At 37.3% G+C, this 212,452-nt stretch overlaps 24 protein-coding genes, 4 long non-coding RNA genes, 1 other non-coding gene and 1 pseudogene across 53 annotated transcripts; 16 read left to right on the forward strand and 14 right to left on the reverse strand.

Moving 5' to 3' along the window:
- Positions 1 to 2,921: 2,921 nt before the first annotated feature.
- Positions 2,922 to 5,703, forward strand: LOC140021658 (uncharacterized). Of its 2 annotated transcripts, none has more exons than XR_011825561.1 (3): positions 2,922 to 3,109; positions 4,590 to 4,677; positions 5,405 to 5,703. It is a non-coding gene; the product is annotated as an uncharacterized lncRNA (long non-coding RNA). The 2 variants fall into 2 exon arrangements; XR_011825562.1 differs by having other exon boundaries at positions 5,408 to 5,703.
- Positions 5,704 to 9,492: 3,789 nt separating this feature from the next.
- On the forward strand, positions 9,493 to 13,632 carry LOC113719247 (gibberellin 2-beta-dioxygenase 2). Its single transcript, XM_027244414.2, has 3 exons — positions 9,493 to 10,171; positions 12,409 to 12,835; positions 12,957 to 13,632. Exons 1-3 carry the CDS (start codon positions 9,774 to 9,776, stop codon positions 13,197 to 13,199), a joined length of 1,068 nt encoding a protein of 355 aa, XP_027100215.2. The 5' UTR covers positions 9,493 to 9,773; the 3' UTR covers positions 13,200 to 13,632.
- On the reverse strand, positions 13,075 to 14,522 carry LOC140014816 (uncharacterized). Its single transcript, XR_011821514.1, has 2 exons — positions 13,788 to 14,522; positions 13,075 to 13,573 (listed from the first exon to the last, which is right to left on the reverse strand). It is a non-coding gene; the product is annotated as an uncharacterized lncRNA (long non-coding RNA).
- A 14,023-nt stretch (positions 14,523 to 28,545) lies between these two features.
- Positions 28,546 to 33,384, forward strand: LOC113694499 (uncharacterized). Of its 2 annotated transcripts, XM_072066320.1 has the most exons (8): positions 28,547 to 28,919; positions 29,088 to 29,133; positions 29,276 to 29,303; positions 31,273 to 31,360; positions 31,615 to 31,682; positions 31,864 to 31,933; positions 32,863 to 32,898; positions 33,035 to 33,384. In XM_072066320.1, exons 1-8 carry the CDS (start codon positions 28,640 to 28,642, stop codon positions 33,049 to 33,051), a joined length of 633 nt encoding a protein of 210 aa, XP_071922421.1. In that variant the 5' UTR covers positions 28,547 to 28,639; the 3' UTR covers positions 33,052 to 33,384. The 2 variants fall into 2 exon arrangements, with proteins under 2 accessions (XP_071922419.1, XP_071922421.1); XM_072066318.1 differs by lacking the exons at positions 29,088 to 29,133; positions 29,276 to 29,303 and having other exon boundaries at positions 28,546 to 29,005.
- Positions 33,385 to 34,443: 1,059 nt separating this feature from the next.
- Positions 34,444 to 36,561, forward strand: LOC113736080 (uncharacterized). Its single transcript, XM_072066324.1, has 3 exons — positions 34,444 to 34,814; positions 35,907 to 35,984; positions 36,126 to 36,561. The coding sequence occupies exons 1-3, from the start codon at positions 34,605 to 34,607 to the stop codon at positions 36,291 to 36,293; spliced, it is 456 nt and encodes a 151-aa protein (XP_071922425.1). The 5' UTR covers positions 34,444 to 34,604; the 3' UTR covers positions 36,294 to 36,561.
- Positions 36,562 to 38,731: 2,170 nt separating this feature from the next.
- LOC113736068 (shaggy-related protein kinase alpha-like) lies at positions 38,732 to 43,804 on the reverse strand. Of its 4 annotated transcripts, none has more exons than XM_072066338.1 (13): positions 43,331 to 43,804; positions 42,287 to 42,401; positions 42,069 to 42,161; positions 41,919 to 41,978; positions 40,928 to 41,200; positions 40,734 to 40,808; positions 40,347 to 40,403; positions 40,107 to 40,247; positions 39,959 to 40,009; positions 39,644 to 39,739; positions 39,469 to 39,552; positions 39,202 to 39,304; positions 38,732 to 39,102 (listed from the first exon to the last, which is right to left on the reverse strand). In XM_072066338.1, the coding sequence occupies exons 2-13, from the start codon at positions 42,380 to 42,382 to the stop codon at positions 39,020 to 39,022; spliced, it is 1,212 nt and encodes a 403-aa protein (XP_071922439.1). In that variant the 5' UTR covers positions 42,383 to 42,401; positions 43,331 to 43,804; the 3' UTR covers positions 38,732 to 39,019. The 4 variants fall into 4 exon arrangements, with proteins under 4 accessions (XP_071922439.1, XP_071922440.1, XP_071922447.1 ...); XM_072066339.1 differs by having other exon boundaries at positions 42,287 to 42,431; XM_072066346.1 differs by lacking the exon at positions 43,331 to 43,804 and adding an exon at positions 42,758 to 43,267.
- Positions 43,805 to 46,194: 2,390 nt separating this feature from the next.
- On the reverse strand, positions 46,195 to 48,641 carry LOC113736056 (uncharacterized). Of its 3 annotated transcripts, XM_027263012.2 has the most exons (7): positions 48,211 to 48,641; positions 47,818 to 47,917; positions 47,404 to 47,499; positions 47,244 to 47,296; positions 47,117 to 47,165; positions 46,680 to 46,727; positions 46,195 to 46,444 (listed from the first exon to the last, which is right to left on the reverse strand). In XM_027263012.2, exons 1-7 carry the CDS (start codon positions 48,639 to 48,641, stop codon positions 46,349 to 46,351), a joined length of 873 nt encoding a protein of 290 aa, XP_027118813.2. In that variant the 3' UTR covers positions 46,195 to 46,348. The 3 variants fall into 3 exon arrangements, with proteins under 3 accessions (XP_027118813.2, XP_071922469.1, XP_071922474.1); XM_072066368.1 differs by lacking the exon at positions 46,680 to 46,727; XM_072066373.1 differs by lacking the exons at positions 47,244 to 47,296; positions 47,818 to 47,917.
- A 113-nt stretch (positions 48,642 to 48,754) lies between these two features.
- Positions 48,755 to 54,348, forward strand: LOC113743744 (uncharacterized). Of its 4 annotated transcripts, none has more exons than XM_072066351.1 (10): positions 48,755 to 48,891; positions 50,141 to 50,655; positions 51,141 to 51,174; positions 51,342 to 51,581; positions 52,582 to 52,671; positions 53,172 to 53,237; positions 53,351 to 53,442; positions 53,565 to 53,612; positions 53,699 to 53,847; positions 54,089 to 54,348. In XM_072066351.1, the coding sequence occupies exons 2-9, from the start codon at positions 50,315 to 50,317 to the stop codon at positions 53,814 to 53,816; spliced, it is 1,029 nt and encodes a 342-aa protein (XP_071922452.1). In that variant the 5' UTR covers positions 48,755 to 48,891; positions 50,141 to 50,314; the 3' UTR covers positions 53,817 to 53,847; positions 54,089 to 54,348. The 4 variants fall into 4 exon arrangements, with proteins under 4 accessions (XP_071922452.1, XP_071922450.1, XP_071922459.1 ...); XM_072066349.1 differs by having other exon boundaries at positions 53,699 to 53,806; XM_072066358.1 differs by lacking the exon at positions 53,565 to 53,612.
- A 1,646-nt stretch (positions 54,349 to 55,994) lies between these two features.
- Positions 55,995 to 59,853, forward strand: LOC113736042 (uncharacterized). The gene is made up of 9 exons (XM_027263004.2): positions 55,995 to 56,413; positions 56,574 to 56,639; positions 56,790 to 57,101; positions 57,250 to 57,502; positions 57,658 to 57,715; positions 58,492 to 58,578; positions 58,687 to 58,821; positions 58,932 to 59,067; positions 59,492 to 59,853. Exons 1-9 carry the CDS (start codon positions 56,328 to 56,330, stop codon positions 59,748 to 59,750), a joined length of 1,392 nt encoding a protein of 463 aa, XP_027118805.2. The 5' UTR covers positions 55,995 to 56,327; the 3' UTR covers positions 59,751 to 59,853.
- A 12,112-nt stretch (positions 59,854 to 71,965) lies between these two features.
- LOC140014838 (uncharacterized) lies at positions 71,966 to 76,517 on the reverse strand. Of its 3 annotated transcripts, none has more exons than XR_011821546.1 (5): positions 76,071 to 76,517; positions 75,185 to 75,947; positions 74,131 to 74,173; positions 72,891 to 73,918; positions 71,966 to 72,290 (listed from the first exon to the last, which is right to left on the reverse strand). It is a non-coding gene; the product is annotated as an uncharacterized lncRNA (long non-coding RNA). The 3 variants fall into 3 exon arrangements; XR_011821545.1 differs by having other exon boundaries at positions 75,185 to 75,294; positions 76,071 to 76,515; XR_011821544.1 differs by having other exon boundaries at positions 75,185 to 76,516.
- A 361-nt stretch (positions 76,518 to 76,878) lies between these two features.
- Positions 76,879 to 82,415, forward strand: LOC113743735 (uncharacterized). Its single transcript, XM_072066385.1, has 7 exons — positions 76,879 to 77,528; positions 77,905 to 78,216; positions 79,107 to 79,315; positions 79,451 to 79,499; positions 79,596 to 79,685; positions 79,855 to 79,917; positions 80,192 to 82,415. The coding sequence occupies exons 1-7, from the start codon at positions 77,361 to 77,363 to the stop codon at positions 81,986 to 81,988; spliced, it is 2,688 nt and encodes an 895-aa protein (XP_071922486.1). The 5' UTR covers positions 76,879 to 77,360; the 3' UTR covers positions 81,989 to 82,415.
- Positions 82,416 to 83,008: 593 nt separating this feature from the next.
- On the reverse strand, positions 83,009 to 84,831 carry LOC113743726 (autophagy-related protein 8i-like). The gene is made up of 5 exons (XM_072066390.1): positions 84,465 to 84,831; positions 84,289 to 84,344; positions 83,687 to 83,739; positions 83,407 to 83,525; positions 83,009 to 83,308 (listed from the first exon to the last, which is right to left on the reverse strand). Exons 1-5 carry the CDS (start codon positions 84,511 to 84,513, stop codon positions 83,211 to 83,213), a joined length of 375 nt encoding a protein of 124 aa, XP_071922491.1. The 5' UTR covers positions 84,514 to 84,831; the 3' UTR covers positions 83,009 to 83,210.
- TRNAF-GAA (transfer RNA phenylalanine (anticodon GAA)) lies at positions 84,757 to 84,829 on the forward strand. Its single transcript has one exon. It is a non-coding gene; the product is annotated as a tRNA-Phe (tRNA).
- Positions 84,832 to 86,256: 1,425 nt separating the features above from the next.
- LOC113743717 (uncharacterized) lies at positions 86,257 to 99,446 on the forward strand (annotated as a pseudogene).
- Positions 99,447 to 100,092: 646 nt separating this feature from the next.
- LOC113736033 (squamosa promoter-binding-like protein 1) lies at positions 100,093 to 107,272 on the reverse strand. 3 transcript variants are annotated; one of them, XM_072066410.1, is made up of 12 exons: positions 106,707 to 107,272; positions 105,757 to 106,499; positions 105,253 to 105,434; positions 104,581 to 105,125; positions 103,376 to 103,450; positions 103,153 to 103,260; positions 102,950 to 103,070; positions 102,676 to 102,817; positions 102,331 to 102,481; positions 101,161 to 101,784; positions 100,362 to 100,847; positions 100,093 to 100,270 (listed from the first exon to the last, which is right to left on the reverse strand). In XM_072066410.1, exons 2-11 carry the CDS (start codon positions 106,443 to 106,445, stop codon positions 100,392 to 100,394), a joined length of 3,093 nt encoding a protein of 1,030 aa, XP_071922511.1. In that variant the 5' UTR covers positions 106,446 to 106,499; positions 106,707 to 107,272; the 3' UTR covers positions 100,093 to 100,270; positions 100,362 to 100,391. The 3 variants fall into 3 exon arrangements, with proteins under 3 accessions (XP_071922511.1, XP_071922502.1, XP_071922515.1); XM_072066401.1 differs by having other exon boundaries at positions 100,093 to 100,847; XM_072066414.1 differs by lacking the exon at positions 103,153 to 103,260 and having other exon boundaries at positions 100,093 to 100,847.
- Positions 107,273 to 107,732: 460 nt separating this feature from the next.
- LOC140021661 (DEAD-box ATP-dependent RNA helicase 16-like) lies at positions 107,733 to 113,472 on the reverse strand. The gene is made up of 8 exons (XM_072072945.1): positions 113,141 to 113,472; positions 112,923 to 113,012; positions 112,577 to 112,807; positions 110,370 to 110,465; positions 109,771 to 109,908; positions 109,142 to 109,231; positions 108,773 to 108,837; positions 107,733 to 108,263 (listed from the first exon to the last, which is right to left on the reverse strand). The coding sequence occupies exons 4-8, from the start codon at positions 110,448 to 110,450 to the stop codon at positions 108,254 to 108,256; spliced, it is 384 nt and encodes a 127-aa protein (XP_071929046.1). The 5' UTR covers positions 110,451 to 110,465; positions 112,577 to 112,807; positions 112,923 to 113,012; positions 113,141 to 113,472; the 3' UTR covers positions 107,733 to 108,253.
- A 6,333-nt stretch (positions 113,473 to 119,805) lies between these two features.
- On the forward strand, positions 119,806 to 124,293 carry LOC113736025 (pto-interacting protein 1-like). The gene is made up of 8 exons (XM_072066553.1): positions 119,806 to 120,197; positions 121,003 to 121,133; positions 121,490 to 121,737; positions 121,820 to 121,946; positions 122,507 to 122,780; positions 123,231 to 123,363; positions 123,457 to 123,543; positions 123,910 to 124,293. The coding sequence occupies exons 2-8, from the start codon at positions 121,049 to 121,051 to the stop codon at positions 124,039 to 124,041; spliced, it is 1,086 nt and encodes a 361-aa protein (XP_071922654.1). The 5' UTR covers positions 119,806 to 120,197; positions 121,003 to 121,048; the 3' UTR covers positions 124,042 to 124,293.
- A 139-nt stretch (positions 124,294 to 124,432) lies between these two features.
- LOC113735990 (uncharacterized) lies at positions 124,433 to 127,998 on the forward strand. Of its 2 annotated transcripts, none has more exons than XM_027262948.2 (4): positions 124,433 to 125,234; positions 125,478 to 125,993; positions 126,085 to 126,820; positions 126,917 to 127,998. In XM_027262948.2, the coding sequence occupies exons 1-4, from the start codon at positions 124,952 to 124,954 to the stop codon at positions 127,077 to 127,079; spliced, it is 1,698 nt and encodes a 565-aa protein (XP_027118749.2). In that variant the 5' UTR covers positions 124,433 to 124,951; the 3' UTR covers positions 127,080 to 127,998. The 2 variants fall into 2 exon arrangements, with proteins under 2 accessions (XP_027118749.2, XP_027118755.2); XM_027262954.2 differs by having other exon boundaries at positions 126,139 to 126,820.
- Positions 127,999 to 128,058: 60 nt separating this feature from the next.
- LOC113736006 (uncharacterized) lies at positions 128,059 to 131,348 on the reverse strand. Of its 3 annotated transcripts, none has more exons than XM_072066592.1 (6): positions 131,154 to 131,348; positions 130,387 to 130,479; positions 130,165 to 130,195; positions 129,117 to 129,249; positions 128,934 to 129,024; positions 128,059 to 128,302 (listed from the first exon to the last, which is right to left on the reverse strand). In XM_072066592.1, the coding sequence occupies exons 1-5, from the start codon at positions 131,217 to 131,219 to the stop codon at positions 128,970 to 128,972; spliced, it is 378 nt and encodes a 125-aa protein (XP_071922693.1). In that variant the 5' UTR covers positions 131,220 to 131,348; the 3' UTR covers positions 128,059 to 128,302; positions 128,934 to 128,969. The 3 variants fall into 3 exon arrangements, 2 of the variants coding, with proteins under 2 accessions (XP_071922693.1, XP_027118766.1); XR_003459578.2 differs by having other exon boundaries at positions 128,295 to 128,740; positions 128,867 to 129,024; positions 131,154 to 131,347; XM_027262965.2 differs by having other exon boundaries at positions 128,295 to 128,740; positions 131,154 to 131,344.
- A 1,879-nt stretch (positions 131,349 to 133,227) lies between these two features.
- Positions 133,228 to 135,348, forward strand: LOC113743712 (pectinesterase 4-like). Its single transcript, XM_072066513.1, has one exon. The coding sequence runs from the start codon at positions 133,485 to 133,487 to the stop codon at positions 135,192 to 135,194; it is 1,710 nt and encodes a 569-aa protein (XP_071922614.1). The 5' UTR covers positions 133,228 to 133,484; the 3' UTR covers positions 135,195 to 135,348.
- Positions 135,349 to 145,696: 10,348 nt separating this feature from the next.
- LOC113735979 (ABC transporter B family member 11-like) lies at positions 145,697 to 152,960 on the forward strand. Of its 2 annotated transcripts, none has more exons than XM_027262939.2 (13): positions 145,697 to 146,241; positions 146,723 to 147,272; positions 147,593 to 147,647; positions 147,871 to 148,046; positions 148,158 to 148,379; positions 148,526 to 148,764; positions 148,912 to 149,437; positions 149,603 to 149,876; positions 150,007 to 150,890; positions 151,096 to 151,362; positions 151,494 to 151,757; positions 151,854 to 152,147; positions 152,261 to 152,960. In XM_027262939.2, exons 2-13 carry the CDS (start codon positions 146,910 to 146,912, stop codon positions 152,642 to 152,644), a joined length of 3,948 nt encoding a protein of 1,315 aa, XP_027118740.2. In that variant the 5' UTR covers positions 145,697 to 146,241; positions 146,723 to 146,909; the 3' UTR covers positions 152,645 to 152,960. The 2 variants fall into 2 exon arrangements, with proteins under 2 accessions (XP_027118740.2, XP_071922525.1); XM_072066424.1 differs by having other exon boundaries at positions 145,868 to 146,241; positions 146,766 to 147,272.
- Positions 152,948 to 159,128, reverse strand: LOC113735967 (uncharacterized). 3 transcript variants are annotated; one of them, XM_072066591.1, is made up of 7 exons: positions 158,854 to 159,128; positions 158,652 to 158,726; positions 158,072 to 158,129; positions 157,717 to 157,772; positions 156,397 to 156,459; positions 155,844 to 155,909; positions 152,948 to 153,157 (listed from the first exon to the last, which is right to left on the reverse strand). In XM_072066591.1, exons 1-7 carry the CDS (start codon positions 158,914 to 158,916, stop codon positions 153,146 to 153,148), a joined length of 393 nt encoding a protein of 130 aa, XP_071922692.1. In that variant the 5' UTR covers positions 158,917 to 159,128; the 3' UTR covers positions 152,948 to 153,145. The 3 variants fall into 3 exon arrangements, with proteins under 3 accessions (XP_071922692.1, XP_027118726.2, XP_027118733.1); XM_027262925.2 differs by lacking the exon at positions 152,948 to 153,157 and adding an exon at positions 154,645 to 155,011; XM_027262932.2 differs by lacking the exon at positions 152,948 to 153,157 and adding an exon at positions 154,925 to 155,744.
- Positions 159,129 to 161,773: 2,645 nt separating this feature from the next.
- Positions 161,774 to 167,584, reverse strand: LOC113735940 (protein transport protein SEC23 A-like). 2 transcript variants are annotated; one of them, XM_072066485.1, is made up of 7 exons: positions 167,219 to 167,584; positions 167,016 to 167,093; positions 166,152 to 166,785; positions 163,967 to 165,787; positions 162,526 to 162,642; positions 162,357 to 162,428; positions 161,774 to 162,219 (listed from the first exon to the last, which is right to left on the reverse strand). In XM_072066485.1, the coding sequence occupies exons 3-7, from the start codon at positions 166,641 to 166,643 to the stop codon at positions 162,082 to 162,084; spliced, it is 2,640 nt and encodes an 879-aa protein (XP_071922586.1). In that variant the 5' UTR covers positions 166,644 to 166,785; positions 167,016 to 167,093; positions 167,219 to 167,584; the 3' UTR covers positions 161,774 to 162,081. The 2 variants fall into 2 exon arrangements, with proteins under 2 accessions (XP_071922586.1, XP_071922588.1); XM_072066487.1 differs by having other exon boundaries at positions 166,152 to 166,849.
- Positions 167,585 to 168,344: 760 nt separating this feature from the next.
- On the forward strand, positions 168,345 to 179,550 carry LOC113735949 (protein translocase subunit SecA, chloroplastic-like). Its single transcript, XM_072066457.1, has 20 exons — positions 168,345 to 169,028; positions 169,227 to 169,299; positions 169,591 to 169,797; positions 170,241 to 170,343; positions 170,451 to 170,631; positions 171,341 to 171,559; positions 174,113 to 174,226; positions 174,334 to 174,447; positions 174,565 to 174,732; positions 174,919 to 175,094; positions 175,663 to 175,729; positions 175,821 to 175,967; positions 176,215 to 176,310; positions 177,006 to 177,074; positions 177,349 to 177,450; positions 177,538 to 177,789; positions 177,869 to 177,936; positions 178,291 to 178,408; positions 178,676 to 178,915; positions 179,062 to 179,550. Exons 1-20 carry the CDS (start codon positions 168,585 to 168,587, stop codon positions 179,179 to 179,181), a joined length of 3,078 nt encoding a protein of 1,025 aa, XP_071922558.1. The 5' UTR covers positions 168,345 to 168,584; the 3' UTR covers positions 179,182 to 179,550.
- Positions 176,317 to 176,839, forward strand: LOC140014913 (uncharacterized). Its single transcript, XR_011821662.1, has 2 exons — positions 176,317 to 176,452; positions 176,529 to 176,839. It is a non-coding gene; the product is annotated as an uncharacterized lncRNA (long non-coding RNA).
- Positions 179,551 to 179,636: 86 nt separating the features above from the next.
- On the reverse strand, positions 179,637 to 183,090 carry LOC113735958 (protein S-acyltransferase 18-like). 2 transcript variants are annotated; one of them, XM_072066528.1, is made up of 9 exons: positions 182,634 to 183,090; positions 182,330 to 182,443; positions 181,844 to 182,206; positions 181,573 to 181,641; positions 181,385 to 181,456; positions 181,108 to 181,227; positions 180,911 to 180,991; positions 180,379 to 180,549; positions 179,637 to 180,281 (listed from the first exon to the last, which is right to left on the reverse strand). In XM_072066528.1, exons 1-9 carry the CDS (start codon positions 182,673 to 182,675, stop codon positions 179,769 to 179,771), a joined length of 1,545 nt encoding a protein of 514 aa, XP_071922629.1. In that variant the 5' UTR covers positions 182,676 to 183,090; the 3' UTR covers positions 179,637 to 179,768. The 2 variants fall into 2 exon arrangements, with proteins under 2 accessions (XP_071922629.1, XP_071922627.1); XM_072066526.1 differs by having other exon boundaries at positions 181,099 to 181,227.
- Positions 183,091 to 184,928: 1,838 nt separating this feature from the next.
- On the reverse strand, positions 184,929 to 189,250 carry LOC113735932 (protoporphyrinogen oxidase, chloroplastic-like). Its single transcript, XM_027262896.2, has 8 exons — positions 188,404 to 189,250; positions 187,879 to 187,963; positions 187,271 to 187,418; positions 187,096 to 187,176; positions 186,705 to 186,876; positions 186,018 to 186,177; positions 185,759 to 185,862; positions 184,929 to 185,496 (listed from the first exon to the last, which is right to left on the reverse strand). The coding sequence occupies exons 1-8, from the start codon at positions 188,965 to 188,967 to the stop codon at positions 185,197 to 185,199; spliced, it is 1,614 nt and encodes a 537-aa protein (XP_027118697.2). The 5' UTR covers positions 188,968 to 189,250; the 3' UTR covers positions 184,929 to 185,196.
- A 2,958-nt stretch (positions 189,251 to 192,208) lies between these two features.
- On the forward strand, positions 192,209 to 199,196 carry LOC113743703 (meiosis-specific protein ASY3-like). Of its 2 annotated transcripts, XM_072066496.1 has the most exons (11): positions 192,209 to 192,496; positions 192,974 to 193,045; positions 193,280 to 194,878; positions 194,977 to 195,124; positions 195,801 to 195,938; positions 196,071 to 196,134; positions 196,243 to 196,392; positions 196,467 to 196,525; positions 197,355 to 197,489; positions 197,881 to 197,972; positions 198,868 to 199,196. In XM_072066496.1, exons 2-11 carry the CDS (start codon positions 193,013 to 193,015, stop codon positions 198,937 to 198,939), a joined length of 2,490 nt encoding a protein of 829 aa, XP_071922597.1. In that variant the 5' UTR covers positions 192,209 to 192,496; positions 192,974 to 193,012; the 3' UTR covers positions 198,940 to 199,196. The 2 variants fall into 2 exon arrangements, 1 of the variants encoding a protein (XP_071922597.1); XR_011821583.1 differs by lacking the exons at positions 197,881 to 197,972; positions 198,868 to 199,196 and having other exon boundaries at positions 196,243 to 196,396; positions 197,355 to 197,399.
- Positions 199,197 to 199,792: 596 nt separating this feature from the next.
- Positions 199,793 to 204,572, reverse strand: LOC113743696 (uncharacterized). The gene is made up of 7 exons (XM_072066535.1): positions 203,700 to 204,572; positions 203,356 to 203,547; positions 203,063 to 203,245; positions 202,804 to 202,934; positions 201,434 to 201,602; positions 201,054 to 201,183; positions 199,793 to 200,500 (listed from the first exon to the last, which is right to left on the reverse strand). The coding sequence occupies exons 1-7, from the start codon at positions 203,997 to 203,999 to the stop codon at positions 200,238 to 200,240; spliced, it is 1,368 nt and encodes a 455-aa protein (XP_071922636.1). The 5' UTR covers positions 204,000 to 204,572; the 3' UTR covers positions 199,793 to 200,237.
- Positions 204,573 to 204,716: 144 nt separating this feature from the next.
- LOC113743691 (protein ABC transporter 1, mitochondrial-like) lies at positions 204,717 to 212,158 on the reverse strand. 2 transcript variants are annotated; one of them, XM_072066507.1, is made up of 9 exons: positions 211,547 to 212,158; positions 211,088 to 211,313; positions 210,106 to 210,258; positions 209,186 to 209,344; positions 208,315 to 208,474; positions 207,967 to 208,076; positions 206,070 to 206,138; positions 205,608 to 205,724; positions 204,717 to 205,236 (listed from the first exon to the last, which is right to left on the reverse strand). In XM_072066507.1, exons 1-9 carry the CDS (start codon positions 212,122 to 212,124, stop codon positions 204,838 to 204,840), a joined length of 1,971 nt encoding a protein of 656 aa, XP_071922608.1. In that variant the 5' UTR covers positions 212,125 to 212,158; the 3' UTR covers positions 204,717 to 204,837. The 2 variants fall into 2 exon arrangements, with proteins under 2 accessions (XP_071922608.1, XP_071922611.1); XM_072066510.1 differs by lacking the exon at positions 206,070 to 206,138.
- Between the last annotated feature and the right edge of the window lie 294 nt (positions 212,159 to 212,452).

The raw sequence follows: 212,452 nt of genomic DNA on the forward strand, positions 1-212,452 counted from the left end.
TAATAATAATAATAATAATATAAAGAGTTCATCTCGTTGCCCGGATGAATTAAGTGTTTTTGCTTAAGTTATTACCCATCTATCGAATAGGGGAATGGATGATGTGCAATAGTAATGTTCCCGAGTCATCATATCATTGGTCCAGTCCACGGTGCACCAAAACCAATATCCAATGATGTGGGAAGATGATAGGATCGGTTATGGTGAAGAATTGCTGGTGATTTACAATTCTGATATTATGACGTGAATTTAGAACAAAATTACCAAATTTATTAAGAATTTGGAAGTCAAAGGTCCGCCTTTAGGTGACAATTCTTTGAGCGGATTGGTGGGGGCTCGAAGGCCCTCACGCGCTTGTAGTAACATGCGTAAACAAGAGTCCAATGACCCCAATCTGAGGGGACAAACACCCGCCACCGGCACCAGGTGCCTCGCGGTTCATAGCTTTATTAACCCCCCACCCCCTTCCTCCTGCTGCTCCTCGTCTGCTACTTCCCCGTGTCTGTCGTCTCTCGCATTTTTCCCTCGTCTACATGCAATCTTTCCGGAAGTAGCAATGCTCTTTGACGGCGCCTTTTTTTATTTTGGGGTTAATTACAAAACACCTTCTCAACAAATGCATGGCTCCGTTTGAATTAGCTGTTTTTAGAAATTTTTTTTAAAAACTTTACTATAGTTGTGTGTATGAAAAACCTTTACTGTAGATGTTTTTAGATTGTTTTTAGAGGTATTTTTGAAAAATATTTTTGAATATTTTTATGATTTACAATTTTTTTGGAATTTTTTTAAATATATGCTGGTTATGTTTCTATATATTAATATTTATTTATATATATATAATATTTTATTTCAATTTTGTTTTATAACATGTATATTAATATATATTTATATATGTATATTAAATATATATTAATATACATATAAATATATATAAATACATATTAATATACATATAAATATACATATATAAATATATATTAATATACATATTGTAAAACAAAATTGAAATATATATATTTATATAAATATATATATAAATATTTATATTTAAAAATATTTATATTTATATATAAATATATTTATTTATTTCAATTGATATAATATACATATTAATATTAATATAACTTATATATATACTATAATATACATAATTGAAATACACAAATTGAAATAAATATATTAATATATTTATATAAATATAATATATTTATAAATATGTATAAAAATATTTTAAACAAAATATTAATATATAATATTTATTTCAATTGATATAATATATACAATATACATAATTGAAATATACATATTAACATTACTATAATTTATATATATAATATAATATACATAATTGAAATAAATATATTTGTATATTTATATAAATATATATAAATAAATATATAATATATTTATAAATATATATATTTTAAACAAAATATTTATATTTATATATGAATATATATATATTTATTTCAATTGATATAATATATATAATATACATATTAATATACATAATTGAAATATACATATTAATATTAATATAATTTATATATATAATATAATATACATAATTGAAATATACAAATTGAAATATACATATTATAAAACAAATTGAAATAAAAATATTATATATATAAATAAATAAATATTAATATATATATTATAAAACGAAATTGAAATCAAAAAATCTGATTTCTATTTCCGATTTCAAATACTCCATTACCTAATTCGAGCCAAAATTGCATAATTTGAAATCGAAAATTCCAAATTTTTTTATATATTTGGAGTTGTTTTTGATATATTGTTTGGATATGGTGTTTTTGGAGTTATTTTTGTTTGTGTATTACTATAGCATTGTAGATGAAAAAATTAAGGATTGCTTGTTTCCGTCGAAAAATATTATCGTTTTCCGTGATCACATTTCCCTATCACCTTTTTCCCACACATATATCAAATCGCTACAGTAATTTTTCCATGAAAAATGACGAAAAATGCAATCCAAACACAACCTTATTTTTCAAAAAATGCTGAATCCAAACAGAGCCCATGTTTGACAACCAACGACACTTTGAACTGTTGACCACAATCACTTTATCATTATATGTAATTTTTCACAAACTATCAAGGGTTTCTCCTTGTACAACCAATGTGGCCCTTTGAATTGTCTACTGTTCAAATCTTGATTTTCATCATTGTGCCACTATATGTCACTTCTCCTAAATTTATATAATTACATAGTACATTCGTCTGATTTAATAGTGACTCAGTCCCCGTCAATTCCCCAGTTGGCCCTGTTAGGCCTCCCCTTCCCCTAATATAAGAAGGTAGAGTAGGAATATAGTAGATGTTTGACAAATAGTGTTTGGCACTTGAGTGCCTTTTGAGTAGGTGTGAGGCCCCAGTTCGTTCTACGTTGATATATTCATTAATTGGGCGGTAACGTTTGGTTTTGGGAGTATTTCGAAAACCCTAAGTAGGGATTAAGATTTAAACCCTAAGTTCCGGTTAAGATTGAAAACCCGTTTTCCTACATTTTCTTTATTAGAAAATGCCTCAGATAATTTTTATTGAGTAAATAGAGTTTTTAGATGATTTTTCTAGTATTAGTTAGTTTTTGAGAAATTAAGAACGTATATCGGACGTGGGACCCACTAGTGCGAAAAGTTCGGAAAAATTCGGCCAATTAGGTTAAATTCCGGATACTGTGTAAAATTTATCGGGTGTTAAGAGATAAGTAGAGTGTGTGAAGTGAGTGATGTGAGGGGGAAAAGAAAGATAAGAATGCATTAATGAGTGTGACAAGTGTCACAATATGATTGGTTGGACTTTATGGTTTACTATTCACAATTTTGACTTTTTTGACCAAAGGTTAAATATCTCAAAAATCATTCAAAATTCACCATTTTTCAGCTCTTGATGGCCGAACCTCTCAAGCTCAAGAAGAAAGAAATTCTTCAACTTTCAAGCTTCCATTTCACTCAATCTTCCAAAACCAACCACATAACTTAGATTCTACTCCATAAAATCTATCCTTTGGGTGCTTGTGAGTGGTCTATTGAAGTTTGTTTGAAGACTTAAGGTGTCCAACATCTTCCTCTCTCTTGGTTACTTGGTAAGTGGTATATGAACACCCTCCTATATCTAATGATGTTGAATTTATGCCTAATGGTGGCTATTGTGTTAGAAATTGTGGTTTATTTCATGGTTTGGAATGATTGGTTGAGTTTTTATTTTTTTTTTTTTGGAATTTTCTGGTTTCATATGATCTTGATGGTGTGGTTGTTTTTGATGGTTGGTAATAAGGGGTTTTGGCTCTAGTAGGTGCATTTGATAGGAAATTGCAATCAATTTTGAATTTGGAAGAATTTCTGGAAAATTAGGGTTCTTGGTTGAACATTCTGTCCGAAATTTTAGATCATAGATAGAGGCCGAATTTGACTTTGCTCAAAACATGAAAGTTGTAGGTATTGATGTGTTTGAGGTGGCTGTAAAATTTCAGGTCATTTGGTTTAGTGTAGAATGAGATATGACGAAATTACTGTAGCTGTTCTGCTTTGGACAGAATGCGAAAACTGTACTGGTAATTGGCCATTTTGACTGGAATTGGTTTGGATTTTGAAGTTGGTGTCTTCTGATGAAATGTAGCTGGATGTCTTAGCTAACATATGCCTTTGGAATTTCGGAATTTGGACTTGTATAGACTAAGTTATAGTAATTACAGTTTTGTGTGATTTGCAAACCTGTTTTGGTAATTCTGGTATAGTATTTGGCATTTTCGACCTAGTTAAGCTAGGAACTGGATTGAGTGACCTTCTACATTTTTGTAGCCCTGTTTCATAGCTTCGAAACGGTGGGTCTTACATCCCCATCCGATAACCGTAGTGAATTTGGTGCCATTACCGCATTTTGAGGTCAAATACGGTTTGTGATTCTGGTACGTTTTTGGAAAGTTTATGGCTGGAACTTTGGCTTCACATTTGGCTGAGTTACAAGCTGTTTGGGCTTCCGACCAAAACACCAAACTTATAGCCCTATATCAGGGCTTTCTAACGCCCTTGGAATTTCATGAATCGGATTTATAAAACCTGAGATATAGCCGAGCAAATAAGGCCTGCCCGTGAAAATGACCATTTTCTGGTCAGATCTGTTTTGGTCCAGATGACCAATTTCCGTTCCGAATTTGGATTGCCGACCTTCATGAAAGTTGTTCCATTTGGAATGAACTATCTAACTGCCAATTTTCAGCTCTTTTGACCATGTGTAGCATAGAAAACAGTTTGCACTCAAAACTGACCATTTGTGCATTGGCCAGATTTCGTAAGTGATTGTGTTTGGTCCATTTGGGACTAAAGCCTCTAGTTTCAGTTCTGGATGTCTTCATAACAGTTGTTGTTCACCCTTTAAGCTTCGATATGGCGTCTCATACGCCTTAATCCGATATTCGTAGCTCAACTTATGAGTAAACTAGAAACGAGTGTCAAATCTGCCGTTTCCGTTTCCGTCTGTCATATTTACGTGCGCGCGTGTTGTTTTGCCGTTTTGCTTGTTTTGGGCATGTTAGTGGCCGTTTGTGATAAAATCTTCTATTTCAGACAGCGGTGAGCTAGGCGGAGCCGGTGGGGCCCACTACTAGCGAACACGCAAAGCGATTTTGCTTCCGTACTACTTTTGGTATTTTGAGTAAGTATTCAGGCCAGTTTGGTGTGTTTTCTTTGCTATGTGTTTGAGATATGTGAAAAGGGCACTTAGGCGAGGGTGTACTTTATCGCACTCGACCTAAACCCTAATTTGAATGTATAATTGTACTTGGCATATGTATATGAACCTTTTGGAACCAAAACCCTTGAACTTGTGGCTCGGGGCGACTTTCGAATAAAGTTTGTGAAGTTTGCAAAGTTTGTGATTTTGAATAATTTTGTGAAGTTTGTGAGTTTGGGGCGAACTCTTGACCTGGTTGGACTATTCGAGCCGGTTAGGGCTTGGTCGAAGGCAGTCCAACTTAGTTTGAGGTCACCAAGTTTGTAGGTTCATGTTATGAACCAATTTTGTAAATCCGGTTCACCGAGAAGGTGACCAAGTTTGTGACCCGAGCTTGTGACTCAAGCTCAAGTTTGTGATTTCGTTCGCCCGGGCAAGTTTGTGAGGTGACTGGCCAGTGAGGGTGATAAGGTGTCGGTGGGTGTACAAGTGAAGTTCTACGGACTATTATTTGCGGTCGACGGAGTGTCGGCAGGAGATCACGCATGGCACATGAGTTGGCTTTGGAGCCACCTGTATCCTTATTATGTGATGTTACTTTTCTGCTTTTGCTTTACTCTTATTGTGTAACTGTTACGTGAAATTTATGCTTTCGCCCCTGTTTACTTACTAAGCATATAGCTTACCCCATTCCTTTTGTTTTCCTTAGCAGGGGCCGACGCGGGGACTTTTGGCTCGTATACTAGTATAGTTAGTTTGGCTTGTAATAGTTGAACAGTTAGGATGTTTGTTTTTGTTTTGGTGGTTTGACTCGATACTTTTGGAGAATGTAACTATAACTCTTTTGGGATTGTATATATTGTATTTAGTGCTCTTTCGAACTTTAAGTTTTGAGTCCTGGCGCGAGCTAGGCAGGCGGCCCGCCGATACCCTTGGGTTCGCCCTTGGGAGAAGTGGGGTCGTCACAGTAGGAGGTCAGGGACAGGAATTCGTTTGGTTCCAAGGTAATATAGCTCCTCCAAAATTTTCATTGATTTAATTGGGAATGCCTCCTCTCCAGTAAATTAATAATGGTTGTAGTTAAGTGACAAATGACAATTTTAAAAAAAAGGAAACATATGACAAATACACGTTTTTCTTTAATCATTCTTTATATATATATATATCACATCATAAAAAAAGTATTACAAGATTATTTTATCTTTTTTTCCAAATAATCTACTATCTATCCTAATCCAAGCACTCATCGATTAATCCAAATTAATAAAAGGAATTGAATAGTTGATGTATATGTTTCAATGATTAAAAAAGAAAGTGAAATAGATAATATAAAAGGTTGGCCTTTTGAATAATCTAGAGATTTTTAACTAAATAACGAACCATAATAGAGTACAAAAGTCCATGTTAAAAAGATGCAAAGTAACAAGTCTTTCAAGTGTGAAAGTTAAAGTGTTATATCAGGTAACTGAATGCTGAGTTGAAATGTAGTTACATTTGCGGAGGAGTGAAAGGCAACAGCTTTGGGGGACGGGGGGATGGCATTCCAAAATTCTCAAAGTTCGTAGGGGCTGAAGGAAATGTTTTAGAATTTACAGTCCTCCCTCCTGCCCTGCGGCTGCCTGTTGGGCTTCAAACTTTGATTTCCAACGTTACGGAATTTTCCAACAGGAACACTCTGACCATCCAACTTAAATGAAAACCAACAGGAGATAACCTCTCAGAAGGATGCACTCATCGCCTAGCTACGTGCATGATACAAGAAGTTTCTCCTGGTAGATAAATTTTAGTCTGTTTCAGTGAGATGAAAAATCTTTTATGTTTTGAACAAATTGCAATTGTCACTGACATTAGTCTTTTTATTATTAGCATTAATTAAACACAATCCAGCATTAGCGAATTTACTTTTGACAAGTTATCCAAAGAAGAGGAATTTTGGGTGTAGATCACAGGTTTGAATCCAATATTCTGCATTCAAAGAAATCAAAGAGAGTGTGTCAATAACGCATCAATGCACCTCTCTAATTCTAATCCAAATCTGAGAGTATTTTGCACTAAAAGAAAATCTACAAGATAATGTATATAACTGTCAATTTAGCTCTGTGATATAAGATGAAGTATTATGCACTAAAAGGGTTAAAAACGTCTGCGGCCTTCCCTGCATCTACTCTTGAGGATTAAATCATTTTTCGTCCCAATTCAACTACTCAGCTAACTAATTAGTACACATATGACAAATTTGTCAAATTTTAGTTGTAATCTAAAAAAAATAAAACCTAACACATGCAAATCACGTGTCAAAATCTTAAGGGTAAATATGTTCACTGAACTTTTCAAATAAATGACAAAAAAATTTTGCGGCTACTACAGCATTCTAATCGTATATTTTGAATCACTCAATTATTTTTTGATTCAAAATGGCTACTAAACTCATAAATGTGTGTATTAGTGGACATTTCATCCAAATTCAATGTGTATATTAGTGTACACTGCACACGCCAAAAACCATAGGTAAATTTGGCCAAATAGATGAGAAAAAAAAATCTCAAATAGCCATTGAACTATATAAATAACATATTCTTAGTGATTTTTCGTTCAAATTGACCACCCAACTCACCAAAATAGCATACTAGCAAGCTTTCATTTTTCATTGGATCTACTATTTCCATTTAATTTCAGAGTTCTTAGAATATATTAAAACAACTATTAAAGTTTCTAAATTTTATTTTTTTGTTAATTAAAAAATCTAAAACTCTTGGTGACAACAATGTAAAAAAAATTAACTTTACGACATTGTCCTTGTTTTTGGTACATGAAATGCACATGGAGCACATTCCAATAGCATTAGTAGAAACATTGAAAGGAATGACTACTAGAGTACTGATTTAAGAGTTCAATGACTATATTGAAACAAAAAATATTTGAGTAGCCAAATGTGTACGAGCAAAATAGTTCAGTGACCGTAGGGGTTTTTAGGTTTAGATTGAGCAGATCAATGGACATATTTACCTTTAAATTTTGACACATGATTTGCACGTGTTTGATATTTTTTGTAAATTAAGAGCGAAATTCGACGAAATGATCATGAGTATATTGATTAGTTAGTTGAGTAGTTGAATTGAAATGAAAAATAGTTTGATAGTCAAAAATAGACATAAGGAATAATTTAATATCGCCGAGGTTTTTTTCCTGTGCTAAAATTAAGAAAAATCTACATGGTAACTCAATAACTAAATTGCACCTTTCTATTTTAAGACGGATATTTTCCTCTTATGATGTGCTGAATTGCTTTGGCTTGCCCTTTTCCACGAATATCAATGACGTTGTCAGCGGTTAAATTTGTGACTCGATTGGAATTTGGAACGTCAAGGTTTTATTCATTTATTTTAATTTGAAAAGAAACGTGATATACATTGGGTAAAAGTTGTTTTCCGTAGAACTAAAAAAAGGTTGGGTCATTGGGGTTCGAAATCACACAAATGAAAAAGTTTAAAAGAGTGAAGACAGTGGAGGTGATTGGAGTTAGGATTAAACGGTATGCATTGCTATTAACATAGTGTAGCACTATTAAAAATTGGGGAATTGATTTGGTCCATTGCTCATGACTTCTCGCGTATTGCTGTCGTGAATTGGGAACCAACATGATGATACGATACTCTTTACAAGGAAAGAAGAGGAAAGAATCCATCTAAACAAAATAAAATACTCAACCAATTGAATTAGAAAATGCGAAAATCCCAATCAAGGACTACGACGGTCACATATATGTCTATAAAAATGGTAGCAGTAATAATTAAGAAAAGTTCGAAGTGATAGTGGCTCATGAGCACGTCGTTCAGTGCTTGAAATTAATTCTAAATGAAAAAATTTGTTTCGCTCTTAATAATATTGCTAATATTTAATGGTGTCTAGTAGTAATTCGAAATTTGTTTTTAACACGGATGGGTATAATTAAGAGTGCGTTTGATAAAATTGAAGTTTAAAAATCGAAAATTGAAATTTAAAATTTAAAATTTAAATCTATTAAATTATTGAATTATTAAGTACTAAATATCATTACATTCCCATCTATATCACACTAAGTAACAAGTAAATAGTTTATCACTTAATTTTAGGAATAAATTTTACTTAAGAAATTCAATGTCACTCCACATGTTCAATTTTTAGCTATCAAACAGTCTAAAAATATTAATATCTGAATTCATTAATTTTAACTGCTAAATTAAATTATCAAACAAGACCTAACTTGCTATATCCGAACAACCTACGAATTTCTCTCCCGACTTCCCCGACTCTCTCCCTCTGAGATACCAGAAAAAACACGCTCAACAAAAATACACAACGGATCTTCTGTCCCACATTCTGTGCCACTCTCTGTCCCATTTTTTATTATATTGCTATTTCTCCTGCATAAATATCATGTTTTAGTTCTTTTTTGTTTCCTTAAGATCCAATAACTATTAATTGAGTAAAAAATAAATACAGCAGTTTCAAAAAAGCAGTATATAATAGAAAATTAAAAAATATAGCAGAAAATTCATTAAAAAATCTCATTTTTTATGCATTTTGATTTTTTGAGTTTGTTAAATTTTATGTATTACTCAATTAATAGTTATTGGATCTTAAGGAAACAAAAAAGAACTAAAACATGATATTTATGTAGGAGAAATAGCAATATAATAAGTGGGACAGAAGATCCGTTGCGACAAAAATACTAGAAACAACCAAAATGGAAAAAGAAAAAGAAATCGACTAGTAGCACAGCTATACTGCTAGTCTGCTACTGAAAGCAAGGGAAAAGCCAGCTCCGCGTCTCCTTCTTTGTAGTTTTTCGGCCTTTCCTCCCCGTGTAGGCAATACAGGATGTACTGACCTCCTACAATAACTACCACTACTTTCATTCTCTCTACACATATATATATACACCTGCTGGACCGTTCGGACTACAGCAAATTCACATTCTTCTTCTTGTTCTTCTTCGTCTGCCCTTATGAGCTCCTAGAGCAAACGCACAGCATACATAAATTCTGTAGGAAGAAACAAACATACGGTGGCCGCAGCGTGGCTAACTAGCTGGCACCATGACATTTGCTTCTCAATATTCTTGCAGGATGATGAGGAGGAAAAAGACTCGAGCACTCGGAATTCCCAGGATTGATCTGTCGCTGCTGCCTCTGGACAGGTCTAAGCTGTCCAAATTCATAGTCGAGGCTTGTGAAGAGTTTGGCTTCTTCACCGTCGCCAACCACGGGATTCCCAATCATATAATCGCAAGGATGGAAGGGGAAGGCGTCGAGTTTTTTGCTAAGCCCGCGTCGGAGAAGCAGAGAGCCGGACCTCCTACCCCGTTCGGTTACGGTTGCAAGAATATTGGATTCAACGGGGACAAGGGTGAACTCGAGTATATTCTCATGGAGGCCAATCCTGCTTCCGTCCGCCAAAGATCCAACACCGTTTCCGATCACCCTAAACAGTTCAGGTTCCATTTTACTACTCACTATATATATGCTGGAGTATTATTTATATGCATATCCGCAATAACATATTTGTTACTCGTTTCGACTGGTTTTACAAAGTAGTACTATAACATCGTCATAGTTACTCGGCATTTCTATTTTCGAGCGTGTTAGTTAATTAATTAGCAGGAGTACTCATAAAAAGAAATTTCACCCTTTGTTTTTTTTTTTTTTTGCGTTCTTCTATATATATATATATATATATATATATATATGTATGTATATATCTTTCAATTACATCATGATTGATTTTAACCCAACAAGATAAGTTCATCCTGTTATGTGATTCGGCGCTATGGATATTATAAATGAATAAAGCCAATAAAGCTGAGGAAGTGACCGCATTTTAAGATGAATATGCAGACCGTACGTTGCAGGCCCGCAAGGGGCTGAGGAATTCCCTCCCCCCCCCCCCCCTCTCCCTTCCCTCAACTTTTTTTTTTCCTTGCCAAAAATTACTACTAGTATACAACTACTACCATATTCCTCATTTTATCTTTCTTGCTTGGGCCAGTGCTCCTAACGGGGGTTTCCCGATTTAATTTGCATGCCAAAGTTCGGGAAAGCTTTCACTCAATTGCTAACATAGCATGTACGTTGTGAAAAAGAGAATCTTAATTAATATTCCTTTTTTCCCCCTCTATTTTATTTGTTTCTGCGGAAGACAGGGAATTGGGGGAAATAGGGAGGTTCGCTAGTCAGTATAAGATCCCGTATCGGTTTTTGGTTTTTTGGTTTTTGGGGTGGGGGAGGGGGTGTGGGAGTTGCAGATATTACTTCATCAAATTGTGGAATATTGCCTGAGGACGAAACTAACGTGTTCCGGATGATTACCATTAAGAAGCAGTAACGGTCAAATTTTGAGTTTTCAGACTTGTAAATTCACTAGAAATTAGAAAAGCAACGCAAATATGAACACGCACTTGGGTACCTAACCATTTAGTGGTTTATTAAGTCGCGGACCAGTAGAATAAGGTCTGTTTGATAACACAATTCAGCACTTAAATTTGATTAATTTAGTTATTAATATATTCAAATTGTTTAATAACCAAAAATTAAACATTTGAATTAATTAAACGACACTGAATTTTGTATGCACTCAAATATATTAGTTTTAATACTGAACAATTTAATAACTTACGAATTCAAATTTTATATTTTGGATTTTAATTTTATCAGTTGGTAAGTGGTAGTAATAGTAGCTACGAAAATATGATTATAAGATTATAAGAAATGAGTCATCTGCTGCTCCTATATATCTGCGCGTGTTGCTTTCCTAGCTCATTCCCTTGAGAGTTGAGTTAGAGTTGAATTGAGTTGAGAATTCTTTATCATTGAAAGATTGGTGGATACATAAAATCACCCCTTACCTAAATGTTTGCCAATGGTCCAATCACAAAATGGGGTTGACAATAATAAGTAGTTTATATATATATATATATATATATATATATATATATAGAGAGAGAGAGAGAGAGAGAGAGAACTACAAAGTTAAGACTTAAGGGTTGAAGATAAGGGATAAACTTATTCCGGTCAAATAGTCGCACGTGCAATCTCCAAGTCGCTGGTATTTTTTGGAACGTATATAGTACGTACTATATGAACAAATATGTGTATTTGCAGCGAAATAGCTATAGGAGTACTAATCAATACTTAGTTAATACCAGAACAAGTCATAACGGCCTCCCTGATTCCAATATTGCAAATAGTCGCCACAAGTTTATGTAAGTAAATATATAGAGTCGGATGTACTGGACGACATTGTAGAAGTCTGCTCTCAGTTTCTGGTTTCCAATCTTCCAACCTATATATCATTAGTAGCATCCATGGTGGGTCAAAAGACATACTACTACTAACCCATATGTTAGACATGGCACGCCTAAATGGTCATGTATCTTGTCATCTACCCTCTGTTACTATTCAACCTAGTGTCCTCAATTCAACTACTTTTGTGCCTGTGTACAAGAAATACTTGTGCGGGTACGATGGAGTGATATGCATGCAGCAACGGGTACAGAAATGAATCAGGGGAAAAAAAAAGGGAGGCAGGGCTAAGGGAAAAAGGAATGGAAGCAAGCATTAATGATGAAAGAAATGCCACTAGTAGTGGTAAATTAATTGCGCGTTCTCTGGTTTCTGAGTTGTGGAGGTGTTTGGTTTCTCAGTAAAATTAATGGTGGTGGTGTTTCCTGTGCAGCTGTGCAGTGAATGAATACATAGAAGCAGTGAGGAAGCTGGCATGTGAGATCCTGGAATTAGCGGCGGAAGGGCTGTGGGTCCCCGACAAGTCCGTATTCAGTAAAGTCATCCAAGATGTCAACAGCGACTCCTGCTTCCGGATCAATCACTATCCTCCAAGTACAACCACCACCACCACCACCAGTACTAGTCCCTTCTCAAACTCAAAGTCTCCCAATTCTCCTCCTCCTCGCGTTGGATTCGGAGAGCACTCTGACCCCCAGATTTTGACTATCTTGAGATCTAACGACGTTCCAGGCCTCCAGATTTGCTGCACCCCTGCTAAGGATGACGATGATGACGATGATGATGAGGACGAAGGCCTCTGGATTTCGGTTCCCCCTGACCCCTCCCAGTTCTGCGTTTTCGTAGGCGATGCTTTCCAGGTTCAGTACTGCTCTGCTTCCTCTCCGTCACTATCTTAGCTACTGCTACTCTATTACTACTACATTAATTAAACTATCTACTAAATATCCTTCACCTGTGCTACTTATCATGACTTCGCAGGCCCTGACCAATGGAAGGTTTAGGAGCGTCAGGCATCGGGTTCTGGCAAACTCGGCTAAACCCAGAATGTCCACCATCTTTTTCGGTGCCCCGCCCCTGAATGCCTGCATTTCTCCTCTTCCCCACCTCGTTTCCCGCCATAGCCCCATCCTGTATAGGCCTTTCACGTGGGGAGAATTCAAGAAAGCTGTGTATTCCACCCGTTTGGCGGATCACCGGCTTGATCTATTCAAGTGCCATTAATACACTACTCAGTTTTCCACCCCAATTTGTTTTCTTTTCTTCCTAGGGAGGTTTTTTACCGCGATTAAAATCTTTCTTCCCGCTGTTTAAGTTTATCCAATTGATCTGCCCCTCCCGACATATCCAACCAACTGACCCAGTCTGTAAATTGCATGGGGAAATTTTGCTTTCTGGGCTTTCCCTTCTGACTTTTTCGCAACGTTTCCAGTTCCAGCCTCAAAATGGTTGGTGATTCATCTAAATCTTTTCCGATCCATAGCATTATGCAGCAGTCACCTGCTGAGAGCATCACTGATCCATAATCTCGAAATCATGCTAGCTGTTCTCTTTTGTATTGATGGAGCAGGGTTGAATATCAATGCATGCTGCCATGTCTACAAGTCATGAATAGAAGTTTTATATAACGTCCAACTTTTCAAGTTTACAATTTCAATTCAAAGTTCCACGCTAACCAGCCAAGTACTATTTACGCTACGGAAATTCAAACAATTTCAACATAGATAAGATGAACCGACGTCTTATCCATTATCTTTTACCGTTTTAATCCCTGCTTTTTGGAAGAAGGGAATAGGTAATGGGATTGCATACCTTAAACGTCATTATCTCCGTGTCACACCGCAACAGCCACAACCATAATCAGATGTTAAAGAGTCGTGCAGCTACAGTCGGCTCAGGCCGTGATAAGAAGACTCAGGGTAAATCCGTTTTGATTCAATAGTAGAGTAGAGCATCATGATCAGTTCGTGTGGGATAAGATTTTAATGGCCTAATTGTTCCGACCAACACCAGCGAGGGGTAACATCGGATTATAATATCATGCATCTGTCATCCAATAACTTAGGGTGGCTTTGTTGTACAGCTTTTCGTCTCAACTTCTATGGTTATATGTTAGGTCTGATTTCCTTGCCCTTTTGAGATGGGCTTGACTTCAAGAGGAGTTTAGCCGTTGTCAGAGGCTTTACTTCTTCTTCATTTTTTTTTTTTTTTGTCAAAGGCCTCACTTGATTTGGCGGTATTCGAGAACTGCGCATTTGGTGGGTGGTGGTGCTCAGATTTTCGTGGAGCAGATAATGACTGGGTGGTGACTGAAGACTGACAGATAATGACATAGGATCTATCACTGACTTCTGGCCGGTTGGTATAACAGTTTGATCCAAAACATCGCATGCTAAGGAGATAGTTGTGGGGTTAGTTAACTCTCGGTAGGTAGAAGTCGCCCTGTTAGACTTGTTCATGTGGGGTTCTTTTCCACGTCAGTAATGAGGAGGTTTGGAAATGAGTAGATAAGTTCCTTGGGCGCCTTCAAAAGTTGCCGACTTTTAAAGATTGCTCAGGAATCTAGATTTATGTTACCGAATTTTTGAGTTTCTTCAAGAAAATGTCAGAAAAAAAAAAAAAGGAGATAGTTGTGGCTTCATTAGCTCTGCTACCAGCACCGGTGTTCTTGAATTTGGACTGGACTGATTGTTTCAACTAATCGAACCGGGTCTAGCCTAGAGGCAGTCAATCTCTATGAAAAAGTTGAACGTAATTAAAAACTAGTCAAAACCCATCAAATCCGTTAAACTTTCGACTGTTCAAATTCGATTTTTTTTAAATTTTTTTTGAAATTACAGTCTCTTTATCACCCGATTCCCGGCCTACTATTAGTGCCTTCCCACTTTACTAATTGAGCATCTGTTATGTTATTCTACCTTATAAAGTAATAACTGTAATTAAAAGCAAAAATATAGTAATTGATTATGGTTGAGATCTTACAACTGTAGATTCTATATTCAAATTCTTCCTTCTTCCTCTCCATTTTTTATATCTCACATCTTCTCTATTATAAAAACTAGTTTTGTACTCATTCGTTGAACGGGAATCGTCGAAAAATAATAAACTTTAGTCAATTTATAAAAATATCAATATAAAATACATATTTAATGTATAATCTATTATAACTTGTCTTAAATATATTACTATGTGTGCATTGTAATGTAAAGTATTCTTATAATATAAATTTGAACATCTAATTCAGTGACTAATAATTCAAAAAATAGAAAAAATAACATTCAACAATACCATAACATTCAAAAACTTCAAAATAAATAAAAAGTGCAGTAAATAGTATCAAATAATATTCTACTATTCAGAAACTTGTTTTTATTTTTTTCTGTTTGAACATTCTCCTCGATTTGTCCGTGCAAATCAGTATTTATTGATTTACTTTTATCACTGCATGATAGTAAAATAGGATAACTAAGTATAAAAAAATAAATGATTTATCGCATTCAAGTTTGTGTATAACAATACATAAAGATTATGATTAAGTAAACGGCCAGAGTCTTTTAATTAACTAATGAATTTGCAGATATATCTAATAGAGATATTTATGTCTCTTGTATTTATATCGCATTACTTTCCAGTGCCTTTTGTTTTTTGTTGTTTTTCCTGAAGGCAAATTAACAAACATCGTAGTATATGATCACAAAAATCAATTAATAAACATTTTATCATTTATTCCTATAAAAATATATTATCATTTATTCCTATATATCTAATAGAGGAGGTTATGTCTTTTTTATTTATATCGCATTACTTTCCAGTTCCCTTTTTGGGTAAGAAATAAAAATCATATAATATTAATAATTTTTATAGAAAATAAGAATTGATATATATCCAAACAAAAAAGAAGCAAGCCACGTAGAAAACTACTTACCATCTCATTAAGCCACGTAGGAAAGAGAAAATATGAAGAGATAAGAATGAGGATACGACTTTATTATATATATATATATATATTTAAAAATAGCACAACAAATGTAAACGAAAACCCTAAACTGTAATTATAGTCATTAAACCTGGCCTAAGATGAACTCGGTGAAAGGGATAGGTCAATGAGTTAGCAGTTCTTCCTATGTAGGTGGGTGGTACACACTTCAACCAGTTGGTCATTATAATATAATCCCTCTGTCTCAATAAAAGTGTCATATTTTCTATTTTGAGATGTCCCAAAATGTTTATCAATCTTGCTAAAGTAAAGGCTATTTTCATATATTTTTTTAATGTTATCCTCATCTTTATCTATATTTCATACTAAATCCAAATTTGAATTTTGAATTTTTGAAGGTAATTTTGAAAAAAAAAATATGTTAACATTACTATCAATCTACTATTCATAAAAAGTTGAAATTTTAAAATGCGATAAACATTTTGGGACGAAAGGAGTATATGAATAAGATATATTACAATTTTTAATACAACATATATGGTGTAATAATTAATAAATATATTATAAAATTTTTATTGAATTTATGAAATATTTATTTATTGTGAGAGTTATCACGAAATAATTTTATTTTAGTGATATATCTAATCTCCAAGTTTAGACTTGTGATTACACTTAGTGGAATTATATATCTTATTTACAAATTTAAGTGTAAAACGTTATTTGGAGTAATATGTGTCTTTAAAATGAATTGTAGCAATATATTATTTTTTTCAATTGAACTCTTAATTTTTTAAATGTCGTTTGAAGAGTAATAAGTTATAATAAAAGTCTCCAAAAGAGTATCTGAAATTAATGTTTAAAAAAATTGAAGAATAAATGTGAAGGCCTTGGCTATGTGTATCCATTAGGAGTTTGAGATTTAGATCCTATTTGATAATCCAACTCAGCATTTAAATTTAATGAATTTAGATTTTAACATGGTCAGACACGTTTGATAACCAAAATTTAAATTTCTGAAATAATTAAGTGCCATTGAATTTTCTAGGCAACACTTGTCTCAAAAAATAAGTGATAAACCATTCACTTATCACTGAATGTGATATACACCTAAACATATTAGATCTAATGCTTAAGAATTCAATTATTTAATGAATTCAGATTTCAAACTTCAATTTTATCAAACGCACCCTTAATTTTCACCAACGGATTAGGCTTGTGGCTTGGTGATAACTACAATGCTTTGTTATTTTTAAGGTCCTGAGTTCTAACCCTTGTTTTTTTAATAGCTAAACAAACCAAATTCATAATTTATTAAAGAATAGTTTTTATTGATTGTGATTATTTTTTTACAGTCAACTTGTATAATTAGATTTTGGAAACTCTATGGCAAACAATAACAAAGCCTCAGTTAATTACGTGGCCCTAGATATGCCACTGCAATTAGCAGGATTTCATGATTGATTTGCGAGACGAGCTAGGTAGGAAGATAAGCACTTTTGAGATTCATTGGAATATTAGAATATTGCAGCAAGCAAAATCATCGTTGAGGGTAAGTCATTAGAAGTTTAGAACATTATAGGATAAGCACATTTGAGAGTCATTGTTGAGGGTAAGTATCAAATACAAGCATTTTTAAGAGTCGTTGGAACATTTTAGAAGGTTTGCATTTTGGCCTCGTAGGGTATTGAAATCACAGAAAAATCTGCGTTTAGATATTCTTGTTGCATGTTACCAACTTTTTGATGTACAGGCAAATATATTTCAATCGAAAATCCTTGCTACAATCAATCATCTTGTATCTATCAGGTGACATAAAGAAAAGTTGATGAATCAATAAGATACGCAAGTTTTACCATTTTGTATATTTACACTGAACATTCATATGCTAGAACTGCATTCCTTCTTACGATCAAATCACAATTTCTAGTACTAATAATCTCTCTCTTCTAACAACCATATATATTCCGAATTAAATTTTGAATTATTTGATTTATACTTGTTGCCTGTCAAAATTTGTGAGTATTCTAATACTTGAAAAACCGACAATTGGCTAACAAAAATTGGTTAGGGAAATTCGCAAAAATTGTTGTGAATTAGATATTTTTTGGGGTGTTTTTGAAAAACTTTGCTGTAATAGAGTTTTTAGAATATATTTTGAAATATTTTTAGAAAATATTTTAGAATATTTAAGAGTAGAAGAGTTTCTAGAATATATTTTGAGATATTTTTAAAAATTTTAAGAAAAATTAAACTAATTTTTAAATTACCTTATAGAGTACTTTTTAAAAATTTTTATTATATTTGAAAAACTAGTTTTTAAAAAACATTGCAAGAGAATTTGTGCTTGCTAGGGCCTAAGGATGAATGGGTTCCATGAAAGAATGAAAACCTGTTAATAAGGTTGAAGAAGCTGTTGGAATGTTGGATATGATTGAGGGAGGGGTTGGGTTCAGGGTTCGAGGAGGAAATATCCAATCCTAATGGGTGGGCTGATTTAGAACTTAGAAGCATGCATTCATCCGTAAACAAAAAGATGGCTAAAAATAGGGTTGGCAGCCGGACGGGGCAGTCCTTCCTTTCCGCCTGCTCCGTCACCCAATAACTCCCCCTTGTCTCTAATCCCGGACCAGCGGGTGCTTCCTCGTCACCTCACTATTATTTTTATTTTTTATGTCATTTTATTTTAATATATGTATAACACTAATAAATATATTTACTCGTTATTATTTTAAATTTTCAGCAAAAATTTTAACACGAGATAAAATATAAAAATCATTTTGACCTTGTGAACCCATTTCTTTATATTGAATATTACGTAAAATCTAAATCAATTGGCATTATTCTTTTATAAACAATATGTCATAACAAAACAAAAATCAACTAACACAAAAAAAATTAACCACAATTATTAATTTTAATGGGCTCAACCCAAAAATAGTCAATAAATAACATGTGTAAATGGTCACATAAAAGTACAAACTAGAGGTACAAATGAATCAAGCCACTTGTAAATCCTTACAAGCTAACTTGGTGAATATTGAACTTAAGTCAAGTGCGAGCCGACCAAGTCAAGCTATCGAATTCGAATCAAACATAGATAAACTCGACTTGTTAATTCGCGAGTTGATTAAGAAAATTACATACGGATGTATATGTCATTTTAATAGTAAAATTACATATATAATCGTAATATTTTTATTATTTATTAAGAAAAAATGAATATTTTATTTATTTTATAAAAAATAAAATATTTAATTTTTATTATTTTCAATTTTGAGTGGTTTGAGTTTGAGTTCAATTAAATTCGAATTTGAGGTCAAGTTTAAACTCAAATTTGATGATAAAATTGAGTCAAAACTCGACTTGATTAAAATCATAATACAAACTGATGTATTCATTCACTTCCTTAATTCCAAATTCCAATCCTATCACACCACAGTTAACATAGTATGTGACGACCCCACTTCTCCCAAGGGCGAACCTAAGGGTATCGGTGGGCCGCCTGCCTAACTCGCGCCAGGACTCAAAATTTAAAACAATAAAAGCCAGAAAATTCAAAAGAGTTCTAGATACAATCCCAAAAGAGTTATAATTACATTCTCCAAAAGTACCTGCTCACACTCTTACATCCTTATAATTACCACCAAAACCAAAATGTAGACCCTAAGGAGGGTTCTTATACAAACCACCAAAACTAAAACAAAAACAAACATACTATAAGTCCAACTATTACAATCAAACCTAACTATACTAGTGTGTGTGCCAAAAGTCCCCGCGTTGGCCCCTGCTAAGGAAAACAAAAGAAAATGGGTAAGTTGAATGCTTAGTAAGTAAACAGGGGCGAAAGCATAAATTCACGTAGCAACCATCACACAATAAGAGTAAAGCAAAAGCAGAAAAGAACAACACCATATAATAAGGATACGGGTGGCTCCAAAGCCAATTCATGTGTCATGTATGATCACCTGCCGACACTCCGTCGACCGCAAATAGTAGTCCGTAGAACCCCGCTTGTACACCCACCGAGCACGTTATCACCCTCACTGGCCAGTCACCTCACAAACTTGCTCGAGCGAACGAAATTGAACTTGCTGCGCAAGCTCGGTTCACAAACTTGGTCACCTTCTCGGTGAACCGGATTCACAAAATTGGTTCATAACATGAACCTACAAACTTGGTGACCTCAGACTAAGTTGGACTGATTTCGACCAAATCCTAACCGGCTCGAATAGTCCATACAGGTCTTAGATCGAGCCCACGAACTCACAAACTTTGCAAACTTCACAAACTTTACTCGAAAGTCGCACCGAGCCACAAGCTCAAGGGTTTTGGTTCCAAAAGATTCATATACATATGCCAAGTACAATTATACATTCAAATTAGGGTTTAGGTTGAGTGCGATAAAGTACACCCTCGCCTAAGTACCCTTTTCACACATCTCAAACACATAGCAAAGAAAACACACCAAACTGGCCTGAATACTTACTCAGAAACTGAAATAGCAAAAATACGAAGTCGGATCGAAATGAACAACAAGTAGTGGGCCCCACCAGTTCCGCCCAACTCACGACCGTCTGAAATAGGAGATTGTGTCACATAATATCGCAAACGGCTACTATCGTGCCTAAAACAAGCAAAACGGCAAAAACGACACGCGCGCACATAAATATGACGGACGGAAACGGAAACGGCCGTTAGCGGAAACGGCAGATTTGACACTCGTTTCTATTTTAATCATAAGTTGAGCTACGAATATCGGATTAAGGCGTATGAGATGCCATATCGAAGCTTAAAGGATGAACAACAACTGTTATGAAGACATCCAGAACCGAAACTGGAGGCTTCAGTCCCAAATGAACCAAACACAATCACTTACGAAATCTGGCCAATGCACAAATGGTCAGTTTTGAGTGCAAACTGTTTTCTATGCTACACATGGTCAAAAGAGCTGAAAATTGGCAGTTAGATGGTTCATTCCAAATGGAACAACTTCCATGAAGGTCGGCAATCCAAATTCGGAACGGAAATTGGTCATCAGGACCAAAACAGATCTGACCAGAAAATGGTCATTTTCAAGGGCAGGGCTTATTTGCTCGGCTATATCTCAGGTTTTATAAATCCGATTCATGAAATTCCAAGGGCGTTAGAAAGCTCTGATATAGGGCTATAAGTTTGGTGTTTTGGTCACAAGCCCAAACAGCTTGTAACCTAGTCAAATGTGAAGCCAAAGTTCCAGTAGTAAACTGTTCGGATATAAAAACAGTTCTGACATGCATTCTTATTTCGATCATAACTAGAGCTACGGGACTCGGATTTTGACGCACTTTATAGCGTTTCGAAGCTGTGACCAAGATCTACATTTCTTATGAAAGAGTCGATACCCAGATCGTACTCTATCAAAATCGAAAAAGTCACGGTCAGAAACTTTCCAAAAACGTAACAGAATTTGACGGTCAAAACAGGTCTGAGTATTTCGTTTATAACTCAGGATATAATAATCCGCTTAACCTGAAATTTTACAGACATATTTAGGACCCAAGGGGCTACGACTTTCATGTTTTGAGGAATTCCTAAATCCGTACATAGCATTAAGAAAAATGAAGCCGAAGTTCAGTCGTTAAACTGTCCTGTTTTTCCCAGTTTTGCCGTTATCGCGCGCCGAAGTCGCACGGTCCGTTCCTACGATTCTTATACCAGATTTCCATCCATTTTGATACCAAATAACCTTATGTATCTCAGTTCTTAATTGGTCCGAAATTCCCTTCCAAATCAGTCCAAATTTAACAAACATCAACCACAATCCCTAACCAAATTTCATTTGCACCAATGAACTTAATCCAACCTCTCACTAACCAAACCCTATCTCACTAACCATAAGCTAAGCTACATTAGCCTAATGGAGTCTAGGGTTTCTTAACCCAAATCAGATTTTTGCAAGTAACCAACCAATCACATGAGGCAATTCATCAAACATAACCACTACAAGTCCATTTCTCAACTAAAACAAGTAAGGAAAGCATTAAAATAAAAAACCCTAATTCTCTTAATCTTAAATCAAAATTTCAGCAACATCTCCATCATAATTAAACCATGAAACTTCAATATAAACTTCATATTCACCATACAAACCCATAATCATAGCATAATACATCATTTCCATATCTTAGAGATTAAAGCCCCAAAATTAATCTTTCAAAGAAGATAGCATACCTTCAAGTGAGTTTAGTAGATGATAAACTTTAACAATCAAGCTCTTAAGTGGTTGCTCCAAGCTCCCAAGACAAGATGCAAGCTAGAAATTGAAGATTTTTGAAGGAAAACTCTCTCCCTTGCTCTCAAGGAATTTCGGCCCCTCTCTCTCTTTTTCCTCTTAAATTTTTACTTTGATTTCTTCTAATTGTCTTATAAGACTAAGAGGTAAATAAGTCAAAGAAGACACAAGAGATATTTTAGGCCAACCAATCACAAAAAAGATGTTTTATTTGCCTTTAAACCCCTTGCACTTCAACCTAACTTTAATTCTACTCTTGCCCAAAAACATTTGATACTATTTCAATTAACTCCATAAGTCATAACTTAATCTCATTTAAAACATGTAATCACACTTAATCACTTTACTAATCGCTTCCTCATCTTAATCACTTATACTTAAACATACCATTCCCATAATTAAAACAATCAAATAATAACATTTATAACTTAGGCAAAATTAGGATTTTTTTTTAATCCCCACTTAAGCTTTCTAATAAATTGGAACACTAAAGGTTTGCTAATCATTCAAACTTACTAAACCTTTGTAATTAAAACAAATCCTATATTTACTTATGTCAAGGCACACACTAGAATATCGAATATAAATTATAGCTTGAACCTTATAATAATAATACGTAAATTAGGATTTTCAAACTTAACCGAATTAGGGTTTCCTTCCTAGCCATTAAACCCTAATTTTTTTTTCCATACCGAATATCAAATAACCCTAATATCGACTTACGAACGGACTGGGGTCTCACAATCTCCCCCACTTAGGACAATTTCGTCCTCGAAATTAATTCGTTGGTCAAAGCGTACCTTCAAGACCTGCCGAAGGGTCAATCGCCTCCTGTTGATCCATTGCATACACCCTTTCTGGCCCTTTAGGTCGATTGTCCCCTGCATTTGACGGCTTAGTTGTGGTCCCTTCAGTCGGTGGCTTAAGTCCTTCATTTTTCATCTTAGGACACCGGGCAATCAGGTGTTCGGTGCTACCACATTTGAAGCATTTGCGTACCGAACTATTCTTCCAGCAATTTTCATCAGTGTGATTGCCCCCACAGAAACCACAGGTTGGTTTAGTGGCCGTACTAGACCCTCTACGCTGGACGCTCCTCTGGGGCTCTTGCCTTACCGGACCTCGCCCAAAGTTGTTCAGGGTTCTTGTAGGTCGTGGACCATCTGTGCCTTTACTCGTCTTAGCTGGTGGCTCATTTCGTGAACTCTGTCCAACCGTTGTGTCATTCGAGCTGGGTTGCCTCCTTTTCCGGTCATGGAAGGCTTTAACCTGTCCTCTGAACATATCAAACAGGGAACACTCACCTATACACGCAAAATAACGTCCACTTCTCAATCACCAATTAAACCTAAAAGTAAACAAAGAACACATTACAATCCGTCTATCATGATTTGGATGAAATCAAGGATTACCCGACTACTCGGGAGTAAACGTATAAAATGACTTTTAAAGTGTCAATAGAGCATTTGGATCCGTGGACGGGAATTACTAGGGTTCATAAACCAACCCAAAGAGGTATTAGGTTTTAGAATGGTAAAACGGTCATTTTATTTGCCAAGCGGAAATATACAGGTTCAAATAGAAATTTAGCCATCGGCCACCTTTCAAAAGAGCCGGTAATATTTTCAGTAAATACGTCCAATTTGTCACAAAATACATTCGTAAAATCACTTTAACTTGCTCACATTACAAGAAGATAAACGGACGGCATGTCCCTTGTGTTTACCTATTTTCCAGCCATTAATGGCTTCATTATTTTCCTCAAAACAGTCCCAACATCTCATATAGAATAATCTCATGTCCAAAAGCCGTTCACTAGGCTTAAAGTCATATAAATACAAAAATAAATACAAAAATCAAGCTAAAAACATTTCCGGATAAAAACAGTTTTTGACACCATTTTGCGGTTTTGGCACCATTGGCGGTACGATTATCGGATGAAGGTGCAAGATACACCGTTTCGAAGCTAACAGATAGGGCTACAATGTTGAAAAAGGTCACTCAGTCCAGTTTGTAGTGTAACTAGGTCAAAATTGACATATATGAAACCAGAAACTCACAAATAGGTTGGCTAATCGTACAATTGTTAATCAGCAATAACTCTGGCTACCGAAGTCCGATTGAAGTGTATCCTATGGTGTTTCGAAGCTAAAACACAACCCTACATTTCTTATGAAGACCTCTAAGGCCAAATCATGCATTTTTCATGATCAAAAATGGAAAACTACACCAAAACAGAATTAAGACAAGTTGTTCGCTAGTAGTGGGCCCCACCGGCTCCGCCTAACTCACCACTGTCTGAAATAGAAGATTTTATCACATTATATCACAAACAGCTACTAACAGATCCAAAACAAGCAAAACGGCAAAAATCGGCACACGCGCTCGCGCGGAACGGCAAACGGAAACGGCCAAATCGGCCATCTCAAACCGTTTTGATCAAAAGTTAGGCTAAGAATATCGGATCAAGGTGAAGGAAACACCGTTTCGAAGCTATGAGGAAGGCCTACAATTCTCATGAAGACACCTTAAACTAGATCCGAATCAACACAAGTCAAAATCATGAAAAACAGCACCAGAAGTTTGCATTTTGAATGACAGACAGGGTCTGTTTACTGGACCATAAATTCTAGTTCACAAGTCCAAATCAGGAAATTCCAAAGGCATTAGAAAGTTGAGACATAAGGCTAAAACTTTGATGTTTTGGCCAAGACTTGAATCCATTCAGAACAGAACGAAAGTTGAGTGTCAAAGCACCCGTTAGAACTGTCCATATTCAAGGCAGTTCTGACGATTGATCTTGTTTTGTTCATAACAGGAGCTACGGAACTCGGATTTCGACGCACTTTATACCGTTTCGAAGCCAAAACCAATATCTACATTTCTTATAAAGGAGTTGACACCCAGATCGTACGGGATCAAAACGGAAAAATGCATGGTCAGAGGCTGACTTCAAAACGCAGCACAAACCAATGTTCAAAACAGGCATGAGTGTTTTGTCTATAACTTGGGCTACACTGATCCGTTTAAGGTGTTCTTGGCGGCGTTAAAAAACTAAGACAGAGTACTAAAACTTTTAATTTTTTGGCAAATGACTAAATCAGCACGGATCATAGTGAATAAACACAATCAATTGGATGAACTGTCCAAAACGGATCACTGGAAATATCCTAGGGCAGTGAGGGTATTTTGGTCTTTTCACTTGCTACATTGCTCCGAATGAGTTGAAATTTTGTAGACAACTATAAAACATCATTCTCTACAACTTTCATGTTTTATACTAAGTCTAATTCGGCCTCTAACATGATGCAATAAAATGGGACAGAACAGGGTAGCTTGGTTTCCAAATTCTGAAATTTGCACCTTTACTCTATAAATTCATATCTAACAAGTGCTCTATCATCAAACCCACCAATTACTATCTCAATAACATCAATTAAGAGGTAGATAACCATAATCAAGGCTGAAAATATAAACCCTAGTTAAACATCCCAACATACCATTGAACCCATGAAATTTTTCCCATAAATCCATCAAAACTATAACTTTAAACTTCTAGTTCACACATATAAGAAGTAGAGGGAAGTTTCTTACCAAATTCACCTTAATCCCTATATCAAGAAGCTGCCAAGACCTTCCTCTTCCCAAATCACTCCACCAAAACCCTTAAACTTCCTTGGAGATCAACTTTTGTGGAGGAATTTGCAAGATTATCGGTTGAAACTCAAGATTGAGGCTTGAAATTGAGGTGCAAGATGAAGTTTTTTCCTCTCTTGTTTTTCCTCTCAAGAATTTCGACCAAGACTAAGAAAAGGGGAAGAAATGAGGAAATTTTGGTCAAATTTCTGTTTTATGAAGGTTAAGACAAGTTGGTCAAAGTCCAAACCTGAAATTTTACAGGCATATTCAGGACCCAAGGGGCTACGACTTTCATGTTTTGAGGAATTCCTAAATCCGTACATAGCATTAAGAAAAATGAAGCCGAAGTTCAGTCGTTAAACTGTCCTGTTTTTCCCAGTTTTGCCGTTATCGCGCGCCGAAGTCGCACGGTCCGTTCCTACTATTCTTATACCAGATTTCCATCCATTTTAATACCAAATAACCTTATGTATTTCAGTTCTTAATTGGTCCGAAATTCCCTTCCCAAATCAGTCCAAATTTAACAAACATCAACCACAATCCCTAACCAAATTTCATTTGCACCAATGAACTTAATCCAACCTCTCACTAACCAAACCCTATCTCACTAACCATAAGCTAAGCTACATTAGCCTAATGGAGTCTAGGGTTTCTTAACCCAAATCAGATTTTTGCAAGTAACCAACCAATCACATGAGGCAATTCATCAAACATAACCACTACAAGTCCATTTCTCAACTAAAACAAGTAAGGAAAGCATTAAAATAAAAAACCCTAATTCTCTTAATCTTAAATCAAAATTTCAGCAACATCTCCATCATAATTAAACCATGAAACTTCAATATAAACCTCATATTCACCATACAAACCCATAATCATAGCATAATACATCATTTCCATATCTTAGAGATTAAAGCCCCAAAATTAATCTTTCAAAGAAGATAGCATACCTTCAAGTGAGTTTAGTAGATGATAAACTTTAACAATCAAGCTCTTAAGTGGTTGCTCCAAGCTCCCAAGACAAGATGCAAGCTAGAAATTGAAGATTTTTGAAGGAAAACTCTCTCCCTTGCTCTCAAGGAATTTCGGCCCCTCTCTCTCTTTTTCCTTTTAAATTTTTACTTTGATTTCTTCTAATTGTCTTATAAGACTAAGAGGTAAATAAGTCAAAGAAGACACAAGAGATATTTTAGGCCAACCAATCACAAAAAAGATGTTTTATTTGCCTTTAAACCCCTTGCACTTCAACCTAACTTTAATTCTACTCTTGCCCAAAAACATTTGATACTATTTCAATTAACTCCATAAGTCATAACTTAATCTCATTTAAAACATGTAATCACACTTAATCACTTTACTAATCGCTTCCTCATCTTAATCACTTATACTTAAACATACCATTCCCATAATTAAAACAATCAAATAATAACATTTATAACTTAGGCAAAATTAGGATTTTTTTTTAATCCCCACTTAAGCTTTCTAATAAATTGGAACACTAAAGGTTTGCTAATCATTCAAACTTACTAAACCTTTGTAATTAAAACAAATCCTATATTTACTTATGTCAAGGCACACACTAGAATATCGAATATAAATTATAGTTTGAACCTTATAATAATAATACGTAAATTAGGATTTTCAAACTTAACCGAATTAGGGTTTCCTTCCTAGCCATTAAACCCTAATTTTTTTTTCCATACCGAATATCAAATAACCCTAATATTGACTTACGAACGGACTGGGGGCTCACATAGTACTAGTGTGAATACCCGTGCTATGCACGGTACTTACATTATTGAAACAAATTAAAAGATTATACCAATATAATTAAAATTTAAGATTTGTCTAACAATAGTTCAAAATATGACAAAATTTGTAGATCATTCAAGAATTGCGTTTCCGCAAAGATGGATCTTAAAATAATAATAATTCATATTAGAAAATGAATGATATATGGATAGAAATAAATGTAATTGCATGTTTTATTTGATTTCAAAATAAAATACTTACAAACATTATGCACTCCATTTGATAATCTTGTACAAAGGTGCGAACATTTTTTACACCAATCAACTTTTAGTATGAAAATTAATATTGGTGGTTTAATTAATTCTATTGAATTTTGTAGAGTTCGTACTACAAAAAAATGTTCAGCGCGACTTGTATTTCTTGGAAGTAGACTTGCTGAACTTTTTAAAAATATTTCATTGGAATCACCATGGTGTGATTCGTATTGTGATCAGTTGTTTTTTTCTTTGTAATCTTGCAGGTTGAGAATTAAGACGCTATTGAAATCAATTATGGAACCAATGGAGGCTAATGGGGGCCATAACCCTCCTCCCCAAGTTTTAAAAATTTTAATTCATGTTATGTAAATATTTGTGTAAAATAAAGTTGGTTTTCCTAATTTTTTATAATTTTAGTTTATATTATGAGAATATATATACATATGTATATATGTGTGTGTGTGAATTAACTACATTTAAATTAATTTTTTTACTTAAAAAGGTTATTTATTTTTTACATTCCTTTATAATTAAAGTTAAGGTTTGATAATTTTGTACAAAGATGCGAACATTTTTTGCATCAATTAACTTTTAATATAAAATTTAATATTAATGATTTAATTAACTCTATTGAATTTTGTGAAGTTAATACTATAAAAAAATATTCAGTGAACCTTTTTTAACATAGTATTACTGTAAATAAATGTACTGCACTTGATAGGGCACTGGACGCTACGGGATATCCAGAATCAAAAAAGTCTCGAAGAACGCTCTCAAAATCTCCACCAACAACAACTGAGTCTGCCATATGCCAACGATGGCCTTATCATCAGCATCAGCGGCGGCGGCGAAAGCAGCAAACATAATGCTCCCAAACTCCTCCCCTTATAGTATTACTTGCGGTTTTAAACAATCCCAATATCGCAGTAGGACTGCTCCTGCTCCTTTTCCGATTGGCCGCCCCCTGCGGTTCGGTGACTTCTTCTCTGATTCTCAAATTAGTCTGGTCCACAAATGCACAACAACAACTGCAGCACCAACAACAAATTCTTCTCATCTTTCAACAATTACAGCTCAGGGTTCCGTAGGTACAAAAAGTAGAAGTTATAGGAGGAGGTCTCCCCTCCTTCCGCAAAATCTCCTCCCCACTGCCCTAAAAAATAATAAAGGACAGGTTTTTTTTCTGTTTTTCTTTCTTTCACTCTTATGTTAGCATGCCCATTTACGCGCTTTCTCCATTGGTTGCTTAAATGTAGATTATATTCCAGAGGCGAGTTATTACAAAGTTGAAGCTATTTTGAGGTGCATAGAGTTAAAATTCACCGCCCCCCTCTTTCCCCCCCTTTTTTCCCTTGATTTTTTATCCGGCATTGACCTATCCAATCTAATCGTGTTTTCTTTTTTTCCTTTTTCATTTTGGCTGTTAAATCTGAATTTAAGCTAGACCCTGGAGGGTTCCGCAAGTCTCTTCGGTAAGCCTGATCATTTATGTTGCGGATGATTGTAATCTCATATTGCTTCTTCAGTGTGGTGTTCACCAATGTAGAACTAATTAAGAAAACCAGCTCAGAATGCCTTATTCAACTCGTTAAGTTGTAGCAAGTTGCTCCGAGATGCAAACATATTAGTCTTGCCATTGAACTTTTAGTTGAAGTAGGTTGATAGTTGAGATTTTTAGTCTAACTAAAAGTGCTGACTGATTATGTTCTATCTGTCTGTATTTCTGAGTTTATGTAATCTAGGCATATATCTATATAATAAATTACAGAATGCTGCAATTGGTGTGGTTTGGAAGGACATGTGGACTGATGCTTTGGAGATTTCTTTTCTGACAAATTCTTGGTGAGCATTTCAGACTGAACCACCTGTACCTACCATTTTTCCCATTGTGTCAATGCACATAGGTCAAAAGCATTAATCGAAGCTTTCACCTTCAGACATTAGAGGTAATCCTATGGATGCTGGTTGTCTTCGGTGATATGATGGAAGATGTAGACGGAGTTGGAGATGGAGAAGGGGAAGGTGATAGGAAAGATAGACGAGGATGGCTACTCGCTTCATATATCATGCAATGAAACGTTCAAGCTTTTTGTTTTACAAATGCATACATGGTATGTTCAGAAGTCATCATCTACGGGAGGTCCAAAATGATAAAGACAATTGACTAGATATCACTAAGATGACTAAATGCTATTAATTAAATGAGAGAGACAATGCGCTGGCTCAAAGAAGATATGAAATCATTGTTTCATTAGCATGAGTCTTAAGGTATCTGCCTTTTACTCATTGAAGTTTAAGCTAGCTAACTATTTGCATACTAAGTTAATCCTGCCATATTGAGCAGCCAAAAGGATTCTCTAGCAATAGTTGCCATGTGGGCCATCACTGCATGGCGATCTCGATAAAACCCTTCTTCATCACCGAGTAAATTGTTTCTCATGGTAAGCCATCATTTTGGGTCAATTGTATACCCTTGTTGGCCGCTATAACCAGCTAAAAACTGTGGTACATATTACCACTAGGCTGAATGCTAAGGTCTGAGGTTGCTGGTGATGGTGATGGATGACAAGCTAAGGGTATTATGGAAAGCGTTGAGATTGACATGTGGAATTTACCTTTCTACAATGAAGGCATTCTTGATTATTTGTGGATGCTTGCAGCAATGCCCTTTAGTTTCTTATGTAAATAATATGGAGTTCTTTCCTGCGTTGTATTGATAGATTCTTGGATGGTGTTTCAGGTTGAGTAATGACTTGTAAGAAAAGTTATCCTTTCTAATCTTGGTGTAGAGTGCATATTCCAGATTTTATGTATACGTCAAGTACTAACATTTGAATACTCAGATTTGGAAACTTTTCTCAACATGGCTATTTGGACTTCTATAGTTCTCTGAGCTTGCTGTAACAGTTAGAATGATAGGACTAAATTAAACGCTCTTCTAAGTTTTCCTTATGGTTTTCACATATAGTTTGAGTTCTATGTCACAGTACTTGAGGTTCTAATGCCTTGCCTAAAGCAGGTGAACAGTAATTAATGTCTTACTATGCTGCCTAAAGCAAGTTTTATGACTGAATGTCGCCTTTCCTAGTTTACTGCCGCTAATGCCATTTGCATTCTTACTCTGGAGCTATAGCTATCAGTTTCTGTTGCCTCTGACCAGTGTGTGTTTAGACTTATAACATTCTCCATATTCAACATAGTTGAACACTTAATGTATAATTTTTTTCAAGGTAACTGTTCATTTTCCTTTGATATTTTTGATTCATCTGTATTAAAAGAATGTTTGCATATTGTTGAAGTAGTCCTAAAGCTTAAAGATACATGTTCCTAAACTTCATTTGTTGATATAGCGTGTATAATTGGTATGTCTGAATCAATGTAGCTCTCCCTTTCTTTTGAGAACCTCCTCAGTTTACTGTACTCCGTGTTTTTCCAATGAAGGCAATGTTGAAGATGGGCATTCGTGGTGTTACGGTTTCTGATGTGCAAGGCTTTGGTGCTCAGGGTGGCTTGACAGAAAGGCAAGCTGGTGGGTAATCTTTTTCTTAATGGTTCTGTGCCTCTGAATGTCCTTGTAGTTTAGTCCTTTTCCAGTCACAAGGCAAAGGTGTCTTTTATTCCCCTCAAACATTTACATAGGCAAAGGCAGATGGTGGATTATGCCTTTGGTTCTTTGCCATACATTTGATGCATTTGTAGTAGTTGCCCTTTTTTCCTTTTTTTTTTTAAATATGTTCATTTGCCCTTTGAAGATGACTATGTTTCAAATCTGGTCGTGGACAGGCTCTGAGTTTTCTGAAGATAAATTTGTAGCAAAAGTTAAGATGGAGATTGTTGTTGGCAAGAACCAGGTATTGTTAAATCCACTATGAAGATGTCTAACTCATGTTCTATAACAAATTGGTAACGATACTTTTATCCGAGTTTTGCCATGTAGTTTCTGTTAAGTATTGAGCAAGCTGCTGAATGGAGCAAAAGCATTTTTAGTTGGCTGAATTTGTGCAACTCATGTAGTACCCCACTTTTTTTTAGGTTGAAGCAGTCATAGAAAAGATAATTGAAGAGGCAAGAACTGGGGAAATTGGTGATGGCAAGATTTTTGGTAAGATTCCTTATTATGTTTGATTTTGGGTAGTGGAATTATTTTGCTAGCTTGAGCTTCTATTTTTCTTACAAAATGTTTGCCTCTTATACTGCTTAACCTTCTTATTTTGCTGAAAGAAAAATCTTTTTATAAAAGGAGAAATTCTAGAGTTAGCATCAGCTCCGAGCAGCTTTAGATTTTGCAGTAAAATGTCATCGTCTTTTTCCAAAGTAGTTTGTTATCTTTTCCTCCGTTGGTGGGATGGGCAACGATAAAATTCTGAACCCAGAATCTTTCTGCCTGCTGTCTGATAGGCTACGTCATTACTGCACATTGTACCAGAAAGCTAGGTGGTTTTAACTTATCAAGGGTTGCATTGACTTTTGAGGTAAAGCATGAAAGGATCTTCGTGCAGAGAGAAATTAAGACAGATGGCTTCCATTTAACCAACATTGATAAAAGAATGACTGCATCTTGCTTGTCCACCTTTGTATCATGATGCAATCTACCTTAGCCGAATGAAATTGTAGAAGCACAAGTTGGGGAAGCAAAGTCAGAAAGGCTTGTATGTTGCCTTGGAGAGTATTTGTAACTAAACACCCGGAAATCAAGGACCATAAGGATTGTGTTCTCTTAACAACTGTGTGTTAATGTTTGATTAGAAAAAAAAGAAAAAAATTTTAAAAAAAGGTCAAATATTTAGAGTTGTTTGATCTTTTGGCAATGAGCCTGAATCTAATACCAAATAGAATGTTGAGTTTGGTAATGCTGCTTGCTAAGAGAGAGAGAGAGGATCTGCTTAACCTCAGGTTTGTAGTATTTAGGTCATACATGCCGCAATTTGGTTGACATGCTTGAGCGTGTAATCACACGAATGGTCACTAAAGAACTAATAGATTTAGGCAAGTTCCAGTCAAATTGACATTGGTTTCCTGTTGTTGGTGCAGTGGTTCCTGTTGCAGATGTAATAAGAGTTCGCACAGGTAAATGTGCTTCCTTTGTAGGCATAGGGGTTTAAGCTTATTTTAGTGGTGGAAACTGCTGGAACTGATAGGAATTGCGTATCGGAACTGAGTTGTAAACTGTGCTGAAACATGGTTGGTGGTGGTACTATTGCAGGTGAGCGGGGAGAATAGGCTGAGAGGATGATGGGAGGCCGGACTGACATGTTCTCTGCTGCTGAATCACCAGCTGCTTAAGTTTCTGAATGGAGGACGTGGGAATTAACCAAAATGTACTAGCCGGCTAGTGGTTGAAGAGGGAAAACCGAGGGGGGAAGTGGCCAGGATTTGGGTGGAAGACCATTGCTTGAAAAAACGATGGTATGTAAATTAAAATAAAGGTACAAGGAGGAGATGCTGCAGAGCAGCAGAATTGCAAATCGTCTTGTATCCCAACCCTTGTCTTGCAAGAGGCGAGGAAAATAAAAAGGTTTATGATAGTAATTCCAATTTTTAATTAGGCCAAAATCTAGATAGATCCAGTTTTTAAGGTCTAATGATCCAAATTGTGTCAGACCATTTGATGAGATGGTGTAGTACAATTTAGAGCATTGTGTTTTTTAAGATCAGGGCTATCCAAGTATGAACCATTTAATGGCCAAAACTAAATAAACAAAAAAAAAGGGGGTCAAATCAGTAAAAAATTTTCCCTCTTTTTTTTGGCATTTTGATCATCTATTTTGAATTGAGCAAATTATGCGAATGGCTACTGAATTTCTAGAATCGGCAAGTTTTGATCACTGAAGTATTGAAAGTTTAGATTTTGGACTATTCCGTTTAACTCTACGTCAAATCTGAGTGTCTATATGATTCACGAGGTAAAAGAAAGTTGTTCGAAATTTAAACTTGAAATAGTTCACTGATCGAATCATATTTTTAATAATTTATTGGTCAAAATCATATTTTTAATAGTTCAATCATAAAAAGTCTGATGATTCCAAAAGTTTAGGAACAATAATACCTTTCGATCACTCCAAGTTGACACATTTTTGAAGGGAAATGGTCGTTAAGGGTAGGGCTGCAAACGAGCCGAATCGAGTCGAGTTTTGAGTTATTCGAGCCGAGTCTCGATTAAATTTTATCAAGTTCGAGCTCGACGAGCCGGTAATTTTCGAACTCGAGCTTGCAAAAAAATTAAAAATAAATATTTTATTTTTAAAAAAATAAATAAAATAATATTTTTTCTGAATAAATTATAAAATATTAAAGATATATACGTAATTTTACTATAAAAATAAAAAATAAAAAAAATATATATATAATATACGTAATTTTATTATTAAATAAAAATAAAAGTTAATATTCTTATCTCGAATTCGAACTCGAGTTTAACTGGAGCCGACTCGAGCTTGACTCGAACTCGATTCGTTTGCAGCCTAGTTAAGGGCTGAGTTGACAAAGGGAAATATAAAAAGTATGGAAGTTATTGTTAAGAATTTTAAAAAATTAATCTATTAATTTTTATTTCAATTCTTTAAATAAAATAACTTTTAACTGAAGCTCTTATCTCCACGTGGACCTAAGGCGGCCGAGGCCGGCAGATTAATATAACACATCAAATTTGGGGCAAATGAATCCAATCCAATCCAAACCAAATGAACGCAAATTGAAGGGAGGTGTATGCTGGTGGCTAGGTAAGGGAGCCGTGGGCACTGTCTGGAGAGGTGAGGTTCAGGGGCGGGTGATAAATGGCCGAGATGGAGAAGGAGAAGGGCTGGAATAGTTGTAAGAATACTAAGAAAGGAGGAGGAGGAGGAGGAGAGCAAGGGTTTTGCAATGACTACGTGTACAGGATCAGTACCGCGGAGGAGTGGGCGGAACTGCAGACAAGTGGATCTACTTTTGGCCGACAAATTGATAAATCAACCGGCTGTATTCATCTCAGCAACCTCCACCAGGTCAGGTTAACCGGAAACTCAATGTGCCTATACCGACTCCCTTTTCTTTTCGCTTGTTTCCATTAATTTTATTCGTTACTCGTGCTACTAAACCAGTACCACTAGTATTTATTTATTTTTAGCTATAATTGTAGTAATTTATTTAGTTGTGCTTAGGGTTCCATCCCATTATACTTTCGTTTATCCAACGATGAAACGAGATTGATTGATTTCCAAACATTTTACCTTTTTGGATCCCGTCTGCTTACTCTAATTCCTTCACACTTCGTAAGATGATCAACAACAAAAAAAAAAAAAAAAAAAAAGATTTTGTTTCATCCAATTTGGGAAAGAATCCGAATTCAGCTACCAAAGTGAGGTAAGAGGGGGTTGTTTTGTTTATCAACAAGCTTTAACAACATGCAGATGCAGATGCAGTCATGTCGTCGAGCAGTAGCAATATTTTAGAGCTCGCTCGCTCGCTGGGTCGCACTCTTTTTTATTTCAAGTAGAGAGTATAATTGATCTTTGTTTGTGAACAAAACTCTACCACCGACTCACTCCACACTAGGATCGCTTACCTGCATCTTCAGCATGCTTCTACGTACGAATACAAACCCAATTTTTTATTTTTTCTGTGACCCGAAACATGTTTCGACTCGAACTGTTTAAGACTCGAGCCGACGCACCAAATCGGGGATACGCCGTGGCCTCTCACGAGGTACCCAAGTTGGACAGGGAGTTCAAGCTTGAGGAAAGATTTGAACCAGGATCTCATCCAATCCAAGAGCCCGTTTTATTGCTAGGCCATCCCTGGAGCCAACTTCAAACCCAACTTGTTCAGGCGCTCACAATAATACAAAGATAAATCTTCCGGGCAGCCATTTCTTTTCAAGGATTATCTGGCTTTTGCCAACACTAGTGACAGTTGGCTGCTGCGTTTGTAGATATTGAAACAGGGAGTCCCTCCACGAAGCAGTTTGTGCGGCTAGTATAACTTCTCTAGAGCCAACCCCCTTTCTTCTCCCTCCCTTCCTCCACCTACCATTATTGTATTCAAACTAAACTACTGCATAATCAACAGTTGTGCCATCTCTTCTTCTGACTTTGCAGGTTCAGTGGGTTTTACACAACTTTTTCCTGAACTCTAAGGGACAAGACTTGTTCCTGCTCCAAATCGATGCTAAAAAGGTAAAAAAATTTCCACACCATACTCACGGATGATGCTGAAAAGCAAGCAAGCGCTCTCTTTCATCGCAGATTATTTACATGGGCCAACTTGCTTGCAATATTTGGATGGAGCTGATAGAAATTATTTGTGCCCTTGTGCAGCTTGGTGATGGTTTGGTTTATGAAGCCGCTGCGGACGACTCCTCTAAGGTCTTCCCTCATTTCTACGGTCCATCTCGAAGTTTTGGTCCTCTTCCTCTGGATGTTGTTACTAAAGCGGAGAAGATAATTCTATCAGATGCCAAATTCACCTGCTGTTTGCTCAGTTAAATTTAAAAAAAAAAAAAATTAAGGGTCTTCTTCTTTATCGCTTTCTTCCCATTTGAATTGAAGCTGAAAAGCTGTTTATGGTATACAAAGTCGATCCAAATGCCTCGGACTTACCAACTTGTATTCGGAAGAATCCTCCAGTTTTGTTTTAGATTTACATATCCTAATTGCTTTGCAATTGGAATATGTGCGAGAGCCATTGGTTGAACAGTTCAAATATGCTGTGTGGAAGTTTCTGTTCCTCGTCAATTATATACTTTTATGCTCACACACGACTAATGTATTACTATGTAATTATACATATAGGTAGGAGTATTAGTGAGGCATTAAAAACAGATTTTAATTTGATTACTATGTAATTATACATGTATGCTCGCTTGTTGTTTCAGTTAATCAAAAATTTGATTAGAGTTTGAACCGATCAAGTCGAATCTGAATTCGAATTCGATCTCAAGAATATTTAATTCGTTGATTTTATATTTTTTATTTTAATAGTAAAATTATATATATTTAATATTTTATTATTGTTTTAAAAATTATTTTTTAAAAAAAATAAAATAATTATTTTTTTTATTTTTTTAAGCTTGAGCTTCACTCGACTTGAATCTGAGTCAAATTCGAGTTCGAACTTTACATTAAAAGTTTATTGAACTCAAGTTTCATAAAATTAAGTCAAAATTTGACTCAATTAAATTAAAATTTAATTCGATTTAACTCGTTTACAATCCTAATTAGGTTAAAATTCAATTAGATTTGACTCGTTTACGGTTCTAATTAGAATTTAAAAAAAATTTCCCAAAAGCGGGGCTCTTTGGAATGATTTCACATCACCTAGTCTCCCATGGTGCTGTTTTGTCTTTTGCTTTTTGAGATACGAGCAACCGGCTGAATAGGAGAGGGGTTAAGGCTTACTGGCTTAGGAAACATATTCACGGGATTCAAGAATAAAAATACTTGTATTCTACTATTGACCTGTGGACCTTAATAGCTAGTTTGGGAGGATGGAAATGAAAAGAAAAGAAAGGTTTTGAAGGGATAAAAAAGTTTTTCCATTGTTTGGGAGCTAAAATGAGAAGGAAAAGAAAAGAATAGGAAAGATTCCACTGCACTTCATCTTTTGGAAAACTTTCCGCCCAATGTTGGGCGGAAAGGGAAGGAATGGACAGAAGTTTATGTTGGTTGTTAGCTCAATGTGGCTCTGACCTTGTTCCTTTTTGCTGCTTCCATTACTTCATTCCACCAATAGGAAAAGTTACCTGACTGTGCCAATATCTCATCCCACTGAATTGGTGCCATCTTCCACACCTCCCTAGCTCTCCTGCAGCTAAGCAGCATATGCTCTATGGTTTCCACTTGTTCGCCACATCCTTTGCAAATTGGATCACCCTTCCCTGTCCTTTTGTAGACCTGGTTGTTCACTGGTAGAATTCCTTTAATGCACTTCCACAAAAAATGTTTCAATTTTCCTTTTACGTTTAGCTTCCATAACTTCTTCCATATGTTGCTGAAATTGCTTGCCACACTTGTTTCCCCCAGAGCTTCTTCTTTGTTTTTCCTTTGTTCACTCCAGTCACACAAAAGTTTATAACCCGACTTTACAGTGTATTGACCAATTTCACTATGTATCCAATAGTTGTTGTCCTCTCTCCTTGACAAGCTAACGGGTATCTGCAGGATCTTTTCAGCATCTTTTTTGTTGAAAGTTGAAAAAATTACGTACTTGTTCCATCGGAAACCCCTAATCAAATCTTCAACCTTAGACACATCACAGTTGGGAGGTTTGTCTGTTTGCACTCTACCATCCTTATTTCCTGGTATCCACCCATCGTTCCAGATGTTTATACTTCTGCCATTTCTCACCTTTCTTCTTGTTCCCTCCTGCACCAGGTCTCTTGAATCCATTAGACTTTGCCACATCCAAGAGGACTGTTTTGGTACTTTGCACTTGAGAATGGATTCATTGTTGAAATATTTCGCCTTCAACACTTTGCTCACCAGTAAGTTGGGGTTGGTCAGGATTCTCCATACTTGTTTCTCCAGAAGAGCTTTATTAAAGCTCTGCACTTCTTTAAAGCTCTGTAAGATTCCACCATTTCTCACCCCTTCTGTCAATTAGACGGACCCCCTTGGAGTGACATCTGGTTCGCTCTGTAGAATACCAGCCACTGGCGCCGGCTGTAATTCATGGCCACTCCTCAGGTCCATCAAAAAGAGGAAGAATCAGACGGGTGCGCATCTTCTTAGACAATACTAACAGGCCAGACCAGGCCATCCTTCCCTCTTTCCAAACAACGCTCACTGAATCGTTTTAATGGTTTAATCAACAGGGCGACTGCTTGAACCAAAAAGACCAGGTAGAAATAAGAATAGAATCAACAGGGCCACTACTCCCATTTTTCAAATGTTTTCACTCTTCTTTTCTAGATTACAAGGCAAAATAAAAAAAAAAATGGTAATCCAGCTATTTCTATTCATTAACATGCGGCAATCTATATTTGTTACATGGGAAAAGAAAATAAAAAAAAATAGCATGGTTAGCACAGGACGTACTAACCATAGTGAGGATAAACATTAAGCAGAAACTTTTCCTCTGCTAATACAGGGAAAAGGTAATAAAACACATAAAACGATGGCGAAAGGTATATGGGAAAAAAATAAAACAATATTCAAAAAGTTCTTTTCAACGGAGCAAGCATTTTCTTTTCTCCCAAATTCAGCATGTATAATCAGAAATTAAGGAATGAGCATTGCTTTCTAGCATGCTCTGGGATCAACTTCACCATAATCTCCATTGGCACCCCATTGAGCTCTGAGTAATAGCCAGCACAACCAAAAAGGAAAACAATCTGCATCAGAAATGCCAAGGGCAGGTATTATGAAAATTTTCATTCAAAGACTTGCTACTTACCATGAGGTCTAAAGTTGAACAGTGGAGGCAGAAAACGCCCATTTGGTAGGTGGGTATTGGGATCCCGTAATTCGTCAAAGAAGGGATGGATCAATGCCTCCAACTGCATTGGCAGTGAGCAAGTGGAGAGAGAAACATGAAATCATAATCATGGGATATTAAAGCACCAGAAAAACAAATAATTTTACAACCACTATTATGGGTGAGAAGCATAAACAGAACGTATGTCATTTCATGCGTGTTTTTTCTTCATGGTCATGAACTCACAGCTGTGCTCCGTAGACTTGGAGAATACTGCAATAGCCTTGAAACAAGGTCCACTGCTTCAGGAGGCATGCGCTTGTGGAATATCTACAAAGATGAGCAACCTGTAAATTGAAGGAATACAAGCAAAACAAGTTCTAAAGACAACACAGGAGGCATGTAACTATATCCTTCTTACCTTGTGCCATGGGTGTGCCTTGATTTGAGGAAATTTAAACTCTGTGTAGTTGGGATTCATACATTTGATTTCCTCCCTAGTTGGGGTTCCCAAAACCTGCACATGAGCAAGCACGTCCTAGTCTCATACCAAGTAATTAAAACACAAAATCCATCCTACACCGGTAAAAGCAGCATATACCAGAAAATGTGACTAGCAACTACAATAACAACTCTACCAATAATGGCCAACATGTCAGTTTTTATTAACAATAATAATCTTGAAACACCTCGTACTCCATGGTTGATATGGCCTTGACAACTAAATACTACGCACCTTTATGATTTCCACAAGCTGATCAACTCCACTTTCACCAGGAAAGAGAGGCTGAAAGTTGCACAAACACATCTTAAATAGAATTAAAACAAAACCCTGTAAAAGAAGAAGAAAAAAAGAAGAAGAAGACGACAATTATGACGTCTACCTGTCCCAGCAATAATTCAGCCAAAACACATCCAGAGGACCAAATGTCGATTGCAGTAGTGTACTCAGTCGCACCAAATATTAGTTCAGGTGCCCGATAGAACCTAGAGCAAATGTAGGAAATATTGGGCTCACCTTTTACCTGCACATTGAGCAGATTATAAAATCAACTGATTCAAGAACAGAGGCAAGATAAGACAATATTCATTTATCAGATGGAAACTTTGAAGCAGATACAAACCAGCACTTTTGCACTTCCAAAATCGCATATTTTGACTTGGTGAGTATGTGGATTAATCTGCAAATGAAAAGAATCACTGCAAACTTTGACATCTCTCTTACAAATAAAAGCCCCAAGAATTAAATAATTAAAAGTTCATAAGGATTTTGCGTGCCATGCCATTAGGTTCACTGCAAACAAACACTCATTAACAAAATCTAAGGTTATTACTACAACATCATCAAGCAAAGTGATGTAAAGACAAGTTTAGTTCCTGCATACAAATGTTTGACCATGATGGCGATAATTCGCTCCACAATGAAAGTAACCATAATTTCCAAGAGAACACAGACACAAATAAGAACAAACTAAATATGTAATATGTATTGAGTACACTTATACACTTACCAAAAGATTTTGAGGTTTAATATCCCTATGGCATACTCCAATAACCCCATGGATGTAGGCCAGTGCTCCGAAAATCTACACAAAAGCTCACAGCAATAAGTAGAACTTTCAGCACAAAACACGAGAAAGACTTAATTGGAACAATTAAGCTGAAAACAGAATATCAACGTCCGATACACAGGCCAGATACATGCCTGATAAGTGTACAACTTGACATAAATTGTCGGCATCCTCTGGCTCATCTTGCTATAATGTTTTATAACGCGATGAACAGTCTCAGGGACATACTCCAGCACTAAGTTGAGGAAAAGCTCTTTCTTTTCGGTGGTTGAAAAGAAGCAGTGCTTCAAGGAAATGACATTAGGGTGGTCCAGTAAACGCATAGTTTGTAACTCCCGGTTCTTGTATCTCTTATCTTGAAGAACCTTCTTTATTGCAACAGTTTCACCAGTCTCTAAGCATTTTGCCTGTAAAACCACAAATACCAGAAAGTCAGAGGGAATTAAACGACATAAGAATGCGGCATCTGTGGTAGAGCCAAGACCCTAGAGTAAGGGGCTTCAATCTCTGACAGCACCATGGAATGAAATTGGGACTGAAAGACCAAACAATCTACTCAATACTCAAATTTAGTTTGGTTCGGTAAGAGTTCATTCGAATTTGATTCGCGAATTATCAAATCAATTACGAATAGTATTTTGTGTTTGGTCAATTTTTTAACTCGACTCGAGCTTAGCTTGATTACCATACAATTGGAAATATTCAAGCTACTAAAGCTCAACTCGATAAAAAGTTGTTCGAGCTCGGCTTGATAAACAAAATTGAACACAATCTCAAATTTGTTAAAATAATCAAACAAATTTGACTACAAAGATATTTAGGTTCCACAATTAATTTTAAGTAAATCCAAAATTCTTCTAACGGTGACAATTATGAACTTTCAATTATTTGGGAGTCAATGTAGATAGAAAAGAGAATTTGATAAAATTTAGTGGGAGCAAATAAAATGCAACTTTAAAAACTTTTAAATTTTCTAAGCTTAAAAGTTAATTTTCCCAAAATGAACTGGTGTCCATTGGCCCCACTTGTTTACATGTGGCTCCGCCACTGTGCTGCATTATCTAGCGCCAGTATTTCCCTCCACTAGAAAATGCATATCAATGGAACGCTGAGGAGGTAACTAACCTGGAAAACTACTCCGAAGGATCCTTGGCCAACAGCACGCTCAGCCATATAGCTGATTGTCTAGCACAGAAAGGCATAACTATCTCAACATACAATCCGCGCTCATAAGGCGCCGTCTTGTAGCAGGAAAAAAGAGACAAAAATTCTCACCTGCTTTGGCTGGCCATTCTTACCCCCAACAGTGGTCACAATTATATGTCCAGCCTCTGTTCCATTACCATTAATGACAGTTGCTTCCATTTCCTAGATGGAAAATAAAAAAAAAAAAGAAATGATTTATACTGGAAGGTGTAAGATCATGATGAAAAGAAATCCAATGCCAAAAGAGCTAAAAACAAAATTGAGAGACGAGGATACGAAAATCGTACCTTATCGTCGCTGATTCTGAGGTCATTCATCTCTTGAGGTAATCTAATAAGAGCAGTGGTATCTCTAATGGCAGAAGCAGCAGTTATGGCAGTCATTTGTTAGGACTGAAGGGGCCTGAATGGAGAAGAAGAATCAAGAAAGCTCCTGTCAAGAATTTGTTGACCGAATCAATTAGCAGAAGTGCAAGACTCTACAAAATACTCACAGGTATTTGCTTTGAAAGGGGTTTGCTTGTGGGCGGTGTTTTTGTTTGTTTGGGGGGAGGGGGGGGGGGTTGTTGTTGGAGGGGATCACGAGAGGTTTAATCTCTCAACATGAAAAGAAGAAAGAAAAAGAAAATCGCACACGTCCTGTGCTGGAGCAGCAAATGAAACTCTAAAACAGCATACATGAATCCAGCACACAAACGCTCGTAAAAGCATGGAAACAAGCTGCTACTATTGTATGAATCATTTTAACTACAAACTTGCCAGCTTCAGATCCTGACGACAGAAGGTGTGTATTAAAAAGAGTTGCTCCGTGCAAGAAATCCATGGCAGATCAAAGAGGTCAGTACAAAACGGTGCCCGTAGTAATGGTTGCCGTGATTTGGGAAAATTTTGAAATTAAAAAAAAAAATTGTATAGAAAAAGCTGGAAGGGATCAGAGTATTTACAACTTGGAGTAGTTACTTTCTAGGGGACGTAAATTCATTTGTCAACACTCTTTCTACCTTTCATCTTATACTGCATAACAATGCTAGTAATTGGAATTGATAGGGAGTGAGAAAGCAAACCCTAGAAAAATTTTGGATATATTATTTTCGTATTTTAAGGAAAAAAATTCGGGTAGTAGTAAGGCCAGTAGTAGGGGAGAAACATTCCAATCAGCAACGTTAATCATAGCATAGAAATTATTAGACAAAGCAAGTGAAAAATGGAAGAAAAACACGGGTGGGATGTTGAAAATGAGAAAAGCCGGATGGGCATTCGGGATTTTTTGGGGGGGGGGGGGGGGGGGAGGGTGTTTGGCTCGCTCTGTGAGAGAGAGAGAGAGAGACTCACTCGGGGCGGGCATTAAAAGAAGCGGCGATCTGGTGGCGGTGGTGCATTTACAGGACTAAACCAAATATGGGGGAAACGTAGCAACAGATACTGAAGGTGCTGCTGCGATCCATATCTAAAAACCCAAACCTAATGAGGGGAAATTCAAAGCAGGATGGCTGGTCCAAATTCTAGTTGTCAAAGGCTTAAAGCCACCAGCAACAAGCTTGAACTTGTCTTTCTTTCTTTCTTCTTTCGGAGATTGAAATTGAGGTGAGGAGAAACCAAGCAAAGCATTGGTGTGTACACTGAACATCGCAGTAGGATTTTTTTTTTTTTTGGGGTTTTATTAATTTTTACTAGTAGTACTTTATAGGGGTTTTGACAGCGGCCGCCGGCCGGTACTTGCCGAGTGACATCCCGTCCCTCCGGCCGCTATCGGCTGTTACTGCACTGTTCCTGAGTCCTGACTCCCGAGAGCTGTTAAACTTCACGGTGGCTCGAAATCTCGTCAGAGCTCGGCTTGACAAGGCTTAAGCTCGATTGGTTAGTTGCGATAAACGAGCCGAGCTCGAACTAGAAATGTGTTCGTTTAGTTAATGAGTCGAGCTTAATATCTGAATAACTCATTAGAACTCGTTAATAAAGGGCATATTTATCATTTTAGAAGTCAAAAATATAAAAATTAAAAATAATATATTTTATTAAGGTTAATTTGCACGAGATCGAGTTAGAGCCACATGTACATTTGACGAATCAAGTTCAAACACATTTTAAAGCTCATTTGCTTAACGAGCTCGGCTCGAATTAAGCTCCAGTATGGTTCGGCTCGATTAACAGCTCTAATTGTAGTCCTAGCATGCAATTGCTATTTAGCAATTTGGTGGGATTTGCCTAATTTTAAACAATAGTTTTATTGGATCCCATTCCTTTTTGTCCTGATTTTTAGGCACCAATATTCAATGCCTACCCAATGTGTGCGATCAAAAATTACATAATTATAGTCATATATTTTAAATAAAATTTTTATTACTGAAATAATATTTAATTTTTTAAATATTTTTTATAAAATAAATTTAGATTGGTAGCTGATAAATGTTTAGGGATAGTTATGTTGAAAATATATACTTAAAAGTAAAAATAGTCATAGTTATAAATAGTTTAATGAGATAATTTCAAAAACCTCTCTTGAGGTTTTTGACAATTTCATTTTTCTCTCCTAAGATTTTAAAAATTTTACTTACTTCCCCATTTGTCAGTCATTTAAGACCCAATGCTTACATCACTAATGGCTAAATGACTTTATTACCCTTATAATTTAGGATAATTACAGATATATGTGAAGGAAAAGAGTTAAAATTTTGCTAACTACATTAAGCATGATTTAGATTGTAAAAGTTAATTAATTTGCCATTTAAACATAGAGCCAATATTAGGAGCATCTTTTTTAATTTTTACATGCTTACAAGTAAAAGAAATTAGACGTAATGCAATTGATAAACTAAAGGATTTAGACATGAGGAACAATTGAACAGTTTTCAAACTAAATTAACCATAATTTGAAATGAAAAAAAAAACTAAATTGGCATTTAAAGAGGATCCAACACTAGGCATTCTTTTTTCAATTTATGCACTTGATAAATAAAAGGAATTAAATATAATTAGATTTCAGTTGAGTTAAATTTTCTTATAATTGTGCTGATAGCAAGAATCTTAAGGTATGGAAAAAAAGTTTTGTTAAATTTTGGAAGTTGTTATTTTTTGTTATGGATAATAAAAATTTTCATTGACCATGTATAGTAATATAATAGTTGAGGGGCACTTTTGGCATAACAAATCTTCTCACATATGAAATTAATTTTTTATTGTTGCTTTTTGTGAATTGGACTAAATTGTTACAAGAAAATTGGTTTCAAGGGAAGTTAGTGATATTTTTAAAGTCACAAGGGAGGGCAATTAGTTTAATATTTAAGAGATAGGATGTTATATTAATGCAATTAGTGATTTTTTTAAAATTTAATATTTAGAGACTAGTAGTAATAATGGTCATGGAAATAGTGGTACTAATTGAGGACGGGGAAATGTAGAAGGTTTAGAATAATACAGATGAAGGTTGAAAGTGGATTTGTGATTTTATATATGTTCCAAAATTTTATGAAAAAATAAAATGAACTTCCCATTTTCATGAGAACATTTTGGATTATTCATTCAAAATTTTGATCACTAAATTGTTCTTGCTACCCAAATGGTGATTTGAAGGGAGGTATATGTAACTTTTGAAATTTCATGCGAATTAGGCGAAGTTGTCACGAAGGTTTCCTTACTTATTCCTTGTAATAATTAGGTGCGGAAATTCTTCGATAAGCAAGGATAGGCACCAAAGTAGAAGTTGAAGCAATCATGCTGACTGCCCTAGCTCTCTAACACATCTGTTGTATGCACCAAGTCACCAACAGTGATGCACAGTCATACTTTGGTGCCTCGTCTTGGTAGCTCCATTTGGGATCCGAGTTCACGGCAGTTGCACCGCCAAAAACGTTTAACTGCCAAAATTTGCCAAGCCGACCTGAGTTCGCACTGTTCTGGAATTCATTTCTCAGACTGATATGGGTTGGTAATTTTCAACAGCCTAAATCAGTCTGAGCTCGGCTCAGTTGTTTTGGGCCGTCAAAGGCAAGATGCAACCTGCAACCGCAACAGCCCCAATCCCTCCATTTGGATAATTTTTTACAGACAAGTTATGCAACAGCTTTGTCTGAGAACTTCTGTAAACGTACAAACAAACTGCAATGACCCTGAGACCGTCCAAATGAGAGATCAGGACTAACCATCCCCAAACGCTTACAATTAGAAAGGTAAAGCAACAAGAAAAGCGAGTATTGGACTTCCAGCAAAGAAGATTCCACTTTCTTTCTACTTAATCTTTACAAACATCGATAGCATCTCCAGTTTGACATTGTTTCTTCAATCAATTACTAAAAGTTCAACTATAATTGTTTGTCTTCATAAAGTAATAATCTTGAAAAATTACATTACACGTCAGACAGTTGGGTTGCGAGAATAATATTCTTTAGCAAATTTTGCAAATCGTTCTAAACCACGAACCAGCAAACTTTCAAGAACAGGTTGCAAAGCCTGGAACATGTATACAATCAGAGAAATTCGTCAAATGAATCAAATTCAGCCGAAATTGGAATTCTAAAGTCTATTTCTCTTCGATCCATCTCTAGTATAATACTTTTATCATTGTACAGCAAGCATAGTCAAGTTATTTACTCTTCATCCACATTGAACTTTAGCTGTTATTTCCTCTATATGACCATTGACCTAAGCTATGAATAGGGTTCTGTAATCAAGTTTAAATGCTTACCGATGCCACTGGAATCAACAGCTGAGGGACTTCATATGAGACAGTCAACTGACAGAAGAAAGAACTAAGCTTAAGGAACTCAATAGATCTTCAGGGACTGAACGACCAGAAGGGTAAAAAAACACGCGCATGGTAAGTATCAAGTAATACATGCACAAAACCAGGTTAACGGGTTAACACTTTTGAACTTAAAAAGCATCCCATTTGAAATCCAATGACTTCCCACTCAATTAGCTACTCAAACTCTCACGGTTCACACTCAGAGATGCTTAAGGTGCTTGTTTTCCACTAATATATGCTCTTTCCATGCTTTAATTCATTTTATTGTTCTAATCGCACTTTGGTTTTTAAGCGCGAATAGATTCAACGCCAGCATATAACTGCACTAAACATTGAATGATTGAAATGCATGGTGAATATGTTTAAAGAAATCTTACTTCTACATTACATGATGAAGCACCTTTAGGATAAAATCTGACAGCTCCCCTGCAAATTCAGAAAAAAAATGGCACATCTTTATTAGTTGTTAAAACTAGGCCATCATTCTGACAATCTCAGAAATACCTGTTAGGGAGACCTTCCAGAGATCTCCAATGGATTTTCTGGTTTGGAATTGGCTGCATATAAGTTTAGGGGAATATAATCACCGAAAAAAGCATGAATGATAGTGAATGAAGTAGAAAGAATGACGAAAAAAATGGGAAGGCATTCGGACGGGGTTTACCTGCATGTTTCTGGCAAGCCAAGAAAATTCAATATCGAGGCCAAATGCTTTGTATTCGAGGGACCAACGAGATAGGTCAGGCTTGTCCTCCAGAATCTGAGAAACAGAAAGGAAGATCACGTTTCACATCGGTAGAATTGTGCATGTATCAGAATATATGGGAAATAGGAAGCAACTGGGATCAGGATAATCGTCTACGGGCAGTAGCGGAATGACGAACATTTAACAGGCATTCTTAATTTACATATTTACTAATTTTATTGACATCAAACCAAAAATTCAACTGCGTTGAGGGGAACTTTCATGGCTATTTACAAGAGGAGAAGAATATGACATAAATACGTGCGAATAAATAAGAAAAAAAGGAGAAAAAGGAGGGAAAAAAGGAGAGAGGGGGGGGGGGGGGTAGAGAACCTTGACTGAAGAAATGAAGGGCATCCATCGAGCAATAGCCTCGCGATCGGAATAACAAGTATAAGCGACAGAAGTTGGGACGTCTATTTCCATTTTAACTCTGCAACATTTTATCCGGAAATGATTTTGCAAGTCATAAGAAGCGGGGAGGTGCAAATGAAAATGAGAAACGAAGCAGTACTTCTTCTTCTCCTTTTTGTTTAAAAAAAGAGGAAAAAGCTGTAGTAGTTAGTAAGAGTTTTGAATTACAAAGAATTATCAGCAAATGAAATGAATTAGGTAGGACTAGTAACACAACAAGAGTAGTGTAGCAGCAAAGGGCAACTAAGAAGAAAAGAAAAATGAAACAAGGAAACAGGAGAGAGGGTTTAGGGAATTGGAAGAAAGATGTACGTGCAATCCTGCCACTCCATCATGACGACGAGGGGGGGAGGAGGAGGCGAAATGGAAGGTGTGGTGATGAGGGGAAAGGTGGGATTCCTCTGCCTTCGGTAGTAAAAATAGGAGTATCTTCTTCTTCTTCTTCTACTACTACTACCACCACTTGGACTTGTTCGACTTGTTCTAGTAGTAGGAGTAGGAATTGTATAAGTGGGGGAATGGAAAACTCCAATGCATCTAGCGGTGGTGGCCAATGTAGTAGTAGATGAGGAGAATGAGGGCGAGAAAGAATCATAAGCAGAAAAAGACGGTAGTGAGTTGGTCAAAGATGATGATGGTGGTGGTTGTGGAATGGCAATTGAATTAGAGGAGCAAGGGAGGAGGTAGGACGAGACGGGGGTTCTGATTAATAAGGAGAGGGACACAGCAGCAGTCGCAGACATTTCTGTTGATCTTTTTTTTTGGGGAAGGGGGGTGGTGGTGGTGCTGGGCGGTTGGCCAACTGTGAACTGCGGCGCTGAAATCTGAAATCCTGGAGTTGGATACCGGCTCTGCTGCTGGAAACTGGTGGATGGATGGGGATTCGCCGACGAGTGGCCGCTGCTGCCCCAGACCCAGCCCTAATTGCTGCGCCCTCCTCCCGCCTATCCTTTCTCAACACGTGGTACTTCCACGTCGCACTTCAGTCCTCCTGTAAGCAGTACCAGCATTTTTAATTGTTTTCATTTATTCAATTTTTTTGTTGGGTGTGGAGGAGAAGGGGGAGGTCGGGTCGGGTTATGTATGCACGTTTGGACTATTAAATTATTAATGGGTCGGGTTAACCCAAGATGAACCTAACCTTAATTTGAGTTAGGTTGAGTTTGAATCTAAATATTAGATCTAATTGAGTTTGGATCTTAGTGGGTTTAAATCCGATATAGACCCAACCTTTTAATTTACATCTATATATATATATATATATATAATTATATATAATATATTCATATTTTGATACATATATAGATATAATTATATAACTAAATATCTAATACCAATATTTTGTACTCATGAGTTATATGTCAAAATATATTTATATATATAAAAATATTAATTTTATGAGTTTTGTAAAAAAAATATACTGTAACGATTTGATGTATGTGAAGTAAAAAGATGATTGAAAAATTTGTTTATGAAAAACATAAAAATTTTCTATGAAAAATCACAATCCAAGCTAAGGCCATTAAGTATACATACTTATGTCAAAAGATTCGAATACAATTCTTGCTAGGAGCAAATTGAGGGCATTTGAAGATGTATTTATTGTTGATTATATTTTAGAGTAAATCTTATATACACTGAAAGTGTATACACAGTCACCGTTGGATTCATTAATGTGTGTAAAAATTAAAATGTATATTTCAATTTTTGCACAAATGTCATAAATCCAACAGTGATAGTGTATACACTGTTAGTGAAGAAAGAATTAATCCTATATTTTATTACTATTTTTCATGTACTTTTAAACTAATTGGATATATTATTATTAAAAAATTATTAGTTTGTATATATTTTAATAAACTGTTATTGGTTCGTGTACAGTTTTAATATTGTGATTCTATGCATGGTTATAGTAAATTAGCACCGAAACTTAATGGTTATAGTAATTATATTTAAAAAATTAAAAAATAATAAATAAGTTTAGACTAAATCCAAACCAAATTTACCACTCGAATATTTTGTGAACAAAATATAAGTTTCACATTTATCAAGTCAAATTTCACAACTTAAATTCAGAAAATGGTACTAACTATACGAATTCATTTTTTAGAATAAGTTTTGTTTGAAAAATTCAGTGTCGTTTAATTAATTTAAATATTTAATTTTTTGTTATCAAATGATTTAAATATGTTAAAATCAATATTAAGTGCTGAATTGAACCTCCAACCACCCGCTGCCGCAGTGTCAAGGGAGGCTATTCCTCCCGGAACAAAAGGAGCAAGGCCTTCCACGCCCCATGAGTAGTCAACTGCTCAATCATCACAATTACCGCCTCCTCGACAAGGACAATCATCGTCCCCCGGCCAAGGCCTGAGATAGGAGGGAGGGAGGGAGAGAGAGAGGGGTCGGAAATATAATGGGGAAGGATGCTGCTGCAGAACAAGTCCCAGACGACTACTATCACTACTGGCTCCGATGGCAAGTCTTCGTCTGTGCACTCATCTTCCTTCTCCCCGCCCTCCTCTCTCTGATTCTCATCATCAAATCAAGATCAACTACAAGAACACCACCACCACCATCAGAACAACAACGGGGACACCGCGCCTCCACTTATCGTCAACTCTGGCTCCCCTGCTGGACAACCCTCCATCCCACTTGGCTTCTTTACTATCGAGCCTTGGCCTTCCTTACCATGACTTTCTTCCTCTATCAGATCGTCCGAGCCTTTGGATTTTTCATCTTCTTCTTCTACACCCAGTACGTATACTACTTCTTCTTTACCTACCTTACTAGGCTACTGTTCCACACCCCCAACCCAACCCCCCCCCCCCCAACTCCAATCCATCTCCCTTGCTGGGAGTACTCCTTTTTCACTTCATTCCTTCCTTGCGTATGTTGGTTGTTATGACATTATTCCCCTTCCGTTTACACTATTAGTGATTCAACTCTAATTAAGAATCATTTATTCTTGGCTTTGCATAGCACTCAGTGTTAATTCAAATAAGCTCTTCTCCTGGAGGACCAGGACTAGAGATTAAAAAAAAAATGTGTCAAACAAGTATTTTTCTGATTTTTTAACGGTATTTCTATATTCAACGACTACCAACCACCATCAGACGGCACAGCATTTCAACTTCTACCGCTTGGAAGTTGGAAGTTGGAACCGAACCCAACAAGTCTCAGACCTGATAATTGTCCTCCATTTTTTATTATATTATATTTTATTTTATTTGCTTCTGCAGGTGGACTTTTGCATTGGTTGCTGTCTACTTTGCGGTATTTACATCTCCCCTGCCTCCTTTTTTACTTTCTGGTTTTCGGAGATACGACTACGAGCTAGTCTAAGTGATACGGATAATTTTGGTTACACTGTCTGCATTTCTCCCTTGTTTGATGCGTATTTTCACCCGCACACCCAAATGCTTTCTTTATGTTACTACTAGCTGGCCACCATAATCTCTGCCCACGGATGCTGGATCCACTCTAAGACACCCTTTGCTCAGAGTGGAGATAAGGACAAGCTTCTTAAGAAGAACTTGGAGGAAGAATCTAAAAATGATGAATACGTCTCATCAACTTCCATCATGAATCAAGATGATAGAGGTTTCATCAAGTGTCAGGCCCAAGTGCCCATTGACCAACAACCTGGCTTCTGGGGAGTTCTTATGCAATGCATATATTACGTGAGTTATATCCAATTTTGTATCCTTCAAATATTTTTTTCTTTCAGTCTTCGTCTCAACTCTTCCAGCTGATTCGGCTAGAACATCTGATTAAGGAGCGAGCTGAGCCCTGTCTCCAATGTCAGAAAGGAGAGCTTCATTATATATATATGTATCTTGGCATCGGTGGCATCTTACAGCATGAAACAAACAAGAAATGCTTCTTAGAAACATTTATCAAGAGAACTCTTGTATCTGTTCTGAGTTGAAAAGGCAACGGTTTTGGAAACTAGATGCTTCATTTATGATTTTTTTGCATGGTTCGGATGCAACAGAGTTATCCTGAACAATTACATAAACACTTGAATGATTAATGCATTTACAGTAAAACAAATGTTTATCCTGGCTTTAGAAGTTGTGTCCCATCACATATATCTGGAGTGGTAGAAGCATTTGGGCAAGAAGGACTCTGGAACCTACTGGAAGCTTAAAAGTCATGTCCTTTTATTTGGATATCTTCCTTCAAGGTTGCTTTGAGCTTTTCATGGCTATGAGTGTATAATATAGAAGAAATGAAATGGAACGAATTTTCGGTTACCACAAGAAGCAGGTCTAAGTTTGCACCCTCCAGTATTTCAAACTTTTGAATTACAATGGCCAATGTATTTTATTGTTCTATCCTTGCTTCCTGGATTTGTAGTCATGCAGATTTTGGGGATTTTAGAGGGGCTCTTGATCTCAGATTTGCTCTCAATAGTGTTACTGTATCTCATAAGATATTGACATATTTGCCGGCAGCTGATGATAGACCTATACCGTTGCACAACTCTAATACAGCAGCTTCTGTGAAAACTAAATTACAAAAATTCAGAGTTAATTTTCTACTACATTTCTAAGATGCATATATGCCATGGGAACTTACACTGTCTTCTAGTGATCTGTCTTGCTTAAAATTTCCATTCGGTTCCATGAATTTGTTCTACTAAAGCAGTATCCGCATCTGATTGAAACTTCTACACAGACTTGTGCAGGTGCAGTCATGCTGACAGATATAGTTTTTTGGTGCCTTTTACTCCCATTTATGTCCGGTGAACATTTTCAACTCACCGTGGTGAGTAGCAATGTGTTGAACACTGTAATTCTCTACTTTTTTGAGCCACTTTCATGTGTGTTTTTCTATCCAGCATTGTGAGATTGGTTTTCCTTTACCAGTTAATTCTTTGAAATTTGATTTAGCCCTTTTGAAACAGAAAGACAGCAAGCTGCTGTTGTTATTGTGTCCTTTTCACGGGTAATCCCCCGATGACACACCAGAAGCTAGCTAATATGATATACTTGTTTCTGAAGAGCAAAGGGGATTGTGCCTAGTTGCTTTTGCCTCTAGTGAATTGAAGTTGCTGATGTTTCATGCCTTTTCCCCTCTTTTCATTTCCTAGTCGCCTTGGCATCCGCAGTAACTTATAGACAAGTTGTTCACTTTCTTCAAATTGCTCAGTTGAATTTGCTGTACATCTTAATTAGCCCCTAAAACCCATACATTTGATTTCTGATCTGCAGTTACGTTTATTTGGTTTCGGTGTTTCGCTAATCTTTCTCCGTTGTTTCTGGCAGTTGATGGCATGCATGCACTCTGTAAATGCTGTCTTTCTCATCCTTGATTCTGCTTTGAACAGCCTTGTAAGCATCAGTTTTGCCCCTGACGTTTACCTGTCCTAGACTCCTGAGAATTTCTTTTAGCTGTTTTTGTTTCCTAGGCATAATGAATGGAGCTTGCTGTTTAATTGTTGCAGCCATTTTCGTGGTTTGGCTTCGTATACTTTGTGCTTTGGAGTAGTTCTTATGTTGTTTTCCAGTGGGCTCTTCATGTATGTTGCATCACATGGTAAAATCCCTTTCTAAAGAATTCTGGCTTGGTCCTCTTCTCTTCCTTAAAAAAAAAAAAAAAAAAATCAAAATCTCTTGAAACCGCTCCTGAGTTGTCTGATGGTAAGAGCAATCTTACAGGTGGCCATATCCTTTCCTAGATCTGTCGAATGCATGGGCACCGATTTGGTAAAAGCAACTGTGCATTTTTTATTTGGCGATATTCTTAAAAGGCAGGCTTAAAGTAAAGTTTTATCGGGTCTGTTAAATTTCAGGTACCTTGCATTGGCTTTGGTTCACGTTCCCTGCTACGGATCATACGTGCTGCTAGCTAAAGGAAAAGATTCCATATTTTCAAGAATGTTTCCCCACGCATACTTGAGGTTGTATTAGTTTCCGAGGAAGTAGTCAAAATATCGTTGAGGTGTGTGGGTTTGTTTGTTTTGGGTGTTTATTTCTTAATTTAAAAAAGTACATTCCTGGAAATGAATGGCGTCCGAAATGCAGGAGAATTTATTACACTACTACTTTCAACGCAGCAGGGGAGATTCCAGGAGATGAATTAATTATATTAAGACCAATAATCCTTTGTGCGAATACTTTTGAAAAGACCTGGGCTTCGGTCGAGCATCTGTTGTGAAACTAACATCAATCTTCCATGGCAGGATTTCAGCTGAGAAGAAGCAAAAAAATTGACGGCCGGACCTCCTGGCTACGTCAATTAGTTGGGTCCGACCAGATTCTATTTGTCCTCTGCGGAAAACCACAGGAAAATGGCGGAGCATTTTCTGTCCCACCAGAAAGTTTGAAGATAAAAAGTATTAGCTCCGGTGGTAGCATACGCAACAAACGGTTTGTGTTGAAGAACATGTTTCAGTTATATGTACTACGACTAATAAGTAATACTACTACTAAATTTGCAGCCTGCTTGCGTAACAGCAATGTTATTGAATTATTAGAAGCTTGCTTAGGGGCTGGGGGGGGGGGGGCACTTCATAATCAATCAGTTAAACCGGCATTATAACAACAAAGGTCCTGGGTGGCGCCAGGAAAGAGAGCGGATCCAGGTTTTTAAGAAGGGGGAATGGAGAGAAGGTTTGATAGCAGGATAGGATAGGATAGGATACAATCTTCTGCCATCTCTTTCCGGCATCCCAAAACCCATGCAATTTACATCGGCCCTCTCTTACCTGTTTCCCGCAAAGCGTAGAGCTACTGCCGACATAAAAATTTGGACACCCTTCGTTTCGGACACCATTCATTTGGGGCCTTGCCCTCAAGAGAATCTTCTGTTAGATAGGTTTCTTCGAACCTCTTAATAGAATTTCCCGCCCCTAGTCTCCGGTATGCCTTATCCTCTCCATTCCCCTCCCTTTGCCTACAGTATGCCTTATCCTCAGGAGAATCTATTAGATAGATTATTTTCAAACCTTTCAATGGGTTAAACAGGTTACTTTCAGTACAGGATCAATTGTAATAATGTTGCACTCAAAAAAATAACCACTCATTTGGTTGGGTGGAATCACCGCTATGGAACGGATATCTAAGTTGTCAAGTCCTTTACATAATGTTTGGTTGGTACCTATAGGTATGGATCTATGGCTATGGAAAACCTAAAAGTGGACAAACGCCATTCCGGACCAAATTCACCTTCATCCTTCTCTCCCTTTAGCCTCCTACGGTCTTTGCTCTCACCTTTTCTTCCGCCATGTACGCTCCACTCTTCTCTCTCTCTCTCTCTCTCCATTACTACTCTTGCTCTTCTTCCAATCCATATTTGAATTAGAGGAAAGCAAATTTGCTGCCTGCCATGATGGGTTTCATAGGCAAATCTCCTCTCTCTCCATTACTGCTTTTGCACTTAAATCTGTTTAGGCAACTCAGCTGTCAATCCATAAAAAGGCAAATCTCCTCTCTCTCCATGATGAGTTTTAGAGGAAGGCAAATTTGCTGCAAATCCATATTCAAATCAGCGAAAAGCTTTGGTTTGTTTAATTTGCCATATCGCATGAAATTGGATGAGAAATTTGAGTTATGATCATGGAATTTCTTGAGATTAGTCCATCATCACCAATTCGCGAAGGACTTGGTGTAGACTGAGAGAAAGGTTGGGAGATTCTCTTCAAACAGTAGAGACACAAAGATGATGCAGGAAAATAAATAATTAAAAATAAGTTGATTCCTATAGCAACACAATCACTACCAAACATGTGTTTGCACCAGAGGGAATATCCCCGGAAAACCCATTATTGTCATTGAGGGGTTATGGTTATTGCCCAAATGGGTGGTAAGTAAATAAAGGGCAAAAAAGTGCGCGTGATTATTTAAAAAGAAAAAAAAAATCTATGAATGAAGTACATGAGATGAGCCGCAGCTAATTCCTCGAACACACACAATATTGGAGGGAAGTAAGAAACTGTCTTGCATTACCCCAATATTTGTTCGACAGTAGCAGCGTAAAGCAAGATGACAAACTTGAATATGTGGAAAAAAATAAATTACAGTGTTGAACTTGAAGCCTAGAATTTCAATCGTTTTGGGAACCCTCCACGCTACTACTCTAAGGACAGACAGGACCCTTTCATTACAGGGCCGGCAAACTAAAACCCCACCCAACCCACTTGGCGGATGTTGGGTGGGATGTACAAAGTATACAGAAATGAAGAAGTGGACTTGTACTCCTATGCTAAGTGTCAGCAGTTGGTTATTAGTGGCCCAAACGCGTAGAGGAGGCCCACTGCATGTCCCAAAACTGCACAGCCGATACTGCAACGCACACCAAACCCTCCCGGGACAGCCGCCGGAGAATGGTGCATTTGAAAAGCAATAAGAGGAGCGGACAAACATAAATGGTACTAGTATCCAAAACACAAGCATAATGGTAGCCTTACCCTTTGATGATTGATGGTGGATTTGAAGAGTGAGCGCTGCCAGTTTTGGCTCCCGAAGAAGAATAGACTCTGTGCCAATGCTCCTCTCCCTAATTCCTCGTAAGCTATCTCTCTCTCTCTCTCTGGTAGCAGTGTTTTCTTTTCCCTTTTTCCTTCTTCTCCTACTTGCAAAGCCTTTTTGTCTACTCTTAATAGATACTCCATTCATCAGTAATACTAGCAAGTAACACGACCATTATCTCTGGTGGCTCTGATTCAGTTTCTGCGGCAACCACACACAAAGGTCCAATCACCAATGGATTCAATGCCCCCTTGACCCTTCTCAGTAAACTCTTAACCAATACTATCTTTTAGCTTCTCATTCGGTACTTTTATTACTTTCATTTTATCCGTCGACTCTACCTGTGTTGTGTTTTCCTGATTCTGTGTTATTGTTTTTTTTCCCCCTCTTCCTTCCTCCCTCCCTCCCTCGTAGCTCCGTACTCCAGCATAATCTTGAAAATCACCTTACCAGATGCCCCTCCCTCAAACAAGCTCAGTCTCTCTCCCTCCAACCCTATTACCAAAAGGGCATCAATGCCGGCGGAGGCATCGATGAAGATCATACTGCTACTGCTTCACATATGAAGAGACGAGCTATCTACAACAAGACTGTCCCTGAATTCTGTGACTTGATCCGCAAAATCAAGAGCATTCATGCATCCCTCTCCGATAATACCCGCATTCAAGATTCTTTCAAGATTCCTCAAGCTTGTGCTGTTTGGTCTACTCGTAGACAAATCGATCGGTACAACACCCCCCCCCCTTTGACTCTCCCAAATGAAAAAATTAAACAAATAGATGAATAAATAGTACTAGCATAAACGAATAAAGTTACTCCTTGTACTTATTTCTTTACCCTACTGCTGGGTGGAGTGCTCTTTTTTCGATTGTAGGAAGTTACCCTTCCAAGAGAAACATGTTTTGCAGCAGGCCTCCATCCTTGGTAACCTGGAAGAATTTGGACTGTTGCCCAAGTCTGGTGTAGAGGATGCTGTAATTGATGCGAGGACTCTAGACCGCAGCGATGTTGATGTTCCTGCTGTCGTGGAATTTGGAGCTGGGAGGGGTTACCTGACCCAATTGCTTGCTGACTGCTACGGGATTAAAAAAGTGCTTTTGGTTGAGCGCAAGTCCTACAAGCTTAAGGTCAATCACCTGTCCGTCCCCTATAGAAAATAATAACAGTAATTTAGATTTTTTTCCCAGCTCATGTTATTCTCAAGCTTCACTAGCTCATTTCACCTCCTTATTAGTTTGACGCTCTTTCCATCCGTGCTGTTTGTGATCTTTGCTACTTTTAGGCTGATCGAAGTTTGAGACAAATAGAGAACCTGTTGTTGGAGCGCTTGAGGATCGATAGTAAGGTTCTTTGCAATGCTGTTGTTCAATTTTTCATCCCTCTCTCTCTCTCTCTCACATTTCATATAACTTTCTCCCATTTGTTCTGCTTTTCCCACATCAACCTTTTACAACTCTTGTTTACTGCTTTGTCTTTTTTGTCTTTTATTGCTTCGTCTCCTTGTACTGCTGGTTCATGCTGAGTTGACAATAGTGTGAGTATATTTTTACTAAGACCAATGATTTCCCTCCTGTTGCTGCATAAGTTGTCATATTGTTTCTGAACGGTTGCCATCAATCAGTTGCTTTTGTAAACGAAACAAGCTTTGCCTGTATAGGATGAAACTATCAGTATATTGCTTCACTTTGAAATCGGTTGCCTTCTCCCTACTTATGTTTTGTTATATTTGGCATGGAGGAATTAGGAATGCTTATGGATCGGTGAATCTTTTCTTTTTTTAAAAAAAAAAAATTCTCTATTCTTTGAAATGATATCGAATTTTCCATTTAGGATGAGTGACAACAGTAGTGGCTCCTCTCTGCAGGAGACTTTTTTTTTTTTAATTTCCCATGAGTGTTGTCAATATCTCAATTACAAACATGTCTGATTTGGAGAAGTTTATGCTTTCTATTTGTTTTCCTTATATTTCTCTTCCTAGTTTAATGGAACATAGAAAGTCGTGTACTTTCCACTAAAAATTTATTGTTACAAGTCTCTAAAATTAAGGTATGCATTTTTTTTCCACTTACAATTTCAAGCATTCTAGTTCCCTATCACATAATACTTACTTTTGCAGTTGAAGATTTGAACTTGAATGCTGTCAAGTCTTTGCAAGGGGTTCCTTATTTGGCAATTGGTAAACATCTTTGTGGGCCGGCAACAGGTAATAAACGTTGCAATTGGAACTTGGAATTTTGATGACTCTGGTCATTTTACCTCTTAAGTACCACTTTCCTTTTCTACTCATCCTTTTTTTTTGGCGGTGGGAAAGATATGACGTTGAAGTGTTGCATATTGGAACAAAGTGCTCAAAATCATGCTGATCAGTTGAAAGCCAGTTGTTTCCTCAGAGGTCTCGCTATAGCTACGTGCTGTCATCATCTTTGTCAGTGGAAACACTACATAAGTAATTTCTTTGGCCCTCCTCTACAAATAAATGGAGCATTGTTTCTACACGATATGCACTTATTTGGCTTGATTAGTTTTTCATGAGATCAGAGCTGGATTGTATTGCAGATAAGAACTACATATTGAATCTCGGTTTGACCAAGGAAGATTTCCATGCAATGACATGGCTTACTAGCTGGGCAGTTGATGCAGACCATGGATCAGACATTTTTGTCGTTGACAGCTCGCCGAATCTAAGTCTCAAGTACAGAATGAAACTTTTTGTTATTTGTTTGTTTCCTATTCTTTTTTTGCACTATGGATTGTCTGGTGGAATGGGAGGTGTGGATGCAATGGTTTCATTCAAAACACCTACAGATCCACTCTTAATTCAATGGGGATGAGCATAAATGAAATATCGTACTAAAGATAATATGTTACTACATATCTTAATATGCCTTCCCATCATGTATTGCTGACTTTGCAGTTTGATGAAATATGTATCTTTTACATATACTTGGAGCGTACTGCTAGTCTGATAGTTACATCATGATATAGCTTTTTTATTTATCATCTTTCCAAACATTCTGTTAATGACGCACCTCTTCTTTTCCTCTCGTGGATGGAATTGATTTGTTGTTTCTGTTTTAACAAGCTTCTTTGATCTTCTTTTTTTTTTTTTTAAACAGTGAGAAGGAAGAGATTGGAGCAGAATTAAGTCAATCTGGAGTGGGAGACGTTGTTAGGAATATGAGCGCTGTGGAGAGGGCAGTGGTGGGATTCATGTGTAAAGATATCATTGATGCTGGAAGATTGATGTGGCTCAAGGAGCTTGGATTACACTCTCAAGTTGTAAAGTATGTTCCACCCGGTATCTCTCCTGAAAACCATTTACTGATTGCTAGGCAGGGCAATGGATTATATGATGATTCTGTTGCTGTTAAATAAATTCTCTGCCTCCAAAACCCAGAGACAACAGACTGTGAATCAGGGAACTTCATCAGATCAACGTATCAGATGATTTTTAAAAAGCATCAGACAATTCTTCAAACCGACTATTTCCTCCTCTTTCTTCCCCTTTCCCTCCGGAGTTCCTTGATGATGGCTGTGTGCAATTCCTTGATGATGGCTGCGCAGTTCATCTACGCAAAAAGTTTGAAGTACCTTTTATTTTTATTTTGTCTTCATCGTTAAATGCATTTGAATTAGGGGTGCAAAACGAACCGGAGCGATTTGCGAGTTAATCGATCAAACGATCGACTCGGCTCAGCATTGATCGAGTTCGAGTTGATCTTGAGCGGCACGTTTACTCAAACGCGCTGAGTATCAATCATTTTTAGTTAAGCTCGATTGCTCGTCGACTGTGATCGAGCAGTATGTATTTTATATATATTATTTATTTATTGGTGTATAGTAAATTACATATATAGGTACTGAGTTCTTGTAAATTCCCAAAATGCCTCCTTTTTAATCGATCTTAATACGTCAAACTCAAGTTTGAGCTCGATTGGGCTCGAGCTAGCATTTCAGAGATCTTAGTGAATCGAATTTCATATGTTGAATTTTAAACTCAATCGAGTTGAGCTCAAGCATGACACTGTTCGGGATCGATTTGACTTATTTGCACTTCTAATTTATATCAATAAAATGTTGTGGAACTTGGAAAGATTTTCACAGGACAAAAAAAAAAAGAATAAACTATGCCAAATTACTTTACAATTGTTTAAAAGAATAACTTAAACTTTGAATTTTTCTAATGAATGCCTATAGGACCATTGTTAATGCACCAAATATTCATCTAACTTATCATATATAACCTTATTTTAAGGTTTGATTATTAAAATGTCAAATCAATGGAGGTAAGTGTAATTTTTGAAATTTTGAGAGTACTAAATGAAATATCAAAAACCTTGGGGGAGGTTTTTGAAATTATCCCTATAAACATAACCTTAAGAACAATGTAGAAATGGTCATAATGAAAAAAGACTCACTCAGTGCCGCAAAAATCCCTTAAGATGAAATAATGTGTTTTTTTCCCTAGCTCTGGACCATGAAGTGATGATCATTATAAGAACCTTAACAAAAAAAAAAAAAAAAGATAATTAACACGTAAGGGTTTGGGCTATGATATGTTATGCACTACTGGAAAACTAAAAAATGAGAGTGGTGGTCTCGTGGATTGGCCCCAGAAATCTATTGTATTTAAGTTTTGCATTAATTAGTTACCGGCCTACACAAATTCTATGTTGAAGTATCGGTTTTTTTTTTTTTTTTTTTTTGAGGTAAGATCTTTGCTAATTTCTATCGAATTATCTGTTGGTATTCCCTCATCAAAATTAAGTTCCTTTTGGAAAGTGTGTTTTTTGAATATTTATTTAAAATTTTATTTTAACTTATTATAAAATTTGTGTGCATTGAGGTTTAAAGAATTGAAAAACTTTCTTTTTTTTCCTTTTAATTTTTTATCCTTCCTTTTCTCTCTTCTTCTTCCTCCTTTGCTCACACAATAACAACTATGGAGTTTAGCAAACGGTGCCACTGTTGGTGGTCAACCGAAGAGAGGGAAAAAAAGAGGGGAGAAAGAGGATGGTGGCGAGAGAGAGAGAAAGGAAGAGAAGAATATGACGGAAAAGAGTCAAAAAGTGTGTATTTTAAAAATTTTGAGATATTTTCAGAGGTAAATATATACAAAATTATTTCAAAACTTGTATAATAAAAACTAGGCAAAAAATTGGTCTCCCAAGTAGTGCCACAGTGCATGTTTGCAACTTGACGTATGCATTCTTTTTGCACAACAATTAGTGAAAAAAAATTTCTAGTGCGAAAATTCGGAATAATTTCATGAGCACAAAATATTATGTTATCAAAATAAGGAAGGAACGATTTTTCATTTATGTAAATACTTTTCTTGATGAACAGTACCAAAATCTTGAGATTTGGCACCACAAAACTATCTTTTGATAGTACACTTATATTTGTAGTGTAAAAGTTAAGTGAATCATCGTAATTGCTATTTTTGAGCAATCAATTTATAGGATCATGTAAAAATTTTATGAGTACAACTAATTCAACAACTAAATCGAGAAACAAAAATTCACTTATTTGCTGTAGAGCAGTTTTTGTAGAATTATAGTGCATGTTTGCTATTCGATAGTGCTAAATATTTTCTTGATCACTGTATACATCCTTTTCGCACAACAATTAGTGAAAAAAGATTTCTAGTGCAAAAACGATGAATAATTTCATGAGTATAAAAAGATCATATTGCCAAAATGAGAAATGAACAACTTCTCAATTATTCAGATACTTTTTTCAATTAACGGTATCAAAATCTTGAGATTTAGCATTGTAAAACCATCTTTTTGACAGGACACTCACATTTATAGTATAAAAGCTAGTTGAACCATAATAATTGCTAGTATGATCAATTTATGAAAATTACAAAAATTTGCCAATATAACTAATTAAACAGTAAAATCGAGATACAATAGGCTAATTATTTTTTATAGCACAATTTTTGTAGAATTAAGTTCATTTGGAATGTTTACTTTGCGGAGTATGTGTATAAAATTTTACTGTAACATACAGAAGAATTTATAGAAATACTTTTGTGTATTTAGGTTTAAAAAATTTGAAAAACTTTCTTTTCTTTTTCCTTTTTCCCATCATTCTTTCCTCTTCTCTTCTTCTTCCTTTGCTTATATAGCAATAGCTATAGAGTTTCTGTTGATGGTACTACGCTGACTATCATCGACTGCCATCTCCTCCTTTCACCAAAATTTACTAAAAGTATACTTCATCTCAAATTTTCACGTAGATTCCATTTTTAGTTTAGTTTTCACAAAAAAAAAATATACAGTGACTAATATTATTTTTTCATTTTTTACTTTCTAACTTCATTTTCCCTCTTTTTGTCTTCCTTTCTTTCCTCCCTCATTCCTGTGACTCCCGCTCTTTTCTCATGGCCCGATCTTGACCAAATCTAGTTTAGATTAAAGCAGGAGAAGAGAGCAAAGGTCGTGGGGAAGAGAGGAGAAGTGGGTGGATGAGAGAATGGAAGGGAAAAAGAAAAAAAAAAAAAAGAGGAGAAAAGGGGTGATGGTAGGAAAGAGGGAGAAGAAATAAGAAGATGATGAGGGAAGGAGAAAGAGGAAAAAGAGGAAAGATGAAAGAAGAGAAAAAAAAAAAAAAAAAAGGAGAGGCAATAGCTGCTACGAGATAGTAGGTGAAATGGTAGAATGGAGGTAGAAGTGAAAAATAAGTGCATGTTTTTGGGTGCTTTAAATTTTGGGTACTTTTAGATGTTACTATAGACAAAATTGTTTAAAAATTTGTATAATAAAAACTTGATAAAAAACTGATCTCTCAAGCAGAGCCTAAATCTTAATGAATAGCACATATGTAGTATAATCACTTAGCAGTTATCATCTCTATTCTCAATGACAGAAAAGGATTATCAAGTTAAATCCTAATATAATCATCTTTTGCTCCTTTTTTTTTTGTGCCTTTTTATCATAAATTTTTTTTTTTTGCTTTGGGCATAGGGGTAAGAAATAACTTGATTGACTTAGTATAGAAACATAAAGTATGCCATTAGATTATAGTATGACTAAAAGAGTAGTAGAGGAAAATAGACACAAAGTTACCTATAGTTCTTTCATTATGCTTTTAAGAAGAGTAAACTATGAAAACGTGCTTGTGATTTGGGGTTCGATCATGATATTCCCCCATTACCTAAAAAAACCCTCATATAACCCCTTTGTACTTTAGGAACTTTTTTGGATTTTATCTGAAAATTGGCTGTGAAGCAAATACATTCAATTTTTTCTCTCTCTCTTTTTGAATTCCATATTTCCCCTCCATGTCTAGTTAAAGTACTTTGTGGTGAATTTTTAATCTAAAAATGAGAGAGAGAGTAGATGTGGGAATGAAGAGACAGTATCCAGATAAGAAATCGAGTATATCAAACTCTCAAAACTTTGGTGGTTGATTGAGGGGCTTGAGGTTCCAATATAAGCAATGTTACTGTGACAACAAAGCAAAGATTAAAGTGATGGAATCTCAAAAAGCATCTAAATGCATATTGTACTTTGTGTGTGAAAATAGAGATTACTCGTTTTAGGCATAGTGCAACCCAATTAATAAAGATAGGATGAACAACGAATCAACTTGTCAAAATCCTTCTGTAGAAAGGATAGGTCCAAATGTAACCACAACGCCAAAAAAAAAAAAAAACGAACATCTTCAACAAAGGGATGAACATGAACAACTATGATATCAATTTGGTTTTATAGTGAAAGATTCATTATATTGAGGGCTTGGTAGATGATGAAATTGATGGTGATGGCATACTTGTTTTTCTCTTTTTTGTAAATAATTGTTACATATTGTGATTTGCTAGCAATTTTATAGAATCTGGGACATTGGAGTGGATAAGCTGTTGTTAGATAACCTTTTATTCATCTAATAAGTTGTTGTTCATCCTCTTTTATTTGTGTAATGGAAAATTATTTCGAACTAGCTCCTATTTGGTTTTAAGACTTCATCATCTTATTGGTTGTAAAATACTTGATATTTATATATCATAATGAATAAAAAAGCAATGATATGATATGAACAAGCTAAATGTAAGATACAAAATGTTTCCAACAAACAAACACATAACAATCAACCTGAATGTGGAATGCTTCATCACCCAAACCCAAATATTTCCAAGAAACAAAGACAAGAGTAGGCATAGTCCAGTGTAGCATATCTAAAATGCAGCAAAAATTTAGCAATACCAAAAGGCAAAATATCTCTACAATAATACTAACTATTATAATCCAGTTATAAAAGTTAGTAATTGTTCTCTTGTTAACCAAGTCAATGAACATGACAAAAAAGGATCAAACAATGCATTTTTAGGTCTCTTAGAGTTTGAATCTACCAACCTAAACCTCCCAATTACATCATGGTCCCTCTTGGAGGATTTGCTTTGGTTGCTTCCTTATTTTTTGCTTCTGCTGTTATTAGCTATTGCTTTATTTGTAACATTAGTACTTGGGTAGGAGCCTGTGATCTAGTAATTGCTAATGTCGATTTTGAAGCTGCATAACTAGTTTCAGGGGCTTAGATTTTAACAGAAAAAACAAAATACATTATAATAGAAATAAACAAGAATCAGCAAACAATTATAATGACCAAAGTTCAACAATAGCTACAAATTACCTTATACAATTTAGGGTGCGTTTGATAAAATTGAAACCTAAAAATTGAAATCTAAAATATGAATCCATTAAGTTATTGAATTATTAAGTAATAAATCTAATACATTTGAGTGTATATCATATTCAGTGATAAGTGAATAACTTATTACTTAATTCTGAGAGCAAGTTTTGTCTAAAAAATTCGGTGTTACTTAATTAATTCAAATGTTCAATTTTTTGTTATCAAACCCGTCTGAATATGTTAAGATGTAAATCCATTAAGTTTAAGTGGTGAATTTGGTTATCAAACAGGGCCTTAGACTTTGGATGAATTTTTCATTTGCAAATATTTTTGTTGTGACTAGCTTTCAAACTAGGGGTGTTCACAAATTGGCTCGCAAGCGGCTCGAGTACGAGCTCGACTCGAGCTCGGTCAATATCGAGCTCGAGCTAATTAAGTCGAACTCAACCTCGAGTTCGAGCTCAAAAATATCAAGCTCGTTAGCTCACGAGATCAATTATATATATATATTTTTTATTTTAATAGTAAAATTACACATATATCTCAAATATTTTATTATTTGTTAAAAAATTATTATTTTATTTATTTTTAAAAATAAATAATTATTTTTTATTTTTAAAAGATAATTTTATTATTATTTTTTATTTTTTAAGCTCGAGCTCGACATTTTTAGCTCGTCGAGCTCGAGCTTGAGTTCAAGTTTCACAAAATTAACTGGAGACTCGCTCGACTCGATTAGGCCAAAACTCGGCGCATTTGCACCCCTATTTCAAACATCTGATGCAATAGATAGTTAAACCCTCTTCGGATACTTTCCAGGGTTTTTTAGACTTTTTAGGTGCTTTCCTCTTCAATTGCTTTGGCCTTCTAGGCTATTTATTCACTATTAGTGGATTCAAGTATTGTATTCCACAATTCACTCGCAGATACATTAATGGAAATGGACCAATTATATAATTATATGCCTATAAATATGCTTCCTTACTATAGCAATTATCAACATATTTCTCTAAATGTAAATTTCTACTTTGAAAGGTAGTAATTGTCAAAAGTTACAAGTATAGGTCTTCTTTTTCATATTGACCATATTGGTCCTTTCATAATCATCAGCGTCCAAATTTTCATCTCCTCTATAAACGATTACCCAATGCTTGGCTGTTACGTTAATATTTTTTCAATTTTTCATAGATGTCTGAACATATTTTCCCACAATATTTCAACTAGTCCTCTCTTTTAGTAACCAATCCATGCATTGGTTTCCTTTTAAGTCACTCAACCGTAGTTATTATTGACCAATCTCTTGCTTTTAGTATGTAATTGTTTCATGACTCACCCATGTTATTGACCAATATGTCACTCTTGCATGCTGTACTAAAGTGAGCCATGGACCACACGTTTGGAGGCCTGTAAGGATTGACCCGGACGCCCATTCCGTCAGAAAAAAAAAAGAGACCACACGTTTGGAGGCAATCTTTTAAACTATCTGGCAGTTATTAGATTGTCTTCTACTCGAGGGTTAGCTCTTTCCAGAAGTGCTAGTACCCTTTTAAACCCCTTCATACTTGAGGCTGCAATAATATTTCCTAAAACTTTGGTTTTCAAAACTAATAAGTTTGAAGTTTCAAACAAAATCTATGTTTTGATTTAGGAAATAGCTTCTCAATTGCATGTAAAAGCTCATTTTGCCCGTTTGAAATAAAAATGTAAGCAATCCACGCATTGCTTTTCCAATTTGGTTGATTAGTTCCTGCAGAAAATGTGACAGCCCCACCTTCCCCTAAGGCGAACCAGAGGGTTCGGCGGACCGCCTGCCCAGCTCTCGCTGGGACTCAGTCGTTCATTACAGTCCTCAAATAAATACAAAAATAAACCTCAAATATAACTCAAATGTTCCAACATTTACATATCAAAAGCGAAGCGGAAACAATTCCCAACTATACATAAAATTATTCCAAATCCAAATCATACAAGATATATGCCATCCAATCACGTGAACAAGTACTACAAGTCCTTCCTTCGCCACGAGCCCTGTGGAGGGGAATAAAATATTTTTGGGGTGAGCTAGAAGCTCAGTGAGTAACCAGTAAAATCAGTAATCAAATATAATTCACAATATTGCATTTTGATCCTTTCGATGATGTCATGATTCAATTAACAAATGTCCGTTTATTGCTCTCGTGAGCCAGTGAAATCATAGTACTTGAACACCCAACGCTCAAATAGATCATTTAACATTAACATTAACATTAAGAGGGAGCCCCTTTTTGAGCTCCAGAGCCATTTGCTCCAAGTAAACAGAGGTGGAGACGTTGGTGTCCAGCACAAGACTCTCCAAGAACTCATTGAAGCCAAAATCATATCATGAATTCACATGCAAGCACGCATGAGATGCAGTCGAGTAAATAATGCAAGAAACATTTCATAAGAAGCTTTAACAATAGTTTGGGGTCACTCACCTCCATGGCTCAGAAATCATCCATCATATAACATTGTCTTGCTCAAATCCAAGTCTTAGATCACAAACTCAATGCAAACAAGTCCTTTAAAAGTTCGGACAGCACTTCCCCTAAATTTGCTTACTTTTCCAGCCATCATGGTTTCATTATTCTTCTCAGCCAGTCCCAAAGGTACACACACAACAACAAGTTCATCCAATAGTCATTCAGCAAACTCCAAGTAGTACTAGTACAAGTCAAACTAGGGAAAAGTTTGGAAATGAAAGTTAAACTCAAAACCAGAAAAACAGCTTTGACGTCATTTTGCGGTAATGGTACAAAAGGCGCTACGATTGTCGGATGAAGGTGCAAGATACACCGTTTCGAAACTAAGAGATAGTGTTACAATATTACAGAAGGTCACTCAACCCAGTTTTGAGTGCAAACAGGTCAAAAATGCAAGATACCACATCAAAAACGTAAAACAGATTCACCAAAACGCATTCTAGCGGAAACATCATAACTCAGGCTCTACAAGTCCAAATCCAGAAATTCCAAAACCAGCTGGAAGCTAAGAAACAGGGATAAATTTCATCAGAAGGCCTCAACATCCAATTTGAAAGCAATCCTGACCAAAACAACCAATTACAGGTGCAATTCTTACATTCGGGTAAAACCAGGACAGCAATAGTAATTTCGACTTTTCTCATTCCACACTACTCCGATTGACATGAAATTTTGTAGGCACCTTTAAAATGTCATTCCCTACAACTTTCATGTTTTAAGAAAAAGCCAATTCGGCCTCTATCTAGGACCTAAAAATTCGGACAGAATGTTCATCACAAAACCCTCACTTTTCAATTTTTGGTCCAAAACAGAAATTGGTTGCAATTAATCACTTTTTCCACCTCCTAGAGTGATTAAACATCATTTACAATCATCATACATGATCCCATAATCATATCCATATGAAAACAGAAAAATTTCCAATAATTATAAAACTTCACCAATTCAACCAAAATCAAGATATAATCCATCAAACCATCTCTTTAACTCACATAAGCCACTAATTAAACATGATTGAGAAGAAAAGAGAGGTTCCTTAGCTACTCACCTTACCAACTCAAGAAAGGAAGCAACTTAGCACCTTGGTCTTCCAAACCACTTCACAACCAACCTTAATACCACTAAACTAAGAGGTTTTATGGAGGAAATCCAAGTTTAATCGGTTAAATTGTTTGATTGGAGCAAGAAATGAAGAAGTAAGATGAAAGCTTTCCTTTCTTTTCTCCTTGTGAAGCTCAGCCAAGATGATGAAGAATGAAGGTAATTTTGGATCAATTTGGTACTTATTTGGTAAAGGTAGTAAGATGGTCAAATGTCAAAGTCCAACCTTCAATAACAAGGTGACACTTGTCACCCTTTAAGCTTGAGATTATCTTCTTGTCTCTCCAAAACAAATATCTTAACACTTTGTAAAATAATATCATTTAATACAAAATTCCAACAAGTTGTCAAAAATATAATGCATTTACCGCACTTGCGGGTCCCACGTTCAAAATACGCTCTTAATTTCTCAAAAACTAACCGATACTAGAAAAATCATTTTAAAACTATCTTTGCTTATCAACTTTATCTGGGGAATTTTTCTAATCAAGAAAATGTAGAAAAAGGCGGGCGATTAAAAAAAAACCCTAGAAAATTAGAAAATTTCCGGGTTCTCAAACTCTTTTTTTTTCGGGGCGTCACAGAAAACCAACTCTAATTGTCACAATTTTCGGCTTCAACCACAGCAAAGAAGATAGGGAACATGTTGTCATTTGCGTCCCTACCGATTGCTGTAAGTAACTTTCAAAAGCACTTTTTAAGAAATAGCTATCTAACCCATCAATTACAAGTCTGCAACCTGCAAGAAAACCTCGTGTCTATACTTCTAAATCATGATACAACCTCTGAAATATGGCTCTCTAGTGAATTCTTTTTGTATCAATTTGCAAGAAGATATGACTACAAGGATTTGACTCCCTGGTAATAACTATATCATCCTGTAGCCTATGATACTACTCTATTTTATTTCTTTTAAGTGCATCAAATGCCATTTGGATGCCTTTCTTTGTAGTGATATCTAGCATATACATTCTTCTAGTTTCATTTATTATCCTAGAAATACTCTGTAATTGGGACAATCCATTACCCTTTCCTAAAATTTTAAACTCAAATAAGTTGAAGTGGTATGTTTATTGGTATACAGTGATGCTCATCTTTTAGGGTCTTGATTAAAATGTAAGCCTATTTATCATTATTAGGCAGTTTTTCTATTTTCCCCTTTGATCTGCTATTGTTTGGCATTATGCTCCTTGTATTCCTTTCTTAACAAGTTGTTGCTCTCTTAGTTGATAATCTGAATCACTAATTGGGTTTGTAGGCACATCTACTTTCGAATCATGATTTTTTTTTTTTATAGCAAATATGTCCTCAAAATCAAGCACTTCTAATCCCTCACTAAGCTACTCAGGAAGATTAGACGTGTCTGATCTAACATCAGTTTCTTTAAACAGTTCACCAAACTTTTTTTTTTCTATTTTCCCTTTTGATCTGCTAGTGTTTGGCATTATGCTCCTCCTATTCCTTTCTCAACAGGTTGTTGCTCTCTTAGCTGTTGATCCGAACCACTAATTGAATTTGCAGGGACATCTACTTTCGAATCATGATTTTTTTTTATAGCAAATATGTCCTCAAAATCAAGCACTTCTAATCTCTCACTAAGCCACTCAGAAAGATCAGATATGTCTGATCTAACATTAGTTTCTTCAAACAGTTCACCAAGCCTTTTATCTACACTTCTGTCATGATGCTCATTTGTTCCACTGATTAGAACTGTCTCAATGGGCCTGCAATAATCTATTTCTGCAACTAGATTTGTTACTATTCCTTTGGTAATAAATGTAAAATTCACTTAATCCTGTGGCTATGCTAGATCCCTAGCCAGGGGATATCTGCCTGCTTTAGCTGTACAACCTTCTATTGTTATGCAACATCTTTCATACTATCTTGGTATAACTTCCTAATAGACTTTCTTTTAACTTTTTGAGTTTTAGCTTTCCTGACACAATTTTCCACTCTTCTAACGGATTTGGCTCATCTTCCGTGGATCATCTCTCTATTTCTCACAATGTACATCTGGATACATGACATGTGTCATTATTTACTGATAAGAAGGGACATGATCATTTTAAGTTTGACTAATAATCCTAACCATTGTTAATGAATGAGAATATGTATTATGTATCCAGAGATGTACTACAAAAAATGGAGAGAATATTCACTAGAGAAAAGTCGAATCCTCATTCTAACTAGTTGCTTTTTTCAAGATTTTTTTTGTTGGACCCTTCACTTGATTTGCTCTTCCCTTTAGATTTGAAGAAAGAATTGTTATCACTGTCCTAATTCTCAATCAATATAGGCCTTAGCATGTCATAAATTTTCTATTTTTCTGAAACAACTATGCTAATTATCATGAGAGGTAAGTGCTAGTGAGGCATCACTAGTGACTCTTTTAGAAAGTAATATTTTATTTCAACAGGCTCAATACCTTTCATCTAGATATATATATATATATATTATCTTTTATGCAAATAACCCTAACATCCAGGTCATTATTAGAGGAGATAGAGGACCAGAAGTTCATATTTGATACACCTCGTTCAGATGTGTCATACAATTTATTAAATTCAAATATAGACAACTCATTCAAGAAATACATCATTCTTTCATTTGCAAACCTAATTCTCAATTTTCATACCTTAATCAAAATAATACATATCATCAGCCATTCTTTTACACCTAATAATTCAAAATAATGCATATTTAATTTCGCACTTAATCAAAATAGATAGGCTAGAGTACAAACAATTCAAGTTTTCAAAGTGACTAGACATCTAAAAAGTGAAAATTGTATAATAGTCAAGACAAGAGTAATTTCGATTTCTACAAAAAATTTCTGTTTCTCTTTCTAATTGAAAAGGTACGCTATGAAGTCTTTAAATCTTATATTTCTTGATGGAAACCCTCGATTAAGCTTGACAAGCATGAACTTTCACCAATTTTGATTATTTCATCCAACTTCTAAAGACAAACCATTTGTTTTGCCATGCTATAAAAAAAAAATTAACCTCGATTGTCTCGTCACCATATTCACTCGATTCATTACTGCCTTCTGTCGACACTTGAGATATCTCAATCTACATACTACAACCTCGTAGAATTGAAATCAAATGTGTGGAAGACAACAACTGCTGCGGCAGATTATATGATATACAAAATTAGAGAGCTTCTCTATCTCTCTATACTAGGAGGTATAAACCGCGCCCTGCGCGGTGGCGATAAAAATGTGTATGCCCAATTTAGTATAAATAACTATGAAGTACAATATTAAAAATACACCTATACATACAAGAACATTACTATTATATGAAAGACAAAGAAACTGGAGTAAAAAAATGTAACACAAGACCAAAAGAATCAAGAGATTACTGCTTGCGCACTTAGCTAACAATATGTCAGCAATTAAAGTTTATAAAAGAAAAGAACCAATGTCTTGAAGAACAGGTTTAATTAAAATTTCAAAAAAAAAAAAAGCTTATGAATTGAAGTAGTTGCCTCCCCGGCAGGCAACTTTGAATCTCATCCAACAACCCTTTAACATAAGCAATTAAAATGAAAGAATCCATTGATATCCCGAAATCTTTTCCTTGTTTTGTTTTCCAGGAATATCTCTTCTGGAAATGACTTCAGTCCCAGTAAACACATCACGAGGTCCAATCTCAATCCTTAGAGGTACTCCCTGCAGAAAAGCTAGGTAAATTTCAAAGCACAATCGTATTACATTTAACTGTAAAATAGTATTTCTTGAGATCCACACACATAACTTCTTAATATGGAATTATTAATAGCAACAGCAGACGTTTCAAAATTGAAACTTCATTCCCTCTCAGAAAACAAAGCCAACAACAGTAAGTTGGCCTTCAATAGATATCACTTGACTTGTTAATTCTTCAAGCCAGTCTTCAAAAAGTTTTGGTTGAGCAAATCGCAATTGAAACCTAACCACTCAGTTTTTTTTTTCAAACTAATTTTAAACAATAACTCTAGATGCTCAAGTGAAGTGAAGTAAGGTGACAAGTCTTCAAAGTAACCAAGCTTTGGTGAGATATATTAGAATTAACCTTCAGGAATCTTAAAGCTCCAAAGAAGTTAGTTTAGATGTAGTCCTGTGCTCGTTAACATTCTAAGAAAAAAAAATCATTTGAAATGCTTGTGGCCATGCATTTGGGATTTTCCTCTCCCTAAATTTCTCTTATTCTCACTCATGCTTTGGCGGGAGAAGTCCAATGGCAAGATAGATATTGGGCAAGATACAGAACATCTACAGAAGCAGGCAAACCTTTCATCTCCGAAAAGTTATATTTCCATCCAGGTGTTCTCTGATCAGAGTCATCAAACTTGACCTTTGTTCTGGTTGCTTGCAGAGCTTCTTTCATTGATGATGTAGCATTAAGAACTCCAGTTCTATCACCTATTTTTTTCCATATTGGGACAATCACAAATCGAAAGCAGTCAATAATAGGAGCTATTCCATCTCAAGAAAGACAATTTTTAATGCACATAGCCAGAAAAATGGAAGCGCTACAAAAGCAGAGAGCTGTTACTTTACTGCAATTATGAGTCCAATTTCGGGACCAAAATCAAAACAAAAGTTGCAAAACTAATGTAAAATGCTAGAAATACAAACCTGCACACGTTTAGGAAACCAAATAATGATTTAAAAAAATCAGCTTTGCAAAAATTAATCAGCCCGTTGAGTTCAAAACACAACATCCATTCCCAACCCCCATTCACTCTATCTTTTGAGCAGACCCATTAGCAAATATAGTCAGTAAAACAACCAAAAACATGCAATAGGCTCAGAAACAATTAATCAGTCTCTGTTAGAAGAAGATTCTCCTCTCCATGCATGAGGGCTCATAAAACTCTTCTGCATGAGTTTTATGAGTTCAGAACAAAGCACAAAAGAGTTTTATTTTTTTTGGGCAGCCTTTTTTTTTGGGAGAACAAGACAAATATCAAAGGGCAGGGGACAAGAAAGAAGAAAAAAATGCAGTAATTATGGTAGTTTAAAGTAAGGCTCAGGTTTGTTAGTAAAAGTCAGGCAGAGATGAGAATACCGCCATGGCTGCAGACCCAATTGCATTTGAAGGGAAGAATGAACCTCAAATGCAATCAGGGTTGCCTTGCCAAGATACGGCAATCAATTTAAAGCATGAAATACATCTAATGAAACCAAAACCATATCATCATAGCCTAACTGAGAACAAAATAAATTAGCCTGTTTACAACTTTCATCTGCCGTAATACTCCAGCCAGAGAGCTACACCCTTTTCCAAAAAAATCACCATCCATCTTGGTAAAAACCTAACAAGAAACAAAAGGAAACATGAAGAAATATTCAAATCCAAGGAAAAATGAAGAAAAAATTGCTCATGAATAGACACGTTTATTCACAAACATCTATAATGTACTTCTAAAAGTAGTTTACAAGTTCTACAATCATCAATCTAACTAAAACAAAGCTCAAGGAATTAAAAAGATAAGAATACATACATAAAAAAAATTAGCAAACTTACTTAGTGAAGAAGAACGTAGCACAACAAAAGCACCAAAAATTTCCTAAAAAGAAAAACACACGTATTAAAAACAAGCAAATTAAACAATAAGCATAATATCAATCTAAATATTTCACAAGAAGAGAAAAATCACGCGGTTCAAAAACTGTAAAAATTGCTCACTGTAAGAATTGACAACAATATGGAGAATAGCATAGATAAAACAGAAATAGATGATTTTAGTTGTATCAAGTCTAATAAAAAGAAAGAAAAAAAATACTGACGATAGAAAGTGCTGAAAAAATAAGAAAATTTTGAACAGATCTGCAATGTATCTGGAAAGAAAAGATGATTGCTTGAAACCAGCACCAACAAAACTCGATAATGTTATTTTCTTGACAGTCATAGTCCATCCAGACAGAAAGCATATGAAAAAAGAAAATTTTTGCTCCATGGCCAGCTAAAAAAATAAAAAAGGAAGACAAACTCAGATGTGTGGGAAAAGTCAATGCCACAAGCGTCATTAAGAGCTTTAGAGGCCGAATGCGTAACACGAAAAAAATAAAAGTGAAATGCTTTGGAACGAACAAAAAAAGAGCAACGCAAAAAAAAAAGGCATGCAAAACATAATATCTAGAGATAGGCAAAAAAAAAAAACAAATAAAATGCATGAGTCAAAAATTATCTAAAGAAGCAGATCCCTAGGTTTAAGGATTGGACTAAACGGCAACATAACAAGAACGGAGAATAAGAACAAAGCACAAAAGAGTTTTTTTTTTTTTTTCTGGGACAGCCTTTTTTTAGGGAAAACAAGACAAATATCAAAGGGCAAGGGACAAGAAGGAAGAAAAAAAACCGAAACAGGCAAGAGACCAAAAAACACCACATGACAAAACGTACAACTACGCATGATGTACATGTTTTCGAGTTTGAAAGGGAGAACAACTGGAGCTTCCCGGAATGCAGACCAAAATCAAACCCATGTAGACTCAGACACCGGAACAACCAAACAAAAAGCAACGCAGCGTGAAGAGAAACAATAAAAAAAAACAATGAAAAAAGGGCAAGATCGTACCAGACCCGATAGCGACAAAAGTGTAACATCGTCGATCGTGGTTTCTTTTTTATCAGCTTCTGCTCTGAACCCGCTCGCAGATCCCTCTTTTTTCTCGCTTTATCAGCACTCTGCAGCAGAGACAAAGTTCAAAGTTTTCCCCCTCCAAAACCCCAAAAAGTAAGGAAAAAAGAAATTATAGCTTCAATTCAAGCTTGAACTGGCAATGGTTTCAGCTCTGAGCTAAGGAACCCAATCTTCATCAAGATTCCAAGCAAAACCCTATTCCAACCAAGGATAAAAATAACCCAGCACAGGTCAAGGATAAAAGTGGAAACTCCAGCAATAAGCAAGAAATCAGATGCAAAATCAGCTAAAAAATCTCCGCTTTTCCCCTTCTACAGCCCTAGTCCAGCGCATTATTTGATCTGTAAGAAGTCTTCGGCGAGATCTTCCGCGAATTCCACGTCCAAAAGGTTTTTTAAGCGACCGTTCCCTTCTCCGTCTCCGGCGAAGCACAATAAGGCGGTGTTAGCTAAGAGACACGGGTCTGTGAAGCCGAACGAGGCGTCTATACCGGAGGGAAATGAATCCGAAATGGTGGCGGCTTTGGACAAAAGCTTTGGATTTTCTAAGCATTTTGGAAATAAGTATGAGCTGGGAGAAGAAGTGGAAAGAGGGTATTTTGGGTATACTTGTAAAGCTAAGTTTAAGAAAGGGGAGTAGCAAAGGACGAAAATATCAACGGTAGGCTAAAACATACAGAGAAAAGTCACAACAAAGGCTCGAGAAGGGAAACAAAGAACAAAGAAAAAAAATCAATTTCAGGCTAAAGATCACGCAGAAAACCAACAGCAAAGTCTGCAGCTCACCGAAAAGGCAAAAAAGGAAGAAGAAGAAAACTCACAACGGAGGAAGAGGAACAAAACCAAATGTCTGGACCACTGCGCAGTGAAGATGAGAACGCGAGGGACCGAGGCTCGATGTCTCAATAGGTTAATGTACCAAGGCTTTAAACATCCGGATAAGCAAGAGAGCAACATTGCCCAAGAGAAGGAGAGAGAGAGAGAGAGAGGACGGGGAAGAAGGGGCATGTAATATTGCCAGATAGAGATACAAGTCTATCAACGCGACAGACAACCCAGCAAGAGGCACATGGGATGCTGACAGAGGAGAAGATGATAACCCGGCGCGCGAGCCGCGAACGACATAAAGCTCTCAATCACATGCGTGGCACGTGAGAGGACGACGAAAACTATCCAGGTCATCAGAGCTCTTCGCTCTTTATCTACTTATGTTGAAAAATTGAAATCAGCCTCTCAACTCTTACTCTGCGCGTCCGAATTGAGTGATATGTTGGTATTGGGGGCGATTATGGATTACACAATAGAGAGGAATTATATCATCATATGTGACGGTATTTAAACTTGAGGGGTATCGCGACCCTTTATCCTCTTTAGAAATTGTTTGGATAGAGTATTATATGAAATATTATTTGGAATAATTACTGTAGCACTTTTTGTTTTGTGATGTGATGTATGTGAGATAAAAAAATAATTAAAAATATAAAAAAAATAAATTAAAAAATGTGTTAATGATACAAGCAAAATATTTATTTAAAATATTTGTGTTATCCAAACACTCTGTTATTATAATAATTATTTGAGGATACGCGATGGTAAGTATGTCTTTGCCCCCTTCGGAAAAGAAAAAAGAAAGTATTATGTCTTTGCACGAATTGGGGAAAAAAAAAAGAGGAAAAAAAAAATGGTCGAGACACCAGCCAGCCAGCAGGAGGGAATTAGGCAATTGAGGGGAGGCAGGGAAGGAGGGAGGCAGGCCGCTTCTTCTTCTCGAGTTCTACTTACCGACCTCGTACAGTACAGATAGATAGATAGCTGTGTATAGTATAATTTCATGATCTAATAGGGGAATACGGAGAAACCCTAAAAGTCAATCTTCTTTCTTTGTTCCAGAATAATACTACTAGTGGTCTTTAGGACAATCCTCGTGATCGGTGTGAGATTCCAGACCCCAAATCCACGGTCTCCCCCTCGCTTTCCTTCCCTCTCCGCTTTCGCTTCCCTTCCCGCATAGAGAAGAAGAGGAAGAGCGCAAAAGAGAAGGGAAGAGAAGAGAAGAAGAGAGAGAGGATTAAGAGCAACAAATAGTAGTGTATTATTGAGATATAAGAAGGATGGACGACAGCTGTGCAGTGTGCGCCGAGAGCCTGGAATGGGTGGCCTACGGAGCATGCGGACACAAGGATGTGTGCTCGACCTGCGTTGTTCGCCTGCGCTTCATCTGCCACGATCGCCGCTGCTGTATTTGCAAGACCACCTCCGATTTCATCTTCGTCACCAAGGTCAGCCTTCTTCTTTCAGTTTACACTGGGAAAGTTCAAATAGATACTAAGCTGCATCATTTTTGGCCTGCCGTCTACTTTATTCTCATCCCTAATTACATTTTAGATTTATACTCACAGTTTTCTTCGGGGCTTCTGGAGCCTCCCCATTTTTGTTGCTTATTTCTTGAATTAATATAAATAAAAGAAAATTGAACCGGTCATTTAATCAGTAATGTTTCTCCTTCTTTTCTGTAACTACTAATTGCCAGCAATCTCAGAATACATACTGGTAGGTTCCTAAACTATACCCTCACTCCTTTCCCTTCCCTTACCAACCCACACCTCCCTCATTCTCGCTTACAACCTTCTCCTCCCCATCTTCCCCCCTTCCCAGGCTTTGGGAGATTATACTCGGATGATCAACGACTTTTCAGCCTTTCCTTCTGAGCCGAAGGAGGGTCGACTTGGCTCCTTTTGGTACCACGAGGACACCCAGGCTTTCTTCGATGATGTGGACCACTATAAGATGATCAAGGCCATGTGCAGGCTTTCTTGCAGCGTCTGTGATGCCAAAATGTTGGACGAGCTGCCCAACAATGACGCATCCAGGAGAAGGCCTAGATTTCGGAGTATTGAACAGCTTAAGGGCCATCTGTTTCACCAGCATAGGTTGGTTATGTGCAGCTTGTGTTTAGAAGGAAGGAAGGTAGGTCCATCACTCCTTTTTTTGTCTAATTTATTTTATGTTCCCTGTTGCATACTTCCCGCTTGAATTACCTGTGTAATGGGACATTTAGGTCTAGATTTTGCAACAATAGTCAGCCGATTTAGAGTTGAATATTGGACCTTCCTCTGAAATGCTGGACACTTTCATCTAGCTTGATGTTAAGTTAATGTTCTGCCTCATCTTAGCTAACTGATTTAACTGCTTCAGTTATCCTAATTCTGTGATTGCATTTTGCCACTACTTGTCTGATTGTGGATGCAGTTGTATAGTATATTATAAGTAAACCACGGATCTGGTATGTGGAATCTAATACATAATCTCATTTACCTCTCCACAGATTGATCTCCTTGGTATGTATGTAGATGCATATACCACTCATGGAAGCCTTAATTCTTTTTTTTTTTTTTTTTTTTACATGTGAGTCAATCAATTGCTGTTAGTAGTTAATGCACAAACATAACAGATGAAAAACTATGATTGCAACTTTCCAAGTCAAAAAATGCCAATAACTTGAGCTTTTCTGGTTTTGGTTGCTTCCTGATAAAAATTCAAGAGCTAGGACAGTGATCGGATGGATGTGCACCTAAGTTTGATCTTCGGTCTATGGAAGGGTTGCCCTTCTGTCTGTTCATTTATCAGTACCCAAAAATTTGCTTCCTTGTCTATACAAGAAGGTTCCTAATGAAAGTCTAGGATGATTCTTCTTTTGTAATACGTGTGGATCTATATCAGGTGGATTGCATTAATGTTAGAATCATTTGCATAAAACCTGTTGAAACATTTTTTTAAGTAGTTGGGACCCACATTGCTCCAAAATATCTGTTAATAACATGATGATACTTATATTAGCTTCTTTGTTATTATGGCAGGTGTTTATTTGTGAGCAAAAACTATATACTAGAGCACAACTGGATCAGCATATAAGCACTGGTGATTCTGAGGTGGATGGAAGTGAAAGTGAAAGAGGTGGATTCATGGGGCATCCAATGTGTGAATTCTGTCGAACTCCGTTCTATGGAGATAATGAGTTGTATTCACACATGTCTACTGAACACTATACCTGTCATATTTGTCAAAGGTAATCATTACCTTCTCCCTCTCTCTCCCTCTCTCCCTCTCCCTTTCCCTCTCCCTCCTCCCTTGCCCCCTTCCCCTCACAAGGAGAATCACAATCACATGATTAGTTGGGTAATAATTGCCCTGATCTACACAGGCAGCATCCTGGACAATATGAATACTACAAGAATTACGATGATTTGGAGGTTAGAGAATTTGTATTTGCTCATGGAGTCTTTGGTATGTCCAGATTTTTTTTGAGTCTAGATTGTAAATTAAAGTTTCTTTCTTTTCTTTGACAGATCCATTTCCGTCGGGATCATTTCTTGTGTGAGGATGAAGCCTGCCTTGCTAAAAAATTTATTGTCTTTCAATCTGAAGCTGAACTGAAGGTCAGATTTTTAAGCACAGACAAGAATGTGAAGTGTACTTGTTTGTAAATACACTAGCACAAATACACATGAGCACTCAGCTGTCTCACATGCTTTTCAAGTAGTGCGAGGTTGCTAAGAGTTTTGCATTTGGTCCTCAATCTTTATCTCTATCTTGTTCCAACTCCAGAGGCACAACACATTAGAGCATGGAGGACGTATGTCTCGTTCCAAGCGTAATGCTGCACTTCAGGTATATTTCTGTATTCATGACTTTTTAGTAACATGTTTTGTTCACAGCACTGGAGGTTCGGGTAGGAAGAAAAATGGACATAGAGAATGAAAAAGAGGTGTGAGACATGTAGAATAAAGCACTTATTTCTTCTTGTTTGTTTGATGGTGTTTGGCAATCAGCATATACTGTTACCACATTGATGTTTTTACAGCTATTCTGTTATAAATTCAGTCATTTGCATCTTTATTTATTACTTTGTCTTTTGACTGTGCAATACTGATTTGTCATGCAGTTGCCAACTAGTTTTCGATATCGACGGAGTAATGAACAGGAGAATCGTCGTGGAAGGGGGCGTACATTTCGGCGTGATACTTCTGAAACTGACCTCTCTTTGGCCATCCAAGCCAGTCTCGAGGCATCTAATTTGGATGGCAGAATTCCAAATGCTACATCGTCCAGCGGGAGGGCATCTGCTTCAGGAGAAATAAGTGATGTTGATCCACTTATTTCACCTCTAGAATCATTAGCTACGACAGATTCTGAGCAATCTTCACGATATCGTGAGGCCTTGTCGCAGAACTCTGGGAATGCACCACTTGAAGTGTCTTCATTTCCTCCCCTTCCCATGGCTCCTGGTAGCAGTCAGCTGAAGTCGCAACAAGATGCTTCAATGAAGAAAAGTATGGCAGCCCATCTACGGGTTAAGAACTTAACAAAACCAAGCTTTCCAAGGTCATCACCAGCTTGGCCAATGGCACGGAGTAAACCTGTATCAGCAGCAGTTTCTCCACAGCTTACTCCAAATACTGCACCTGGGTTAGCCTCTAGTTCTGGCCTTAATAAGCTGGCTGCAGATGATGGTCGTGCATTGTCCACCTCTTCTAATCCTGTTCAGGCACGACCTGCATCCAGTCATGATTCATCATATTCTCATTCTTATTCGCAATCACCAGCTCAGCAAGTTTGGCCTACATTAAATAATTCCTCTGGATCATCATCTTCCATAGGCCAAAGTAAGCCAGCCACAGAAAATGGACCTTCATTATCTACCTATTCAAGCTCTCTTATGGCTCGACCTCCAATGGCTAGTGACACATATTCATCAAAGAACAGGGGCAGCTCCGGTAAAATTAGTTATTCAGCGTCAGCACCAAACCTTGTTCATAGTGGAGCTTTTGACTCTCTAGCTACTGATTTTCCTCCAGTTTCGGCCACGCAGGTAGGGAAGTTGCCCACTGGTAGCCAAGTCATCACCAATGTAGAAGATGTTCATAGTGCAAACAAATCTTTAGTGGAAAGGATACGCGTTGCTTTGGACTTGAATCAGGACAAATTCTCTGCTTTCAAAGACATATCTGCAGAATATCGTCAAGGTTTAATAGATGCAGAGACATATCTTGTATATGTGGAGCAGTTTGGCTTGACACATCTTCTTGTTGAGTTGGCTCAACTCTGTCCAGATGCTCGCAAGCAGAAAGAGTTGATTGAGACATACAATACTAATATGGTAAGTGATTCCACAAAAGAGAACAGAAGAAGTGCCTTCCATCCCAAAGATGTTAATCGTTCAAAGAAAGGAAAAGATAAGGCTGTCGATGCTGGAAATAATACTGCAAAGGATAATTTAGCTGACAGCATCATCAGTACAGTAAGGGAACTTCAGTCAAGCTACAAGCCTTCAGAAGAAGTTGAAGTGTTATCAAAGGATGGTTATCGAGCTGCCAAGGGAAAATCAAAAATAGCAGTTGATGAATCTCAAGGACAACTATCTTCAACTGGTGAATCTGCTATTCCCAAGGGCCAAACTGACTTGCCTGGATCTATTAAAAAAAAAGTGGAAAAAGATGGAAGAAGTAAACAACGGAAGAAAACATCAAAGTTCCACAGGATCCGCTTAGGCGATGGCTCTGCAGCAGCAATTTTGGACCTTAAAAATCCAAATTCTGATCAAGATCCAGATCCAGATTTGTCTGAGGCTGCTTCAGGAGGGCAAAATCATTTTACTGAAGGTGTGCCTGGTCGGGGTGTTTGGCGTGACGGTGGTGGACAGAAGCTTTTTGCAATGACTTCAAGACAGCCGAAGAAGTAATGAAAAGGAGGTAGCTGCTGATGATTCAGTTGAAATTTAGTTGTGGAGAACTGAATCTATGATTAATTTCCTTTTGATATGATATGTGCTGGGATTCTACACAGATATCTAGGGCATTTTATGCAGCATTTTAATGATACATGGTAACAGTTTTTTTTGGGGAGCGAGTGAGTTCTTCAATCAGATTTTGCATGTTTGGGTTATTATAGGTACATTTTCTTGCCCCTTTTTAAGTTCCAAGAGAGAGTGTATCATGTTCTCAGTTGCTTGCAATTTTGGCCTCAAACCTTGTAGTAGGGTGCAGCTGAAGTATATTTGGCAAGTAACAAACATGGTGATTTTCTGAATTGTATAGGCAAATTGGAACCTCATTTTAAAGATTTTCTTTTTGTGAAATGAATTTGGGTGGTCTACCTGTTGCGCGCAATCTCAGCATTCAATGCGTATTGGTATATGGTTCTGGCTTAGATTCAGCTGTAGGATCTGCTCTGTCGTATGAAAGTTGTATCACTGAGAAAACGATTGTGACACTGCAAACAGACATGCAGAGATGTTTTTGTGTGCGCGCGCACGTGCTTGAGTGAAGTTAGTTTGCTTGGGTAACAAACAAACTTAGCGTTACGAGGAACAGCACCCAAGTTATCAATCCCCGAGTCTGCAAACTGGTAATGCTGGGTAGTTCTGTTTTCTCTAGGGCAATTTTATTTGAGCATTTGGGGCCCAAAAAAAAAATGGTACTGTTTCGGAACTACCGCCCCTCTGCTTTAGCAAGTTACGAAGGATGCCACGTCGTTCATGACACACTTGATGTTCAAGCTTACTGTAGATGTCAAGGTCTATTCCACTTTTTATATACTCACTTTGCAGTTTAGGCTTGTTTTAATTGCTAATCTTCCACTATACATGAGAAATTAAAATGTAAACCATGCTTTTGGGATGTCAGTACGTGCATATCATAACACATAACCTAAATCAACAGTCAGTCATGTGTGTCTACATACACACACACACACACACACAGAGATAATACATGTTTTAATTACCTAAGTTCATCCCTCAGGAGGAAGATAACAGAAATATATTCCTTAGTGTTACCACATACAAATGTACTACAAATGTACAACGTCCAACTTCTAGACAATTTGACACAAACAAGCGATTTACTGCAATTGGCAATCCAGAGTCTAAGCAAGTTATAGAGGGTCACTTTACTTGCCTGCACTCACAAGTCACAACCAAAGGTTTTCTCACTGCTGTAGCACATATAAACAAATCCATCTTCTTCCTTGTACGATTCATAAACAAACTGCATCAAACTTGCTGCAGATGACAGCCGATTACGGCAGCACCTCATTAGGTACGCAAACAAAACTTAAACAAGCAAGAAAGGAGCAAAAAAGATGTAACCAGGTCTTTACATGTTTGAGGCAAGGTGTTCTCGACAAATACAAAAAGAGCTTTCCCGGGAGCCAGATGGAGCCTCCCGCTAAGGACGTGAATGAACTGTCCCACAGACATGTCTCTAGGCACTAGGAATCTGTGGATGAAGGGAAAAGAGATCAAAGCTCAGTTGTCCAACAAACATGTTTCATAGTCTCTAGGAAATAGGAATGTGTTGGTGACTTGATGGAGGGGAAAAACGAACGAACATTCAAGAGGAAGCCTAAGAAGTGTTAAGAAACAAGTGAAACAACTTACTTCTTCTTCTCCATGTCGGGAAGATCAGTTTTGAGATACTTTTCCACGACCACCTTGATAACGATAAAATCAAAATGTAAAAGACGTTAGAGCAGGAAAAGTGATGCTAGACACTGTTGAAATGCAGCATTCGATCAATTGAGCAGGAACAGGAAGGGAACTACAGAGGGGAGGGTTCAACAAAGGAAGAAATTGACATAAAGCTTGCGCGAAAATACAATTGTAACTAAGATACTACTTGTTACTGTCATATTTGAGGATTAAAAGCATTTCCAGGTTAGGAATGTCAAAAAGGCCCAAGGCGTCACTGGTTTGCATCACAGGCATTGACAGGAGGCAATAGGCAGCATGTGGTACGCATATACAGCATAAATAAATAAATAGAAAGATCATCAGATTAAAAGCATTAAAAGGAAAGAAATGAAAGACAAGATCATCGAAAAAAAAAAATTTTTTTGGGGGGGGGGGGGGGGGGAAGGGGGAAGGAGAGGTGTTGAGGTAAAAGTATTGATTAACCTAAATAAAACACAACAGAAAGAGTAATAGTACTACTACTACTACAACACAAGCAGGGCATCATGAGCACAACGACGATTGCATACAGGTAGTCGGTCGGGATACTTAGCCATCATCTCTTGCGATTCTGCGCACCTTTCCTCTGTCAAATTAGCACCAATCAAGCAAATAAACAATCAAAATCAATACCACCCAAAAAAATTTTGAAAAAAATTATTATTATTATTATTTTTTGAAAAGGGCAGGGTACTAGGTATCGGACCAAAAGTGAATTGGTCTTTGAAGGAGATACTCGTGCCGCCTTTCCCCATCTGGATGATGATGATGATGATGATGATGATGGTCTCCCACACAAACACAATTCCCTTGACCTCTCTACCTGCAAAGTGCAAACTCGCAAACCCTTCCCAGACCAGGCAAGCCCGAGCAACCTTAGGATGCCTCCGGAAGCAACCACCGCCAATCCCTATTAATTGCTCGCATGTGCTGTGGATTTCGTAATGCGGTCTTTTGTAATGTATAATATTTGAACGTTTCTATCAAGTATCAACACAGCGGGGATAGCTCAGTTGGGAGAGCGTCAGACTGAAGATCTGAAGGTCGCGTGTTCGATCCACGCTCACCGCATTGCACCATTATGTACACATTTTTCCTTAATAAATATATAATCGCCGCATTTGTTTTTTTTTTTTTTTTGGTTATTTCCTGAACACATTTTTTCAACGCATGTTTATCTAACATGAAAAAAAGTGCTACAACGATACATTATAAAAAAATTCAATCAAGTTGGATAGTCCATTTGTCATAGGATTATTGTTATAACCCATGTAATCTTCTTCCCATCCCATGCCTATCGAGGGTATCTTTATTCATTGGGTTCAACTTTTTTATATTGATCTCCTTCCATCTCCATCTCTAGATTCTACAAGCACAAAGTAAAATTTATGACTCCGTTTGAATTAGTTATTTTTTTGTGTGTTTTTGAAAAATTTTGTTGTAGCAGAATTTTTAGATTATATTTTGGAATATTTTCAAAAATATTTTCGAATATTTAAGAGTAAAAGAGTTTGTAGAATATATTTTGAGATATTTTTTAAAATTTTTAAAAAAATTAAACTAATTTTTAGATTATCTTTTAGAGTACTTTTTAAAATTTTTTTTTGTATTTGAAAAACTAGTTTTTGAAAAATACTCCCATCCTATGTTTTTGTAAATTAGAATTTACATTTTCTTAAGCTCTTCAAATATTTTTTTTATTTGAAATTTGAAGCTGTTTGAGTTTCATTTCTTTTTTTTTTTTTTTCAACTGTCGAGATAATTGGAAACCCCCAACAAAGTTAGATTAACACTCGAAGGTAATCGACGTCAAGGTGCTAAGCAGTTTGAGTTTCATTTCAATGAGGTACATTAAGTGCTAATTTCTGTCACACTCTTATCCTTGCATCATTTCTAGGATTTCTTTTTTCTAAAGCCATTTTTTTCCCCTTTAACAACCTTTGAGAGATTTTTTGCAAAAAAAAAAAAAAAAATGTGTTGACAATTTTTTTTAAGGCAGAACTTAAGATTTTCGTATGGATTGCATTTTTTTTTTACAAAAAAATGTTAATGCAACATATATTATGACGTGATGTATGTCCTATATAACAGGTAATAGCAAAATATGTTTAATAAAGCTTGTGAAAATTTTTTCCATACAGTGTTACATAATTCCTGAGCATACTTTTATTTTTCATTTTTTTATTTTTGATTCAAGAAAAATGCTAAAACTTAGAATGAGAGGTTTTTCTTTTGTGGCCCCGGGGGGGGGGGGGGGGAGAGAGAGAGGACGGGTTGAGAGCGACAAAGGTTCTGAATTTTGCAGTTAAATGGACGTGTGCAAATGGAGTGTGAGAAAACATCAGTGAAATAAAATAAATTAGAGGTCTAAAATTGAGAAGATTAGTGGTGAAATAGCGATACTTTCATTTCATAGTAATGGGCTGGTAAAGTACAGGCGGGCCAAGGGTTGGTATCAAATGAGGATTCTTGTGGGTTTTCTTGGGGTAGGGGCAAAGATGGGCCGAGTGTTTAGAAGAGAAGTGAGGACGATTGCTCCTGGGCCGCCAGTGACGGGCCATAAAGAGGTGTTGCACCCAGAAAAGAAGGTTTGAGCGTGAAGGGAGCTGTCTAGTCTGAGCCGTAGCAGCGGCCGTCGTGGTGGCGGTGGTGCCTTTTTGATAGTTGTATGTAGGAGGACTCTAATGGAGACTGTCTAGACATATTACATACTACGCTACCTTGAGTGATTCGCCTAAGGACTAAAAGGAAGGAAGTTGACAGCCGGCAAAGTTTAATGCTCCACTTAGAATGGATGAAACAATTATGGAAGTGGAGGTTGCGGAGAAGCGGCGATGTACAAGTAGTAGCAGTAGTTGGCAGCTCAAAAGGGGTCCCTATTTGGGAGAAGTCTCGGCCCTCTGTTTTCTCCACCTTCCCTCCACCAACGCCGCCCACCTTTCTCCTCCTCTTCCTTTACTTTTAGCTGGTAACCGCTCTTCTCTTTTCTTTCTTTTTGTTTTTTCCATGCGTTACTCATACCTAAATCTGTTTTGTCCACCAATCCCTCTCCCCAACCCAACCCCCAAAAAAAAAAAAACACAGGTACTGGTTCCGAAATCCTTGTCTATGACTTGTCCTCTGCACACATCCTTGCATCTTTCCAAGTCTTCGACGGCACTCGCGTCCACGGTATAACTTTGGACCCCCACCACAACCCCGATCACTCCCGTGATGCTTTCTTCAACCTTGCTGTCTATGGGGAGAGAAGAGTCAAATTCTACAGCTTGCAAATCACCAATGCCCGACTTCCTCAACTACGTAAACAACCTCCTCCTCGTCCTCCTCCTGCTGCTGCTGCTTCTTCTTGTCATCTGCAACTAACTCTCCTTCATTCCCTCCCTAAATTCGCCCACTGGGTTCTCGATGTTTGCTTCTTGAACAAGGTCTCTCTCTCTCTCTCTAATATCCTAACTCCCTTTTACTGCCCTTCATATTTGTTTTCCACGTTTTCTTTTTCATATCGGGAAAAGACTGATCAACTCTCTTTCCTTCTCTTTTATTATTCTCTTCCTCCCTCAATAGAATGCTGCTACTTCCTCAAATGAAGGGGGCTATTGGCTTGCCATTGGTTGCACTGACAACTCTGTATGGTTCTGGGACATTTTCGCCTACACTCTTGTTTCCCAAGTTATGTGCCCAGGTTGGTTCCTTCCCCCCCCCAAAAAAAAAAACAAACCCACCCACAAACAACAACCAAAAAAAAAAATAACCGTTTCTAGTAAAAGAGTTACAACTGCCAAAATTCTTCTGCAACTCAACAATTGCTTCAGCTTTCTAAAAGCATTTTATGTGTTACAAAGATTTAGAATCCACTGAGAAAATTACCCTGTTCTTTCTTTTCTTTTCTTTTTTTTTTTTAAAAAAAACTCTATATGACCCTTCACACTGTATACTGTCTAAATAAAATGTCATTCTTTTTGCTTTTAGATAGATGTTTGTTGTACTCAATGCGGATGTGGGGCAGTGATGTTGAATCTTTGCGTGTTGCTTCTGGTACCATTTATAACGAGGTAGATGAATTTTCCTATATATCGTGCCTCTTGCTTAACATGAGAGTGCATTTCGCGACTGAATAAATAATTGTATCTTTTGTGAATGTTTACATTTGGTTACATGAGGAAGTAACTATGCATGTTGCAGTGCAAAATTTAAATAAATTGACATGATGGTAATGAGGAAGTAATTATGCGGGTTGCGATGTGGTAATCCAATTATTCCACAACCTTTTTCAGAAACTTACTAGTTCTCAATTTCACTTTTTTCAAGAATTTTCCTGTGACAGGAGCGTGAACCTACTAAACAAACAAGAGCTGCTGGTATATATGTCCAATGTGGTTGTGGGAACACACCCAGTTAATTGCATTTTGATGTTTTGTAGGCAGTTTAGGTAATCATGAATCTCATTAAGCGTTTTAACGTCAAAATATGGAGTGTTTAATAATGGAGACTAGGTTCATTTGGTCAAATTTGTCTTGGAATCATACATTCCTCTGTTAGCATGATTCTGACAAAATATGTGCTTTGGCAATCAGGGAATGCTATTAATGGTTTTGCTGTCTTTGCTCCTATGCTTCTCTACGATGTTGCTACTGTGTAACTGATTTCATTTCATAGTGTCTTTCATCCTTTCCTTGTTTATGGACTTGTATGAGTTGAGTTTGCACTTCTACCTTGTTATCTGTGCTTGGTTTTCATCCGCTTTTCCCTTGTCCATCTCCATCTTTTTCCTTACCGCAATGCAAATGGAATTAAATATTGAATCACCAGTTCTGGAGGACTCTCGGGCCTCTTGGTTGCTAATTTTATGGGGTATAAAGTAGCATTACGTGGTCAATCATAGATACCATATGGGACTGATGACTATTGTTGACGAATTTGAAACTAGACTTCTTCCATTCATAGCACATTAAGTAGATTGATATGTGTGAGCACTAGTCAACTATTAATGCTGTTTTGCTGTATATAGTTTTATTTTCACCCTTTTGAAGAATAGAACAACCTATTGAATTATTTTTTTCCTTGAGGATGACCTTATGTTGTTTACTGCGTTAAACAGTTTGTGATTTCTTATTGAAGCATTCTCTTACTATTGTACAACTGTAACTATGGTTCTTCTACTTGTGTTAGCATCAATCTTCAACAACACTTGCAGCATTGCCTCATTTTTAAGTCTTAATTCCCCTGTTCTTGAATGTTCAGTTTCATGAATCTGAGAATTGTTGGGTTCTGGCAGATTATTGTGTGGAAGTTGGACTTTCAGAATCATTCTCCAGTTGTAAGTAGTCCTGCAGAAGACCAGACACATTCTGTGATGGACAAGGGTGTCCAGATTTGTGGTCAGTTATATCAAGCTGTTAATATATGCCGACTGACTGGGCATGAAGGTTCAATTTTTCGCATTGCTTGGCTGCCTGGTGGATCAAAATTGTTGTCTGTCTCAGATGATCGTAGGTAAAAAGTCTTCTTGAAGTTCATCTTATTTAATGGAAAAAATTTCAATTGAGTCAAAATTCAAAGTTTTTATCTGTTGCAGTGCTCGTGTTTGGTTAGTTAATGACAGAGGAGATGGTTTCTGTGGTGCTCAGGAAGTTGCAGATGATTTTGTTGGTCTTGTCTTATTTGGTCACAGTGCTTGAGTGTGGGACTGCTGTATATTCGATAATGTAAGGAAGAAAGATGGGAATGTTCCCTCTAGGAATTTTGCTCTCATGTTTATTTTATGTAAAGGTTTGCATCAGATTAGCTTGAGTTAGCACATCTTTTTTTTGTACTGTCATGCTTATACTGTTTCCCGTGATGCAATATATATTGAGCATGTTGTCAGAATTATGATTTAGTGACCTAAAAAGAAAAACATTTTTTATTGAACGCAAGCTTATTGGAGAACCAATTTTAGCATGTTAAACTGAAAGAGAATGACAGAAATGCTGTATTTTTTTCCCTTTTTCTCTGTAGTTAGTCTTCATCTGCTACCTTTATCTAGAATAATATAATATGGATTTTTCTTGTTCATGTATAATTGAAGTACGGTTCAATACCTTCAATTTGTAGAAGATGACTGAGCTTACTGGAAGCACCTCTATTGAGATGCATTTCTTATCATCATTGGGTCATCTGGTGCCATGTGATGCTTAACATGCATTTTGCATATCCTTCTATTTTCTACTGTGTGCTATTGCACCAATCTACTTTTGTTGCTTCTCCTTTTATGAAGGATGCTGATGCATTGCTTTCTATCTCGAATACGTTCATAAATATCCTAGTACATTCATTTGAAGTGAGGATTTTGCAGGTATCAGCTCTGATATCCTTTCCTTTTGGTTAAATTTCATTCAGTTGATTGTCACTGCTGGTGAGGATTGTACATGTCGTGTCTGGGGACCGGATGGTATACAACTTAAAGTAATCAAGGAACACATGTAAGTTGCTATACTATTTTCTAGATCCATATGTTAGTAGTTCGACATTTGATCATCCCTTTTCCGTGTATTAAGGACAGACTCTGGTATTAGGAATTGGACTAGGTACAGCTCAACCTTACTGCTTCTTGCAGTTCTAGAAGCAGCATGTATAAGTTTTTCTTTTTGCCTACGCTGTTTGGTCATCAGCAATCTTGATTCTGATTGCTTTGGTTTTCCAGCCCAATCTCAAAAAATAATAAAAAAAAAGGATGAAAAGGAAAATAAAAGTCGAGTTATTCTTGAATTTGTTCTACCGTAGCTGTTAAGGTCACATTTATATGAAATATGAAGAGTTTTGTTTGTTATTCTGTTTGATTTGGTGAATATAGAATTTCAAATAACTATATAACTGAATTTTGTTGCTATAATCTTTACTTTTTAGTGGAAGAGGAGTGTGGCGATGCTTGTATGATCCAATCTCTTCACTTATTATTACTGCCGGATTTGATTCTTCATTAAAGGTTTATCAGATGCATGCATCTTCTTCTGAGAGTCCAAAGGGACGCACCTGTTGCCGAGAAGATTTCATTGACAGAAAGGAGCTCTTTTCTTTTCTTGTTCCCAACTCTTCAAGACATATTGGTCTTATGGACAGGTATGTTTAATATTTCACTATCATTGCGCAGCTGGAGAACTAAAGCCATGGTGCAAGAAAAACTATGAAAATCTTACTCATTAAGGATGTAGCACATTGGACGAGATTTTGCACACACTATGATAAATAATTGTCCTAATGGACGGGTTTATATAGAATTAATTGACTTCTGATGATCCTGTTGGCACTATATTGGGGACAAAGCAGTTTACTTGTTTGTGTACCTTTTTTTTTTATTCAGAGAACTGTAATTATTTTTTATTGCTGGTAGTAGGTAAATTAGAAAATATATTCTCATCTTTCAGAAAGGAGGACCAAAGATTGAAGTCAGAAAAATGTTTTTCTTCTAAGTTTCTAACATATAAACTGAGATGTTGATTTCCTAGAGATGTGGGGTGAGAGCTTCATTCAGAGAAATTGAAAACTAGATCTGCTCATGGGTTGTTCTGTCTTTTGCATTTAGTTTTGGGGATTAGTGAGCAGTTCAGATATTTCTACTTAGTCTTGGTATGCTTGCTAAACTTGGATCCCCTAATTTCCAAGCATGTAAAGTATATAGAATTTGTGTTTGTTCTACGAACTGGCACATGTTTGTCCATTCTGCTGCTGGAATATCATTGAGCTTACCTGATTCTTAATTTCCGTCTTTTGTAAGCATGTTATAACCTAATGTATCATTTATACTCTAATTTTTTTTTCTTTGTGCAGCAAAAGTGAATATGTGCGTTGTTTGCATTTCTCTCGTGAAGACTCCCTTTATGTTGCCACTAACAATGGTTATTTGCACCATATACTATTTAATACTGGGGAGGTAAAATGGACTGAACTTGTCAGTGGCGATGAGGGGGCACCAATAATATGTATGGACTTGTTATCCAATCGGTCCAGCCTTCATGGTGGTGTTGAAGATTGGGTTGCTGTAGGAAATGGTAAAGGAAGCATGAGGATTGTTCATGTTGTTGGTGATATCAGGAGTCCCAAAGTTGAGCATACTCTTGTTTGGTCTGCCGAGATAGAGAGACAACTCTTGAGAACTTATTGGTGCAAATCATTAGGCTTCAGGTAGTGTCCTATTATAGAATTTGTGGTACTTTGAATTGGTATTTTGTTGGCCACTGTAAGCTTTAGAAACTTTTGCAAGCCTCCAATGCAATTTATTTATTTATTTTTTATTTTCATAGAGATTGATCTTTTTGAACCCGTTGATCCAAGCATTAACTTGGGTTCAATTATTTTCACTTTTCTCTCCCTCCCTCCCCTATTCTTGGTTGGATTCGATTATTGTCTCGTCAGTTTATATCTTGTACATCTTTTGAAACATTCAAAAGAAACATGAATTACCTTGCAAATAAATGTGAATATCTTATAGTTATCTTGTTTATCTTGCTTATCCTGATAGATTGGCATAGCTGATAGGTGTTTCTATATCTCTAAAACATTGGCATGAGTGAGATGTGCTTCTCTTTATTTGTTTGTCCAGGTTTATCTTCACTGCTGATCCCAGTGGAACATTAAAGCTATGGAGGCTCTGTGATAGCTTCTCCTCAATCTCTCACAGCATTAAAAGAACTGAGAATGCGTGCTTAATAGCAACATACATTTCATGCTTTTGTTCACGGATAATGTGTCTGGATGCCTCTTCTGAGGATGAGGTTAGTAGATTATTTCCTCTCACTGATTGCTGGTATTGATGTTGTTTCTAGATGTGAAAACATGGACTTTGCACTTGATCATAGTTTGTTGACGCCTTCTAAAACACCAGAATGATGTATTCACGCCATGTTTGTCAATTCTTTGGCCATTTTTTAACGGAATTTCCTTGGCGTTCTTGTGATTTTTACAGGTGCTAGTTTGTGGGGACATCCGTGGTAATATCTTATTATATCCTTTATCGAAGAGCACATTATTTGGCCCATCTGTTTCTTCAGAAGCAAAAACATCGCCCATGAGTTACTTCAAAGGAGCTCATGGAATATCAACTGTGTGCAGTATCTCAATTACTACTAATTTTGGCCAAGTTGATATTTGTACGGTATGATTTAAATCTGATGGTGATGGATCTATCTAGTCTAACTGTTACAGGACTTTGACTTAATCCTGATCATAGATGTTCCTACAGTTACTATAATTAGATGGATGTAACTGGAATTCCTTATGAAACTTAAGCAAAGGCCTTCTAACGAATAATATAAAGGAGCAATGACGAATTCATTTTCTATTTCATTTTTTTTAGACTGGACAAGATGGGTGCATATGCTACTTGGAATACGACAAAACTTTCCTTGGCTTGGAATTTACAGGGATGAAATCACTGAAAGAATTAAGTGCAGTCCGATCTGTCTCCAAGAGTGGTAATTCTAATCATCATCTGGAGGGGGAGGACTATGCAATAGGTTTTGCATCATCAGATTTTATTATATGGAACTTAACAGCTCAGACAAAGGTGCTCTTTTTTTTTGCAGCCTTTCCAAGTTCATTTGCTTTTTCTCTTTCCGCATCCCCCTTCTCTATCTTGCTCTCTGTTTGCTCAATTCCTGTTTACAGGTTGTAAAAGTTGCATGTGGGGGATGGCACCGTCCTCATTCATATTATATTGGTGATATTCCCGAGACAAACAATTGCTTTGCATTTGTAAAGGTATGCTTGTACATTGGATTGCCATTTTCTTTCTTTTTCTTTTTTTTTACTTTGTCAGCAATTTATTCTAGTTTGCTACAGATTATTTAAAATATCTTTTTCGAGAGATACCCTCTCTTAGTTTCCGTTAAGTGTCCAAGTGCCAGGCACCAATACTGAATCATCACCCACTTAAATTGGTTGGACCTTTTCTAACTGTCATCACTCATTTAAATGCATTTAGCAATTTGATGTCTATAGTGTGAAATCCTGAGAGTTCTTCCAGCTTTTTGAAAGTTAGGATTGGACTTGTGAGGAATTTAAATATGTTTGACAGAGTAAATTACTGTTGTGAAGCGGGAGGGGCTTCCCTTAGAGGAACAAAAACCTGTTGATTTTTGAAGGAGTCTGTTTTTAAGCACCGAAGGTTCTCTGAATAACTAATAGTGCTCAAGTCAATAAAGAATGCTATGGAAACTCTATGTTGCGATTTTTTTTGTAGTGCTTGTTATCTTGTCAAAATACTTTTGTTGTTTATGCTATCATGTTGGGACCTCATATTCTTCACAAATCCTTTGCCTGTATGTTTGTGTGTCACATAAATGCTTGTCTGTCTGTATTGTTCAAGTCACGGAAACCCCATGTCTCACCTTCTGTGTTGCAGAATGATATGATCTGTATACATAGACACTGGGTGCCTCAGAATGAGAGTGAATTGTATCCTCGAAATCTGCATTTACAGTTTCATGGGAGGGAAATACATTCTGTGTGCTTTATTGCTGGAGAGTCAGATTATGGGTCAGATAAAAGGAGCGGAATGTTATCCACAACTGATTGGATTGCTACAGGTTGCGAAGATGGAACTGTGCGATTGACTAGGTAAATTTTTAGTGCTATGGGTTTTAGACCTGTGTTTTATGTGGGTTTTATAATTGAAGAACTTGAACATGAGGGGAAAAAAATTGAACATGTTCATTGGTAAAAGGATGGGATATATGCTTTGTATCTTAGTATATGTTAATACACATGCATATATGTCCCAGGTATGAGCCAGGTTTCAAGAATTGGTCAACTTCAAAACTGCTCGGTGAACATGTTGGTGGATCAGCTGTGAGGTCACTATGTTGCGTCTCAAGGACGCATAAAATTTTGCTTGAATTGACTAACATGCCTAATAAGGAACTTAGGCTAGATGAGGCAGTAGAAGATCCAGAAGATCCATGTTTATTAATTTCAGTTGGTGCAAAAAGAGTTCTAACAGTTTGGAAACGAAAATCTAGGACAAGAAACAAGAGAGAAGCCTTGTGTGGCGAGCCAGAAAATAGAGATGAGAATGGATTGCATGGTTCATCACCATCTGCAATATCATCTCTTTCATTTCATTGGCTTTCCACTGATATGCCAACAAAAGATAGAAATCATGAAAGAAAGCAAAACATAGAAAATGTTAAAGAATCTACTCGAAATGCTTGTATTACAAGCAAAATTGCAACATCTGGTGCATTTAACTTTTATAATCATGGGAAGAGGGGTTCAGTAGGTGGCATTGGAGATAAATCTGAGGATGATTGGAGGTACCTTGCAGTTACAGCATTTCTTGTTAAAGTTGCTGACTCCAGGTTGGTTGGCTCGAAGTTGTATCTTAACTAGAACTTTCATTTCTTATTGAGGAGTATGGTTGTATTTCTCTTTTTTGTAATGTCTCAGGATTTCTGTCTGTTTCGTCGTGGTGGCTTCTTCAGATGCCACAGTTACGTTACGAGCTCTACTATTACCTTGTCGAATTTGGTATGGTCTGTTGTTCAACTATTAACGCACAATGCACTAGTTTTGGCAGTTAGTTATTGCTCTGGGGAAAATGTATCTGTGCTCATGACCTGGCAGTTCTTTCTTGCGAATGGTCATTGCAGGTTCGACGTTGTTATACTAAGTACCTTGTCACCAGTTTTAGCTTTGCAGCACATCATAGTCTCTAAAAATCTGCCATTTGATGGTTAGTCAACCACTTGGACTTGTCATGCTGATCTCAACTGCTTTTAAGAAATTTGAATGTGGATTTTTGAGTTTTATGCAACGGATTTCAACTTGCAATTTTGTATAAGAGGAGTTGTAGATTTGGGTAGAAGTATTATGGCAAGGAAGATTTCCTTTCTTTTCAACATCTACTATTTCTTTCATTGTTGTTGTTGGCATGTTTCTAGATTTGATCGATGTCCTGAAACATGTGCTACTAGATCTGCTAATGATTTCTCTGTATAATTTCTTGTGCTTCTTCTGCTGGTGTTACTAATCAACTTTAATCACTTTTATCCTCAAGAAATTCAGTGAAATGTTATCTCAAAGTCTTTGTTTTACCTATTGGAAATAGTTAATAGTTTTTAAGTTATTTTAAACGGAAACTTCATTTTATGTGTTTCAAGTCCTCCTGAATTTCTAGTGGCTAACGGTATTTTAGGTGATTTTGTCATGTTCGAAATTTTTCTTATTTTAGAATTTTCACTGCTTAGTCGATGAATCTTATCACAAGAAAGAGATAAATCCTAGTCAAGGTTGGAAAATTTTTGAATCTATGAATAATGTACTTCTGTTCAAAAGGAGAGCATATATCAGTTTAATGACATTTGCAGCAGACTTTTAGAGTGGTCTTGAGATTTATGGTGATGCAATGTTCTCCTGGCTGTGATGCCTAAAGGTTTTCAAAATGATTAATGAATTCCTTATTCGTTCTTATTATTTCTCTCAAGCTGAGCGTAGTTTCATGATTTGTCGGCCTTTGATTACCTTATAGTTGCAATTATCTGCCTGTTGTTATCATGCTTAACAGTCCATTCTCCTTGTCTCTTTGCTTACCATCTTCTTTTTGTTGTGTCAGAGTGCTCCTTGTTAGTTAACAATGTTGTGATGGATCTAGGTCTGCAAATGTCATAATAAAGTTTTCCCCCTTAGTCTAGTCATACGAATTACAGATTTGTTATATTTATTAATGAATGCTAATTTTTTGAAGGAATTGACTGATGATTCTACTGTCCTTCATAAAATCTAATGCTACCAACTGCTGAATCTACTTCCTCAGGATCATATGCTGTCAGAACTATTGCACTGTCACATAGTGAACTATGAACTAATTTTGGCCCATCTTAGTTGGAGAAAACGATTATTACATCTTATACTCTGCTTCTGTTAACACCTCCTTGTAGTCTCTTTTGGCTGACATCATCTTATCCCAGAATGCCTTGTTTCTTATTTTTATTGTTGGTTGTACTTGAAGTATAGCATGGTTCAGATGGCTTCTGTTAACAACATTAAGTGCTCTTTTACGGAATGCAATTGAGAAGATGAACTCGTGATGCTTTTTGTTCAATTTTACTATAAATTGTTCTTGCATGAACAGAAGCCATTACATTATCTTTGTAATAATAAATGTTGTATGTTGTCATATTCAAATTTTTTTTTGGCTATGCTATCATACTAGAAAATGCTATCAAGCTCTGAGTCATGCTATTATACAACTTGAGGTACTTGTGGCTAGAACTTGATATGTGAGTTCAAAAGTTATCATCATACCTTTATTATGTCATGTTTTTCTGACTTTTCCTTCTTCTTTGTCCTATATGTGAGTATGTGTGTTTGTTTGTTTCTTTTCTTTTCTTTTTTTCATTTTCCTTACAATGCCTACAGTGGACTGTTGTTTCTTGTGTGGCTTTGACTGTTTCAATGATTTGTTCTTGCACTTTTTCTTCTGCAGACAACAGTTTCATTGGAAGTCTGTATATGGTAATAAGTGGATCTACTGATGGAAGTATCGCCTTCTGGGATTTGACTAAAGATGTTGAAGATTTTATGCACCAGGTATCATCCCTTCAAATAAAAGACTACATTGATTGCCAGAGAAGGCCACGCACTGGTAGAGGAAGCCAAGGTGGACGATGGTGGCGGGGCTTAGGCAGTCATGTTTTGAAGAAGAAACCTGGTGATGAGCACATTTTGGGAAGTCGGATTCAAAAGGGGAAGAATGACAATGGTTCTCTCTCTGTTAGAACTACAGAAAAGTCCGAGGAAAACATGGGAAATGATGCTGTATATGGAACATCTGAAATGCCCTATTCCGAACAACATACACGTGCTTGGATTCAAAAGGGGAAGAATGACAATGGTTCTCTCTCTGTTAGAGCTACAGAAAAGTCCGAGGAAGACATTGAAAATGATGCTGTATATGGAACACCTGAAATGCCCTATTCCGAACAACATACACGTGCTCGCTTTCAAGTTAGGGATTGTGCTTTTGTTTCAGAAGAAAAAATTTTTGACTCACCGAGAGGAATACGTAAAGTATCGCCACTACATGTTTTGTATAATGCTCATCAATCTGGGGTCAATTGTCTCTATGTTTCAAATAAAAAAAGTATGGGAATTTCTGGAAATAGATATACGTACTATGTTTTGAGTGGGGGTGATGACCAAGCACTTAATTGTGTTGTATTTGATTTGACATTAAAAACCAAGTCCGAGACTTGTCAGGATTCGTATGAGACACAGAGCAGCACTCTGCCAGAGATTTTCGAATACTGCAACACTTGTCAAATTCAGAACTCTTTGATCAGATTTCTTTCAGTTGAAAAAATTGAGTCTGCTCACTGCTCTGCTGTGAAAGGTATGTGCACATTATTCTTGTTTGCTTTCTGACTGAAGAGGAGACAACGGTATTCTTTGTGGCAGAACTTTATTTCATGCTGCAGTGGAGCATCCATTTGTGCAGATTGGCAGAATGTTGGTGGGCACCAAAAAAAAAAAAAGTGCTGCATAACATTTTACTAGTGTATAATAAGTCTGCTTGGAAGTTGTTCAATAAGCAATTTTGTGCAGGTGTTTGGACAGATGGAATTTGGGTGTTTTCCACTGGTCTTGATCAGCGCGTCAGGTGTTGGATTCTTGACCAGCATTTTAAATTAGTTGAACATGGTCATATAATTGTAAGTGTGCCAGAGCCTGAGGCTATTGATGCCCAAGCCTGTGGCAGGTGAATGAAATATCTCTGGCGATTTCTTTGGCAATCTTGATATTTTGAACCATGGTGCTGCTATCTGTCATTTGGTGCTTATCATGTTCTATTTATCAGGAACTACTATCAAATTACAGTAGCTGGGAGAGGGATGCAAATGGTTGAGTTCTTTGCCTCTTCTTGACACAGATGGTGTGTTTCACATGTAATGAACCACAAGCATCTATGAGTTGCGGGGATAATTGGAGGCAATACTTGTAAGTAACAGATTAGCTCGACAAACATATTGCCATTTCTGGATGAAACTTTTCTGATCTTATAAATGTAGAGTGCAAGGCAAAATAAGATACAAGATAGAAACTTTTGCTTATTGTGATAACCATGAAGAACTCACTAAGACATTGAGGGAATAACAGTTTTTTATTGGTGTTTCTTCTTATTTGAGCTGTGTATATAATATGCATATCGACTGGTCATATCGACTGGTGCCCCAGCAATTTCTAATTTCATCAACTAATAATGCTACCAGGTGCAACAGAGTCCACAATCACAGGAAAAGGAAAACTCAGCAGCAATGCTGTTATTCTGCTAGAGCAACTTCCAAGAGTAGATTGAGTTGAGTGTCGGTTTGCTTTCAAATAACATTTTGTTTCTGACAATGCACCAGACCACCTCGAAAAGTTACGCAGAAGAGCACGAAATAATAGTCTGCAGTTGGATAGACGCATTGGTGACCGGCCGTATGTATTGATGTTTCTAGGAGTTGACAGATGATGGTAGTCAAGGGTTTACGAATCGAAATTCAAGATTGAGGAGGTCCTCGAGAAGATGACGAGATCTGTTTCTTTGTTTGTTTGTTTTTTTCCCTAAACCCTAAAAAAAATTTAAGTAGAAGAGAATATTACAGTATGTTCTCTGCTGTTGTATTTATCATAACATCATACATAGTATATGAAGTTGATGTATTGGCCCGCCCGCGCATCTACTATCAAAAGGGGGTCGTTGCTCGGATGAAAAGAAGTCGTCGTGTGGCACAAGGATTGCCTATTGTGTGTGGTATGTGGAAACTGTCATCGACTACAGCTGGTTATGTGAAGGCAGGATTGAATCCTCGTTTCATTCACTGCTTAACTTATGCTGCTAGCCACTGATTTAATGAATTGGATTCTACACTCAAAACGCCCCATTTGCAGAAATTTTTTAAAATTCATCATCATTTTGGAAATTTCTCGGCTTTATATTCACATTTGTGCAGCAGTGAGACTGTCCATTTTGAGCATCAGTTTTGGAATTGGAAGGTTTCTTAACGTGACCTGAAATTTTAAGTAGCTGAAGCCTGAATTATAATAACAAAGGTTGGTTAGGAATCCTCCTCGCATATGTGATATAGATGGAATGTCTGATTCCATTATATGTCTGCGTGTTGTGTGTACTTGGCAGATTAAGCCCCAAAGAAAAGAAAAAAAAAAATTCCATGCTGTAGAGAAAGACTGGATCATCATGAGAGGAGGAATTCGTTTCATGTTGGGATCGAAACCCGCGTTTCCTCCCCCCGTGTTATTGTGTATGAAGAATATCTCCAAGCAGATCCCCGCTCAAACTCAAAGGCCGAAAACGGGGAGAAGAAAAAGGCAACTCCTACGGCATTCATTAGAGTAGCACTTTGTAGAAAGCAATCATCCAAACTCTTTTGCTTTCCAATGACAAAACTATACGAGCTTCCAACACCGAAAATTGTGCTTTGAGACGACAAGAAATCCAACAGTCCTTTGACTAGTAGTAGCATCCTATCCAACAACCTGCAACAGTATGCTTATTACCAATGTCTCTATAACTTTACAATTTTACCAATGTCTACAATACCCGATAAGAGATCAATATGTTGATTACCATATCAGGTCTGATGCCCGTATTGGGGTCTCACCAAGAACCGTAGTCCAACATTTCCCACCTGAAGGGGCGGAACACAAATAGAACTTCAGGTGAGCTTTTAAACAGCAGTGCCACACACACGCAGACTGCAGCTATAGCTACCATTGAGAGCATGCCCGGTCTGTAGAGAGGAGAACCATTGCCACCTCCTGTAGCAACAAATTTTCTATCACAAAGCCTACAACGATGGAGCCCAGCTGAACCTATCTCAGACCTTGCAATTTCAAAGCTGGTCTTTCTTGCCTCCTCTCCTTCATTTTGCTTCGTCCAACCACTAGAGACTGCGTTTGAAATATCGACAACCGCCACATGCCCAACCAAAATTTTTTTGTGGATCTTCCTCCGGACCAGGTGGACGTAAGAGTAGTGTCCTCTCAGCCGAGCATAATCTTCAGGGGTGAAACCATTGTTGTCACGAGCATTTTTCCATGCTTCAACTGCCACCTTTAAATCACGCATAATATTAAATAAAAACCAAGTTCAATCAGTGTAATATTTCTTTAATTTGACGCTACCAAGTAGTGCTCATTGAGATAAGTGAGTGCTCGAGCCCGACAGGATCCTATTGCTAAGTAAGACAAATAGGTAGCTTGCTAAAACTCAGCTGAATAGTCAATGCCTTGAGATTGAAAGACTTGTGTCTTGAAACCAGAAAAATTAAAAATAAAAAACCCACAATCTTAATATTACTTCAAACAAATGATGGACATCCATACAAAAAACAATGTATTTCCCAGTAGAGGAGGAGCAAGATTACCTGTCCAGGATCATTAGTCAATGCATTCAGTACATCCTCAGACCCATCTGTACCAGCTGCGACATGAAGAGGAGTTAACCCTGCTGGACCCACTGCATCAGGTCTAAACAACGGGCTTCCTTCACTACCAACCAAAGAAGCGTATTCCAAACTCAGTTCATTTGCAATTCTCTCTGGGACATATCTTAATAGTAGCTCCACCAAAGGCCTGGAATTTCTTCTCACTGCTCTGTGAAGGAGACCCATCTCAAACATTGCAGAACTTAACAAAGGCTGCTCTCTTGCACCTATATTACCATCAAGAAGAAGATCTAGGAGTTTCTTCACGACAGCACACCAACCATGGTCTGCTGAGAACTGTATAATCCACTTGAATCGTGTGAAAGCAAAAGGATGAGAATTTTGATCTGAGTGCCCTAGTTTAGACTTCAACTGACTTCTATGGAGAAGCCAACCAAATTCATGTATAAAATCCATGCCCAATTTTCTACTTTCGGTTTTCACACCAAGACAATCTGTCTCAGGTAATTCCATTTCACTTTCAAGCATACGGATCTCAGAGCAAACATCCTTTTCAGCAACTATAAAAGGAAAAAAGCTGCTACTAAGGCCCAGATCTTCAAGCTGGATGGTTAAAATATATCAAGAGTAAGGAAAACAAGGAGAATTGCACCCAAATCATAAATTGGGAAAAAAGAATTTAAATTTTCTCACTGTATTAAATAACCAACAGGAGACTTATATGAACATAATGTAACATAAATTGGGAAAAAAGAATTTAAGTTTTCTCACTGGATTAAATAAATAACAGGAGACCTACATGAACATAATGTAACAAACAACAAAGGCACCCACATGCAGCACACAAATTTATCAAGATAAAGTCTAAAGATGTTTGAGCAGCCTGGTTTATGACTACCTTGCAATAGCAGGATCCCATAAAACCAAGCTCCCAAAATTTATAAAAAAAAAAAAAGTAACAAGGTTTGAGGTGAAAGAATACAGAAACAGAGGCTAGGATAACTATCATCACTCGAACAGTTCTTCAGGGCTACATCATTTGACTTATGAATTACCCAACTTGAGACTGCTCACCTGCTATTTCTAGACAAAGCATGTATATCCCGCAATACTGGGACAAGGAAAGTTACACGAGCAGCAAAAACATACCTCAAGGAATCCTCTTCCAGTCACTACAGGGATAGAACACGCAAAATTTAAGCATTGAAGCTCATCATGCTCCTTAAAGCTGTCAATATGTTCAAGTGACTGCCCATTATCTTCAAAAAGCACATAAGTTCCTCTTAGAGCACCTAGTATCCTGCCAAAGAGGAAAAGCAGCAGCGCAGACACTGTGCATGAAAATCCTAGTCCAACACCAAATCTATATCTAGTAGCAACATAGTGTAGTATTAGACAATCCGAAACCATTGGAGTACAGTATTATGAACATGGAAATCATGGTTGACATGTGCTTTAAGGAGATCAATGACTATGCCCAAATATTCTGCATACCTTGTGGAGGGCCTTGACAGATTAACGCCTGTAATTGTGAATTCAGCTCTCTCAGATGGTGGTACAGCAATGGGTTTGACACTCACAATTGCACCATAATAGCTGCTTTGTGAAGGTAAGGATGTTTCTACAACAATACGACCTGCAAAACACAGCAGTATGCTATAATCCATCTAAAAAGGGGATTTTGAAATAAACCAATTCAAAGGAGAGGAAATATGTCCTTTTCCTTGTATAATGCAAAGCAAACAAACAGCATAAATGATGGACTTGCCACTGCATATAAAAACAATTCGGTTCTGCACCCTTGCATAAATCCATCCAGTTCTCCAGAAAGAGCCATCATCAGAGACATTAAGAAGCCTACTCAAACTGGAGCCCAAATTATGAGAAAGCTGTACAAAGCAAGTACAACATTTGTATGGAGTGATACGCTGAGGTAGAGAAGAATTGTGTCTTGTGAAGAATGGAATATACCTCCTCCCATGCCAACACAGATGTACAAAGATATATTGTTAAGACAATACAACCAGGCCTAATGTAGCTCTCAATGTCAGTAGGACTGTGAGATAACCAATCAAGAATCTAAAGGTTCAAGAGAAGTAGTTAATACTCAGAAAAGAGTAAACGAATCATTTTCATAACCAGAAACACAGAGAGAAAGTAAACGAATAACTGAATAATCAATTCTAAAACTTACCTGTCCCCGTAATGAACCTGGAAAATCACTTGGTTGTTTCCCAAAGAGCTTGAAAACAATACGATCTGTCCGACTCTGCAATTTACAAAAGAGGGACAGAAAAACCATTCAAATTAGAAGGGAGTGAAAAAGATTTGAACTTGGTAACAACTTTAATATGGTTATTCTGCTTCCCAACAAAGATTTTAACAACCAGACATTACATATATTCAAGTGACACTGAAACACTAGATTTCAAAAGTCGACAGTTTTAACATCCAGCAATTATTTTACCCCTCCCCATCTTTTGGAACCACCCTTGGCTGACAGTTGTATGATTTGAATAATATGCTTAAGGATGACAGTCATAAAAGCAGTAGAATTCCCCAAGGTAGTAAAACAATGCCCTTCTCTTCCCATTATTGAGAAAGATATGCATCACTCTTGTCTATAGGACATAACCTTATTTTTTGTTTATGATGTCAGGAATTTTATATTACTTACATTTTGAAGCAAATAAAGGTAACCCAAATAAAGAATAGTTCAGTTTTATCTCATTCTTTGCAAGAAAATCATCATCTAATAAACTTCTTCAAGTTCTCCCCTGCTCTTTTGTTGATTTTAACTCCTTGTCATCTGTTGACAATAGACCTTTGCTCAAAATGAAATTGGGTTCCTAAAACAAACAACTCACAAATAGTCAAATACACTCTCATAACACTGGGCATCTTCTGGCATGACTAGACAAAGATGAAAACTATATTCATAGTTGTAGGTCGTCTCATTTCAAAGACTAAAAAAAACTGATGTAGTAGCACTATTCAAACCCCTTCATTGATGAGCAACCATTACAATCTACGATAAAAATAAGCAAAATGATGTAGACTCCTGAAAAAAGACTTGATTTCCTCATATCTTAGGTACAATAAAAATGTAGGGTAGTGATAAGGGATATTTTCTCAAAATGGAAAGCCTAAAATACCCTACTTGCTGCCTCTACCTCCATTTACACATTCAGGCATTCATTCAGAGAGTAGTCAACAATGATGGTAGAACTCAACCATATACATCCAAGAGCAACTTTAGCATTATGCAGGACAGTTCAACAGAGGAAGTTCTCAAAATAAATCTGAACAAACAGAACAATAAAATGAAGCAAACAATAAAAAAAAACTATAAAGAGAAGCAAGTAATAGAACTTTAAATTGAAGCAAAAAACAATGTACCCGAGCATCTGCACTGGAACTAGAAGGCGACGGAGCTGAAGCTGAATCTGAATTGCCACTTGTTTGAGGAGGACTTGATTGATGAGAATTCTGTCGCATCCATGAATGGTATTCAAGGTTACTAGGAGCTACGTCAACAGGGACTGGTGACCTCTCTAAATCTTCTATGGCTGCCTCCAAATCAATATAAGCATCATTCAAATCAAAATTATTCAACTTATTCCTCTCCACATGATTTTCATTTACTTGTACATAAGCTACAGAACTTTGAGTGGGCTGCGAGGATGAGGTTGGCAAATCTTCAACCTGCACATCACGGTTGTGTAGTATGTTCTGTGACATCTCAGGGTGTTTGGAGATTGGCAGGCCTTGAGTACCATTAGCAAGCAGGGCAGATACCATTTCTGCTCCATTATTTGGGAAGTTTTGAGGTAGCTGCAGAAGACGAGATATGTCTTTGTCCCCATGTAAGGCACCATGGCCACCAAGGCTTCTTAGAAGATGAGACAGTAATTCCTGATCATCTGTTTGGTTTGTTTTACCGGCTACATTTAATGGAATCGAAAGCCATTAGAAATTGAGGGCTTAAGCAAGAAATAGTTCCAAAGCCACAGGCATAGTGTCCTAAAAGGGTCACATATAAAAGTATGGCGAACAGTGTATGTAACTCACAGTGGATGTGTGAGAGTATCTTGACTATGCACATCAACAAATAACCACTAGCTTGGCTATCATTCGAGGAAGTTTCATTTGCCATGGGATCAGGTTGCGTTTTCCTCCTCCTTTTGTTATGACCAGCTAATCGTCTACGACAACTCCGCTTCCCTTCATCAAACTCCTGAAGTGCATGAAACCTGCAAGTTGAAAGTATTTGGCATCTAGCAGAACAATTGCACCTTATAGTATAACTATAAAGAGCCAGCAAGCAAAACTCTGAAAAAAGGGCTTCAACAGAAACTAGAATAAATTAGTATAAATTTCTTTGGAGCCCTCCACCTAGATGAAATATTAGAGAGGAAAGCTAAACTCTGGAAGTAGAATTAGGTGGAGTGCGACGAAAAAATAAATGAATATAAACAGATTACGAGTCCAAGGCAGCATTTTCGAAGTTCAAAATGACTTCAAACCAAGAGGCCACGCCAAAGTCCTTAGGAAGGGAGGGAGGGAGGGACTAACCTACTGCACTGCTGGCAGAAACGCTGCATAACATTGGCAACAAGAGCCCTACTGGCTTTGGAGTGCATCTCGCAAACTTTATGGCGCCTGTGGTAATCCTTGGCCTTGGTCAGATCGGCCTTGCAATCCTCAACTTGGCAAATCGCACGGCTTGCAGCAGTAGCAGCAGCCTTGGTCTTCTTCCCGGAAGCATCTCTCTCGCACTCGGGGGTATAGCAGTCTCGTCCACCACGACTGTTAAGCTTGAGAGCAAGACTAGCAGGAGCGGCCTCATCCTCCAAATTGTCATCGCGAACCACGAGAACCCTCCTCCGCTTGTCCAATTCCCTTCTTGACCCGGCCCCCACCCCTCCGCCAAGGTTCTTGAATTCATCTGAGCATGAGGATGAGGTGCTGGAGGAAGATCCAGCAGCAACATCAAGATGATGATAATGATTATTAACTCCTCCAGTTTCAAGAGGGAAAAAGTGCGTGCTTTGCTGAGGATGATAATTAATCAAGGGACTAGTAGTAGAAGAAGAGTTGATGAGAGGGGTAGCGAGGAATAGATCCTCGTCCCATTTCCAGTCATTAAGATCCCACTCCAAATTACTCCTCTTGTTGGCCGCCGCCTTCGAATCCCCAGAACCCACAGCACGAGTAAGAAGCTCAGCTTGGCCTCCAAGTCCAAGTCTCGTTCTTGCCTCCATTAGTAATGGTAATAATTTGCAATCAACACCAGAGACGGACCCAGTTCAACTCTCCTGCACAAACAACAGGAGCAGCAGTGGTAGTAGTAGTACTTCAGAAGCAAGCAGCCGAGAGAGAAGAGCGGATGATAATAATTGAAAAAAGAAAACTAGTATTACTAGTACTGGAATCCTACTCCGATCGCCAATCACAAATTGACAGCTGGATAAGATACCACATCTCTAATGTGTTGTTGGAGGAGGAGGAGGAGGAAGTAGTACCTGTAATCAAAAGCTAATCGGCCTCTGTTCTACCCCAGAAGTCCAGAAACAGTACGCCCACGCACCCATGATTCCAATTAATAGCAACCCACATGCCCAAAGATTTACTCTTGTTTTGTTTTCTTTCGACCCCAGAGCGAAGAAGAAAAAATCCCCTTAAAAAAAAAAAAGGGTCATAAATTACTGGCCTGAATCAGAGTAGCCGGGCAGGGTGATTCCTTCATTTCTAAATAAAATAAAGACCCAATCGTAGTAGGTCATAACCCAAGTCCTTTTATTGAATAGAAGAGAAGAAGAAGAAGAAGATCAAAAGTACGGCGGAGTTTGGGGGACCGGCCTCAATAAAGATAAAAAAACAGTAGGAAGCAAGAGCTTTAGCTTGAGTTGGGCGATGGCTGTGTGAGAGTTGGAAGAGGAGAGGACCACCGCGGGGGAGTGGCTGTCCAGATGAATGATGATGGTGATGATAGAGACTTTCGGTGGTGAACTTACACGTCACTGCTTAAAATGATTATCGTCCCTTCGTTCGTAATAACTAGGAGGCATAAACCGTGCTACGCACGGTGGGAAAAAGGACGGAGATGTCCAATTTAACAAAATAATTTGTACTAATTCAAAATGGATAATTAATGAAATTTATTTTTCTTAATGGAATTAGTTACAACTAAACCAAAAAAAATATTAAATCAAAATTAGAGTAAACTTTCATTTAAGTATGTAATCATATAAAAAATAGTAAGTGTCATTCTCATTAAAGAATCAAAATATTATAAGACTCCGTCTAAGTTGTCATCTGCCCTTACTATTTCCAAGTTAGATTGCATTATGATTTGATTTAATTACGAGTTCAATTAATTTCCTAATAATGTAGTTACTTAAAACTTATAAGCATCATTAGCGGTTATATTTTACTATCTTTCCATGCTCTCAGATCATTCCCAAAATTAGAAAAAAAAAAAAAGGAAAAGTTAAAGAGGAGAGTTGATAGAGCTATAAGCAGGAAAATGCAAAATAGTAAAGGCCAAAGTGAGTAAGAAAATAAATGAAACTGACTCTATATTATTGATAGAAACAAAATACTTCATCCCATTTGACCTTAAACAAAGGTATAACAACCGTATAATCAATGTTTCAATTCATATCAACCTACAATAAGTTTCCTCACTTATCAACTTACAAATTGCATACAACAAATCTTAAACCTGAATAACATCCACCATACTCATGGTTAACTAAGTACTATGGCTGATATCAAAGCACGTACATAAATAAGATAATATCACATTTGTGAAACACTATAGTTGGGCCTTGCTTAAAAGAAGTAATAACAACCAGGAATTGCCGAGAATCCAGCCAAGCAAACTTATTGAAATGTTTGACAGCAATTTAAGAGCCGTCATCTTCAAGCTGCCCTTTGTAGACAAACATCGGGAGCTTTATCTCCATGTTCTGATACAATGTATTCAACTGAGAATCCTGTAGTCGCCACATTCAGCTCATGTAAACTGCATTCTTTAAATGATGGCAGTTTCATAGTCTCATTTTCTTCACATTGCTCTAAAACCCCCAGAAGAAAAAAATCAGAAAAGGGAAACAAATATTACATTTTTATACATTTAACAGAGTTTTAAGAATTATCAAAATCAGAGGAATAAGCAATGTTGGATTTGAGGTTAGAAGGCCACCAGCAAAAGCCTAATTTAGAGCAGCGAGCTCCCACTGGAATGAATACGAATAATACTGAAAAATGAATCTGGCAATCAGGTCAAGAAAACAGACATAAAGAAATATCACAAATGGATAGAACTAAATCATAGGGACATAAAATGTAACACAAAAATTTTCACCGAGCAAGTCAATTCAAGAACCATTGCAGCAAAAAACTTGTAAAAAAAATGTGCAAAGAAGTCACATACGATCAAAACACATGGACAAAACACGAGAAGCAAAGGACAAGGGTTAATCCAAAAAAAAAAAAGCAAAAAATATTATGCTTCTGCAGAAATCTTGCAGAGGCTACTTCAAAACTTCAAGGAACAAGCAAGGAAAGAGCAGAAAATCATCACCTGTTCCATTCCGCCAGATTGTGTGCCCATATGTCTTTTTCACAAGTAAGTTGAGCAAGTTCTTTCTGTTGAGTAAAAGTAAGGTAAATAAATTACACGGACAATCTGTTCCACAATCAAAATAGGCAAACTACAACTAAATGGTCATTCATAGCCACATAACCTTTGAAATCCTTATTGAATTGTATGTGCATAAATTACAAGTAAATCATGACGAATTCATGCTTGAAATCATGAATCATCACCACAGAAAGTAAAAATAATAATGAAGCAAAAACCTGAGAATAAAAACGTATTTCAAGGAAAGCATGGGAAAAATATATTTCAGAGAAAATACTAATTCGGCAACTTCTAAGGTAGAGATGATACCGGAAAGAGGTATGTCACATCAGGAAATGCACATTTTACATGGCCACAGATGCAGCTTCTCCAACCCAATAAGCCGTAACAATCGTAAACCTGATTCCAGTTGGTCTAATAAAATCAGGAGCACGTATAACATAGCACAACAATTCCTTTCCATCAAGAGCATCAGCAACCTGAAGGTTTAGGCTAACGCCCTGCTACACTGACAAAGTATAGCCCAAATGTGTAACAGAATTGAAAAGTTGATAATGCAACAGTAAATATCCAAATTCGATTTTAAAAAAAATTTATGCTGGCAACAGATAAGGCAATTAGGTGCGGTGGCTTAACTACAAAAGGCAATTAATATATAATTTTTAGAGTCAACAAAAAAATAATACATAACCTCACACCGATCGCAAGAAGCAAAGCTCTAACTGAAGCGGTACATATAAATAGCAACATAGCAACTCTAGGCTAAAAAGCACAGAGCAAAACAGCAACACAGCACAAAACAGCTTCAATATCTCGAGGCAAACACCATAGGGTTTTTTTAAGAACCACATAAGCAAAACAAGCATAAAGAGATGCTTAACGCATAATAAGTTCAAAAAGTTACAACTTACTATGCAATAAAGGAAGGCAATATTTACCTCAGCTCTATATCTCAAGCCCTCCACAGCATTCTTAGTGAGCAATGGAAATGGAGCTATAAAATTGGAGTTCACGTTATCACTTTCACCGATGAAGGATTTAATACCTTCAAACATGTCATTCTCCTCAGAGGACACCTACTCAAGATCAAGTAAGAGAGCGATAAGAAACATATAAGAAAATGATCACAATAATTTTAAATGCATTACCATAATCACTTAAATCATATTAGGGGAGACATTATTCATGTGCGAACATATATTAGGAATTCTGATATAAAAAAGAACAGCAAAAAATATGGGCAAAACCTATAGCACAATCTAATATTTGAAATAAAAAACAAAAGGCGTATTTCAATATGCAATAAACACAAAGAAAAAACTGAAAACCAAAACCATGATTACGAAGGATGACAGAACTTCTACAACATGGATATATATGAGCCAATAATTTACCGAAGATTCTAGTCAATATTCAAGCAATCCTACTGTTTATCAATTCTGCTTGCAAAAAAATGAAGATCAACCAAATTCAATCTGGAAGTCAGGGTATAAATTCAGTTACAAAAGTAATTCCAATTTAGTCTTTAGAAAATTACCAGAGAGACAGATGCACCAGTGTTATACGCTCTTCCAGTACGGCCAATTCGATGTACATATCCCGCAGCACTTTGAAGCATCTCAAAATTTATGACCTGCAAGAAAGAAAAGAATCAATACAAGTCAATTATCAAACTGACAACCTCACCAGCCACAGACACGTAGATGATACGCAAAGCAATTCCTGTATGGAAGAAAGCTCAAGGATAAGATAAACAACATATATGGAAAAGCTCAAAATTTTCACTCAATATAGTAACATACTAATTACTAATCGTGCAACCATCCACTTTGATTGTAATAAGAAGATTAAGTAGATATATGCTGTCTGAGTATCTCCAAATATATAATAACCTATGCATAATGATACCTGCGCTTATCGAAAAAATTACACAGCAAAGTAAAGATATTGTAACAAAGAATAAGATACTGCAAGACGACGGCTAAAATGTGGTGCAAAAAATTTAAAAAAAAAAATCAAGTGTCAAGAAAAAATGTATTTTAGAAAAGCAGCCAACCGTGTGAACATTACAACACCAAACTCTGCATCAAAGACTAAGCCCCAAAACAGCACAAATGCAGCCTAAGCGTTACAGACGTGCAAGAGTCCAGAGCATCAAATAGCAGATGCGAACAAGGGAGAGAGAGACACAGAAAAGCCTTTAAAAGATAATAAGAGTCCCATTTTTTTGGACGCCGAAGGCATAGAGTTTTCCAATAACACAGGCGAAACAGCAAATTAATTGACAACATTCTAGATTAGAATCAAAGCCAATTTTAATTTGATATGAAGTGGGAATACCTGCTCCTAGGATTTTCTACCTTTTTTATTTTGAACTATATTTCTCTTTTAAATAATGATAAAATTTGGGTAATCATTTGCAACCCCAAAAAAAATGGCGTTATTTATTAGCTCAATGGATCCACCAACTCTATAAGCAGTCATACGAAAATCTTCTCTTCCATTAAGTTCGTAAATAACAAAATTACCTCGGTTTCGACCCACAAACTCCTAACCTCTTGTAATTAATCACATTGCTAACCATAGCCATTTTTCTTTCAAACAAAATTCATCAGAATTCTGAACTCATTTTAACACCATTTTTTTGAAGTTAAGAATTATCTCAACCCAAAAAAACAAAAAGAAAAAACTTTGGACCATTTTTTTATATTCTTTTTCATTAAGGTCACGTATTAGTAATAGAATTGTAATAATGTGAGCATAATAAAAGAACAAAATCAAAATTATAAGTCAAGAGCATCTGAAAACAGTAAATTTAGTCCCAAAAATAATAATAGTATACATTCCATATGACCAAATTAAAATTAAAATGACAGACTTTAGCTACAGAAAAGAACTATATAAACTAAAATCAAGTAAAAGTAATCAATCCCCACAAAATTTTTACCAAAAAAATAAAGGAAATACAGGCCAGACTATAAAGACAACCGGATTTCATCACTTATCAGGAAGTTTCATCACCCCATCAAGAACGTCGCCTATGGTTGGCACAGAACCGGCTGCACTGACCCAACATCAATTCATTCCAGTATCATGTTTCTGTGGCTCAGGCCAGCATTGGATTTTATCTCCACTGGGAAAATTAAAAATCCAATCTCTAATCGCCACGTTTTAAACCATATTTGATCTTAAATTAATCAGGAAAACAGTAGTATTGGTTGAACATGCAAACAACCTCGGCTACTCCATGGAACACTTGCTATTATCCCATCCCTAAACGTTTCTACCTTCAAAATCTCCATTTTTCGAGCAATGCTTATTCCCTCTATTCCCCAGAAACGTTATTCACCAGGACCCCTCTGACACTTACAGCAACAAACAGTTGCAGCAAAGAACAGGAAAGGAGAAAAAGCCCAAAAAACCCTTAGTACCCATGTCAGAAAAAACCTCATTTTCACAAAGTTTTTACTCTTCCATTGAAACTCAGAGAACCCAGAAAAGAGAATATCTAGAAACAGCAAATAGTGATTTAGAGATCCACTCGAGTATTTCTACAAACATGTGGTGGGTAGATTTGAAAGTTGCATTAGGGCGGAGAATTAACATGGAGGGTATTGCTTCTTCTGTTGGGATTGTGGCTAAAGATAAGCATTTGAAGAAGAAGAAGAAGAAAACTTAGAGCTATAAGTAGTAATTGGAGAAGTAAAACGGTTCAAGTGGTCGGGTTGGTTATAAGAATCGGACCTTTTCTTGGGCAGCGAGGGTGAGTTTGTCGGAAGCGTCGGAAAGGGAGGCATCGAGGGACTGAAGGTCGGCGATGATGGCGTCCTTCTCGATGAGCTTGTGACGGAGAACAGACGTCTCTGGTTCGAGGAAAAATAGCAACTTTAGGCTAAAAAATGTAGAGAGAGGCACAACGAAGCACGATCCAAACGGCGGAGGAGGAGGTGATCCAAACGGGTGGCAAGATCGAACCTTTCCCGAGAGCAAAACAAGAGCCAGTTGAAAAAAGAAATAAAGAAAAAAAAATACAGGGGAAGCTAACAGAGAAGACCGCACCTCAACGTAAAGGAAGAACAAGGAAACTTACAACGGAGGAGGAGGAGGAAAATCGAACGCACCGCAGCTGATCTGGACGACTGAGACCCAGTGAAACGCGAGGGACAGAGGTTCGATGGTCCTTGCGCGTTTGGAGAAGGGGAACAAAGAACAAAAACATCAGTTCCAGGCTAAAGATTCACGCAGAAAGCTAATGGGAAAAATTGCACCTCACCGGAAAATGAGAAAAGGAAGAAGAAGAAAACTCACAACGTAGGAAGAGGAGAAGAGCCAAATGCCTGGAACACCGCAACCCAGAGAACGCGAGAGACCGAGGCTCGCTGATACCTGCGTGGTTAGAAGATAACCGGTTAGCTCAACAGGCTCTCGTACCAAGGCTCAAAATAGCCGGATAAGCAACAGAGCAACATTGCCCAAAGAAAGAGAGAGAGAGAAGACAGTGGGAAGAAGAGGCAGACAACACAGCAGGAGGCGCATGGGGTTCCGGCAGAGGAGAAGAGACGCGCGATGCGCGAAGAAAATAACGTCTCAATCACATGCGCGGCACGTGAGAGGACGACGAAAAACTCCAAGTCATCAGAGCTCTTCGCTCTTTATCTACTTATGTTGATAATAATAATAAATATAGTACGAACGAACAGAGTATCATCAACGTGGATCGTGGGAAATGGAGACGAAGGTACATGCCATCTATCTAGTCCAGGAAAATATAAAATACTTACTACTACTAATTGTGCTCAGGATTTATGCATCTGGATTACATGTTACATTTGGCTCCATAAAATACAAACAAACGTAGGAATAACCCATAAGTAAAGAGGAGGAAAGTAAATATGTAAGGCATTCAAGTTAGAATTGCTTCTATTATATTACTATATTCAATTCAAAAAATTTTCATATTTCTTATATTTCAAACATATTTTAAAAATTATCCATGCTTTTTAATTAATCATATAAAATACGCAATAAACTCTTGATGTGTTATATTTCACGAATTATATTTCAATTTTTTGAAATTTACGCGTCCGCAACAACTTATTTTTCTAGTTATACACAAAATAACAACAACAACAACATGCTTATAACATAATTCTATAGATTTATACGTATAAAAGTAATAAGATGATACAATTTTAATAAATTTTACTTCTCATACACAATTTGAAAATGATAATATATTATTAAAAATAAGAGATTGTATCTAAGCAAATCATATACAAGTGAAAAATAAATATTATCTCATTTAGTATTAGAAATTGTTTAATGCAAAATTATATATTCAAAAGCAATTTGACATGCGAAAAAAAATCATTAATGCTTAGGTTTGAACACTTAAATATATCAAGCTTTGATCAACGTATGCATGGTCTTAAGAGTTTTTTTATATTAAGGCAAAGTAGGACAACTAAAAAGAATTCAATAACGTGTAACATCAAAATCAAATTGTTGCTAATCAATATCTTTAACATAGTATTATTTTTAATACACAGATTTTTTCGAGTCTTACTTTGTTCATAAATTGTTTCCGATTCACCATAAAATGTTTAGACTTTGGATCAATATGGTCAGAGTCAATTTATGAAAAAAGTTGATTAGGAATCTTTTTTATCATAAGTACAATTCAACAAATATAAACTAAAGAATAAGTTCTCTTAATCGTGATTAAGTACTTATCATACTAGTGATACATAAAAATAGACTAATTGTCAAAATAGTTAAAAGCATTTCATATCAACACCATGTCTCTTTTAAGCTAAAGAGCACCATCTTTGTTAAATTAGTTTATTTGAATATAAAAATATAACCTGCAAACAAAAAATTTTGAGTAGAAATAACAAAATTTTAATTTTAATTCAACTTCTAAACTATTACTATGCAAATTTTTGCATAACCTGTATACATAAGTTTCAAATACTGGTAATTGGGGATTGCAATTTGATAAATAGTTAATGTATTGGCCAATATGAAGTGCTTCAGAGATTTTTTTTTAAAATTCTTTTAAATTTTATTGTATTTCATTCCAACTAAATTGTAATTTTCCAATAATAAAAATTTAAAGTATCCTTTTCAATGTGCATGTATATTGATGTTTTATTGAATAATCTTATGTATAAAATATATTTTATTTGATAGTTAGATAATAACCTATTGAAATACAAAATAAACTCATGATGGAATAAAGGTTAATCCTATTCATAGAGATTCCTTAAAATTTCTATTCCAGAACAAAAAGTTCGACACGAATGAGATTTAAACAAGATATTAAATGCAGTTACTAATTTATGATCTGACATATATAAAATAACAACTTCAACCGCAATTCTTGGAAAATTTTTATGAAAGCCTTTCATTTGACTACTTTGGATCAAAGTTTGATTTTTACAGAATATATGCTAATTTGAAGAGATACATAATTGAGTGTTCAATTATTTATGTAGATGACAAATAATGTGATACTTCAAAACAATATATATATATATATATATATATATATATATATATATATATATATATTAGACCAAATTTAACACAATGAGTATAAGCATATAAATATTGGTTCCAAGTATGCAAAAGAGAATACATGTGAGAAAATGTTGACATGAATAAACAAAAAAAAAAAAAGAAGGAATAGAACAATTAATTAGATTTTCCAAGTTTTTATTTATTATGATTTATATTATAGACCTATAATTTAACATATACTAGCTTTAATTTGCATGTTGTATCTTCTTAAGATTCTCAGTATCGCCATGTCGAATTTAGGAGACTATTCCTATCCTAATTCCAAAAACTGGTCACAAACCATGCAAAGTCAAATCTACAACGATATGTTAATAATAAATCTAATAAATTTAAGTGTACATTAATAAGAATTTGATTTTGACTATTAAACACCAGTGAATTTTTGTCAATTTTTGGTAAGGGAGTTTTTTGTCAAGTTTTTTAACAACTTAAGGGTCTGTTTGACAAATGAATTTTTGCTCAAGTTTGTTTTTCTACCAGTTTTTTTAGCTATTTTAGCTATAGTAACCCAAAAGAACTTCTCAAAATTTTTAAACTATACATTTCAAAATATCAAAAAATACAAAAAAAAAATTCCCTTATTCCTTTCTTTTTCTTTCTCCCCCACTTCAACCCACGACCACCTCTGCCGCCACCGACCACCGACCGACACCTTTGGTCGTGATATCAAGAAAAATAAAGGAATATAAATATTTTTTAAATTACAGTTTTTTATTAATTTTTTTTCATTTTCTTTAGTATTTTCTTTGTTAGTTATATCTCTTTTTCCTTCGGATAAATCTAAAACTCCTTTGAAAAAGAAAATGAAATGATTTCCATTTTTTGTTAATTCAATAAAATAAATATAATATAAATAGTAGACTGGAAATGGAAGTCTATTTCTCGCATCCATCACACAAAAATATTCGATGCAAAACGTTTGGTACATGAAGCCACGATCTGATAAATATACAGATTTTTTTTTCCTTTTCTCCCTCTCCCTCCTCCCTCCCCGCACCACTCTCCCCTCATCGCGTGACCAGATCATGTTGGGCAACCGAGGGAGAAGGAGAGGGGAAGGGTGGCGGGGGGAGAAAGGAGGTGGTAGAGGAGAGGGAGAGGAATAAGAGAAAGAAAGAGAGACGAAAGCAAAAAAAAAAAATATAAATGCTTCCGCTTCTGCTGCGAAACTTCCAGCGGTAGGGAGGGAGAGAAGAGGAAGAGAGGTGGCAGTGGAGAAAGAGAGTGAGAAGAGAAAAAAAGATAGAAGAAAGCAAAAAAAAAAAAATTTTGTTTCTGCTATTGCAACTTCCAATCGTGGGGAGGGAAAAATGGTAGGGAAGGGAGAAGAAAAAAGAGAGGAAAGAAAATAACAAAGAAAGAAAGAAAAGAAAAAGGAAAGAGAAAGAGAAAGAGAAAAAGAAATAAAAAAAAAGAAAAGAAAAAGGTTTCCATTTTAAATTTTTTTCCTTCAATTTCTACTGTAATTTACAATAAAACTTTTTAGACAAACAGTTAAAAATCTCATTTGTGAAATAGGGCCTAAATTATAATAATTTTAAAAACTCCTCAAAGTTTTTAACGTATATACTTCAAAATATTAAAAAACACACAAAATTTTTTTCCTTATTTCATTTCTTCTTCTTCCTCCCTATACCCAACCAACCACCATCTCCGCTGGTCGACACTTCGTCAGTGCATCCAGCAACCTTCTTTTCTTTCATTTTCCTCTCTCCTCTCTCTGCCTCTCATCATTCACTCTCTCTCATCTTCTCATATTCTCTTCTCCTTTTTTCTTTCTTTCTCCCATTTCCTTCTTTCCTTTGCTGTTGACAGAAGTCAACAATGAGTAGGGAGTCAGGAGAAAGAGCAATGATTGGGTGGAGGAGAAAGAAAATAAGTGGAAAGAAAAAGAAAAAAAAAAGAAAGTGTTACCAATCTCGACAAGTTTTTCTACAATTTTTACAGTAAACCGTTACAAAAGTTTTACACAAACACTCAAAAAATTCACTTACCAAATAGGATTTAAATTTTGATTCAAACATTCAAAACTACATCACACAAATCAAACATCAGCATTGCAATTCTTCTAGTTGGTCCACAACCCTTTTCTTTTTCTGTTTTTATTTTTCTTGAGACAGTCCATAGCCATTCTTAATCCTTATAATGTGGAAAGGACCCATCTCTTACACCATATACAAGGATGAAAATGGGGCAAGGGGTAGGATAGGGGATCTTTCCCCCAATTTCGGTCCGTGTTTTAAAATCTCCTCTTGACCTTCCTATCTCATGTTTTTTCAACCCCCCCTTTCCCATCCAGCCTTGCCCCATACCTTAGTGGGTGTCCCTGTTATTGTGTAATTATATTTTTTTATTTTGACATTATTTATATATATAACATTAATAACAATATTATAAATCACTTTTTTAGATTTTGGCTAAATATTCAATGTGAAATCAATGTTAAAAATCACTTTGATTTTTTAATTCATTTATCTACTTTTAATTGCAAACCTAAACTTATAATCATCATATTTATTTAAACAACTTACAGTATGAAAAAAGTTGAAGTAAGCTAAAAATAGCCAATTTATACGTGTGTGTGTGTGTGCATACATTATTGATATATTAGTAACAGGGGATAGGGCAAGCCGGCAAGAATATCCTACCTCGTCCCAAATCCCGTTTAAAATGGGAGGAGAAAAATCACCCCTGCCTCCATATCCATCAGCTACCTTGTGACTTTCCAAAAGCACCTGTCCTAATTGTCATTCCTAATCATATATGTTCCCCCAATGAGAAAATGATGTCTTACTTGACATTCTTAATTCTCAATTCTTCGTGTTATTTGTTAGTTTGTATTATATTCTTCATGCTATCCCATTAAATTATAGTTTTAACGTTGTATTTATTATTTCGACTATAATATTTGATTAATAGAGTAGTATAATTGTTGACAAAGGTGCATATTAAATGCGTGCATAAAAATATACTGATAAATCTACTACCTTTCTAAACAAATAAATCTACAATAAATAAATTTATAATTCAGGACAAACGCAAAGATTATTGAGCTTATTTTATAGGACAGAATAAGTAGTAACTAATAAAAGTCTTATAGTTCTCCATCCATTGTTTTTTCATATTTTTGCATTTAATTGAGTTTTGAATAAAATGTTAGGTAAAATATAGAAAACCCCCCATGTGGTTAAGCAAACCTATAGAAAAATCTCATATAATTTCAAAACATATGTTTTGATATTTCGTGGTTTGGACTAATTTTAAAAAGTAATAAAAATTGTATGAATTAACAAATTTGAGATACATGCGCCTTTTTTGCAAGTATTTGTACTAGAAACAAAGAATATTTTAGTTAATATACTCATTATACCCTTAGAGTTAAAGAAAATGCAAAAAAAAAAAAAAACCTCCTTGTGGTTAAGCAAATCTACAGAAAAAGCTCTCTATGATTTTCATTCATACAATCCGATATCTCAAGATTTGAACTAAGGTAAAGATTTGAAGATAGTCATTTAAATTAATTATTTTGAGATAAATGCCCTTGTATTACAAGTGTTTGATTTGGAAAATAATTTTTTTAAATCAAATTTTTAGCTAATATACCTATTAAACCTCTTAGAGCTTATAAAATTCTCAAAAACCACCAAAACTCTCAAATACAATTTACCTTATTTCTATACACAAACTTACCTTATTTTTATACACAAAATAAATAAATAAAAACTCCTAAATACAATTCACTTATTCCTATACACAAAATAAATAAACAAAAATTTTCAAATACAACTCACATTCTACCGCCACCCTTTCCTCCATTACTGTCCCTCACTCTCTCCCTCTTCGTTATCTCTCTTTCCCCTTCCTGCTGATTTCTCCATTGCATCCCATTCTTTCTCATCTCCTCACAGCTGTTTCCTTGCATCCCCTCTTCTTTCAATAGCTATAGTTGGTCGCGGGAGAGAGAGAAAAGAGTGTGGAGAAGGGGTTGCTACCAAATCGCCCCTTCTCCGCACCGTCTCTCTTTCGTCCCGTAACAAATCTGTCCCAAGTCCTTCGCTCAAGTCTTTTCTACTTAATTAAATATGAATAAAGATGAATATATAGTTCTAGGTTTAATATTATTATAAAAATTTAAATTATTTAAAAGAATATTTATAAAAAAAGAATATCTACCAAGTTCTTGACATGGAGTACATTATTTCATGTATACTAAACAAATTTTTAAAATTTAGTAAATAATCAAATATTTAAAATAAACTAATTTTTAAAAATTAATATGAATGAATATATAGGATTATTGTTAATTTTTATATTTAAATTATTCATATTTGTATAAATTCATAATAAATAGAAAAAAAAGACACTATTCTAATTAGAGAGACGAGGGGCAAAAATAGCACATTCATCGCCGGCTTTGGATTTTGGATGAAGAAGAAAAGTGGGAATAAAAAATAGCCAAACGACAACAAGAAGAAAAGTGAGAAGAAAAAGCGGCCAAACGAGAACAAGAAAGAAGAAAGCAGAGGAAGCCAGCTCTGGTCCATTTTTGCCTTGCATCGGTGACCGGTCCATTTGGACGGCTGGGCTCAACCGCAACAGCTGCTGCTGCTGCTGCTGCTCCTCCTCTTCCTCCTCCAACCCATTTCATCCTTACTGCTGCTGCTGGTAAAGTTGGATCGATCGATCTTCTCACAATCAAGAGCCAGGGGTGTGTGTGTTTGTGATCTTAGTCACCATAATAACCGCTGCTAATTCAGTCGGGAGGCAGCAAAGAGCTTCTCAGGTTCTCTTCCTTCTTTTATGCTAGACTCAATCAATCAATCAATGAAATGCTTTCTCATTCTTGGATGGACCCTTTTTCTTGTTTATTTATCATTGATCTTCTTTCTTTTTCCCCCCTTCATCAATTTTGGGACTTACAGTTGTGCTTGGGGATTGATTTTGTCATTGCAACTAACTGCTTCTCTATTCTACTCTGTCGTCCGCTTTCCAGTTCAGTGCTACTACTCAGTTAGGAATCAAACCCACCCACGAAATTTACTTAATTGATCGGAGCTATTATCCCTGCACTACTGATTGGATGCTGCTGCTGTTACTTGGGTTTCTACTCTCTAGTACTAGTACTAGTATAAAGTTAATAAATTGATCAAGGGGACCAGCTCTGTAGCATGATCCTCTTAGATCTAACCCTTCCTATTCCGCACCCTGCTCGTCAAACCAAATATCAACACTGTCTACTAAACGACTGCCTCGCCTTAACTTATTTCTTTTTAATATGGATTACTTCTGCTAGCATATGGATTACTAGTTTTTTTTTTTAATATATGTTTGAAGACGAGCATTGAGATTACTTCACTACTATGATACAATCTGCTAAAACCATGCCGCTAACTATATTTCAGAGGTCAAATGCATATTGTGTAACTTTTGTAGTCCCGCTCGTGCTTTGAAAGAACAAGCTTTCTTACCTATTTAAGCACGATCAATCTTCTCCAGCACTTATGACTAAGCTTGCATCTTTATGTGTTTACTTATGCTGCCATTCTTTTTTCTGCATGTATTGCGAAACTGGCTTTTGGCCCTTGCAGGAAAGGAAAGTCACCCTGCATAAAATATTTGTTAAATAAACAAACTATGAGCTGTTTCAGCTGTTGTGAAGAAGATGACCTCAACAAACCCGCTGATGGTGGTGGCCATTACATGGTTAAACATTCCGCTGGTAATCTTGCTTGTTCAATTTTCACCTTCACATTTTCTTCTCTGTGCAAAAGCGCCACTGAGTCCTACTGAGAAAGACAGCAAGTGTGTGGTGTGTGTGTGTGTCTGTATATATATGTGTCTGTGTGTACATATATATATATATATATATGTATATATTTCCTTCAGTTGTTGCGTTTAGTATCGAATCTTGGTATCTTTATGATGACTTGTCCTTTCTTTTGTATATTCATATGGATATAGCCATCTTTAAGAGATCATCTTGTGTCTACTGCATATATTCGAGGATTATCTGCTGGTGCTTTTATTGGTAGCAAAGAAGAAGATCAACTTACCCGTGGAATCCCTTTCACATAGGAAATGACGGAGGTTACCATACCACAGAATCTGCATCCAAGGCTCAAGCTGTGAAGGTCCAGCCTATTGCAGTCCCTGCAATTCCGGTAGACGAATTGAAGGAAGTAACTGACAACTTCGGGACGAATTCTTTAATTGGAGAGGGCTCATATGGAAGAGTCTATTATGGAATTCTTAAAAGTGGACAGGCTGCTGCCATAAAGAAGTTGGACGCAAGCAAACAACTGGATGATGATTTCTTGTCACAGGTTTTGTTGAAGTCCAAAATGAATCGCTTGCTGTTGGGAAATTTAGTTAGAGGATTAATACCAAAAAACTTCCATTTTTCAGGTTTCCATGGTTTCAAGGCTAAAACATGAAAATTTTGTTGAATTACTTGGTTATTGTGTTGATGGAAGCCAACGTGTACTCGCCTACGAGTTTGCATCCAATGGATCTCTCCATGATATTCTTCATGGTAGGTAATTGATATTACAAAAACATAACATTTTATAGCATCAATCTATTTCCCTCTCCTGTCTTCTGTGGATATGGACATCTCATGGCAGTATGGAGAGATGCAAGGCTTCTCATTTTATAGCCAATCACATGTGGCGCTTCTCAGTCTGCTAACCTTGTGTTAGAATTCCATGCTAAAAAGATCTTATTCAACATGCATACATACTGAGCTTACTCAACACGAAGTTAGTACCAATGATGAATAACCTCCATGCTATAAAGAAAATGACGTCATCTTAGTTCTTTTTCAATCAAAGTACCTGTGACTACGTAAGTTTGAAGTTTTTTTTTTTTTCACTTCAGTTCCTCTTATTTGGCTCATTTTATTCTTACTCACTCACCTGATACCAGGTTCTGTGGCAGTATGCTCTCTTAGCCCAGTCTAAATAATTTGTGTTGAGACTTTGTGTTATTTCATTCTTGCATGATGGTTACTCCCTGCATAAAATAGAGGAAAAAGACTATCTGAGGCTATGCTATTACGGCATGGTACATTTTCATAAACAAGTTCTTTCCCAGGAAGGAAAGGCGTTAAAGGAGCTCAACCTGGTCCTGTTCTTTCATGGTTGCAAAGGGTGAAAATTGCAGTTGGGGCTGCCAAAGGTCTGGAATATTTGCATGAGAAAGCAGATCCACACATCATTCATCGTGATATTAAATCCAGCAATGTATTGATCTTTGATGATGATGTTGCTAAAATTGCTGACTTTGACTTATCGAATCAAGCTCCTGATATGGCAGCACGTCTCCATTCTACACGTGTTCTTGGAACATTTGGCTATCATGCTCCAGAGTAAGACAATGCCACATGAATCTCCGTCTTCATCCCCCCCTAATGCCCCCAACTCTCTGTAAGATTTAAGTTCGACAGATGTGGTCCCTGGAAAGTAATTGATTTATCTGGCTCCTGATTTGAATTGTATTTGTTCATTTCTCAGTCAATTGAAAACTTGTTGAATGGTATAGCTGTGTTAATTTCGAAATACGGGTTTTAGTAAACAGATCTCATCATAGGGTCAGTGTCTTTGGAGTGTGCCGTGATTGTTCCCATGTACCAAGCTTAGTAAGGGTTTAGATCATTGAAAGCAATATTCAGTTTAGGTCCCAGCAGGAGGCGTTCAAAAATATTACCACCCCGGAATAGGTGACCGTAATCAGCTAGCGTGTTAGCTGCCCCAAGTCCTTGGCTCAAAGTGCGCTGACAAGGGTGCATCTTTGATACTTTGCTTTTGTGAGCTCGCAGATACGCAATGACAGGACAACTGAATGCAAAGAGCGATGTGTACAGCTTTGGCGTAGTCCTGCTTGAGCTTCTCACTGGACGAAAGCCTGTAGACCATACACTGCCTCGTGGTCAGCAGAGCCTAGTGACATGGGTACTGATTTACTTGTGCCGTCTGCGGATTAAGCTTGAGCTTCTCTCTCTCTCTGTTTTTATTTTATTTTTATTTAATGATTCTGTTGTGTAGGCCACACCAAAACTCAGTGAAGACAAGGTCAGGCAGTGTGTGGATACAAAACTGGGTACGGATTACCCTCCCAAGGCAGTTGCCAAGGTAATTTCACTTTGATATGAGATGCTTGTTTCAGTACACGTGTAAGTGTCGGTACTATATTATCAGAGCTTGATTTGGTGAAAAGACTGAGAGTGCTATCTGAGAATCACGGGTGCACAGACTTTGTTTAGTTATTATTATCAGGAGGGCTGACTGAGAATGAACTGTTAACATCTTATCTACCACCTGGGATGTCATGTTTATTTGCAGAGAGTCAAAGTAAATTAAAGCAGGTGTCCATTTTGCACCAACAATTGCGTTTTTTTTTTTTAAAAAAAAGTTTCTTAGTAGTAACTAACATATGGGAAGAAGGTAAAGAGGAAAAAATGAGAGACGTGGTTTTGCCATTTTGGCTTTGAAATGCAGATGGCTGCTGTTGCTGCGTTGTGCGTGCAATATGAAGCTGATTTCCGACCCAACATGAGCATCGTAGTCAAAGCATTGCAACCTCTGTTAAATACCAGGCCTGGAAATGCTGGTGAAACTGGTCAAACGTAGATCTGTGGCCAATTTTTGAGTTGCTGATGCTCTTCAGGCGAAAAATACAGGAGCTTGAGCAAAAGTCTCTCTTTCACTTTCACACTGGACAAGTGTCAAGTGTATATGATATATATATACATATATGCAGCGAGAGAGATTCATTTCCAAGATTTTAAAGTAAATTTTGTACTCGATCGAGAACATCCATCCGTCTTCCTTTCTTCTTCTTATCATTATTATTATTATTATGATGACCATCGTTGATGTTGATGTTGATGTTGATGTTGATGTTGCTACTGCTATTTTCAGTCAGTCCCTGCTCTGCTTACATTTGTTTGTTCATGTTCATGTTCATGTTCATAATAATAACAAAATGTATCTGGATGTTGTACTCAAAAATGTGGTTAATGACCCCCTCGACAGAGTGATTTGACCATTTTCTTGTTTTTTCTTTCTTTTTCCTCCCTCTCTTTCTCTCTATCGGGTTTCTTCAGAGGGCCGTAGTCCCATAATAATTATACAGCGACGTGGTGGTGATCAAATTTAAAGCAACCAGTAGTAACTCATTAAATTTGTTTAATATAATGAGATATATATATATATATATATATATAAGCGTGGTAATTAGTGGTGGAGTATTTAATAGAGTAGTACGTACTCCCACGAATAGGCCTGGAAAAGCCGGACCGGAGGGACGACGTCGTGGTGGGTGAAACCGTGAAAGAAAGAAAGGTGCCTCCTCCGCCTGATTCCCAGCTTACGCTCGCTCGCTCTGATGCTGATGATGTAGTGACAGAGAGACGGACAGAAGGACCCGCCATATATATATATATATATATATATATATATAGACCGAGAAGAAGAAGAAGAAATAAATTAAAAAGCACACGGCTACTTGTACAGCGCGGCGAAGAAGAAGAAGGAAGGCATGAAATCAGGAATGGAGAAGGGTGGTGGCGGAGGTGGAGGTGGGGCGGCGGAAGGGCAATACAGCGCGGCGAAGACGTCGGTTTGGTGGGACATAGAGAACTGCCAGGTACCCAGAGGGTGCGAAGCCCACGTAATCGCCCAGAACATAAGCTCCGCACTGGTCAAGCTCGACTATTGTGGGCCCGTTTCCATCTCCGCCTACGGCGACACCAACCGCATCCCCTCTTCTGTTCAGCAGGCTCTCTCTAGCACCGGCATCGCACTCAATCACGTCCCCGCCGGTATTATTTTACGATTCCCAAATCACTCAATTCCTTCACACACACACTCTTTTTTTCTTTTTCTTTTTTTTCTTCTTTTTTTGGCCTTTTCCTTCCTTCTTCTCTAGTACTCGCGACTTTGCAATTCACTCCTCCATCAATCTTCATTCTCATCCTCTTAAAATCAAACGAAGAAGTTGCCTTTACATTTTAGCTCCCAGATCCTACAACTAACCATCTTCTCGTCCGTACATTTCTCAACAGGGGCAAAGGACGCCAGTGACAAGAAAATTCTTGTTGATATGCTGTTCTGGGCTGTTGACAATCCTGCTCCTGCAAATTATCTGCTTATTTCTGGTGACCGCGATTTCTCCAATGCTCTCCATCAATTGCGCATGCGCAGGTACAACATTCTTCTTGCACAACCTCTACAAGCTTCCGCTGCTCTTGCTGCCGCCGCCAAGAGCGTCTGGCGTTGGACAACCCTTGTTTCTGGAGGTTCTCCTCTTACGCCCGCGGAACTCGGCAACATGTCACGCCATGATTCCTCGCCTGCTTCACTCTCTGACTCGACCATCCCTGATGCTCGACTATCTACCAAGTTTGTTATTAAAGACCCCCCGAGTCAACTATATATCGCTAGAGCATCAAGTATGCCGTCACGGATGCACGAGAACTCCGGCACCGATTATTCTCAGCAACTAGAAAGCCATCCAGAAATCCAGTTTAAGAAAGCTCCTCATGAATTCTTTGGTTTCAGCTCGGTCTCGCCATCTTCAAGTAGGTCTACCTCCATTTTTTGCTTCAGCTGACATTGGCAATAGCTTTTACAAATGTCAGCTCACTCAATGTCAATGTGCTCCTATTCCAGATAATCTTTTCCAGCCTAACTGTCCCGGTGGTGCTTTTCTCCCTTGTCCTCCAGGGCTTGATGGAATTAGGAACACTGCTGCCTCATTCCCAAACCCAACCGATATCGCCAAGCTTAATTTACTAGATTGTCCGAAAAATGCTGCTAATTCCAACCAGCCCAATTCCGTGAAATGTTCAGGTCTAGCTAGCTCATATGGAGCACATAGTTCTTCTGGCGTTGCTTTGCATGCTGGCCCGCCAACTTATTATTATAATTCGGCAGATAACAAGTATAATCAGAATCCTGCTTTGCCCTGTCCAATCTCGCCCTCGGTAACACTTACACCGCGAGCTGCTCCAAGTAATGGTAGTGTTTGGGGGAGTGAAGGATGCCAGCCGCCGCCTGACTATGCTCGGGGCCTTGTAGGAGTTATCTTACTCGCCTTGAATACACTTAAAGTGGAAAAAATTATCCCTAGCGAAGCAAACATAACCAGTTGCATACGCTATGGCAATCCGAAATTTCGCAACATTGATGTAAGAAAGGCCTTGGATTTTGCGCTTGAGCAACAGATGATTGTAAAGCAAAATCTAGGGGACGTGCAGCTATATGTTGGTAGGCTTGAGAGGTTATGGAAGTGTGTGAACCCCATTGATAGTAACACCAAACAGTATCCAAAACTGATGTGGGACGTGATTCAGCAGTTCCTTGCTTCTTCCTATGGACGTTCGGCATTGATGGCTTCTGAGAGCAGGTAATTGAATTGCATTTCGGTATGGTGGTGATGTGATACAGTTTAAACAATCAAATGTGTGAGCTTCACTTCAATGTTGCAAGCTTTGCTGTCCAGGTATGAAGCAGCTTTGACTCTGAAAAGTGCATGCTTGAAAGATTTGTCACTGGGTGAGGTGCTTCAGGTTTTGTACATGGTAATCAACGTCAAGAGGTGGGTAATAGCTGCTCAATCGGGATGGCAGCCAATCACTGTCACTCTTCCAGAAAATCAGGCGTGATTGATTTGATTGAGAGATTGTATCGCATCGCATCGTAACAGGTGTTTTGCATACAAGGTCAGTTGGTCTGGAACTGAAAGACGGGTTCTCTTTGATGCAAAATTTATGAACTAGCAACAGGTACAGCACGACATGTTACAAGCATCACGAAGTATTCTTCCCTGGTCATTCATTTTAGAGTTTTAGGCTTTTTTGGTGACGGACATGGAAGACCATTATTATTGTGAACCCAGACCTCAAACAAATTAGCACATACACACTACTATTTTTACCTCAGGTGTCTAAAATTCTCAAATTAGCTTTGGAACTTTATGGAATGCCTTCATCCGGCATAAGATTCTTCACTGTGATAAAGCTGTGAATACCACCCCATTAGGATAAATTACCAATCCCTACATGTTGCGTATGGGAAGCTGGGCATTCCTGATTTTTCCCATTTGCAAGATCTGAGAGGGGTATTGTTTTGCTGTGCAATGAGAGGTACTCTAATGAAGGGTTTCTTCAAGTGTCAAAAACTCAAAAAAGATGGTGAGAAGATGTCAGTCAAAATACGTCTTCCATTCCATTGTAAATGCCGTTTTGAATGTACTTTTTTTTTTTTTTTTTTATCTATATCTTACTGCTGAATTTCATGTTTGGGCCTTGAAGATTATTGTGTGATTTTTGACTGTAAACGCTTAGCAAGAACCATTTTAAGCCGTGTGCTAGTAGTGGCATTGCCTGGCCTTGGAATGGGGAGGTGACCTGCTTCTGCAAGTATTTATATTCATATCCATACCCAAGTGCCAGCCAGCCCGGGAGAGAAATTGGTAATTGATGGATAGAGAGAGAGAGAGAGAGAGATGGTAAGTAGGTAGCTGATTGATTTGTTGATCGTTGAATGATGTTCATACATGATTGATTCCCATTCAACTAATAATTGCCGAGTATTATGATTTTTTCATAATAGATTTGCATATATTCTTACTGTGTACAGCAATTCTACACTCACAACCATCATATTTATTTTTATTTTTATTTTTTTGGTAAATAACTTACAACATGTAAAAAGTTCCACGTAAACCAAAAATAATCATTTTATCATAAAAATTATTGATATGTACTTATAATGTGTCTATGTATCACCCGTGGAATGGGTGATACCTCTCCTGTTTTGTTTTCAGTGCTCCACCGTTTCCTCTTCTTCCCCACATATCTTACACAGTGGCTCCCCCATTCTGATCCTACAATATATCAGTTCATTCACTAGGAGAGCTTTGTTCACGTGATTTTCCTCATGCGTTACATGTCAATATGCGTCACCAAAATATGTGACATGGTTAACAATTGACACCCCTCAAACAAATTGAAACAAGTTTTTTTTTTTATTTAACGAGCATGCTAACTATTTACATATGCACATTAGAGAGGATCAGCCACAGCCAGCCCAGGGAAACACCTAGCTCTAAAACTAAAGTCCCAGTTGCCTGGTTAGTGGTCTCCAACCAACAACAATAACGCTTCTAATATCCCCCCAAAGGATCTCCTTTATCACCCTTGCTGCCTCCTCGTCCACAACTTATTTTAATTTGCTAGACTCCTGTTCTTGATCACCATAATTTTCACCTTATCTCGATCCGCCATATCTCCGGGCCAACAACACACACCCAAGATCTTCCACTCTAGATGATTAATATTGCAAGCGAAAAAAAAAAAAAAAACTTGTATTAATTTGTCGGAAGATTGTATCCCAATTCAACTGATGACAATGACAATCAAGTGTATGGTTGGTTTGCACCAACACTCACCTTAGAATTGCAAAGACAGCAGAAAATGAACTTCTAACATGTAAAAGTTTTGGACAAGAACACATACACTGCTGAAACGAGATGGTCTGCCTGGTGGTTACGATCAAGGAAGAAAAGGGTTATGAGAAGGATAAGCCTCCTTTTGTCTTTTGTAGGACCTGATGCATATCATGGCAAAGTATATAACCGCTTAGACCAACTCAGTAATTTAATTAACTAATGAAGATCTTTATCATTAGATTCTGATAACCTGGTAACAATTGATCCTCCAAAAGCAACAGTGCTCAGAACAATGAGGAGGAAGGGAGCAGCAATCAGAGCGCGATGCCCCCCACTGCCACATGCTCTTGGAACTCCACTTCTCACAACTTTTGAATATGATGCTGATCATGGATGAGAATACATTTACCAGATAAATAACAAGTGGGAGAGAAAAAGTCGTACACAATTCAAGTTGTGGCGTCAATAGTTGTTGTGTACCCCAGATATCCCCACACCTCAATTTAGCACAGATCATGACAAAAGCAGCTCAACAAGCAGAATATGGCTTTTCAAGAGGTAACACCCAAAGGAACCATTTTGTCCACCATAATTATCGAAATTATCTTAGGATCTGCAAAGTTTTGGTGAACTGTGAATAACAAGGGCTCGAAATTTCTGGCTAGTGATTGAAGCATTGACACATTATTAGTACAAGATATCAGATCCTAGTCGGTTAGGATGATCCACATCCTTGGTTTTATCAGCCTTTAGTGAACAAATAGTTCTACACTAGGGGCAGAGCAGTTTATAATTATGTTTGGTAAATTACACATTCCACCTTTCCATATTCTAAACCCAAACATGCAGTGGTACTTTTTAAGAAATTATCAAAATTTAAGTAAGAAAGAGAATTCAAATGAAATCTTAGTTGTCACAGGTCAAACTTGAAAGAGCAGCAGAAGTTTGCATTAGAAACGCAAGAAAGAGCAAAACTAAGTACAGACAACCAAATAGAGTCATGAATACTGGAAATTTAGACAGCACTTCGGATTATTGACCAGGTAAGCAAACAGAGACTTGAGGCTAGGAGCAGGTACTTAAAGATGAATCTAGAACCCTTGGGTTCAATGTCCATCTTATGTGTCAGCTAAAATCTCCTTATTTACATAGCACGAGATTTTGCAAGAGAAATGTGTAAAACTGTAAAATGGAAATAATCCAAAAAACTAATCAGAGAGAGTGGATGAAAGGATAGGAATAGGTATATCCGGAGAGCAAAGACAAAGAATAAAAAAGTAAAGAAAAGGGGGAAATACCAGATCGAAGGCAAGCATAAGCTTCTGATATCTGCATTTGGAAGGGGGGGAGAAATTAAGGAGATGGTATAAGAACTAGCTGCTACTGGGGAAAGCTCATACGATGGGATAGCAAGTCTCTGGAAAAAGCTGCAAACCTTGACAGACACCCAAAAAAAAAAAAAGAAAAGCAGAACTGGGTATTTACTAGCACTAGGCAAGAGCAGTTAGTAGTAGTGTTACCAACTTAAAACGATGCTCAGCGTTGGATTTGAGATGAGGAGGAAAGCGATCAGGATGAGTGTCCCAGACCTTGGACTTGTAAGCAGTTTTCACCTGCAGCAACGTAGTACTAGTACATTAATTTCATCCACTACTATCATCAAAACATTCAATTCAATGGGAAAAAAAAAAACTGATAGAAAGCTACTAACAGTTACAACTGCTGCTGCTGTACCCTTTATTAACCCACTAATCTAATTAAGGAAGAAGAAAGGGGATTACTGCTAACTCCTCTCTCTAACTGTAGGTTATTCATCAATCAGGATGTAGTCCGTCCATCCACCCATCATCTATTCCTGAATCAATCGTGAGCGATACTGCTATTCACTAATTCCGTACAAAGTAGAGCAGTACATAAACCCAACAAAGAAGGAGAGACCGAGAGAGAAAGAACAATACGTACGGAGTCGTATCCCTCCGCTTCACTTGCCATTAAAACCAAAAAAAAAAAATTTATTTACAGGTATTAAAGGCACAATAACAGCAGTAGTACAAGAGAGCTGAACAATAAGGGATCTAAAAAATTTTATAGCGACTACCAACTGGCTACTTGGCTAACCAAAATCATATAGACAGAATGGTCCGATGACGAATCTCGAATTGGATGGCAGCCGAATAGAATTCAAAAGTACAAGGAAGGAATTGGGGCCAATTCTACATACATGCTTGCTCAATTAATTTAGTAATGACCAAACCGGCTGATGATTATGGAATTCGAATCCTCCTACCTGGGATGGAGAGGGATGAGAATGAGGAGGGAATCCTAGCAGCAATTTGGCCTCCTCTCCCTCCATGCCTTCTTCTCGTATAGTCGTATACTATACCCCCTCCTCTCCCGTTCCTTCTCATTTTTTCCTTTTGTGTTGTTTATTTAGTGGTACTAAAGGGTACTACTAGTTTGGTGGACCTTGACGCTCTCGAAGAGTTGATGGACTTGCGCCAGAGTCTCCGCGTAGAATCCTGTGTGCTGTTTGGGTGACTAAACCTTTTAGTATTTAGTCAAAATATTCACTCCACTAACTTAAAAGTTAAAACAAAACAAAACAAAACATGCACTTTTGTGACAGGAAAGTGTGTGCTTTCATGCGTTGACGTTGAGTGGCTAAAAAGTGCAAGTTTTTTTTTTTTTTTTAATCCAAAACATGCCCTACTTGAATCCTTAGGATCCAAGCCAGCACACCGAACCAAAGGAGTGCGTTCACACAGTGATTCCGAGCGAGTCACAGGATTTAAATTCAGGATAAAATTCGAATTCAGGACCGCAAAAGTTCTTAAGAGCCGGCTTACCGCTGGACCATCCCGTGAGAGCAAAAAAAAAAAAAAACTATTTTGGTGCAAGTTAGTTAAGGTAACAAACAAATGCATACTTTATAATAGTAAAATAACTATTTTGGTACCAAAAAAAAAAAAAAAAGTAAAAGAAAGAAGGAACACGCTGTTTGTCGTTAGATTTTCGTACAGATGACCCTGACATTGAGGATTTCATAGGTTTCAGTCTGTGTTTTCAAACTCGGATCAGACCAGCCGGTCCGACCGGTTGAATCGAGAACCGATCGAGTGTCTGATTCGAGTTGATCATCAAAATCGGGAGATTCAAAACCCGGTCAACTCCGGTCAAAACCCGGGTTTGGCCGGTACAAAACCGGAAAAACCGGTCCAACAGGAGCTTTTGTAAAAAAAGTTCAAACTTTTTTAATATTATATTTTGGCCCCCTAAATTGTGAAAATTTATTAATATACCTCAAATATTTCATACTTTATAAATATTGTCCTAAAATTTGATGTTATTTTTCAATTAAATCCATAATTTTAATTCTAAACTTGTTAATGTTTATTAAATAATATAAATTGTTACTTGATTGTTCTAATTTCTTTGTATTTTCTTGTTAAATATATTTGAAACATCAAATATATATGAATATACCTTTATTAATATCAATATGTTATTGGATATTTTATATACAATAATTTAATTTTTAAATAATTTTTATTTATGACGTCATCCGATTCGACCCCGGTCGAATCCATTGACCCCTGACCTCAGGCGAGTCGATATCCGGTCCGGTTCTGAAAACATAGGTTTCAGTATCGAATTCTTATGCAGGCAGCCGTGGTGGTGGGCTTGATGCAAAAAACACACTAGTAGCATTTCTTCCGGTTTACTTTTTTGAACCCCCCCCCCCCCCAAACAAGTCAATGCGTGCGGAGTAAAGCAATTTGACTTGGGTGAGTAACAGTTTGATGGGAGTTAGGAAATAATAATAATATATACGAAAATCAAGACTTATGACTGCTGCTGACCGCAAAATATATATATATATATAGATATGAATAAATCCTATGATTGAGGTGAGAGTACGTGGGAAAAAAAGGGCGGAGTTTTGTATGCACTGTGCGGTTGTTGTGCGTGCATGCATTACTACTCTGCATGCATGCAGATGTTGGCTGATATTATTGGTATTAGTAAATATAATTATTATTACCATTGGCTGATATTTATTATTACCTTTTTTTTTATTAGAATTCGTTGCTACAAAGCTAAAACAGCGTTTTGCCACTCATCACTCTCTATTTTTGCGCGGTAGAAGAGGAGAAATTAAGAAGAGTATCTCTCATATAGTAATATAATATATGGTCATAATTGGTCGTCGAATCGCAGCTCCTATTTCGGAATTCACCGCCACCACAGATACAGATGCCCCCCCCCCCCCCCCGCCATTCTATTTTTAGCTCATTCTCTATTTCATGTACCTATAAAAAGACATGATGGGTTTTGGCACAAAAGCAGAAGCAAGCCAAGCATTGCATCCAAGGCAAAGAAAAGAAGAGAATTCTTTTCTTTGCTTTTCTTTTCGATTCTCAGGCTCCCCTCCTCCTCCTCCTCCTCTCTCTCGATCTCTCTCTCTGATTAAATTGCAGTGCTAGCACCCAAAAAACAAAAAAAAAAAAAAAAAACTCATTCTTTTTTGCACAGAGAGAGAGAGAGAAAGGACATATTACTATATACACTAAAAAATATATATATACATCTTCGACCCTGGTATATTATTGGCGCCAAGATGATGGGAGGAAAAGTTGTAGTTTCAGTAGTATCCCTGATTCTCGTCGTCGGAGTGATCATCGGAGCCGTAGCGGTTGTAAAACATGGAGAAGATTCGAAGAATAACAACGTCGCCGGCTCCTCAATGAAATCCGTCACCACCTTCTGCGAGTCCACCAACTTCAAAGATGCCTGTGCCAAGAGTGTTGAGTCCGTCGCCAACAATGCAACTGCATCCCCCAAGGACTACCTCATGGCTGCCCTCAACGCTACCATCCAGGAGGTCCAGAAAGCCTTGCAGGTTGCCAACGCCACCGGCTCAAAAGTCGACCCCAAGCAAGATCCTTACAATCACGTCGCCGCCCAAGACTGCCAAGAGTTGCTAGGCTACGCCGTCGACGAGCTCCAAGCTGCTATCTCCACCGTCGGGGACAGCGAACTCCACACCCTCAACGATCGGGTGGACGAGTTGCTCAACTGGTTGAGCGCCGTCTACAGTTACCAATCCGATTGCCTCGACGAATTCGATAAGCCGGAGCTAAGAAGCGCCTTCGAGAACGGCATGCTTAACGCCACTCAGCTCACCGACAATGCCGTCAGCATCGTCGCCAGCTTGTCCGACCTTCTCAAGGGTTTCAACATCAGCCTCGGCAACATCCTGCCCCCGGCTGGAGGCCGCCGTCTCCTCCAGGACAATGACGTCATGGGCCACGAGGAGAGTTTCCCACAATGGTTTCCCGCCGGAGATCGCAGGCTCTTGGCAGCGCACCGTCGCGCCGGAGTTCTGCCCAATGCCGTGGTCGCCAAGGACGGAAGCGGACAGTTCAAGACCATCTCCCAGGCCCTGGCAGCCTACCCGGCCAACTTGCGAGGCAGGTACGTCATCTACGTCAAGGCCGGGATCTACGAGGAGAACGTCATCGTGGACAAGAAGCAGGCCAACGTGTTTATCTACGGAGATGGGGCAAATAGGACCATCGTGACGGGAAGCAAGAACTTTGGGATCATGCACATCCAGACCTCCAACACCGCCACCTTTTCTGTCCTTGGGGACAGATTCATGGCCCGAGGGATGACGTTCAGGAACACGGCGGGACCCGAGGGACATCAGGCCGTGGCTCTCCGAATCATGGGAGACTTGGCGGCAGTGTTCGACTGCAAGATGGAGGGATTCCAAGACACGCTCTACTACCAGACGCACAGGCAGTTCTACCGCAACTGCGTCATATCGGGGACAGTCGACTTCATCTTCGGAAAAGGTTCGGCGGTGATCCAGAACAGCGTGATCATCGTGAGAAAAGGGTTGCCGAACCAGTACAACACAGTGACGGCGGACGGGAAAGAGCTGGAGAAGGACAGGACGGGACTGGTGCTGCAGAACTGCCAAATAGTGGCAGAAGATGCCCTGTTCCCGGTGAGGTTCCAGGTTGCCAATTACTTGGGACGACCCTGGAAGAAATTCGCAAAGACGGTGATCATGCAGACGGATATCGGGGATCTGATCCGTCCACAAGGGTACATTGAGTGGCAGGGGGAGACTTTTGAGAAAACCTGCGAATATCTGGAGTTCGCGAACAGGGGGCCGGGTGCAGTGGCACCCAGGAACAAGAATTTCACCCGCAGCCGCTTCATTGACGGACGGGAGGCTTCTCTGTACACGGTTGATAGTTTCGTTCAAGGCCATCGCTGGTTAAGAGCCACCGGTGTACCTTTCACCCCCGGTTTGTGAATAAGCTCCTCCATAGTCCATCCTGAAGCAATGCTATAGTGAGCATATTATATGTATGAAGAATCAAATCTCTGCTGGCCGGCTCGGCTAATGCTCGCTCTGATTGTTTTTTGTTACCCAAAAGAATAAAAAAAGGAAATTATTTTTTTGTTGACTTCACAAGGAATAAATTACTGCTATCACTACTAGCTACTAGTAGTAGTGCTTCTTTTTAGTCCGCAGTAGTAGTTGTACTCTGTGTGTGTGTGTGTATACATATACATATATGTATACACACACATATTATATGTACACATTTAATTTGCAAACAACAAAATTTTGACTTACTCGATCATTATTGTTTCTCATTCTGACAATTTTTTTTTGGTTGCGATCACAACTCTTTCTACTCGATCGGCAGCTCTTTTCTCAGCAGCTTTTCCCATTTGGAGTCCCTATTAGTAATTAGTACAATTAGTAAAGTAAAATCAAATGAGAATGGGGAAGAAGGTGAAAAGAGTAAAGAACTATAAGCCACCAAATAAATTCACATCGGAATCCAACCAAAGATTATACTATAGAAGACGAGTGTGTATATAATCAGACAGACGCATATCTTCTGCCCACTTTCTAATCCGAAACTACAGACAGAGTGATTAGAAGAGAGAAAGATCAACCGCAGCAAATCCTTCGAATTGTTATACTATGTACTAGTTACTAGTTTCAAATAGAAAATGACGAAATTGGATGAAATGTACCAGTAGTTTCAAGTTGCTGCTGTTATCGTTCTTCGCTACTCTTCATGCTTGTTACTATTGGTAACCCTCATGTCGGTTGGTGCAACTCCTCCTCCTCCCCTTTCTATTTTTTTTTTCCATGCTCTAGTTGGCTACAAGTAGTTTTTCCATTTTATTTAATCCACTGGGACTTTTAATTAGGTTTAAAAAAAAAAGAAATGATAATTAGTATTAATATTGGTAAAACTATAGTATAATATCTGCCATTATTAATGATGCAGAGCAGCAGTTGTTGGATACTCTTTCTTCATTTTCACTTGATTTACAGTTTTGATACGTTCTGAACAGATAGGTAGCGGGGACTGGTCGGAACAATATATAACTTTCCTCGGGGGGGGGGGGGGGGGTTACTTATTATCATCCCATCGGCATTGGTCCGTATCACTTGTTCATCGGATGCTATTGCATCTTTTAGCTCTATTCAGTCTCGATAAAAAGTCACTCTGTAGAGTCGAGTGCTTGAGATTAGAGAGGGGGATGATCCGCTGAACCAGTAACAAGCAAAGCCCTTACTAAATGATTCGGTTTTACTACACTCATCTTACGTTACTGAGATGTTTCGTCTCGCCAGAGGGATGTTGTTGAGGTTTTTGTTAGCTTCTGTTGGGTTTCATCACCTGATGCTGTTTACTAGTCTGATAGGTTTCGTTAGCTTCTGTTGGGATTTTGGTTTTGATTTGGAACTGTTTCAATTTCTGCAGCTCGCGCCTCTGTCTCTCGAAATCGCGCACACAGACATGGAAACAAGCATTCTCTGAACAAGGGATAATTGCAGAAACATCTCTGAACAAGGGATAAGCAGTTGTGTTACCCCACAAATAGCTATTCACATTGCTAATAGAAAGTTTGCTAATAGAAAGTTTTAAGAGGGAGATGTATTCTTTATAAGCATTGCTAAAAAAGGTGCTATTTTTTAAACCACGAGAGAGGTGAGTGCTAGTGCCAGAAACCTCAGGGGAGAGGCTTATGCAATTTTCCCTCTGAGCAAAGCAATTGGGTGGGTTCCTTGAATATAGGCCCATAATCCCCAAAACACCTTCCTTTAGCATTCCATCTGCTGCATCAAGTTTACAAAGTGCTTTCTCCTCGAGGGGTCTTTCGTTAAATAACCCCCGGAGTGAAACAGTCATCTTACTAGTCATCCTTCCTTGTTTTAACGACTTTATGGATTCTACAATTTTTTTTTTAGAAAAATATATTATTACAATTTGGTGCATGTGAGGTTAAAAAAGGCGATTAGAAAATATGTTTATAAAAAATTTTTGAAGAAAAATTACAATCCAAATAATGCCTTAGTCTCTTGATTTATTAAATTACTCTGTTTTTATTAATTAAGCATATAAATTAAGTATATTGGTACTCTTAAACTTTCTTTTGTGTTGCTCTTAAAAAAAAAAAAAAAAAAAGACTGGCAGAGTAGTAGTAGTATTTGCAATGATGAGAAATGTCAACCCGGCGAAAGTTGAAAGGTGAGCGATTGGTTCAAGGGCATGCGTCTTGGACAAGAAAAAGATTAGCGCACAGGAATCAGCAAATTTCTTCATTTTGAAAGAATCATTGCCCCCATCAGTAACGGGGGGTTTGGGTTGGGTAGATAAGTCTCCTGGCGCCTTCAAAAGTTACCGGCTTTTGAAGGTTGTTTGGGGATTTAGGTTTATTTGTCGAATTCTTGCTTTCGTCAAGAAAATGTTAGAAAAAAAAAAAAAAAAAGAATCATTGCCACCTAAGCTCTTTGGGGTTCCCTCGAGGTTTAGGTTTGTAAAAATTGACGTAAGCTCTTTGGGTTTCGAAAGAAAAAAAAAAAGAATCATTGCCACCTAAGTCTCTTTGGAGCCTTAAAAAGTTACCGACTTTTGAAGGATTTCTCGAGGGTTTAGATTTGTTTGTCGAATTCTTACTTTCGTAAGAAAATGCAAGAAGGAAGAATCAGCGAATTTTTCAGCGGGAGACTAGTCGGGTGTAGGCCCGGACACCCCACCCACTGAAAAAACAAAAAAAAAAAAAAGAAGAAAGAATCAGCGAATTTCTAAAGCCGAAGGAAACTTGCTTATCACGGATGTTGGACCTGGCGTCAACATCTCATCATATATTACAGTAAAAAAGAAATCAAATATAGAAGTGGGAACACAGCATTTCCGGGGACGAGCCGACATACACAGATATGATGTGATGAGAGTCGTGGGTTTTTAGCGCCTTCCAGTGAACTTCTCATCATATCCTGCTCAATGGTGACCTTTGAATTGCAAGGGGCTCTTAACCTGCCCTGCTCAAATCACTCACGAGTCTTACTACAACTTGCTTTTTCTTTTTCTTTTTTTTCTTTTTCCGACAACCATAATATTTTTATGGAATTTTTTTTTTTTTGTAAAATTTTACTGTAACTGATTTATTGTGAAATTTGTAGAAAAATTTTTTGTGTGTTTATCTCTAGTCTTCTAGAGAAAATAACAAGGGATAGTTGTTGTGGGCCGCCGTGGCAGTCGCAGTTTGGGTGGCTGATGGTGGGGGAGTAGGTGGTGATGGTGCATCTCATAATTCATCCAACCCTTCGTATATGGAAAGTTGAGGAAACGGTGGTTGTTTTAAACAATCATGGGCCCCACCACGTCAAAGAAAATTGCCTATCTTCCCCTCTCTCCGATAATCGCAAAATGTGCTGCTGGACACCAGGCATTCAGCACTTGGGATTCTCGGTTACATTTTTTTGGCACATCATTAGAATTGCGCCAAGTGTCTTGTTGTCATTAGCACTTTAATTTTTTATTAGGGAAAATGACCTATTTCATCCATTGCATTTCACAAAAATATTCTTTTCGTCCCTCACTTTTAAAACGAAGCAATTTGGTCCCTGACATTTAAAAATTAAACCTATTACATCCCTGAACCTAATAATCAATTTGAATCAAACCATCCAATAACCTAGTAATAAATTTCGGAGATAGAATTGATAGATCATATTCACATGACATTTATTGAACCAAAAAAAATAAAAAGTATAACATAAAAGGTCATTCTTTGTCTTGGAATAATAGGATTTCTTTTTTGGGTAAATCTTTTCATGTACCGTTAGTATATACGCTTGTGAGTCTACATGTATATCATAAATATAAAATTTGGTGTTTAAATTTAAATTGAAATGATATGGCAGGTACATAAACCCATCAGTGTATACAATGACAATGTAGGAAAGATTAATTCTTCTTTTTTATGTTATAATTTTTTATTTTTTATTTTTGGTTTCATTAAATTTCACGTGAATATCAAGTTGAGTTAGTCAAGTGATCTACCAATTATACCTCCCAAATTTGTAATTAGGTTGATAGATGGTTTGATTCATATTGAAAATTGGGTTCAGGGATGTAATAACTTCAGTTTTAAAATGTCAAGGATGAAATTGCTTCGTTTTAAAAGTGATGGACGAAAAGAATAATTTTGTGAAATGTGAGAGATGAAATCGGCCATTTTCCCTTTTTATTAACTCAGATTGGTTCAAAGTTAACACAAATTTTCTTCTAAAACTCTGAACCAAAAGGCACCCGGCCGGTCTAACTCCTGCATCAATAATTTTGTACCGCTGCTGCTTTGGGGAAAAATAGAAGTGACAATATGGATAAATGATTTATAATTGGTTTTGACTTAATGGATGGTGGATGAAATTTATCCAATCCATTTAGATCCATTTAATAAATGGATCTAAATGGATTAAATAAAAATCAATTATCCATTTATAATCCATTTAAATATTTTTGTTTTTTTTTTTGTATTACCATTTCTTGTAAATTCAAGCCACAAAATACCACGGATGTAAATTCAAGCAAAATGAACCTTCCATTTCACTAAAAAACTATCTGAAATTATTATTATTATATATATATATGTATATATATATATTACATATTACAGAGTAGCCATATATTGCAAACTAGCCCAAACAATAGAAGTCCTGCATAGACTGTATATAGGGTATCTACAAAAATACCAACACTGGCTTTTATTCGTACTCACACAACACTTGCAATGTCTACTACTAAAGCCACGGATGACTTTTGAGCTCAACATCTAGTAATCAGGTGCATGGGTGTACCAAGCAGGGCATGTTCCCTTTGTCCTGACCTCTTCAAAGCCAATCGAAATCCCAAGTACTGCAGAGTCTAGAAGAAGAAACAAAGGAATGATTAATTAGTTCAGCAGTAAACCCCAACATTCAGTTTCGGGGTTGGTTACTATTCACGGGGATGGCTTTTTCACACCCCAACTGCAATTTTAGGATGGCTCATTTTTTAGTCATTTCCTTTCCCTCTCTTCTATTTGATTTTTAAGTAAATGAATATATATGATTTTTGTGGATAATTCATATAAATCCATTTAATTTAATGATTTTACTTTGATCAATCATTTAAAACCAATACTATGAATGGATAATCAATTATCCATTTAATTATGGATTATATGGATGGATAAATGGATCTCAATCCAAATTGCCACTTCTAGGGAAAAAGAATAAGAAAACCCTCTGTTTCGCAGCATCTCGGCCGAGAGACAGGTTTGAAACAGGAAAACAGCATTGCCCATAACATTCCCTAAGAACCAACTCTGAACATCCCAGTACACTTCCACCAAAATAGTCTGGTTCCCCCTGAACTTCCACCGCAGCCGCTTCACCATTGAGCAAAAAATAATAATTTCAGATAGTTTTTTAGTGAAATGAAGGTTCATTTTGCTTGAATTTACATCCGTGGTATTTTGTGGCTTGAATTTACAAGAAATGGTAATACAAAAAAAAAATAACAAAAATATTTAAATGGATTATAAATGGATAATTGATTTTTATTTAATCCATTTAGATCCATCCATTTATATCCATTTATTAAATGGATCTAAATGGATTGGATAAATTTCATCCACCATCCATTAAGTCAAAACCAATTATGAACCATTTATCCATATTGCCACTTCTATTTTTCCCCAAAGCAGCAACGGTACAAAATTATTGATGCAGGAGTTAGACCGCCCGGGTGCCTTTTGGTTCAGAGTTTTAGAGAATAAGAAAATTTGTGTTAACTTTGAACCAATTTGAGTTAATAAAAAATTAAAGTGCTAATGACAACAAGACACTTGGCACAATTCTAGTGGTAGCATTGGATTGGCATTAAAAAAATGTAACCGAGGATCCCAAGTGGGCATTTAGCATCTTCAGGTGCTCTTGATACTACTGATTAATTATTTATTAACAGCCTTTTTATTTTTTGATATATTTTATAAAAACACATGTACTTTTAAGCCCGAAGTGCAATTGTGTGTATTCATATAATGACATATCCAAATATACTTCACGCAATTGGTAATTGTGTGTATTCATGTAATGAAATGAAGCTTAACTTAAATGTGCTTACTGGTAAGCACCGATTAGAAAAGGACCTCTTTGGTAAATGAATTTTTGGCCAAATTTGTTTCCTATCAAAATTTTTTTTTTAAAATAATTTTAACTATACTAGTCTCAAAAAATTTCTCAAAATTTTTAAACTACACACAAAAAAATTTACCTTCCTCCTTTATTCTTCTTTCTCTCCTATATTAGCCCACCAGACACCAATAAAGGTAAGTTTTTTTTTTTCTCTCTCTCTTCTCCCTCTCCTCCTTCCTTCTTTTGGTCGCGTGATCTGCATAGGAAGGGAGAGGGAGGGTGTTAGGGGAGGAAGAGGTGGCGGGGAAAAGGGGAAGAGGGGAGGGGAGGGGAGAGGGAAAAGGAGATAGGAAAAAAAATTTCTACTGCTGAGGTGAGGTAGAAGAATAAGAAAGGAAAAGAAAAAGAAAAGAAAAAAAGTTTTACATTTTATAATTTTTTAAATAAATTTTATAATAAATTACAATAAAATTTTAAATAATTAATCAAAAAACCCATTTCCCAGACAAATCTTTGATCTAATTTAGCCAATGAGGCCGTTACGTTACGTATCCACTTGATGGAAGTTAGTTACTGTTAACACCATCCATAAAAAAGAAAAGAAATGGTATCAAATACGTTACGGAACGGCAATGATGGCACTGCCGGTAATGTTAACGCAGTGCTTCCGTGGGCTAAGTTCGTTTGGAAATGAGTTAAATTTGAAAATTTTGGAGGGTTGGGATTTCGTATTGCACCGGACGACTCAATTAGTGACAAGTGCCATCGTCCGAGTTTCCCGCTCTCTGGTCAGCTTTGACCACTAATTAAGCGGTAGTACTACTTGTCTAGGCAGAAGGGTTTGACGTTGCGTAGCCATTTTTGCATTTTCTTTTGTTTTTTATACTTGTAGTAAGTGCCATATTAATCTTCTTCCCCAAGACTCTTTCTTAGGCAACAAGTTTCTTAGCGAAGCCAGCCCAAAGTTAAAATATATCGACCAACAGATTGTGCCATTATTTGAAATAATTACCATGACGCTTTTTGTGACATAATGTATATAAGATAAAAAAAAAATTAAAAAATATATTTATAATATGAGTAAAATTTTATGTGAAAATTTTATTCAGATATCAAATTTTTTTAAATAATATTTTATTTATATTATAAATATATTTTTTTATATTACTAATCATCCTTTTATTTCACATATCGCACGCACGTCGTAAAAAGTATTACATTGGTTGTTCTAAATAAATATTTCAGATGGAGGAATAGTACTACTCTATCCAAATAGTAGTAATTGACGGGAGGACGAGAGACGAAAATTCCATTCCAAACCCAACATCCGCAGGAATGTGCTTGCCCGTCGTGGAAAAGCCAACGTGTCGCTATCCAGGAAAGAAAAGGAGTAGCACAGTACCACCACTCGCTAATTAATACGAGTAGTAATTATCAGGCAGCAACTAGGAGCACTCTATTATTTGGTAGCAACAAAAATAATTCAATTAACACAATAACAACAGGGCAAATTTTAGTAAAAAATCAATAAGAGACAAGTTCTAGTCAAATGAACCATCTTGACTTTGAGATATTTAACTGATCATCGATACGAAAATAAATTCATATAATCATAAATAAATTAATTAGGATCATCAATAAATTCTAATAATCTGCCTTTTTCTTACTTTTTCGACAATCAAGTTACGACTGTTAGTTATTTCTCTGATTTTTCTTTTTGGCAATTAAGGTACGGCCATCAGTTACCTCACTAATTAGAAGATAATTCTAAATATGACCATATGATTTAACCTTTTAACAGAATTAAGATTTAGAAAAGCCACCAATTCTATTCAACAAACAATTCACGAGAATTTGTTTAAATCAAATTATATATTCTCGTGATATACATACACACACACACACACACACACACATATATATACATATAAGTTCCACATAAATTAGGGTCCTATTTGGCAAGTAAGTTGTTTGGATGTTTGTCTAAAACTTTGGGCCTGTTTGGAATATTGGTTTTTTACCAAATTTGTATAAAACTAGTTTTTTAATAACTTTTGCTACAGGAATCCCAAAAACCTTCACAAAAGTTTTTTACCTACACACTTCAAAATATCCAAAACACACAAAAAATTCCCTTCCATTTTTCTTCTTCTTTCTCCCCCACCCCACTCCAATCCACCGCCATCTCTATCGTCAGCCACCACCTCTGCTGCTGGTTCCCGTGCCGATCATCTCTTCCGGCGTCAGTCTCCTTGTTTTTTTTCCCCCTTTTCTCCCTCTCCCCCTCCCCCTTTACCCGATCTGACCCTTCCTTTTTTTTTCTTCCCCTCTCTCTCCCCCACCACCCTTCCCCTTTAGTCGATCTGGTCGTGAGATCAGATTGTACCGAGGGACGATGAGGGTGGGGGGGAAAGGGGAGGAGGGGGAGAGGGAAAATTGAAAAAAAAAAATCTGTTGCTACTTTGTCCGGCAAGAGAGGGAGAGAAAAAAATGCAAATTGGATGTGGGAATTTATGTTGCTGCTTTGTCCTTGTATGCTAATCCTCTCAGCGAGCTCAGGCATAATCGGAGCTCCAGCGAAGGTGGAAATTCAAGCAATTGGGTGCTGCGCCTAAGAGGGAAAATTCAAGCTTCTGTAAAGGGATTCGACTAGACCCCGAGTGAGGGAAGGGGAGAGGGAGAAGAGGGGTGGCGGGGGAGGGAGAGATAAAGAGTTGGAGATGAGGAGAGAAAAAATGCAAAAAAAAAAAAAGAAAATAAAGTTCTCTATTTGCTGCTTCATTGGCAATTTCAGGGAAAGGGAACATGGGAGGGAAGAGGAAGGAGAAGGGGGAAGAGGGAGGGAGAAGAAGTGGGAATGGAGGGGGGGAAGGAAAAGAAAAAAGAAAGAAAGGAAAAACAAAAAGAAAAAATAAAAGGAAATCTATTGAAAATGAAAAGGAAAAAAGTTTTTTTAACTTGTAAAAGTTTTTTTCCAACTTATACAGTGATTTACAGTAAAGTTTTAAACAAACTCCAAAAGAACTACGGGGTCTTTACTGTAAAAGTTTTTTTAAAAATTTTTTGAATATTTTGAAGTGTATAGTTTTAAATTTTTTTGAGATTACTATAATTAAAATTTTTAAAAAATTTATAACAGATAAACTTGACAAAAAATTTAAATGCCAAACAAAGTCTAGTTTATGTAAATAAGCTTGTCGGAACAAACAAGCTCCCCCGGCTCGATCATATCCTGCCCTTCTGCCTCTGCTTGGAAGGATCTTCGAAAAGGCGCAGCTGCAGCACTCTATTACTAGGGGTGGCAATTCCTGACACGATTCGAAAACACGATACGAAACTAACACAAAATTAATGGGTTTGGGTTGAAGTTTCGGGAGTTCGGGTCAGAATCGGGTCGAACAAAAAAAAAAAAAACAGGTCAATTTCGGGTCAACCCGTGGTGACCTGATATGATCCGATGTGACCCGTTTACGAATTAAAACTAATTTAATAAACATAAAAATTATTTTATTTAACTAAACTAAATCATTCTTTTTTTTCAAAGGTATTAATTACTTAATTCTAAATGAATTTATTTAACTTGTGTGAAGTTAAAATTATTATATTTGGACAAATAATATATTATGTTATTTTTTACTTTTATTCTGTTTTAATTTATTTTATATTTGATTTGGGATAAAACACTTTTATGGTGTTTAATTTGTTTAGATTTGGTTTGAAATTATTTATTTAAATTTTTATTACTTGATGATGTAATTAATTTTGTGAAAATTGATTTTATTAGAAATTACAGTGATAAATTAATAAATTAAAATTAAGTTTCGGGTCATTTCGAGTCAACTCGCAAACCCGAAATTTTCGGGTTCGTGTCAGGTACCCTGACCCGGTTCGGGTTGGCGGGTCGGATTCGGGTTAGCACGTTCTTTATTATACTTAGGTCTCAATCCGACCCGCACAATCCGAACCCGACCCGATTGCCACCCCTATCTATTACACAGTAGTTTGTTTGGATAGAGAGAATTTGGATGATTTATTTGAGATATTTACTGTAGCATTTTTTGTGATGTGATGTGTGTGAGATAAAAAGGTGGTTGGGAAGATAAGAAGGTGATTGGGATTTGTGAGACAAAATTTTTTTTTCCAAATTCTCTCTATCCAAACAAACTCAGTAGTATTCAGTTATTCACATCACATCAGGGGAGAGTACAACTAGTAATAAAAAAAAAAGGCGAAAACAAAACAAACCCAAGCCTGGATCCGCGTCCGCCCATTACGGCGCCCGCCACAAGAAGCATGATACCATTAGCATTACAAAAAGTCTCCAACAATCCAACAGCCGAGAAGCCTCTCACGAGTCGTCACAACTACCAAGTCCACAAAGGCGCCCCCCTCCCCCCCCCCCCCCCCTCCCCTGGGCATCTTAAATAGTTTGCTTGGCAGTCAAGGACTACCACTACTACTACTACTATATAAATACAGTATAAAAGAAAAGAAAGGCTTATAGCTATAGCTACCGGCGCAGGGTGGTGAGTGGATCTTTGGAGAAGCCATCAATCCCTCGACCACCACCAGAAGGAGAAGGAAGCAGATTCATCCAATAATTTTTTTGAAATCCCTCAACTTCCGTCTCTCCCCACTCGGTACAGACTAACAAGTCTAGTACTACTAGTTTCCTTGCCACCATTTTCCATACCATCATCTGCCCAAGTCGACGATACCACCAGCGTCCGCCTCAGCCCCTCTAGCTATCTCTCTCTCTCTCTCTCTCTAACCATCATATAACACACTCTACTAAACCATCATATAACACTAGCTACTAGTGCATCATCGCCGGCCGATCATCTGCTGCTCTTTCTGTATCTGTACTGTAAGTCGCACTTTTTCTTTTCTTCACTGGTTAGTATGCCATTAATTAATTGTCTTCATACTCTAATTACTCCTTTTGCCATCTCAAACTTCATTTTCATAATTTCCGCATTAATTCTCCCTTCATTCATTCATTCATAATTAATAATTGCCCGCTCTCTCTCTCTCTCCCCCTTCATTCATTCATTCATTCATCCAAAGCACATCTTCTGGGGCTTTTTTTCCTTAATATTTTTTCTTAAGTTGGTTTTATCATTCTTCTATCAACGACTACTCTATCTCATCATCTGCCTTTTTTTTTTTTTTTTTGTCGTCTTAGAAATGTCTCTCTATTACAAGTAGCAGTAGCAGTATGTACAAAAGTCAATAATGGCTTCCTGTTTCTTTCACCGGTCCTCCTTTTTTTATGCCGCTTACTCATTAAATGTGTATTTTTAATTTTGATTTGCACTTACATGAAAAGACTCTTCCTCCTCTTCCAGCTAATCCGGCCTGGACACTACTGATCGCATATGTTATCTGAAGCGTCCTTACAAAATACCAACAGGCTTCCGCCTTCTTTTTCTGATCCTCATCAGCACCAAAACCCAAACCATTCCCAGCCCAGAGTACCAACTCGGGAGGAACCAACTAAAACAATTTGTTAGGACGGAGGATCGTTTGTGTGCGATGACGGGTGATGAAGAGAGTGGTTCCCCGCTCAGCGGCCATCCAAATACCAACCAGCTGCCCGCAGCCGCAACAACCCAGGGACAGATCCACGCTACTACTGCTGCTGCAACAAATGGTGATCTGGTGGTCACTGCTCAGCAGGACAAGGAGGAGCCCACCACTACCACTGCCAATACCGTTCCCTTTCTCAAGCTTTTCTCCTTTGCCGATTCTACCGACATATTCTTGATGATCATTGGAACTATTGGTGCCATTGGCAATGGCTTGAGCCTTCCCCTCATGACCGTCTTCTTCGGAGAATTGACAGACTCTTTCGGACAAACCCAGAATATCAAAGATGTCGTCCGGGTGGTTTCTAAGGTAAAATAGCTTCCTTCTTCTACTAAATCAATCGGCCAAATACCCCTCCTCTTTCGCTTTACCCTACACCAACCCATATGCTCGTTCATACTTTTATGTGCTGCTCTACGCTTCATAATAACGTTAGTACCGAGTGGCAAACACCACTACTACTCATTGCTAAATGCAAACATGTACTATGTATTCTAGGACTCTAGTAATTTCATCCATCCTCTATGTTCCAGGAACACCGCAACGTATATCTTCTACTTTAGTCCTCATCTGCCCCATACCTGCTTAATTCTCTTCTAACTTCCCTACTTGTTTGCATCTTTACTTAGGTTTCTCTCAAATTCGTCTATTTGGCTTTGGGATCTGCTGTCGCTGGATTCCTCCGTAAGTACTACTAGTAGCTACTCCTGCTGCTGCCTCCCTCATATTCTACCTCCACATTTGGCATTGACCTGTGTCTGGATTTTTCTTCACAGACACAGCCTATTCACCTAATACTATAATAATCTCAGTACACCCCCACATTCCATCATGTTTCAATTAGAGGTCCTCATTGTGTGTGCGTATGTTTGATACTAACTAATATCTGCGACCAATTTGTTATTAGAGGTGAGTTGTTGGATGATCACCGGTGAGAGACAGGCTGCTCGCATAAGGAGCCTTTACTTAAAAACTATTTTGCGCCAAGATGTCGGATTCTTTGACAAGGAAACCAACACTGGAGAAGTTGTTGGCCGGATGTCTGGGGACACCGTTCTCATACAAGATGCTATGGGTGAAAAGGTAACAACCTATGCAATCAGCCGTCTCCAAGGGCCGCTGCTTACACTCATTCCTTTTTCCTTTCTTTTTTTTTTTTATTTTAATTTAAAAAAAAAATCTTTTTTCCTTTAGGTTGGCAAGTTCATACAGCTCGTGTCTACGTTTATTGGAGGTTTTGTCATTGCCTTTGCCAAGGGGTGGCTTCTTACCCTCGTCATGTTATCTTCTATTCCTCCACTTGTCATTGCTGGAGGACTTATGTCCCTTGTCATTTCCCGAATGGCTTCCCATGGACAAGAAGCTTATGCCAAGGCTGCAATTGTAGTTGAGCAGACTATTGGCTCCATCAGAACTGTATGTCCATCACGAGCTCATTGTTAATTCATTTCCTAGTTAAACAAATACTAGCGCTTGAATTTTGTCTTCGAACAATTTTGGGATATTTGGAAATACCCTGCTTCCACCAGCTGTAACCATTGTTGCCGTTGCTGCAATCCCAGGTTGCGTCGTTCACAGGGGAAAAGCAAGCTGTGGCCGACTACGACAAGTCCCTGAGAAAAGCTTACAGATCAGGAGTACATGAGGGGCTGGCCACCGGCCTAGGTCTAGGATCAGTCATGTGTCTTGTGTTCTGCAGTTACGCTTTGGCTATCTGGTTTGGTGCAAAGATGATTGCAGAAAAAAAGAATACAGGAGGTGAAGTGCTTAATGTAATCATTGCAGTGTTATCTGGTTCCATGTGAGTATTACTCGATAAATTGCTCTACTTTTTAGAAGGCTTGTTGTCTCTACGAAATTAAATGTCTCTAATTTACACTCTAAGCTTAAAAAGAGCCCCTTCATTGTACTATCTTTTGCTGATTTGATTTTTTGGATGCTATTTCAGGTCCTTGGGACAAGCATCGCCCTGCATGACTGCATTTGCTTCAGGTCGTGCTGCAGCCTTCAAGATGTTCGAGACAATAAACAGAACACCCGAGATAGATGCATATGATGCTAGTGGAAAGACACTGGACGATATTCGCGGAGATATCGAGTTAAAGGATGTATATTTCAGTTACCCCGCCAGACCGGATGAACAAATTTTCAGTGGATTATCAGTATTCATACCTAGTGGCCATACTGCAGCATTGGTTGGGCAAAGCGGAAGTGGCAAGTCAACTGTGATTAGTTTGATTGAGAGATTCTATGATCCACAGGCTGGTGAAGTTCTAATTGATGGAACTAATCTTAAGGACTTCCAGCTCAAATGGATCAGGGAAAAGATAGGTCTTGTCAGCCAAGAACCTGTGCTTTTCACTGCCAGCATTAAGGACAATATTGCTTATAGCAAGGAAAGAGTGACAATTGAACAAATTAGAGCTGCAGCTGAGTTGGCCAATGCTGCTAAATTTATTGATAAGCTACCCAAGGTTCTTTTTCTCATGTTCAAAATTGTTTGCATCTATCATGCTGACTCTCACTTGTTTTAAATTCCATGAGCATGGGATAACTAATCATTGTAATTGGCATGCCCAATTTGCGCTTATGACTTCTAAACACTTACATAGTTTGTTTTCCTCAAAAATTGTGAGCAGGGATTAGACACCATGGTCGGAGAGCACGGAACTCAGCTTTCTGGGGGACAAAAGCAAAGAATTGCCATAGCTAGAGCAATTTTAAAAGATCCACGTATTTTACTTCTAGATGAAGCAACTAGTGCCCTAGATGCAGAATCTGAAAGAATAGTACAAGAGGCATTGGACAGAATCATGGTAAATAGAACAACTGTCATTGTTGCACACCGTCTGAGCACGGTGAGAAATGCTGACATGATTGCAGTCATTCACCGGGGAAAGATTATTGAGAAAGGTACTCACCATCATATGATGTTTTCAGTTATACTTGGAACCATTTTTTGTCGGAATGTCTTCTATCTTGTGCTCTTTTCTTCTTTACAGCGTTTATGATGAATAGCATATGGTTTGTTTTCACTTTTCAGGTACGCATTCTGAACTAACTAATGATCCCGAAGGAGCTTACAGTCAGCTTATACGCTTGCAAGAAGTGAATAGAGATGCAGAACAATATATTGAAGAAAAAGACAAATCTGATATCACCATAGAATCTAGTAGACAGTCAAGCCAAAGAATGTCACTCAAACGTTCCATCAGTCGTGGATCTTCTGTAGGAAATAGCAGCAGACGGTCAATCACTGTCTCATTTGGTTTACCTACTGGACTAACTATGTCTGAACATACAATGGCAGAACCTGATGTCAATACCCAGGATATCACAAGTAAGCCTTCAAATGTCTCAATGCGCCGCCTTGCTTCCCTTAACAAGCCTGAGATACCGGTGATCCTTGTCGGAGTAATAGCTGCAGTTGCTAATGGCGCAATATTACCTACTTTTGGAATCTTACTATCTAGCGTGATCAAATCATTTTATAAGTCACCTCATGAATTAAAGAAGGATTCACGATTTTGGGCGTTAATATTTATGGCTCTTGGAGTGGCATCATTACTAGCATACCCATCAAGAACGTACCTTTTTGGCGTGGCTGGATGCAAACTGATCAGACGAATTAGATCTATGTGCTTTGAGAAGGTGGTTCATATGGAGGTTGGTTGGTTTGATGAGTCCGAGCACTCAAGTGGAGTTGTTGGTGCAAAGCTCTCTGCTGATGCAGCAAGTGTGCGTGCATTAGTTGGAGATGCACTGGCGCAGTTGGTTCAAGACACTTCCTCAACAATAGTTGGTTTGGCTATTGCTTTTAGTGCAAGTTGGCAACTGGCACTTATTATTCTTGCTATGTTACCTTTGATAGGATTGAATGGATATGTACAAATCAAGTTCATGAAAGGGTTTAGTGCAGATGCAAAGGTTAGTTTCGGAACCCATACTATTAGTTTCATTGCTGTTACTGTTGAGAGCTGATTTTCACTTATTATAGAGGATGGCAACAAATTCTTTCTAGAAAAAAAATCAAAATATCTGATTTTTATTATTATTATTATTATTATTTTGGTAGTAGTGGTGGTGAGCATTGGCTAAGTCAGCCAATTATGTAAAATGTATATGTTTGCAGATGATGTATGAGGAAGCAAGTCAAGTTGCTAATGATGCAGTTGGAAGTATAAGAACGGTTGCTTCATTTTGTGCTGAAGAGAAGGTGATGGAATTATACAAGAAGAAATGTGAAGGACCAATGAAAACAGGGATTAGGCAAGGTTTGATTAGTGGAATTGGTTTTGGTTTATCATTCGCATTGCTTTTCTGTGTTTATGCCACCAGTTTCTATGCTGGAGCCCGTCTTGTGGAGGATGGTAAAATAGCATTCTCAGATGTTTTCCGTGTAAGTACAGAGAAGAATCTACTGCATAAAGTACTAGAGTCTATTGCATAATCACAGGACAATTTCATCAAGTACTGATTAAGGAATTCTCTTGCTTGATTAACGGATTAAACCTCTTAATAATCTTGCAGGTTTTCTTTGCTCTAACAATGGCAGCGATGGCAATCTCTCAATCTAGCTCAATTGCACCGGACTCAAGCAAAGCCAAGGGTGCTGCAGCTTCAATATTTGCAATACTTGACAGGAAATCAAAGATTGACGCAAGCGATGAGTCTGGAATGACCCTAGAGAGTGTGAATGGCGAAATTGAGTTGCAGCGTGTAAGCTTCAGGTATCCAAGCAGACCAGACGTTCAGATATTCCGAGACCTGTCCTTGAAGATTCGCAGCGGCAAGGTGATATTGTATAGAGAACAATTTTCAGACAGTTATTTTTCGGACTCTTTTTTTTTTTTTTTAGTAATTTGATGGGGGTGGGTTGTGATGTTTCAGACGGTTGCTCTAGTTGGAGAGAGTGGAAGTGGGAAATCCACAGTGATCTCGTTGTTGCAAAGATTTTACGATCCTGATTCAGGTCACATTGCATTGGATGGGATTGAGATTCAAAAATTCCAAGTGAAATGGCTAAGACGGCAAATGGGCCTTGTGAGCCAAGAACCCGTGCTGTTTAATGATACAATCCGAGCCAACATAGCATACGGGAAGGAAGGGAATGGGACGGAAGGAGAAATCATAGAAGCAGCAAAGTTGGCAAATGCGCATAAGTTCATCAGTGGGTTGCAACAGGTTCGTCTCTCGTTGCAGTAATTTACTCGGTGCATTCCTGCGATTTCTGATAGGTTTTGCAAGTACTGATATTTGGTTCCATTTTTTACAAAAATAAAAATTGAAAAACAAAGGGATACGAAACAATGGTCGGAGAGCGCGGAGTCCAACTGTCGGGCGGACAAAAGCAGCGGGTGGCCATCGCACGGGCCATAGTAAAAGGTCCAAAGGTGTTGTTGCTGGACGAGGCAACCAGCGCATTGGATGCTGAATCCGAAAGAATAGTTCAAGATGCACTGGATCAAGTAATGGTGAATCGGACGACGGTGGTAGTAGCGCACAGGTTATCAACAATTAAGGGAGCAGACGTGATTGCAGTGGTAAAAAATGGAGTGATCGTGGAGAAGGGAAAGCATGACGCTCTGGTCAAGATTAAAGATGGTGTTTATGCCTCCTTAGTCGCACTTCACATGAATGCCAATGCTCCTGCTGCTGCTGCTTCTTCTTCTTCTTCATGACCTTAAAGAATACTACTTTGCTGCCGGATCGCTAGTTTTTTGCTGCCGGATCGCTAGCTTTGTTTCTTGGAGTATGCATGTATTCAACGCCACAGATTAATCATATCCAACCCTGCGGGCTGAACAGCGCACAGCTTAGCTTAGCTATTCTTTATTTCTTGTACCATTTTCAGCTTGTACGCATAAATCTGATCAGCATTCAATGTAAGATTATTGTAAACCTGGCACAAAATGACCAGTATACCATAGTGTGTGTATTTGGACCGTTAGTTATTTGCCTAAATATATTTACTTACATCACCATTACAATTTTCAATACACTTTTTTATTTTTCTAATTACCTTTTTATCTCACATCACAAAAAGTGCTACAGTAAAAATATCTCAAATAACTTACAATCCAAACACGCTGCATGGAACAACATCTAATGGATCGTCGCTATCCAAATTGTTTTAGAATTTACATTTCGCTGCTTCAGAGAGCTTGTATTGTATGGTCATCTCAATAGCCTAGCTGTCAGAAAATGAAGTTTGTAAAAACAATAATAATAATAATAATAATAATTACGCAACCAGGCATTCCTCATAAGCTAATCTTGTAGTATCATTGTTTAACTGTGTTGTTAGACTCGAATAGGACTGATTGGTTCGATCACAATCTTTCGAATTTGCTTGTAGTATGAAATCGTTTTGCTAAAAAATTAGTCAAAACTATCAAAAATCGATTAAATCAGTTATCCGATTCGACTGGTTGACCCGATTCTCAAACTCTTTTTTTTTTTTTCCTTCTTTTCATCAAACATAATTTGACTTAGTTAAATTGTAAAACTTTCATTTATTAATAGGAATGAAAAAAACATCACCCATTTAATGTAAATATCAAAATCACTTGCTTTATTAAATGATCTCTAAATCAAGATGTTTTCATCTTTATGATTTCATTAATTTAGCATCAATGATTCCAACTTGTATTACTTTATTTTTTCAAGTAATTTTGGAAAATGGACACATTTTAACCCTGAATTGACATTTTTATATATAATCATTAGGTATATATTTGATTTCAAGTCTAATATTTTTGAAACATTTTTCATGATTAGTCAAATATAATCAAGAACTTAATTTCAATATTTCTGAAACTTATGAAAATATAAAATAATTATAACATCATGCTAATATCAACGAATTTTTTAAAACGCTCCGATCAATTGACCCATGGCCCAATAATTTAACTGAATCACTATCCGGTCCGAATTTAACAACAGTGCTGTTCAACTCTTACCCTAATACCACAAACTACTCCATCACCTTGTGTTTTTTTTTTTGACACCCAAGTATTACTGTGATTTGATGCTTGACTGCCACTTGCCGTTCATAAAGAGCAGTAGACAAGATTTATACCTGCAACCGTCCCTGACAAATTTCCTCTTCATCAACAGCGCGTAACTTCTTTTGTTCACCGTGTAACTTTTTTTTCACAAGTTGTATTTTCACAACAGATAGTGGTGGGCCCCACACTTAACGCGAAAATCGAGTTACCACTTATTATCTGAGCCGCACATTTTTTTGAGGTCCAATCTGGACCATGAACCGTGCAGGGACGGTCATACTGATGACCGTCCCTGCCCCAAATCCTTTATACCTAAACCCCAATGAGGGTGCGCCCGTCTGTTCCTATCTCTGTGCAGGAGGTAAAAAAAAAAATGAAAATTAGTTTGTTTATATCTCTCCCGTGCGAGCAACTGTAAGCTTTACTACTGTTCTTGTGGTGCTTTGTTTGTTTCTTCTCATTCTGCAAAGTGTTGGTTAAATCAATATTCATTCGGTTCACTATTTGAAACTTGGAAAAGAATACGGCCTTCAATCGGTGCCTACTGCTGCAAAACGGTGAAGATTGCAGCTTTTACAACCACTCTCCCTGCGTCGTGAAAAACTATTGCTGCCTGAGCTTCTGCAGCTTCATTCCCGCGAGTTTGAAAATGCATTTCCAAAGATCTCAAGAGTTCCAAAGAGAGAAGAATTCATTCGCTCTAGTTCCCCATAGTTTCAGTTAGCAACGGTATCCTCACCAAAGTAGCAGTATATTGTAAATTAACAAATTAATCTACCACACAGAGAACTAAACAAAATCTCATTCATCTTCATCACTTTCACTGTACGAAACCAAACTGCTATTCCTGGCAAAATGGAACTTCTCATTATCGCTATTATGAGTTTCAGCTTTATCACCACCAGGTGTTTCCACAGCAATTGCAGTCTCCTCTGAACCCATCAAATCCCCTTTTGCTTTCTTTGCTTGCGGCTTGACTTTAATAACCATGCCTAATGGTTGAGAAGAAGGATTCTTCCTCTTGGACATATTTTGATCCTATTTACACCGAAAAATGATCATTACATCAAGAATTCAGCTATACAAACGGAGTTGCCTATCCTCCTTTAACCAAACTTTCTGAAGCATGGCATCATTTAATGCAGGCAGAGTTTGCAGCAGTACTAATTTCAGTAGCATAACTTGGGCCTCATTTTGCCACAAGATGACTGCTAGTATTGTGTTTATAGACTAACTAGAGTGCTTTAGTTAATAAAAAATGCCAGAGAAACTTTTCAACTCAATTAGCGGCTTCACCATCAAGATTTGTGCAATTAGTCTAGTGCCACCCCCATCTGGAAACCAGAGGAGTCAATCTTTCATGGACTGAAGTTGAATAAAGGCTTTCCAGAATCTTCCCATTCTTTGGCACTTCCATTGATCTCAACTCATCCAAAGTTTTCATTCCATATATTAGCCAGTCCAGATAACATTGAACCTAAGATATGCTATCTCATGGCACCCGAAGACTCCCGAATTCACTTGGATAACTTATAGCTCTTAGAACTAGATAAGCTTTGGATAAATTGGGCCAACCCAACACAATAAAAAAAAAAACCTACCCCAAGTGATTAAGATTTAAGATTCAGTAAAAGTTCCCTATCTTCTGTCTGGAGCTTGACAAGTGCATATGCATCATAAATCTCATCCCCAAATTGATCTTATATATCTTTCCCCAGGTTGATTTGTAAGTGATCTTCTGTATTTGATAAAATTACTTCATCCTTATTGTCTATGAAAAAATAACCATCTTATCAAATTTGTTTCCTGATTAAAAAAGTGAAATTGCAAATAGAGAAGCTAAAAACAGCAAAGACAATACAAAACTTACCTGTACTTTGGGAGCAGAAGGCGTCTCCTTTAGCTCATGAACATCACATTGTGCTGCCACAGCCGCCTAAATCAAAATCCTATAATTATTAGAAACTAAAGAAGAAAGGAAACAAACATGGTAGCATGTAGAAGTAAAGGACAGATGAAGAGGCTTCGGGCGATTAGAAAAGAGACACCTAATCCCTAGTTTGAAAGAAGGAAAAAGGCAAAAAGCAAGAGATACTCTATGGTTAACATTTTCAGAAATTCAAGCTTTTAGGGATTGTCAGGATGATACAATTCAGAGACCAAGAAGCAGCACAAGCAAATACTATCTTACGGCTTTTCTTTGATTACCTTCCCCGCCTTTTTTATTTTTTTTTTTGGGGGGCGGCAGGGGGGGGTTGGACGGGATACAACTGAGGATAACACAATTCCTAGCACCTTAGGTGTCCAAGCCAATGTCCTTACCAACCCAACTAAGATTGCTGTTCCCCTTTCCTTCCCCTTGTATTAAACAATTTAATGCAACTTAAGGGAGGAAAATAGTTTGAGAAGTATCGCGAAATTACTTGAAATCTTTGCAGCTGCAGTGCTTCTTCATCTGCCACTTGGCGTTCATATTCTCTCCTTGACTAAAAGAATATTCAAAAATCAAGATAAAGCTACTATATCTACTAAAGCAGACACTAACAAATATGTATCAAAAACTTCCAAATCATGACATTACATTGTCTCCAAGTTTGAAATCCTTTACAAGTAAATAAGTGATACACCCTAACATCAAAGCTCATGATATAAATTTTAATTACTACAAACCAACAAATAGAAGGATGCAAAAACTTATATCCCATCCAAACTCTCAAGATTAAAGAGCAACGATGCGAATAATCCAAAAGTAAATGATTTTATTTATTGTTCAGCTTAAACCTAAGGAGAATTATCCAATTGCAGACATCCTTTTTCTTTGTTAATTTTAATTTTTCTATTTCAGCAAGTCCTAGAGACCAAGAAATTAACCACCCAGATACAAATTAAAAACTTAAGGCAGATCTTCATGCATGATTAGCTCTCTTTTCATATACTTTCACAACTAGGTACGTGAAGTGCAAAGAAACATTAGCCTCCAGATTGCAGTCCTTTTCGGTAGATGAAACTCAAATCATACTCCCTCCGTTCCACTTTGATAGTTCTGATTCTTTTTTCACACAGTTTAATAAAAAGTAGTTAACTTTGTTGGAACAATCAATTTAGGTAATTATTTTCCTAAAATACCCTCACATTAATTAGAGTACAACTTTATGGGAACTTGAATTGATGGTAAAAAAAAGAATCAACTCTCATTAAATAAGGTAGGTTTATAGTAACAACAACTTACATTGAATAAGAATATTTTAGAAAAATTAAAATACAACTATATTTTTCAATTGGAAAGTGGACTACAATTTGGGACAGACGAAAAAAGAAAACAGGACTATCAAAGTAGGACGGAGGGAGTACTTGAATTTGAAATACTAATAGCTTAATCTGCAGTTATTTGTGATTTACATCGACTTACTCTAGTTGCACCTCCATACACAAACAAAAGCATATAAATCAAGCAGATAATAATGAATCCTTTACAAATTTTAAATTCTTGATGCGCACAACATTAACTTGAGAAAACCATAGAGATGAAACAAATCCACTTCAATTTACAAAGTAAGATTTTATAGCTAACTCCAACTTGTAGTGTGATAATAGTCAACAAAATTTGAACTTCAGCACTTGAGCATGTTACCTAGAAAATCTCAACACGGCCATCGGAAGAGCTATGCAATACATGAATGGCCAAAAAAAAAAAGGTGTCAAGAGTTTATTCATCCTAGCACGATGCTGAGTAAACAGGTTACCATCTCTAATTTATCGAGAAACTCAGTCTCATCTTCATCCAATGCTTTGGGAGGTCCTGCAACATAGGGAGATATCAACTTTCTGCTTTCAAATGATTGTCAAATGCAAAAACCTCAAGATTTCATTAAAAAAATATATAGAATGCCTTTGTTTTTTTGTGTTTTTTTTTTGGGGGGGGGGGGAGCAATCCAGAAAAATGGACGCAATACTAAGAAATCTGAATTTAAAGAAGAAGAAGTGAGATTTCTTTTCTCAATAAGGTTGCAGAACAAGGCGCAAAGGAATTTTGTGCATAATGGAAAAAGACAACTAGAAGAAGAAATCTGGCCGTGGAAGACAATACTAAGAGCTTACTATGCTTGAAACGCTCATTGAATTCTGCATCTTTTCTGTCTTTATTCTCCTTGAGGATCTGCAATTTTGTGCGAGGAAAGATAGCTCATGATTGCCAACCAATTCAAAAGACAGAAAGACATTCATACAAAGAACAGGAAAGACGGGCAGGCAAAAAAAAAAATGCACATAAAATGTAAACTCCACCAAAACTACATGAAGCGAAAATCCTGTAGCAACTTAAGGGTAGCCGTGTTTGCAAGGATAGACAACACAGGCTGATAGTGAGGAAAATCCGGAAATGCCTGAGGAGCTGATATCTTTTTGGGAATAGGAGCGATTATGGATAGCAAGAGTTAAAATGCAGGAGTTAATTATATTGATGCTACTAAATGCGGTTTTTTTTTTTTTTTTTTTTTTTGGGTCTCTCTTGCCATATTGGCTGAAGTAATAATGGGGGAATTGTGTGTAGTTGGACCAAACTCGGAAAGATAATAGAATGCCAGTAAATAGAAAACCAGAAGCACAAAAATCTAGTAAACTCAAGAAGGGAAGGGAAGGGAGGGGATTGGCGAAGAGAAACAAAGACAGAGCACCAGACCTCGTAGAGGGACCTATCTCTCTGGGCAGTTCCATCGTCGATGCGAGACCCCCTACTTCTCCTGGCTTCTTCCAACTGAAATAACCCATCATTTTCATTCATGAATTACTTTGTTTTTTTATTCATTTATAAGGACCAGTTAACGACAATTAATTGATTGAGTACTAAAATCCTAAAGAAGGAAGACAAGGGAGTAAGGAACCTGTTCTTCAGAGACGAAATTGACGAGCCTGATCTGGGGAGGCAAATGGTCGTCGTCCGCCATCTTCCTTCCTTCCCTCCCTCCCTCCCTTCCTCCTCACACTTTTTTTTTTTGGGTTTCGGAAGACCACAAATCTACTGACGAATTTGATTTGATTCCAGTCAATCAAACTTCAGAAAACCCTCTAAGGTTTCCTTGTCTTGGGTCTTTTAGCTGATAAAACTTAAAAGTGTATCCGATTATGGCCTTAGTTTTGGGTTTTGTGTGTGTGTGTGTGTGTGTGTGTGTGTGTGTGTGTGGGGATAATTTCACAAACCTCTATTAGGTTTTTAACAATTACAGAGAACTCCTCTCAGGTTTTAAAAATTATATATACCTCCCCTATTTTTAATGTTTAATAACAAGATCGATTTTCTCACAAAAATCCTAAATTACTCTTTTGTATAAAATTAAAGAAGAAAAATATAGTATATTCAATCATTTTCCTTCCACACTTTGCATAAATCAACAATTCTAATTCCTAACAATCATTCAAACATAAGTTCTAAAACCAAATAGTCATCCAAAAAATTTCAAATTAAATATACAGTATTAATACTTGCCAAGCAAAAAACAAAAAAAAAAGAAAAAAAAACACACACACACAAACCCCATTGACAACTAGTTGTACCCCAAAATTAAATATTAATGTTCAGATATCTTTGCAATATAAGTTAGTCTGACCTAAAACTGCTATTATAACTCTCCTGTAACTTTAAAAATATTAACATCTCAAAAGTAGAAAATAAATTCTATCTCCATAATAAAATCATAAAAAATTTATAATATAATGAAAGAAATCCTTCTGTAATTATTAACATTTTATAAAACATTTTCTTGACAACAAACAAAATATGACAAATTCTATATTTTTAGTTTTTCTAATTTCATCAATTTCATTATTTATTTTTGTATCACTACTTGTCTCTTTATTTCCTTCTAATTTGACACACAATCTGCTGTCTTTACTGATTCTGTAATTTCAATTTACTAATATCCATAAAATTAAAGATAATAAAAAGATGTTATATTAATTAGAAAAGAGAGGAGCGAAAATAGATAAGAGACAAAAAAAAAGGATTTTTTTTGGGTTTTGTAAATTTATTGTCTTAAAATCTAAAATTGTTTATCAAGTGGAGGGTATTATAGATATTTTACTATATTAAAGGAAGTAAGTGTAATTTTTTAAATCTGAGGGAGTCGAGTGAATCTGTAAGAAACCTTAAGGAAGGTTTCTGAAATTATCCCTATATATATATATATATATATATATATATATGATAATAAAAAATAGGGTAATTTGTGATTAGCATTGAAAATAGATAATCATTCTTATTTCTAATGGTAACTTTCAAAAAAAAAAAAATTGGAATCTCTAATGATATAAAAATGGAAGGACAACCTACCATAAAAAAATGTATCCACGCCACACCGGCGGTCGTAGGAGTAAATTGGAAATTTTCGTATCCCGATAAACAATACCTGCCAGCAGTGAACACGTGGCATTGGATACCGTAGTGAAGGAGAATGAGCATCCATATGTCGTGTCAACATGTAACGCACTACTCAAGTCAGCAACAACTTTGTACCTGTACGTGCATAAAAAAAATGAACTCTCTCTCAAAAAAGATTAAAAGTTTGCAACAAGTTTATGCATATAAATTCACAAGTATATGAACACATTTGAAATTTACGAAACTAAAAACACGAAAAAATTCACTAGTATGATCTTACAAAGATTGGATAGTTTATTGTTTGCATAATTTTTTTTTTACCTGCATCATAAATACATTTTCAACCATTTTTTTATCACATATATATCGCATTAAAAAAATATTATAATATATTTTTTTAAAAAATTATCTCAAATAATCTCCTATTCAAACACACTCGATGTGGCTGTTTGGATAGTGTTTATTTGCACAAATTTTATTTGTTTGCATCGCTGATACATCTTTTAATCTCACTTACATATCATTAAAAAAGTGCTATAGTAATCTATTCACACCGTCAGATGCATGACAACAGATATTACTCCTCAACTATGAGCTTTCGAGTTCCAACAAGTGGAAGGGACTAGGATTTCTTAACCACAAAATTTGGGGTTTGAAATCCAAAAGAATGAAAAAGAACAACGTTGAGAGAGCTTTCCTACACGAGGGGTCTGATCCGATTTGAACAGGATCGGGTTCAAAACCCTTGAAAATGAAAAGGACAATGTTGAGAGATCATTCTCCCGCAGCACGGAACCTAACTTGACTTGAAAAGAATTAATCGCAAATCGTAAAATGAACGTGGATAAGTGTAGTTTAAATTCACATACTCCTATTTTACATTCACATACAATCTTTGAAATACAAGCGGTTTGAATTATTTAGTCTCTCTTTATTCGAAATCTTTCATTTAAGTATGAGCTTTGAGAATTTTGGTGATTTCTCAGGCGTGTCCAATACTAATAGGCATTCAGTAAAATATCGATTTAACATCAAATTTACCATTCAAATATACACATTCATTTTTTATTACTCTCTTTACATTTGATCACATTTTTTGATTTAATTTTACAGTTTCAAAAAAACCCCTATGAAAATAAACACGTTCCGAGGATTTGTTGTGTTATTAACTCTTAATCGGAGTTATACTTGCGCTCGCTGATTACTACTAGTCTCTCAAGGATTGGAGCACACGCACGGTTAAGGTTCAAGTTCTAACTTTGAGGTAGAAATTTGATACGGTGCTATCAGGTAAAACGCTCGAGGCCTTTCCAGTTTCCGCTCCTGCCACTGCGTAAGAAGAGAAGGCACAGTAAAACAAAAGAAAACACACTTAAAAAAAAACTCTTGCATTTGCACTGCTGCTATTGTAACAAGAGGCAGGGGGGTGAAAAAATTCCATTGCATATGCCAAGTGTTTTATTGGCGTACCTTGCTATTTCAATAAGAGAAGTACACAAAATTCAGTTGAGATGCTTGCAACGATATGCTTTTCATCTCTCTCAGTTACAACCGGTATAAATTTTTGACAGCAAAAGAAATAACTAAAACTAAAACTAAAACACCAACAACAAACGAAGAAAAAAGAAAAAAGAGAAGAACTTCTCTCATCGAAGTTACTGCCCGCCCGATTAAATGACAGCAAAAGAAAACATGGAGGGTAGGACACTCCACGAGTTTGTCATCCAGAAAATATTTAGCTTGGCTCTGGTGGCAGAACTTTCAAGCTTCGCATCCACTCACAGAAGCTGGGATCGTCAAAGTTAAGAAAGCTACTTTTCAGCTTCGTCCTCTGCTCTGCTGACAAAGTCCGAAGCTGTGGAAACCTAGCCTCCTGCAATCACGGTACAAGAAACTATCTATAACAAAAAGATCGGCAACCGGACAAAAACATATTCTCCTGGCTTCACTTCTTACATGGGATTAAGCTCCATAATACACTAGTAGCATTGCACATTCCTTTTCACTTACCTGCTCGTATGGGGGGTCTTTGTGAGCTGGAATCAACCGAGAAACAAAATATCGAGCCTGAGAACTCCCCTCCTGTAAGCAATACAACAATTTTGAGTTTTATGGTGGATCCTTCAGAGGGAAAAAAAAAAAATCCTAGCAGAAGCATGTCAAGAAAGAAAAAAGGTGCCTTGAAAGCAAGAATCCGTGGAGCTGGGAACCGCATTTCAGTTAGCTCTTCAGCCAATGTCCTACAAGCTGCCAAAGCAGCAGCGCTTTTTCCTTCCTGAGCAGCAAGTTCGGTACCCTAAATGCCACCAGAAAAATTGGAATCACACAGTTAGACATGAAGATAAAGACATAAAATGATCCATGTAGTCCTAGTTCTGCACTACATTCTCAGACTTCATGGTACTTCTAGGAGGACCCTAGAACTGATAAAAATAAACGTTTTTCTGTTCTGTATTAAGCCTAAATTTATACTCTTATATGAGTTTATTGTCAATACAACTGCCTCCAAAGACCTCTTTATTCACTTAATGGACTAGTCTTCCTGAAGGGTGCCAGAGTTTGTACAGGGGTGTTAAATTCTTTGGTTTATTTCCACATTAAAGTTTCTGCAGCTTCAGAATTTTTTACTTTGTAAATTAATTATTTCACCAGCCCAGAAAAACACGTCCATGCAAATCAGGGGACAAGCAGAGCCATATATGTCTGCGAAAACAATACAAAGAGAAAACTCCATCAGGATGAACAGAATAAGATTTACATGTCCACAGTCTTAAGAACAGCAATCTATTTCTCTTTGACTAACAACCACAAAAATCAAATCAGATTAGTGAGACTTACGGGGCCTGCAGTCATAACAACAAAATCCAAATGCCAGAGTTATGTTTGTTGAATCTTTTCTCTAAAACAAAAAAGAGCAAGTTGTAGCCCATCAAACAAGACAACTTCCAGCATTATTACTGATATTCTCTATGTCTCTTCTCTGATATAACTGATTAGAAAGCAAAAGCCACAGTTTTGTGAACATTTCCAAGTATGTTAAAACTTTTGTAGACATTCATCATCCTGACATGAGCCCAAAATAAACTCAGATTTTATCTCTCATGTTTTTCCTTATTCTTATTTTATCTATCTGGGATGGTTACCAGATTGCCTGATGATAGATGAGTTGCTTGGATGATACTAGGAGATCCCAAATCCAAAATAGAAGATAAGATCAGCCATAGAGGGGTCAAACAATCAAACTTCGTGCACAGAAAGGAAGAGAGATTATATGACACAAGGACAGTCATACGCTGGTGCCAAAAAATTTACAATATATTCAAATTGGGTAATACAACACTTTCAACAAATACTTGCAGGCCCAAACCATTAAATTTTTAAGGACTAAGTTGAGAATTTACAAAATTTTATGGGGTGAAAGCATAAATTTTTGGAAACCCAGCACCTTCTATGTGCCAGAAACATTATATGCATGAAGAATAGCAGCAATTTTTCTTTAACCTAAGCTTTTTTGTTCTTTCAGAACCCCCCCCCCCCCTTACTTTTGGCCTTTTTTTTTGGGGTGGGGTTCGGGGAAGGGTAGGTAATTCTTAAATGACCAAAAGAGTTGAATGACAAACCAGCCAAATGAAGACATCTGTTCCGTGGTCAAGAACCACTGCTGCATCAGATTGCATAGCAAGGTCATATGCAGGTAGCTCCTCAAATGTGCCCCCCTCTCGATGCATTAGACAGCGAGGTGCTACCATACGAAGTGACAAATCAAACGATGCATTCAGAAACAAGTTCCGCAATACAGACCTCTCGTCCTCATGACCGAGAATGCTTCCCAGAAGTGGGCCCCTTCTGAGATGGAATAATAGTTCTGGCAACAAAGAGAGTTCCTTTGGAAACTGATTAAGCTTTGATTTTGGCAATTGAGACCCAAACTTACTAGCAATATCTTTAACTCTTTCATCAATTGTTGATTGCATATCAAGTGCTTCATTGAAGTTCTTGGCTCGCAAAAGGGTCTTCTTGGCAATAAGTACGGCAGCAGCTTCATCTTGGACACTCTCAAGATAAGCCGACACAGTGTCCACTGTAGGAAATCTGACAGTTATCACTCTTGAGATATCAGCTTGATAAACATTTGAAAATTGGATTACAAATTGAAAATACACAAAGTCACTCTTGATGTCTGCCCTAGCCTCCATGAATAATGCAAAGCTCTGTGTTTCTTCAACACTAAACATCTTTACAGAAAGAGCGCCATCATTCCTGAACGCATCATTACTGTCAATGTGTGCCTCCTCACCAGGGCCTATTACTTGACTCACAAAAATATCATCAGAACAACGGACCTCCAGCAAACCTTGAGAACCTGCAGCCCTGCAAGATGCCCTCTGCAAATTCACACCAAATGCTTCACCAAAATCATCATGAAGAACAAGAACTCCACCAGAAGCTTTGGCAAGACATTGTAATATAGGTACTCGTACTGGGCATGTCCCAGCGCATAACACATCAATCACTGTACCACGGTGATGAGCCTCGCGGCCTAGATTCTCCATCCACTTCAGTGCTGTTTTCTCCAAGTGAGGATAATTAGGGTGACCGAAAGAATGAGGAACTGAACCAGGGCCATATGTACTAGGACCACCAGCACAGACAATTATTCTACTATTTCCACCAGGCCTTTTTACAACCCCCCGTGACACTTCTGCAGAAGGACCCTGGACTATTGCCAGAGCAACTTCTACCGCAGCACCCAGACAACGGTCTCTGGAAGCTTCAGGAATATTTAGTTTGAATGGCCTCAACGACGAAAATATTGTATGTGCAACGGGAAGGGATGCATGAATTGGTGACAAGTATATCCCAGTCCCATAAACCATTGCTTTTAAAGACTCTGGACTAGGTGATTTGCCCCCGGGGAGTACATCAGCACAGGCAGATAATTCTTCTGAAAAATCATACACTGACACCGTCCGGCCATAAAGCACAACTCCAATTCGTGTGGTTGGAGGCAGAGAATCAACAAACGCATGCAACGAGCTTTGTAGGTGTTGGAGATGTGATTCGTCCAAGCACTCATCTATTACAAGAACAATTGGTGCTGTCACCCTAGAATCAGAAACTGGGATAAACCCAGGTCTCTTGTTACCGGTCTGAACATATTCAACCAGTGGAGAAGACAATTCTGGCAGATTACGAAGTTCTTCCTTGCTGGAAGCTATGTATTCACCCTCACTTGCATTTAGATTACGGCATATGACACACTGCCACTGGCCTGACCCAAGCAAGATATTGCAATAGAGATTTGAAAAGGCCCCACAATTTTGGCACCTGTGGGGATCACGTTGTATTATTTGAGGACCTGGTGAGACCTCCTGGCCAGGGGAAACAAGTGCACCAAATCCTAAACTGGGAACATTAGCTAGTTTCTTTTGTTTCAGCACCTAAGGGAGTTGAACAAACAGTCATATATAAGGGAAATATGGATGGTACAAGCTCCTAGGTTTTCAAGGTTGCAAATCGGCCTCTGGAAAATTAATCACATTTGCTAATTGCAGCTCAACAACAAATGGGCCAGCCATGATAATATAATCTTAGAATGTTTAAATTCACCTCCCCAGAGAAACCATCGTTCTAAAAATTAGAAGTTGATTGTAGAATAAAGCAAACATATACTTGGCAATGTCCTTAAGTAAAAGATCTATCTAGCAGGAAAGAATCCATAAACTGAACAAACCAAGAGTCTATGTGCCTGAATAGAAGCAACAGACAGGTACACAGACACATGCAGAGAGAGAGAGTAGATACCTTGTGGGCTGTGAATAAGACATTTGGAGAATCCGAAAGATGGCTATACTCCTCTGTAGTGTCAGAAATTTGGTGCTGCAACTGAGTGAAGCCATTTAAAACTTGTGGAGACGAAGATGCGGGTAAAGACGAACCGGAAGAGAAAGCAAGTGGCTGAGGAGTGGCTGGCGAAGTTCTGAATGGCACAGCAGCAGGTTGCAGCGGGGAAGAGAAGACAGGAGGACCCGGTGGAGTGCTGAGATGAGGAACAGGGAGAGGGCTTGGGGTTCTGATGGGATTGGAAGGGGAAGCTAGATTTGGGATCTTGATAGACGGTGATGGGATTTGGTTGGGCTGCAGAAGTGGTGGCGCCGGCGGAGGAAATCTTGACGGTGGGGCAGATGGTGAAAGGAAAGGAGAAGAGCTGCTCAACTTAGTTTCCGCAGGGTTGGAGGGGTGGATGTTAACAGGGTAGGCATTGAAAGACGACTGTGGGGGCGGCTGATTGGTCATTGATGCCTAAGCAAATGCCAAACTTTTTTTTTTTTTTTTTTTGGTTGGGGAGGGGGGTGGGGGAGGTTGAAGAGAAACAGGAATCCCAGTACCAGTTTGAGTTGTGAATCTAAGAATGCTCGGCTACCAAGTCAAAGTTAACCTGATTGATTGTGGTGAAATGAACCAATCAACAGAATAACAGCGGTTGAAAGACAGCAATCAAACTGGATTGTAAAATTGGAATGAGTCTGCAATGTGAAACCTACAAAACCAGGGACCCAAAAAGGCACACGGGGCAAGGGGAGAACACCTCCCCACGGGGCGGGGAAGTGGAATATGGCCAATTAAAAAAACAAAAAAATTCACGGCGAAAGGAATCAAAGATTTCACCTTTCCTCCTCCTTATATAACACGCCCACTCCCTGGAGGCTGCAACCACTGCACAACCACCGGAAAGCTGTTGAGAAACTGCCACGATCAAAGTCACAGATACAACAACCTCAAATCAGTTCGGAATTAAAGATTGATCCAGAAGACAAAATATGATGAATTAGAAGCAGCGGTACTAAAAGTTTTGTTAAAACCCAAATCACCTGGGCAAGGTTGGAGAAATTTTTGCGATTAAAAACAGAGACGCCGACAAGGTTTGAAGACTGCAAAACGAGGGATGAGAGAGAGTGGGCCGCTATCATCACAAGAAAATAGTAACAGCTACTATTACTCGCTAAATTAGACTTTTCCTAATTCTACACAAAAATCCGGCCACAGTTCGATCCTCGCTCCGCTTCCGCCTCCGCCTCCGCCCCCGCCCGGCGGTACGCTTAGTACAATGAAGACAGTCGTATAGACCACACTACGGTACAGAGACTTGTCTCATATCTCACTTCTAAGTACGGATACGGAGCAATTACTCCATCCCGCCGCAGTAAAAATCTTTCTTTCTCCGCCTCCCTCCCTCCCTCCCTTCGACACTTTATTACTACTACATTTTTCTATTAAGGGGAAGTAATAAGTAATCAACTTAAATGCGCCTAATTAAGTTCGAGTTAGAATTAGGTAAAAAAAAAAAAAAAATTTCTATTCCACAATACTCTAAAATATGCCTGTAATTTTTTTTTATTTTTTTATAGAATGTGTAAACTAATAAAATTTTAACGTATTCATGAATAGTATATATATATTTTTTAATTATAATTTACATCATGTAATAACATATATTATCAATTATAACAATAAGATCGTTTATCGATTATTATCATTCATCAAAAAATTTTATGGATTTATACATACAAAACAAATAAAATGATAAAGTTTTAATCAACTTGACGTGTCATATTGGATAAGAGTTAAAGTTTCAATACAGGGAAAAGTGCCAATTTAATCCTCAAATTATTTCACTAAGCCGATTTGATTCATTAATATTTTATTGCATGAATTAAATCCCTTAACTCAAATTCTTGTGTCAATTGAGTACCTATATCGTGTTAGTGTCGTCACCCAAAACACATATTTCTGCATGCAAACCAAACGATAAAATAATCAACTTGACGTGTCATGCTGGATAAGAGTTAAAATTTCAATTTAATCAGCTTCAGAAAAAAAAAAAGTGTCAATTTAATCAACTTCTTGATTTTTTCTTACCTTACTACATAAAGATCATGACTCACAGTAGTGCCAATTTTTTTTTTTATAAGCAATGCCTTATCCGAGTAAAACTACAGCCGAACACGAGGAGACGAGGATGTGTGTGTTGGCATATTTGTGAAGGAAGGGAAGCATATCTGGAAACTGAAGAAGAAATACAGAAGCAAACACTACAACTTGCTACAAAAACTAGTGTAGTAGCAGTATTGTAAATTTGCAGCAGCTGCAGAAGGGAAGAAGAAAGCCAAGTAAGATAACAGAGACTTGCCATCAACATCATCAATATCGGCGGCAGGAAGGGGGTTGGGGTGGCCTATGGCGCTGCTGCAGTTGGAGTCTCTTCCAACTTGTTCCCTCTCTTCCTACCTCCCAGCAACAGCCACCCCTTGCCTCTTCCCACCCCACCGTCCCCGACCACCACTGCTTCTCCACTCTTCAGCTCATTATTCTTCCTCTGACAAACTTCTAGTACAACTACCGCCACCACTGCAGCAGCAACCCTTCCTTGGCCCCCTTAGGAGTCGGAGGTTCCGCACCCTTGCTTCCTCCTCTTCCTCCTTGGGAAGTCTTTTTGGTGGCATTTTCAAGGGCACCGACGCCGGCCAGTCCACCCGCACCCAGTACGCCGATACCCTCGCCCTCATCAACCGCTTGGAGCCCCAAATCTCCTCCTTGTCCGATTCCCAGTTGCGGGAAAGGACTTTCCTCTTGCAACAACGGGCTCGTCTGCCGGATTCCTCCTTGGACTCCCTCTTACCCGTCAGTAGTCTCTCCGATACCTTCTCTGCTACCCCTTTTTTCTACACACTTCATAGCTACTTGTGCTTTATTCACATGTTTATTTTCCCTTCATCTTATTTAGTCAAATTTTAATCTATTTGGATGGCCATTTTTATGTTTGTTACAAACAAGTGTGTTGTCACCTGTGGAACCAACGCGGTAGCATTTGCCTTGCAGGAAGCATTTGCTGTCGTCAGGGAGGCCTCCAAAAGGGTTCTAGGACTTCGACCATTTGATGTCCAATTGATAGGTGAAATATGCTGTCTTCAGTTCTACAACTTTAAGCAAGAATAGACTTTTACTAGCTCTGACAAACTCAACAATATTATCCGGGTGTGTTCAATATGCTGTCTTCACTTCTACAACTTTAAACAAGACTAGACTTTTACTAGCTCTGACAAACTCACCAGTATTACCCGGGTGTGCTCAATATGCTGTCTTCAGTTCTACAACTTTAAACAAGACTAGACTTTTACTAGCTCTGAAAAACTCACCAATATTACCCGGTTGTGTTCACTGGAGTCTTCAAATGTTGACCTAGGTGGTATGGTCCTTCACAAAGGAGAAATAGCTGAAATGAGGACAGGTGAAGGAAAGACACTCGTTGCTATATTGCCTGCATACTTGAATGCACTGACTGGGAAAGGAGTGCACGTTGTTACTGTGAATGATTATCTGGCCCGAAGAGATTGTGAGTGGGTTGGTCAAGTTCCTCGATTTCTAGGACTCAAGGTCGGCCTCATCCAGCGTATGTATTGCATTTTCCTCCTTTTCTAATTTAACATAGTCTTTTGACACTACTTAGTGACATTCAAGCCTGTGGCTTCACTGACCATGTAGTTCACTGTACAATGGTGTTCCAAATTGCTAAAAAAGGCCCACCAAAAGTAATCGCATTCTACCAAATACACATAATTTGGGGTCAACTCTTGAAGCTATAGCTCCTAAAATCCTGCATCATCTATGCTTCATCCTCTTGTTGGACTTCATTTCACGCTTTTCATTTATGGTACTCGGGCAATTTTTGAGCTCCTCCTTTGTTCTTTTGCCTCAATATACTCTTCTCTTCCATTCCTTTGTTGGACCTGTGAGTCAAATACATGCACTTCTATTCTGATTCTCAATTAGGGGTATGCTGGCTTGTCTGTGAACTTTCAAAATATCTAAACAAGGGGTGTTTTATACATGCAGAGAACATGACAAGTGAACAAAGGAGGGAAAATTACTCATGTGATATCATATATGTCACAAATAGCGAGCTGGGTTTTGATTACTTGAGAGATAATCTTGCCACGGAAAGTAATTTTGCTTGATGTATTTGCTTTTGGTTAACTTTCACAATTGTATTCTTTTTCTTCTATAATTTGACGCTCTGCTGGAGGTAACTTATTTTGTTCTGCAGAACGTCGATGAGCTTGTACTCAGAGGCTTCAGCTACTGTGTCATTGATGAGGTTGATTCTATCCTAATTGATGAAGCAAGGACTCCTCTCATCATATCAGGACCCGCTGAAAAACCAAGTGATCGGTATTATAAAGCTGCAAAGATAGCTGCTGCTTTTGAGAGAGATATACATTACACTGTAAGATCATAATCATAATGCTCCCAGAAAAGAACAGAAAAAGAGAAGTCTTTAGGGTTTAAGTCGAGTCCATACGGACGAGATTACTTCTAGTTAACAAGTTTCTTTCTTTCCTAAGAGAAACTACTTTTTAAAGCATATGGTGGATCTTTGGGTCTTATTTGGGGATCCTTATGGAGAAAAGTGCTTATGCCTATTCTCTTTCTCTCTTCATCAACTTTGTACTATAACACGTAAAGATTCTGGGTTCAATTCTCAAACCTGCCCTGTAAAGGTTTGTCTGTGGAGGATCCTTGTCAAAGGAATTCAAGACACGTGTGAACTGTGAGAGGGTGTCTTAGAATGTTTAAATATTCTGATACAATTTCTCCCTTGTAGCCTAAGCTTATATATTAGGGGTAATTCAGTAGTGATAATCCTTCCCTGCTTGGGGAAAAACTTTATCCAATGTTTTCTATGGTACCCAAAGTGTACTGCTTACATTAAGAGTGTCTTTCAAGTAAATTCCTTTGTTCCTGGTTTCACAACTGGGGAATAAAGACTTCAACTCTTGGTCTTGGGAGAGATCTACATTGCCTTGTAATGACAACAGTTGTTTTATAAGTGGTGGAATTCATAGAGTTCTCTTTTGCAGCAACTATCGGGATATTGATTCTGTTTGTAGGCACTGGAATAAGTATGTGTATGACTAACATCATTGGTGTTGCAGGTTGACGAGAAACAGAAAACTATTCTACTTACTGAACAGGGTTATGCAGATGCAGAGGAAATTCTGGATGTGAAGGATTTGTATGATCCCCGAGAACAGTGGGCATCATACATTCTGAATGCTATAAAAGCCAAAGAACTTTTTCTTAGAGATGTCAATTATATCATCCGCAGCAAAGAGGTTCTCATAGTTGATGAGTTTACAGGTCGAGTCATGCAGGTAATTTTTTACTGATATTCCTGTTCTCAGTTCCATAAAAATAATTGAAATGAATTAGAAGACTTCAACAGGACATGGCTTGTCTAAGAGCTGCTTAATGCACATACTCCTATCTATGATAAAACTTCTCTGGAAGCTATCCTTCTATCTGTATCTCTTTCTTCCTTGTTATCTTTCAGGAGCATGTGTTTGTCTTAATTCACTCTCATGTATAATCTACATCTCCAGAACTTTGTCTTACATGTGAAGAGAAAAGCTAAATTGGTTGATCAATGAGAAGACACATGAGAACACACCAGCATTGATCTTAAACAATTTCAAATATACCAGTGTTGTTTTCATCTGGTTATCATGTTGTGAAGTATGGTACGTTTTGATATTTTTGGTTTTCTTTCTTATTCCACCTCTCTTTCAACAATTTTTTGTTTTCGTTATTACCAGAGACTTTTTTTTTCTCTAATTCTTTTTTCTTTAATAGGATCTGCTAGAACTTGTATCCTTTACTCACTTATTTTTTTGCCTTTAGCAGCTAAAAAGGACAAGTTTTTATCCAAATTAACTTTGTTTTCAAAAATTATTCCCACAGTTACTATTTCAAATTATATTCCCTTTCTAATACCTCTAATGCCATTTAGCCTTCCTATCTTGCACCATGAAAAAGAATCTTTTGCAGAGCCTTCGTTTACTGCAGCTGTTAGCCATTTTTATCAGCTTAATCATCTTTCTTGTTACACGCTGCAATTGTATCCCCCCCTAATGCAGCTTAAAAGTTTTTGTGTTTTTTTTTTTTTAATAGAAAAATGTTGATAGTACTCAATGATTATAAACCTATTGTTTTGAGACTTTGCGCATGCACACTACTTCTATTGAGCAATCATTTAAATTGAGGATGCAAGCCTTGGACTTAACAAGATTTTACAATTTGCTTCACTATTATCAAGTCATCTTAAACTCTAAAATGCCTCAAACGAACTTAAAAGAATGCCTTAAATGTCCCAAGGCTTCACATACTTGGATGCTTTTCCCAGCACAAGGCCAGTAATTCATGTCAATGTAACAGATTTTTATTTTATTGTATTTTAAGTTTTCAAGAATTAAATCAATCATCTAACAGGATTAATCAATGATCCATGTGAATTAGTATTCTTGTGAGACTATTTCCAAATAGATTTTCTAAGGTCAAAATTTTGTTTGTGCCATTTCATCATACAAGTTGGGGATGAGGATTGTTTGCTATAATTTGAAAACTCACCAACTGCCACATGTGTAAGTGTGTATGGAATAAGAAACATGTTGTGTGCCTTTGATATTGTTTTTGTAATTCTACATTATTAGTTGCTTTTTTGACATCTGGTATGATTCTACATGAATTGTTGAATTTAGGAGCAATTATCATTTGGTACAGTTGTTACCCAAGGAAAAGAAGAGACAGGGTGGAGAAGAAAGGATTAGTGTGAACTAGGGAGGACAAGGAGGGTTTAGAGATTGGAGTCTATGTGGCATAATATGATTAGGAAGGGAATTAAATTTGGAAGATTGCTTCTAGACTATTTTACAGAAACAACAATTTTTTGGCAAAAAGCTCCAAAAAGAACAGGTAAATTCTTATTTTTAGTTTTTCAATCTTAACCTATACTGGAAAGCTGGACACTTGTCAAAGAGAAGAAACTGCATTATCAGTGTTCGACTTTTATTTTTAGTTCCTACTTACCCTCCATCATGGTTGGTATCTCTTTCTTGAATCTTCATTAGTCTTCCTCCCTTCCTCCCTTCTTAAAACTTCACCATTTCCATGGCATCTAGAAGCTTTAGTTGTCCTTCCTTTTCTTCTCCCTTTCTCACACCCACTTGCTTTTCTGTAAAGGGTTTTTGAGGAGACAATTTGGCACAGAGACTGGTATGGAGATTGGTTTCTTACTGTTGTGTTTGGTGTATTTTTATCTAACTTGGACACTGCAACACTCTACTTCTCTTTCTCTACCGTATTTTTCTCTGTTTAGTTTCTAAAAATTATGGTGAAAAGTCTGGTGATGGACATCTCATGAGCCAACTTGGGTTGACTCGGACGATTCACTCCTAGTTGTTTACTCTATGTGTCATATCATCCTGAATTGTCCAAATCTAAGTGATTCTGCCTCATCCTATGGTTAAATAATATCATTTTTTGGTGGCTTTATTCATAATCTGCACAAGGTTAACAATGACAAACTTCTTTTTTTTTTTTTTCAATTTTTTTAGCTAGGGAGGGTTGGGATTTTAAGGAGAGGGAAATAGGGGGATTTTGAACCAGGACCTCTAATTCCTAGAGCCTCAACCTTAGCCACTAAACCAAGGCCTCCTCAGTGACAATGACAAACATTAATAGACTATGGGTTAGCATCACAATTATTCTGTCTCAGAACTTTCAGGAGCTCATGTATATTTTATCATTGGAAAGATATTTCAAAAATTTCCACATAAGATATAATAAGTAGGACATTGGGTAATATGTGAAGCACAAGAAAGCACATGTTTTTAAGGCAAGTTAACTTAACAGTTGATCATTTGTTTCAGGGGAGACGCTGGAGTGATGGCCTTCACCAGGCAGTTGAAGCGAAAGAAGCCTTACCTATTCAAAATGAAACTGTAACCCTGGCTTCAATTAGCTACCAGAACTTCTTTCTTCAGGTTGAGGCCCTTCCTTGAGCAATTGAGAATTTTGCTCAATCCATCTGATGTTTGTCACCTTGTTTACTCAAAAGATTATAATGTTGGTCCAAATTACCGTTATACAGTTCCCAAAACTCTGTGGCATGACTGGAACTGCTGCAACTGAGAGTACTGAATTTGAGAGCATATACAAGCTCAAGGTTACAATTGTACCAACAAACAAGCCAATGATAAGAAAGGTTCATGCTGAGCATATCACCTACTTGCCTTGTCAAATATGTTTCTTAAGCATAACTTTTGGATGAGGGAGAAAAAGCTGCAGTGGATGATATGACATTAATTGCCTCTTATTTCAGGATGAATCAGATGTAGTGTTCAGGGCAGCTAATGGAAAATGGCGGGCAGTTGTTGTGGAGATATCCAGAATGAACAAAACAGGTCGCCCTGTTCTAGTTGGTACAACAAGTGTTGAGCAGAGTGATGCGCTGTCAGAACAGCTTCATGAAGTGGGGATCCCACATGAGGTAGGTTGCATGTGGACAATGAAGAATAATTCACAGCATGGTTCCATAAGTTAGAATCTTCTGTTAACACTGATCCTCTGACTATATGTTTCTTTTTTGGGATTATCTTGTCTAAGAACTTTTACTGATTTCTCAGGCCTTCTTTTTTCTGCCTAATATTGTTGCAATTTTTATTGTGCATGTAAGGTACTAAATGCAAAACCAGAAAATGTGGAGAGGGAAGCCGAAATTGTTGCACAAAGTGGTCGTCTAGGTGCAGTTACAATTGCAACTAATATGGCAGGTCGTGGAACGGATATTATCCTTGGCGGCAACGCAGAATTTATGGCAAGACTAAAGTTACGTGAGATATTAATGCCAAGGTATTTTATAGCTTCATGACTATTTATCTGTTTATATTTGATATTTACCACGTTGTCTCGATGTGCTTGTCAATATCTTTTGCCTCTTCAAGCTGCCTGCACTTCCAAAGCCACATGACCAACCTACAGAAAATACAGAAAAGGAAACGCGACTCCTCCTTGTCTTTAATGTGCAGGTTTTAACTTGTTCAAAGCATTGTGATTTAATCTCTAACTTCAAAAGATTATGCAGCAGACAGAGTGTAATGTTAATGGTGACTACATTCTATCGCCTTCTAAACCAACCGAGTAAATTTTTTAGATTTTCTGTTTTAACTAACATGTTAGTGATGGTAGTCACCTTTGTGGATTTAATTGTATCAGAAATTTTGAAAGAAACAGCATTTGAATCTTTAATCTTGTCTTGGCTCTTGCACGTTAATGGACTGTCCTTCTTAGTTTGGGATAGGGCTGTAGGCCTGTAGCAACCTGAAAGGAGGAATTTGTTTTAGAAGCTGGGATCTCACTTTTTTCTTCACACAGTTAAAGATACAAAATTTCTTGTTCTTCAATCCTTCATATGATGCAGAGTTGTTAAACATGCTGAAGGAGTTTTTGTTTCTGTGAAGAAACCTCCTCCAAAGAAGACATGGAAGGTTGGTTTTGATTTTTGGAGTATTTAGTTTTATAAATGTCTGTTTGTGTTACCATTCTCATAATGATAATATCCAGGCATGATTTTTCTAGGTGAATGAAAATTTATTTCCATGCACACTGTCTAAAGCAAATACTGCATTGGCCGAGGAAGCTGTGCAGCTAGCTGTCAAAACTTGGGGTCAGAGATCGTTGAGTGAGCTTGAAGCTGAGGAAAGGCTCTCTTATTCTTGTGAAAAGGTGCAGATCTTAGACAGTGCTGGTTCATTCCAAGCAGTCATTGACATTTTCATTTGATATCACATGATAATGTTGATAGTAGGGATTGTGGATGGAGGATCTTGTTTTGTTTATGTCATTTAAGATAAGCCATAGTAAATATGGGATGCACATCCTTCTGAAGTACATGTAGATGTACTGTATTTTATGCTTAGAGGACATGCTTACCATATACTACAGGAGTAATAATATAACGTTGAATTTGTAGGGCCCTGTTGAAGATGTGGTCATTGCAAAGCTGCGGAGTGCCTTTCTGGAAATTGTTAAGGAATATAAAGTTTACACTGAGGAAGAGAGGAAGAAGGTACCTGTATACTGCTAGTATTCCTATTAATGAATTTCTGCAATATGAAATTGCAGGTCACAGAGAAAAGATCCTATTTTCATCAATGTACATACCAAAATGAATTCCTCAATGTACATTTTCAGCCTAACACATCTATATGGTGAGAGTACATACCTAAATGTCATAGCGATGTCAGGGCCTTACATTTTTAGCCTTACATGTCTATATGATGTCAGCACATACCAAAATGTCATAGAGATGGAGGAGAAGAAAAAGCAAAGATGAATAATAGGTCAAAGGGAGGCTGAGAAGAATGACAAGAGTTACAATTTGGTCAATGTACAGCTGTATCCTTGTTTGGCTATAGACAGTACAAAATGCAGGATTGCACAGGACTGTAGAATTAAAACATATTTATGTAGTGAGAATGGTTTGTACTTGTATTTTAATTTTCTAAACTTTCATAGGTAGGAACTGGAGTGGAACTTCAAGCTGTTTTTGTATGTCCACCTTAGAAGAAATAAAAGTGTGCTGCATTTTCTTTGCTTGTATAGAATGATAGATAATTGACATACTGCATCATGATTAAACCTCCTTTGGCTTTATTATGTCAATATTATGCAGTATATTCTGGATGTAACATGTTTGCTGTCTGTGTTTGGCATCTTTTAAATTTTCTAGCTTTCCCTGTTAAATTGTCATGGTGATGACAGGTGGTGTCAGCTGGTGGATTACATGTAGTGGGTACTGAACGTCATGAGTCACGCCGAATTGACAATCAGGTGATAAGTCACAATATCCTTCCTTGGTGGTGTCTTCTATATTGAAAATCACTAATGAGCAGAACCTTCGGATGTTTCTTCCGCATTCATATTTGGACAAGAAAGGAAACTTACGCAAGTTTATCTTAATTTTTTTATTTCCTTTCCTATATTTCATCGAGTAAATGTTGTGTAAATTGTGCTTGAACTCATCATGTACTTCATACTCCTGTTCCCAAAGTATAACTCTTCAATCACGTAAAAGCATCCTACAACTGAATTTTAATATGTGCAGCTGCGCGGTCGAACTGGCAGACAAGGAGATCCTGGTAGTTCCCGCTTCTTTCTTAGCCTTGAGGATAATATATTTCGCATCTTTGGTGGAGATAGAATCCAGGTCTAATGTGATCTATGGTTTTTTTTCTCGTTCTACCAGGAAAATGCATGTGAAGAAGTTCTAAATTCTTGATCATTGTGATTGCAGGGTCTGATGAGAGCTTTTAGAGTTGAGGACCTACCAATAGAATCCAAAATGCTGACAAAAGCTTTAGATGAAGCTCAGAGGAAAGTCGAGAACTACTTCTTTGACATTCGGAAACAATTATTTGAATATGATGAGGTTTTGAACAGCCAAAGGGATCGTGTCTACACAGAAAGAAGACGGGCCCTAGAATCTGAAGATCTCCAATCTCTTCTCGTTGAATATGCCGAACTGACCATGGATGACATCCTAGAGGTAAAATGTCTGTTAAGTATAGCTACTGCTACACTTAATTTCCTCTGTAACGTTTAACCTCTGACACATTGTTGATTAGGCAAACATTGGTTCTGATGCTCCAAAGGAAAGCTGGGATCTTGAAAAGCTCGTTGCAAAACTTCAACAGTATGGAATATTTACTTTTACCTCTTTCAGTGAGTTGTAATTTGTGTTCTTCAATGTGTAGCCACGCCTCCAGGACAGGGCGGACAAAGAATCCTTTACTGTTCCTCGATTTGTTGAATTTCCAGTCATATTCTCAGGAAAAGGAGGAAAAAGAGTTCTTTTTTATTCTTCCAAACTTTAGCCTTCTGGTTGTGTTAGGAAGACAAAGTCCAAACATTGCCTGTTGATTTACTTGGCCAGTATATCACTTCAATTTCTCAATGACATATTACATGTCCTCGTTCTTGTTCCTTTGAACTTGCCTGTCATTTGATTTGGAACATGGTCTCATTTTGTTACTTATGAAATTTTTAGGTACTGCTATCTTTTGAATGACTTGACTTCTGATTCATTGGCAACCAAATGCACAAATTATGAGGAATTGCGGGATTACCTTCGCCTTCGGGGGACTGAAGCTTATTTGCGAAAAAGGGTCAGTGTTTTTTGTACCTTTGGAGGTTTTATTAATCATATTTCGTGCTAGTATGGCTATCTACACAATTTGAGATACTATGTTATTCTTTAACCATGTCTTCTGATATTACTTTGGCGGGTATGTTGTGTCAAATTACGTCAAAGCTTGAGTCTCTGTTCTTGAATTTATGCACAGATACTGAGGATACCTTTATCAGGATGTTGTCGCCTTTTCCCATCTCATTCAGGGGTTGCATGATCATCCTGTTATATTTTGATTTTGTAGGCTATGGTGGAGGAACAAGCTCCAGGCCTGATGAAGGAAGCAGAAAAATTCCTGATCTTGAGTAATATTGATCGGTTGTGGAAAGAACACTTGCAAGCACTCAAGTTTGTTCAGCAGGCTGTAGGTTTACGTGGATATGCACAACGGGATCCACTGATCGAGTATAAGCTTGAAGGATATAACCTCTTCATTGAGATGATGGCACAGATAAGAAGAAATGTTATATATTCCATATACCAGGTTTGTAAAGTTTTGACGTTGTCAGATATTATGTTGATAAGAAATAGCTTCGGCAGCGTGATGTTGGGAAACCTTCCTGCCACCAACTCTCTTTTTCCTTTGAGTGAAAAGTGTGTTTGCTCAAAACACTTTTTTTTCTGTTACAGTTTCGGCCAGTGTTGGTGAAGGAGCAAGATCAGGGAGAACAGACAAGGGCAGAGAAGCTCGATTCAAATGGAAAGGTAACTGATAATAGCATGACCAATGCAGCTAAGCCCTCGCGATAGCATGTCAGGCTCTGGTGAAGACCGATCGAGGAAACTTGAAAAGGATCGGACAGCATGTCGATGTGCAGAAGTGTGGTTATTCTTGCGACACGACCTATTGTAAAAGCAGAAAACGCGGAAAGAGGCATCAGATTTTAATTAGTAGACTCAGCGTTATGTTATGTTCCAAGAGATTGAAAATTTGAAAAACCGGAGGGCCAAAAGTGGCATCATGATTTCTCTTCTTGATATGCCATTTCTCGGCATTCAAAGTTCTATTTGGAGCTCCAAATAGACTATTTGCAATAACAGATTGCACTTGTAAGTCCGAGAGATATTACTACTTTGCAATAACAAATCAAGACCCCGGGACCTGTTGTCGAGTACCAATTTATATTTTGGTTTTTCTTGCCCCTTCTCTTCGATGTTTTGAGTTCTCAAACGATGATACATGTTCTCAACAAAATAAACCCATGCATCTAATTGACACATATGCATTTAGATAAACTTTGGGTTAGTGAGTGTAAAAGTTACAGCACGAAGCAAGCAACAAATCAAATCTCAAAGGCTGAGAATGTGTGAACAATTTCGGATTTCTGTTGTTCATCCTACTTTGGGGATATTCTGTTCCCGTCTTTTCTCAAAATTGAGCTCAAAACCTGCCTCGAAATGTAAGTCTCAAGTTCGCTAGAGACCTGTGTGAGCTGTAAATCGAAATTGCTCCTGTATCTCTGCTTTGGTGACCCCATTATGGCAGCAGGTATTGTCGGAGAACAGGAAATTCGTCGTCTTGGACTTGAAAACTTCCCTGGCGATCCTGGAATTGTCTCCTTTAAAATGAGAGGAGTCAAAGCCGTTCCCATATTGCTTCCTATACTTTTCTCAGGTTTGATGGACGGTCCACTTTTTGTTTCTAATGGTAAAGGTTTCAAAGGATCATGCTGTGTCATGGTTTTCTGCTTCATAAGCCTTTCTTTTGCTCTATTGGCTGCTAATATAGCTTTCTCCTGACTCATCGTTATTAGTTTCCATGGATTGATGCTGGCACGAAAGCCTTGCTTTTTGTTCGTTGTCGATGCTCCTGCTTGTCTGTCAATTGTTATGGTTAACTTCTCTGGGTTCTGCAGTGCACAATGTGCAAATTTTTCTTGTAAAACAATATTACATAGCAGAGTTTGTAAGAAGAACTTGATGACTTGCTGCTATCCATGGCATTACCTGATTAATTCCTCCTTCACTGCATGTGACTCTTGACATAAATGATGGCTTTTCCGGGGAACTGGAATCAGTACTTTCATCTGAAGAAAAATCTGAATCTTCTGCTGATTCTACTTCCATAAACTGGTTCTCCTCTTTCATTGCCAAGATATAATCATAGGTTCTCATTCCCTGCCAAAAAGAACAAAGTACTATTTCATATTTCAGCAAGAACAAGATCAGCAATATCAGTCAATGGCTCCATTGATACGACTGAGAGAATCTTTCAGTCATCTGTGTAATTGCAGTTGTAGTCTTTTTAATATCAGCACAAAACCTACAGTGAATAGGTTTATAGCTAGCATCTAGAATTAGTAGAGACCAAAAAACCAAATGATATTTCGTTTGACCATATTTGTATGTCTGTTTGGTCAGCTGTAAGATCCTAAAACCTTTGCCCATTATGTGATTCACACCTATCCATCTGGGGGTTACCTGGACTTGGTTAATGAACATGAAAAATGGATCCAGGATGGTCATAGTATATCAATACCTTTCGGATAAGAAGCATGTGAAAGAAGAAGAGCTGTCCCAGTGCTATTGAACTATATGCGGTCATCATAACCAACAAAACCTGTGAAAGAAATAATGCTGGTAAGTTCAACAAAAATGGAGGCATAAATGCACTGAATCATAGTTGCTAAACTGTTGGAAATGCTGAATGATAAAGCTAATTATTACTGATATAACTGCAAGAACTCCTCGGGGAAACTTCAAGTAGTGTCTTCTATTCAGTTCTAGCTCTATCCCTTTTTGATCCGCGAAACACCTAATAAATATAGCAATAGCTGTGCCTCCTTCAACAATAAGCTGCAAGTGGCAAGCATTGATTTAACCGTCAAAGCCAAGCTTTTGACAAAACAAAAGAAAAGAGAGACTTTTTGTGGAATGCTGATGTCAGTATGATTTTGGCTTAGTAAGCCTTACTAGAAGGGACTTGGAAAGAAGATGAATGCTTGACGCTTACCATTATTAAAACAAATACCATCAAGAGAATGAATGTTGTGTAGTTCTTCTTCCCAACACAATTGTTTAACCACTGGTAAGAAAATCAAACACAAAAGAATATTGTGGGAGAAAATAACGTGTCACGCAGCAGCAGTTTTAAGCATGCATGTTAGAAAGAATGATCAAACAGGTCCGGAGTTGATTTACCCTGCAGTGGTGATCAAAACCTTCAACGCATCGGTTGCAGGTCCTGCAGTGTTTGCTGTGCTTTTGAACCTGCAGTTGCAGTTGCAGGGGTAGTGACAAATCATCATCACAATAAAAAAGCACAGATCACATATATTTTATCAATTGGATAGCAACAGGACTGATAACTGAAGTCAGTAAGGCAATAGCCAGGCGGCAGAACTCAGTTATGAAGAAGTCCAATCGAAGTTTGCAATTCACCCAAGACAAGGAAGAGGAGGAGGAAACGGACCTCAAAATCACATAGAGCGCAAAAAGAGAGGTCGAGCTCCTTGGGATGGGGAGCCACAGACGCAGAATCATCATCCCTGAGGACGAGGAGGTGAAAGGGCAGAAGAGGCTGAGGCTGCACGGATGGCTGTTGATGATCCAGAAGGAGGTACTTCCTCCTGATGAAAGTCCTGAGGATCTTGCGTTCCACTCTCCTGAAAACCCTGGCAAGAAGATGTCCCAACGCGAAGAAGCCAAATTTTAGATTGGACGAAATGGTTCTTGCCTTGACAGTAGTTTTCTTCCTGCGTCGAAATCTGTACCGGGTCTTGTCAGTGGGATCGATGGCCGTGCACCTAATGAAAAGGAAGGAAGCAGAAAGTGCCTGCAAAGGACGACACGAAATGATGCCTCATTGGGAAAAAGGGTGGCGACTATATGGTGAGAAGGTGTTTTTTTTTTTGGGGGGGGGGGGGGGTGTGTGGTGGGTGGAATTACTTATTTTTACCGCAAAAGAAAAGACGGTGGTGACGGTGATTTCGGCAATGGCGCTCCCGAGGAAAAGGCCCAGGAAACAGTAGAAGGCGGCAACCAGCAAAATGAAAACTGACATTCCCACAATCTGCAATAATAATAAGGTGAAATTGATTATATATGCGCCCTCTTTCATGGACATTATTGCATTTGGACTAAAGGAGCAAATTGTTGTTGAGGAAGGAGGAGTTGTTGTTGAGGTGTTTGGTTACATTCCGGCGAAATTGATATAAAGGACAATTGACTGTAACGGAGAAGCAGAGCAAGAGTAGCTTTACCTGTAAAGGGTGAAGAGGACGCTGCCAGCCATGGCGTCTCATGGTTTTTGGACTGAAAAACAGCAAGAAGAAGAAGAAGAAGAGCAGATGATGAAATGAAGGTGGTATGAATGATGATGGCTCTTCCTTCCTTGCGAGATCCCCCCAAACTACTACTACTGCTACTACTAGTCTACTACTACTTCTTCAAGTTCAACAGGAGGAGGGAATTAATTAGGCCAGTCGCTGGCGGTGATCCCAAACCCAAAGGGAATTAATTAGGTCAAGAAGGCTAATTAGCTGCGCAGGTCAGGTCACTGAGTCACTCAGGTCAGGTGGAGGAGGAAACACCACTACTCCCTCTTTTGCTCTCTCTCTCTCTCTCTCTCTCGTCAAGCGTCATAAGTTCGCAACTGATGCGTAGTACAGTAGCATATCAAATGTAACGGTCGACAGCTCTCCCACTCCTTCCTCTTTCTTTTCTTTCTTTTTTTTTTTTTTTTCTCTTTTGAATTTTGAATCAATCTCAAACTTTTATAGTATTATTATTATTATTATTATGGGATAATTGCAGAAACCTCCCCTGAGGTTTCTGACATTTTCACTGACCTCCCCTGTGGTTTAAAAAATTACAGTGACCTCCCCTGGGTTACTAATCCTTTGCAAATTTAGTCCAAACGATTAAAATATTATTTTAGGGATTGAAATTAGAATTTTGTACCAGATTTGCCCTTTGTGCTACATATCCAATTAATGATAAAGTACTATAAATTAATTAACAATTAATAAATTTTAAGGAGTATAATTTATGGACAAACACACATTACTCATTTAAAGTACCAGCTCTTTACGAGTATTTTACTTTCAAATATTTAATTTATGATAAATATATCAATATTTGTAAGTAAAATTCAAAAATTGTTATAGTAATATTTTTGCAAAACGGAAATCGATAGATTATTTATTTAATATAAATTAAATATTTTTTTTAAAAAATAAATGACCCATAAAGTATTAATTTTTTATGACTTTCATCCATTACACGAGTAAAATATTCACTCTTTATGTGTATTTAATTATGAATCATTTAATTTATGTTAAATACATAAATGTTTATAACTAAAATTTAAAAAGTGTTATATTAATATTTTTACGGAAGAGAGATTGGTAGTTTTTGTATTTAACAAAAATTAAATATTTGAAAGTAAATACAAATATGTATTTGAGCGTAAATATTTGTATTAAATTAAATATTTGAAAGTAAAATACTCATAAAGAGCCGTTACTTTAAATAGGTAATGCATATTTGTCTATAAACTATACTCCTTAAAATTTATTAATTGTTAATTGATTTGTAGTATTTTGTCATTCTTTGGACATGTAGTAGTACAAAAGACAAATTTGGTAAAAAATTCTAATTTCACTCCCTAAAATAATATTTTAATTATTTGGACTGAATTTGCAAAGGATTAGTAACCTGAATTTGCAAAGGATTAGTAACCTCAGGGAAGGTCAGTGTAATTTTTCAAACTACAGGAGAGATCAGTGCAAATGTCAGAAACCTCAGGGGAGGTTGCTGCAATTGTCCCTATTATTATTAACCCAGCAGCCAGCGACTCTCGGACGACGCGTGATCCTCCCCGACAATACAATACATTTGACATTGAGATACGTCCAGCTCTCAGTTCTGCTCAAACAACACACACACTGTCTAAAGAGAATCCACGACCCAACTCAAAAGGCACTCTGACTTTCAACTCAAAAGACTGCTCCCCCTCCCTCACCCATGCCATTTAACATCAGCGCGTAACTCGAATAGACTTTTCAGTAGCCGATGAACGAATCTACAGGCCCAAAAACAAAACAAAAACCCACAAACCGCCGAGAATTTCAATAGGTATTGTGGTTCAACTTTTAATAGTAATACTAGTTTTGAAGCTTCTGTCAAGGCGTTTTGGTGGCTTTTATTGAAATATCCACGTAGGTAAAATGGTACCACCAAAACTTGCGACTGCATATGTTTCTGGAAAATTGTGTTTAACCGTTAGGTGCTGCTCAAACATGTCTCAAGTACTTGTTTGTGCTTTCTCACTTTAGCTCGACTTGTCTCTCACTGCTGAGTTTGACCTTAAGTCAAGTTCCACGAGTCAATCTCAAACGCTGTTTAAAGCTCTTAGCTCCTAATCGAACGAGATCAAACCTACACCTCTTAGCTCAATAGAGGCCCGAGTTAGAAACTCCAAGAATGTAAATTGCCTGCCTGCTTAGATTCTTAAGCTTTTCCATGATATGATTAGCCTCATTAATCTCTGCTGCTTCGAATGAAAGCTGAAACAGCTCACAAGTCTTGGATTCTGCAGACAAAGAACAAATTCGTATGTTCGTCTGGGGCAGCAAGATGGCAAAAACCTAACAAACCATCGCCACTGCCCGCCCCAAACCTAAACAATACTGCAAACAGAATTCCGCTCAAACCTCCAGAACATCATTGGAGGAAGATTAGCAAAATTATTGATAAAATGGCCATTTTATCAAATCCAAAAAATGAAAATACAATAAGTTTTCTTCTTCTGGTAAAGACTATTTACTTGCACACATATTGAGCCAAAAAGTCTTTTACCTCAGCTGCAACTTCATAAGCACCCTCCACACATCTCCCCAAAGCTACCCCAGAAACATAGTTACCCCCAAGAAAGAGTCCTTTCAATCCACAGTTAGCGAGACCATTTTTTGCAGCATTTAACGTATCCAAATGACCAACCAAAAACTGTGGAATTGCCTGTGACCATAACCGGACCCCCAGAACAAGAGGTTCGCGAGCATTAGAATTTATGAGCATCTTCCTCAGGTCACGATCGACTGCTTCAACAAGTTGGCTCTCAGTCTGGGCGAACAAAATGAGGCATCAGAGAGTATAAAAACGAGATGTGAGAGGCTTAAAGCATGATCCGCCCAGAGGTCCAAATAAATGTCTAGCAGCCGTTCTCCAAACGGTAGATTAAAATGTTCAAACACAAAGATCTCACGAGAAAGAATTTTGTGAGTAAATAAAATGGATGTCAAGAAAAAGTTCTGTTATATATGAATCTTAATCCCTCCTTAACTAGCTACAGAATGGGTCCGAGTACATGATAAAGTCTCCCTACCTTCAATGAAATTCCAGGATTTGTTGCTCCTCCAATGTAGTTCAGGAGAAGGACCCGCCCAGGCGGTGCACGGTTAGGGAAAAGCGATGAACTGTATATGGTACCTGAGTGACCAAATTAAACAAGATAACAAGTTTGATTGAAATTCAAGAAAACCTTCAGCATGACTACTTTTCTGCACATTAAGTCCTCTATGTAGATTGTAAACTTTCACTTTTGCTAAGAGAAAAGAAGAAAGTCGATTAAAATGGCAGTTTACCCAAAGTTTCAACTCCTTGGGTGCGTGGATGCAACTGTCCAAAACCCTTCAGTTCACCATCAATCAAACAATTCCCACGAACTGCCTCCTGAGGATACGAAATGGTGACTGCAGCAACAGGAGGGTAGTAGAATTTTGAAAGTGCATCAGCTGCAGCTGCCTGTAAACAAGCATATAAGAGAATCAACAAGGATTTGATTACAGACCGCAGTCTAAAACTACAACTTCAGAACATAAGCCTCAAACATAAATAAGTGCACATAAGTAGATGGATACAATGTCGAAGAACGGTCTTCACAACACACAACAGAAACCTCCTTTATCTTCAACAACTACAGAACACGTTCAAAAATCAACTATACTACCATTCTCAACGTCTGACCCAGAAATGCTATCTGACTCTGGAGAACATATTTGGCCTCAAGAATCTTATTCCCTACCTTTTCCTTGAGAAAATCAAGTATACTACATTTTGTCTGATGCAGCAAGGATGTTAAATGTCCACAACATCAAAGCAACAATGACTATAATGCTACCTTGCACGGGTTATGTGATAATACAAGACAGTTTAAGATCTAGCTAGAATATTGTCTAACCGAACTAACTGTCTTATTACTCATATCATCTTTTGGCGTTAAATTTAAGCCAAATATTCAACAAACAAGGCATGAAACAGCAGAAACTTACTGAAAGAGGACGCAATAAACTGCTTGCCACATAGGAAGGAACAGTCATCACCACACTTCTGGTCTGCACAGAAATAACTCCCGCCGGTGTCTCATATATTAAGGTATACCCACCGTCTTCTGACTTGGCAATACTTGAGAGCTTCCATGACAATTTAACTTTGCTTCCCAACCTAAAAGAAGAACAAGGGCAGAGTAGTAATGCAAACCAAGAAGATGATGCACTGATAAATTACTTTAAGGTATCATCAATTCATCATAAGCACTGATAAATTACTTTAAGTCTGTAAGGACTACCTTGACCATAGATACAAAAGAAGGAAACAAGAAGTTAAAAGGCATCTCAAGCCATATGAAATACTCATAAATCATCATAATGTTGCAAAGACTACCTTGAAGAGATCGCATCAGGTAACATGGCCAGTCCCTTCTTAAATGATCCGACTGTTTGACCTTTTGGCTTTGGCAAACGCCTGAGAAGTGCCAAGAGTTAGTGATCTGTACGAGTATGGATTAAAACAGTGAAAAGAACAACAAAAAAGGCCGAAAGATGAAATAAATTGTTACGGATCTCGAGGAACTTTGGCGCTACTAGATCTATCTTTTAGTGCTTTAATGGTTCCACCAATGATGCTGCCGCCATTTTGCTCCAACTTCCAAACTTTTCCAAAGGCAGCTTTCATACTCAACTTTGATGGATCACCAGCATAAACACCTATGTAAGGCCCCGGTTGGGGTTGGAATGCTTTTGTTAAAAAAAGTATTTTGGAGGATAAAAGCATTTTTACGTGTTTGATGAGCATCATTCCTTGAATTTAGGAGTAAAGCTTTTAGCCATTAAAGCACTTTTGGCATAAGCAACAATTAGTGCTTTTAGAGCAACTTAAAACAGCTGAGACAGCACCCTACATATACTGTACCCACAAAAACATCCATAACTGATGTACATGTTTAGGAATGAAGTAAAGGAACTTGGGCATAGATGTACTTGGCTAATAAGAGAAAGCCGCCACAAACTAAAGCAACAGAGAATCACAGGAGAATGTTCAAATTCATGGTTTTATCAGCAGAGCAGAAATTTATGTAGCAGGCACAGCAACAGAAAAAGTAAGGCTGATATAATAACTTGACAGATACTTTTTGAGAGTTAGGGGAAGTTAAGTACTAGAAGATACCAGAGCAGAAAGGCTCAATCAAGCGTTCAAAGACCTCGTTGCCAAGATTACGACGCACAAACTGTTCAACCGACTCCTCATTAGCCTGTCACCTTCGTCAAAGTATATGATATGAGCAGAGTAACCACAAAGTTGGGAACACTATCACTGTGATTTAATTTTTCTTACACTTAACCCCTCCATTAGGCAACTAGGGTGAAGAATTTAGAAGCAAATACACACGTTATGGAGACGTGTAACAATTAATTGAGCCATAGCCAGAACAAATTGTACGAATAATATGTGGTTATTCCAGCATTGGCATCGCTTAACTGTTTGTGCTTCTTTTAACAAAACAAAGGGTTCTTTTTTTTTATTTAAAAAAAAAAAACAATTTACCTCAGTAGCGCATTTTTTTGCCCCCTCGGCCATGCATGACAATGTACTAGTAGTACCAAATTTCCAATAAGAAATGCATGACAACTAGACAAGATCACAAGACTATCATTTTCTTTGGCAAAAGAACAGAGACTAAAGAGGACGCACTGGAGGTGAAGGACGGAAACCTAAGGCACCAAAAGCGGCCCTGAGTTTGGCGGGGAACGACATCAAGTCGAAGAAAGGAAGGTCGGTGGGGCTTGAGGGGACAGCTCTGAGCTTGCCCTCCCAGAAAACGAAACGAGGGGCTTTGGGATCTCCCAGTACCAAATCATCCTTGAGGCCGCTATCCACGACCAGGGTCAGCATTGGGTCGGAGGGCTGGAAACTGTTGGGACCCTCTTCCCATAGATATCCGTCCCTCTCCACCGTGGTAATGTTGCCGCCCACTCGTTCTCTGGCCTCCGTCACGAGCACATTGTTACCAGACAGGGCCTGGGCGATGGTGAGGCCGGTTATACCGGCTCCAACGATGACACAGTCCAAGCGGGATGTGGAGCTGCCGTCGATGGGAGCGTTGGAATACGGGGTGACTGTGGTGGAGTAGGAACATCGGAAGCTCCTCCAACTGAGTGTATGACGCCTGGAGGAGGCCAACTTTGGGGGGCTTGTGTTGATAGTGTGGTGGCAATGGCAACAATAGTAGCCCAAGGAAGTGATGGTTATTGCCATTTCAATATCAATTTCAAACCCCTAAACCCGAAATCCCAAACCTAGAATTGGGATTAGATTCCCGCGTTCAAATAAATTTAGAAAAACAAAAAAAGAGGAAGAGATAGAGAGCAGACAAAACGCTCCTCCCCGAGAGGAGATCTTCAACTTGTCCTTCCCGGAAGGAGTACACTCCGTCGGTTTCGGCTATCTCCCTTATCCTTTTCGCTGCTCCCGTTTGTGTGTTAATCTTACCCAGCTTGGGAGTTACGGCACGGTAGATTGAAGAAAAGAAAAGAATAAAAGTTCGGGTTTGGGTTTGGCTTGGGCTTGTTTGAATAGTATTTATTTGCCAATTTTGTTTTTTGAAAAAATGACAAATTCAAACGAATAAATTATTATTTGAAATGATTAAAGTAGTATTTATGTGATACATGCGAAGAAGATAGCAGCATAAAACAGTTTTGGAAAACGTATGTGAGGTGTCTATAATGAAACTCAAAAAATAACTTTAAAAACACACACTCAAAAAATTTGAATATGTTTGGATAATATATTATTGGGATAATTTTGTAAAAAATAGACTTTAGTACTTGCTTAACGTGATAAATGTGAAATAGGAAGGTGGTTAAAAAAACATGTCAACGTTGCGATCAAATAAATTTATATTAATATACATAATATTAACTTTACATTTATACATAATATTAATGCATATATACATTTATATTAATTATATAAATACATTTCTACATAATATTAATATATATTTATAATATATTAATTTATACATTTATAATAATATACACTTATAATTTATAATATATTTATAATATTCATTTATAATTTATACATTTATAGTAATATACACTTATACATTTATAAATATATTTATATTATGTATTATATAGAATATAATACATTTATATATTTTTATATGAATATATAAATATATTTATTTATAAATGTATTATAAATGCATAAATGTATATTTATATAAAAATTATAATTTATACATTTATAATTTATAATTTATAATAATATACATTTATATATTTGTAAATATAAATGTATTATAAATGCATAAATATATATTTATATAAAAATATAAAAATTATAATATTCTAAAAATACTCAAAAATATGTTTCAAAAATACCTCTAAAAATAATCCAAAAAAATCTACAGTAAAAGTTTTTCATATAGTTTTTGAAAAACAACCCCAAAAACAACTAATCCAAACGGACTTGTTTTTCAGATTCGAAATGCTACAGTGGTGTTTTTGAAAAACAACCCCAAAAACAGCTAATCCAAACGGAGCCAAAGATTATGCTACAGTAGACATTTCACCCAATTTTCTTAAGATTTGAAAAGTTACACATACCTCTCCTGAGTTTATCGTTTTGGTAACAAAAACTATTCAATGGTCAAAATTTTGAATGAATAACCCAAAATATTCTTATGAAATTGTAATGCTCATTTTGCCTTCTTATATAATTTTTTTAAAATATGGAACATGCACAAAATCTCAAATTTGCTTTCAACCATCATTTCTACTATTTTAAACCTTTTATATTCCTACATCTCATATTAGTAGTACCATTATCATCGTGACTATCACCATTATCAGTGCCCAAATTCTAAAACCTCAATTTAGGTTAAAAAGAAAAAAATATATCAAAAGGTTTAAAAAAAAGTCAACAATTGCCTTAATATAACGTTCTATCCCTCAAATGTTAGGATGCCAACACCAGTTTAGCTCTTTTTAAACCTTTAGATTACATGTTCTTCTATTAATTTCCAAATCCTCCAAGCAAAACAAAAATTAATTTGTAATATGTTAAACTTGTATTCATGACATAATTGGTTATTCTACAAGTAAATCATATTTTTGTTTCCATCAAACATCTAGTTGTGTGATGCATTCATTTACACAAGATTAATAGCAGCTTGTTTAATTGCATAAAAAATATTAACATGTTAATAATATTATAGTCATTTTATAAGATTAAGGGAGACAAGTGTAATATCAAAAATCTCAAAGGTATTAGGTAAAATTGTTAGAAATCTCGAGGAAGGTTTTTAAAATTATTCCAAAATTAAAATATAGAGCGTTGAATTTTTAAAATCTCGTACCAACCTTGTTTTAAATAAATTATTATCCAAACACACTCATAATAATATTAAATATCGTGGAACATGATTTAATACTATTTCTTCATAAAAATAAATAAATGTTTGATTCATTTTGGTATATTAAGCCTTGTTTGGATTACAACTCTTATTTAAATTTTTTTAATATTTTCCATAAAATATTTTTTAATCATTTTTTTATAATATATTTTAAAAAACTCTAAAAGGCACAAAAAAAAATGCAAGAAAAGGAAGAAGGAGGGAAGGAGGGAGATGAAGAAAAAAAAAGGAAAGGAGCACAGAGGTTGACAAGGATGTTGGAGAGAGGAGGGGAGGCGCGGTGGATGCTAGGACAATTTTTACAAAATTTTTAAAAAGACTTCAATAAAATTTTTAATTTTATCTGTTTGGATCCTTGAGTTTTTCAAAAATTAGTTTTTTAAATACTATAAAAATTTTTTAAAAATACTTTAAAAGGTACTCTAAAAAGTAGGTTTAATTTTTTTAATGTTTAAAAAAATCGTAAAATATATTTCAAAATATACTCTAAAAATTCTGTTACAGTAAATTTTTTCAAAAACATCCCAAAAAATAGCTAATGTGAACGGAGATTTAAAAATAAGTTTTTTAAATACAGTGCTGTAGCAATACATAATAATTCAAAAAAATTTAATCCATATAATATATCAAATATTTGAAGTAAAATTTTTTATATACACTGAATTTTTAAAAATACCAAAAAAACAGCTAATCCGAGGAGATATGATGGTGTAACTGCTATTTGCAAAAGAGACATGGGTGATTCACGTCGCAGCGGCAAATTTTTCCTAAAGGGGAAGAAATGCCTTTTCTCAGCTATGGCATGGACTCCAAGTGGCAGCAATAGTAGGAAGGCGTGATACGATGTATGTACATGATTTAGGTCGTCCAGTGTATGATGTGTTACGCCTTCAACTGCTCTGAGTTTTGCGCGGGGTGAGGGAGTATCACGCCATCTGCACTTTGAATTTGAGACGGACGCCCGACCCGGCTCGGCCCGATATTTTCCCGCCTGATTACTGCTTTCCTCTCCTGCTCGCGCTACTTAAATTAAAAAACCTCTCTCAAAATACTACAGAGTTGCTACCAGGTCCCAAGGAGGAGATAGCTACATATATTATCGTACTACTACTAGTAGTAGTGCGTTAGCACCACCGCAATTCGCCGCACACGCAGAACCGGAAAATGCAGCCACATTTTGATAGTATAGGCGACGAAGTTGCATAATAAACTCTGCATCGATCACAAAAACAAAAAAAAAAAAACCCTAGCAGTAATCGTTACGGAGCCCGACTTTGTTGTTCTGAATTTCCGGTCGGAACTACAACTACTCTCATCCTCGACGACAGCGCTAGTAACTCACTCCCTTTCTCTCGCTCCGTAAGTTATAACGACGCTACCAATTTCTGCTCTGCTCTCTTTCTTACCCCGTCTCTTGTTTGCCACTGCTATGATCTATTTCATTATTGAACTAGAATGAGTTGCCGCCATTCCTATTTCACGAGTTCATGAATTGGTCTTGGTAAGCAGCTTCAGTGCTTTTTTCGTACTTGAGATCTAGTGGAAATGCTCCAGACGAACCTTTGATTTCATTCCTTCTTACGTTTGGAGATACTTTTGAAGTTCAAGTGTTCAAATTACTGCTTCTTCTGGCGTGTCTATAGATACTGAAAATAGGATCGCTGCTTCGCCGGTTGAGTCCCACTTATCGAGGTTTTTTTAGGTTTTGAGCCATCGGTTTCATAAGCTATCCTCAAGTCTTACAATCTACTCTGTTTACTCGTCCTTCTTCAAAAGCTTGCTGTTCCATAGGATTTGTAGATCATGTAATAATATAATGACTTTGTTTTCTGTTAGGTGTTCCGACCCTATTTGTCCTCTGAAAGTCTTTTGACGATGGATTTAAGCCAACAGCCTAATTTCTCTGATGTAAGTATTCACGCCTTCTCCTTACTTGATAAACAGCATTTGCTTTGCTACATCAATCATATTTTCGTTCATAACTCAACGCACGCTACTCTGTAGCAGTGTCCCCTCGTAGTCTTGGCTGCGCTCTTTTTCTTCGTTTATTCAAAAGTCTCTTTTCCTTTCTCCGTCTTAAAATTTTTACTAATATCTTCTGATTTCGTAAGACCCAGTTCTTATTCTTCTGATGAACACCAGGGCCAAGCAAGGGAATCCAGAAGTTTTCACAGCCTGTCTGGCCAACCCCGGAAAATTTCCATAGGAATCCTGGCGGATTCCTTTTGCCAGAATTCTGGACCCAAAGATGTCAATGCCAAGGACTCCCTTGTTCGAGTACATGAAAATGTTACTCCTAGCAAAGCAAATTCTGCTCAAGATGGAAAATGGACGGACAGAGTTCTTTATGCTGCTAATCAAGGGAAACAAACAGAGGTGCTAGTCCAGGAGACTTCCCCTTGGTTATCTCCTAAATCTTTCAACCAAAAGTTACCAACACCAGAGCAAGTTCGTGGTGCAGAAATCACTTGCATTTTGCCAGCCACCGGGCCTGTCACTGAAACACACCATGTACTCCATCTACCAAGGCCACCACCAGCAAATTTTTCTGCGCACTATTTTGATAATCACATGTCAGGTCTGGAATCTAGTAACGGTTCACAGAGGAAGTTCGATGGGGACATGCCTGGAATGAGGGACATAACTGGAGAAGGCTTTGAGAAACTCTCTTTTACCACCATACAGAAAGTTGCAACAGAAAAGGATGTGGGAGGGTATGAAGCTACAAAGGAAGAAACAAGGGGCAGTGAAACTTTAAGAATGAAGCTCTGGGAGATCCTAGGAACCATTTCATCCCCAAATGAACAACATCCCAATGATTGTGACCTTGGGATGGAGGCCAAAAACATGAAATTAGTGCAAAAGAGTGATGCAGAGTGTAAGCCTGTTGTGAAGCCTACACAAAATTCGGACACAATAGAAAGTGATTCTGAGGGTCATGGTCGTCCTGTTAGGAGACCGAGGAAACGCTCTTTGATCAGGAATGGAGCTTCCAATAAATTAAAAGCAGCCAAGTCAAATGATGCACAGTTGACTCGTTATATGAAGGACAACCAAGAAAAGTATGCCTGCTTTGAAGAGGTGCTCTCCAGAAGACAACATTACAGTGCCACTGGAGGTACGTTAGCAGTCATGAGAAAGAAGAGTGAAAAGTGGAGCACTGGAATCAAGTCACGCATGATGCGCTTCAATGAACATGAAAATCCAGGACATGACGAGAAGGTTAACAATAGGGGCGAAAGAAGACCTGCACTTCAGAATTCAATGATGCACGGAGATGAAGTAGGAGATAAGAATGAAACATTTAAGAGGATTAAAAAAGATTCTACTGAGCCAAAGAAAGTTTCCCTTGAGATAAGTTCTCAGAAGGTTCATGTTGAAGGGGTGTCTGAGCACCCGAGGAATGACGTTGACGGTCCAAAATTACAAAAAGATGTGGATTTGCAGCAAGATGTTGGCTATGCATTGCTCAAAAGTACATCAGAGCAAAAGTTTGACATCCCCTGTCCGGCATTTGGAGAGAAGACACCCAGAGAAATATTTCCCGATTTGCCACCAAGTGAGATGAGAATACATGCCACAAGATCCACTCCTGGCTCCCCACCAGAAACCAAACTGGGGGAAGCAGATGATGACAGTCCTCCAAAGCTCGTGTCGAATACGGAGGGAATTCGACGCTTCAAGAGCTTTTTGGCCTCAAAGTTAACTTGTGACAAGTCAAATTCCAAGTCAAATTCTTCTGTATCCTCCATTATGTTTGGCTATGATTATGTCTACCATACTGCAGCTTGATTCTTTTATGAGATGCTTTATGGCTGCTATTCCTTAAGCGAACAAAGGATGGCCCAGGAGGATTAGAAGATTTTTCCTACATGAAACCCAGGCCTATTGTGGAAGACCCAGGAAGTAGGCTGTCTAGCTCGTCATCGGAGGGCAGTGATTCAGAGACCTTGAAAGAGGATTCCCTCCCAAGCGCACAGAGCAAGAGTAAGCTACTTCACTCGAGAAGAAGAAATACGCTTAAAGGTTCTTAAGATTTACCTGTAGGAACCAGACTAGTGTGCATTCCTATAATTACTCACTTTTTTCACTGGACACAAGAACCAAAAGATTGCTTTACTGCAAAGCCTATCTACTGCTGATCTACTTTCGTAGTTTAACTTTAATTGGTTGTGGAAACAACTTTTTTGTTGGTTTAAGTGATGTATTTGTTTGATTAACCAACTCTTGAATGACCAGTTGGGTGATTGTGATGAATTATGCTCATTCATGTCTAATTAAGGGTTAATTTAATGCTGTTTACACGATAATGAACAATTCTGCACAATGCAACTAATGATTTTGCTTCATTTATTAGAGGTGATTTCTCTTCTTGTTTGGTTACTTTCGAACTTTCCAGTTTTTAGATTTTTCTTGTTTTTATAGTGTTTATATTTTCACTTCTTAGTTAAGCGCCCTGGGACTCGGCTTTTTATTCCTTTTTTTGGGAATAAAACCTTGGGTTATGAGAGTGTTATGTTCTAAGTATCTGGAACTTACAAAGGCATTCTTTGTGCTTGACATTTAATTTTTGACCATCGATAACTTGGTATTATGCCCTAAGAACTCTGTATATGCGGTGGGGGACCCTGGCTATTATTAAGCATTTATGATAAACTTGCAGGTCTGGGTGAATCAGAACTTTTTCCTGAAGTTGGTACTGTAAAGAAACCGGATTTTGTGCTTCATCTGAACAAAAAGCATCAGTATCAGGAAACCATTGAAGTTTCTGGATTTTCTCCCACCTCATTCTCTCGAAAAGGCATATCTGCTTACAGATTAAAATCTCAGCTTCTGTTGCTGGGTTAATCTTCTTTCTCATTTTTGCAAAAGAAAACGCCTGACTTTTTGTAAGATTCTTTAATTCCATCTTCTGTCTGCACTCTATGAGCAGGAATTGAAGACTATGGAAATGTTCAGCAACATTTGGAGTTGCATCAAGGGGATGGACTTGCTAGGTATTCTTTTGGTCATTGTATTGAAATATAACAGAAAGCTATATACCAGTACAGCCCTGGCAACTATTTTTCCAGCTTAAATTGATTGATTTTTGTTTAAAATTTCAGTGCTGTTACTCTATTTGCCTTGGCTTTAGAAAGAGTTAAAATCAGAATGAAGTCGGTGATCAGGAAAAGATCTGCTGAAATTCTAACCTCTGTTGCTGAAGGAATACATATGCAATTGCAGACCGCTGAATCTCAGATTCAAGCTGATATGTAGGTACTTATGCAATGACTGATCACTGGCTCAAGAATTTCATCTCTTATGCAGAATTATTGACTTTTTTCAGGGGAAAACTGACTAGTCTCACTAAATCAAAGAGAAAACATCTGGAGATGAGATTTCAAGGTAAACATTTTTTAAAAGTAGGAACTGATAATTCTTGAATAATATATGTTCCACTGCTCTCCTGTTGACCAGCATATGATAACATTTAAATCCATGTGAAAGTTGAAGCAACTTGACTCCGTCTTGTCGAATATTATGCATAATATCACCTGTTGACCAGCAAATGTTGTTTTACCGGTGCTTTTAATCAATAGCAAGTCTTGCTCTTTTATGATAATGCGATCATATAAAGTTGTTTTTGGGAGATAGTCATCTGGAGTAATTAACTAGTTTGCCTGACACTATATCTTGGTAGAGAACAACTCCACCATTGAGAAGGGTTCTTGGTATTTCTTCTTTATAAATCATATCACTTTTTGACCTATACATCATATTTCGTAGACTTCTTCTTCGGGTACTCCTTTTGAAACATTAATGTCACATATGTGTTGTGATTTTTTTTTTTTATTTGAATCATGTTTCTTAGTTATTTTGCTTGTTGTCAAAGACTCAAAATAACTTTTGAGCAATTTTATGCGGCAGGAAGATATACAAGGGAACGACTTGTTACTTTTCTTCCCCTCCCCTTCCTAGAATTTCTGCCTTCTTTGTCTTCAGATAATGCTTGTAATTTTGAAGTTGATTGCGGAGTATATCATGAGAACTTACTCATCCTTGTAGTATTTTACAGACAGGATCTTATGAATTGTGCAAAATTCAATTGCTGTTTGTGCAAGTCATGATTGTTTGATCTCACTAGGATTTATCTGTAGGACTAAGAACTGAGATACTTTATGTACACTTTAGCTTCCATTATGTGTTCTTGAAGATTGAATGACTACTGATGCAGAACTACAAGGACAGTTGAATGTCATATATGCGAAGTTCAAGGAAGAGGTTCATCAGCATCTTCAAGATTGCAGAGACACAGTTGAGTGTCTGGATGCAAACCACATGGAGCTTAGAGGGATAGTAGAAAAACAAAGTACGACTTATATTTTTTCTTAAAAGTAATTTTGCATAGCTGAGAATGTGGTTTCTATATGCATAATGCAGATTTGAACTGCCAATCAAAATTTTCTCTTTGCAAAGAAATGTCCCTCATTTTCCCCCTATAGTATCAGGTTGTTGATCTTTTAACGTTCATAATCGAAGAGTTTATTGAAGTCATTTGCAGAATCTAACTAGAGCAATTTTCAAGGTCAAAATATGAACACTACAATATTTGGAAAGCTAAAATCAGATAAACGGAACCTAAACAGTTTTCGAATGTTTCCTATTGCCTTTATGATTGACATTCTAACTGTAAGCTGGTAGCCAAACAAATTTAAGCTTTAACAGGCTTCAAGCTTTTTACTGGTCTTTAATAATTTCAGGTGCATCTCATAGAAAGCTTCTTTTGCAAGCTGAAGAAGAAATTGAGACTCATCTGACTGATGCTGGGAGGAGAATAATGAAGGTCCATACTGTAAGTATCTTCAGCTTGAAGTTTCGAGAACACTTGGCTTTCAAACTTGCTGCTTGCTTCTCTTCCCAAACGCATTGTTATGTGACAATATTGTTGTGATATGGTTGAGTTATGAACATGGTTATTGCTCTCCGCTTGCACTATCTTGATTTCTAATTGTGCCATTAAGGTTTATGTATTTGTTAATAATACCACATAACTTTAGCTATTATATACTCTCCCAACTCTACTTACGTGACATGGTAAAGACAACTTGATGCTTGCCTCATACATCACCTGGAAATTTTAGCATGTATTCTCTCTCTTTTTTTTTTCCCCTGTTCTTTTGCCATCTTTTCCGTCCATATACAGCGGCCACAAAGGACCATCACACTGGAGTCCCAAGACCATACTCTTGCATGCAGTCATCAACACCAATTTGAATCAAAATGATCATAGAAGGCCCAAAATACAAATACCATAAATTGTACATCCAGTGTATATGATATTTGCATCAGATTTGAATGAAGCAATAACCACTGGACAAATTTGGCATGTCAAAATTTGCTATGATCATCTTAAAAGTTTCGAGTCATGCTATCCAACCAATTGTAGAACCAAAGAAGGTGGATGGCAGCAGCCATCCAATGGTTTTCAGGAGTTACCCCTTTTCCCGCTTGAAATTTTTATTCTTTGATCCCAAATTTTCTGAAAATGAAGGTCAGTCGACGAAACATGGATGCAAATATATACTTTTGATATTTGCATGGGACAGGTTCAGTTTGGGGTATCGGTCTATCTTACTGTACAAATTAATAAAAAATCGTTTCTGATAAAGATTGTTATACGTTGATTATGTATTCATGAAATATTTTTTTCCATCTGGGATGACTTGTGCAATACATTGTCTCTGCAGTTGGCAAGGGAACAGATGCTTCAGTTGAAAAATGCAGTAGTTGACTGTTTGAATGAAGGTAACCTTGGTTGACATGATTGCAATTTATGTTGGAGGAAGCAACGTCCATGATCAGGAAGAATTTCTTGTCTGCTCAGAATTTGTTTACGGCTTCCTGCCTGTGTATAGCTTTAGATTTTCATCAGCATTTTTACTACTTCCGTTCCAGAAGTATTGTGACAAGTATATCTCGATTGGAGCGATTGTTGTTGAATTCCACTCAAGTTGGGGTAAGCTTCTCAAGGTTTTGTTCGCCGACGCCCCTAGATCTTCCTTCTTGAGGTCACCAATGCATCCTCGCTTTTGCATTTTTCACCTGAAAATGCTTCCATACTGAGTATCTTGTCTTCTGCCTAGGTCATCACAACAGATGCATTTTTTGGTATGAACAGGTTCTGAATGTAGTAGCTCTCTCTCTATTGAGATGGATTTGATATTTTGACCGAAAAAGAAAATTATCTTACAAATTCTTCCCAACGGTTATTTATATATTTTTTAACAGAAATGATTAAAGATATTTAGGGTTAATGAGAGAATTCGAGTGTGTTTGGATTTGCAATCCTTCAACTCAAATCCCTTTTGTTGTTTGCATAAACTCGCTCGGATTTGAGTTTGAGATCCAGCACACGGAGGAGTAATTTTAAAACTGATAGATTTTAAATTCACCCAAATTAGGAACTACTTCAAATCTCTACTCTCTCACCCTCTCCAATTTTTGTTTGAAAGATCCTCTGCTCCCTACTACTGCGACTTTGGGTGCGTTTACGAGGAATTGCAGCCAGAGAGATGTTTGCGATTGTGTGGGTGAGAGGGGAGGAGCGAGGCCGCTGTTGCCATCATCGTTGCACCAGCCGACGGCGAGAGCAGAAGCAGAGGCACCAAAACGAAGCAAGTAAAGAGTGCAAGTATCGCTGGAAGAGAGGAAAATGGAATATCCGATACCTATCACCATACTTTCTACATTTTCTATTTTCACCCTGATCTTGTTTCAGTAATTAAATCTCATGGAAGTAATAAGCGGTCTCGTACACGGATTTGCTTGCGTGTCTCATCCTGAATTGATCAACCCTTTCTCGATACCGTGATGCAAATTTCTGTACAGCGAATGCCCAAGATCGGACGGACGACCAGCTCCCCCACCGGTTTGAAATCCCATAACATCACGACGCGCAAAGTTGCCATTATCCAACAGATTGCAACCTTGCATCACATCTTGGTATTAAGTCATCTCTACAGTACCAAACATGATTTGCAATAGGTTCAATCAAAGGCTGGCTGGGGACTCCAGGTCAAAGAACTGCTTTGATGTTTGCTTACAGGATTCAAGAAAGCTACACAGTCAAGACTTCAGTACTTGACGGGGAAAGACGTTTTCTGACTGCTTTAGTAGCTGCGCTACCCTTAAAGTTCAGATTTGATAGAGCATCAGACAGTGAATCAACAGTCTCCGATTCCTCAGCAACAGCCGCCACACTATCAACACCATTTTTGCTGATGGATGCACCATTCGAGTCTTCTCCAATTTCTAGCTCTAGAATCTTTAACTCATCGTCAATGTCTTCATCCTCAAGAACTGCACTAAGTGGCGCTGATACTGAAAAGTCCAGATTAAACGAGGTCAATGAGATGATCAATCCAATTCCACAAAACCATGTACAGGGGAAGATTACACTTGCAGAGCATGATAAAGTACTAATTTCATTATTTCCGACTTTCTGTTTGTACTTCTTGATAGTTATCCTTCCTGGCTATTGGCTATCCATGATTATAGGCTCAAACTTTGCTCGATCTATGAATACCCATAACCGAACGGTGTTTGTTAGGCATCAACTTCTTTAAATAATATAACCACCAACTTAAGCATCATCAGGTCAACACGAAATTCTCAGAACCATTGGCAGCTGAAGATGCCGCCATAAGTTGTATCATAATCCTAGCCTGGGCTTAGAGTGGTTTGAAAGTAGCATCAAACCAAACAAGTAACGTAGTAATAACTCGAACCATTTGTTATGCTATCAATTTTTGGTCAGAGCAATCATCCTATAGTATGATTTATCACCATTTCCCCTTAATATCAATTTATTGAGTCATTAGATTTACTAATCAGATATCTGATTGAAACTCAAAGCAAAGACGAAAAAAATTACCTAGAAGTTCATCCACTTGATTTATTGAACGAATGCTTGTATCCAGATCCTCTAGACATAAGTCAACTTCTTCAATGCTAATCTTATTTTCTCTCATTGCTTCTGCACCAACTTTCATTGCTTCAGACACCTTCCACCAAAAGGTTAATGAGTTAAGCCAAATTCAAACTATTCTATGTGAAGGAGCAAATATAGATGATCCAAAGACTAGAAGCTAAGCAGATGCACTGTACATCCACTGAGTTCCCCGCTAGTCATATTGGCTGACATTTTGCCTTGCCAAGATGACTTGAATTTTCTCAACTGTGACGCTGCTCAGAAAGGTTACACTGTAGCTCAACATATGTTCTAGGAAGCCTTTAAAGAGTTATACAAGCTACCTTTCTGGAGGACTCAGCATCTGCAATTACTCTAAGGACTTCCTCCACACGGTTCAGAAGTAGTGTACATTTTTCTCTACTTTGAAATGCCAACTTCAGTTCCCTTGCATGCCTCAGGGCAATTCTCCTATTCCCAGATTTTAGACAACCCACGGCTGAACTTTTAGACCTGCGTTGCAAATAAAGCTGTTCTTATGCAGAAAAGATTGAAAGCGAGAAAACTTAGTAACAATTTGAAATGGGAGAAAAGGTTAACGTTGCACGCAAGTACTTCGCAAGCATAGTGCTCAAACCCACACCCCAACTTAACATTTCTTGTTTGGATGTTAATGTCTTTGTAACATTACAAATTCTGCCCATAAGCATAACATACAGTTGATGCTTAGAGACATCCTAGAACTAAGCTCATTCTTTGTCTCCAATTTAACATTTTAAATATCCATATGAACATCTTTTAAAGAAGCTCTTTATGACCTTAATGATTACGGAGAACCCAAACCTGAAAACTTTGTAATATGTCTGTGTACTAAATACAAAATATGTAGGAATTTAAGGTATAAAACAAAAGATTCTGTCGATCTAGATAGCAAGAAACTGCTGGAGGTGCATACAGAAAAAGTTGCAAACATGTTAAAGATATAAACCATATTTAGCTTTAGCATGCATTAAATTGGTTAAATCATAACTAATTAATTAATAGTATTTTCCATTATTTAAAATATTTATTAATTTATTTTGCAAAGAGACTGAATCTACAGGGCGAATTGCCTTCTAAAGTCTTGAACTCCCGATTTTGGAACAATGTGGTCCATCAAACTTCGAAGTTAAACACATGTAGTGTCTTGCATTCTCAATTGTGGACCAAATATCAAGAATAGATACAAATTGACTAAATACTAACAGGAAGAACAATGTGAACTTTACATAAACATAAACTTCTAGCTTCAAATAGAAACAAGCAGCCATGATTCCTAACAACTGATGTCCCAGTTCTTGTATCTCAAATACAGTTGCAGTGGGAAAGAGAAGAATTAGGTTATTGATTGGAAAATGATGCATAAATACTTTTTATCTTTTCAAAATGTTGAGGATTAACGTGCACATGAAGCTCACAGGATATTTGTGTTCATAACTATCCAATTCCCTTGAGTTATCCTTGATTCAGACCTGACGAAGCAGTTACTAAAATACACTTTGTTTTCAGAGAAACTAAAGGGACCTGATGAAGTCAGAGTTCTCCTACATTTTATGACCATTATAGAGTCTGTTACATCTCCGGAGCACCAGATGGAACATTTAGTGTTTGACTGACTAGAGTAAAGACGTGAAAGTTGTGCAATTAAAACAAATAATCAAAAGCTGATTCTTACTTTCGACAGCGTTGGTCAATCACTTCAAGCTGTTGCTCAAGCTTGTCAACTGTCCACATTAAGTGCAAAACATGATAATCCAGACTAGTGACCTCAGAAACTTCTCCTGAAGAAAGAGAGACTTTCACTCCCTGCAAGGAACTAGTGGCCGAGTTAAATTTGGCTTCTAAATCCTCATAATTTTGCCTCGGAATGCTTCAGGATGCAATAATGTTAAAAACTCAATGAAGACATACAGAATATATCATAATTGAACTACCTCCATAACATCCTTCTTCCTGACCACAAGGTATTTAGCTTTCCCACAACCTGACAAGTAACTCAAGACAGCAGATGCTTCCTTCGGTCCTCCACAAGTTTCCTGGAACTTGGTCAGCGTGATGACACAAGCAGATGTCCAGTGGTTCTCAGAAAGAAGTTGGACAGCTTGAAGAGCTCTTTCCTAAACGTGTCAGGGAGAACTTTTATCTTTTAACTGGAACTTGGGTGCGTACGTATGAAAACTAGTAGTAATAATTCCAATACTTCACAGTCAAAACTATTCAGGTCTACCTTCAACAGGGTTGAAAGTATGCAGTAACAATCTTCAGAGAAATCGGATGGCTGGGAGGGTGTAGAGAAGCCCAGGGTATGCATTGCTTTCCTTAAAATGAGGGAAAGCCTGCCGCTTGGACTCGTTGATGTCCTTGTTGGGTCCGTAAGATCAGAATCCCGCAACAACTCACCAGCATTATGCATCTCAAACTGAAAGGCAATTACAGTAAATACTACTAGTACTAGTAACTAACTAATATGTTCGTCATCGTAACACGCTGCAGTAGCAGCAGTATGAAACTAAACTATAGATAGAGTATTATGAAAGAAGACGATAAAAGTGGGTTTTCTCTTTAACTTACAAGGACTTGGTGGAGGCACAAGGGGGACAAGGCTCCTTCCCGACGGAACCAAATGTTGTTGAGGCGGGAAGGACGTATGATGAAGGTCCCCAGATGTCGAGCCACTTTGATGATAAGGTCCCTCCAGAAGAGATAGCGGCCTTCCCAGTCGGACCTTTGGCCGCTGAACCCCTTGAACCGCGCCACCGCCTTCACTGGGTCGTCCCAGTCTTCTACTTCTCTCCTCACCAACTCCCTCACCTTCAGACGCTCCTCCTCCTCCTCCTCCTGTATATCGTTACTTGCACAGTCCGTCATCATCAACTATTCCTCTGGCACTCCTACTCTACCGTATTTGTTCGATCGATCTATTCCATCCTTCATCCTAATTCCTAGAAAAAGCCGACTACGCAGACGGTGTCGGAGAGAGAGGTGGCTTAAGTTTGGCGGGCATTTTGGTCGCTAATAAGAATCGGTCGCGTCGCGGCTTTTCTTCTGATTCTTCTGTCGCGGCTCGCTGGGGTATTTGCAGATCCAAAGTGCATTTTGCAATTTATCGTCTTTTGGGCTAATGCTTTTTGGGCTTCGACTTTTCGGCTGACCCAAATCAGGATATGAATGTGATATAATATCCTGATATTAAGGGCGAAATACGCAGAAAACTGCAAGAGTCACCAAAACGACGACACCTCTCTCTTTTCCCTTCTCCTCCTATACGGAACATCAGGTCTTTTCCCAATTTACCGGTGGCTGATCAACGAATTTGTTGCTTTAATCGATCTAATTAGTGACTCATTCCAGCCTTATGATCGGTGGTTCACCCAGTTGACCGGTTCCGTATTTTTTGCTACAGTATTTTTTTTTTCCAAAAAATTATGCCAAATAGTCTAACATCCAAACGCATTCCGCGCGTCATTATAATTGAACTTGACACCCATTCTTGTGTCCCATTTGCTAAAAAAAAGCCAGTAAAACAAAATCTAAAAGCAAAAAGACAACATATTTGCAAGATCCACCATGAATGCAAATGCTAGAAAGTAATAAAACATATCAGTATTTGATTGCCTGTATTCCTTCGGAATTTGACATTTCAACAGAATCTGTTGGAACTAAACATCTCAATATAAATGAATCAAATGGTATCAAAGTTACCACCTTCCTACCTTGGCACTGAACCAATAGCAAAGGTTTCATCACTATGATTCCCAAAGTGATAGTTTTCATACACTTCGAGTAGTAGTTGCCTGCAGGGCACAACAGCCCCGAGTTTAATGCACGCAAGAAAAGCACCTGAAAGCTTCCGGTGAAGACTGTAAGCCTCCTGAGGAGGTGGTGTCAGCCTGTGTCTCAACATTGTAGCTCCAAGATTTGAAATACTTTTAGTAATATTGGCAGAGCGGAAGTCATAACCCCCAGGCTTAGCAAAAGGCAGTCCTACTATGAAGCCAGCCTGAACATGAGCTTCCAGCATTATGTCGGATTCCTTCCCCGTGAGAAATCCAAGTCTATGGGACATCTCAACTACGGCTTCTCGGTCACTGTTGGCACAGGCAAGGACCTGATTCAGACATGATTGAATCATGAATATGATCACACGAAGCGAAAGAACGAGGTTATAACACCAGAGAAAAGATCAAGATTTGATCGCATAGAATAGTAGAATTATAAATTCTACAAGAAGGATTCAGCCAAACAAGGACAAGGACAGACAAGCGGATTAATTTTCTCCAGGAATAACAATGCATTAGCAAATATCATAATCCCAAATAGGTTACTCGGAGTGTGGAAAAGAATTCCGCAAATTTGAGAAAATATAAATCATGTCATGTTCTATGAATGCTCACAAGATAAAGGCTAACATGATCAAAAACCAATGGAGACACAGCTTAAGCATAAGCTTGGGGATACTGCAAAAGCAAAACCAATTACCATCCTCAAATAGTCATCGACAAAACTTTTAGGGTAGTCCCGAGCTGCTCCGAAATCAATAAGATTGATGCATTTTGCAGATTCATCGTATAAAAAATTGCTCCAGTTGGGATCAGTCTGCATTAAACAGAACCAAAATACAATGTCAAGAGAAAAACTGACAGACAATCACAAGCGTGTAAGAGGTAATTGGTGTTTCTTTTTTCTTCTATTTTCTCTCTTCTTCTGGGGGGTTGAGTGGTTTTTTTTTTTTTTTTACTAAGTAATTGAGCTAGAAGTTTGCTATTCAATACAAACTCTTATAATGGGGAGAGCTAGTATGAATGATAACAAACCTCTTGACATGGACAAGGGGAGCAAAGTTAGGGGAAGAGTGTATCAGGATGTAATCGCAGTATGCTAGTCTTAACATGCCAAAAACCAGTTTTAGAGGGCTAACCCAGCATACTAGAGGCAACTTACCCCACAAGACCAAGTTCCACAATTATAGTCCCTTGAAGTCAGATTCCATGTAGCACCAAAAGTTGAAACCTTAGGAGAAAATTTCAGGTATAGGGATGACTCATCATGAACTCAGAAGTCCTAGGAGGAAGTGAAAGCAATTCTAAGCTCATAATTAAGTATGGGTTTCGGTGAAAACCAAGAAAAATCTTTGACTATGTGACTAACTTAGCAGAAAAGCTAGAAGTGCTCATAAGGAACTGAAGAGACGGGTCAACTTTATTTAATATTAATACAAGAATATCAAAAGAATGCTGAAAAAAGGAATTTATAGAAGTCACCCCAAACAAGAATCATTATTCTTTTCCCAAATCATAAGAAATGCATTAAAATGCTTTATGCTTATCAGCGGGTATAAACTTCACTTAAAGAATATCGTACTTGGATATCTTAATTTTTCTGCGACCAAATCCTAGAACCATATGCTATAACCAACCAAAGAATGTCCATCAAAATATGATGTCTTAAGACCAATACATGAGTATACCCACCCCAATTCACAACCATTTACACATCATATCCATATTCAGAATTTGCAGGTGCGAGGCATCTCATAACTTCATGTCCCAAACCATTCAAGAAAATTCTAAAAAATGAAAAGGCTTCTCACTATTCTTGTTCTATAAGCTTTTCAAAGTGTAATTCCTCCATCCCAGTTTTCCTAAGAAGACAATGGGACTATATTAATTAGGCAATTTTTGTTCACTGGTGCAAGTTAGAAGGCAATCTTTTGTTAGTTAAGGACATCAATCTCGAGCAACACAAGGTTTTGTTAGTTAAGAACATAATTGGGGAGCAACTTTGGTCATATTTCCCATGAAGACACAATGCTGTTGTAATAACAGTTGAATCTCAATGCAAGTGCTCAAGCTTTAACCCCTTTCTAAGTCATCTAACATAAAGTATTTAAAGCATCTACACTTCTACCTAATTAAACAATATCTTACTATATATAAAGTGTGAAAGGAATTGTCAGTGTTACGTTTTTTGTCATCTTTTACCTGTTCACGCTTACTACAAAGGGTAAATGGGACCAACTAATTAAATAAATTTAAAAAAAACATGTTTATCTGTAACTTCCCCATCTACACTTTTACCAACGTCGGAACTTTCATTCTACCTAATTGTATCCTAACCAACTGCCAATGTTTCACACTACTCCATCCAAAAGTGTACATCTAATGATTCACCAAAACTACTGCAGTATTCTAACACCACTACAACGGCAAAACTAAACAAATAAACCCCAAATTCCTAACTTCAAAAACTTCCCCTCTTCCTTTTACATTTTATCTTCTCCTTCTTTCTTTTTCTCAAAGCAATTTTCTATATTTGAACACACATGAAGTGCGCCTATAGCAATAGTATAATACACAACTAATTTGATTCCACTAGACCAGCTCAAAGTTTTGGTGATACGTGAAACTGTAGCCAGTTTCCTGTTTTGTAGAAGCTGAACAGATTCTTTTTTAACCTATTGTCCAGACAATTGGGCACTAGCAAATTTGACCATCATCCCAGTAAGAAAATTTCGGGTTATACATATGTCATATTAAAAGTTCTCAAACTTTCCCACTTAAGAAATCCATGATTTCCTACTCATTGCAAAAATTATTTCCCTAGTAACTGTCCCAAATAGCAACTTACACAGTATATTTCCCTTTCAACGACTTTTCAGTACTGGTATTTGATCATTAAGTAGGTAAATTTCCAAATATAATTTGAATACATCAACTTGTTTTGCAGGCTTAAAACTCTAAGCAGCTACTTGTGCAACGAAGCTAAGAACCTCTTCATGTTCTCAAAATATAAAGAATCTCGTTATAAGGACAACATAATAACTGCACACAAGACATGCCTGCATGAATCGAAAGAAAAATAACTCCGTCAAAGTAAGTTCAAGCAACTTCTTTCCAACATAATTTCGAGTCTCTTGGTCTAATAATGCCACCTTGTCGATTGGAATTCCTGGAACAAAAAATTTTCATGATCAATATCATCAATCATTTTTTTTAGGGAATTCATCGTACTTATGTAGGTAAAGAATTTTACAATGGACTATATCAAGATATTATACAACAGGGAAACAGATTTGATTGCAATGAATCTAAAGCCAAAAGAGACAAAATTCTAGATTCTGTTTGAAAGCTTGAAAACTCATCACATACTTATACAACATATGAGAGAAAATATGTGCCTTAATTACCACTAACAAGTTCAGTAGTAAGAACTCTTCTGCTTGACAAATCATCCACGACCAGGGGAACATAAAACCCTTGTGCGTCCGAAAGCAGATGACGAAATCTTTTCTGGTTTTCTGCCTCCAGTTCGTAATTGCATTCTCGAGAAAGTTCATCTTTTGCTACCTGTTATTGTTTCCAGGCAGACCCAGTCATATTTACTTCTTTACTTATCAAAAATCTTATATCAGCTTCTCCAGTTACATTAGTTCAAAATATTAAATCAGAATATTTCAGACCCTATTTAGATACCGAAAGATAGATAGAGGAAGTGCAATAGCTTTTTCAAATTCCGTGTATTTCCTAAAACAATCAAGAAGACCAGGATAAGTGGAATAAAATGACCAGATATGGCACCTATGAGTACTTATAATCAATAGAAAATTGGATATTAAAAGCAACATTTTAAGAGAGCAGTTTGAAATACTTAGGTCTAAAACTTCAACAATGTAAACATCAAACAAGATGGGCCCAGGTCAAACTTGAACAACTACAAACAACCAACAAACAATTACTCTAATGCCAATAGTTACAAACTTTCACTGGCATTCTACATATGTCTACAACAGGGTAGCCTTATGTTGACCCAGAATCCAATTAGCAGCAATTAATGAAAGCATGATCCAGCCAGCAGCAGAAAAAAATCAGTCAGCAAGCAACGAAAAAGAATTTGATAGAAGCTCCTATTAAAAGTCAAAAGCATAAACACTTTATGGTAGAAAATGGACAATTTCCAACCAAGCACAATTTCCTGCAATAGGGCCCCTGTTTAAATAATGACATATGATGCAGCATTATCCACATTACACTACTTCCAAGCATCAGCAAATGGCTTACCTGCATAGCATTATCAAGATACAATCTTTCTGGAATAAGATTTGTATAATTGAGTAACAACTTGACATTCTCAATGTCACTCTCAATACTGTCTGCAACTCCAGGGTACTGTATTTTCATTGCAACCTCCAACCCTTCTTCAGTAATGGCGCGATGTACCTAAAGGTGAATTGCAGATATGGATCAGAGCTGCATCATGACTAGAAAAAGGGCATTCTTCAACCCAACACATATTGCAAGAGAAAAATATCTAATCTCTTTTGTATGAAATGAATTAGATCATTGTTATAAAATATAAAAAATTCAGGAAGAAAAGGCAAGAAAAATCATATCAATGTGAACAAAAGTTACAACTCCGCTAAGATGGAACACTACATCCAAAGCAGAAAACTGTAACGACCAAAACATTACCACACTTAATAATGTCTCTCCCTCCAAAGGTTCTAAGCACAAAAGCAAATGAAAGATAAACACTAGTACAAGCTAATACAAGTTTCAGCAAGAAAAAGAGAGAGGAGGACAGAACAAGGGAGAGAATCCAGCACAAAAAAAAGAAAAAGAAGAGGAAAACTAGATCCAAAAATAGTCATCTTTAAAAGATTATTGAGTAATGAATTCTCAAAATATCACTGAGTTGCAGAACCACTGCAGGAAGAAATAGATAAACCCTCAATATCGAACCCTAACCTTGACAATAAGTGACTAACACCTTTTCACACCATAACACATGAAAGGATACTTTAACCAGTCATAGGAACATCAACAAACACTGCATTAATAACTCTTGTTCTCTATGCATGATACTACATGAATAACTCTTCACAGAAAGATGGTCTAACTCATGCAAAAGCACAATCAACATAAGTAAAAAATTAAAGGTAATTGATAAAACCACAAATTCCAGGTGTCACTTGCATCACCTGTCCAATACTTGCAGCAGCCATTGGCTCATAATCAAAATTGATCAACTTAGATGACCAATTAGGCCCTAATTCAGCATCCAAAACTTGATTAAGCTGGCTCCTTGGCATCACATCAGCACCTTGACGGACCATCTCCAAAGCAGCCAAGATCTACAAGATGTGAGAAACTTCTGCCTTTCAAACAAAACTACTAAATTCAGAATATTTGTTCTTTATGCAAGATATATGTAATGGACAATATTTAGTTCAGTTACAGAAAGAATTATTTTTCCAAAGAGAATGTGTACTCCATCGTGTAAGTACTTCAACAACTAATGCCGAAGCAACCATTAAAACTAGAATGAGGTAATATGGCTAATTTCAACAGCTTTTCATAATATTAAAGACTCCAATCCAATTCTCAAATTTTTTTTTTACCAGAGAACCTCAAATTTTTTGTATCCCCGGATAAATATTATGTTGTGTATATAACTAAGCTCCAATACTGATAGCTAGAAGTTGGAACCCAGACAATCTGGTGCCTCTAAATGTTGGATAAAACTGAGTTGTGAGAAGAAATCAGCACAAAAGTTCACATAGTAGTTCAAACACTACGTATCTATGAAGCAAAACCTGGTTCTTATTCAATCTAAGCAAAAAGCCGAGAGCAAGTTGAATTTTCCAGAGTTTTTCTTGGTAATTATAACAATTTCAATCAAATTTTGCCAAAATCATTTCGCACAATCTTATTGCACCAAAAAAAGAAAAGTAGGATTGAATTCCTGAGGTTTCTATCAAACTGTTCAAATTCCTGAAATTCAGAAGTCCATTGATAATTCCATTCCACAAAACTATCATCTGGAAGAAAAATCCATTCCTTTGGCGCTATGCAAGCAGCAGGGTCAAACAGCTGATTGACAATCCAAAGTTATTTATCTTTGTTTCTCCTATTACAAAAATTGAACGTGGTGAAGCAAAATGAATCAGTTAAAGCATTTACCGGAGCAGGTACAAGGGATTCATCTTGTATACTAAGCATCTGGCCTAGTTTGAGGGCTGCCCCACGCATTCTGCACAGTGCAAGAGCCAAACGTTCTGCATTTTTCTCAGATAAGAATGGCGAAACGACAGATTGTTTCTCTTGCAAGTTTGGATTACCAAAAACAAGCCTTTTGGCAGATTCCTGAAATGTTCCCCAAGCAAGACCTGCTCCTAGGCCAGCAAACCTTCAACAGTAATAAACTAGACATTTACTTACTGAAAACCAGGAGCCAAAATAAATGCGCAGGAGCCGTGAAGCAAAGTGAGAAACGAGACTATCTTCCATTCCAATTTCCAGTGTTATGGTTTCATTATCATCCCAATTAGAAATTAGAACCACTATTAAATCGGAGCCCTGGAAAAGATTAAAAAGAGAGGGAGAGAGAGAGTGAACATAAAGCCGAGAGGGAAGACTGACCCGAGGGCTCTGGAGAAAGGGGTGGAGGGAACTCTCCTCTCTCTGGGTTTTCTCGGCTTTTTCCCAGACAGCGGTGGAGTCGGGGTTTGCGTTGGCGAAACCACATCGCCATCCCGGTTTGTGCCAGCACCAAGAGGGGGAGGGGGAGGAGCAGCCGCCGCAGTAGGATCCTCTGCCTTCAAATCTGAAGGGATTTTTCCAGCGCTGCCTCCGGAGTTGGAGGGCGCAGTGATGAGGGCCTCATTATCATCAGAAATGCATGAAACGTGTCGAATCGAATCTGATTGCGGGAGCCGCCGCAGTGGCTCGCCGCCAACGCTTCCGGGCTGTCCCCTGGTATCATCACTGTTATTGATATTGTTGCTAGTAGTGGTTACGGACACCGGGCGAATCTTGCCCTTGGTAAGTCCGGTTAGGTCGGTAGCGGAGAAAATAGTTTTCTTGACTAGGGATTGCAGCAATTTATTCCCTACTTCTCCTCCTTCCCCTTGGCTTTGGCGCAGAACATCACCAAGGGCCTCCTTCGCCACCAAAGATAATCCATTAGCAACCCGCAAGATGTCCTTCAGCCACACCATGCTCCTTCCTTTTTCATCATAACCCGGTCTTAAGAATCCCCATAACAAAAAGCTCCAATCATGCGCGGGATAATTACAGAAACCTCCCCTGAGGTTTCTGATAATTTCACTGAGCTCCTTTAAAGTTTAAAAAATATACATACCTCCCTTATTATTTAAACTGATAATTTTACCCTTAAATATTTTAATGAAATTCTGAATGCTTATACTTAGAGTGAGTTTTAAAATTATTTTTTCATTTCTTTTCCTTCTTATTCCTTTTTTTTTTCAATTTTTCGTCAATAAAACTGTAAAACTATCACTATTACCTCTAGGTTTCAATAATAAC

This window comes from Coffea arabica, chromosome 1e (assembly GCF_036785885.1).
Source record: "Coffea arabica cultivar ET-39 chromosome 1e, Coffea Arabica ET-39 HiFi, whole genome shotgun sequence".
NCBI lineage: Eukaryota > Viridiplantae > Streptophyta > Magnoliopsida > Gentianales > Rubiaceae > Coffea > Coffea arabica.

Bases quoted from the DNA above. Each gene is read 5' to 3' on its own strand.
- LOC113735940 (XM_072066485.1), bottom strand. From the start codon at position 166,643: ATGACCAATCAGCCGCCCCCACAGTCGTCTTTCAATGCCTACCCTGTT. The intron at 162,643-163,966 runs GTTTGTCATTCA...GGTGGCATTTAG, and splicing joins CAGATGTCTTCATTTGGCTG to GGTACCGAACTTGCTGCTCA. The intron at 162,429-162,525 runs GCACCTTTTTTC...TATTGCTTACAG, and splicing joins CACGGATTCTTGCTTTCAAG to GAGGGGAGTTCTCAGGCTCG.
- LOC113735967 (XM_027262925.2), bottom strand. From the start codon at position 158,916: ATGGCGGACGACGACCATTTGCCTCCCCAGATCAGGCTCGTCAATTTC. The intron at 157,773-158,071 runs GTAAGCTCTTAG...CCTATGTTGCAG, and splicing joins CAATGAGCGTTTCAAGCATA to GACCTCCCAAAGCATTGGAT. The intron at 156,460-157,716 runs GTAACCTGTTTA...ATATTCTTTTAG, and splicing joins TTCTCGATAAATTAGAGATG to TCAAGGAGAGAATATGAACG.
- LOC113735979 (XM_027262939.2), top strand. From the start codon at position 146,910: ATGACGGGTGATGAAGAGAGTGGTTCCCCGCTCAGCGGCCATCCAAAT. The intron at 148,380-148,525 runs GTATGTCCATCA...CTGCAATCCCAG, and splicing joins CTATTGGCTCCATCAGAACT to GTTGCGTCGTTCACAGGGGA. The intron at 151,758-151,853 runs GTGATATTGTAT...GTGATGTTTCAG, and splicing joins TGAAGATTCGCAGCGGCAAG to ACGGTTGCTCTAGTTGGAGA.
- LOC113736025 (XM_072066553.1), top strand. From the start codon at position 121,049: ATGAGCTGTTTCAGCTGTTGTGAAGAAGATGACCTCAACAAACCCGCT. The intron at 121,134-121,489 runs GTAATCTTGCTT...CCTTTCACATAG, and splicing joins CATGGTTAAACATTCCGCTG to GAAATGACGGAGGTTACCAT. The intron at 122,781-123,230 runs GTAAGACAATGC...GTGAGCTCGCAG, and splicing joins TTTGGCTATCATGCTCCAGA to ATACGCAATGACAGGACAAC.
- LOC113743735 (XM_072066385.1), top strand. From the start codon at position 77,361: ATGGACGACAGCTGTGCAGTGTGCGCCGAGAGCCTGGAATGGGTGGCC. The intron at 79,686-79,854 runs GTCAGATTTTTA...TTCCAACTCCAG, and splicing joins AATCTGAAGCTGAACTGAAG to AGGCACAACACATTAGAGCA. The intron at 79,918-80,191 runs GTATATTTCTGT...TTTGTCATGCAG, and splicing joins AGCGTAATGCTGCACTTCAG to TTGCCAACTAGTTTTCGATA.
- LOC113743726 (XM_072066390.1), bottom strand. From the start codon at position 84,513: ATGGGGAAAGGCGGCACGAGTATCTCCTTCAAAGACCAATTCACTTTT. The intron at 84,345-84,464 runs GTCCGATACCTA...CTAATTTGACAG, and splicing joins CAAAGACCAATTCACTTTTG to AGGAAAGGTGCGCAGAATCG. The intron at 83,740-84,288 runs GTATGCAATCGT...ATCGTTATCAAG, and splicing joins AGTATCCCGACCGACTACCT to GTGGTCGTGGAAAAGTATCT.
- LOC113719247 (XM_027244414.2), top strand. From the start codon at position 9,774: ATGACATTTGCTTCTCAATATTCTTGCAGGATGATGAGGAGGAAAAAG. The intron at 10,172-12,408 runs GTTCCATTTTAC...TTTCCTGTGCAG, and splicing joins GATCACCCTAAACAGTTCAG to CTGTGCAGTGAATGAATACA. The intron at 12,836-12,956 runs GTTCAGTACTGC...ATGACTTCGCAG, and splicing joins TCGTAGGCGATGCTTTCCAG to GCCCTGACCAATGGAAGGTT.
- LOC113736033 (XM_072066410.1), bottom strand. From the start codon at position 106,445: ATGGAGGCAAGAACGAGACTTGGACTTGGAGGCCAAGCTGAGCTTCTT. The intron at 103,071-103,152 runs GTATATTCCATT...TGCTTTGTACAG, and splicing joins CTGTGTTGGCATGGGAGGAG to CTTTCTCATAATTTGGGCTC. The intron at 102,482-102,675 runs GTATGCAGAATA...CCTCTTTGGCAG, and splicing joins CTGTCAAGGCCCTCCACAAG to GATACTAGGTGCTCTAAGAG.
- LOC113743691 (XM_072066507.1), bottom strand. From the start codon at position 212,124: ATGGTGTGGCTGAAGGACATCTTGCGGGTTGCTAATGGATTATCTTTG. The intron at 210,259-211,087 runs GTAAATGCTTTA...CACATCTTGTAG, and splicing joins AATCCCTTGTACCTGCTCCG to ATCTTGGCTGCTTTGGAGAT. The intron at 205,725-206,069 runs GTAAGTTGCCTC...TGTTTAATGCAG, and splicing joins GTGGAACTTGGTCTTGTGGG to ACTGATCCCAACTGGAGCAA.
- LOC113743696 (XM_072066535.1), bottom strand. From the start codon at position 203,999: ATGATGACGGACTGTGCAAGTAACGATATACAGGAGGAGGAGGAGGAG. The intron at 202,935-203,062 runs GTAGTTCAATTA...AGTTCCTTGCAG, and splicing joins GGAAGAAGGATGTTATGGAG to GGAGTGAAAGTCTCTCTTTC. The intron at 201,184-201,433 runs GTAGCTTGTATA...TTTTGGTGGAAG, and splicing joins ATGCTGAGTCCTCCAGAAAG to GTGTCTGAAGCAATGAAAGT.
- LOC113736080 (XM_072066324.1), top strand. From the start codon at position 34,605: ATGGCCGAGATGGAGAAGGAGAAGGGCTGGAATAGTTGTAAGAATACT. The intron at 34,815-35,906 runs GTCAGGTTAACC...CTGACTTTGCAG, and splicing joins ATCTCAGCAACCTCCACCAG to GTTCAGTGGGTTTTACACAA. The intron at 35,985-36,125 runs GTAAAAAAATTT...GCCCTTGTGCAG, and splicing joins TCCAAATCGATGCTAAAAAG to CTTGGTGATGGTTTGGTTTA.
- LOC113743712 (XM_072066513.1), top strand. From the start codon at position 133,485: ATGATGGGAGGAAAAGTTGTAGTTTCAGTAGTATCCCTGATTCTCGTC.
- LOC113736056 (XM_027263012.2), bottom strand. From the start codon at position 48,641: ATGTCTGCGACTGCTGCTGTGTCCCTCTCCTTATTAATCAGAACCCCC. The intron at 47,297-47,403 runs GTAAACCCCGTC...ACTTATATGCAG, and splicing joins GGCTTGCCAGAAACATGCAG to CCAATTCCAAACCAGAAAAT. The intron at 47,166-47,243 runs GTATTTCTGAGA...CTGAATTTGCAG, and splicing joins CTGGAAGGTCTCCCTAACAG to GGGAGCTGTCAGATTTTATC.
- LOC113735949 (XM_072066457.1), top strand. From the start codon at position 168,585: ATGGCGCTGCTGCAGTTGGAGTCTCTTCCAACTTGTTCCCTCTCTTCC. The intron at 174,448-174,564 runs GTTCATGCTGAG...CTCTTATTTCAG, and splicing joins ACAAGCCAATGATAAGAAAG to GATGAATCAGATGTAGTGTT. The intron at 175,730-175,820 runs GTTGGTTTTGAT...TGATTTTTCTAG, and splicing joins CTCCAAAGAAGACATGGAAG to GTGAATGAAAATTTATTTCC.
- LOC140021661 (XM_072072945.1), bottom strand. From the start codon at position 110,450: ATGCTTCAAAGTGCTGCGGGATATGTACATCGAATTGGCCGTACTGGA. The intron at 109,232-109,770 runs GTAAATATTGCC...AACTGGAATCAG, and splicing joins GCTTGAGATATAGAGCTGAG to GTTTACGATTGTTACGGCTT. The intron at 108,838-109,141 runs GTATCATCTCTA...TTTACTCAACAG, and splicing joins ATGTGACATACCTCTTTCCG to AAAGAACTTGCTCAACTTAC.
- LOC113694499 (XM_072066318.1), top strand. From the start codon at position 28,640: ATGCCAACGATGGCCTTATCATCAGCATCAGCGGCGGCGGCGAAAGCA. The intron at 29,006-31,272 runs GTTTTTTTTCTG...TTTCCAATGAAG, and splicing joins TAAAAAATAATAAAGGACAG to GCAATGTTGAAGATGGGCAT. The intron at 31,683-31,863 runs GTATTGTTAAAT...ACTTTTTTTTAG, and splicing joins TTGTTGTTGGCAAGAACCAG to GTTGAAGCAGTCATAGAAAA.
- LOC113735958 (XM_072066526.1), bottom strand. From the start codon at position 182,675: ATGAGACGCCATGGCTGGCAGCGTCCTCTTCACCCTTTACAG. The intron at 182,444-182,633 runs GTAAAGCTACTC...TTATTATTGCAG, and splicing joins GTCCTCTTCACCCTTTACAG to ATTGTGGGAATGTCAGTTTT. The intron at 181,457-181,572 runs GTAAATCAACTC...TTTTCTTACCAG, and splicing joins GTTTTGATCACCACTGCAGG to TGGTTAAACAATTGTGTTGG.
- LOC113735990 (XM_027262948.2), top strand. From the start codon at position 124,952: ATGAAATCAGGAATGGAGAAGGGTGGTGGCGGAGGTGGAGGTGGGGCG. The intron at 125,994-126,084 runs GTAGGTCTACCT...CTCCTATTCCAG, and splicing joins CTCGGTCTCGCCATCTTCAA to ATAATCTTTTCCAGCCTAAC. The intron at 126,821-126,916 runs GTAATTGAATTG...TTTGCTGTCCAG, and splicing joins TTGATGGCTTCTGAGAGCAG to GTATGAAGCAGCTTTGACTC.
- LOC113735932 (XM_027262896.2), bottom strand. From the start codon at position 188,967: ATGGCAATAACCATCACTTCCTTGGGCTACTATTGTTGCCATTGCCAC. The intron at 186,877-187,095 runs GTAGTCTTTGCA...TTCTTCTTTTAG, and splicing joins CCTGATGCGATCTCTTCAAG to GTTGGGAAGCAAAGTTAAAT. The intron at 186,178-186,704 runs GTAAGTTTCTGC...GCTTGTTTACAG, and splicing joins GTTTATTGCGTCCTCTTTCA to GCAGCTGCAGCTGATGCACT.
- LOC113743703 (XM_072066496.1), top strand. From the start codon at position 193,013: ATGGATTTAAGCCAACAGCCTAATTTCTCTGAT. The intron at 193,046-193,279 runs GTAAGTATTCAC...GATGAACACCAG, and splicing joins AACAGCCTAATTTCTCTGAT to GGCCAAGCAAGGGAATCCAG. The intron at 195,125-195,800 runs GTAAGCTACTTC...ATAAACTTGCAG, and splicing joins CCCAAGCGCACAGAGCAAGA to GTCTGGGTGAATCAGAACTT.
- LOC113736006 (XM_072066592.1), bottom strand. From the start codon at position 131,219: ATGGAGGGAGAGGAGGCCAAATTGCTGCTAGGATTCCCTCCTCATTCT. The intron at 130,480-131,153 runs GTAGGAGGATTC...ACGTTGCTGCAG, and splicing joins CTCATCCCTCTCCATCCCAG to GTGAAAACTGCTTACAAGTC. The intron at 130,196-130,386 runs GTAACACTACTA...TTCCAAATGCAG, and splicing joins CTGAGCATCGTTTTAAGTTG to ATATCAGAAGCTTATGCTTG.
- LOC113736042 (XM_027263004.2), top strand. From the start codon at position 56,328: ATGGTGGATTTGAAGAGTGAGCGCTGCCAGTTTTGGCTCCCGAAGAAG. The intron at 57,102-57,249 runs GTACAACACCCC...TTTCGATTGTAG, and splicing joins ACTCGTAGACAAATCGATCG to GAAGTTACCCTTCCAAGAGA. The intron at 57,716-58,491 runs GTAAGGTTCTTT...TTACTTTTGCAG, and splicing joins GGAGCGCTTGAGGATCGATA to TTGAAGATTTGAACTTGAAT.
- LOC113743744 (XM_072066349.1), top strand. From the start codon at position 50,315: ATGGGGAAGGATGCTGCTGCAGAACAAGTCCCAGACGACTACTATCAC. The intron at 53,613-53,698 runs GTAAAAGCAACT...GTTAAATTTCAG, and splicing joins AATGCATGGGCACCGATTTG to GTACCTTGCATTGGCTTTGG. The intron at 53,807-54,088 runs GTTGTATTAGTT...CTTCCATGGCAG, and splicing joins TTTCCCCACGCATACTTGAG to GATTTCAGCTGAGAAGAAGC.
- LOC113736068 (XM_072066338.1), bottom strand. From the start codon at position 42,382: ATGACTGCCATAACTGCTGCTTCTGCCATTAGAGATACCACTGCTCTT. The intron at 42,162-42,286 runs GTACGATTTTCG...TTTTCCATCTAG, and splicing joins TCAGAATCAGCGACGATAAG to GAAATGGAAGCAACTGTCAT. The intron at 41,979-42,068 runs GTGAGAATTTTT...TTTCTGTGCTAG, and splicing joins AGAATGGCCAGCCAAAGCAG to ACAATCAGCTATATGGCTGA.